This window comes from Musca domestica, unplaced genomic scaffold (genome assembly GCF_030504385.1).
Source record: "Musca domestica strain aabys unplaced genomic scaffold, Musca_domestica.polishedcontigs.V.1.1 10, whole genome shotgun sequence".
Taxonomy (NCBI): domain Eukaryota; kingdom Metazoa; phylum Arthropoda; class Insecta; order Diptera; family Muscidae; genus Musca; species Musca domestica.
This window is the reverse complement of record NW_026712115.1, coordinates 709,594-997,951: the sequence shown is the minus strand read 5'-3', so window position 1 is coordinate 997,951 and position 288,358 is coordinate 709,594. Positions and strand designations below refer to the sequence as shown.

The 288,358-nt window shown below is 34.9% G+C and overlaps 8 protein-coding genes and 1 non-coding gene across 14 annotated transcripts in view; 4 read left to right on the top strand and 5 right to left on the bottom strand.

Moving 5' to 3' along the window:
• Positions 1 to 67,148: 67,148 nt before the first annotated feature.
• LOC101897742 (protein Shroom) lies at positions 67,149 to 239,526 on the top strand. The gene is made up of 7 exons (XM_005181099.4): positions 67,149 to 68,395; positions 136,458 to 136,645; positions 144,237 to 144,529; positions 144,599 to 146,972; positions 234,709 to 236,515; positions 236,578 to 236,844; positions 237,854 to 239,526. The coding sequence occupies exons 1-7, from the start codon at positions 67,586 to 67,588 to the stop codon at positions 238,115 to 238,117; spliced, it is 6,003 nt and encodes a 2,000-aa protein (XP_005181156.2). The 5' UTR covers positions 67,149 to 67,585; the 3' UTR covers positions 238,118 to 239,526.
• On the top strand, positions 185,024 to 185,096 carry TRNAK-CUU (transfer RNA lysine (anticodon CUU)). The gene has a single exon. It is a non-coding gene; the product is annotated as a tRNA-Lys (tRNA).
• A 3,866-nt stretch (positions 239,527 to 243,392) lies between the features above and the next one.
• On the top strand, positions 243,393 to 248,791 carry LOC101897567 (uncharacterized protein B0495.5). Its single transcript, XM_005181098.4, has 5 exons — positions 243,393 to 244,295; positions 244,443 to 244,946; positions 245,613 to 246,770; positions 246,822 to 247,030; positions 247,816 to 248,791. The coding sequence occupies exons 1-5, from the start codon at positions 244,021 to 244,023 to the stop codon at positions 248,277 to 248,279; spliced, it is 2,610 nt and encodes an 869-aa protein (XP_005181155.1). The 5' UTR covers positions 243,393 to 244,020; the 3' UTR covers positions 248,280 to 248,791.
• Positions 248,792 to 252,045: 3,254 nt separating this feature from the next.
• LOC131800341 (uncharacterized) lies at positions 252,046 to 255,867 on the bottom strand. 3 transcript variants are annotated; one of them, XR_009342720.1, is made up of 3 exons: positions 255,244 to 255,867; positions 253,994 to 255,035; positions 252,046 to 252,473 (listed from the first exon to the last, which is right to left on the bottom strand). XR_009342720.1 is itself a non-coding variant. In XM_059125152.1 (2 exons), the coding sequence occupies exons 1-2, from the start codon at positions 255,298 to 255,300 to the stop codon at positions 254,211 to 254,213; spliced, it is 882 nt and encodes a 293-aa protein (XP_058981135.1). In that variant the 5' UTR covers positions 255,301 to 255,867; the 3' UTR covers positions 252,046 to 254,210. The 3 variants fall into 3 exon arrangements, 1 of the variants encoding a protein (XP_058981135.1); XR_009342721.1 differs by having other exon boundaries at positions 252,046 to 252,088; XM_059125152.1 differs by having other exon boundaries at positions 252,046 to 255,035.
• A 4,681-nt stretch (positions 255,868 to 260,548) lies between these two features.
• On the top strand, positions 260,549 to 264,208 carry LOC101897099 (T-complex protein 1 subunit epsilon). Its single transcript, XM_005181095.4, has 4 exons — positions 260,549 to 260,803; positions 262,215 to 263,196; positions 263,261 to 263,415; positions 263,485 to 264,208. The coding sequence occupies exons 1-4, from the start codon at positions 260,696 to 260,698 to the stop codon at positions 263,869 to 263,871; spliced, it is 1,632 nt and encodes a 543-aa protein (XP_005181152.1). The 5' UTR covers positions 260,549 to 260,695; the 3' UTR covers positions 263,872 to 264,208.
• Positions 264,209 to 264,373: 165 nt separating this feature from the next.
• On the bottom strand, positions 264,374 to 269,391 carry LOC131803671 (uncharacterized). Of its 2 annotated transcripts, XR_009342714.1 has the most exons (3): positions 268,051 to 269,391; positions 267,780 to 267,991; positions 264,374 to 264,524 (listed from the first exon to the last, which is right to left on the bottom strand). XR_009342714.1 is itself a non-coding variant. In XM_059125146.1 (2 exons), the coding sequence occupies exons 1-2, from the start codon at positions 268,285 to 268,287 to the stop codon at positions 264,520 to 264,522; spliced, it is 513 nt and encodes a 170-aa protein (XP_058981129.1). In that variant the 5' UTR covers positions 268,288 to 269,391; the 3' UTR covers positions 264,374 to 264,519. The 2 variants fall into 2 exon arrangements, 1 of the variants encoding a protein (XP_058981129.1); XM_059125146.1 differs by having other exon boundaries at positions 267,780 to 269,391.
• A 7,563-nt stretch (positions 269,392 to 276,954) lies between these two features.
• LOC101896925 (endonuclease G, mitochondrial) lies at positions 276,955 to 278,188 on the bottom strand. Its single transcript, XM_005181094.4, has 2 exons — positions 277,955 to 278,188; positions 276,955 to 277,895 (listed from the first exon to the last, which is right to left on the bottom strand). Exons 1-2 carry the CDS (start codon positions 278,087 to 278,089, stop codon positions 277,083 to 277,085), a joined length of 948 nt encoding a protein of 315 aa, XP_005181151.1. The 5' UTR covers positions 278,090 to 278,188; the 3' UTR covers positions 276,955 to 277,082.
• A 465-nt stretch (positions 278,189 to 278,653) lies between these two features.
• Positions 278,654 to 280,635, bottom strand: LOC101898075 (uncharacterized). The gene is made up of 3 exons (XM_011293220.3): positions 279,347 to 280,635; positions 279,116 to 279,275; positions 278,654 to 279,057 (listed from the first exon to the last, which is right to left on the bottom strand). The coding sequence occupies exons 1-3, from the start codon at positions 279,545 to 279,547 to the stop codon at positions 278,933 to 278,935; spliced, it is 486 nt and encodes a 161-aa protein (XP_011291522.1). The 5' UTR covers positions 279,548 to 280,635; the 3' UTR covers positions 278,654 to 278,932.
• A 3,594-nt stretch (positions 280,636 to 284,229) lies between these two features.
• The window catches only part of LOC101897907 (uncharacterized), a 13,015-nt gene continuing 8,886 nt past the window's right edge, over positions 284,230 to 288,358 (bottom strand). For all 3 annotated transcript variants that reach the window (XM_020035903.2, XM_059125112.1, XM_059125121.1), the window contains 4 exons: positions 288,285 to 288,358; positions 287,985 to 288,190; positions 287,719 to 287,902; positions 284,230 to 285,056 (listed from right to left, as the gene is read on the bottom strand). The exon at positions 288,285 to 288,358 is cut by the window's right edge and continues 77 nt beyond it. In XM_020035903.2, coding sequence (XP_019891462.1) covers positions 284,741 to 285,056; positions 287,719 to 287,902; positions 287,985 to 288,190; positions 288,285 to 288,358 — 780 coding nt within the window. In that variant the 3' untranslated portion in view covers positions 284,230 to 284,740. The remainder of the gene's footprint in view (positions 285,057 to 287,718; positions 287,903 to 287,984; positions 288,191 to 288,284) is intronic.

Sequence of the window (288,358 nt, the reverse complement as noted above, 5' to 3'; positions counted from 1 at the left end):
CGCAATTTTCAATACATTTATCTGTCATTCTTTACAACTTGTTATATCTATAAATTTCTCTCAACCAGAAACCTTAGATTAATGTGGAATTTATGATTTCGAATAAAATTAGATACAAATGTTCGATTTTCTTGTAATTTTGCCCATAGCAATATTTTTATCTGCATTAGACGAGGTATCCAAATGGAATACTTCGGTCGACTATATCTGGTATTATATAGCTACTAAAAATCAAAATTACGTATCACGACCCATTCTGAAATTTGTTTGGAAATTTGATATTTAAAATAGTCTTAATTGAATGAGTAAATAAAAACATCAGGAATGTGGGTTCCAGTGTTGACAGGTGTGAGTTCAACTGTTGATTCTGGAGTACGTACAACAAGTGTGCAAAAGGCCATAGTGGTAAGTGGTACACCACATAGTGGTAAGGGTATTATGTCTTTGTGCATTTGTTTGCAACATGGAGAAGGAAGCGAGATATGCCCATAGTTACTTTTGAGGATCTTCATAGAATCACTTTCTGAGTCGACTGTCAGTCTGTCTGTCCTCCCGTCCATGTATTCTTGTGAACAAAATGCAGGTCGCATTTATTAGCCGATTGAGATGAAATTTTCCTAACAATATTTGTTTGGACGACCCCTATTGGTGATAAGCGGATCACATTTAGATATAGCTCCCATATATCTTCAACCGATTTCGGGTTAATTATGCACCAAATAGCCAATATTTGTCCAAAAGTCCTGAATTTTGATACATACCACCGAATTCTGTCTAGAAGCAAGTAAGTCAAATTTGGTTCAGATATAGCTATAGCTCCCATATATATTTTTATCCGATTTGGGGTTTAAAGTCCCTCACAAGCGTAATATGCATTCCACAACAATGATTTTTGGTGCCAGATATCAGATACAGCTTTGAAATAAGTGTATCAAATTTTGTCAAGATCGGTTCAGATTTGGATACATGTCCCACATATATCCTCAACCGATTTCGGGTTAGTTCTGCACAAAATGGCCAATATCAGTGAATTTCGGGACGTACGTTTCCATTTTGTGCAACTCGGATCCGATATAACTTATAGCAAACTATGACTGCTCTAAAGCCAAATGTTGATAGATGGTATGATCTACAGGGTTGCCCATATTCGACGGACCCATCTGGCAACTCCATATCTTTTGACAGAGATGTCACCTTAATGACATACAGCGTTTGAAGCGTCAGTCCAAGCATATTTTTACCATGAACCAATACACGCCACACGAGCGCTCTGAAATAGTTGAAATTTACATTCAACAGAAGAAGTCAATTGTGAAAACTCAACGTGCTTTTAAAACATTAAAAAATGTGAGAAGTGCGCCTTCTAAGAACACCATTAAGCGTTTATACGAACAATTTTCGACTGGCAAGGCTCTTTCTAATCCGAAGAGGCCATATAAAAGTCGACCAAGGCGATCGGCCGAGAATATCGCTGCCGTACGAGCCAGTGTTGAGAGGTCCCCAAGAACATCCCAAAAACGCCGTTCTCAGCAGTTGGGCATGGCTCGGTCCACTTTACAACGGATTGTTCGCATTGATTTGCATTTGTTCCCTGCGGACAAGCCTCGTCGATTGGAATGGGCCCAAAGAGTCATCGAAATGGCCGAAAAAAACATGGGTCCGTCGAATATGGGCAACCCTGTACTTGAAATACATTCTTTTGTTACGGGAGCTCTACTAAACATATCTTAGAATATGTGAAAAAATAGTCACACAAAACTACGCCACTGTCCTTTTCTTCTTTCTCTCATGTGCCTTAAAACGAATTTCCTCCACCAATCGAGAATACATTTCTTGTCGGTGAGAACACGCGACCTGAATAAATTTCAATAATTTACCATCAGATCGAACCTTCACACACTTGCACACACATGCACATGCTGGAAATCTCAGTAAGACCAGAAGCCGTTTGTCAATCTTCCAAACAAAAAAGAAGACATTCATTATTTGATGGTACTTTTGACACCGGTAGTGGACCGCGACGCATTCAAATGTAAGGGAATTGTACGGACTACTTAGTGCATGTCATGGTGTATCAACAACAACAACAACTCGTTATGTCGTCTTTCTAGATATTCTTGAGTGCTGTGGTGGATTCTGATGAAAAATAATTATCAGAGAGGTGGTCACTTTTGGAAATGATAATTGTCATTGTTCTGTTCATTTTGAAAATGTTGGTGATTTGGACGACGGCGACGACGACGGCGATGATGGTCAAATGTAAATATCGTACGATAATGAGAGTGGGAAAGACAACACAAATTTCTTTGGGGCCATTGGATTGGACATTGTTTAAAGACAAGTTTTTTTTTTGTTTTAGATTTTCAATTTTTTGTTCTTTTTTCGTTCCTTGACTTGCATTTACTTTCTCTTTCTGTGACACCTCAATACAAGCACACACACACACACACGTACACACACCTTAAACTGGCCTCTCCTTACAAACGACCTTCATGCCGTGTTGAACATAAAACGTATTTAGATTTTTTTATTACCGCTTCTTGCAAATATTAAGCAATATTTTTATGATTGGCTATTTAAACAACCACACACACAAACATACATACATATTTATTTTAATGTTCCAAACATAAAAATAAACAATTCTCTAATTATGCCCACAAAACCATAATTTTTAATTGTATTCTAGGAAAAATCACAGCAAGCCAGTGCAGCATGTCCTCTCGAATGTCCAAACGTTTTGACAACGCCAAGTGAGGTAAACGATTGTGTGAGAGGCCAGCGCATAGACTTCTATGTTGTGTATACACTTCTATGTACCAAAAACAGGTATGGACCACAACTACTTGTTTTGGTGGACCAGGCAAAACATACACCACTAAAATACAGAGTGCCAATGGTGGGTGTGCAACACCTTTGAACCCGAAGAAAAAAAGTGAACAACGAATGAAAATCGTTCGTGCAACATTGTTTAGCTAGTTGGTGTTTTTGCACAGCGAGTAAACTGATTTTGGCAGTTTTATTATTTTTTTTTTTATAAAGTTTAAATTTGAAAGTCCTAAATCTGATATTAATATTACAAGTGCAGAATTTGAACTATATCCAATACTTCTTATCATTTTATGAGATATGTGATAATTTTTTTTTAATGTTGAAATATGCGTGTGGTATCATTCATATAGGCCCAATTCATCTAATACTGATAAATAAAATCGAACATTAATTTCCAATTTTATGCGATATAAATCTTGTGTTAATATAAATATTGGAAAGAAGGAAGAAGGAATCGGATGCTTATTTCGCATTTTATTTGCATTTTTATACCCTCCACAATTCTATGGAGGGTATATTAGCTATGTCGTTCCGTTTGTAACTCCTCGAAAGTATTTCTCTGGATATTCTGGATCAGCGTAAATTCTAAGACGATCTAGCAATGTCAATCTGTCTGTTGTAATTACGTTATCTTCCGAATTGAGATAGAAGACTAACATTTTGCATATATGCATAGTTTACCAGTAGGCAGGTTAAGTTCGTAAATGGACCATGTCTGTTCACGTTTTCATATAACCCATATAACATTACCTCCCGGTATTTTCATGATTTTAGCGACATTATTTAACAGAATTATTTCAAATTTCGTATTGGAAGGTCTTAATGGGTACTACAGCCTGTGACAAAAATGTATGTATTCAGGTCCACATCGTCATTTAGCCCTCGATATTCGTTATTTTGATGATTTCAGCAACATTATTCACTGGGATTATTTCAAATTTCGTATTGGAAGTTCTTAATGAGTACTACATCCTATAGCAAAAAATTTCGTATGCAGGTACAAGTCTTCGGATAGCCCCCATATGACGGTACCTACCGATATTCGGTATTTTAATACTTTTTGCGACATTTTTCACTTGAACAGTTTCAAATTTCTCATTTTAAGCTTGTAATGGGTACTACAGCCCTTGACAAAAAAAAAATCGTAAGCAGGTACACGTCTTCGTTGGTGGAGGTTATTAAAAGTTCAACCCAGCCGAACTTAGCTGATTTTTTACTTGTTGCTATTGAACATTTAAATCCATTTGTGGGGGAGATACCAGAAAGAATGGATCGATATATCCCATCTTCACACCAGATCTTCGATGAGTAAAAATATTGAAATGTGTAAAGTTCAAAAAGAATCGGATGCTTATTTCGATTTTATGAATATTTTATTTTTCAAAATTATGACAATTTTACCGGCACTCACAAAAGGAGTGGGCCGATATCTACCATCTTCACAATAGATGTTGTGTAAAAATATTGCGATGGGCTAAACTTGAAGACTTGAAAAATTGGACCTTTGCGGAGGAAGTACTATTGTCCACTATTGTTTTGAACGTGACCTAGCATTGGTACGACTATTGGGATTTGCAAAGTTTGAACAAAATTGGATTTGTTCAATTAGATGAATTATCTATATATATAAAAATCAATTGTTGTTTGTTGGTAACGGAATCAGTTGAAAACGGCTGGACCGATTTGCATAATTTTTTGTACAAACGTTCGACATACCCCGAGTTAGGTTTTAAAAGAAAAAAAATACTGACCACGCCTCCTTTAACGCCGACTATTACGATTTATCTAAAATCTTTATATTTGCCAAAATAGTGAAGATATCGGTTTGAGAATTATTACACGAGATGCTGTTGGCTTTCCATCCATAATATTACGTTGCACCAAATTTGGACCAAATCGGATACTACTTCGAGAGTTATCGTGGACACCAACCAGACAGACGTACGGAAGAACACCTAGATCGACTCCAAATGTCTTGAAATGAATTTGGTCCTTTAACGCCGACTATTACGATTTATCTAAAATCTTTATATTTGCCAAAATAGTGAAGATATCGGTTTGAGAATTATTACACGAGATGCTGTTGGCTTTCCATCCAACCCTAAGTACTTATTTAGGGGCTGAGGAATGCGCCTACTTTTAAATCTATATCTCTATATGTAAAAGAAAGTTGTGTTAGTTACTACTCTTATAACATAAAGACCGCCGGTCTGATTTTAACGATTTAGACAAATTCGGAATTGCCTCTTGGCAGAAAAGAATAAAATCCAAAAAAATCGTGTAAAAATGTGAAATTTGAACATTTTCATTTTGACTTTTAAAATGTACAATAGTAATGTTTTATATTGCATATTTTTTCCATTTTGACTTACTATTTTCGAATGTACATTTGTAGTGTTTTTTTTTTTTTTTTTTTTTTTGAATTCTAATATGATGTGTAGGTTTTTTGGGTAGTATAAAGCGACAACGGATAAAACTGTTATTTATAGGTTTTATGTATTCATTGGGTAATACGAATAATATTATTTCAGAAGAGAATAAAATATGAAAATTCTAAAATCTTTCTTTTTCTTTTTTCAATTCTTTCTTTTTTCTATATTGAAGTGTACATTTCTTATTGTTTTCAATTCTTAATGAATAATATTAAAAAATGAAATGAGTGCGCAATAAGATGTTAAATGACGATCTTTCATGTATAAAATTGACATCTAGCTTTCAACTCCAGGACCTTCAGCTGGTAGATGAAAATTACCGAAAAAGCGTTATGGGGTTCATTTCAAAAAGTGGACCTGCTTCTTTCATATGACAATAATTCGTCCAATAAGAACTCAAAATGCAAAATACATTGGGACTACAATCAGTGAAATACCGACTATAAAGGACGCAAAATTGTAGAGCGAATTCCTTCCAGAAATTCTTTCTAAACATTCAAGATACCTTTAATCGCTTTGGCAGGTCATGATATGTGTCATAACCCCCGATAACGGAACAACCCGATTTCAAGTATATTCTACATTTTAACCTTATGTTTATAATTTAAGAAAAAACCATCCTTGCAAAAAATGATCACGTTTTGGTATCACCATCAAATGATTTAAGGTATTTTCGGGGCCTTGGCCACTTCTTCCATTTTTTTGGCCCTTATTTGACATTTTTGTTTCTAGAGGGAAGAAAACCTCTTCTCATAAAATTTTTGTTTTTCGGAAAAGGGCCCATCTGAGTCTTGAGGCTACCTGGTGTAAAAAACCCAGGGGTAGAAAACCTTCTTACAGATAATTATCCACATAGGAATTTATTTAAGTATAGTCCCCACATTAGTATACCCCCAAGTCCACTTTCCCAATCAATGTGTGGTCAGAAAAGAAAATTTGGTATTCTATTGAATTTGTAACCCCCAAGAGAATATTGGTTGGGAACGTAGATTTGGGATGCACGTCTATATGAAATAAACTCCGAAATGTCAATCTGGGACTCATTCAGTCGGAAATTGTGGCAGAAACATAAAAAAATACGAAATTAGAAAGTAACGCGGGACCGAACATTTTTTTAATCGTCATTGAATTATACTATGATGAAAAATGCGGACTTTATTGGATCTCCACCGCACAATTTAAATGACAAAAAAAATAATGCCCATCTAACGGTAATCGGAGCAAAAAATTAATTTTTTTGGCTATTCTGACAACATTCTGCCTTCATGTGTGAGGTGGACAAAACTAAATACCACGTAGTACAGGATTTTAAATGTTGGAAATACAAATTCCAAATTATAGATCATTTGAATGGAAATGTTAAGCTTTTTACAATACAAAATTGAGCTGAATTTTCACATCGGACTATTATAGATGTTCTTTATCACATAGGTATTTAACACAAAAATTTATTTCTATTTAGTCATGGAGTCATTACTTAAAATCAAAATTGTGCCGCTGGCATAAGTGAGATCTGTGATTAATTAGGCTTTAAAAAATACACATTAAAGACTAAAATAACGGGCCGGCAACGCGGACCGGGCCAGCTAGTTTTCTATGAAAATGTTTACCATTTGTGAGGGATATTCCGTAAGGAGTGGACCAATATTGCCAATCTCCGAAATCGATCTAGGTTTGATAATAATATTACGTTGCACCAAATTTGGACCAAATCGGATACTACTTCGAGAGTTATCGTGGACACCAACCAGACAGACGTACGGAAGAACACCTAGATCGACTCCAAATGTCTTGAAATGAATTTGGTGCAAAGATACCTCCTTTATACTTTCGCCATATGGCTTTAAATGCCAAAATGTGCCTTATCGAAATAACGGTTCTAAGAAAATGCGTCTCAGGACATTTGGAGTCGATCTAGCGATGTCCATCCGTTCGTTCATTAATTTGAAGGTTGTGAAGAAGTTAGCAGGTGTATTCAATACTTTAAAACATAGCTTCTCGCTACTTACAACTAGTATTGCTTAAAATAACTGTGCACTCAATCCGTCCGGCTGTCAGCTGGTTGGAGCGTGAGTATTTGATTTTGAGTAAACTTGGTAAATCGTAACATTAATATTGGGCTAGATTGAGGTAGGAGATGGCAATATCGGTCCACTCATTCTTGTACCTCCCCCACACAAGGCGGTGACACAAGGTATCACATACAAAAAGATCACATCACGAGGTTACACCATAATAAAAGTATGAAATTTAGTTAACGGGTCTGTAGTTCTAAAGGAAAGCACCTATATAACGTTACTTCCCGATTTAGATTGTCATTCCGTGTGTAACTTCTTGAATTATACATTTTAGACCCTATCAAGTACATATATTTTTCATCAGCGTAAAGTTTTAAGTCGATTTAGCGATGCCCTGTGTGTCTGTCTTCTGTAATCACGATATCTTTGGAACGAATTGAGATCGAAGACTAAAATTTGCACGCATGTGTATTTTGTCAGTAGGTAGGTCTTGTTCGTAAATGAGACCGACATGGCTGTTTTCGTATAGCAGCCATATAACAGTACCTCCAGATATTCAATATTTCGACGAATTGATCACATTTTCAAACAGAATTGTTCAAAATTCGGTACTTAAGGTTCGTAATGGGTTCTATCTCTTGTTGTAGATCATTGCCTGTATTGGTTCACATTTTGCCATAGCTCCCATGTTTCAGTACTTTCCAATATTTGGTATTCTGATTTTAGTCACATTTTTGAGATGGATTCATTCAAAATTCGGAATCATTACATAATGGCTTCTGTCTTCTGTGGCAAAAGACTGCTGAAATAAGCTCATAAGCCGGTATCTCCGAATATTTGATATGTTGGTGAATTTATTTACATATTTAGCAGATCTTTTTATACCCTTAGCCATATGGCTAGAGTGGGTATATCAATTGATACTGCCAAAACGTGCCTTAAATCTGTTTCATGACATTTGGAGTCGATCTAGCGATGTCCGTTCCGTTTGGCTGGTGTGCACATTAACTCTCAAACGGAGTATTCGATTTTGTCCACACTAGGTACATCGTAATATTATTATCAAACTTGGATTGAGTTCTGATACGGGCAACATCGGCCCACTCATTCTGGTACCTCCCACACAAAAGGTCAAAATTTTCAAAAATATATTTTACTGCACAGAAATAGAAATTATGATCCGATTTTGCTCCAACTTTGCCAATCCTAATATTGATGGTAGAGATCGGACCATTACTTCTGGTGCCTCCCCCACATGGGATTCAAGAGTTTGAAAAAAATTTCAAAGGAAACAAAATAAACATTCAACTCTCTTCAAATTTCACACATACAGACGTTTTTTCTAACATAAGATATGTTGTGAAGATGGTATATATCTGCGAACCCATTCCGGTACCTCACCCACGAACGGCCACAATTTTCAATACTTTTATATTTCATATGTTGCGAAACAAGTCAGCTATCCTTACAACTTGCTATATCTATAGCATCTATGTATAAAAATGTTCCATTTTCTTGTAATTTTGTTTTGAATCCAAAATATATTTAAATAATCGAACATTGTCTGAGGGTATACATCCGACTGATACTTTTTATCTTTTTAATTTGGTATTTAACACTTTGTCAATGTCTTTGCAAGAAAACCGCTACCATTGACGTTATTGTTCCACCAATTTGTCTAAAAACTTGTATTTGTAGTTCGATATCGGTTCTAGTTCCAGTGGCGGAACATTGTTTTATCTAGGTCTATGTTTTCCTATAGCGCACATGTAACGGAACCTTCCGATCACGGTCTTTTGACAATTTAAGACACATTTTCTAATAGATTGGTGTGAATTTTGGTATTTGTACTTCATGATGGGTTCTACAATCGGTGTCAAGATATTGTTCATATTGGTCAACTGTTTTTCCTACAATGGTTCGGATACCGATATTCGGTATTTTGACAATCCTAGTCACATTTATCCACGAAATTATGTCAAATTTGGTATTTAAAACTCGAAATAGATCATAATCTTGGTATTAAAAAATTGTCTAATTAGGCTCCCGTTTTTGTATGGCCCCCATAAGACGGCTCCAGCCACTATATAGCTCTAACTACATTCTCCTAACGATCTGACTAAAGTTTCTAGTTTAAAGTGGATCACGTTTTAATCCAGATGCTTTTGTATAAGAATCTTTTCTTTATCTAATGGTGGAGGGTATTAAAAGTTCGGCCCGGCCGAACTTAATGTCTTGTTATTTACTGTTAATTTAACACATATCCAATCAGCGTCAAAATCTCTCTTTCTACTTCAATTTGTTGACCAAGTGTATAAGAAAGAATTATTTTTGAACAAACTTCATTGTGAGTCTCTGAAAAGGAATTTGAATACTCAATATGTACCATAAAAAATAGCATACATTTTCGTTAACAAAAAACCCGATTCTTTCGAATTTCGAATATGTGTATTAATCCTATTTCTGGTATGAAGATAGGTTAGAAAGGAGCACTCCTAATCAAACTATAGATTTTCTTGAAACTTCGTATCTGTCTTCGTATACCAGCCTTAGATACAATGTGAGCATGTTATATACCGATTCACTTCTTCTGCTACCTCTTCCACTCTGTGTAAATATCCTGAATGATTATATTCTCCTAAAATGCAAAATAATACACCGATAAGTTCCATGTAGTTTGAACAGATTGTCCCACTTCTTCTGGTACCTTCCCCCCCTTAGGTTTTCTACCCACCACTATAGTATGGAGGGTATATTAAGTTTGTCACTCCGTTTGTAACAACTCGAAATCACTCTAGCTTCCGAACGAAATGAAGTACGTTGATAAAATTTTACTCAAATATATATTATGTCTGCAGGACTTTTGGTATTAAATATTGGCCATGTAGGTCAAGGTATAACCCCCAAATAACGGTACCTCCCGATATTTGGTACATTGATGATTTTTGCGACATTAATCACCAGAATTGTTTCAAATTTGATATTGAAGTTCGTAATGCATACTACAGCCTAAGACAGAAATTTGTCTGTGAAGGTCCACGTCTTCGTATAGCCCCCATATAGCGGTACCTGCCGATATTCGGTATTTTGACCATTTTAGCGATAGTATTCACCGGAATTGTTTCAAATTTGTTATTTAATGTTTGTAATGGATACTACAGCCCATGACAGAAAATTGTACGTGCAGGTCCACGTTTTGGTATAGCCCCCATATAATAGTACCCCCCTATATTCGGTATTTTGATGATGCAGGTCATATAAACCCTAATATAAGGGCTACATTCGGTATTTTTAAGATTTTTGGACAATTGCCAATTTCGTTCCAAATGGTGAAGGGTACCCAAACTTCAGCCCGGCCCAAATTACAGCTTTTTTCTTGTTTGGGTTCAACAAGCTAACTGTGCCGTCGATTACTTAATTTTCCCTATCTCTTAATAGCGATGTCATACAATTTTGTAAATTTGAATTTATATAAGGTCCGCTGGAAGTCTGAAGGGAATTGACTATGCGGAACTTTTGAATGTTAAAGGAAAGAAGTGTCCTTTAAAATTCAAAAGTTCCGTCTAGTCAAACCCCTTCAGACTACCAGCGGACCTTATATAAATTCAAAGTTTCAAGTTCTCGTCGTATATTTATAAGCTAATTGAAACAATTTAATATTCGGAAGACAGACCACTGTGCTTATCTCGTTGCAAGCAATAAAAGGTGAAATAAAATCGACAGAAAAAGTAAACAAACCTAAATACGAAGCAATGAGAGAACATATTAAACTATCTATGAAGAGAACTATTGTTTTTAAATTATTTCCCAAATTGAATTCAAGAGGCGTAATGAAAGAGAATCTTTGAAGAGAATTGCAAAGAATTAAAGAGTATTTTTTAATGTATCCGTAAGATAATTGGAATACCTGTTTTCAATATTCTCAAAAAAGAAAAGAAAAAGAAACATCAACTGTTGAATCCAAAAAAGAGAAGACAGTGACAAACATAAACATCGCCAAACTATGCTGGAAAGGTGTTTTAGCGGTTCCCCTAGTGGGATATGATGCCATGAGATTTGATTTGATTTCTTGGTTTTTTCCTATATTCAATGTTTGGAAATGAAAACATTTGAAACAATTAATTTATGGCCGAGCAGAACATCCAGTCGGCCAGAGACCACGATGATTATTGAAACAAATAATTATAAAAGAAAAAAAGAACACAGGGTTGAGGAGAACCTTGTCTTTAAAAGAAGAAAGACAGAGACTCCCTGTCGATAAAATTAAATCAACCAAGGAAAGACACACAGAAACATTCTAAACCCCCTTGTCGGAGACCCGCAGATAAAAAACATAAACTGTTTCAATGACTGACTGAACAAGGCGACAGGCCAATCTGAATAGAGGTGCGACAAACAACAACTTTGTTTGTGTGTGTCTATGACCGTATGAGATAAAAATAAGCAAAACGATATCAAATGACAAAGCAATAATAGTAATAACAAAATAAAAAAAGAAAAAAAAAAATACATAACAAAATAACTATAAAAACCCTCTCCCTCCAGCCCCTCACACATTAACAGTTTGTTGGGAAAAAGCTAGACCAAACCTGGCTTTTGTTCTTAGGCAACTTCTAGTCAACGCAAACAAACATTCTAATCACCTCAAGCCCATAGACTGACAGACAACCAATTTAAATCGATTCTCTTCTCTCACTGTTGTGTTTTTTCAACTTTGAGTGTGTCTGTCCATTGGCCCGGCTCTTGATTATTTTGTATCTTGAAGAACTGTTAATGGTGAGTAAGTGAAACAAGGCACACTGGGAAGAACTATAGCTTGGTGAAATCTCTCATTTTTTAAAGTTTTTATCCAGAGGTGGTATTTGTACCCTGATTCCGGGAAAGTTTTCTTTCTTGTGGGGACGGACTTAGATACATCATTGATCACTTGTTGTATAGGTATTTTTTACCTTTCAGATTATATCAATATTGTCAATATCGGTTTTGTAGATACAGGTCAAATATCCAGTCCCGCCTCCCAAGAAAAAAATACTTTCCCGGAAACAGGGTAAAAGATCAAAAAAATAGAAAAAAGAAACTTACTAAACTAGTGTTAAGGCGAGAATTTCAAGCAAAATGTTCTGAAAAAATAACAAGTAAAAAAATATTAAGTTCGGCCGGGCCAAACTTTTAATACCCTCCACCTTAGGGTAAAGGAAACATTAGAAGAAATGTGGCAAAAATCATTAAAATGCCGAATATCGGGAGGTACCGTTATATGGGGCTATACCAAATCGTGGACCTACACATGCAAGGTTTCGCCAACGGAGCTAGAACCCATTATGACCCACAAATACCAATTTTCAGACAAATACGTGAAAAAAATGTGGCAAAAATCATCAAATTACCGAATATCGGGAGGTACCGTTATATGGGGGCTATACCAAAACGTTTACCTATACATGCAATGTTTTGCCACACGTACAGGGACCCGTTATGACCTACAAATACCAATTTTCAGACAAATCCATGATAAAAATTTGGCATACCACACGAACTGGAACCCATCTACAACTACCAAATTTTCAGAGAAATTCGTGAGAAAATGTGTCAAAAATCATCAAAATACCGAATATCGGGAGGTACCGTTATATGGGGACTATAGCAGAACGTGGACCGATATATCTCATTTTCGTGATTTCAACAGACAGACGGACAGACTGACGGACATCGTTAAATCGACTTAGAATTTTATGCTGATTATGAATATATATACTTTATGGGGTCTACGACGAATATTTAAGGATGTTACAAACGGAATGACAAACTTTCCAAGGTGGAGGGTATAAAAATTTTGCATTTCGGATTGGGTTTGTCCCCCTGCCGGTGATACAAGGTATCACATAAAAAAAGATCACATCACGAGGTTACACCATAAGCAAAGTTTCAAATTTAGTTGACGAATCTGTAGTTCCAAAAGAAAAAGGTCTACCTAGATCTAAGTTTTCCTACAGCCCCCATATAATGTTACTTTCCGATATTCGGTATTTTGATGATTTTATCCATAGTATGGAGGGTATATTAAGTTCCGTTTGTAACACATCGAAATAATAACTTAGACATAGCATAGCATATATATTCTTGATCAGCGTAAAATTCTAAGACGATTTAGACTTGTCCGACTGTCCGTCTTTCCATCTGTTGTAATCTCGCTAGAGTTAAATAGGAAATACAGATAGGAAGCTAAAATTTTGCACAGATCAGTCTTTTGTCTGCAGGCAGGTCAAGTTCGATGATGGGCTATATCCCCGGTCCACGATATCGTATATCCCAAATATAACGGTACCTCAATATATTCAGTAATTTGATGATTTTAGATACATTTTTCAATAGAATTGTCCACAAATCCATACTGGAAGTTCTTTCTAAGCGCTTTACCCCCAGAAGAGTACCCCCGATATTTTTTTTCGACGATTTTGGGGACATTATTCACCGGAGTTGATTTGTTTAAATTTGGTATTTAGAATTCGTAATTGGGTACTACAGCCCATAAGCTTTAGAAGGCCTATGTCTTCGTATAGGCTCCATATAACGGTACCTCCCAATATTCGGTATTTTGATGATTTTAGGGACATTATTCACCGGAGTTGTTTCAAATTTCGTATTTGGAATTCGTAATAGGAGCTACAGAGAACGACAGAGAATTGTCTATGCAGGTCCACGTCTTCGTATAGGCCTTATATATCAGTATCTCCTTATATTCGGTATTTTGACGATTTTAGGTACAATATTCACCGAAATTGTTTGAAATTTCGTACTTGAAGTTCCTAAAAGATGCTAGAGCCAGTGACAGAAAATTGTCTATAGAGGTCCAGGTCTTCGTATAGCCCCAATATAACGCTACCTCCCTATATTCGGTACTCTCATGATATTAGCTACATTATTCACCTGAATTTTTTTCAGTTTCGTATAGACCCCAATTTAACGGCTTTATTCCGTATTTTTAAGATATTAACATAATTCTTAACGGATTTTAATTTCCAATTTTTTTTTTCAAATGGAGGAGGGTATTCAACTGTGGCAACAAATTATTCTGGTAGGTATTAATATAGTCTACATGAAACGGTACCAGCCACTCTATGGTATTAGGAAGACTCGTTAGAATATCGAATACTGATAGTTTCATTTTTACTTGTTTTACCAGGCCGGGCCACACATGGTATATATTATTTCAAACGGCGAAAACCCTTTGTCCATTAAGCAGTACCTGTCCGTATGTCTGTCAGCCTGGTGCTCACGATTTCGTGCAAACTTGCTACATCGTAATATAATAAACAAACTTAGATGAAGTTCGGAGGTGAATATCGGTGCAGCTCTTCGAGTACAGGGTTGTTCATATTCGACGGACCCATGACTCTTTGGGCCCATTCCAATCGACGAGGCTTGTCCGCAGGCAACATTCTTTGCGTCAATTGAATTTTGTACGGGAACAAATGTAAATCAATGCGAATAATCCGTTGTAAAGTGGACCGAGCCATGCTGAGAACGGCGAACGGTACGGCAGCGATATTCTCGGCCGATCGCCTTGGTCGATTTTTATATGGCCTCTTCGGATTAGAAAGAGCCTTACCAGTCGAAAATTTTTCGTATAAACGCTTAATGGTGTTCTTAGAAGGCGCACTTCTCACATTTTTTAATGTTTTAAAAGCACGTTGAGTTTTCACAATTGACTTCTTCTGTTGAATGTAAATTTCAACTATTTCAGAGCGCTCGCGTGGCGTGTATTGGTTCATGGTAAAAATCTGATTGGTCTGACGCTTCAAACGCGGTATGTCATTAAGCGATATGACATCTCTGTCAAAAGTTATAGCGTTGCCAGATGGGTCCGTCGAATGGGTCCCTGTACCTCACTCACGAAAGGTCAAGATATGCAAAGAAAATAATTTACCATGTTGAGGGAGAAAGGCTCATTTGATTTGGCCCAATGTTTTAAAATCCTAATGTATGTGTCAGTGCTATGCCAGACGTGAAAATGGACAATATCGGTTAAACAATAAAGGTTAAAATTTTGATTAACAGTTGTTCGCAGAAAATTAGAATTTAATGTTCCATTTTCTTTAAATTTTCCACATCCCAATTGATTCAGTATAAGATTAAGTGGGACCACTTCAGTCCACTATATCCTATACGTCACGCACATTTCAAAAATTTTCAAAATTATCTCATATATCTGAATGAGTGAAGTAATCGATATAGTTCAAATTTGACACATTGTAATATAAGATTTTATCAGAATTTTTACCGGATTTTATTGTTTTTGAGAATTGCCAAATTTGTTCCAAATGGTGGAGGGTATTCAAAGTTCGGCCCGGCCGAACTTAAAGCATCTTAAAGACAAATTTCAACATCGGTAAGTATTTGGTTATAGACCCCGCACAACAGTATCCCCAAGTCAACGTTTCTGGGGATTGAGAAATTCTACGTGGAGGTAATCGTATTAGACAACAAATCGCTTAAGGGGTTTTGTGTCCTCGTGTTAATTATTCATTTTCTGGTAAAGTCCCACTTAGAACGTTCTTTGCGTTTTCAGAGAATAAAAGTAGGTCTATTGGCAATAAATTCAACGTGATTTGTAAAATATTGTCGAGATAGACATCCGTGTTATCATGGACTTTGTACTGCCACATTCGCCCAAATGTTAATGATTTTGGTGCATTTTTCTGATAAGTTAGGTTCTCTAAGATTTAATACATTTTCAAGTAAAAAACATTTTTGATGAGTTAAAAAAGTTTTTTTTTTCAGTGTACAATCATTTATATAAATACAGAAAAAAGGTCAACAAAAACAAACAACAACTAGTTACTCGCACGTAAGTGAGGAAGTTTTTAAAAATCGGGGATACGAATGTGTGATCTAAGTTCTCCAATTGTAATTTCTGAATAAACTATCTAACATAGAGTAGACATATGTTTGAGTTATGTATGTACAAAAGTATATCGGAGTATAAATAATTAAATAGCGAATAGTTATACGGACAGAGAGCTAAATAAAGAAGATTGCTTACGGTCCATACGAGGTGCAGGCCGGAAAGTTATTTTCCAACATAGAATGTTTGATATAAAATATATATAACAAGTAAAAAAGCCATAAGTTCGGCCGGGCCGATCTTTGAATACCCTCCACCATTTGGAACAATTTTGGCAATATAAAACCAGTAAAGAAAGTCTTAAAGTCGGGCAGGCCGACTTTATAATACCCTACAACACTTTGCTAATTTAGTAAAGCTCCGCATAACAATTAAAAGTTTTTATGGGAGAATTAAATCATACACGCTATGATTATAATTATAATTTAAAGTTCAAAGGACTAAATATGCTGAAGCATTTGTATCTTTTAAATTCGGACTTGTATTGCCCATTTGGTGCAAAATTAATTTGAAATCGGATAAGGATATATATGGGAGCTATATCCAAATCTGAACCGATCTCTATAAAATTTGGCAAAGATATTTCTGAGCTGTATTTGATATATTTCCCTGAATATTGTTGTTACCTAGTGCATATTACGGTTGTGAGTAACAAATGTAACAAATCGGATGAACAATATATATGGGAGCTATAACTATATCTGAACCGATCTTTACCAAATTTGGCATACTACCTTCTAGACTAAATTCGGTCGTATGTGCCAAATTCCATCCCATTTGGACAAATATTAGACGTTTGGTGCACAATAAATGGTAAATCGGACGAAGTTATATATGGGAGCTATATCCAAATCTGAACCGATCTCGATAAAATTTAGCAAAGGTATTTCTGAGCTGTATTTGATATATTTCCCCAAATATTGTTGTTACAGAGTGCATATTACGGCTGCGGAGGACAAAAATAACAAATCGGATGAACAATATATATGGGAGCTATAGCTTTATCTGAACCGATTTCGATAAAATTTGGCATACTTTTTTTCAGGCCTAATTTGGTTGTATGTGCAAAAAAATTCCATACTATTCGGGCTGATATTACACGTTTGGTGCACAATAAAAGGCAAATCGGACGAAGATATATATGGGAGCTATATCTAAATTTTTACCGATTATCTCCAATTTCAATAGGGTTCGTCCTTGGGCCAAACAAATGTTGTTTGTTCATTTCATCTCAATCGGATAATAAATGCGACCTGCATTTTTTTCACAAGAATACATGGACATACGGACGGACGGACGGATGGACGGACGGACGGACGGACGGACGTACTGACATGCATAAATCAACTCAGAAAGTGATTCTATGGAGATCCTCAAAAGTAAGTACGGGTCTATCTCGCTTCCTTCTCCATGTTATAAACAAATGCACAAAGACATAATACATAATAAACATAATAATGTGGTGTAGGGTATAAAAACGATAAAAAATTTTAAAATCTTAAAAATACCGAATGTAGCCGTTATATTAGGATGATGTGGACCTGCATAAGCAACTTTTGTCATAAACCATCGCAATATTCAAATGAGAAACTTGAATAAAAAAATTGGTGAATAATGTAGCTAAATTCATCTAAATTCCGACTTATAGGGTGGGGGGGTGTCTATACGAAGACGTGGACCTGCATGGACCATTATCTGTCACAGGCTGTAGTACCCATTAAGAAATTCAAATACAAAATTAAGTAAGAGTCCGATTGTCTTCAAGTTAGACACACATCACAATATTTTTATTACCCAAGGTCTGGTGTGAAGATGGAAAATATCGATCCACTCATTCTGATAGCTTTCCCACAACGGTCAAAACTTTGAATATCCATGAAGCTAAAAAAAAAACACGAAATTGACGATCGATTCCATTCAGGCTTGGTACATCTCAATATTTCCATCAACATACGATCTGTTATAAATATGGTAGTGATCGGACCATTCCTTCTGGTACCTCCCCCCACAAAGGGTCAAAGTTTTGAATAACAAAAACCATCGAAGAAAGCGAAATAAGCATCCAACTCTCTTTCAATTTCACACATACAAACATTTTTGCTAACATAAGAACTGTTGTGAAGATGATATATATCTGCAAACTCCTTCTGGTACCTCACCCACAAAGGGTCACCATTTTCAATACTATTATCTGTCATAACTTGCGAAAAAGGTCAGCGATTCTTTAAAAATTGCTTCAAACATTTATATCAACCAGAAAACTGAGCTGAATATGAAATATATGATTTCGCATAATATTGGATAAAATTTTTCGATTTTCGTGTAATTTTGCCCATATCAACATTTTTATCTGTATAAGCGAAGTAAGAAAATTTAATACTTCGGTCGGTTCGGACTATATCTGGTACCTCACGCACATTTTAACATTTTCTAAAAATTATCACATATCTCATATAATGTGAAGAAAGCGGGCGATATAGTCCAAACATGGAACGTCGTAACATTTATATCATATATATATATATATATATATTGGTCCGATACGAAGTGGACAATATTGACCCATTCCTTCGGAACCTACTCCATAGAGGATCAATAATTTGAAGAATCGCAACATAAGTCCGAATATATTTAAATAATCGAACATTGTCAAAGGGTATACATCTGTCGGCAAAACCGACTGATACTTTTTAACTTGTCTTAAGGTTCTTCCTTCCATAAAATACGGGTCTGCTAAAAATGGAAGATCTCTTAAATTTCCTATAGATAGAATGTTAATCAAGTGATCTTCTACACATATGAGCTTTAGTCATAAGACACCTGTATAGTCCTCTAAATAGACCTACCAAATATTCTTTTTACAATTCTTTTACAACTTTATTCTTTTTACAACTTTTAAATGATTTTCCACAGATAGAAAGCCTACAAAATTTCGTAAACTGCTGAAGCTACCTGCTTGCCAATCAACCGAGTTTCATGAGCATTTCATTCCTTAGAACGAACAAAAATTAAAATGGGCAAAGATAATAAAAACGAATGGCAAAAGGGAGAGAGAATCAATCCTAAGACAAATAAAAATGAAATGAAAATAAAAGCCAACAAAGTAAATAAACCATGGCGCGTTTACGTTCAACAATAACAAATCAACACCATTAAGTGTAGCACGAAAACAAAAACAACAACAGCGTGAATATTAATTAAAGAGCATTCGATGGATATGAGAATCTCAGAGATTCTTCTATGCACAAAAATATTAAATATCCATATCTTCCACAGCACTTAAATACATCGACGTCGGAGTTTGAGAGACTCTACAGTTTTGCTTGTGTCTCGTCCATGACAACTACAATCCTCCACATGTTGACCTGCAATGATCTCTTTGTGGTGCAGCTTAGCTTGGGGATTTAATTAAAAGTGTACCTATATTTGTTTGGATTTGGATTTGTTTTTGCAATAAGTCTGCAAACATTCGCACACAAAGATAGACATGAAAAAGGAACACAAAAAAGAAAACAGACAAAACGAAATGATTCAAAGATAAACAGTAATAATGCGATGATTGCTAAGCGACTCTGTTGACTTAGGGCTTTGGGTTTTTCGTCAAATGAGATTGCACAGTCAAGTCGGTAAGTAGTTCTTATCTCGTTTGTTCTCTTCCACGAGACAATCTCTTTGGGTATATTGTTTTTGAAAAAAAAAACAATATTCAGAGTTGCCAAGGTTAGTAAAAAGATAATAAAGACTGGATATTTGAAAGATTCAACAAGGTTTGATGGAAGTAAGAGAAGACGTATGTACATATAGCAGTGCTCGTCTACACTCCGCCCATGGGCAATTCACCACACCTCACACAGAATCATGGTTTTGTGTGCAAAACTCACCATCGATCAGTAAACTCACACCAGAATTGCTCGCTTGTTTATAAACAACAATTGTGTGGTGCAGTGGTAAGCATGCTCGCGTTGCAATCTGGACACCCGGTTAGACTCCCAACCGGGAGTGTGAGTTTTTCAGCTAATAAGTATTAGTACATTGGAAAAAGTACCAATAACAATAAAAAAAATAAAAAATATTAAACAAATTTTTTTGTTACTTAGAATAACTGTCGGGGAAAAGACTTCTGTAATTATTAGAAGTAACGCTATGGTTCATTTCCTCCCGAAGATTGAAACTTCCACGATGTGAAAGGAATATTAACCGCGATGATTTCTATTGCGTAGGTGTGAAATCTGCATGAGCTCCGGGATATGTTTTGCTTGTAGGGATATAGCCTATCCGGGAAGTAGAATCTGCTTGAAATACATTTTCAGATATTACCATACAATATCAGCAGATCCCCCCGAGGGCTAAGGAGTTGGGCGAGGATTACTATGTCGTACCAGGTCTCCTTTCGTCGATGAGATTTGGCAACACACAAGGCCATGAAATAGATTGCAAATATTATCCGAAGCGCTATATTAGCCTTAAATCCGGAATGTATATTAATATATTTTTTGTCGTCAGAGGTGAAGACTCTTGAAACATTGCCCCTCCACATCATTAGAGATATCCACCCTGTTGCCAAACACCAAAATGTGTCCCGTCCACGATACAGTGCATGGCACCTGTCGTACATAGAACTTCGGAATAAGAACTACAACCTCAGTAGAGCGAAACATAGAGTTCTCCAACATTCTAATATGCCACACTTAACAAAACAAGGTTCTTAAGATTCTAACTGGAAGACTGGCCTTCCTGACCTTTTATATAGCAATTGATCGGCCAATGATTAACTAGGCGTGGTTTACTTTGCCAACATTTTGACTATGTAATGTTCAATCTTATATGTCCTTGTTTACATAGCCTCGGAGAAAGAGTTTAGCTGGAACCAGATTTCCCAAACAACGACTCCATATAAACTGGTACAACAACATAAAGAGGAAAATATTTAAATTGTAATAAGGTTTAAATTTATTTAAAATTGTTGATGGTACAAATGGCGCCCAACGAGTAACTAATTTTTTTTTAATCACCAAGCATAACAATTTAAGTCGATTTGGTTATGTCAGTCTGTCTGCTGAATAGCCACATGATACATCAAATTCCAGTAAAGAGTGAAAATCACTCGAGCAGTATTACTCCTGCGAGTAAAGAAAATAAATCGAGTATACTACATGTTCATATGTCACTCCAATGAGAGCGAGTAGTTTTCCATATTTTCCAATGAGGGTAAAGTCCGCGCCAAATCGAGCAGAGTCTAATCTGGTAGAGTACTCTCTTAGATTTTACCATTCCGTTGTTTTATTCGTAAGTATGTGTATTTTCTCAACCCACAGCATGAAACGGAACCAAACGCGTTGAAGAGTATTGTCGCTAATCTGTAAAAACATAGCATATGAAAGTGCTGGTATTTATGTCCACAAAGTCCACTCGTCCCTTGCTTCAGCTATTTTTTTATCTTCCTGGCTTTTGAACACGAATCTCAAATACGGGGTACTGCATAGAGTAAATAATTTTCATATACCTGGTGAAGCTACTCACATATAGTATAGTAATTAGCTCGTTGTGCGTGCTACTGCTTAAATCATTTGCTTACTTTTAAATTAGTGGCTCTTATTTAGTTGAGAGGCCTTTAATTAATTTACACCGGGGATTCGGCTCGTTTTTCCACAGGAATCTTTGGCTCCTTGTTCCACGGGAGTCTTCGGTTCGATATTACACAGGAGCCTTAGGTTTGTTGATCCATATAAGTTTGGGCCCGTTGTTCTACGTCTCGCTGTTCCACAGGAGTTTCGACTAAATCATAGCCCAAACTTTGTTAGTGAATTAGAGGTAGTCGTAAACTGGGTCATTGGGGGATTAGAGAAATCTCTCACCAAAAAAGGCCGGGAATTGGCAACAATTACATGCATGGGCAAAAAAAAAAAAAACATATATCCTTATAGAACAATGAAGACGTAGGGAAAACAAAAAAATCTTAGGGTAGCCCCAATGACGTAAAAGCGATTAACCTTTTATTACTGCCTACCAGTTCATTTGTACCAGATGGGATGTTCAGATAAAAGCATATTTAGGGCATGCGGAGAAGATGACGAAACGTTGGAGCATTTTCTCTGTCAATACCCAGAGTTTGCAATTATCAGATTCCAATTCTTAGGAAACGACTTCATACCAGAATTTTAAGGAAATTTTGTTAAGACAGCTGAATTCCTAATATAATAAACGGTATACTGCCCGCCTTATTTCAATAACTTTAGTCTGGAGCAAACAACAGGCCTATAATGGCTTAAGTGTTTGTCCACCAGGACATGAGGAGATTTTTCGCTCCTTTTTTCAATTTAACCTCTCAAACTGTACAGTTCTCGCTTTTAGGCAAACAGCTGCACCCGAAAATCTCCCCGATGAACATAAACGGTTATACAAGTTCCCGAGTCATTTTATTCGACCTAGACTTATATACAGAACATCCACATATGCATACCATCCAAAACTGAACGGTGATCCAAAATATTCCTAATTCTTATTACAAGGCACTGGCATCTGCGTCCGAACATACCAACTGTGATTTGGCGTTCCAAACGTTTCATCATTTAATCATCAGAGATCACAATTACATTCAAATTTCGTCTAAATCCGTTAAAAATTCTGTTAAAATCTTAATAATACCGAATATAGCCGTTATATTGGGATCTGAGCGAAGACATGGACTTGCATTGGTCACTTTTACATAAGCCATTACAATATTTAAAAACGAAATTTCAAAAAAATCTGGTGAACAATGTAGCTAAAAACATCAAAATACCGAATATAGGGAGATACAGTTATATTGGGGCTATACGAAGACTTGGACCTGCAGAGACAATTTGCTCTACAGGCTACAGTACCTGTTAGGAACTTCGAATACGAAATTTCAACAATTTCGATGAATATTTTACCTAAAATCGTCAAAATATCGAATATAGGGAGGTACTGATTTATGGGGCCTATACGAAGACCTGGACCTGCATAAACAGTTTTCTGTAGTTTTTATTACGAACTCTAAATACGAAATTCGAAACAACTCCGGTGAATAATGTCGGTAAAATCATCGAAATATCATATATTACTGTTTAAGGGGGCTATACGAAGACGTGGGCCTGCATAGACAATTTTTTGTCATAGGCTGTAGTACCCATTACGAATTGTAAACTCGAAATTTGAAACAACTCCGGTGAATAAAAAATAAAGTCAAAATATCGAAAATGAGTGGGTTTTACGATGAACCTATATTGACATTTCTCTTCCAGGGGGTAAAGTGGCTAAAAAGAACCTCTAGTATGGATTTTTAGACAATACCTTTAAAATGTAGCTAAAATCTTCAAAATACCGAAAATAGGTAGGTTCCATTATATGGAATATCATTGTCCTTTATAGACAATACTATTCCAGGGGTTAAAGTACTCGGAAGGAACCCCTTTTGTGGATTTTCAGACAATATCATCAAAGTACCGAATATTGGAACCGATTTAGCCCATCTTCGAACTTGACCTATCTGCAGACTGATCTGTGCAAAATTTTAGCTTTCTATCTTTTTTCGTTTTGACTGTAGCGTGATTACAACAGACGGACGAACGGGCAGGGTTAAATCGTCTTGAATTTTGAGCTGATCAAGAATATATATACTTTGTTATGTCTTCAATTATTATTTCGGTGAGTTACAAACGAAATGTCGAACATAATATACCCTCCATACTATATATGGTGGAGGGTATAAGAACACCGTTATTACATACAACTTTCTAACTTCCGACTTCTATACATCAGAGTTCCCGATTACGTTCAAATATTCTGCAATTCAAATATAAATTCCGATTATTAACACGTGGTCCCAAAACCAAATATCAACAATGTGATATCCGATAACGGACAAGAAACCCAACATCTTTACATCATTTATATCAAGTACCTGCGAATCGGTGTAAAAATCGAACTTCCGGATCAATTTGCAAACGTATACATTGAAGTCTAAAGTATGATCTACCAATACCATTTCGGTGGAAATGCATACGTAAAGCATTTACTTCAATTTTTGCGCCCAACGTTGGTGGTTATTTAATTTATTTTACATTGAGTTTTTGCTTGATTATAACCCTGTTAACAACAATTTGCATTCATATTTCATTATTAAAATTTTTGTTAACAGGGTTATAATCAAGCAAAAAACTCAATGTAAAATAAACTTAATGACCACTAACGTTGGGCGCCAGTTGCTGAAGCTTAAATTTTGCAGGAGAAACTGACATTCAAAACTCCAATATGATTTAACTGCTGCTATGTGTTGATTAAAATGATCATGGGAGATATGAATGCAAATCTGATCTTTAGATCTGATCTTTTAAAAGTCTACTTCCAGTGTTAACTTCTTGACACATTGTACAATGCACTCAACAAACATTTCTTTTTGCCTCTAATCCAAAACTTCAACATTTTAAGTCTCACAACACAAAAGATTAACCAAACACTGACCATTCTTGGAATAAAAATTGAACACTGCTACATAAATCCACCCATATTGAGAATTACATAGCCATCTATAAATCCCTTCAATGATCTTTGAAAATTTCCAAAAATTGTGCCGCGGTAAGCCTGCCGCCGCCACATGTTACATGTGTGTTTCCAGCGAGCATGGTTGGCTGGTGCTTGTTTGCTGTTTGGCCGCTCAGATACAATTACCTGTTACCCGTCTTAAACGATTCGTGGACACAGCAAACACAAATACCAAAACATTAGCGGCTAAATCCCACACATAAGCGTGCCCACCGCATATATCAATTGACCAGCCGTAATGAGATAATGAAAAAAGAAACCCCGAGAGCGAGAGAACTGCAAAGGAAAAAGTATGCTTTTAAGAGCAATTCTAATTGAACAAAGAGATCACACACGTTCAAAATGCTTACACGTCAGCGGTGCTCAAAACCGTGTTCTAGAACATGAAGAGAAAAAAGAGATAATTTAAGAGAAAATTAAAATTATGTTTTTCTTTATATTTTACGATTCAATTTAATTATTTTTAACATGAATGTTTGCCTAAATAATGTATAAAGCAAATGGATAAAAAATATTTGTATAAATAATGACTTAACACTGTTTTGTTCTTGATTTAAATAAGCAAAGAGAAATTTGACTGAAAAGAGATATTTCTTTTTGAGCACCCCTGTTACACGTTGAGAAAAGAGCAAAGTAAAGCATGTGAGCCATAATGTGTAAACTAATTACAGGTAAGCAACTACTCAGATGGATACGGCGGCGTGTGTCATACGACGTACACATGAAAAATAAATGTGATTACATATATTCGAAGAGTATGTGCCTATAGTTGCACAGTGTTTTGACAGCAGGAATCTAATTCCTTTTCTCCTAAAATCTGCTGTTGTTATCCCTATTTGGGTAACGCATACGCATAAAATTGTGGTCTTCGAGCCGTTATAGTCTCCGAGAAGACCATTCCCATTTTTTGGTTTGAATTTTTGACCTCTAGACCCATTTATGTAAATCAATTCGACATCATAGCCCCTATTGCTGACGGCCATCGACTTGTTCTGAACTTGATTTTATCGACTTGGGGACATTGTTTATGTCCCTTGAGGTCTATTGGAAACGTGGATCCATATATATTACATTTTCTGTCACAGGAAATAAAATCTGTTATGAATTCCAAATACCGAATTTTATGGGGAGATACAATTATATGGGAGGATATACATGTTCGAACCTTATATTTCGAACTTTAGCGAGATTACAAAAGACGGACGGACATGGCTAAATCGAGTTATCAAGAATATATATACTTTGTTGGATCTTAAATGATGATTTCGTATGGGCTTATTGAGCTCTCGCAATCCAATCAGTATGCATGCTCCGTGAACGTGGCCGTTCATTTCAATTATCCCCACTGACATTTAAGTCGAAAACACAATTTGTTCAGTTTGACAAAAAATTTTAATCAAAACTTCATACATTGTGAGAGAATTTTCAGTCTTTCAACTCTTTATACTCTCAGCTATATGGCTAGAGAGGGTATATATCATTTCATACGGCCAAAATGTGCTTCATCGAAATAACGATTCAGACCCTAGATCTTTTGGACTAAATCTGTTTCAGGACATTTGGAATCGATCAAGTTTCCGTCCGTCTGTCTGGCTGGCTGGCTGGTGCACACAATAAGTTTCGGATTTGGCCCAAACCTGGTTCACCGTAATATTATTATCAAATTTAAATCGAGTTCGGAAATTGGCAATATCGGTTCACTCTTTCTGGTAGCTCCCGCACAAAAGGTCCACATTTAAAAAAAAAAAAATATTTTACTGCACAGATCGATATAAGATAATCCAATTTTGTTCCAACTTTGCAAATCCTAGTATTTGCATGAGTGCTGATCAGAAGCGAAAATGGACAATATCAGCCCATTCCATCAAGTACCTCCCCAACATGGATCAAAATTTTAAATAAATATAACTCTTGTAAAATGCGATTTAATAGTTTGTTTGTCTTCAAATTACACACATCACAATATTTTTATAACCCAAGGTTTGGTGTGAAAATGGAATATATCGGTCTACTCCTTCTAGTACCTCCACACAAAAGTTCAAAATTATTAATATCCATGAAGTTCATAAAACGCGAAATTTACATTCGATTCCATTTAGACTTGGTACATCTCAATATTTTATCAACACAAATTCTCTTAAAAAGATGGTAGAGATCGAACTATTACTACTCCCCACAAAGGGCCAAACTATAACTTTGAATGATATAACTTTGAGATGGATTATATTAAAAAGGTATGTATCAGAGCAGAGTTGCACAGAATGGAAACGTACGTCCCGAAATTCACTTTATTTGGGCTGGTAACACATATCATTGTTGTCGAATGCATATTACGAATTCCGAGCACTTAAAAACCAGATCGGATGAAACATATATGGGAGCTATATTTATATCAGAACCGATTTTCTCCGAATTCGATGTATTAATTTCTAGACTGAATTCGGTCCGATGTACCAAAATTCATGACTTTCGGGCTGATATTGGCCATTTTGTGCACAATTAAACCGAATTCGGTTGAAGATATATGTGGGAGCTACATTCAAATCTGAACCGATCTTGATAAAATTTGGCAGAGGTATTTTTGGGCTGTATCTGATAACTGGTATCAAAGAAGGGCTATAAAAACACCAAATCGGATAAAACATATATATGGATGTTATAGCTTTATCTGAATCGATTTACACCAAATTTGAAGTACTGGTTTATAAGATGAATTCAGTCGGAATTGTCGAAACTCAATCCATTTGAGCTGATATTAGCCATTTGGTGCCTATAAACCTGATATCGGATATAGATATATATGGGAGCTATATCCTAGTCTGGACCGATCTTGATAAATTTGACAGATTTATTTTCGAGCAGTGTCTGATGTCCGGTACCAAATATCATTCTACTGAAGTGCATATTACGCATGTGTTAAGGACTTAAAACCTCAAATCGGATGAAATATATATGGGAGCTATATCTATATCTGAAAAGATTTTCTCCAAATTTGATCTATTTGCTTCTACACTGAGTTCGGTGGGATGTACCATAACAGAGGTCATTTGGACTTATATTAGATATCGGGTGCACAATTAACCCGAAATCGGTTGATGATATATGGTAGCTATATCTAAATCACCACTTCCAATAGGGTTCGTCCTTGGACCAAATAAATATTGTTTGCAAAATTTCATCTCAATCGAATAATAAATGCGACCTGCATTTTGTTCACAGAAAATACATGGACGGACGGACGGATGGATTCACATGCATCAATCGACTCAGAAACACTTTCTGAGTCGAACCATGGGTCTATCTCTCTCCCTTCTCCATGTTATAAACAAATGCACAAAGACATAATACACTTACCACTATGTGGTGTAGGGTATGAAAATTTTTTCCGGAATTAGTGTACAAATGCCTACATCTGGTAATCAATTTCAAGAAACCGAAATTTTTACTTAACAAGAGTAGTTCCAATATTCTCGTATATCCTCATTTTTATACCGTTAACAAAACATATTTTAGGATTCGGAACACTGTGCAGCCGTGTAATAAATGTATGCCAAAGTATTTGTGGGTGCGTTGTTTTAGTGAGCAAACAGATACTTTGGCCGCTATATATAAAGAAAACAGGTAGTTAAATAAAATATTATTGTGAGCATAACAAATAATGAAGAGAGGGCGAGATAATAAACATTTGTGAAGAAGAGAAAAATGTTAATCAATTACCTAAGAGTACTAGAGAACAAGCGCAATATCGATTATTTTTAATTGGGAAAAGCAATGAAAAACACATGGTAATATTTTGCCTTGTGTTGAGAGCATCACAGAAAGAGAACACAAGAGAGAGTAATTAATCGATAAGTAACAAAGAGAAAAATATCTGTCTTTGAGATATCTAAAGAGCAATCGGTCAGAGAATATGTCCAATAGAACTATCTTCAAGATACCAAAAGAGCAATCTTTCAGATACTTTTGAAAATACTCTTTACCTGTTGCGGCCACAATACTGTGCTTGGTTGGACCAACATTATGACTGCTTGTTTTCGGTGGGGGAATAAACATAAACATGTTTGCAAATGTTTTTCTTCTCTCTTTCTGTTGTTGTTTTTGTTGTTGGTCGTGTCGGCCGTATCTCTGGCCATGGGTAGATAGGTAGGTAGTCAGTCGTCGCCGTCTCTTTTTCTTTGGCCATAGCTCACCAGCCAAGAAAAAGGTTGTTGCTTTGGCTGTAATTTCTTCGTGGTTTAGTCTTAACAATGATCTTATGCAGTTTGGTTAAACGAAACGCGTGATTAACTTTTCAAGAAAACAACAAGAAGAGGAGAAAAACAATAACAAAAACAACGTTACTTCTCAGTGGTCGTTGTTGTTGTATGACGGACAGCAACAACAACGGTTTGAAGCTGGAGTTTTTTTGAATTATTGCGGCCGTTTTTTTGTACGTATCATATATACGGGTTTCGGGGACCAATACCTGTTTAATTGTTTTGCATTTTTTCGGTAGCGCGGAAATTTGTGTAATTTTATTTTGGCCAAAAAAAAATCGAAGCCATTGGCCCCGGGTCTCATGCTCCTGTTGCCTTTGCATCAAATAAGAAAATACAATGAGACGCTTAAAAATTTTCGGCTGTTCCGCAAATCGCGTGTGTTATTTAATGTGAATTCGAGAAAAAATAAATATTTTTTTAAATAAAAATATGCAAGAATTGTGAAAGAGTTAAAAAACGCCAGCAACAGCCAAACAAATGCAAGTGGCTTTGCATTTTATTCCACATACAACAACAACACTAAAAAAATACAACTGCATTTTTATATCACACATTGTTTGAGAAATACAAAAACACCAACAACAACAAAAAATGAACCCCTTACCTGTGCTAGTGGTGGTGAGTGAATAATCATCAGTCCGGCTGACTGGGTTGGTTGTGGATAATTTTTTTGTTTCTTTTAACGTTGTCATCGTCGTCTTTGTCGTCATTGAGAAAAATCTAAAGTAAAAAATTAAAAAAAAAACAACAACAACAATTGTCTAATACAATTATGCATTGGACTTGCATGACAACGATGATGATTTTAACCAAGATACCAAGATGGTGCAGCTGATTGCACCAACAATAACAACAACAACATCAACTGATCATGATGATGCCATAGTTTCATTACAATATCGAGAAGTGAAAAACGACACGAAGAAGAATTTCTGAAAACCTCAAATTCGGATTAAAAGATAAAAAGAAGTGCTTAAAAGTGATATTTGTAGAAAACAAAAAAATAATTAAAAATGAATCTTATTGAAAATTGTGAAAATATTCATAAATTGTAAAAGAAAATGAAAATAGATTGTTTTGTGAAAGAATATATTGGATTAATAAATAAACTTACAAAAAACAAATGAAAGGAAACTGATTTGCTGCATACTTTTTGGATATTAAAAAAAATATATTGTAAGTAGTTTTTGTTCTTGAATCCTATGTGAATAAAATAAATTCTAAGATAATTTCAATGCAGATTTGTTAGAAAATTTGAATCGGATTTTACAAAGAAAAAATTTATAAACTAAAATATTTACTGAACAGTATTGACATTTTTTCGGGATTCCGTAGTTATTTTGTTGTTGTTATGTTTAATTCACTTCTTTGTTTTGCTTAAGATCTCATTTGGCTAAAAAAGTTTTCGTCACAGGAGTTATTTTAAAATATGATATTCCCTGCCTTTCGTCCTAATAAACTTTACCATTTTTCTACACGAATAAGAAACGTTGTTTTTAAAAAAAACAACAATTGTGTGATTAAAAATGATGGGACTTTGCAACAATAAAGTGTTTATTTTTCGAAATAAAAAATATTTCTAGTAAATTTTGATATAGATTTGTCAGGAAACAAGTAAAAAAGCTGTAAGTTCGGCCTGGTCGAACTTTGAATACCCTCCGCCATTTGGAACGAATCCGGCAATTCTCACAAACTATAAAATCCGTTAAAAATTCTGTTAAAATCCTAGAAATACCGAATGTAGCCGTTATATTAGGGTCAATACGGCGACATGGACCTGCGTAGGTAACTATTGTCATAAGCCATTACAATATTCACATGCAAAACTTAGAAAAAAAAAATATGTGAATAATGTTAATGTCATCAAAATACCGATTATCGGGAGGTACCGTTATATGGGGGCCATACAAAGGCGTGAACATGTACAAACAATTTTTTGTATTAGGATTTAGTATTCATTGCGAACTTCAAATACCAAATTTGAAACAATTCCGGTGAAAAATGTAGCTAAAATCATCAAAATACCGAATATCGGGAGTTACCGTTATATGGGGGCTATACGAAGACGTGAACCTGCATAGACAATTTTCTGCCTCAGGCTGTATTCATTACGAACTTCAAACACGAAATTTAAAACAATTCTGGTGAATAATGTTACTAAAATCGTCAAAATACCGAATATCGGGAGGTAAAATATACATGTGTGCAAAATTGTAGCCTTCTATCTCAATTCGTTCGAAAGATAGCGTAATTACAACAGACAGAGAGACGGATAGATAGATAGACGGACTTGGCTAAATCGTCTTAGAATTTTACGCTGATCAAGAATATATATACTTTGTTGGATCTGACATTATTTCGAGGGGTTACAAACGGAACGACAAAATTAATATACAAAAAAACATTAAAAATTAATGTATAAAAAACATTAAGTTCGGCCGGGCCGAACTTTAAATACACTCCACCATTGGGTAAAGAAAACATTTTTATATAAAAACACCTGAATTCAAAAGTGTTTCACTTTAAACTAATAATACCGTTTGGATAATGCTGTTAAACTTTTCAAAAAAAGAAAATATCAGTCGGTTTTGCCGACAGAGGTATACCCTCAGCCAATGCTCGTTTAAATAAATATATATGCACACTTCTGTTATAATTAATGAAATTGTTGACACTGTATGGAGTAGGTTCCGAAGGAATGGGCCAATATTGTACATTGCTTTTCGGACCTAAATAAATATGATATAAATATTGCGACGTGCCAGATTTTGACAATATTGATTACTTCCTTCACTTAAAATGAGGGATGTGCTAATGTTTAGAAAATCTTAAAAGTGCCACATATATAGTCGACCGAAGTATTCGATTTTCATACCTCATCCAATCCAGATAAAAATGTGGATATGAGCAAAATTACAGGGAAATCGAAAAATTTGTATCAAATTTTATGCGAAATCATAAATTCCATATTCATCTCAGGTTTCTGGTAGAGAGAAATATTTAGATATATCAAGTTGTAAAAAATCGCTGACTTGTTTCGCAATGATAGATAAAAGTATTGAAAATTGTAACCCTTGTTGTGGGTGAGGTATCAGAAGGGTTCTCAGATATGCAACAGAGCTTGTGTTAGCAAAAATTTTTGTATGTGTGAAATTTGAAGAGAGTTGGATGCTTATTACGCTTTCTGAACCCTATGTGGGGGAGGTACCAGCGGGAGTGAACTAATACACCTCATCTTTAGACCTTGGGTTAGTAAAAGTATTGTGATGTGTGTAATTTGAAGAGAACTGGAATGCTTATTTCGGATTTTATAATCGTTTTGGTTTTTCAAAATGTTAACCCTTTGTGGGGGAGATACCAGAAGAAATGGTCCGATCTCTACCATCTTTATAACACATCTTGTGTTGATGAAAATATTGAGATGCACCAAGTCTGAATGAAATCCGTTGTTAATTTCGCGCTTTATGAGCTTCATGGGTATTCAAATGTTGGCCCTTTGTGGAGGAGTTAGTAGAAGGAGTGTACTAATATATTCCATCTTCACACCAGAATTTGGATGAATAAAAATCTTGTAATGTGTGTAATTTGAAGAAAATCGGACTCTTACATCACATTTTTTAAGAGTTATAATTAATTCAAATGTTGGCCCTTTGTGGGGGAGGTACTTGATGGAGTGGACCGATATTGTTCATTTTTTGCAACTGACCTAGCATTGATGCAGATATTAGGATATGCAAAGTTGGAGCAAAATCGGATTATCCTTTCTCTTTCTGTGCAGTAATTTTTTTTTTTGAAAATATTGACTTTTTGTGAGAAAGGTACCAGAAGGAGTGGACTCTCTTTAAGAGTTATGGGGCGTCCCAGCCAGCAAACAGACGGACTGACATCGCTATATCGACTTCAAATGTCTTAAAACTCAAAATAAAACATTTAATTTATTTTCCGATTTCAGTGTTCCTCGGGCAAAACCAGAAAAAAATTGAAAATTTTATTCTAACCTGAAAATTGTATTCTTTCTGGGGATACAACATCGTAGTACCAGTAACTCAAAATTTGCCGATAGTCGACAAATATACTTTGCTGTTATTATGAGACCTCATTTGAGATACTCCATATAGAAACAAAGATATCGGGGAAAGGGTTAAAAAAAGCCCATCATACCCCTAACACTTTTTGTAGACTTCTAACCCTAGTTATAATCCGATCACAACCAAACTGAATATTCTTCTTTCTATATGAGACCTGGGTAAGGTGGATATACACATGACTGCAATATTTTTGTACAAAAATGCCGCATGATGACTAAGCAACGTAAAAATCTCTATATTTGTTCTAAATCAATATAAAACGAGCATAAATAAAATATGACAATGTTTTTTTTATACTATCGACTAAACGCAACAAGATCAACAAACTACAACTTGCATAATTGCACAAACCATCATCACTAAAAATATCAACAAATGAAATACCAAAAAATAAAACATTACAGAAAAATGCCATGGCCGAGACGAGGTATAATAAAAATTGCCACAATTTTTTGTTTGGCGAATTTCAGGCTATTTTTAGGACAGGCATTTGCAATCATAGACCCACATATGTGGCAGGCAGGTCCCCCCCTATTTTGGCAAAGGGAGCAACAAAGCAAATGCATTTAAAATAAAAACAGAAACAACATATGGTAGGACACAACATTTTAAAAGTAAACAAACGAATAAAAAACATGTGGATGTATTGGTAAATGCAATGCAGGGCATTGATTGCTCCGATCGATTGATCATTAAAGTTTGTATTTAATTATTTTGTTGCATTTTTGTTCAATACATTCAATTTCCACAATTTGGCGTTCCTCTGCAGGGAAATCGGAAAGTGAACAAGTAAAAAAGCAGTAAGTTCGGCCGGGCCGAACTGTAAATACCCTCTACCATTTGGAACGAATTAGAAAATTTTCAAAAAATAAAATCCATTTAATTTTTTTTAAATCTTTACAATATCTAATATAGGAAGGTGCCGATATATGGGGGTATATATGATATTGCGGACCTATTAAGACAAATCTATGTCTGGGTGTAAAGTACTCACAAGGAACTCCTTGTGTGGATTTTAAGATAATTCCATTGGAAAAAGAGGCTAAAATCATCAAACTACTGAATATCAGCGGGGTAACGTTATATGGGGGATATATGATATTGCGGACCTATATAGACAATTCCCTTTCAGGGGGTAAAGTGCTCAAAAAGAACTCCTTGTGTGGATTTTCAGGCAATACGATTTGAAAATGTGGCTAAAATCATCAAAATACCGAACATCGAGGGTACCGTTAAATGGGTCTATACGATATCGTGTACCTATATAGATAATTCTCTGCTGAGATATAAAATACCCACAAGGAACTCCTTGTGTTTCAGACAATTCCGTTGAAAAATGTGGGTAAAGTTATCAAAATACCGAATATCGGGGGTACCGTTATATGGGGGCTATACGATATTGTGGACCGATATAGCCCATCTTCGAACTTGACCTGCCTGCAGACAAAAGAGAGATCTGTGCAAAATTATAGCTTTCTATCTTAGTTCGTTTAGACTGTAGCGTGATTACGATCGTCTTAGAATTTTACGCTGATCAAGAATATATATACTTTGTTGGGTCTAAAATGATTATTTCGATGAGTTACAAACGGAATGACGAACTTAATATACCCTCCATACTATGTATGGTGGAGGGTATAAAAACAACCAATGTTTATGCTAATTTCTATTTTTATTTTTGGTTATTGTAGGACTTTGGAGAGGGAGGGGGGATTTTCTTTTGCTTTAAGTCAAATATAATAACAAACAATCATTTATGGCAAACAAATTGCAAATTGGAAGCTGGAAACTTGGCTGGTGATATCGATGATGTCTTTGGTAAGGTCTGGTTGGATCTTTGGGTCGCGTAATTATGGTGTTTGTTTTTTTCTGTCACGGCTCCTTTTTTTGTGGAGGTATAATTGAAAATCCCTTTTTCATTCATTTATGTATTTATGTGGGATTCTCCTCTCTCTCTCTCTGCGCTTTAGTCGAAATAACATAACTATGGCCTTCTTCATTCACTTAAGATAATTACTTATTTTTATTTGAGTTTTTTCTAAAGTTGAATACTGGAAGTTTGTTATTCAATTCATTTTACTTTTTTTTGAGGGACTTCTTCTGTTTTTTGATATCTTTATTTGTTGATCAAAGCTTCGATGCTGTACGAGTAGTATAAACACTGGCCAGATGACCCATTGTATCTGCTAACCATCAATTCATTCATCCATTCGAACTTGCCATGGTCTTCGAATTGCAAATTTTGAATTGTTTAAATAAATGTTTGTTTGCTAATGTTTTTTTTTCTGTAGTATATGTCTTTTTATTGGTAATTAAATTGTCTTTATCTCGGCAATTCGATTTGCCACCAAAATGGCTCTAAAAAAGAAACAGTAAAACTGAGGGCAAACAATTGTTTGGAGGTATTTTTTTGAAAAAAAAATCTTGAATTTTTGTAAAAAGAAATAAATCTACTTTTAACGATTCCTAATTGAGGTAATAGCTATTAAGAAGTTTATTTCATTAAACTTAAAAAAACAAATATATTAAGGAATTGAAATACTTCTCTTTTGCCGCTCAATGTTAATGTTGTGCTTTAAATCGAAATGGAGGTTAAATCCAAAAGTGCCAAAATATACCCTTCAAAGCATGGACTTTGAGAGATAAACAATTTTCTGCTACAGAGAACTTAAACAAATTCTTTGCAAAATAGGATATAACTATAAAAAAGGATCCTGTTGCACTCAATGTGTCTAATTTTTAAATTTAAGTAAAATCTGTTATCGATTCAATGGAAAACCTGTGTGGGGAAAGGAATGATTGAGTTTTTAATTTAACATAGACCATTGTGGGTGCAGCTTATAACATTATAGTACTATTATTTGGAATGTTCCATTCTTTTGCAATTCTTTGCCTAAATATTAAATATTTTTACTTATATCAAAAGACAGCAGACTTGGAACCCATCACGAACTACAAACGTCAAATTTTATGCAAAACCATTTAAAAATGAGCCTTTAATCGTCAAATTGACAGGACAGATATATCCCTCTTAAAATTTGAAATTCGTCCCAACATATTGTGCTAGGCCTATTTTATACACTCCACCTTGAAAAGGGGGCATGTTAACTTTGTCACTCCATCTGTAACATATTTAAATATTCGTCGTACACCCCATAAAGTATATATATTCATGATCAGGATTTGTCTAAAAATTGGTAATTGTAGGTCATAATGGGTCCTAGTTCGAGCGGCGAAACATTATATGTATAGGTCCACGCTTTGGTATAGCCCCCATATAACGGTACCTCCCGATATTCGGTATTTTGCCACATTTTTTCATGGAATAGTCTAAAAATTGGTAATTGTAGGTCATAATGGATTCAAGCTCCTGTGGCGAAACATTGTATGTATAGGTCCACGTTTTCCTATAGCGCACATATAACGATGTCCACCCACCATATTCGGTATTTTGATAATCCTACTCACATTTTTCTAAAAAATTATTTCGAATGCCTATATAGGTTCGCGTTTTGGTATGGCCTCACCCACTTTATGATTTTTTGAAAAGTTTGACAACATTATCCAAACTTTCAGTTCAGATACTTTAAAATTTTTTTTCTTTATCCAATGGTGGAGGGTATTAAAAGTTCGGCCCGGCCGATGTTATTTTACTTGTTAGTACTCACTTTTCAGACTTTCAAGGTATTGTGTATTTTATTTTCGGATAGAAAAAAAGGAAAATGTTTACCTTTCACACCAAAAAGTTCTTAAATTCTTTCGTTTTAAAGTTTACTGAGGAGGATATGAGTAAAATCATTGCACAATGGACCCACATCCAATTTTCTGCCCAAAACTATATCAACGTCTCCATATGTATACCCTAAAAATCAATAGTGATATCAGTATCAAGTACGCATATCCAAAACAATTTTCATCAATCCATACTCGACACAACAATGATCTAAAATTAGTACCATTTAGTAATTTTCATGCAACTATAATACACTTTTTGGAAATACCGAAATATGATACTGGATTCTCTGTTGGTATCTGGGATTGAGATATGGAGGAAATCTCAATTCCATACCAACAGAGAATCCAGTATTATATTTCCGTATTCCAGTCCTACCCCTTCACCCAATACCGAATTTAGTACCACTTAGTACTTTTCGCACAATTATAGTACGCCTAGCCAAAACCAGCTCCTTCTCTCAACCACAGAAACCAACAGTGAGATCTATATCAAATTTAAGAACTTTAGCTCTATTCCTTCATCCAATACCAAATGTAGTACTATTTAGTACTTTTCGTACAATTTAATACACATTTCGAAAACCTCCTCCATATCTCAATCCCAGATATCAAAAGTGAATCCAGTATTATATTCCGTATTTCAGTCCTACCCCTTCACCCAAAACCGAATTTAGTACCACTTAGTACTTTTCGCACACTTAAAGTACGCCTAGCCGAAACCAGCTCCTTCTCTCAACCACAGAAACTAACAGAGACATCTATATTAAATTTCATCTATAATAAATGTAGTACTATTAAGTACATTTCGTACAATTGTAATACGCATTTCGGAAACCACATCCATTTCTCAATTTCAGATAGCAACAGAGATCTCAGTTTCAAATTTGAGGATTCCAGTCCTATCCCTTCACCCAAAGCCAAACTTAGTGCCATTTAGTACTTTTCGTAAAAATCTAGGAAGTATTTCCGAACCCCTCTTAAATCTCAAACACAAATACCATCTGTAATCTAAATATCAAATCCGAAACCACTTCCATATGCCCAGGATACATGTGATCAGTGACCCTATTACCTTATTATAATTTCTGATTTAAAGCACTTTTTGTTCACCCAATACCAAATTGTACCAAATACAATACTATTTAGTACATTTCGTGCACTAGTAGTACACATGTCCAAAACCATCTCCTTATTACAAACCTACCACCAAACTGGACCCCAATACAAAATTTTAGCTTCACCCGTTCATCCTAAACCAAACTGTACAATTTCGTACAGCTCGCACATTTAATACACTTTGCCAAAACCACCTTTATATAGCAAACTTAATTTCCAACTTGATTCTCATACTAAATTTCAAGTTTTTAGCTCTTCCCATACCAAATGGTGCCATTTTAGAAGTTTAGTACCATTTTAGAACTTTTCGCAACCTCAAAGTTCGAATTTCCTAAAACTATTAGGTACATCAATCCTGCACTCCATCAGTGACTCTGATTCCAATTTTTTTATTTCTAGCTGATATTGTTTGTACAATCAAAAATATTTAATTTAATTTTTAATTTCTAGATATACCAACAGAGTTTACCCATTTTATCCAATGGAGTTTTTTCTTGATGATTCGGTAAAGAAATCCTCTAAGAATATTATCTTAGGAGCCTATAGGATTCCCATGTATGTCCTCCTCGTGGAGGAAATTTCTAATATTATTCACTTCAAATAAGGCAAGGGTCAAGATATAAAAAATAAGGTCTAGGCCTATACTTTACGTTCTCGCTTTGAAGAAGACCGCTTTAGAAACATGGAATTCAATAGCCATAGTTTTTGTTTGACCTACCACGAAGAGCAGGGGATTCTCCTCTCGTTTCATCCATATCCTCAGGAATTACGTTTTGTTTCGGAGACTGAAATCTTCAGATTTCCTATTTCTCACGTGCTTCAATTTGGTTTCATCTCGGGGATATGTTCTAATGTAAGATTTTTTCCGAAAGCTTCCACGTTTAGCTGTGAACCGAGTTTAACCAACAAAATATTGCATGATAATTATTGACATAAAATGTCTTCTCATCGAAATAAATATTGTAGACATAACAAAGTATATATATTCTTGATCGGCGTAAAATTCGTAATTTTCAAAAAAAAAATAAATAAATAAAATAAAATAAATACATAAATAAAATCCATTACAAATCCTGTTAAAATCTTTAAAATACCTAATATCGGAAGGTGCCGATAAATTGGGGGATATACGATATTGTGGACCTATATTGACAAATCTATGTCTGAGGGTAAAGTGCTCACAGAGAATCCCTTGTGAAAATGTGGCTAAAATCATCAAAACATTCGGTATATCGAGGGGTACCGTTATATGGGGGCTATACGATATCGTGGTCCTATGTAGACAATTCTCTTTCAGGGGGTAAAGTAAGTACAAAGAATTCCTTGTTTAGGATTCTGTTGCAAAATGTGGCTGAAATCATCATAATTTTGAATATCTGGGGGTACCGTTATTGGGGGATATACGATGTTGTGGACCTATATATACAATTCCCTTTCAGGGGGTAAAGTGTTCAAAAAGAAAACCTTGTGTAGAATCTCAGACAATTCCGTTGAAAAATGTGGCTAAAATCATCAAAATACCGAAAATCGGGGTATATCGTTATATGGGGGCTATACGATATCGTAGACATATAGAGATAATTCTCTTCCAAAGGATAAAGTACTCACAATGAACTCTTTATATGGAATTTCAGACCATTCCATGGAAAAATGTGGGTAAAATCACCAAAATACCGAATATCGGTGGTACCGTTATATGGGGGCTATACGATATCGTGGACCTATATAGATAATTATCTTCCCTCCATACTATGTATGGTGGAGGGTATAATAATTACAAATGCAGGAACACGTCTTCGTATAGCCTCCATATAACATTACCTACCAATATTCGGTATTTTGATGATTTTATCTACATTCTTCACCAGAGTTATTTCAAATTTCGTAATGGGAACTAAATCGATATAGTTGATAGCATACTCACAAAAATGTTTGAAATAGGTCGAATTTTTAAAATAACCGACATAAAAGTCTAGCGTCAAGTTATTTGTAATTTAAGAATCTCAGCAACGTTTCCATCAGAATGGACTGCAATTTAGATAAGTCGCAGACGACGGATCCGTATATTTAAAGGTTCTGGCACATCTATCATGCAAGAGTAACCCTAAATTTTAGGAATGTTGAAGTCATCTTATTTGGCCATAATTTAAGATACACCATGGTACAGATCCCTAAAAGGAGCTATCCTCTGCATAGCTAGATTTATGAAAACCAGCTCCTTCTCTCAACCACAGAAACCAACAGTGAGATCTATATCAAATTTAAGAACTTTAGCTCTATTCCTTCATCCAATACCAAATGTAGTACTATTTAGTACTTTTCGTACAATTTAATACACATTTCGAAAACCTCCTCCATATCTCAATCCCAGATATCAAAAGTGAATCCAGTATTATATTCCGTATTTCAGTCCTACCCCTTCACCCAAAACCGAATTTAGTACCACTTAGTACTTTTCGCACACTTAAAGTACGCCTAGCCGAAACCAGCTCCTTCTCTCAACCACAGAAACTAACAGAGACATCTATATTAAATTTCATCTATAATAAATGTAGTACTATTAAGTACATTTCGTACAATTGTAATACGCATTTCGGAAACCACATCCATTTCTCAATTTCAGATAGCAACAGAGATCTCAGTTTCAAATTTGAGGATTCCAGTCCTATCCCTTCACCCAAAGCCAAACTTAGTGCCATTTAGTACTTTTCGTAAAAATCTAGGAAGTATTTCCGAACCCCTCTTAAATCTCAAACACAAATACCATCTGTAATCTAAATATCAAATCCGAAACCACTTCCATATGCCCAGGATACATGTGATCAGTGACCCTATTACCTTATTATAATTTCTGATTTAAAGCACTTTTTGTTCACCCAATACCAAATTGTACCAAATACAATACTATTTAGTACATTTCGTGCACTAGTAGTACACATGTCCAAAACCATCTCCTTATTACAAACCTACCACCAAACTGGACCCCAATACAAAATTTTAGCTTCACCCGTTCATCCTAAACCAAACTGTACAATTTCGTACAGCTCGCACATTTAATACACTTTGCCAAAACCACCTTTATATAGCAAACTTAATTTCCAACTTGATTCTCATACTAAATTTCAAGTTTTTAGCTCTTCCCATACCAAATGGTGCCATTTTAGAAGTTTAGTACCATTTTAGAACTTTTCGCAACCTCAAAGTTCGAATTTCCTAAAACTATTAGGTACATCAATCCTGCACTCCATCAGTGACTCTGATTCCAATTTTTTTATTTCTAGCTGATATTGTTTGTACAATCAAAAATATTTAATTTAATTTTTAATTTCTAGATGTACCAACAGAGTTTACCCATTTTATCCAATGGAGTTTTTTCTTGATGATTCGGTAAAGAAATCCTCTAAGAATATTATCTTAGGAGCCTATAGGATTCCCATGTATGTCCTCCTCGTGGAGGAAATTTCTAATATTATTCACTTCAAATAAGGCAAGGGTCAAGATATAAAAAATAAGGTCTAGGCCTATACTTTACGTTCTCGCTTTGAAGAAGACCGCTTTAGAAACATGGAATTCAATAGCCATAGTTTTTGTTTGACCTACCACGAAGAGCAGGGGATTCTCCTCTCGTTTCATCCATATCCTCAGGAATTACGTTTTGTTTCGGAGACTGAAATCTTCAGATTTCCTATTTCTCACGTGCTTCAATTTGGTTTCATCTCGGGGATATGTTCTAATGTAAGATTTTTTCCGAAAGCTTCCACGTTTAGCTGTGAACCGAGTTTAACCAACAAAATATTGCATGATAATTATTGACATAAAATGTCTTCTCCTCACAGGTCATTATCTTCTGTACTCAAGGCCCACTTTTTCATGATTGAACTCAATATGTAGTCATCTGCTAAAAAAATCATAAGGTTGTCTCGTAGATTTTAACTTCTCAGTAATATTATCTTCTTTGCTGCTCCAAAAAATTTAGAAAATATGGGCTATGTTGATGTATAGTATCCATATGTAGCATCTTTGCCAAGTATTCTTGGGATGTCTTAGGAGATCTCATCTGCTTCCATGAGATCACATCTTCTCCCATTTTAGCTATATTGGTTTATATTTATGTGGAACAACGCTGCAACCTAAATTAATCAATTGAACATTTTCGGATGCATTTTAAAACAAATTGAATATAATTGGTCTACTCAGGTTCTAGGAGAATATAAACCCTTTCCGTGAAGCAATTTCCAACTTCATGGAATATAATTAAAATTTTGAGTTCCGGTTAAATGAAGATTCGACCTAAATCAGATTTTCAATATCGTTCCTTTCGCGAAGTAGCTGTAATTTTTATACCCTACACCAAACACAGTATGGAGAGTATATTAAGTTCGTCATTTCGTTTGAAACTCATCGAAATAAATATTGTAGACATAACAAAGTATATATATTCTTGATCGGCGTAAAATTCGTAATTTTCAAAAAAAAAAAAAAATAAATAAAATAAAATAAATACATAAATAAAATCCATTACAAATCCTGTTAAAATCTTTAAAATACCTAATATCGGAAGGTGCCGATAAATTGGGGGATATACGATATTGTGGACCTATATTGACAAATCTATGTCTGAGGGTAAAGTGCTCACAGAGAATCCCTTGTGAAAATGTGGCTAAAATCATCAAAACATTCGGTATATCGAGGGGTACCGTTATATGGGGGCTATACGATATCGTGGTCCTATGTAGACAATTCTCTTTCAGGGGGTAAAGTAAGTACAAAGAATTCCTTGTTTAGGATTCTGTTGCAAAATGTGGCTGAAATCATCATAATTTTGAATATCTGGGGGTACCGTTATTGGGGGATATACGATGTTGTGGACCTATATATACAATTCCCTTTCAGGGGGTAAAGTGTTCAAAAAGAAAACCTTGTGTAGAATCTCAGACAATTCCGTTGAAAAATGTGGCTAAAATCATCAAAATACCGAAAATCGGGGTATATCGTTATATGGGGGCTATACGATATCGTAGACATATAGAGATAATTCTCTTCCAAAGGATAAAGTACTCACAATGAACTCTTTATATGGAATTTCAGACCATTCCATGGAAAAATGTGGGTAAAATCACCAAAATACCGAATATCGGTGGTACCGTTATATGGGGGCTATACGATATCGTGGACCTATATAGATAATTATCTTCCCTCCATACTATGTATGGTGGAGGGTATAATAATTACAAATGCAGGAACACGTCTTCGTATAGCCTCCATATAACATTACCTACCAATATTCGGTATTTTGATGATTTTATCTACATTCTTCACCAGAGTTATTTCAAATTTCGTAATGGGAACTAAATCGATATAGTTGATAGCATACTCACAAAAATGTTTGAAATAGGTCGAATTTTTAAAATAACCGACATAAAAGTCTAGCGTCAAGTTATTTGTAATTTAAGAATCTCAGCAACGTTTCCATCAGAATGGACTGCAATTTAGATAAGTCGCAGACGACGGATCCGTATATTTAAAGGTTCTGGCACATCTATCATGCAAGAGTAACCCTAAATTTTAGGAATGTTGAAGTCATCTTATTTGGCCATAATTTAAGATACACCATGGTACAGATCCCTAAAAGGAGCTATCCTCTGCATAGCTAGATTTATGAACAAAAGGCTTTTTAGTTCTCTTTTGTCAAATCTCTGTTTATGAGAAATAATTATTACTTTTAAATATAAAAGAAATCCTAATACTCAAAATCCATTCTTCCTCATATCTTCAGAGTGCTAATCAAAGCCAAGAATGTATTTTTTTTTTCTCATAAGCCCAGCACAAAATTCTATCCCATGCTATTTTTGCAATTATCATCTCTTTGCCACCAGAAAAAATGAGAAAAAAAATAAAGTAAAAGAAAATTCCTTAGCCCATTAACATGTCATGTGACCCAAGTCGATAATGGCAATATTTTCTCGATGATACTTTGGCATTTATAAGCATTTGCATGTTTTCTGCCTCATTTCACCATCATTTTTTTTTACTCTCCACTTCTGTTTCTTCTGTCTATTTAGATTTCCACACTCCTTCAATTTCTCAGGCCATAAAATGTAAAACTTTGTTACAAAGAAAAAACAGCAACAACAAAGACAACTAACTCTTTCCTCCCACTACCCGCCAGCAAAAAAAAAAAAAAAAACAAAAAAAAGGATACAATGCCATAAAGAAGAAGAAAAGAAATACGGCACCATTAGTTTCTTCAACATTAGCACAAAAGTCATGCGAATCTATCGGAAAGTTGGCTGGTTTGCTGGCTGGCTCGAAAGAAAACTTAATAGATTCTTTGCTAGCTGGATTCTGTCTTGGCCCAGCTTGGCGAAAGAAACTTTACAATGAAAAAAAGGAAAACCGGAATTTCTTTCGAGATACCAAAAACAACTTCAACTTGACAATCCCTGGGTAAACAAGTTTGTCTCAACTACTGGCTTCCTTGCCAATGCAATCTGAAAACGACAAACGGATGATGGTGGTGGTGGGCATTTTTCTTGCTCCATGTAGCTGTTGCAGAGGGGCTAGAAGTCCCCAGCCGAGTTGTTGTGGGTTTTGTGCTAATGCAGCCGACAGTAGACCAGTCTGTCCGGCAAAGCAAACGATCGAAACGCTTGTTGTTCATTCCTTAAACTTCAAGTACAAGTATATTTCTTTATCTATGACGACCCCTCCTCACCTCACTTCGCTTCTCCTGATCTTCGGCTGCCCGAGGAAAGCTGCTGTAGAGGAAATTTTAGACACACACACACATTCATACTTTAAGATGTCTTCGAGTTTGAGCCAGCATTTGGAGAATTCTGTCTCTAAAAGACACCTAGACAAAGTTAGCGTTTTCCGTACCAATGTTGTCTTCTCGAGAGTTACTTTTCTTCTTTGGCACTTTGGAAAGTGTAGAGTCGACGATCATCATCATCATCACCATTCCCCTTTACATCTGGCATGGTGTCTTCCTCCTGGAAGACAGACAGAAATGTGATTGTGAGCCTGTGCAACTCCATGGCTCTGTTTGGTGGGTTTTAGGTTTGGTTCATTGCAGTTCAGTTCACTCGGTTCGGGTCTACAGAGTACAATGACATATTCTTGGCAATGGATCTATGAGAGCGAATGTGCAAGTCAGCAAAGATTCGCATGCATCAGGAATGTTTCGTGTAATACGAGTGGGGTGCTAGCTAGCTAGTTGGCTGGATGGAAGCCTTGCTGGCTGGTTGGATAGCTGGTTAGATTGGTTGGGTTGTTTTGGTTCTTTTCGTAGGAAAATAAAATTAAATTGTATTCCATGTTTGTTTTGCGCAGTCTGTTTTTTTTTTTGTTCTTTGGCTCTGCTGCTGCTGCTGCTTTTCCATCTTCTTACAAATTCATTTTATTCATTTAATTAGCATTCTTTAGACTTTAATAATGTATTTTAAATGCAAATTATTAGAAATAAATATTAGAGGTAAAGATAAGGTTTTAGAAGAAAGGCCAGAGATAAGTTATTTTATTATGTTATTTTAAATGCAAATTATTAGAAATAAATATTAGAGGTAAAGATAAGGTTTTAGAAGAAAGGCCAGAGATAAGTTTTGGGAAAATAGAATAGACTGTCTACCAAACTAGAAGCCACGTAGAGCTATAATTTTTTTTATAGAAAAACGTTCACAATTTTTTTTTACGAAAAAAATTCTTCCGGGTCACGAGCCAGGGGCTATAGGAAAAAAGTCCATAGCTCGGGGCTCTGTTACTTTCTTTCTAATACGGAAAAAAGTCCATATCCAGGGCTCTGATACTTTCCTCTATACGGAAAAAAGTCCATAGCCGGGGACTCGGATACTTTTTTCTATACGGAAAAAAGTCTAAAGCCCGGGGCTCTGATACGTTTTTCCATACGAGAAAAATCCATAGACCAGGGCTCGGATTCTTTTTTATACGGAAAAAGTCGATAGTCTGGGCTCTGATACTTTTTCCATACGGAAAAAGTACATAACCCGAAGCCCGCGTAATTCTTATTATACGGAAAAAATCCATAGGCCGGGCCGGATCCTTTTTTTCGATACGGAAAAAAGTCTATAGCCCGGGACTCTGACACGTTTTTCTATACCATTGACAGGGCTATGGAACTGTGTATTTATACGGAAAAAAGTCTATAGCTAGGGCTATGAAATTTGTTTCCGTACGAAAAAAAAATAATACGAAACTTTTTCTATACGGAACCAGTAAAGAAAGTCTTAAAGTCGGACTAAATATGCCGAAGCATTTGTATCTTTTAAATTCGGAATTGTATTGCCCATTTGGTGCACACTTAATTTGAAATCGGATAAAGATATATATATATGGGAGCTACATCCAAATCTGAACCGATCTCGATAAAAATTGGCAAAGATATTTCTGAGCTGTATTTGATATATTTCCCTGAATATCGTTGTTACGGAGTGCATATTACGGTTGTGAGTAACAAATATAACAAATCGGATGAATAATATATATGGGAGCTATATCCAAATCTGAACCGATCTCGATAAAATGAAGCAAATATATTTCTGAGCTGTATTTGATATAAATACAAAAATAACAAATCGGATGAGCAATATATATGGGAGCTATAGCTATATCTGAACCGATTTCGAACAAATTTGGCATACATATTTTCAGGTCTAATTTGGGTGTATATGCAAAATTCCATACAATTCGGGCTGATATTACACGTTTGGTGCACAATAAAATGCAAATCGGACGAAGATATATATGGGAGCTATATCTAAATTTTTACCGATTATTTCCAATTTCAATAGGATTCGTCCTTGGGCCAAACAAATGATCTGTGCTAAATTTCATTTGTATCGGACAATAAATGCGACCTGTACTTTGTTTACAAAAATACATGGACAGACGGACGGACGGACATGCATAAATCGACTCAGAATGTAATTCTATGCAGATCATCAAAAGGAATTATGGATCTATCTCGTTTCCTTCTGCCTGTTACAAACAAATGCACAAAGACATAATACCCTGACCACCTTGTGGTGTAGGGTATAAAAAGTCCATAGCCAGGGCTATGAAACTTTTTCTCTATACGAAAAAAGTCTATAGCCAGGACTATGAAACTTTTTTCTATGCAAAAAAAGTCCATAGCCAAGGCTTTATTTCTATACGAAAAAAAAAGTCCATAGCCAGGGCTATTAAACTTTATTTCTATACGAAAAAAAGTCAATAGCCAGTGCTATGCAACTTTTTTCTTTACAAAAAAGTCTGAAACTTGTTTTTTTGTACGAAAAAAAGCCCAGGGAAGTGCTTTAATTTTTTGTTCTACTCGAGGCTCCGATACTTTTTTCTGTACGAAAAAAAGTCCATAGTCCAGGTTATAAATTTTTTCCAATACAAAAAAGTACATTGCTAAGCTTATGATAATTTTTCCTATACGATAAAAGTCCATAGCCGTGGATATTTTGCTCTAGAATGTTCTCTTCCTACAGCCTCATCTAATTTATTTGTTGGTATCGAAAAATTTCGATGAAGGAATTTCGACTGCCTTGTCTGCATTTTTAGTTTTTTTCCATAAAAAGCATCGAACGTGTCTAAATCCAAAATGAGCCATATCGAAATGTTTATTGTTTGGCCAATCCAGTGCAAATCTTTGATGTGGAGAGCATGTCTCATATCCATATGGCAGTTTCATTTAAAAAACATATTTCGCCTGACATTGTTGCAGTTGTCATTATGACAACAACAACAGCATGAAATTGTAAACAAATCTGGATATTTGTAGCAGCAGGGGCAGCTGACAGCAGTCGCTGTAACAACGGACTTTGTTTCAATTTTTGTCATGTTTAAAAGCATTCAGTTTGGAATTTTGTTGTAATTTCAAATTGATGCTGATTTGTTTGTCTGGAGCTTGAAATGTGGCTATGGTGTCGGCGATCCATTATTTGCATTGTTACATGTTTGGGGGGTTGGGGTTTGAAGTCGTTTCGGAACATATTTTGTTGTTGTTCGCCTAATTTGTTAACAATCAATGAATTTGGTTACGCTCTGACACCACAACATGCTGACAAATTGACCGGTTTTGGCTTGGACGCGTCAAGTCCGCTATTGAACTAAATATTAATGTCCGAAAATTTTGTGTGTCCACCTCTATGGCTTCTCAGGGTTTATTTTTTTTTTCGCCGCGACCAATTAATTGATTTGAAATCGGCGCGAGCGCATTTTTTCTTTGAGTTACCAGGGAATTATGATGCCAAAGTCCAATGCTGAACAAAGCAGCAACAACACCAACAATTCATAAAGCTTATTGATTGAACGCCAGTCATGTAACTTTTGGCTGACTGACTTATGTCGTGGTTTTGCTGTTTCTGTTGTCGTCATTGGCTTGAATCATACCTGGGCCAAGTCGCGATGAAGTAACCACCAAAACCGATAACAACAACAAGCTCAACTTAAATCTATGTGAAAAATGATTTGGTTCGATGCCAATGTCTTAACCAAGTTATCTTGTTGTGGTTTTTGTTGTTGTTGCTGGCATAGCTAGCAATGGACGAGTGCAAACGCATGTGTTTACATTAAAGCCGCATAACAATGTGGGCTCATTGGGCGTGCTTTTTGATTATTTGCCAAGATGGTAAATACAAGGGAATGATTCAGAGACAGTGGGACCAACAACTTCCCATCACGTCCCCTTATTTTCAAAAAAAAAAAAAAAAGATTTCTAAAAAATCTTGGAGTCCCGTCTATAGACCATTTTCCTTTGGAAAACAATCCAGAGGCCCGGCTTTGTCCTGCTTTCGAATAGAAAAATTCCAGAGCCCAGGCTGTGGACTGTTTACGTCTCTGTCCTAATTTTCCTGGTTTCTCCACCGTTGATTTTCTGTTAGAAAAATTACCTTTTTTAAACACTGTTTGCTTATTACGTAGCATTAGCTATTGCAGCGTCTACTACTGCTGCAACCAAATCATGATGTTTTGTCTGTCCATGCGTTTGTCTTTCTGTCTACCTATCTCTCTCCCATATAGTTTTTTTTGCGTAAGTGTGAGTGTAGTGTACAACTTTGTTTTATTATCGCTTACTTTGAATCTATGGAATGCAGAAAGGTGGTAATTAATGCAGGCAAGCAAGCAAACAAGCAGGCAGGCTGCGTTAGCCGGTTGCTTGGAGCAAAAAATATTAGCCACAATGACAACAGCGAAAAAAGCAACAACAACAACATACAAAAGCATAATGTTGTGGTTAACGAATTGGCCGCTCTGCTGTCGTTTTTTGCTCTGATTACCTTCGAATTTGCTCCATAAGTCTGGTTTTATTTGCAGATTTTTTCCGTCTGTCACCAACTATTGACGCAACTGCTGCGCAGCGTTGGCCAGCATCACTCCTTAATTACTTCAAATCAATTTAGGAGACTTAGGTAATGTGAACACGACTGTCAACAGCAGCATTATTGGTTAAGCTTTCCTCCACCTTCGGTGTTCCCCTGTTGGCCGTTCAATGGAGGTAATTATTTTTTATCAGAAAGAAATTTCCATTTTTTCGACACCTTGATTTTGGTGCGACTTTTTGCACATGTGTATATGTATGCGTCATGCGTGGCGTACAAGGCTAGGAGTTTTATAGTTTTTTTTCCAAAGATTTGGAATTCCGGTTTCTGTATTTACATAACATTGACCCTTAGCAATGAAGTCAAATGAATAAAAAAAATCTTCCACATTTTTGTTTATATTTTTTTTTTTCATTTGGAGGAAGCCCATAAAACCATCCGAGTCTATATGTAACGTCGGAAAATTATTGTTTACAATATTTTATGAACAATTAAAATGTACAACAACCATTTGCCTCTTTTTTAAAGTCAATAATCAAGCGTAAATGAAATTCCAATAAAATTGCTCATAAATTAAGTATTGTTTTTCCTCACATGCTGTGAACTTTTGTTGAAAAACGTGTAACAAAATGCCCATAAAAAAAAACTTTTTTCACTACAGAAGCCCAGAGAGATAATAATAAAAATTAATTAAATAAATAAAAATTGAAGAAAGACAAAATTTTTACACTTGGAATGAACTGCCACATTGAAAACATAAATAATATATAATATAATAACATAATATAATAATAATAAAATATAATTATAAAAAAATAGTTCGGAAGCCACATGAACCATTTTTTCAGTCCGTTGTTAACCAAAAATTATGAGTTTATCCATACACTGTAAAAGACAATAACTTACATTGATCTTATCAAGTTATGATTTTGCAAAAATTCCAATTACCAAATAATGGGTCTCCGCCCAATCTGTGCGGATTTTACTTATTATTTGGTAAAATTAAAAGTTGAGAAAATCAAATCAAAAAACTTAAATCTAGTGTTCTAATTTGGTATTTGAAGTTCGTAATGGATACTACAGCCTATGACAGAATATTGTCTGTTCAGGTACACGTCTTCGCATAGTCTCCATATATCAGTACCTCCCGATATTCGGTATTTTGATGATTTTAGCGACGTTATTCATCGGAATTGTTTCAAATTTGGTATTTGAAGTTCGTAATGCCTACTACAGCCAAGGACAGAAAATGCTGTATAAAAGTAATATATATTAATATTATGATTATTATTAAATATATAGGTTATGTTGTAAAGCCTTTCTTTCCAGTTAAAAAAAAATGTTATGAACGCTTAAAATGTGCTATATATACGTTACATATAAGTGAAGAAAAAGTCACTTTATATTAATCCTACTCTAACAAGATATATGAAAAGGCTTTAAGTGTTTTTTGTATTTTAGATTTTAATTTTTTTTTTTTTACCGTAACCTTTTAGATTTTTCTGTAATCAAAATGCATAAGCTTGACAAAAATTTTAAATCAAAAAATTTATACATCACACTTTATTTTATTGTATTATGTACTACGCAAGTTTTTTGCTTTTTATACCCTGCAGCACAAGGTGGTCAGGGTATTATGTCTTTGTGCATTTGTTTGTAACAGGCAAAAGGAAACGAGATAGACCCATAGTTCTTTTGGATGATCTGCATAGAATCACATTCTGAGTCGATTTATGCATGTCCGTCCGTCCGTCCATCCGTCTGTCTGTCTGTCCGTCCGTCTGTCCATGTATTTTTGTAAACAAAGTACAGTTCGCATTTATTGCCCTATCCAGATGAAATTTTGCACATATCATTTGTTTGGCCCAAGGACGAACCCTATTGAAATTGGAGATATTTGGTCAAAATTTTGATATAGCTCCCATATATATCTTCGACCGATTTGCCTTTTATTGTGCACCAAACGTGTAATATCAGTCCGAATAGTATGGAATTTTGCACATACGATCAGATTGGACCTGAAAATAAGTATGCCAAATTTGATCGAAATCGGTTCAGATATAGCTATAGCTCCCATATATACGATTCATCCGATTTGTCATATTTGTTACCCACAGCCGTAATATGCACTCCGTAACAACGATATTCAGGGAAATATATCAAATACAGCTCAGAAATATCTTTGCTAAATTTTATCGAGATCGGGTTCAGATTTGGATATAGCTCCCATATATATCTTTTTCCGATTTCAAATTAACTGTGCATCAGTTACAATACAAGTCGGAATTTAAAAGATACAAATGCTTCGGCATATTTAGTCCTTTGAACTTTAAATTATAATTATAATCATAGCGTGTATGATGGAATTCTCCCATAAAAACTTTTAATTGTTATGCGCAGCTCTACTAAATTAGCAAAGTGGTGTGGGGTATCATAAAGTCGGCCCCACCCGACTTTAAAACTTTCTTTACTGGTTCATTTTGAAGTTTACAGTGGAGTATATTAAAGGAGGAATTGAACAATGACCCCACATTCAATTTTTCTGTCCAACTATTCATCTATTTCAACGTCTCCCTAGAAAGTAAGAGTGAACTCGATATCAAATTATAGAACTTCAGCTCTATCCCTTTACCCAACACCATAGTACACATATCCAAAACTACCTCTATATCTCAATTCCAGATACCAACAGAGACCTCAATATCAAATTTAAGGATTCCAAACCAATACCCAAATTAGTACCATTTAGTCCTTTTTGTACAAATTTCCAAACCATCACTAAATCTCAAACAAAGATACAGTCTGTAATCTAAATATCAAATTTGAGGATTCCAGAGCTATTCCTTTACCCAATACCAAATTTAGTACTGTTTAGTACTTTTCATACAATCCGAAGCCATCTGGCTAAACCTGAACATCGATCCTAAAACTAAATTTCAGATTTTAAGCATTATCTGTACACTCGGTTTTTCGTGCACTTGCACTAGACATTTCCAAAACGAGCCAGCACAAAAAATTAAAATTCCAGCTTCATCCGTTCACCCAAAACCAAACTGTTCCAAAACCAAACTGTTCCAAATTTAGTACCATTTAGTACAATTCGCACACACATAGTACATATGTCTAAACCACCAACTTCATATAACAAACTTTTCTTCCAACCTTGGATCTCATACCAAATGTCAAGTTTTTAGCTCTTTTTGTTCAAATAATACCAAATGGTACCATTTCTGAAGTTTAGTACCATTTTAGAGCTTTTCGGAGGTACCGTTATATGGAGGCTATACGAAGACGTGGGCCTGCATACGCAAATTTTTGTTATAGGCTGCAGTGCCCATTACGAATTCTAAATACGAAATTTGAAACAACTCCGGTGGATAAAGTTCCTAAAATCGTCGAAATGTCGAATAACGTATCGTATCGCTGTATGTGGGCTGTACAATATCATGAACCTATATAGAAATTTCTCTTCCAGGGGTAAAGTGCTTAGAAAGAACTTCTAGTAGGGGTTTAAGACAATTCCATTGAAAAATGTAGCTAAAATCATCAAAATACCGAATATAGGGAGGAACCTTTATATGGGAGATATACGATATCCTAGACATACATAATACTCTTCCAGGGGGTAAAGCCTTAGCGTTTTATGAGTTAGATGAGTTACAAACGGAATGATAAATTTAATATACCCCCTATACTGTGTATGGTGGAGGGTATAAAAACAGTTGAAAACCCGTCTTAGTCATTCCAAATTCTAAATTTGGTGAAGAGAAGAGATTTTTCTCTACCAGAACAAAATGGAAGTTTTCAAGATCGCTTTATAATATCGATATCTATACTTATGAATATATTTACCATAGATTGCTCCATAGTCCTGAGTTTGGTTGTATCGACTTCTGATGATAGCGACTACCGGGAATGCGAAATTAATGTTTTCAAATTTTAATCAAATTTTATTCCAATTTATTTTCTAAACACGTTGTTCCTACGCAAAAACTTTTTGATGAAATTATAGTATCTTGTTGGCATTGTGAAACGACCAATTTCACCATAGCTTCCTTAAAAGTTCTCGGTTCCCCCTAGTATTATCATAAAATGCGAAATCATATTTTTTGCCCCCATAGCGAGGGATAGGCATATGTTTCCCCTCCGCGTTTGTGATGTTCGCTATTGATTTGTGTTCAACTCGTTCAACATCGACCTTGTCTACTTCTGTTTCTAGTCTGTTTACACAGTTGTCCTAAACCAAGTGTTGCCACTACAGCTACGACAGGCCAAGTAAAATAGATAGGCATATTTTTTTCTAAAGCAAACACAGAGCACTACTCAACTACAAACAAAAGTATAGAGAGCAAAAAACAAAGTTTATGGCCCACACTACACGTCAAACAAATCTATTGTAAAATCTGAAAATTTTGATGATTTCTTACTATCTTATCAGTTATTTATTGGGCTATGTATATCTTAATTTCGAGGGGTAAATAACATTATCTAGGTGGGTATGTTTTGCATAGAAGATATTTCTTTTAAGTTGTATTTTTCCACATTTGTAAGGCTTGAAAATTCCAAGGTTTTTAGCCTTAAAATGTTTGTCCAACATTTTTTGGTGTAGAAAGAAAACTAGAGACTGGGTTCCGAGATGTTTCGTATAAAAAAAATCACTGTCATGCTAATAGGTTTTTTTTATCGCACAAAAAAATCTAGATTCTTAGCTCCATGATTCATAGGCTATAATAGAGATAAAAAACTGCAACAAAGTCAAGCGCCATAATTTTTACATTTTTTTTTTTAATTTTATTGAATGAAAGCAAAAATATCGGAAATAGCATCAATTTTTAGAATAAAATTAGATTTGTTCGAATTGGTCACCGTCGGCACGAATTATGGCCTTCTAACGGCCAATGAAACCGTCACACGCTGCCCGAATGTTGGTCTGCGTCATTTTGGCGCATTTCCGGCGCAGCGCTTGCTTCAGATGATCGAAACTTTGGTATTTTTTAGTGCCAACCTTGCTTTCCAAAATACTCCAGACACAAGAGTCCAACGGATTGGTATCCGGATATTTTGGTGACCATTGTGCGCTGGAAATGAAGCGAGGAACCTCATTTTGTAACCATTCTTGGATGGCGCGTGCTGAGTGTGATGGTGCTGAGTCCTGATGGAATGTCCAAGGTCTGCGGCCAAAATGTTTGCGGCCCAAGGCTTTAATAAAAATAAACCTAGTCTTGACTATAGCGATTTTTTTAATAGGAAAAATTCTAGGGTATGTTGTTATAAGTTTTTCATTTAAGAAAATAAATCCAGAGCATCCATTTTTCTAAAACACAATATACAAAACACAAAACACCTGCCCTATGCCCTTTAACTTGGTGTTCTATGAAACAAATAATATCTATTATTATTTATGGTTCTACAATAGTAACAACAACAAAATAAATATATTAGATACAAAATGTATTAAATCGCAACAGGTAATTCTAAATGGTCGTATCTAAGGTAACGACCATAACATAACCATATAAACCATGATGACACATTTATGATTAGAATGGGTCCCATACCTAAACCAAAGCGATAACGCTCACCAAACCTGTCCAGCTATTCCTTTGTCCCGTCTTCTTCCGTCCTTTTTCAATAACCATTTTATTGTTGAGTTTTTATTTGTTCGCTACTCACCGGTGTGGACAGACGAAAAGGCAGACCAAACGGAAATTGACTCAAGTTCAAGTACGTTCGTTTAGTTTGGCGGTACTTTACCTTTTCACATTGTTGTTCTTGTCGTTGTGTTTTTGTAACTTCCACAAAACGCTAACAAAAACCATTAACAAATATCTAAGAACTCGTAAGTTAAATGACGAATGAAAGAACTTTAAAGAATTTGTTTGGGGGAATAAAAGAAACAGCAAAACTAAAACTCACTTCCTTGGCACCGGTAATTGTTTTCTTTTTTTTGTCTTTTGAGTAATAGTTAGTCAGTAATGCAGAATACCTGAGGTATTCTGCGGCGTTTTGTCACGCAGACACACATGTTCGGAGGAAATGCTGATATTTTAATAATGGAAAAAACAAACAAGTGTTTGGCTTTTCTTGTACATTTTGTAATAAAGTTTTGTATGGCCTATTACACATAAATGACAAAGGGATATATTAGGGTGGAACTAAAACATATCTTTAATATGTTAAATCCCATAGCCAATGATATACAACTTTTAATACAATAGAAGTCTATACGAAAAATCGTGGAGCCAAGGCTCTTGATTTCATTTCTATACAAAAAAGTCCCAGACCCAAGGCTCTTAAATATTTTCTATACAAAAAAGTCCCAGAGCCAAGGCTCTCACATGTTTCCTATACGAAAAAAATGCCAGAGCGAAGGCTCTTAAATTTTTTCTATACGAAAAAATGACAGAGCTAAGGCTCTTAAATATTTTCTCTACAAATAAGTCCCAGAGCCAAGGCTCTCACATGTTTTCTATACGAAAAAATGCCAGAGCGAAGGCTCTTAAATTTTTTCTATACGAAAAAATGCCAGAGCGAAGGCTCTTAAATTTTTTCTATACGAAAAAATGCCAGAGCGAAGGCTCTTAAATTTTTTCTATACGAAAAAATGCCAGAGCGAAGGCTCTTAAATTTTTTCTATACGAAAAAATGACAGAGCTAAGGCTTTTAAATTTTGTCTATACGAAAAAATGCCAGAGCGAAGGCTCTAATTTTTTTCTATGCGAAACAGGTAAAAAAGCTGTAAGTTCGGCCGGGTTGAACTTTGAATACCCTCCACCATTTGGAACAAATTTGAAAAATTTCAAAAAAAAAAAAAAAAATAAATAAATAAATAAAATTAAATCCGTTAAAAATTCTGTTAAAATTTTAAGCATACGGAATGTAGCCGTTATATTAGGGTCTATACGACGTCGTGGACCTGCACAGGAAACTTTTGTCATAAGCCATTAGAGTATTTAAATACGAAACTTGAAAAAGTCGGTGAATAATGTAGCTAAAATCATCGAAATGCCGAATATCGGGGGTGCCGCTATATATGGGGGCTATACGAAGACGTGGACCTGCACAGACAATTGTCTGTCATAGGCTGTAGTATCTATTACGAACTCCAAATACCAAATTTGAAGCAATTCCGGTGAATAATGTCGCTAAAATCATCCAAATACCGAAAAATACCGGAGGTATCATTATATGCGGGCTATACGAAGGCGTCGACCTGCGCAGACAATTTTCTGTTATATGTTGTAGTATCCATTACGAACTTCAAACACCAAATTTTAAACATTTCCGGTGAATATTGTCGCTTAAATCACCAAAATACCGAAAATAGGGAGGTACCATTATATGGAGGCTATAACAAAACGTGGACTTGCATGCCCCATTTTCAGTACCAAAGTCTTGCAGATATAATATACATTTGAGTACAATCAGGGCTCTTGGTTTTTTTTATACGGAAAAATCGCAGAAAAAAGGCTCACACAGAGCCAAGGCTCAAGATTTTTTCTGTATGGAAAAATCCTATAGCTAGGAACATTAATTTTCTAGAGCCAGGACACTTGATTTTTTTATACCGAGAAAAGACTCTAGTTTTGGACAAAACCTCCTGCCGTCAAGACTTTAAAAAAGGTCTCTTTATCCTAGACCCACCCTAATGTCATGCATTACCATATGTAAATTGTCAATTTTTTGTTTTTAGTTTTCTGTTTTTTTCTTCTTTGTGCTCATTACAAAAAGACAATTTCGCATAAGTAATTCTCACGTGACAATACCAAAAGCTGGCTGTCTGTCGGTCTGCCGTTTGCGAGGGAGCGTTGTGAATTGTTATACAGGTAAGGTAGTGGCATTACCTCTGTGATACCTGTGTAAAATATTAACTAAACAGATAATATTTGAAGCATGTTTAGCCATATCAGAAAAGAAGAGAAATGAAGAGGTGTGGGAGGCAGAGTGGAAGACACAATTAAGATGTGTGTGTGTGATAACTACAGGTTGTTCATAACGAACATATGTGTAGGTATCATGCAAACTGAACGGAATATATTGGCGATTTTTATACCCTACACCACAAGGCGGTCAGGGTATTATGTCTTTGTGTATTTGTTTGTAACAGGCAAAAGGAAACGAGATAGTTCCTTTTGATGATCCGGATAGAATCACTTTCAGATTTGATTTAATCAGTCCGTCCGTCTGTCCATGTATTCTTGTGAACAAAATGCAGGTCGCATTTATTATCCGATTGAGATGAAATTTTCCAAACAACATTTGTTTGGCCCAAGGACGAATCCTATTAAAATTGGAGATAATCGGTAAAAATTTAGATATAGCTCCCATATATATCTTCGTCCGATTTGCTTTTTATTGTGCACCAAACGTGTAATATCAGCCCGAATAGTATGTAATTTTGCACATACAACCAAATTAGGCCTGAAAATAAGTATGCCGAATTTGATCGAAATCGGATCAGATAAAGCTATAGCTCCCATATATATTGTTCATCCGATTTGTTATTTTTGTCCTCCGCAGCCGTAATATGCACTCTGTAATAACAATATTTGGGGAAATATATCAAATGCAGCTCAGAAATACCTTTGCTAAATTTTATCGAGATCGGTTCAGATTTGGATATAGCTCCCATATATAACTTCTTCCGATTTACCTTTTATTGTACACCAAACGTCTAATATTCCAAATGGGATGGAATTTGGCACATACGACCGAATTGAGTCTAGAAGGTAGTATGCCAAATTTGGTGAAGATCGGTTCAGATATAGCTATAGCTCCCATATATATTTTTCATCCAATTTATTGTATTTGTTACCCACAGCCGTAATATGCACTCCGTAACAACAATATTCAGGGAAATATATCAAATACAGCTCAGAAATACCTTTGCTTTGGATATAGTTCACATATATATCTTTATCTGATTTCAAATTAATTTTTGGGCAATACAAGTCCGAATTTGAAAGATATTTAGTCCTTTGAATTTTAAATTATAATTATAATCATAGGGTGTATGATTGAATTCTCCCATAAAAAATTTTAATTGTTATGTGGAGCTGAACTAAATTAGCAAAGTCGTGTAGGGCTTGCTTTCTTTACTGGTTTTGATTTTTGAAATTGACACAAGAAGTTACCACCAAGAATTGGGAAACAGCGTTTGAACTTCCTTTTTTTGGAGGATTTTTGGATGAGATTTCCATAACAAAATAAAATTTTCTAAATTTCTGTTTTTTCTTAAGTATTTTCAAACCTCTCATAGCCTGTTTTGGCCAAACTGTTCGTAACTGTTTTATTTGCCACCTCATTTCAAATCATGTGGGTTGCGGAAATCATTACAACTCAAATTAAATATCTGGCAAACCAACCAAGTAAAGAAAAACACATCGTGCGACCTACCTCTTAGAAAACTGATTAACACGTATGTAAGTAAGTAAACACATCATTATGAACAAACATATGAAATCACATGTGGCTGTCGATGCAGACCCAAATCCATACCCAGTAAACTTTTCCATCCAACAAAATCTAATGACAGATATAAAATCTAGGCAAGATTGTGAAGAGAATATTAACAAAAAAAAAAAAAAAAAAAACCTTTGAATATCTCGGATCTTTTGTGAATTTTTCTGAAATTGTTTTCTGCTTATTTTCGTAAAAAGATTCGCAAAAGGAATGATAACCAAAACCCGACCGACAAAATCTAATGGGGAATATAAAATCTTGGCAAGATTTTGAAGAGAATATTTCAAAAAATGATAGTTTTGGAACCTTTGTAAATCTCTCTGAAATTGTTTGCTGGGTATTTTAATAAACAGATTCGCAAAGGGAATGATAACCAAAATCCAAACTTTAAAAAAATGTTAGCGGGCGTTTAAGTGAATGAATGACAATGGAATGAAGAACGAATGATGAATATACATATATATTCACAATCGAAGTTGCGTTTACATCATCGTCATCACCATCTTTTCGTTTTGACAATTTAGGAAACAAGACAACGAAACGACATGAATTGCATATGAAATATATGCAGTGTGAAGTTTTTGGCCATATACAGTGGGCTATTCATATATATTGCATTACATTTCCTCAACGTTCTAAATCTAAAGTTTTTGATTATCCCTATCCTGTGGATGAGGCCAAGAATTTTGCAGAAAGTTTCGATATTTTCTGTCAGACGATAAAAAAACACATTTTGACTGTTTTATTATTAGTTATTTCCTGCCCCTTTCGTACTATATTAACCTTTCCTCAAACTTCCTACAATAATGAATTAAAAAAGTAAAAAAGCAGTAAGTTCGGCCGGGCCGAGCTTTGAATACCCATTTATTATTTGGAACGAATTTGGAATTAAAAAAAAAACTAAAAATTCTGTTAAAATCTTAAAAATACCGAAAATGGCCGTTATATTGGGGTCTATAAGAAGACGTGGATTTGCATAGGCCATTATAGGTCATTATAATATTCAAATAAAAAGCTTTAACAAATCCGGTGAATAATGTTGCTAAAATCATCAAAATACCGAATATAGGGAGCTACCCATATATGGGAGGTATACGAAGACCTGGACTTGCACATACAATTTTTTGCCTTAGACTGAAACAATTCCGGTGAATAATGTTGCTAAAATTATCAAAAAAGCGAATATAAGGAGGTACCGTTTTATGAGGGCTATACGAAGATGTGGCGTGCATACGTAAAAGTCAAAGGCTGTAGTACCATTAGGAACTCCAAATATGAAGTTTAAAAAACAATTACGGTGAATAATGCTCCTAAAATCATGAAAATGCCGAATATCGTAGGGTACCGTTGTATGGGGGCTATATTCTCTTCCAGGGGTTTTCATACAATTCCATTAAAAAGGGGAGCTAATATCATAAAAATACTGAATTTGGGTATCGTTATATGGGGGCTATACCAAATCTTGTGCCTATATGGACAATTCTCATCCAGGTGGTAGAGTACTTAGAAAGAACTTCTTGCGTGGGTTTTCAGATAATTCCATTAAAAAGGGAGCCAAAATCATCAAACTACCGAATATCGGGGCAACCGTTATGGGGGCGCGGGGGTATGATATTGTGGACCATCTTCGAACTTGACCTGCCTGGAGACAAAATACTGATCTGTGCTAAATTTTAGCTTAATTCGTTTTGAACAGGGCTAGAATTTTTAGAATATCTACACTTTGTTAGGTCTAAAATTGTTATTTCGATGAGTTATGTTGGAGGGTATAAAAACTATCCGCTATTTCAAAACACTGTGCTGCACTACAATATGTACATATGCAGTGTATTGACTTTATGATTTACATACATTCTCAAAACCCGTTACAAGGTTCACATGTAATTTCAGATGTCTTCAGTGCAATTTAATAAATAAATTTATGAGATAGTTTTTGCTGCTGTTGTTGTTTTTCTGCTTCTTGCCAATATGAATAACGTGGCAGATTGTTTATTTTTCTCTTCGCTACTTACCACACATACAAAAAAAAAAAAAAACAAAAACTAAGGTGTGTTCTTCTCGCAGCTTTTGCCGAACTGTTATTGGCAAAAGTAACAAGAAGTTGGTAAACCGAACGAACATTCGGCACAAGCATTCAAGAGTGAAGGCAAATTTGAGTTCGACAAAGAAAAAATTAAGTTCTCATTTAATGCATTTAGGCGTATTCGAACTGAACAGGTACTTGATTCGGCAACTTATTTTGTAAAGCCATGCAGAAGTCAGTGTAAAACCTTCTGTCGGAGGAAAAATATTTTTTTCTCATTTTCTGTCTACCACAAATTTGGGCAGAGATCCGCTCATCAATGGCGTAAACAAATTTCGGTTCACACAAAATTATAAGGAACTTGTTGCAGGTATATGACATCGACGACGACGACACTTTTTCATGTTGTTGTAACATGAAATTATAGAAAGAAAAAAAAAAACACAACACGCCAACATAGTTTTTAAGTGTTTTCCTTTTTTTTGTTACTTGAAATCATCATTTTGGCTTCTTAACGTTGGCGAAACATTTGACAAGTTTATCTTTTGTAGCCTTTTTTTCGTCTGACTTATTGTTCGAGAGTATTTCCTGTCTTTAACTTGTCTTAGACTATTTGCTAATGATTTTTTCTTCGTGTTGCTATTAAATCGTTTTTTTTTTTTTTTGATAATTTTTATGCTGAAGTGTCATTTGAGACAAGCCGGAGGAAATGTTCAACATTGTTGTAGAACAATTTTTTTGAAACTTGTTTTATTTTGGGAGGAAGACGTGTTTTCTGTCTCAGTCTAAAAAGGATGAAGACTTGTTGGACATTTTTCGGAAGGGAAGAAACCTTTGAGCACTTTTTCTTTAACATATGAATACTTCAAAGGCTTCATAGTGAAATTTCAGGAAAGAAAGGCAATTATAAAAAGCCTGTTAAGTATAGTAGCTCTTAATATGATAAAAAGTAGAGGTTTCTTATCATATCATGCATAAGGCTCAAAAACGGACAAAGGTTTGCCCAAATGAGAATGAAAGAAGAAAATTGCCGAACTAAGGCTCCAGATTTTTTTCTATATGGAAAAACTCAACTCTTATCATATTCTTTTCTATACGGAATCCAAAATTTTTTCTATGCGGAAAAAAAATCCCAGAGCCACGGCTCCAGAATTTTTTCTATGTGGAAAAAATCCCAGAGCCAAGGCTCCAGAATTTTTTCTATGTGGAAAAAATCCCAGAGCCAAGGCTCCAGAATTTTTTCTATGCGGAAAAAATCCCAGAGCCAAGGCTCCAGAATTTTTTCTATGCGGAAAAAAATCGCAGGGCCAAGGCTCCAGAATTGTTTCTATGCGGAAGGCTCTAGATTTTTTTATGCGGAAAAAATTCCAGAGCCAAGGCTCCAAAATTTTTTCTATGCGGAAAAAATCTCAGATCCAAGGCTCCAGAATTTTTTCTATGCGGAAAAAAATCCCAGAGCCAAGGCTCCAGAATTTTTCCTATGCGGAAAAACCCCAGAGCCAAGGCTCCAGAATTCTTCCTATGCGGAAAAAATCCCAGAGCCAAGGGAAATTTGTATACCCTCCACCAATCTATGGAGGGTATATTAACTTTATTTAACATTCCTTTTGTAACTCCTCGAAAAATTTATAATAGACCATACAAAGTATATATATTCTGGATCAGCGTGAAATTCTAAGACGATGTCCGTCTGTATGTCTGTCTGTCTGTTGTAATCACGATATCTTTCGAACGAATTGCGATAGCAGGTCAAAATTATGCATACCAGCATAGTTTACCAGTAGGCAGGTTAAGTTCGTAAATGGACCAGTTCGTACTACAGCCTATGACAAACATTTTCGTTTGCAGGTCCAGGTCTTCGTATAGCCCCCAATACAACGGCACCTCCGGATATTCGGTTCGTTGTTGATTTTATCGACATTATTCACCGGAATTCTTTCAAATTTGGTGTTTGCAGTTTGAAATGAATACTACAGCCTATGACAGGAAATTGTCTGTGCAGGTCCACGTCTTCGTATAGCCCCATATAACAGTACCTCCCTATATTCGGTATTTTCATGATTTCAGCGGCATTATTTACCGGAATTGTTTCGAATTTGGTATTTGAAGTTCGTAATAGGTTCAACAGCTTATGACAAGAAAATTTTGTAAGCTGGTCCACGTCTTCGTATAGTCTCCATATAACAGTTTTCTTTTATTTTGTAGTTTCCGGAAATTTCTTTCAAATGGTGGAGGGTATTAAAAGTTCGGCCCGGCCGAACTAAGCTGTTTTTTACTTGTTTCTTCTACTTTGTATTTTTTGCTTTTGGTATCATAAAAGTACAACTTCGAAATCGTACAATATATAAAACATTTAAGTATATTTTAGTACGAGTTTCCCATAATTACAAACTTATCTTATGTCTTGCACAAAAAATAACGTACTTGAAGAAATTCTACCTCGAATCTTACAGAATTGAAGCTCTTATTATTTATATTATCTTTAAATCACATCAGATTTCGTTTTTGTTTAAAATAGAATGTAGACAGTAAAATGTAATGTTGCTTGGTAAAGTTCATAAAAACGAATAAAAGTGAAAGCTACTTCAAAAAAATCCAGGTCATTCAAAATGGAACAATACATTGTTTCGTTTTCCCCTGTAAAAGTGGCCATTAACCAATCTAGGCCTTTAACAATTTTACAAATGACCTTCTCAAGAATAAAACTAGAATACCAAAGCCCTCAACTCATAATACAAACATTAACCGAATGACCTTCCTCCCGTTGGCCAATACAAAATAAATAAAAGTAAAATAGACTGCGCTATTCTCAAGACGAAGAAGTCATGTTAATAAACCTAATAAAGCTAAATTTTGCTGTTCTCAGCTGAAAAAAAAAAACATAACACAAATGTTTAACATGAAGGTGATGATCATCGTTTCGCTGATGATGAGATCTGATAAACAGATCTTGTTTGTATTATTTAAGATTGTTGGTCTAATTAGATACAACAACAGCAGAAGCCACAATATCGCATACTACAATTCAAATTAAATGTCTTAATTATGAGAGTGGAATTTTAAGTACCCAAATACATTCACACAAAATGATAATAATAATAATAATAACAACAGCAACAACATTAAGCAAAAAAAAAAAAAAAACAGAATGCGACGAAATGCGAACGCGAAAAAATGTAGGAAGATACCATCGTTCAGATAACATTTGATCTTAACTGTATTTGTCAGATAAGATAGTTTCTAATACTTCTCGTTGGCTGACAAATAGTTAATTGTCCTACGACAAACTGTTATACAAATAGAGGTGATGGAAATCAAGATCACAGTAATTGGGAATTTTGGGGTTTAGAAACCATTTCAAGAAGGAAGTGTTTTTACGTTTCTCCACAGAATTTCTACAATGAGGAAGAACAATGTAGCTTATTTATTTTTAATTCCATTTTCTTCAGCTTTCAATTATTCAAATCATCAAAAAATCAAATAAGATTTTTTTTTTGGAAAATATCCGAATATAGTTGCGAGGTGTATTTCATTTAGTTAATTTGAAATAAACATTATAAGTACCAAAGATTATCACAGACTTAGATAAAGCTTCAAGGTTTCCTTGATACCTTATGTGCATAACAGTTATTCAGGGTCAAAGGTCAACATAGTGTCTGAGATTCTTGAAACCTTTTCCAACCCTTTTCTGCGATGCCCAGGCTAGGATTGTATATTATAATATCTACATATAGTATAAGTGTCCAAAAAATTGAGAGAGAGTTTATGGGAGAGCAATCTTCTTTTGTTAAATAACGGCTGACATAGCAAAGAAAGAAAAAGAAACACAGATGACATATGGTGTCATATACATATAGTGATTCGGCAGTCATTTGGATACCAAAAATCTCTCGGTAAAATAGGGTAAGTGTACCAGTAGTTGGCACTTTTAGGATTTTCGCGTTTTTAATCGCTCACCATTCTGAATGGAACTTTTCAATTATTACAAAGTTAATTTATTCAGATTCGAAATTTTGTATAGTTTTTGCAATAATAAATAAAGTTTTAATAATTTTTTTATTAAATTTCATAAATTTGTAGATTTATTAAAACAATGCTTTTTTGCCAGTAGTCGGCACCATTTACTAATTGTCGGTATGGCATGTTCCAACAGTCGGCATACCAATTTTATTGTAAAAATAATTAATAATAATAACAAATTAATTCATTAAAATATACTATTTTTGTTTAGTTAAACTGATTCGACGTCTTTATGGTACTTTTCTTAAGAATATGGATTGTTGAGGACCTTCACAGACAAAAATTTAATTTTTATTAGAATAAATCATCTTTTCATAGCGAAATTGTACACAAAGATAGCGGACAATATATCTGAAGTAAAAAAAATATATTTAGTTATAATAGTTTCATTTATTTGGGCTTAAAAATAAAAAGTGCTGACTACTGGGACATGCCGAACTTAGGCAAACTTACCCTATATGTGTTTAATATGAAGGGATACTACGAAGTGATAGAATGAGAATCATGCAACTGTCTACCAATGCCAACTATTAGTAACATTTGGAAGCCAAAAACAAAAGAACTACCTCTTTCCATCCTAGACACCAACAGTGATCCAAAATTAGTACCAGTGATCTAAATTAGTACTTTTCGAACAATAATAGTTCGCATTTTCAAAACCACCTTCTTATCTTAATTCCAGATATCAATAACAAATTTAGTACTATTTAGTACTGCTAAAATACACATTTATAAAACCAACAGTGACATTAATATCAAATTTCAGGATTTCAGCCATATTTCTTAACCCAATACTAAATTAGATACTATTTAGTACTTTTCGTATATTTATAGTGCACAATTTCCAAAATCACTTTCATATCTCAATCCCAGATACCAACAAAGACCTGAATATAAAATTTGAGGATTCCAGGCCACATTTTCGAAAACACCAATACATGAATAGCGGCCTTAATACCAAATTTTAGATTTGAAGTACTATTTGTTCACCCAATAACAAATTGTACCAAATACAGTACTACTTTTCGTACTTTTCGTGCACTTGTAGTACACATTTCCAAACCCACCTCTTTATCACAAACCTACAACCAACAGGGATCTCAATACGAATACTTGGAAATTTCGTCTTCATCAGTTCACTCTAAACCAAACTGTTCCAAATCTAGTACACATTTCCAAAGCTATCTTCATATATCAAACTAACCTTCCATCCTTAATTGTCATATCAAATTTTTAGCTCTATCCGTTTATATAATATCAAATGGTACCATTTTTGAACTTTTCGTTAACTTAAAGTTCGAATTTCCAAGAATTTCCTTTGGTATCTTTATCCTACGCTCCATCGGTTACCCTCATTCCCAATTTTAGAATTCTAGCTCATTCCGTTTGTCCAATACAAAGTATTAGATTTTTAGTACATTTTAGTACTTTTCTTACCCTTTTGGTACGAATTTCCAAAAACCCTTACCTTCCAGCCTTATATCTCATACCAAATTTTTAGCTCTATCAGTTCCAAATGATACCATTTTGGAAATTTTGTAACATCTTAGAACTTTTCGTAACCTTAGTGTCCGAATCTCCAAGAATTTCCTTTGGTATATCTTTCTTGCACTCCATCGGTGACTTTCATTCCTAATTTTAGAATTCTACCTCATTCCGTTTGTCCAATACGAAGCATTAGATTTTTAGTACTTTTTAGTACCCTTTTGATACGTCTGGTCGTTGATTCTCGGTCAGTCAGTTTTTTTATTTATACATAGATGACATGTCATACCGTATATTCTATTATTCCATTGTTCTTTAGACACCATTTCTTCTGAAAATGCATACTCGCAATTCTTTTTTTTTTCATTTATTTATTTTGGTTAAGCTTTGTTGGTTTTTTTTTTTTTGCCCAAACATGACTCATAACAAAAATACTTAAAAACTAAAAATCTCCCAAAGACACGATTATGACAAAATTCTGCTTCTTCTCAAATTACAAGCCAAACAAGATAAGTTTTATTTTTTTCTGCAAAGTTTCTTGGCAAAATCTAAGTATTTTAATACAAAAAGCCACTGTAATTTAAAACTTCATTCATTTATTTAAATCTGCATTTTTATCTAGAAACAACAACAAGATGTTAACTAAAGATTTTTTCTTTGCTTCTCTCTTTGCAGATTTCGAAAAAAAACCAAATGGTGGAGGCCATACCCGAAACGGGGGCAAAGTGAACGAAAACAAAAAAATATATTTTAAAAATTTCAATCACGTACTAAATTGTAAATTTTAAAGCGTGAACATTCTCATATTATTTATTACCTTTTGGGTTTTTGAGTTTTTGTTTGGTTTTGAGTTTTGCTTTTACCATTTCCAAAACAGAAGAGGTGGAAAAAAAGTCTAAACTGTGCAATAAAACCCAATTAAAATTAATTAAAATTTAATTCACAGAAATTTAAAAAGGCAAGCATATATAAATTCAAATACATATAACAAAACCGTAACAACAATAATAATAAACATAAAACCTTTAAAATGTCATTACATTTAAATAAATTAAGGCAGCAGCAGAGGCAACAACAAATCCAAGGAAATTGTTGTTTTACAACATTACCACATCAAAATAACAACAACAAAAATAGCTACTCTAAAGAAGTGTGAAAAATTAATAATAAAAAAATATCATATTAACAACAACAACAAAAGCACAAAGTATAACAAAGCAGAAGTGAAGAAGAAGAAGCAATAGCAATAAAACGTGAAAAATATATTTAAGAAAGCAAAAACACAATAACAACAAAAACAACAACCACAAAGCGGCAAAAAATGCGAAATCATTATCATCATCATCACCACCACAAACATCATCACCAGCAACCGCATTATCAAGAGAACAGCAGCAATCGCACAATTGCAAATACAATTAACAACAACAATCACAATCACAACAACAGCACTAGTAGTGGTAGCAATCATCAAAATACTAGCAGCCACAATTCCACTAATCGTTATCAATTTGGTTTACATCCGGTCATGGCGGCCGCCACCACAGCTACCACAAATCTGGCCGGCACCAATTCAACGCCCTCTCTTAACAACACTAACAACATGAACAACAACAATAGCAACATCAGCAACAATACTAGTGCTGGTGTTGTTGGTGGTGTCTCCACAGAGTGTCCTTCACTTGCCAATAAAACATCATCACAACAAAGTAACTCTCCAACTACCACAACAACAACCTCCGCTTCATCAGCTGCGGTAACAGGCTCAACAACAATGGCCAACAACACCAGTAATAATAATAATAATAACAATAACAACAATGTAAATTTAGTTAATCCCGCGGATAATGAAAATATCGATATAATTAATAATAACAATAAAAACAACAATGTCACAAATACCAACATAAATTTAAATACAAATAATAATAATAACAGCAATAACAACAACAACAACGGAAACGGCAATAATGAATGTCGAAAATTATTGAATAAATCCTTTAAGGATAGTCTGAATTTTAATGAATTAACCCAACATCGGAGTAGCAGTAGCAGCAGTAAGCGATTATCCCCCAGCACCGAATCGAGTAATATGAGTTTTTCTTCAGCCTCGGTGGCCGGTTCAATACAGGTGAGTGAGAGCAAGTTTTCCTTATAAATAAGTTTTTCCTTATAAATTGCTCTATGATAAAGTTCTCTATGCGAAAACATCCCATGGGTCACAGAATATTTTGTTACGAAGTTTTCTATGAGAAAACTTCCTTTATGAGGTGTTCTATGAGAAAACTTCCCTTACAAAGTGTTCTCTAAGAAAACTTCCCTTAAGAAGTTTGCTATGAGGCTACTTTCAAAGTTCTCTAGAGGAACCCCTTACTTTAAAAACACTTCTTGAATGAAAAATATATTTAAAAAAGCTTCCCCCCAGATTTTCCGCAGAAATATTCCACATAAATTCTTCTATAAGAAAGCCTTATACATTTTTTTCTCTGAATTGCTTCAAATTTCGCATTTGAAGCTCGTACTACAACCCGTGACGGAAAATTGTCCATGCGGGTCTGCGTCTTCGTATAAATTCCCTACAATGGTACCTCCCTCTATTCGGTATTTTGATGATATTAGCGACATTATTCACCAGAATTGCTTCAAATTTCGTATTTAAAGTTCGTAATGGGTACAACAGCCGATGACAAAAAAATAACTTATGCAGAACCACATCTTTGTATAGTCCCATATTACGGATTTTCTTTGAGTGGTATTTGTTGCGAATTTCTTCTTTGGAAATTTTTCAAGTTCCTTCAAAATGGTGGAGGGTAATAAAAGTTCGGTTCGGCGGAACTTATCAGCTTTTTTATTTGTATTTTATAACGTTACTTCCCCACTAAGGTTTCTAATTGAAACCATCTCATAAAGTTTACTTTAAGAAAACTTCTCTATCCTCGTCTTCACTAGGAAAACGTTCGATGGTTTCTGTAGCAAAACTTCTCAGGGTGCTTCCTATAAGAAATCTCGGCAATAAAGTGTTCATATGAAAGCTTGTTCGTTTGATTTGAAGTTAGGCCTCCTCGTGAAATTCTCTAAAGTTAAGCTTCCTCATGGATTTTTTAAAACGAAAACTTCCTATGGAGCTTTCTAAGAGATATGCAAATCACCGAGTCTTCTAAATGAAAATATTCCCAGCTCTACATTGGTAGAAAGCTACCTAATCGGCCTTTTTAAAGGAAAACATTCTCATCCTAACGTTATTAGACTCAGGAATCCATACAGGTCATCGGGGTTATCTTCCTCTTCTAAAAAGTACAGACTTCCCTTACAGAATCCCCAGGCTTGCGAAATATCCTGCGACCACGCTCATCCTGTTATTCGAGCTCCCCTTGTCGACTTCTCACCAGAGATTTTTCGGACAGCCACAACATTTCAACTTTGTTCTTCTGTTGAACATTTGAACCTTTGAAACTTTGTGCTGCTAAAAGGAACGTTTGCGGTGCGCTTTAATATTATATTTTGCAATTCAGTCGATTTTAGAAAAGTGCAAACAAATATCTACATTCGATCATAGTATTCTTTCTCGGGTCGGTTTGTTTCTTAGGAAACAAAAATTGTTGTATATATATATATATATATATATATATATATATATATATATATATATATATATATTTTTTTTTTAAATCAAAGAAAAAAAAAATAAAAATTTGGCGGTTGGCAATGTTAATAATTTAATTTGTTCCAAGTTACATCAATTTTTGAATATGATATCTCTCAAATGGCCACCTCTGGCGTTGATGACGTATTGTGCCCTTTTTGCTGCATTTTCCATGGTTTTTGCCAACATTTCGGCCGGAATAGCGGCTATTTCTTCAAGAATGTTGTCCTTGAGCTCTTCTACGGTCCTTGGCTTGTTAACGTAAACCCTTGACTTCAAATATCCCCACAAGAAGAAGTCAGGCGGCATCAAATCGGGCGAACGCGGTGGCCAGTCCAAATCACCACTTTTCGACATCAAACGGCCCGGAAACAAATTCTTCAGAAAATCGATTGTTATGCGACTTGTGTGCGATGGAGCGCCGTCTTGTTGAAACCAGAACTGCCTCATACGCTTTCGACGAATAATTGGCATCACAAAATTGGTCATCATGTCGCGATAACGCTCCTGATTGATGGTAACAGCCATTTTCATTTTGGAAGAAAAACGGCCCAAAGACCGTTTTCGCACTAACGCCGCACCAAACTGTGACTTTTTCGTCATGAAGAGGCACTTCTTGAATCTCTTGAGGATTTTCAGTGGCGTAAAAACGGCTATTTTGCTTATTTACGGTCCCATTCAATGTGAAATGGGCTTCATCGGACATGATAATTTTGTTCCAAAATTGCTCGTCATCTTCGGCCATTTCGATGACTCTTTGGGCCCATTCCAATCGACGAGGCTTGTCCACAGGCAACATTCTTTGCGTTAATTGAATTTTGTACGGGAACAAATGCAAATCAATGCGAATAATCCGTTGTAAAGTGGACCGAGCCATGCCCGACTGCTGAGAACTGCGTTTTTGGGATGTTCTTAGGGACCTGGCTCGTACGGCAGCGATATTCTCGGCCGATCGCCTTGGTCGACTTTTATATGGCCTCTTCGGATTAGAAAGAGCCTTACCAGTCGAAAATTTTTCATATAAACGCTTAATGGTGTTCTTAGAAGGCGCACTTCTCACATTTTTTTATTTTTTTAAAAGCATGTTGAGTTTTCACAATTGACTTCTTCTGTTGAATGTAAATTTCAAGTATTTCAGAGCTCTCGCGTGGCGTGTTTTGGTTCATGGTAAAAATCTGCTTGGACTGACGCTTCAAACGCGGTTTGTCATTAAGCGATGTGACATCTCTGTCAAAAGTTATGGCGTTGCCAGATGGGTCCGTCGAATATGGGCAACCCTGTACTTTATAATCTGCCTTATTGGCAAGTTAGCTATTTGCATAGATTTTCTATGTCCAGAGTCCCAATCCTTCGATGATTGAAGAGAAGTTTGTTATACAGGTGTTAACGAAGTTTGTCATATCTCTAGAATCGAACGTTTTTTTTTTCTAGGAAACTAAGAGAGCTAGCCACAAGATAGTTATCTATCCGTCTGAAGTCGTTGAATTTATAATCTGTTTTATCGGCATCATCTGAATGAAGTGACCTTAGGCATACACTGAAGATTAGAATTGTCCTTCCTCACACCAAACAGGAAAAACATATGCGATTAGTGGTCTAACAATCCCTTTGTAGATAAGTAATCTGATCTTAAAAATTAACGCTAATGGCACTCTGGAAGGTCCAACATGTGCCCATGTTTTTCTTTAATATTCAAAACTGGTTTGCAAAGCCTAGATATTTACTCTTGTCTGAATTTTGTTTTTAACCTTGTGCGGGTCGTACCGTGAAAAGTTTAATATACGTCCCAATTTTTATAGTTTGAATATGCCTTTCAAAAAATGGCAATACAATATTATCGATATTGATCGTGTCTCAAATTCGTTGGACTTTAAGAAGTGCTACGGAGAAACTATTCCTTTTTGTCTTTGAAGAGAATCTTCAATTTTCTTATAAAAAAAAAAAACTTTTTTGGAAATATGTGTTGAAGAAATAGTCTTTCTGCAGTCCTTTTCATTATATATTTCGAAGTACCAAACTTCGATTGCCATAATTTCCCACTGTTTACAAATTCCAAAGACATTACGCTATTGCATTGGAATTTTCCATTTAATTATTGTATTTAAACTCAGATATTTGTTAATATCGTTATTATACATTTTATGGGGTGTTTCGAAATGAAATAATAATGATAAAAAACAGAGAGGGAAAAAGAAAAATGCAAAAGAATGTGAATGTTTTGCAAAACAACTGTTTTTTTTCTTCTTTTGTTTCTAAAAATATTTCACCGTTGCTGGAGTCAAATAAAAGAAAGGCAAATAAAATGTACCACAAAAATGATGAGTTAAGGTGTGAGTATTTTTATACCCTCCACCATACTATGGAGGGTATATTAATTTTGTCATTCCGTTTGTAACTCCTCGAAATACTCACGTCAGACCCAACAAAGTATATATATTCTTGATCAGCGTAAAATTCTAAGACGATTTAGCCATGTCCGTCTGTCTGTCTGTGTGTCTGTCTGTCCGTCTGTCTGTCTGTCTGTTGTAATCACGCTATCTTTCGAACGAATTGAGATAGAAGGCTAAAATTTTGCACACATGTATATTTTTCCAGTAGGCAGGTTAAGTTCGTAAATGGGTCATGTAGGTCCAAGTTTTCATATAGCCCCCATATAACGGTACCTCTCGATATTCGGTATTTTGATGATTTTAGCGACATTATTCACCGGAATTGTTTCAAATTTGGCATTTGAAGTTCGTAAAAGATACTGCAGCAGAAAACAGAAAATGGACCATGTAGGTCCACGTCTTCGTATAGCCCCCATATAACGGTACCCCCCAATATTCGGTATTTTGATGATTTTAGCGACATTATTTAACGGAACCGTTCCAAATTTGGTATTTGAAGTTCGTAAAAGATACTGCAGCAGAAAACAGAAAATGGACCATGTAGGTCCACGTCTTCGTATAGCCCCCATATACCGTACCCCCCGATATTCGGTATTTTGATGATTTTAGCGACATTATTTAACGGAACCGTTCCAAATTTGGTATTTGAAGTTCGTAATAGATACTGCAGCAGAAAACAGAAAATGGACCATGTAGGTCCACGTCTTCGTATAGGCCCCATATACCGTACCCCCCGATATTCGGTATTTTGATGATTTTAGCGACATTATTTACCGGGATTGTTTTAAATTTCGCATTTGAAGTTCGTAATGGATACTTCAGCCCATGCCAGAAAATTGTCTGTGCAGGTCCACGTCTTGGTATAGCCCCCATATAACGGAACCCCCTATATTCGGTATTTTGATGATTTTAGCTACATTATAAACAAATTTTTCTTCATGTTTCGCATTTAAATGTTGTAATAACTTATGACAAAAGTTGCCTATGCATGTATACGTCGTCGTATAGACATTCGGTATTTTTAAGATTTTAACAGAATTTTTAAAGGATTTTTTTTATTTTATTTTTTTATTTATTTATTTATTTTATTTTTTTTTTTTGGAAATTGCCAAATTTGTACCAAATGGTGGAGGGTATTAAAAGTTCGGCCCGGCCGAACTTACAGCTTTTTTACTTGTTTGCAATAAAAAAATCTAAATTTATACCCCAAGGGGAATATTCAATAGATAAGACCCGAGACAATGATAGACAAGTTAAGCTTAGCAATCAAATCCAATTGATTCTATTATTCCACCATTCATCCATACATGCGTCTAACCGTCTCAAAGCTTCACAAATCTATAAATATTCATGCGAATTTACACACACTCTCACGCAGTCTGAAAGATCCAAAGACAGCTGCTGGTGCAAAGACACAGCTGTTAAAAACCTAATCTTCTTTTTTTTAATTTGAGTAGAAGTGTTCAGTCCATTCGACCGGCATATAACAGTTCAGTTCATTAACCCACAAAACCTTCTTGAAGACGTTGCTCATGTGGAATGAGGAGAGGCAAGCAAAAATAACAAAAACCCTAACTAATGAAAAAAAATCTATAAATTTTGCCAAACCAATGGAGAAGAGCTTAGAATTTTAAAATTGTTATACGAATATCCAAATCATAGCGATATGTTCTAGCTTCGAGCCATTTTATATGAAGACCAACAAATAACACCAAAAATAAAAAAAACGGCACAAACTCAAGCACCCAGTACGTTTTTTAAGCTGAACGTCAAAGACAAATAGTTCTTAAGATCTCTGTAACCAACGGCCAGTTCAGTTCAGTTCGATCAGTTATGCGCTGAATGGATATCATCTTAACTCGTTAATGTGATCCATCTTTTCTTTTGTCTTTCAACATATTTCTTCTTCTTCGTTTCACAACGGCCTTAGACATGAGGCGGGAGGGGGTTTCTTTAGGGCCAAAATGTTACGATTAATGTTGAACAAATATTAAATATCACTTAGAAACCAACCAATGTGATTCTTCTTTGTTCGAAATGAAGAAAAGCCAAAAACAAAGACGTGAAAAGTAGAAAAATACATTCTAATCTTTTATTGTTTAGTTGAATTTATTTTTTGTTTGATAAATTACAGCGTAAATCAGACACCATCAACAGCGAGCGAGCGAATGGCCTAAAGACAAAGAATGGATTAATTTTTAAAATATGACGCAATTTATTTATTTTTGTTTTATTTTATTTTTCGGCTGGCAAAATTTGAGACTTTTGTTAGATATTTGATAGCTCGTGGTTTGAGGGTCTCCAGAAAAGATAAAAATTTATAAATTAGTGGGAGAAATTAAAAAGCAATTCAGGGCAATAAATTATTACCTCTTTTGAGTGGGTCACATAACAGAACTTTTTCGACAGTTGATGGAATATTGAATGGAGAACTAATAATATAATGTCAAGAAATACATTATATGGAAAGCTTGGTTATGGATGAAAAACTAAATCAATTTTATTGTTGATGAAATTGCTACTGAATGTATTCTACAAAGTTTTCCGAAATAGATAAGATTTTAAAATTAAAGTTTAAAAGTTAACTCTAAACTTAGAATAGTTCACAATGTTTCTCTTAAATATGTACTTATTAATTCTAATTTAATTCAACTTCTAAACTCCTACTTCTATTTGGTACAACTTCTATTAAGTGAATGTGTCTGTATGTCCCATTTTCGGCGTTAAGTGTCAGTTTGTCAAATCGCACTCATCTATGATCTATAAGTCGCCGTGTAATCATGTTCATGTTCCTTCAACATTTTAGCGAAATGCTTAGGATCGTTGCCTTTCTGAAAAAAATCCCATCTCTGCGATAGACCCAACTTCTCCATCCTAGACGCAACATTTTCTTGCAAGGTAATCTCCTTTTTTTATCGTTCAATCAATAAACACTAGATTAGCGACTCCAGCTGTCGACATACAACCCCAGACCATAACAGAACTTCGTCCATGTTTTATAGCATTTCGCTAAGATTTCGAAGGAATGACACAATTTGTGCGAAATGTTTAGCATCGTTATCCTGCTGGAATATCTCACCAACAGCTCCACACTAGACGCAACATTTTCCTTTAATTTTCTTAAAATGGACCTCTTTTTTAATTGTACGATCATAAACAGACTGCCGATATACATCCCCAAAAATACATAGCAGATCCTCCTTCAAGATTTATAATTTTGACAACATTTTTATCAGTGAAGGCTTCATCGTTGTGCTTTTTTGGGGTCTATGTGTTTCTGTATATTCTCAAATATATTATAATCAAGTTTAATTGTTTGCTTTATATACTCCACCATAGTTTGTAATACCACGAAATATACATTTTAGACCCCACAAAGTATATATATTTTCTTGATCAGCATAAAAGTCTATGTCGATTTAGCAATGTCCGTCCGTCTGTGGAAATCACTCCAGCTTCCGAATGAATTGGAGTAGATTGATAAAATTTTACTCAGATGTATGTTATGTCTGGAGGACTTTTGGTAAATGGGCCTCCCGATATTCGGTATTTTGATGATTTTAGCGACAATATTCATCAGAATTCCTCCACATTTGGTATTTGCTGTTCGTAATGGGTGCTACAGCCTATGACAGGAGATTGTCTGTGCAGGTCCACGTCTTCGTATAGACCCCATATAAGGGTACCACCCGATATTCGGTATTTTGATGATTTTAGCGACATTATTCACCGGAATTGCTTCGAATTTGGTATTTGAATGGACGCCACAGGAGATTGAAAGGACATTGTCTGTGCAGGTCCACGTCTTCGTATAGCCCCCATATAAAGGTACCTCCCGATATTCGGTATTTTGATGATTTTAGCGACATTATTCATCAGAATTCTTCCAAATTTGATATTTTATGTTCGTAATGAATACTACAGCCTATGACAGAAAATTGTCTGTGCCAATGACTTCGTATAGCACCCATATAAGGTTACGTCCCGATATTCGGTATTTTAATGATTTTAGCGACATTATTCACCGGAATTGTTTCAAATTTGGTATTTGAAGTTCGCAATGAATACTACAGCCTATGACAGAAATTTGGCTCTGCAGGTCCACGTCTTCGTATAGCCCCCATATAAGGGTACCTCCCGATATTCGGTATTTTTGATAATTTTTGCTACATTATTCACCAGTTTTTTTGCATTTGAATATTGTAATGGCTTATGACAAAAGTTACATATGTAGATCCATGTCGTAGTATAAACCCTAGTATAACAGCTATATTCGGTATTTTTAAGTTTTAAACAGAATTTTTAACGGATTTTCTTGATTCTGAGAATTGTAAAATGGTGGAGGGTATTCAAAGTTCGGCCCGGCCGAACTTACAGCTTTTTTACTTGTAATGAATTAATAAGATACGAAGGAATTAAGTAATATTGGTTTTTGTTTATAATTTTTATATTTTAGGTGTTTACTGTTAATTGACGGTCAGAATAAATTACATCTTCAGAATTTTTCCCCATAAAAAGGACATTGTAATCTATTAACTTGTCTAATTTTTTATAGAATCAAACACTTATTCAGATTAGTATACTGGAGTATTAACTCAGGATGAGAACTGTAGGACACTGATAAATCTATTATATATCACGCCTGAATACCAGTATTCTACAACGGGGCGTTGATCTTTATTCTCTGAATCGGAAAAAACAAGAATACTTTTTTCGGAAAATGACCAGTTGGAGTGTGAGATTTTTATAAATGGTGTTTTGGAGAGGGATTCAAGGGATTCGGGTCAATGTGTTGAAATCCATAACCGCACCACAATAGATTTATAGGTTAATATAGAATTGTATGTTTAAAAAACCACTAAATACTCTTCTGTCATCTCTCTGTTCTCGTAAGAACTTTTCCCATGGAAAATAAAAAAAAAAAAACAATAATTTGCAAACATCGCTTTTACCACGTCTCTTGTCTTCGTCAAATCAATAGAATTATCTGTCTTTTGTTTCGATCTTTTTTTAGCTTTTAGTTTTTCTTTTCCATCTGAGCAATATACTTCATTGATCTCCTGCTGAGTTTGTTTGCGTTTAAATCAATTCTTTTTTCGTGTTCAGCTAGAATGTTTTCACATATTTTTGTTTTGCATATCGTATTTTTAAAATTTGTATGTCAATTAACGGGATATTTGCTTCGAGACAGATTTTGCATTTATTCCTATTTCGATTATTGTTTCTCTGTGTTTTTTCTGTGTCAGCAGATAAAATGTTGAAAAAAAAATACAAAAACATTGTACGATTGTCTCAATATAGAATGAACCGAAAGACAAGTCCTGGGGCTAAAGTTTTTGATTGATGACTAATATGAGAAAATATTTTTAATATTTGGCAGAATTAAATTACTTCGTACTATATTTTACAATAGAAGAAAATGAATTGATGTAATTTGCTTTGTTGACAACTTGGAAATCGATAACATCTTAGTGTATGGTCTCTCTTTTTTTGATAAAGACTTAATACATCGACGGAATAGAGAAGATGGAATGACATGCTAAATGAAAAATGCTCTGGATATAATAAGCGAATGTGGGCGAATAAGATATTTAAAAGTAATCCAAAATGGTCATTGTAATGAATATTCTATATGGAAAAACTAAACACAATCACATTATGAAGAGTAAATTATGTCTATATGAGTTTTAGTATAGTTGAATACACTCGTTCACTGAAGGAATCGATTTTTTCGCGCACCTATCCCGGAGAGTAACTAGTTCCTTCGTTCCTAACATAACAAGAGAACAAATATATAATCTTTATATAATACTGTGAAGTGAATTCGAGATAGCAAAATACTTCGCCGTAATGAGCGTATTTCAAATTAATTGTTGTGTTGTTTTTAGTGTTAGCCTAAGGCGTTGTGTGTCAATGGTTCTTATTAAAATCATATCCCAATCTGATCCGATTTAAACATAAATTCCGCCACACGTTTCATACTTCATTGAAATTGGTGCGTCAAATATGTGAAATCGGCCGAGAATATATGTATGGGAGCTATATCCAAATCTTAACTAATTTCCAATTAATTTGTCACATTTATTATTGTAACCAAATTCCGCCACACATTCTGAATTTCATTGGTATCGGTCATATATATCATGTTTGGTACATAACATGTATGAAATCGGCCGAAATATATATGTTAGCTATACCCAAACCTCAACTGATTTTAATATAATTTGGCAATTTTTTCTGGTGCAAGATTTTGTCTCTCTCGCTTTGGGTGCATCAAATATGTGAAATAGGCTGAATATATATTTGAGAGCTATAATCAAATCTGAGCGTATTTAAATATAATTTGTCAAATTTATTTTTGTACCAAATTTAGCCACTCATGCCGAATTTCATTGGAATCGGAAATACGTATTGTGTTTTGTGCATCAAATATGTGAAATCGGCGGAAAATATATATGGGAGCTATATCCAAATCTGAACCGATTTTAATATAATTTGACTAATTTATTTTCTAATCAAAATCCCGTTACATATTCCAAATTTATTTGGAATCGAACATAAATATCGTTTATGGTGCATAAAATACATGAAATCGGTCGAAAATGTATATGAGAGCTATATCCAAATCTGAACCGATTTTAATATATTTTGACAAATGTATATTTGTCTTAATTTCCGTTACACATTCCAAATTTCATTGAAATTAGAGATACATAGCGTGTTTAGTGCATCAAATACATGAAATCGGTCGAAAATATATATGGGAGCTATATCCAAATCTGAACCGATTTCAATTTAATTTGACAAATTAATTTTGGCTCCCAATTCCCTTACTTATTTTAAATTTCATTCATCAACTGCATCAACTGCTTGAAATCGGCCGAAAATATATATGGGAGCTATATCCAAATCTGAACCGATTTCAATATAATTTGACAAATTTATTTTCAGATCAAATCCCGCCACACATTCCAAATTTCATTGGAATCGGACATTCATATTGTGTTTGAGGCATCAAATGAACTAAATCGGTCGAAAATATATATGGGAGCTATATCCAAATCTGAACCGATTAGAATATAATTTGGCAAACTTATTTTTGTTCCAAATTCCGTTACGCATTCCAAATTTGGAGACTGTAGCTTTAACCGATCAATAGATATGTGCATATAAAATCTTAATTTTTGGGAGGTACCTCCGATTCTGATGCTATATCTCCAGTTCCAAGTGGAAATTCAAAAATGTATATAGCCTATGTTACTTTCAGGCGATGTTGCAGTATATATGGAAATTTTCAGGAAAATCTATTCAGCGGTTTTCGAGTCCATAAATTACAAACATAGAAACATTTTCCTCTTTTATAGATATAGAGAAGATACGACCCACATATTCGCCAATTCAGTATCATTTGTTAAGTTGCCCATTCGATAAATAAAATTTCTTTTTCTATACAAAATTATAAAGAAATTTACAAAAAAACTAAAAAAAAAAAAACAAATAAAAAAGCTGTAAGTTCGGCCGGACCGAACTTTGAATACCCTCCACCATTTGGAACGATTTTGGCAATTCTCAAAAACAATAAAATCCGTTAAAAATTCTATTACAATCTTAAAAATACCGAAAGTACCTGGCATCGGACGATATTTTGAATTTTGGTAACCAACGGTAACCTGCGCACCAATACTTATAGATTATACCGCCATTTTTTGCAGTGACCAAGAAAATCTATTTTTTTATGAGACAACAAATACAGAGTTGCCCATATTCGACGGACCTTTGGGCCCATTCCAATCGACGAGGCTTGTCCGCAGGCAACATTCTTTGCGTCAATTGAATTTTGTACGGGCACAAATGCAAATGCATGCAATGCGAATAATCCGTTGTAAAGTGGACCGAGCCATGCCCAACTGCTGAGAACGGCGTTTTTGGGATGTTCTTAGGGACCTCTCAACACTGCCTCGTACGGCAGCGATATTCTCGCCCGATCGCTTTGGTCGACTTTTATTTGGCCTCTTCGGATTAGAAAGAGCCTTACCAGTCGAAAATTTTTCGTATAAACGCTTAATGGTGTTCTTAGAAGGCGCACTTCTCACATTTTTTTAATGTTTTAAAAGCACGTTGAGTTTTCACAATTGACTTCTTTTAAATTTCAACTATTTCAGAGCGCTCGCGTGGCGTGTATTGGTTCATGGTAAAAATCTGCTTGGACTGACGCTTCAAACGCGGTATGTCATTAAGCGATGTGACATCTCTGTCAAAAGTTATGGCGTTGCCAGATGGGTCCGTCGAATATGGGCAACCCTGTACTGTGTGTTACCGCTCTGCAGAAATGGGCTTCTAAATTTTAACGATGAGGATGAAATGAACACGAAATATTTCAGGTTTAAGGTGCAGTATTTGTTTTTTTTTTTTTTTTTGATATTTGTTTTGTCATTGCTGGATTCTGACTTTAGCTTTTGACCCTTCAACAAGAAAAAAAAAACAACAACAAGCCAAGAAGATAAAATGTAACTGAAAATGAAAACAACAAAAATATAAAATCCACAAGCCTCGTGTTTTTTTCTCTGAGTGCTCATGTCGACTTCCATCTGAAGGGCAGACAACAGTATACTTTTACTTTTTCTGTGTGTAGTTTTCGGTTTTATTTTTCGTGGGTTCATTTCAAAATGCCTCATCATAACAAGTTTTCATTTTTCGGTATTCCCTTACATATTCGTTGGTTTTGTTTAATGGCAATATTTTCTTTTCAAAAAAAAAAATATTTTTCACTACCTTTATGTCTATTCTTTCGTTACCACAATTTTGTGGTTTATTGAAGAATTTTCTTTCGTTTTTGTATTCACTTTCTGCCCGCTCCATAACCAAAGTAGAACCTAAAACAAGCCATACAAAGTAGCTTCTCATCTATCATTGTAACGAGTGGAAATTTTCCATTTCTAAATGCTTGTACCTTTCTTCATTTTCTTTTCTTCCGCATTTTCCATTTCTATATTTGGATTACTCATCAGTTTATTGTTGTTATTATTATTTCCTCCATTTAACTTCACGTAATGGTGGCTTAGTTTAGAAATATTAAATTTTGTAAAATGTCTTTTGTTTATTGAAATAGGACTTTTTTTTGAGATCAATGACTTTTGTCCGGTTGTTATATATATATGAAACCCAAATAACATGCAGCAAACAACGTGGACAGCAATGGATAGAAAATGCAATATAAGAACTTTGCGGACCAAGTCCAATGAATATGTCGCCTAAGCATCTGCGGGGTAACAAGAACTATTTCTACGAGGGCTACATAAACATTTCTTTATACCCAACACATAGATTCCAGATTCCAACATACAGGGTGAGATAAAACAAGTAAAAAAAAAAACAAATGGAGTTTGACATAACTTTTACATTTTTTTAAATTTTATTGAATAAAAGCAAAAAATATCGGAAATAGCATCAACGTTTAGAATAAGTTTAGATTTGTTCGAATTGGTCACCGTCGGCACGAATTATGGCCTTCAAACAGCCAATGAAACCGTCACACGCTGCCCGAATGTTGCTCTGTGGTATTTTGACCCATTCCTGGCGAAGCGCTTACCTGAAGTTATCAACACTTTGTTATTTTTAGTGCCAAACTTGCTTTCCAAAATACTCCAGACACAATAATCCAACGGATTGGTATCCGCAGATTTTGGTGGCCATTGTGAGCTGGAAATGAAGCGAGGAACGTTATTTTGTAACCATTCTTGGATGGCGCGTGCTGAGTCCTGTTGGAATGTCCAAGGTCTGCGGCCAAAATGATTCGTGCCCAGGGCTTTAAGACACCCTCCAGAATATTTTCGCAATAACATTCGGCATTTATTCTGATGTCACGGTCGATTAATCCAAGCGGAGAGCGACTGTCGGCTGTTATGGCTGCCCACACCATTACCATGGCCGGCGCTTCAGTTCTGGTGGCCAACCGAAGGTGCACATTTTCAGTTGACCTCTTTGGCAAGTAAACAGGATCATTTTGTTTGTTTACAAACTGCTGGACAACGAATGTTTTCTCATCGGAGAAAACCAAATTCGGCAGTTCACACTTTCGGCTAAGCGAAGCAACTCTTTAGTTCTTTTGAGTCTATTTTCTTTCTGTTGCGGTGTAAGTTCTTGTACTTTTTGGGATTTCAATGGCTTTACCCCGAGCTCATTTTTCAATGTTGCGATATGTTCAGCTCACGAGCCATTTTTCGGTCACTGCGAGGCGGGTATGACGAAGTCGCTTCTTTACTTTTCGAACCATTTCTACTGATGTTGCTGTTTTCTTCCGTCCTTTTCCTTGATGTCGGGCTACGTTACCAGTATCACGGTAACCAGCTTTGGTACGAGACACAAATGATTTATTCACATTTAAATGCTGGAGTGCTCTAACGATAGCCACTTGGGGTTTTCCGGCCAAATATAAAGAAATCACACTATCACGCTTGAATTCCATCAGGAATATTTATTTTTTTTTGTTCGGAAAATTCTCACCAAAAAGCTTGTATACGCTTGTAAACAATATAATGAGCTGTCACTGGAATAATTTTAACAGTTGTCGGACGAGTGGCTTAGAAATGGCAGCAGTCTGAAGTTGGTTGCAGTTTTGTCATGTCACCTTGTATATTGGTCCACAAAATGATTTTGAGAAGTCCTCATTAGTTTCAAATAAAAGGAGAGAACTCTTGTTGCCATAGAAAATCCAAAATTATTGCCCCTGACATTAGTTGCATTATATTCCATAAATTATTCTCTCCACGTGAAATTGATACAAATTGACCTTTTAGACGATAGCCGTGTCTCTCACATAATTCAAATTGGCAAAACTGGTTTACAAATATAAATCAAATAAGTTTATTTAAATCCCAGACATTAATGTAAATATTTAATTGATTTTTTTTTTGTTTCGCCATAGAACGACTTCTAAGCAGAAACGCTCAATAAAAATCACTTTTTATAAAATGGCAATTTGTGTTTAATGAGCTGCAGAGACGAAGAGCATTCAAAAGTACTGGGTGTTTAAGCTGCAGCTTCATCAACAACATTTGAAAGCATTTTTAATTGACACCAACCATGTGGTGTTGGCTGGCTGGTTGGTTGGTTTGAACTGCATGCAATCAGAGCTTAGCTGGTTGGATGGCTGGCTTGCATCCAGAGACCAACCCAAGCATAGAATGGTCTATATAGCCGTATACGCTGTTGTTCGTTTTTCATTTTTGTTTGTATTTTTTTTTTCGCTTTCCAAAGAGACAACAAACATTCCTTCTATCTGGTCATGTTTTATGCATATGGTTAGCTGGCATGCTGGCTGGCTGGCTGGCCAAGAAATATGCAACACGCCACAATAACTTGAACTATTTTTAGAACACGCCACTCATACCCCGACAACTACTACTTAATCTGCATATTTTCCTATAAGAGAGGCAAGCCAAGAAGGCCAGCACAAAAATTATATTAAAAGAAAAACGCTTTTTATGAGACCCAAAAGCACGAAATGTGCAGAACGGAAAAAATGCGAACGAACAACATAAATGGCATGTTTAGCAGCAGAATGCAAGAAAACTTGACTTAATATGCTAAATTTATGTAATACTATTCAAATTGTAATTATGGGTTTCAGCATGGCCCATGATGGCTGGCTGGCTGGCCACAACATAATACACACTCACCAGCAGCAACCAATACCACCACAGGCCTGACATAGACCACCACATTCTGCCTGTGGCTTCCATGCATCACAACTAACCGCTTGTAGATCTACGGAAGTAACATTTCTTTTTCTTCGACATTGACTTCTGTAAAACGCTTTGCTGCTGCTCAACGCAATGCAAAAACAAAAAACATAGGAAAAATTACGCCTTGATAATATTTTACCTAGAAAAAAATTATGCGGTAGACGCAAAAAAAATCGAAAAAGAAAAACATCTGTATTTGCAACAGCCGGCTAGATGATGAAGAGGATTCATAGCTCTGAAGACAATAATAAGGGTTAATTATGGTGCTGCAGCGCATACCTTTCTGCCATTGAGTTAACAATTAACACATTGCTATATAATTGTTGTTTCTGTTGTTGGCATTTTATTATTTTATTTTTGCTATTGGAGATGTTGCGTAGCCATTTCTAAACTCTGGGCATTTAGGGGATTTTGGGAGGTCAACTAATGGCGAAATAAATTCAGTAGCCAAATGACTATTCTTTGAAAAATACTTTTTCGTGATACAAAAGACTCCTATTGAGGACCTCTGAAAGACATTCTACATAGTAACGACCTTTATAACATGACTCGTAGAGGGTTATCCATGTATAGCCTTTCAGTCATAAAAGACCTCCAAACCAGCGACTTACCAGAAATTCATTTTAGTAGCATTTCGGTTGTGGGGAGGACCTAAATAACAAAAAATAAACATTTCCCCGTATAACGTTCAAAAATGTTAGAAAAGTAACCATGTCGGGGGATACCCGGCCTCAAAGACCCCTTGCGCACCAGCCTGCTATCTTTGAAAGATCTGCAGAATCCCATAGGGACACCTTCGTACCGAAATTCCAAAGAAAGTTTTCCTTCTACAGGAGACTCCTCTCCTTGTCACACCAAAGGTATAAAAGGTAAGAACGTCCTTCTCTTGTAGAACTCAAAAAGGTTGTTCATATATAGTAGATCTCTAAATGGTCTATGTCTTTTCTAAGTCTGCGATATTCCAAAAAACCTCTTCTCATATAAAGAGTAGGTAAAAAAGATAGATTTTTAAACTTTCACAGGGTGAGATAAAAAACTGCAACAAAGTCAAACGCCATTATTTAACTTTTTTAATTTTATTGAATGAAAGCAAAAAATGTCGAAAATAGCATCAAATTTGAGAATAAGTTTAGATTTGTTCGAATTGGTTACCTTTGGCAAGAATTAACGGATTGGTATCCGGAGATTTTGGTGGTAATTTTGTAACCATCCTTGGATGGCGCGTGCTGAGTCTTGTTGGAATGTCCAAGGTCAACGGCCAAAATCACGGTCGATTAATAAGAGCGGAGAGCTATCATCGGCTGTTATGGCGACCCACACCATCACCATGGCCGGCGCTTGAGTTCTGGTGGCCAACCGAAGGTGCACATTTTCAGCTGACCTGTTTGGCAAGTAAACACGATCATTTTGTTTGTTTACAAACTGCTGAACAACGAATGTTTTCTCATCGGAGAAAACGAAATTCGGCAGTTCATCACTTTCGGCCAAGCGAAGCAACTCTTTAGCTCTTTTGAGTCTATTTTTTTCTGTTGCGGTGTAAGTTCTTGCACTTTTTGGAATTTCAATGGCTTTACCCCGAGCTCATTTTTCAATATTTGCCGAATGGAATTGTGCGAATTGTTCAGCTCAAGAGCCGTTTTTCGGCCACTGCGACGCGGGGTTCGATCAATTGCTCCTATTTCAGAAATCCGTAATATCGGTCCAATCCTTCTGGTACTTGCACCACAAAGTTCATATTTATGAAAAAAGAAACTTCAAAGACATCATATTAGGTGATGGGTCAATCCGATATTGTTGAAACTTGGCAACTCGTAATATTTGGATAACTTGTAGGTGCGAAAATGGACACGGCCCACTCATTTCTGTACCTCCCAACTAATGGGCGAAATTTAAAATAATAACTAGGACAATGTGGGAGAGCAATATCAGATTTTCTTCCAATTTTTCACGTCCCTACAGGCCAAAAGTTTTGTCGGTATTGGATCTAGTGCGAAAATGAAATACATCCTTTCACTTTTTACCTCTCCCAGAAAAGTTCAAAATTGTGCAAAACAACGGAGCAAGTTGAATTTAGGAGCTTTGATCGGATCATTTTAAACTTTTTGTAATAGGTAGCTATTTTTAAACTTATTACGGCATTTCGTGGGGGGGAAATACTCAGCTATTCGACCCGAAAGTTCAGATAAAAAATCCGGTTATACAAAACAAATGGATATCATTTGAAAGTTTACCCAATACGCGGGTATATTATGGGCTTATTTGAAGCGATTCCGAAGAATTACAAGAAAATTTGTATTTTTGAAAGCCCCCTAAAACGTCAAAAATAAACTCATTATGGGGTATTAAAATCGCATAGCCGGTGATAACCAGATTTTACACATCGATTTTGTAGAGTCGGATAAAAAACGAATTTTGTACACGAATTTTCGGGTCGAATAACCGAGTATTTCCCCCACGAAAAAATTACTTTAAAATTTCACGTCAACCTGAGCATAGCCCCGAAATTTCCAATCTCTCGTTGAGCGATGAGACTTCCCATTGTAATCAAATTTGCCACATCGTAATTTAAGTTAAGACATAGGTCAGGCTAGAAAATTATCAACATTGATCCACTCATTTCAGTACGTCCTCCACAAAAGTTATCTTTAAGTAATAATACAGTGGGAAAATTATTGACCCATTTTCCATAAAAAGTAATTATATGGAATATACAGATCCACTCTTCATGGTACCTCCCCAACAAATGTAAGAAAAATTTAAAAAAACCATAGAATCGAGTACCCGAAAGGTCTTTAACAAATGTGGGACTAGAAATATTCCATGAATGTAAGACATCTAAGACATATATGATCAATAGCCCTTAAATACAATCTTTTAATGCAGAACCGTCAAGCACCAGAAGGGACAACTTATTGGCCCCTATGCCTTCTTTGTTAAATATAAGCAAACATTTTCGTTAAAAACAAAATATGTATATAAAAATAACATTCCTTGGGAAAACTAATTTTTCCAACAAAGTCTTTCTTTCCCCCCAATTGCTATTCAGATTCCTTGCCCGCAAAATGCGTATCAAAGTATTTAAGAAAATATTTGTTGAAACATCTGCAACATGACATCAAAATTCCAAACTGCATTCACGTGCTCGCTCTCTTTGTTCTTTTTCTTCTTCTTCTTGTTCTACGAAAGCTATAAAATGAAACAAGAACATAGAACTCGCTTTGATAACGAAAAATTCTGCCGCCGCTCTAGACGAGGCATTCCAGTGATGGGAAACTTGAACTGGCAAGGCGTACTCATTCTTTTGTAATTAATTAAAAACTGTTAACTTTACGCTTGGCTTACATGAAAGCGTGAAAAAATAGATGGAGGAACACATTCGACAGAGTGGTTGGTTGGTGGCGATGAGTGGGAAATAAGAAGCATTGCACAGCACAAAAAGAAGAACAACTCGTCCAGTGTAACCTAAGACAAGCTATCAGCACCTCTGCATGATACCACCATCACCAACATCGCCATCGCATAATGCTCTCAACGTTTTACTTCTATTGGGAAATTCTTTGGCTTTGTAAAGCGTTTTTTTTTTTCTTTTTTGGTTTCCTCGCCTTTATATGCAGCCAAAAACAAAATTGTATATGAACACCGTGGGGCCATCATTTAGAGCGACGGGAATGTTCACATGCCAACCATCTAAAGTTTCCTTTGAACTTTTTTCTCCACATCTGTTCTCAAATCATCTATCTAAATCATTTAGCAAATAATCTAGTTTGTTTTTACATGGCTCTGCATTCAAGCTTTCTCATCATCCACAAGCGTTTTTTCCTCTTTTTCTTCTGAGGAATCTAAGTAACTTTTTCACTCCATATCCGTTTCTTGTTGGCCACGAGAAAAAGCCGGGCGACCGCACCGACCAAACAACAGCAACAAGGGAAAGAAATACCAGCTTCAAATATTTCAAATTCATGCTTTTGTGCAAATATTTCATTGTAAATGTGAATTCTTGAAACAACGTTTTAAGAAGTTCCAGCAAAAATTCTCAAGTTGTTGCTTCTCCAGCATTTGCCGCCGAGATCAAAGCCTTAATAGCCGCCTTTAAATGGTTGCCGAGAATCATTAGGCCTGTCTGCCTGATTGCTTGCTGCTCTTATCTAAGACTCATCATCGCCATCAAAGATTATTGACATTGTTGGCGGCATCCCTTTGCACCATCTCAAATCGATATTTTTGTTGTTGTGTATTTTTTCTACACTTTGTTTATTGTTACTGTCATTGTTGGTGTTGTTGTTTGTCAGAATCTTTTGGATGGGAGATGAAGAAGAAATCATTAACCGTTATTGATAGCAAAATGATGATTAATGTTTTCAATCACATTTTTGAAACAAACAAGGAATTGAAAACCGACAACAGCTTCAAAATAATCGGTGTAGAAGAGTTCTACTTCGACCAAAGCTACACATACCCAAAAAAAACTTGGTAGCTGTATGAGCCGAATCAGCCAGTAATAATAGTAGATAATGCATTACCAGTGGGATGAAAATAATGAATTATTATAACAGCTCCGAGTTTCAGTCTTTAAACGAATTCGAGCAAAAGTAAAACAGCGAGCGGGTAAAAAAGAAATACTAGTATACTCCATCCCACTCGAACAGGAACAAGTAGGCTTATCTCATTATCTCAAACAAAACGGATTCCTTCAAAAATTACAAGGCCAAAAATTAGAAAATCTCAATTTATTCTTGAGATTTCTATAAAATTAGGCTTTCCGGAGGTGTTTAAAACAAACGAAGATACTCTAAAGACTATGTTATCCGAATATCTTCTTACGGTCTCCTATCTTTTTTGGCCATTTATTTAGGGATCTTTTATAGGGAGAATATCTCCTAAAAATTTAAAAATAAAACGGTAAGGAAAGATCAAAAGTCAGTCGGGGCCGACTATATGATGCCCTACGCCACCTTGCGTATTTAGTAGAGCTCCTTTAGTAGATATATATATATATATATATATATATATATATATATATATATATATATATATATATATATATATATATATATATATATATATATATGGAATGGAAAAATTCGCTTTAATATGAAAAAATCGATGCAGTTTGGGCTAATGTTACACACCACCGTAAAATCGAATAATGATGTATATAGAAGGTATATACAAATATGCACCTATTTTAAGTCAATTTGGGCTGATATTAGCTACTTGGTGCAAAATAAATCTGAAAACGTACAGGGTGAGATAAAAAACTGTAACAAAGTCTACGCCATAAGTTTTCAATTTTTATACTCTCCGCCTTGGAAGGGAGGGTATATTAACATTGTCATTCCGTTTGTAACATCCCTAAATATTCGTCGTAGACCCCATAAAGTATATATATTCATAATCAGCATAAAATTCTAAGTCGATTTAACGATGTCCGTCTGTCTGTCTGTCCGTCTGTCTTTTGAAATCACGATACAGCCCACATCAATTTGTATTGTGTCTAGGATGGTTGGTATTGAAAATGAGATTTGATTTGTCTGAAAATTGGTTTTTGTAGGTCATAATTGGTTCTAGCTCTGGTGGTAAAACATTGTATGTATACGGCAACGTTTTTGTATAGCCCCAATATAACGGTACCTCCCGATATTCGGTAATTTGATAATTTTTGCCACATTTGTCCACGGATTTGTTCAAAAATTGGTATTTGTAATTCGTAATGCCTTCTAGCTTCTGTAGCGAAACATAGTATGTATAGGTCTACGTTTTGGTATAGCCCCCATATAACGATACCTCCCGATATTCGATATTTTGATGTTTTTTTGCCACATTTTCCAACGGATTTGTCTAAAAAGTGGTATTTGTAGTTCGTAATGAGTTCTAGCTTCTGTGGCGAAACATTGAACATTTAGATCCACGTTTTCCTATAGTGCACATATTAAGATACCCACCGAAATTTGGTATTTTGATAATGCTAGTCACATTTACCCACGAAATTCTTTCAAATTTGGTATTCAAGAAGATCCTTAAAGTATAAAATTGTCTATAGATATTCCCGTTTTAGTATGGCCTCCACATAACGGCCTAACCCACTTTATGGTTTTTTGAAAGTTTAACAGCATTATCCAAACGGTTTTACTGGTATTTGTAGTTTAAAGTGGAACAAGTTTGTATTCAGATAAAAATGTTTTCTTTAACCAATGGTGGAGGGTACTAAAAGTTCGGGCCGGCCGAACCTAATGTTTTTTAATTAATTTATTTTTGAACGGAAATTCTCGATTTTTCCTCCTCCATAAACGGAAGTATTGATAATTAGTTACTAAGCCATTACCTTTTAAACATTTTTTAGAATTATTCTAAATTAACCTTCCATACCCAAAAAACACGTAGAAAACAATGAAGAAATTTAATGAAAAAAGCGAACATAAAATTGGGTCAAGTTATTGCCGACGGTGCCGGGTAACATGAATACATTCATTCACTCAATTATGTGTATAAGTATGTATTTATATCGTTGTTGTTGTTGTTGTCAAAAATGCATAATGCATTTAAATGATTTGTTTTGTGGCATAAAATTTCATCGTTTGATGAATGTGTGAATGGCTGGGAATTTTCTTTGACCACATCGTAAATGGGTAAACTGCTTAATGGGCCAAAATACTTCACTCACACACACACACCATGTGTCCGCCCAACTCTCATGTCACACTGCCCTGCCTGCATGTGCCGGCATTTCAGTTACATTCTCAACGTGTCTAGAATGAGAACCTGAAGTTGGAAACAATTTCGAAAATTTGTTGGTGTTATTAACAAATGACAGATATCATCAAAATGATAACGGTAACATGACAGCTCCTAAAGACACAACAAAATGGTGGCAGAAAGCCATCAAACAGACAATCAGAACCAAATGAGAATTAAGAAACTTGATTTTGTTTCAATTAAAAAAAGAACAACCACAACCATAAATAACAACGAGGGGGAGTTTAAAATTAAGAAAACACGCACACACACACGCTCTTATCTTTAAATCGAATTAAAATTATTTTTTGAAAAACGAAAAGCCAAACATTCATTTCCAACAGATTTATCGTTTAGCCATATTTCATATCAACATTTTACATTTCATTGTTTTCTTTTAACACTTTCATTGTTGAAGAAGATTTTGATTTTTTTTTTAATATGTTGGGTTTGAAGGTTGTTGCATCACGAAACAGCCATACAACCAATTTAAACCCAAAACAAACCCGGTAACAAACAACGGTATTTTTTTAAGTTGAAGTGGGGGATTTTAAAATACCATCAATTCTCCCTTAGACCTTGATTGCAATTTAAAAATTGACCCCTTTTTGATTTCCATGGACGGATGGATGGACGGAGGTATTATGAATAAAATATGACTTTTTGTTGGATGGCAATTCATTTCGAATGAAAGTGAAAATATGGGTAAAAGGTTATTAAGGTCCCATAACTGTCTTCATTAGTCATACTTTTATTTTCAGATTAATATTTATGGTGTTCATATATGTATTTTTTTAGTTTTATGTTTGGAATGCCAAGCGATTGATGGGAGGGGTAGGATGGTGGATAGACAAATCAGATTTATGTCGAAATTTATAGAGTGTTAATTAAAGTTGGGCTAAGCAATAAATTCTTTAAAATAACGACCGTATGGAAAATATAATATTTTTGAAAAAAAGACATGTGTCTAAAAACTTACAAAGTAAATTAATTTACTTTCAAGATTATGGAGTAATAAGGAACATAGGGATAGAGAGCGCGCGACCGACTACCTGTGAGATCGTGATTTGGGGTCGGCAAAAAATAAAATACAACAAGTAAAAAAGCTGTAAGTTCGGCCGGGCCGAACTTTTAATACCCTCCACCATTTGGTACAAATTTGGCAATTTCCAAAAAATAAAACCCGTTAAAAATTCTGTTAAAATCTTAAAAATACCGAATGCCTATACGACGACGTGGGCCTGCATAGGCAACATTTGTCATAAATTATTACAATATTTAAATGCGAAACTTGAAGAAAAATCTGTTTATAATGCAGCTAAAATCGCCAAAATACCGAATATGGGGGGTACCGTTATATGGGGGCTATAGGAAGACGTGGACTTGCACAGACAATTTACTGGCATGGGCTGAAGTATCCCTGTAAATAACATCGCTAAAATCATTAAAATACCGAATATCGGGAGGTACCGTTATATGGGGGCTATATGAAGACGGGGACCTACACGGCTCATTCTTTGACTTTGGATGAAGTATCCATTACGAACTTCAAATACCAAATTTGAAACGATTCCGGTAAACAATGTCGCTAAAATCATCAAAGAACCGAATATCGGGGGGTACCGTTATATGGGGCCTACAGGAAGACGTGGACCTGCACAGATAATTTTCTGTCTTAGGCTGTAGCATCCATTACAAACTTCAAATGCCAAATTTGAAATAATTCGGGTGAATAATGTCGCTAAAATCATCAAAATACCGAATATCGGGAGGTACCGTTATATGGGGGCTATATGATAACTTGGACCTACATGGCCCATTTACAAACTTAACCTGCCTACTGGGAAAAAATACATGTGTGCAAAATTTTAGCCTTCTATCTCAATTTGTTCGAAAGATAGCGTGATTACAACAGACAGACGGACAGACAGACAGACAGACGGACATGACTAAATCGTCTTAGAATTTTACGCTGATCAAGAATATATATACTTTGTTGGGTCTGAAATGAATATTTCGAGGAGTTACAAACGGAATGACAAAATTAATATACCCTCCATAGTATGGTGGAGGGTATAATAAAACCAGTAAGGAAAAGTCAGAAGTCGGCCGTGGCCGACTATATGATACCCTACACCCCTATGCATATTTAGTAGAGCTCCCGTAAAAAAAGAATTTATTTCAAGTAGATTTATCAACATTTGGCTTTAGAGCAGTTATAGTGTGCATGACATAACTTGGAGGAGGATTATATTAAAAAATATATATCGGAGCCGAGTCACGAAATTCACTCTATTTGGGCTGATATTAGCCATTATTTGCACAATAAACCTGAAATCGGATTAAGGATATATATGAGAGATCCATCCAAAACCTTTCCCGTTCTCGATAAAAGTTGCCAAAGGAATTTCCGAGCTTTATAAGTTATTTGGTACCAAATATCATTGTTGTCGCATGTATATTACGGATGCACAGTTCAGTTTTTTGTCTGCAGTCAGGTCAAGTTCAAAGAAGGGCTATATCGGGCCACGATATCGTACCATATAACGGTACCCACCGATATTCGGTATTTTGATGATTGTAGCCAAAATTTTCAATAAAATTGTCTGAAAATCCACAAAATGAATTCCTTCTGAGTACTTTACCCTATGGAAGAGTGTTGTCTATATAGATCCACGATATCATATATCCCCCATATGACGGTACCTCCCCATATTCGTTATTTTCATAATTTTAGCTACATTTTTTAATGGTATTGTCTAAAAATCCATACTAGAAGTTCTTTCTAAGCACTTTATCCTCTGGAAGAGAAATGTCTATATAGGTCCATGGTAACGTATAGCCCCCATATATAGGTACCTCCCTATAGTCGGTATTTTGACGATTTTAAGTACAATATTCACTGGATTTTTTTCGTATCTCGTATTTGAAATTCCTAATGGGTACTACAGCCTATGACAAAAAATTGCGTATGACGGCACACGTCTTCGTATAGCCTACATACAACGGTACCTCCCATTATTCGGTCTTTTTATGATTTTAGCGACATTATTTACCGAATTTATTTCAAATTTCGTTTTTATAGTTCGTAATGGGAACTACAGTTTATGTAGGTCCAAGTCTTCGTATAGGTTCCATATATCAGCACCTCCCTATATTCGGATTTAGGTACAATATTCACCGAAATTGTTTAAAATCTCGTATTTGAAATTCTCACTCCAGCCTGTGACAGAATATTGACTATGCAGGTCCAGGACTTCGTATAGCCCCGCTATAATGGTACCTCCCTATATTTGGTATTTTGATGATTTCAGCTATATTATTCACCGGATTTGTTTCAATTTTCGTATTTGACTATTGCAGTAGCCTATGACAAGATTTACCTATGGAGATCCACGTCTTCGTATAGATTCGGTATTTTTAAGATTTTAACAGAATTTTTAACGGATTTTATTTTTTTGAAAATTGTGCGGCTTTTTTACTTGTTGTTTTATTAGAATGTTTTGAAAATTTCGCGATTATAGCATCCTTGAATAATATTTTTGAAAAAATCGTCAAATATAGATCTGAGTTTCATTGTAAAACATCCTTTAAAATTGGATTCTGACTATCCTTGAAAAACACTCTTTAAAAGTGCCCCATAGCACGGGAATCCTTGATTTTTTTTTTTGAAAATCCACATTTCAGATCATGAGAGTAATTGAATAAATCTTAAAAGTTCGCAAATGTAGCCAAGGAAGTTATTAAAATATTTTTTAAAATTTTAATTTAAAAAATTGGCGATTAAATACTGGAAGTCCTTTTCAGGGCCGCAACCGAGTATATGCCTGAGACCCTTTAAAATATTCTAAAAAAATCCACAATTGTAAACTAAATATATTTATTATTTTAAATATTATATCATAAATGTTTTTTTTTTTTTTTGAATTTTTTTAAGTTTTAAAACTACGAATCCCGAAGAGATAATTTTTAATGGCAAAAAGGATATCATATTTAATTTTATAAGAATATTTCTGCAATGATTCTCAGGCTATGCCTCTCTTCGAAAGATATTCCTTCAAGTGTCCACGGTTGTAGGCTTGAGAGTCCTTGAAAAATAATTTTTAAATATTCTCTTAAAAGTACATAATTTTCTTAGAAATACCACGATTATAGCCTTAAAAGTCCTCATTTACCGATCTTAGGTCCAGAGTCCTTAAGTCTCGATTATGACCTGAGTCCTTGAATATCTTAAAAAGAATTGAAAAGCATAGAAGAAATATTCCAAAATTTTCGCAGTCATATATTGTTTTAACTTTTTCAATTACCTTCTATTCTTTATTAATGAAACGTTTGACTGGTACGATATTTTCTTTTTTTTCCACTGACCTAATTTTCTATTTGGGTTACACGTGACACTCCTACCCATTAGCATTTCCCAAAGTACTTTATCGCAGTACAAAGTGAAAATTCTCATCTTTGATCTAACATTTGTCCATGACAAATTAATAATCATATTTTTGACTTCCTTTCGGTTTTCTTTTCGCTACCGCCCTTGTACAAAGACATTTTTGTGATTATTATTATAGTTGTTGGTGCTTTTGTTGTTATTTTTTTTTTTATTAGAATGGTTTCTTAATTACCACCTACATGTCTGGCAAAAATATTTTCAAGTTTTTTTGTCTCTTTGGAACATATCCCCTTGCCTCTTGTCCATTTCTTTGCAAAAAAAAACAGCAAAGACCAGAGCGACAGAACCCAGACATGAAAATAGAAAACATTTTTGCGAATTTTTATTAACAACAGCTTACACCAAGAAAACAACAACAACAAAACGTAGAAAACATTATTTGTATTACATACCGCGCAGCTACTCATTTGTTTTTAGTTGCCCGGTCGGTCGGTCGGCTTTCGGTCGGTTTATGTTTTGCAAATGACATGACATGTTTATTTTATTTGTTGCCGCTGTTTCATTTTCCTCCATACGAGAATAGGCGGTATTTGTTAATTGGATTTGAAACAAAAAAATATATATCAGCGAAAAAGAAATATTTATGTACCGTGAAATGGTTGTGGTATTTAATTGCCGCAAGTCATACAATAATTTATAATTAATAGAAATGACAATGCAAACGAAATGTCGTTGCGGTTTTTTAATGGTAAAGTATTAATATTAAAACTAATAAAAATGCTTGAGATTTATTTGGAATTTAAGTGGTCATATAATGTGTTCTTATCATTTGAATTTGACCCATCAATCAACGATGTGGTAGATGTGGGTTTTTTACTGGAAGTGGACCACGAGATGATTTCTCTCAAATATTCTTGAAAGAAAAATCTGAAAAAAAATCCTCATTTCAATCACATTGAAATTAAAAGCATATATTCTTAAAAAAAAATAAAAAATCAACCACTAAATCTGGTTTTGAATTTATAATTATATTATTTAAATTAAGTAAGTAAAGGCTATAGTCCCGTGGGGGTGGGGCCGTCCACGTGACTACACTACACTACACTACAATATATTGGTGGAAAACCTCCTTAGATCCAGACTCTTCTGAGTAATTTTTTGTTGAGATAATGCTACAAATGTTACATCTGGCTTTTGATCGTGGCACTTGGCCACAATGTCCAACGCCATAATTTTAACATTTTTTTAAATTTTATAGAACAAAAGCAAAAAAATGTCGGAAATAGCATCAAATTTTATAATACATTTAGATTTGTTCGAATTTGTCACCTTTGGCACCAATTATGGCCTTCATGCGGCCAATGAAAGCGTCACACGCTGCCCGAATGTTGCTCTACGGTATTTTGGCCCATTTCCGGCGAAGCGTTTGCTTAAGATTAACACTTTAGTATTTTTTGGTAGCCATGGTGCGCTGGAAATGAAGCGACGAAACTCATTTTGTAACCATTCTTGGGTGGCGCGTGCTGAGTCCTGTGGGAATGTCCAAGGTCTGCGGCCAAATTGTTTGCGTGCCCAAGGCTTTAATACAACCTCCAGAATATTTTCGCGATAATATTCGGCATTTATTTTGATGACACGGTCAATTAATACGAGCGGAGAGCGACCATCGGCTGTTATGGCGCCCCACACCATCACCATGGCCGGCGCCTGAGTTCTGGTGGCCAACTGAAGGTGCTCATTTTCAGCTTACCTCTTTGGCAAGTAAACATACGAATGGTCAATGGACTACGAATGTTTTCTCATCGGAGAAAACCAAATTCAGCAGTTCGCCACTTTCGGCCAAGCGAAGCAACTCTTTAGCTCTTTTGAGTCTATTTTCTTTCAGTTGCGGTGTAAGTTCTTGCACTTTTTGAAATTTCAATGGCTTTACCCCGAGCTCATTTTTTTATATCTGCCGAATGGGTATGTTTCGGCCACTGCGGCACTGAAGCTGCTGTTTTCCTCCGTCCACTTCCTCGAAGTCCGGCTACGCTACCAGTAACCAGCGATGGCACGGTAACCAACGATGGCACGAGACACAAAAGATTTATCCACATTTAAATGCTGGAGTGCTCAAACGGTAGCCACTTGTGGTTCTCCAGCCAAATATAAAGAAATAAAACTATCACGCTTGAATTCCATCACGAATAACTTTTTTTCTGGAAAATTCTCACCAAAATGCTTTTGTACGCTTGTAAGCAATATAATGAGCTGTCACTGAAATAATTTTAACAGCTGTCCGACGAGTGGCTTAGAAATGACAGCAGTCTGAAGTTGGTTGCAGTTTTTTCATCTCATCCTGTATATGTCTCATCCGATTTGTGTGAAAGTCCCTCACATGCGCAATATGCTCTCTACAACACTCCGACGGGATTCAGCCTAGAAGCAAGTGCTTCAAATTTGGGGAAAATTGGTTCAGATATAGCTATAGCTCTCATATATATGTTTCATCCGGTTTGTGTTAAAGTCCCTCACATGCGTAATATGCACTCCACAACAATGATATTTAATACTCGGGAATATCTCTGCCTAATTTTTTCGAGATCGGCTAAGATTTTTATATACATTCGATATATGTCTTCATACAAATTTACGGTTATTTTCCACCATATATGTAATATCAGCCCAAATTGAATAGATGTTTTCATCATCATCAACCGAAATTTTCCATTTGGTGCAACTCGGTCCGGTATATCAATTGCTACAATAGATATTATTTTAAATAATTCTTATCAAAGTCATATCATGCACTATGCATAAATGTTATTTGGTACTAGAGGCAGACAAAAGCCTCCGTCAAATTTGTTGGGGTATAATCGTAATTTAAACCTGATCTAAGGAACATTCATATATTTTATTTTCATTAATTAAATGTTGTTAAAAACTCAATTAGTTCTGATTAAGCAGGAAATTTAAAAAAATACACTTTTATGACATTTATGGGTTTAAAAAATCTTTATTATTTAAAATTCTATATTTTGAATAACTCGAATAATCTTAGAAAAAAACATTCGAGTTATATTTCTAGAAAAATATTATTTAAAATAAGCTTAACACTTTCGTGACTACAGTTTCGTCGGCTTTTAAATATTTTCTTGTAAAATCCACGTTCATGGTTCCTAAAAAAATATTCCTAAGAAAAATCCACTCCAAATCCAACTCTGATAGTCCTGGAAATATATATTTTTAAAAAAAAATCCGCTAACGCTATTAAATATTAGACTCCAAGAATATGGTGCAAATTTGCATTGAAAACACGTATTTACCAAATCTGCAATTCACTAGTTATGTTTTCCACTGCTTCATTTGTTTACACACCAGCTTACGTCCCTTATGCTACATATCCACAAATAGTTGATATCACTTTAAATGGTCGGTCATGCTGGATTTGACAGTGAGAAACAGAAGTACGAACAACAAGCGCAAAAAAGGTGTCCACTTCTAAAACAGTGCTACAACGATCCACAAAAAAAAAATTGGCAAAACTTCAAAACAACGTCAAGGAGATATAGCAGGAGGAGAGGAGAAATGAGAAATATATGTTAAAAATATCCTGGAGGGCCATTCATTGCAAACTGCTCGTATTTCATTTTGCAGTTGTTACCTTCAGATTTTTTCTCTGGTTGGGGGCCATATTGCACTAAATAGCCAAGAAAACCAGGTGAATTATGATTAAGTTGAATTGCAGCCGAGTTGAAGCGGAGGGGCGGTTGGTCGGGTATTGCCAAAGTGAGGGTGTTAAAGCAATTTTTATTGCAAATAAACCAAATATAAAGACCTTTCACTTGATTATGGTTATTTTCGGTTTTAGCTTGGATTTTGTTTGTGTTATTCTTGTTGTTGTCGTTTGCTTTAAGGCGACAACCACAATAACATATTATTCGCAACAGAGATTTTCCAGTCGGATTTCTGTTATTATTAATGATGACAATTTTATCGTGTACGAAAAAGCCAGAATCCAAGCCAAAAAAAACCATCATTACAAATTAAGATATATGTCCTATCGCTGCTAGGACATGCAATTTGTTATTGTTGTATGTCATGTAAACCACGATATTAACCTGAACTAAATCAAAAATAAAAAAAAATGAAAAATCAATGGGGAGTTTCATATATGGGTCATGATAAAATATTGGGTGTCAAGGAGATGAATTGTGAAGGGAAAATTGCTGTTCTCGATTGTGAAACGGATAGAATCGTGGTCAATTGGTTCAAGTGAAGGTAAAACAAATTAATAGCACCAGGAAGTAACATTTAACCTAAAATCTGTATACATGACTTCAGTACTAACAAAAAAGAAATTTGAGAGTGAGTTTAGAAGAGATTGTTGATTCTATGAAAGTGGACGTTCTTTAATAGCATAATTTATTTCAAGACTAGTTTTAAACCCACAATTAATGGTAGACCTTGAATACAAAAAATAAATATTTTTTTCAAGAACCTGCTTTTATCTCGGATTAAAAAACGATTTGCAGGACAAGCTTTATTTATGTGTTTTGAAACATATATTTTTCAAGGAATACAGCCGCTCAAATCGTGGATTTAAAAATAAGACTATCACATCTGTAAATATGGATTAAATTGTTTTCAAGGACTTTTACGAATATTTTTCAAAGGCTACTACAGCTTAATGTCTGGATTTTAAAAAACATGTTTTTTTTTTCAAGAAATGCAGGGGAGATAACAAACTGCAACAAAGTTAAACGCCATAATTTTTACATTTTCACAAAAAATGTTGGAAATAGCATCAACTTTTAGAATAAGTTTAGATTTGTTCGAATTGGTCACCTTTGGCCCATTCCAGGTGAAGCTGGACAACGAATGTTTTCTCATTAGCTCTTTTGAGTCTACTTTCTTTCTGTTGCGGGGTTTTTTACGACATCCAGACATTTCTAGTCTACATTTATGCTAATCCAATAACAACAATTTTCCGAAACCACCTCCATATTTCAATTCCACATACCAACAGAGACTTTCATATCAAATTTAGTGACTTCAGATTTAGTGTGTGAAGGGATACCCTATACCAAATTTAGTACCATTTAGTGCTTTTCGTACAATTATTGTACACAATTTCCCAAAACTAATTCCAAAACTTACTTCCTGATACCAACAGAGGCCTCAATATCAAAATTGAGGATTCCAGCCCTATCCCTTCCACCAGCACCAAAATTAGTACTATTTAGTACTTTTCGTACAAACATGGGACGCATTTCCGAAACCACCTCCCTATCTCACTTCCTGATACCAACGGAGGCCTCAATATCAAATTTGAGGATTCCAGCGATCATGCCCTTCATCTAGTACCACTTAGTACTTTTAGTAAAATTATGGCACACAATTCCCAAATCCACCTCCATATCTCAATTCCTGCTACCAACAGAGTCCTCAATAAAAAAAATTGAGGATTCCAGCCCCAACCCTTCAGCACATATTTCCGAAACCACCTCCACATGAACAGAGACCTTAATACCAAATTACAGATTTCGAGCACTATCTGTTCGTCCAATACCAAATTGTACCAAATATAGTAATTGTAAAAATTGTACCATATTTAGTACTCTTCGTGCATTTGTAGTATGCATTTCTAAAGCCATCAGCAGGGACCCGAATACAAAATTTCAAAATTCCAGCTTCATTCATTTACCCTAAACCAAACTGTTTCAAACTAAGTACCATTTAGTACAGTTCGCACAATTATCTACTTTCTCATACCAAATTTGGTACATCTATCATATCCACCTGTGATCTCATTCCAAATTTCAGAATTAGTAACAAAACCTGTATTAAATTTGTTACAACAAACTATTCAATACAATACGAACCCAGGAGGATTGGTCCCGACCCCACCAAGTATATATATTCTTAATCGGAATGTCGATTTTGCGATGTCCTTTTGTCTGTCTGTCCATCGGACCATCTGTGGAAATCACTCGAGCTTCCGAACGAAATGAAGTAGGCTGATAACATTTTACTCAGATGGTTTTTTGGTATTGAAAATGTGCTATATAGTTCCACGTTTTGATATAGCCCCCATATAACAGTACCGCAAGATTAAAGGGTGTTTTTGTCACAATTTTAACCCGAAATTACTGTAAATTGCCAGCAAGTGTTCCCCTTATGTAAGAAAAATTCTTACATAGATCTGTTAATATAAACTTTAGTGTAGTCCCCATATAAGTATACGTCCAGATATTCGGTATTTTGATGATTTGTGTCACCGGGAACGTTTCAAAATTGGAGTTTGAATTATAAACTATTACACAAGTTGTATTTTATGCCCAATATATAAATCAATATGGACTTTATAGCGATTTCCACAGATATATCTACCTTTCTTGGGGTGGGCTTTTAAAAAATCCACTTTGATAGCTCTTATATTTCTCCAAAAAAAGATTTATCTCAAATATTCACTCCCACTTGAGTTGAAAGTAACACCTATAAAAACAATCGTCATTTTTTTTTTTTTTGGTTAACAACGATTTCATGTGGAAATGTCGTTGGTGTCGTTAATATTCCGCCGGTTAGTTGTTTTATTCGCCGTTCAGCGATCATGCCCAGCGTTCAATGTGATTCAAAAGATGCTTCCCTTAGGCCATGATAAATAATGATAATTTTGCACGATCAGAAGAATATTTGAGAATGCTGCTGAGGTTGAGGTTGTTAAAGCTGCCACTGTTGTTTTTTTTCTGGCTTTAACGTTGCCATATAGCTTGGTTGGCTGTAAGCTATTTCTAATGTTTTTATTTTAATGTTTGGGGTTTTTTTTGAATCTCATTTGGTTGGTTTTGTTTTTTTTTTTTTTTTTTTTTTTGGGTGATGACCGAATTACGTTTAGACAGCTAGATTGCTGGTTGGCTGGCAAACAAAACCTCATCGAACGAACCCATGAACCTAACGTTACTCTCATCATTGTATTTCCCCCCAAAAAAACGTACAAAAAACGAACGAATACAACGATTATCCAGCAATTGACCCACTCTTGATTCTTGTGAAAAAGAGTAACAACAACCACAAGGGGCAGCATCAATAACAAGAGGCTGTTATTGAGAAGCGATGTGAATTGAGAGACTTTGGCGAAAGCCATGTTGAACCTTCAAATAAATTTATGCTGAGCTTTCAAATTGTTGTTTTCGTTTTTGTTTTTCTTACTCTTGTTCTAACTCTGGCACTGACAGATTTGACCAGACCACGTGCAGTAAATCTCAAGTAAATTGCTTGCCAAGAATGAAGTGTGGTCCATAAATAAGTACTTCAAGGTGGACGGATGGATGAATTGCGATCATGTGAAAGGGAAATAGGGTCGTTCCCCCATCTGTGTGTATAATTATCATGATTAGTTTCTATTTTTCTGACAATTGACACAATCCATGGCAAAACCTTTATCCATTACCACTTATGTGGAGTATTTGACATGAATCTATAAAAACCTGGTCATGGCCTGGAAATGCGGGAGAAACCAAGCAGCCATACAGCCAGCCAGCCAACCAAATAGATAGCCAGCCAAAGAAACGGCCATCAAGCAATTGTTGAAAAATTTATGTTTGCCAATTATCGCTGCGGGTCGGCATGTAAATTGTTTTATTTTTTTTTCTTTTTTTTTTTTCTTCAATCCATTCCTCACATTTTCTCAATACATTTCGATATTTTGCATTTTTTTTAAGATTTTTTGTTCTGGGTCTTGGCAAGTCATTTACGCCAATCCGGCCACCATTCACTTCTCTTTTTTTTGTCCTCCGTGGATTTAGAATATTTTCAATGTTTGGTTTTTTTTACTTCTTGTTACGTTTGTTAACTATTTTCTTCATTGATTTGCGATCGTTTGAGTTAAAAAAAGAAATAGTAAATCATTGATTTTTGATTTATTTTTTTTAACTGGCCTTTGCTTTGACCCAGGGCCATTTTGAAGTCGGTAGGCAGTCCAAGGCAATGGACACACATTTTTGAGTTATGATATCACAATTAAATCCTTATAAAATGACAATTTACTTCGGTAATTTTGTACAATCTGCTCAAGGTAATTTTCGTACAAAATATCCTGGGGAAATCATATAGAACAAATATGTACCGAAAAGTGTTTATTGTCAAAACATAATTGAAATATTGTCTGGAAGGTAAATAAAGGTATTTAATATTCATTTTTGTATTCCTTTCTGTAATGAAAACTTATTGTATAACACTTTTGACTGGAACATCCAAATTTCTGTTGAAATGCCATGTTTCATAACGAGTTGTATAAGAATTTGCTGTAAATAAAACTTATTTCTGTTGTATAACAGTTTTATAAATATAATATGGATTATATAACAGTTTTTTTTTTTAAGAAATGCGTGTTTCTTATCATGTTTCTGTGTATAAAAGAAATTTTATGGCTTTACTTTGCAAAAACAAAGTGTTTAATTACAATTTTTGTACTCTTTTGTGTTCGGACACCACATTTCCGTAGAAATTACCTGTTTCATTACTTGGAGTATAATAGTTTTCTGTAATTCAAACTGTTCGTAAAACGTTTCTGTGCAGAGAATATTACTTGTATAACACATATAAAGAAAGCGAGTTGTATAACCTTTTTTGAATAGAAAACATGACTGTTGAATATCATTTTTCTCTATAAAATTCACTGTATGCACAGAAAAATTTTGTATAATATTTTGCAGAAAAAATAAGCCACTCTTTTCGTACATAAAACTTACAATACTTTTTCCCATATAAAACGTGTTATACTTTTCGTATAAAATATGGCTTGTATGACCCTTTTCTACATTAAAATCAGGTTGTATAACACTTTTTTATCGCAAATCTGTTTTATTACACTTTTGTGTATGGATGACGCTTTATATAAAATTTATCTATACGGTATAACACTTTCCCATAGGGAAAATAACCTGTATAACACTTTTCTGCATAGAAAATATGGATTTGTTTAGAAAATGAGTTGTATAAGACTTCTCTGCATAGAAAGAGTGTTTTATAACAATAAAAGAATGTATTGTATACCATATTTCCGATCAGAAATTAAGCTGTATTAAACTTTTTTGTACAGAAAAAGTGTTATACAACACTTTTCTATATTAAATGCGTGCTATGTAACATTTTTGTGTATGAAAAATACCCTGTATAACACTTTTGGGGTTACAACATTTATTTCCTATCAAAGTTTTTCATAGAAAATATGTTGTATAACACTTTTCTGTTCAGAAAATGTGTTGTATTACACTTCTCCGTTTAGAAAATATGATGTTTTTTCTGTCTGGAAAATGTGTAGGTGTAAAACTTTTCTGCATATTCTGTTGTACAACATATTTTTGTGCAAAATTTGTCCGGTATAACACTTATTTGTATAAAAAATGTGTTGGCAAACCCCGTTTTTGATTAAGATTTTGTATGTTTACAAAATGTAATGCATAACAAATTTCTGTATAGAACCTCTTACATATGGGCAACAATGTGCTCTTTTTCTGCAAAGAAAATTTCTTGTATAACACTTTTTGTATACAAACCACGTTGTATAACACTTTTCTGTATTAAACAATTCTTGTGTGACTCTTTTCGGTATAGAAAAATCTTGTCTAATACTTTTCGACGTTGAAAATGTGTTATATAACACACTTTGATTTGAAAGCTATGCTTTTATAACACATTTCTATATTTAAAATCTGTTGTATAACACATTCTGCACAGAGTACGAGCTGTATGAAACTTTTCTTTACACAAAGTAAGTTGTATAACATTTGCTTTTTATAACACACATCCCTCAGAAACATTGCCTGTAGAACTCCCTTCTCTAGAACATATATTTCGTATAACACTTTTTATAAATGAAAAATATTTGATTGAACTCATTCCCAACTTGAAATTTTGTAATATAACAATTTACTTTTTCTCTCGAATGTACGAATTGCTGAAGCTCTACTTATATGTATCCATCCAAATCGAAGACTACATCTCTCCATCATTCAACGTTTGTTTTTTCCGCAGAAACCTATGAGACAACATAAAACCACTTAAATTCTAGCCCTTTCAATTGAAATTCTACATCAAATTTCATGCTTATTTTAAGCGAAAAAAAAAACCAAGTTTAAAAATAATCTGCCAGCTATTCTTTGTCTATGCTGTCCAGCATGCATTTAAAAATCCTACAATAACACAACGAAAAAACAAGACAAGTGAAAAAATGACACCAGCATCTTTTTTTCTGTCACAGTTGACATTCACACCGAACATGCCAAAGATGAGAGGCAAACAAAACAAAAAAAAAAACGACGCAACTGAAAGACAATAAAAAACTTCACTTAAATCTAGACAAAGTCACCACAAAAATACTAAACAAAGAAGAGAGCCGACCAAGTAAAGCCAACATCGTGATAGGCTCAAATAATGACTGAAGCTGAGCAAACGCACCGAATTGTCGTCTTTCGGCCAGCAAAACAACCAACGAGTGTATAATTCTTTGAAATACTATCATGTAATCTGTCACTTGTATTTCACGAATACGAAAATGAATTCAATGCAATCACACACACACACACACAAACCAACAACGTGCAACACGATGACTATGATTCTGACTCCTCTGATGATGATGATGCGCAAGAATGCATAAAAAATCGCATCAGAATTTCAAAATCCGCCAAAACAAAAAGATAAAAACGCAACCAACAAACAAAATAAACTTAAGATTCTAGCCATTAAATCACTTTGACTATCAACCAACCAGCATAGAACCAGCCATGTAACAGCCACCACCGGGCAAATAAATGACAACAGTCAAGCTATATAAAAATATCTTAAGTTTGAAACACATTCACCGTAACAACAACAGACAATCGTTTTTTTTTTTCGGAACGTGCAAATGGAACTTAACATCCATTGAAAATGGATGCACATTCTTATTATTTGAGCTGGACTTAACAATGAGTGGTGGTGGTGGGGATGATGATGATGATGTTGAGTAGTGCGACACATACCTAAGGCTAGGGGTAACTATCGGAATACAGTGATTAACATGTTGCTGAATTTTCCGATTCTGTAGAATTCGAAAAAAGCGAAATTGTATAACACTTTCACAATCCTTAATTAGGAAAACACACAAAAGCTTAAATATTTTACAGAAATACAATTTTGTTTTCTACAAGATATAACACATATGATTTCTCTCTTCTTGGGGAATATGCACTTTCTAACACTTTTCTAAATCGAAACAATTCATAAATAGCCCACCACAATAGAGAACAACTTTTTCAAGAAAGCTATTTAATAAGTTCTATGCTGTTATGTATAACTGTTATGTTTATATGTGATTGTATAACACTTTTGATATTTTAATTATACTAACTACACAATTTTCCGAATAATTAATGGTCGTAGAAAATGGGAAACAATTACAGCAGTATAACAATTTATTTCATGTAAAAAATTAAACTTTACCATAAATAAAATCAGTTGTAAATGAGTATAGGATTACACCTAAGTCTGTTTTTACACGGTAGATTGGTTCCAAAAGAAGCCGTGTAAAAAAAAAACCGTGTAAAAAAAGACATTGATCTTATACAAAAATGGGTGATTTGTTCCTAATCTCTAAAACCTATTAAAATCAATGAAAAACAAGAATTTTTAAGAACAAGAATTCATGTTTATTTTTTTAAATCAAATATATAATGCTTATTTTCATAGTAATTAATGATAAAAAGATATGCACTCTAATCTAAAAAGTAAATGTATGGCAAGTTCAGGAACTAAAAAACTATGTTGTGTACGAAAAGAATAGGTTATTCAATTTTTAAGGTAAAAAATAAAATAAAATAGAATAACTATCGATACTATCGATGGTTTTAGACTTTTTTTCTTTTATAAATATTTTTTGTAATATGAATATACTTCGCAAAAATTAAATTTGACAAAAAAAATTTAAGTACATAAAATTAATTGAAAATTAATGCTAAATTGAATAAAATCGTGTAAAAAATTAAAAATATTCAATTTTCAAACCGTGTTATATTAAAACCGTGTACAAAAAGACCGTGTAAAAACAGACTTAGGTGTATTTATTTTTGTACCAGAAGAAACCACTTGCTAGTAGTTTACAGAAATTGTACTGTATAACACTTATCTTTGTAAAAATTAAATATAAAATAGTGAGATTGCATTACACTTTTCCATCCAACCTTCATTTAAAAGCAAAGTCTTGTAAAATATTTTATTAGAATCTATATATACAAGTCCCTGTAGCGCCGTTCCACATAAAATTCTACTCTGAAACTTTCTTTCTCTTTTATATCCTTCACCTTGAACATGAGGGTATATTAACTTTGTCATTCCGTTTGTAACATCCCTAAATATTCATCGTAGACCCCATCAAGTATATACAGGGTGAGATGAAAAAACTGCAACCAATTTCAGACTACTGACATTTCTAAGCCACTCGTCCGACAGCTGTTAAAATTATTCTAGTGACAGCTTATTATACAGTTTACAATCGTACAAAAGCATTTTGGTGAGAATTTTCCAGAAAAAAAGTTATTCGTGATGGATTTCAAGCGGGATAGTGTGATTTCTTTATATTTGGCTGGAAAACCACAAGTGGTTATCGCTAGAGCACTCCAGCATTTAAATTTGTATAATTTTTTTGCGTCTCGTACCATTGCTCGTTACCGTGATACTGGTAGCGTAGCCCGACGTCAAGGAAGTGGACGGAAGAAAACAGCAACATCAGCAGAAATGGTTCGAAAAGTAAAGAAGCGATCGAAACCCGCGTCGCAGTGGCTGAAAACTAGCTCTTGAGCTGAACATATCGCAATATTCGATGCGGCAAATATTGAAAAATGACCTCGGAGTAAAGCCATTGAAATTCCAAAAAGTACAAGAACTTACACCGCAACAGAAAGAAAATAGACTCAAAAGAGCTAAAGAGTTGCTTGGCTTGGCAGAAAGTGGTGAAGTGCCGAATTTGATTTTCTCCGATGAGAAAACAAATGAGGTTCCTCGCTTCATATCCAGCGCACAATGGTCAGCAAAATCTCCGGATACCAATCCGTTGGAGTATAGTGTCTGGAGTATTTTGGAAATCAAGGTTGGCACTAAAAAATACCAAAGTGTCGATCACCTCAAGCAAGCGCTTGGCCGAGAATCGGCCAAAATACCGCAGAACAATATTCGGGCAGCGTGTGACGGTTTCATTGGCCGTTTGAAGGCCATAATTCGTGCCGACCGTGACCAATTCGAACAAATCTAAACTTATTCTAAAATTTGATGCTATTTCCGACATTTTTTGCTTTCATTCGATAAAATTTAAAAAAAAAACAAATGTAAAAACTTAGACAGTTTTTTTTTAATCTCACCCTGTATATATTCAAACGTGTGTAAAATGTCGCCCAGGCTCGGTATAACACTTATATATCCAATATTTATAACAGTTTAATTTGGGATAACACTTCTGTAGCTATTTGTGAAAAAGTCCCTGTTCAAATTCTGACTTACCTAACCGAGTATAACTCTATTATACCCAAATGCCACGTTGTACAACATTTACCCATATAGTTATTACTTAATTATACCTTGTACAACACTTTCCATTGATGTTAATATATTTTATATATAACACTGTTGTATTTTTTGCATTTGTAATAGATTGTAGATTTGTAATAGTAGAGAATTGTCGTCTTCTTAAGCCAGTATAACACTTTTATTTACAGAAGTCACTTTATATTTTTAAAAGTTATTGTTTTTATAAAGAAGCTTTTTTCTTCGTATAAACCTATGTATCTTTAGGATTAATGCCCCGTGGTAGAAATGTATTACATTTATAACAAAGTTTTTATTTCTTTGTATAACACTTATGCATCCTCCCGTGTGATAGTAACCCCTGTGCAAATTGTCGCCTACTTACTTTTGTTTGCCATTATCCTTGACCTCGAATTGAACAATGCAAACAAACGATAAAACGATTTTTCTTAATTCTTTTTGTATTGACTTTTTTGTACTTGTTCTTGTTCTCGAGCTTTTTCGTTTTCGTTTTTTTATTATTTTGTGCGGCTGTTGTAGTTTTTAAAGTAATTTGCGTAAACAAAATCATTTGTTTCCCTTTTAACCACATCCACAGCATGCCAGTCAAAGATTACATGTCAGGTTACATGACCGGCTCAATAAGAATGAGGTATGTGAGGATAGTTAAGGGCCTGCTGCTTGGCTAGCTGGCGAACAGGCCCTGCTCGGCTATTCAATGCAATGCGAGACACGCTTATTTACAACGCCACAAAAACAAGGCACTTAAAAAGTTATATGGACACAATTGTTGTTGCTGCTTTGGCTTGGAAGTTTATGCCCACTCAGGGGGCTTAAACACCAAATACCGAGCACTCAGTGTTCACGTGGTTCTTAAGTAAGACGCAATGAAGGTACTTGGTTTGGAATCTAGTAAAATGAATGTCTGTCATGAGCAAGAAAAAAGTAGCAGCAACAACAACAAGGAATGACCGATCGACCAACCGAACGCAACTCTTAAGATTCCCTGGCTGTGATAGTAAAAATGCCAAACAGCTTAACAAGAAGTGGGGAGAACATGGCCAACGTGGCAATAATGGGGCAATAGGTGTATATGTGGGATTTAGTTATGCTCTGGTTCTTAGGTCAACAGCCAAGGAATTATTGTAAAGTTATTTGCAGGGTTGGGAATTTGTAATTAGTTGAAAAAATCTTCCCTTCTTTTCCGTCGATTATATGACCTTATTTTTTAACTGAAAGAGACTCTTCCAAAAATCCAAAAAATGGCGAATTCCTTTTTTTTTGCCGGAAACATTAACAGAAACATGCAGGCCATTACTACTTTAATCCCTATCCCTATCGTGATCAGCAAACTTTAAAGAAATTTTTGTGTGCGTCATCATTTGATGACTTAGCCCAAAAAAACATACACTAAAACGATCGTCATCTTCATCGCCAACATCATCTGCCAGAACTTGTGAAGTTCGAATGAAATAAAAAAATATGTAGAAAACAAAACAAACAACAGAAACCCGAACAAAATGCAAAAGCTGCAAAACTTTGTTGCAAAGTGGTCATAATTGCGGTTGATTTTTATGGCGTTTTTTGCAATGACCTTCACATGAAGGCAACTTGATTATGTCTAATCTTAAAAAGAAAAACAACAGAAACACCAACATCAACGAAGGAGAAGAAAAAAAGATATTCTTCAGAGTCTGGTGCCCCTTCTTCGGATATTGTTGGCTGGTCGGTCAAGTCATACAATGCGTGCCAACTCCCTGTTGCCTGTCATGCCATAGTCTTTGGTTGGTTGGCTGACTGCCTGTTTGGTATATTCCTCATGTGCTGTTATCGTTCTACGAATGTGAGTCTATCTATCTGACTGACTGCCTGCCTGAATGTCCGTCTGTCCGACTTTCTGGTTTCTCTTGGTATCTCATGAATTCTTTTTTTTGCCTTTGTGTATGTTTTTCTTCGTTTGTCGTTTTTTCTTCTCGCAAAAATACCATCCTATCGGGGTAGTAAGGAATGTCATGGTATGGCATAGCATGGTATGGGCAACCATCATCAGTCTTCTTCTTCGTTTTTGTTGCACAGACCAATGATAATATTGGATGCTGGTCCGTTGGTCATCTCTAAGAATATAAACCAGTTGTGGTTTTGGACTTGGAGTCTCGCAATACAGAGAGTCACATCCATTGGGGATGGTTATGCGTAGAAATTCGTTGGACTCTTGTGGTTGTTATAACAAAAGCGAGAACAACAACAGCAACAAGATATTTTTTTACGGTCTGCGAAGAAACCACAATTCTTTACTGAAGGGGGGGGGGACTGGACACCATTTGGCAGTAATTATCATCACGCATGTGTCTTTTGGTAAGATTTATTAAATTAAAAATAATGATTTTGAAACATCAAAATCGCTTTTTACGATATTGAAAACAACGTATAGCAAGAACCGTAATATTTGTCCGGCTTAATATATAGAAGTGGAATTTAACTTACGATCGAAATTTTGTTCCATTAAATTTAAAATTTTCGACTTCTAAATAAAGTAGGTCTGATATCTATGATGTTTGGAAAACTTTAAAAAACCTGATCTACGAAATTCGGATACGTTATCGATGTTTCGATAACATTCATAGATCATTTGAGAATTACATTAATTAAATAACCTGCATAAATTGGTTATTAGCGAATTATCGTTAAAAAAATCAATCCAGATAACGTTGATTGATTATTCGATAACATGTTAAATTATTTACCATATATCGAAGACGTGGATAAACTATTTAACTATTTTTACGATATTTCAATAGCGTAGATTAATTATTTTCGCAGTTTCGATAACATGTATTAATGTTTACTATATTTCGATAATATATATAAGTTATTTACAATATTTCGATAACGTAGATTAATTAGTTACGATATTTCGTTAAGGTGCAGAGTATTTTTTTTTTTCAATATTACCATAACGTGGATATTTCGATAAGGTTCACAATATTTTTTCGATATTACGATAACGTGGATTGATTATTTACGATATTAAGATAACGTGGATTAATTGTTTTCGATATAACGATAATGTGAATTGGTTATTTTTTATATTTAATTACGATATTTCTATTAATTAATTGTATTAATTGATTACAATATTTCAACAACATGTATTTATTATTTAATAATATCGCATTATTTGAAGAACATGAATTTTAAATTTACGATATTGCGGATTTAAAACGTACTATATTTCGATATCGTGGACTTCAAATCTACGAAATTTGAAGGGCAAAGATTTCGAATCCACAATATTTGGATAAAGTAGATTCATTATTAAAATCGATGGTATTTGGACAATATAGATTTTAAATCTACGATATTTTAATAATGTGAATTTAAAACCTGCGATTCCGATTTGGACACATACACTTTTTAGAAACTTAGATATAATACATACAACATTTGGGCAAAACAAATTTAAATTTTACGATTTTTTAATATCGTAAATTTCACATCTTTTATGCCGACGATTTTAAATCTTGGGTATATTAAAAACATGGATATCAAATCTACAATATGCTACCAACGAGAATATTAAATGTCGATACTTGGAAAACGCGGATTTCAAATTTACGATACTTGAATTTTTTACTCTTTGATAATGTGGTTATTAATTCTACGATATTTTGATAACACAGACTTAAAATTTTCAATATTTTATAACGTGGATACAAATATGCCATTTTTGAATTGTGAGAATGAAGTATTTTTTATACCATGATTGAAATCTATGAAATTTCGATAACAGGGATTTTAAATATACAATATTTAGATAATTTCCATTTGAAATCTATAATATCTCGATAACGAGGATTTCCGATCTATTAAATTTTTATAATGTCTAAATATTTAGATAATGTGGATTTCAAATCTAAGATATTTCGATAACAAGGTTTTTAAATCTACGATAAATATTTTGAATAATGTTGACTTTTGAAACATTTAATATTGTACAACGTAGATTTCAAATCTATTGTATTCCAATAAAATGTATTTAAAATTAACGATATTTAAGTAATGTAAATTTAAAATTTACGATGTATGGATAAAGTGGTTTCGTAGCAGGTATTATTATTATTATAATGTCAATATGACTTAATTTTTCCCGATATTTAATTTTTATTATATAAGATATTTTGATAAATTATATTATGTATTACGATATTTCGTTAACATGGAAACATTTTACAATATTACTAAATTTTAATGAAAGAAGTGTAAATTTTGTTTAATATTCCTATTTATTCTTAAAAGAAAAATGGAATGAAATATTTACGATATTTGCAAAATGCGGATAATTTTTGCGGTACTTGGGCAACATTTTCTTTCCAATGTATGCACTTACGATATAAATTTCCCATTTTGTCAGCACATTCTTTGGATTTTAGTTTGTATGTGTGTGTGTGTGTGTTTGTGCAAAATTATCCAATTTTTACATCTCAACATTTTTGCCATTGCAGACCAACCAATATTATTGACAAACATGATTCAACCGAAAAATGCTCGTGTTCTCGTTTATTTTAGCTCACTGTTGCATGTTATTGTAATATTATGATCGTGACATTCATTTGGCCAAATGATTTTTTCAACTCTTGAGTTTTCGTTTTTGTCATAATAACGGTCCGAACAATAACAACAAAAACAAGGCTATGCAAATGGAGCCAAGTTTTTCGGAATATGTTTCATGACAAAGCTGTATAACAGTTTTTCCACTTTCTTTGCTAATTTAACAAAACGTTGCCAATGAATAAAGAAAAATTCATTGGAAACATTTTTGCATTTTACATTGTCTCGGAACACACAAGACAAAAAGAGGAACGAAATGCGAGCAAATCATGTCTGTCCATGATGCGGACAGACAGTCGGACATTGTTTGGCCATCGTTAGAAAATTTTGCAGACAAACGGAAAGACTGTTATATTTTTGTTTCTGTTTTTTTTTTTTTTTTTTTTTTTTTTTTTTTTTGTTTTTTGATTGAAAACAAAATCAATGAAAAAATCCCGCTAAGCCTTAAATGCTCTTTGCTTAGACATCAAATGCGAACACTGGGTAAGCTCTGGTCATGACAATGACGGTGATCGGTGATGATGATCCTATGATCTGCATTAGCCACCACATTGGAAATGCATGAATCACGCCATTCGCCTTGGCCAATGTTGATTCGTTTGACGACCAGAAATCTGCAAATGCAACTCTGCTGTCAATGAATGTGTCAACATTTTCCGCTCGACTCGAATGGCTGAGCGACCGTCAGAGAGAAAGAGACATGAAGCGTTTTAGTGTAAATTTTAGTTATGCCGTTTGCTAAACGATCTTCTTATGTTTAGTAGCTATGCCGTTTTGCATTTGCGTGCAACATCGTATATTTTATTGTCAAATTAAGTCGTGTTAATGGAAATTTAAATTGACTTAAGTCACACTCTTTACTCCGCATCGGAAAAATGGTAGTCCGCCTCTGCGTCGGGCAGTCAATAAACTTGTTTGAAATGTTAGTGACAGGATATACAGTGGTGCGAACGACGTGCAATGGAATAATGTTTTACAGCAATAATACACATTTGAGTCTAATACTTACAAAACTAGCATGAAATGAGAGATATATTTTAGTGATGATAAAAAAAATTACGATATTTGGTTAATGTGAATACAGTACTTACGATATTTCTATAAAATCAACAAATTGTTGGAATGAGGCGGATACATTTATTTCGATCCTTAGATAGAGTTATGTTCACATATATACGATGACATGGATAAAACAATTGCTATATTGGGATAAAGTGGATACGACCTTCTAACAACATAATTACGATATTTGGATCACCTAAACAAATTTACGATTTTGGATAATGCTATAATATTTGAATAATGTGAATAAAGTAATCGATATATTTGGATAAAGTATTTATGATATTTTGGTATTGGGTTATACCCAATCACGATGTTTGGATAACATACATAAATTGACTACGATATTGAATTTATTAAATTATAAGATTACGATATGTGAATGAGACGATTACGATCTTTTGATAAAAGTCGAAAAAATAACTGCGATATTTGAATTACTTAAACAACAAATTTACGATATTTGGATAACGCGTATGAAATAATTCCAATATCTGGATATCGTGTGCAATAATATGCGATATTTGGATAACATACAAAAAAATAACTCTGATATTAGTATAAAGTAGTTACAATATTTCGATATCGTATATTACCCAATCCTGATATTTAGATAACGTGCATAAATGGATTATGATATTTAGTTTATAAAACTACACAATTACGATATTTGGATTACATGAATAAGATAAGAAAGCTAATGTGGCTAACATATGCAAAATATTTGCATATAGTGAACAAATAATTTACGATATTTGTTTAATGCGGATAACAATTTTTTATATTTGAATTGCGTAATTAAAGTAACTGTAATATTCGGATAAGGTTTTTAAAATAATTACGACATTTCGACAACGTGAATACAGTATTTACGATATTTGGATGATAATAACGACATTTAGTTACCGAGCATAAATTGATTCTGATATTTAGTAAATGAGAAGTATAAAATTACGCTATTTGAATGATGTAGAAATAATTACGATAATTTAATAAAAGTTCAAAATATATGGCTACGATATTTAAATAATGTGGTTTTAATATTGGATATATTTGTTTAACTTGAACAACAAATGTACGATATTTTGATAATACGGAAAAGTAATTTCAATATTTAGATAGCCTAGTAAACAATTTATTTTAATCAACTTGAGTTAATTGGATAAATAATAACAATGTCCGAATAATGTGAATAAATTTACTACGATATTTGGATAATACAACTAGAAAATAATTTTATTTGGATACAGTAATAACGATATTTGGATGAGGTGCATAACCTATTTACATGCATCAATTGATTAATATATCCAGTTAAGGCGAACTAAAAAATTACGGTATTTGGAGATCACTACGTTAAATACTACATTTGCATAACGTACGTTACAAAATTACGATGATGGAATAAATTAGACCAATATGACATTAAGTAACGCATATGACATATTTACTATAATTGAAATATCGTATTTTAATATTTAGATAAAATGCATAATACAACAATGATATTTTGAACTATCACAAAAATTACGATATTGGATATTACAGAAAATAGAAAAAATACTTACGATGTTTAGATAATGAGAAGAATGATATTTGCATTACGTGTGTTAATTGTGTGGTAATTACAATGTTTGGCTAAATGAGACAAATAAGATATTAGGAAACGCATATGCCATATTTACCATATTTGAAATATCGTATTACAATATTTAGATAAATGGATAAAATAACTTATTTTTAAATCTTGCAAACAATTACAATATTTGGACATCGTAGAAAAAAATACTTACGATATTTAGATAACGTGAAATGCGATCATTTTCTAAGGTACGTTAAAAAATTACGATGTTTGGCTAAAATGGACAAATACGATATGAGGAAAAGCGGATGACATATTCACTATATTTGAAATATCTTATTACAATATTAAGCTACAAGAATGATCATTTTTTACGTATCGCAAAACTTTATTAAAAGGACATAATTTGGGCAAAGTCTTTAGGTTGTTTAAAAAAACATGGATGATGTTTTTATAAATATTATTTCGAGAGTGTCGATAAAATATTTAGATAACGTGGATAACATATTTACGGTAGAATAGTAAAAGTAAGAGACACAATTACAATAATTGAATTAATTCTACTGTCGATATTTAAAAATCGCACATAAAATGTTTACAATTTTTGGGAATCACGAAAGATCCAATAAAAAATTTCGAAAAATCTGGCTTAAATAATTACAATATTTAGATATTATTTGTTATGTTATCTACTTTCTGAGATCATATGGATTAAAGCGTGAACGTTAATTAAATAACGACAACGAAATATTCATGTTATTTGGATATCCAATGTTCACGATATGTAAAAAACGCATAAAAATTGTTTTTGTTATATGGATAAAATTTTTACGATATCAAGATAATTTAGAGAAAATACTTATATTATTGAAAATAACGTGGTAAAAGAATTTATGTTATACGGATAAAAGATTTACGATATGTGAACAACATGTTAAATCTGTATATAGATATTGCTAATTTTATATTTGTATTACTTGAAGAACGTAGGAAAAATATTAACGAAAAATAAACCACATAAATATGTGGTTTATATTATTTCAATAACTTGAAAAAAATATAACAAAACAGGTAAGAAATGCATCAAATTACGATATTTCTATATCGTTATAAAATCAGAAGAACATAAAATATTAATGATATTAAAAGAGCACACCCAAAAAATTACGATATTCATATAATTTGCATCTAACATTAAAATGGAATGGATTAAAATTTTACGAGTTAATTAAATTACTTACGACATTAAAATAAATAGTTTTGATATTTATATGGTCTGTATAAAATTATGAGTTTTATGGGCATAGTGTTTAAAAAGTCGCCATGTAATTTGCTTTCCTTGTATTACGAATTTACGATATAAATAAAATGTGTAATATTAATATTTACGATAATTAAAAAATTTGGATAACCCATTTTGTGTTCACGTACTATTTTCGATAAATTTCCCTTTGTCCTTTCTTCCATAGTTCATTTCATCAAAGCATAGATTTTTTTAATGGAGACTCCTACCTCTTTAGTGAAACTTGGCTTTGATGTTGCTCTTGTTGTTGTTGTCGTCGTCGATTTTTTCCTGGTTTGGTCAAAACCTTGTTTTTTCTGCTATTGCGGCTTAGTGGCGACAATGTGGGGGAATAAGTTAACAAAAAAGATCATGTCGTGTCTTAAATGGGAATACCAGGCAGAAAAAGCAAACATTTTGACTTCTGGCACTGGATGATAGGCCAAAAAATATATATTTGGCAATGAAGTAAAAAAACAGCAACTTGGAGGAAGGTATAAAAACCATTCGTTTCAATTTTTTTTTTTTTTTTTTTTTTTCATTTTCAGGGAATATTTCGTCCGACATGGGCAATAGTTTGGCTTCCCGCTTTGTGTTTTGTGTGTGTTAGTTTTTGGAGTATGACCAAACATCGAAGAAAAAGACATTTTGTAGGCTACGTTTTTTTGGGTACCATGGAATAACTAAAAACTACATTAACAACCATCAGCACCACAGCCACCACCAGCAGCATCAATACTTCAAACCATATTTAAATAGCCCCGAAAAAAAAAATAAAACTAAAAACGCCAACAACTAACAATATTGTTGGCCAACAACATTTCTGTACAACAAAAACAAAGAAGAAAAAAAAAACAGCAACGACAGCTGCTGTATCTGTTCATTTTTATTGGTAAAACATCATCATCACCGTCATCCTTGTCTCCTTCTGGATATCATTTTTTTTTTGCATTGCTTTTGGCCCGTCCGTCAAAAGCTTAGTTAGTGTGGCCTTTTGATGATTTCCATTGGCATTTTTTTGTTTTTGCACAACATTGCATCTTTCACCAGTGGCATGGCCTGTTAAATTTAGAACAAAAAGAAAATCACTAAACTTTCTCCACTCTCATTGAACTGTTGTTGAACTGTGCGATGGATGACGATGATGATGCCTCCAGAAGTCAATGAAGAAGATCGACATCACTTCTGGAGAGACAGACATGCCAGTCATCAGTCGAAAGAGGATAACAATAGCAATAAAACAATCGAATCAAAGAGTGATTGCTCGGCCAGCCTCGTCATCTTCGTTCGTTCTTCAGCTTCTGCAGCAAAGCCAAGATGTGAGGAGTATTGATTATTCTGGTCATGCCTTGAGCCGTGCTGTTTGTTTTCTTTCTTTTTTGTGTGTGTTTCATATGCTATCGATTTTTTTCTACGTTCTACGTTTTGAAGAAATTTCTCATTTTGGCTAAATTAAAATTGTTTTCGTTAATAAGTTCAGTTTTGAGAAATTGTTAATGATGAAAGTCCAGAAAGATCATGTCAATATGTTTTTTTTTATATTCTCTTTGGATTCCTCCATGGGTGAAAACAATATTGGCCCAAAAACATAATTTAATGAATTTAATGGACAGGTGGTGTTTGTGTGAAGCCAAACATTTTTTATTGAAACACGTATGAAAAGGACAATTTTAGTGATGTACAACAAGGTTAGTGTGCTGGGGCCAAATGAGCCAAGGGCCTTGTTTTTTTTTGGTGTTACAATGTCTTAAATCAATGATAACGATTCACAAATTGAGACTAGTAATTCAAAATTGTCGTCAACGACTAAATATTTATCCCAGTTATTCAAAATTTGTCATCCAATTCATTAAAATATAATTAATTTCATTTCAGTTTTCAAAACTGTTATACTGTCCAAAAAAGTCTTGAATTGTTAAAAATTTCAATTTACAATTATTTAAAATTGTATATAGTGTGTACACAAACATATAACAACTGTGCAATTACATTAAAAACTTTTATAAAATTGAAAAAAATTGTAGAATTTGGAATATATAGCGGAATTTGAAAAATAATACGCTATTTCGATATTTTATATCTTGTTAATGGTGGGTCAGGAAATCAGGAAAATTTTGGAATTTAGAAGAAATTGGCTTTTCCCCATGTAATTTGTGGAATTTGCATGTCTCTTTATAAAGATATTCGGGATAATCACCAATAAATATTTCGCGCAGATTTTTTCGCAAACCAAATTTTGAACATTATTATTTCCGAAACTGCACTTAAACGTGCCGATAAACATTTATATCATGTTTATAGTTTAATATAAAATTATGTTTCCCATCTCGAAGGTGAAACCTTAGAAAAGTTTCTGCTCTTTAAAAAAACTTCCGCACGAAAAAACTTTGCGAGAATATTCGTGAGTCGAGCATTTTCACGAAATTGTATAAAACAAGTAATGAAAGGTCAAAAGTAGGTCTGGACCGACTACAGGCTGAGATGACAAAAATTGCAACCAACTTCAGACTGCTGTCATTTCTAAGCCACTAGTCCGACAGCTGTTAAAATTATTCCAGTGACAGCTCATTATATTGTTTACAAGCGTACACAAGCATTTTGGTGAGAATTTTTCAGAAAAAAGTTATCGTTGAAGCGTGATAGTGTGACTTCTTTATATTTAGCTGAAAAACCACAAGTGGCTATCGTTAGAGCACCCCAGCATTTAAATGTGAATAAATCTTTTGTGTCTCATACCATCGCTCGTTTCCGTTATACTGGTAACGAAGCCCGACGTCAAGGAAGTGGATGGAAGGAAACAGCAACATCAGCAGAATGGTTCGAAAAGTAAAGAAGCGACTTGATCGAAACCCGCGTGGCAGTGGTCGAAAAATAGCTCCTGAGCTGAACATATCGCCATATTCCATTCGGAATTCCATTCCAAAAATAAGCTCGGGTTAAAGCCATTAAAATTTCAAAAAGTGCAAGAACTGCGGTGTAAGTTCTCAGAAAGAAAATAGACTCAAAAGAGCTAAAGAGTTGCTTTGCTTGGCCGAAAGTGGTGAACTGCCGAATTTGGTTTTCTCCGATGATTAAACATTCGTTGTCCAGCAGTTTGTTAACAACCAAAATTATTGTATTTATTTGCCAAAGAAGTCAGCTGAAAATTTGCACCTTCGGTTGACCACCAGAACTCAAGCACCGGCCATGATGATGGTGTGGGCCGCCATAACAGCCGATGGTCGCTCTCCGCTCGTATTAATCGACCGTGACATCAGAATAAATGCCGAATATTATCGCGAAAATATTCTGGAGGGTGTATTAAAGCCTTGGGCAAGCATTTTGGTCACAGACCTTGAACATTCCAACAGGACTCAGCACCATCGCACTCAGCAAGCGCCACCCAAGAATGGTTACAAAATGAGGTTATCGCTTCATTTCCAGCTCACAATGGCTACCAACATCTCCGAATACCAATCCGTTGGACTATTGTGTCTGGAGTATTTTGGAATGCAAGGTTGGCACTAAAAAATACCAAAGTGTCGATTACCTCAAGCAAGCGCTGTGCCGAGAATGGGCCAAAATACCGCAGAGCAACATTCGGACAGCGTGTGACGGTTTCATTGGCCGTTTGAAGGCCATAATTCGTGCCGACGGTGACAAATTCGAACAAATCTAAACTTATTCTAAAATTTGATGCTATTTCCGATATTTTTTGCTTTCATTCAATAAAATTTATGAGAAAAATATAAAAATTATGGCGTTGGACATTGTTGCAGTTTTTTTCTTATCTCACCCTGTATATGATACCAAACACCACTATGCGTATTTAATAGAGCTCCCGTAACAAAGAAACGTTTATATTGGGAATTTAGGTGAAGTAGATCATAAAAAATGTGAACCAAATTACATTGCATGATATGACTTCGATAACCGATGTCGATAAAATTTTGCAGAGGTATTTTCGGGGTTCTACCCCGCTTCCTTGTCCAAGTTACAAACAAATGTACAAAGATATAATACCCTTACCACTATGTGGTGTAAAGTGTAAAAGTACATCATGGTTTATGCCTCGCTTCTTGTTATTTCAATGTCTATCTAAAATTGCTAATTTCTGGACGTATAACAGTTTTATAAAACTAATATACTATTTTAAAAATCCATAAATGTATGTTGTAATATACCTTTGAAGTCACAATATCTTTTCTGCTACTATAACAGACAAAAACACGATCAATTAAATAATTTGTATTTTGATTTTTCAAAAGTGTTAAAATTTATACTTAACATTTGTATTATTACTCTGTCTTCCTAAATTTCTGACTTTATAAAGAAATATACTTTTTTATATAACAAATAAATCTATTCATGTTTCGCCAGACTGATATATTTCAGAATTCTGTTCTGCATATTTTTTAAAGGCCTCGGTAAAAAAGAAATGGTTAAAGAAATTAATGCGATTATTCATGTCTTGGAAAGCTTAAAGTATGTTAAATTTGACTGATTTTGATATTTTTGAAAAGATTTAGAATTTAAAAAATTTCAAATCACATACACTGGTGGCCAAAACTAAAGCAACTGAAATTACAAGGAGAATGAATGCCCTGTAACTTTTTCAAAAATTAAGAAAATGGAAAGTTTTTCTTGTTTTAAATTGGGTATTTTATTCACTTTTTAAAACCCTAAAACATAAAACCAAAATTCATTTTTATATAAAAAATAATGTTTGGTAAAGTCAATTAACCCGATTTTGGCGTGGACAAAACAAAAGCAACTCTGTTATACATTCATGTAATCGCTGCAATTTCTGTTGTTTTTACTGTGATATTTATCGCTTTTTGCTTCCTTCGACAATTTCGCTTGTCATAAATCCTTTTTGAGAAGTTTTTTACAACAGTATGTGTTTTTCTTTTCGTTTTTTAAGTACTGCCCAAAAAAATTTTAAAAATGGCTAGAAGCAAATACAGTACCTGAATAAAACAGCAAATTATCAGTGACTATCAAAACAATATATCACAGAAAATGATTTCCGAGAAATATTTCATAAATATTTATGTGATTTCATAATTATTTCTGTATACTAAGTCGGTTTTTTGAAACTGGATCAATAGTAACAGTCTATAACGGATGAAGGCCCTGAAAAACTTCAGCCCGTACTGACCCACAAATTGTGAGAGAAATAAAAAACAACTATTTAAGAGTTCAACTGGATTGGTGAGAGAGCAATCATTGGATATAAGCTCGAGATCAGTGCGTAGACGAGTAGTGGCAGCTGGTCTGTATGTCCGTAAGACATCAAAAAACCATTTTTATCTGAAAAAATCAAAAAGGCTTTCGGAAACGATAATATTAAGTGGAATCAAGCTCAATGGAAAAAACATTATTTCTGGGATGAGTCTACGTTTAATATTAAAGGCTCAGACGTGAAAAATTTTACGGTGAGAAGACCAAAAAATGAAGGACTCAAGCCGCAGTGTTGCAAAGGTACAGTGAAGCATGAGGGAGGGTCAAAAATGGCGTGGCGCTATTTTTCTTTCTATGGACTTGGGCCTATCCATAAAATAAAGAACGTTGTGGATCGGTTTGTTTACAAAGATGTGTTGGACATCACGTCGTTCCCTTACGCTGAGTAAAATATTCGGCTGATTTGGGTGTTTCAGCATGACAATGATCCCAAACTTGTATCAAAACTTGTCAAATATTGGTTGCGGGAGTCAAAAATTCATGTTTTTTTATGGCCGGCACAATCACCTGACCTAAACTCCATAGAAAACCTTTGGAGTATCGTAGATAGGAAGATCAACAGAGATTCGGAAATAAATAAGCACAACATTTTCTAAAGAATTCGGGGTGCCTGGGAAAGCACACCCAAGGATCAAATTGAGCGTGTTATAGATTCAATGCCTCGTAGGTGTGCGGCTGATATCAAAAATAATGGTTATGCTATCGACTACTAGCCAAAATTTAATTATTTTAAAATAAAAAATCAAAAGTTGCTTTAGTTTTGACCAAGCAAAAATTGGGTCATTTTAGTTTTCCACATATTATTTTTCGTTCAAAATTATTTTTGTATTTTTATTTTTAGTTTCTTAAAAGTGAATTATACCCCTCATAAAAAACTGGAAAAATAATTACGATTTGTTTATTTTTGTAAAAGTTATAGGACATTTATTGTCTTTGCGATTTAAGTTGCTTTAGTTTTGGCCACCAGTGTACATACATGATACATATACAAAGTAAAATAGTTGTGAACATGGAAACAATACAATAATGGTAATTTTCAGTACTAAGGCTTACAATAGTGAAATGTTAATACATTTCGGCCGGTATACCAGTTGTATAACAATTTTCTAAAACTGTCATACGAATAGATAAACGAAACAATTAATGAAATAACAAAGATAATAATATCTTCTGTGCATTGGAAAATGTATAACACTTTTTTGGAACATTATTTCGGCCAGTATAACAGTTGTATAACAGTTTTTTCAAAACTGTTATACGGACAGATAAACGAAACTTTTAATGAAACAGTAAAGCAAATAACATTCTCTGCTCGTAAGAAAATGTATAACACTTGTATAAGTGATCATTATATGAATTAGTTATTCATTTTATTTATTCTTGTTTCCTAAAAATTTTTGAGCAACATTAAATTTAACATAACTTTGAGAATTGAATCTTTAAAATTGGTATACAATTGAAAAATCGTAATTAATTTCGGTCTGTTTTCTAAAAATTTTAATAGCGCTGGACAAGCTGAAAACTTAATTAAATAGCATAATTAAAAAAGTATAATTTTCTGTGTTAGGTATACAATTTCTACACTTACATAACTGAATAGAACATTAGTTTTTTCACAACTTTTTGTGGAATATTACAGTATTTGACCTGACGTTGAGGTTATGTCTTATTTAAATTTATTAGTTTTTTAAAATTCCGTTTTTTCCTATTATAAAATCCCATTAAAAAAATAATATTTGGGACCCAATCTGTGCCCAATGACAACACAAAGGTGTCAATAATTTTTTTTTTAATTTTTTTGGGTCAGTTTAACAGTTGTATAACACTTTTCGAAACTGTTAACTGTTAAACTGCTCGAAGAGAGACAAATTTATTATTGTAGCATACATAAGTACAAGTTCCATGTTTTAGAAAATGTATAACACTTATATGAGTGATCATTATTAAATAAATCATTGATTCTTATTATTTTCGTAATTTTTTGTGGAATATCATGACTAGTTAAAATTCGTCCAGTATAATTAATAGTAGTATTAGTATAACAGTTTTCAAAATTGTTACTGTCACGGAAACTTGAAAAAAAATTATAAATTAATGAAAAAATTGCAATTTTCATATGTTAGAAAATATATAACACTTGCAAAACCTTATCGTTATTTGTTAAAATAAATCATTTTTATTTATTCTCTCTAAAAAGTCTCAAACTATTCATACATTTACGTCACTTTGTTCTTTTCAAGGCCATAACTATTTCAGATTCATAATTTTATTACAATCCCAATTCTTTTGGCAATAAATTATTAATGCCACTTATGATTTTGAATTATTATTATTTTTCTTGTTTATAACAAATGTTCTACAACAAAATTTATTACTCATTTATTCTGCGCAAACGTCCATACTGCCATTTGCTTTTATGTGAGTGTTACCAATTAGAAGAACAATACAATTTTATGATATGCAACAAACAAAAAAAAAAAAAATAAAAACACGGCAAATTATGGTCAAACATTCCGACTCCATGGTAATGGCATTCCCTCGATCTACATATATAGCTGTGTATGCAGATGATGGCTAATGGTGTTCCGTGGATTGTCATTTTTAAATCTCTTTTTTTGTTGGTTTGTTTGTTTGTCTGTCTGTGGCTTTAATCTGATTAATAATTACTTCTTAAGAATGGCATATACAAATCGCAAGTCTGCATATGACCACAGCTGAGTAATAGTACATGATGGCTAAGTACTCGAAGCGCAAAAACATGACATCAGTCAAATCAAAATCTTGGTATGTCAGTCTGTTCATTTGTTGTCAGCCAGTCAAGCTTACTTCCCGCTTAAAGTGTTTTGTGGCGCCAGCTTAAGACTAAAGCAAAACGAAAACAACAACCACATCAGCAGCGACAGAAACAACAAAGTCAGCTGTTGCAAACCGCCACAATATTCCTAAGGCAGCCAGCCAGCCAGCCAGCCAGCAACGACAGACAGACAGCTAGCTAGCAATAACAACAATATTAAAATCCATGCAAAAAAAACTAAAACTTGAGCAAAGCTTAATATAAGCAAAACAGCCAACACAAACTCAACAAGCATCCTAATAGATATGAATAAATTCCAAAACCACTCAACAAGACCGGCAGCTAACCATCCATTCAGCCAGCCAACGCACCTAAGTTCCTCCGTGTAACTCTCCTTGCTTGGCCTCACAGCTCCCAGCCGATTGTTTGGAACCTCGGCTTCTTTATTTAAATCAAAAAAAGCTTACCACAACTGCTGCTTTAAGCTACAAAATGCCAACCAACTTTTCGATATTTAGATAACTGCTGTTCAGGCCGCCAACAGCAATGATGCCAAAGGAGGCAAAGTTGTTGTGGTGGACATTGCACGGAAAACTGCCTCCGAAAAACAACAAAGATCTATTAAAACGCTCAGGCGATTTTGGTAGCTACTAATTTTAGCTTGATGCGTTTTTGGGCTTTAACAAATTCACAGTCATTGACTTTATCTTGAGAAACGTCAGTAGGGATTTTGCCGGTTGAGATACCGTGAAGGCAGAAGGTTGGAGCGATAAGAAAGCGAAGAAAATTAAAACCAAAAGGTGGACATTAAGGAAGGCAGCACATTGGGTTAGGAATACCAACAAAAAATTGAAGAAAGTCTTAAAATTTGGGTTTTATCCGCACTTCTCGTTAGTAGAGTAATAATTTGCCGCGTTATCCAAATGCTTAAAAATTGCTTTTTATATTTTTTGAGGCAAATTTATTTATCCAGGTTAACTAAATATTGTCGAATTATTATCCCTGTTTTCCAGATGATGTAAAATTATTATCCAAGTGTTTTAAAATGATTATCCACTCTATCCAAATGATGTAAAAATTGTATTCATGATTTTTTTTTAATTGTTATCCATGCTATAGAATGAAGGCTCAATTTGTATTCACGTGATCCGAATCATGACAACTTATTATCTATGTTATCCAATTGTTGTAAAATGTTTATCCACGTTATCCGAATAATGTAAAATTATTAGCTACGTTGTCCAATCGCGGTAAAGTTTATATCCACTTTATTCGAATGGTGTAAAATTATTGTCCGTGTTATCCAATTGTGGTACAGTTTTTATCCACGTTATCCAAATGATGAAATATAATTATCCTCGTTATGCAAATGATCTTTATTTTTTCCCCAAGTTATCCAGATGATGTAAAATTTTTATCCACGTTATCCAAATTAGGCTTTACTATTATCTATGGTGTCCAAATGATGTAAAATTCTTATTCACGTTACCCCCTTCACAGAAAAATGTTATCCGAAGAATGTAAAATTATTATGCATGTTATTCGATTTTTATTTTATTTTTTACCCACGTTATCCAAATTATGTCAAATTATTATCCACGTTATCCGAATGATGTAAAATGTTGCATCCTCGTTATCCGAATGCTATACATTTATTGCCCACGATATGCAGGGTAAAACTTTTATCCACTTTATCCGAATTATGTAAAATGTTTTCCTAGTTATCGAAATAATGTAAATTTGTAGTCCACGTTATCAAATCGAGGTAAATTTGTTACCCACGTTATTCCTATGATGTTAAATAAGTATCCACCTTATCCAATCGAGTTAAAATTTTTATTCCTGTCCGAATGAAGTAAAATGTTTCCGTGGATAATAATTTAAAATTATTATACGAATGATTAAAAATGTGTATCCTCGTTATCCAACATTTTTATACCCTATACCACAAGGTGGTCAGGGTATTATGTCTTTCTGTTTTCATACCCTACACCACAAGGTGGTCAGGGTATTATGTCTGTGCATTTGTTTGTAACAGGCAATAGGAAACGAGATAGACCCATAGTTCCTTTTGATGATCTGCATAGAATCACATTCTGAGTCGATTTATGCATGTCCGTCCGTCCGTCTGTCCATGTATTTTTGTAAACAAAATGCAGGTCGCATTTATTGCCCTATCCAGATGAAATTTTGCACAAATCATTTGTTTGGCCCAAGAACGAACCCTATTGAAATTGGAGATAAGAAAATTTAGATATAGCTCCCATATATATCTTCGTTTATTGTGCACCAAACGTGTAATATCAGCCCGAATTGTATGGAATTTTGCATGTACACCCAAATTAGGCCTAAAATATGTATGCCAAATTTGATCGAAATCGGTTCAGATATAGCTATAGCTCCCATATATATTGTTCATCCGATTTGTTATTTTTGTCCACCGCCGGCGTAATAAGCACTATGCAACAACAATATTTGGGGAAATATACCAACTACAGCTCAAAAATACCTTTGCTAAATTTTATCGAGATCGGGTCAGATTTGGATATAGCTCCCATATATAACTTCGCCCGATTTACATTTTATTGTGCACCAAACGTCTAATATTTGTCCAAATGGGATGGAATTTCGCTTTTACGACCGAATTGAGTCTAGAAGCTAGTATGTCAAATTTGGTGAAGATCGGTTCAGATATAGCTATAGGTTCCATACATATTATTCATCCGATTTGTTATATTTGTTACCCACAACCGTAATATGCACTCCGTAACAACGATATTCAGGGAAATATATCAAATACAGCTCAGAAATATCTTTGACAAATTTTATCGAGATCGGTTCAGATTTGGATATAGTTCCCATATATATCTTTATCCGATTTCAAATTAATTGTGCACCAAATGGGCAATACAATTCCGAATTTAAAATATACAAATGCTTCGGCATATTTAGTCCTTTGAACATTAAATTATAATTATAATCATAGCGTGTATGATTGAATTCTCCCATAAAAACTTTTAATTGTTATGTGGAGCTCTACTTAATTAGCAAAGTGGTGTAGGGTATCATAAAGTCGGTCCCGCCCGACTTTAAGACTTTCTTTACTGGTTTTTCCATTGTATAAACACTTTACTGTCCGAATAACCCATCACCAAACTAAAACTTTATCCATCTTTTCCAAATAACCTCAGAACGTTATCCGTACTATCCAAATGATTTAAAACCTCATGCACGTTATCCATATAAACAAAATTCATTATCCATGTTATCCAACTTTATCCAAATGATCTGTAAATGCGAAGTATCCGCGCATTACTCTTTATAAAATATTTTATCCAAACTATCCAAATCACGTAAAGAGTTATCCCAAAAACCTAAACCAATTGTCCATGTCTAATTTGGAATCTACTAATTTTATCCAAACGAATTAAATTTTTACAATAAAATTGTATTTTCCAACAATACAATGATCAAACGGCACCTACCGATATTCGGTATTTTGATGATGTTAGCGACATTATTCACCGGAATTGTTTTAAATTTGGTATTTGAAGTTCGTAATGGATACTACAATCTACGACAAAAAATTGTCTGTGCAGGTCCACGTCTTCGTATAGCCTCAATTATACGGTACCTACAGATATTCGGTATTTTGATGATTTTATCTTCCTTATTCACCGATTTTTTAAGTTTCGCATTTTAATATTGTAATGGCTTGTGACAAAAGTTGCCTATACAAGGCCACGTTGTCATATAGACGGCTGTCATATAACGGCTACATTCGGTATTTTTAAAATTTTAACAGAATTTTTGGCGGATTTGTTTTTTTTTTTTTTTTTTTTTTGAAAATTGCCAAATTCGTTCCAAATGGTGGGGGGTATTTAAAATTCGTCACGGCCGAACTTACTGCTTTTTTACTTGTTTTCGTTTTTTAACTAATCTTTTTGTTAAATATTTTAAAACTGTTTACATTTTCTATATAAAAGAAATACATTTGGGGGGAAAATCTCAAAATTATCCGAAACGGAACAATGGCAGATGACGTCTCCACTTGAGTTTAAGTACTTCAGGCTTGTCTTCTCGCTCAGTACTCTCAATGTTTCCGCCTTGTTAAAATACGAGTAATGCGCTTTGTGTATTGTTTGGCCGCTTTTGCTTCTACAATGGTCATTAAGTGAAAATTAGCGAAGAAAGCCCTAGCGAAGATGATGAAGAAGAAAAAAACAACACAAGACACACAACAATAGAGCCATAACATCAGCTTAAAATGTGAAAGAAAAAAAATCAGCAACAAAATTGTAAAATTGTCGATTGAATGAAATAAGCTCTTGAAAAATTGGTAAAAAAAAACCCCGACTTTTTGGCGGGTTTTTGTCAGCGAAAGTCATTGGAATTGTTCAATAGTTGGATGGATGGATGGTACCAAGAAAACAAGACAGAAACAAAACAAACGATGGCTCATACTTTCTTACATTACATTGAGAAGTGGCTGTTGTCAGCTTTGCCCAAAAGTTCAAAGGCATTTTCAATGATGTGGGGTGGTCTAATGAATAGTTTCGAGATCAATGAGCTGCTTGAATGGCTGCCTCCCTGTCTGACTGACAGATCGCAATCGAACGTTAGAGTTGAGAAAAACGTCATTGTCTACGGCTTTTGTTTTGGAAGATACTACGCCTCCATCACATGGATTTCTTAATTTTGATTTTATTTCCTTCTTTCCGTTTCCGAAGCCTAACGGATTTTGCGTAATAACATGTATTGTTTTTTTTTATTCATTTCGATTTCATTGCTCCAATAATGTTGAAATTGTTATGGAAAATTTTTCAATTGAATTGATTTTTTTTGTTTCTGTTTTTTTTTTATAACAACCAACCACTTAATTGGTTTTGGATTTGCTGTTTTGCTTTGAATCAAATATAAAATAGTTAACAAATCTATAAAATGAAACATTTAAAAATGATTATTGTATATTTTAAATGAGACCATTTATTGAGCTGAATTTTGGCGGGCAAATGTCTGCATCGATAGTCTAGCTGTCGTCCGAGCCATCTGCCCAAGTAGCATTTGGATTTTTTTTTTTACTTTTGGATGAATTTTTATCAAAACAGAGATCTGCTAACAAGAGAAGTTAGAAAACAAATGTTATATGAACAGTGGGAAAAAATACGAAATTTTTATAATCTAATAATAACGAATTGCAACTGCTTTATATGGATAAAAAAAGCTCTTGTAAGACATTCTAATGTTCTTCCACGATCTTCTGTTAAAGTACCGTAATGAACATTTTTTGTCCTTTTTAAAGCTTTTGAAAAGAAGACGTTCTTAAGAAATGAAATGGCGTGAAAACCTTCAATAGATCTTCCCCTGCTTCATAATATCTAAAGAAAGAAGACTTTTGAAAGCTCCTTTATGGATGTGGCAACTGTCAAAGCACTTCTATGCAAATAAGGGCTTTTAAAGCTACTTTGTGGAATTAAGAACTTCTTTTTTGGGTTAAATAAATTCCAAAACTCTCACAAGGCGAGAAGACTTTCTAGTGATTTCTACGTATATAACTCGTTCTACAGGTAGAAAACGTTGATTCTTTGGAGCTATGAATACAAAACCTTTAACAGGTTTTACATAGATAAAATAAACATCTTCCTTCCAAAAACGAGCTTAAGAAGTTCTTATTGAATTAGAAGAGCTTTCTAGGGTTACCTTCCAGCAAAAGAGCTTTCGATGGTGATATTTCCTACGAGATGGCCTTTCAGAGGTATTCCATAAAGAGGAACCCTCTAAAGGGTTAAAAAAAACATCATCCTATGAAAAAATCAAACGGTTTTCTGTGAGAAGAGGCTCTAGATAACATTCAAAAACGACCTTCTAAAGCTCTTCTGTGGAAGGGACCCCTCTATAAATCTTTTAAAATGAAAGCTCAGCTAATGTTTCTCCAAACCTGTAAAATCTTTTCTATAGAAAACCTTTTATAGTTCTACCAAATATTCTTGTATTAAGAGAAAATGCCTTTTCCATCCTAAAAATGCTTTTGAAAATATTTTTATATAGGACAGCTTTTGAGGGTTTTTTTATAGAAATTAGACCTCTAAAGGATCTTGTATGGATATTCGCAAGAAGTTCTATAAAAGAAAGAACTCGAACAAAAATTCTTTAAAATAAAGACCTTCTAAAGGTCTCCTAAGTTATGCTTCCAAAGGGTTTTCTAGGATTTGAGACTCTCTCTCCAAACCTGTAAAAGCTTTTCTATAGAAAACCTTTTATAGTACTACCAAATATTCTTGTATTAAGAGAAGAAGCCTTTTCCATCCTAAAAAGCTTTTGAAATATTTTTATATAGGACAGCTTTCGAGCGTTTTTTTTTATAGAAATTAGACCTTTAAAGGATCTTGTATGGATATTCGAAAGGAGTTCTATAAAAGAAAGAACTCGAACACAAATTCTTTAAAATGAAGACCTCCTAAAGGTCTCCTAAGTAATGCTTCCAAAGGGGTTTCTAGGATATGAGGCTCTAGAAAATATTCTTAACGTTTTATATGAAATATATAAGATTTGTAGAAAGTGTTCTTTTCGCAAAAGAGCTTTCGAAGAGTATATTTGAGGGGCTCTTGAAAGTAAATTTTCGTTTAAAACCTGTATCAGTAAACAACCTTCAAAGGAACTTCTATAGGAAGACCTTTAATACGTCTTTAAAGTTCTTTTATAAAAAGAAAATGTAGGAAAAGTTGAAAAAAAAATATATCCTCCAAAGGTCTTTTATAAAATTACCCCTCTCGGGTCGACCACTATGTGAAGAAATGTTAAGACCTACTAAGTATCTACTAGCTAGCAGCACCTTTTCAATGTGATTTAGTAGGTATTTATAAGACATTGTTCATTTGTCCTCGCAATTTAAACCCACTTCCCTCGGAAACCTGAAATAAATTCCAGTAGTCCATGTTATTTAGCACATTTTCCCTTTGGCATTGTGGCGTCCTCGTCTTCTCCTTGCTGGAAGCTTTAGTGGAGTTGACAATGTACGAAATCTTGTGACACAATCGAAATAATATTTCATGGAATATCTTTGTCGCTTCATCTTAGAAGAAGACGAAGAAGACCCAGAAGACGAACACACAAAAATTTCTCCGCAAACAAAAAGCAAGACAGCAACAACACCATGTGCCGCCACCAAACAAACTTTCCACAATAATTTCTGCTGAATATTTTGCTGAACTTGCAGCTTGCTGGCAACAAGCCACCGCCACATGTGGACCAATTGTGATTCTCACACATGTGTACAAAGCTCTCGCTATGAACTTTTTTTACAGTCGCAGCGTTTATTTGTTATCAATTTTATCTTTACAATGGGATCGTTAAAAAAAATTTACGCATATCTCAGTACAAAGAATCTGCAATAATTTATTTCTAACGGCGCTCTTAAACCAGCGACAGACAGCCGCAGCAGCCGAACAGCTAGGCATCCAACCGACCGACCGACCTGTATCAACGCATTGTTGTTGATGTTGTGCGAATCATCAACACTGTGAGGCATGTGTAACACAGGTTGTTTGTTGCAAGTCGCACGTTGGTGCTGCCGCTTGCCGTGTTGTACAAAAAGATGCATTAAAATAACAAAATGCATAACAGTAAATTGTGTTGCTGTATCAGTGGCACACAACAACAACAACAACTATTACGCAGAAAAAACGAAACAAAATTGAAGAAAAATAAAAAATATGAACAAAATTAGAACACGCAGTTTTACTGTTCGATTTAGTTCGCAATGATGCCGAGACCAACAGCAATTGGTTGCATCCATTACAAATCTCTGTGTGAGATTCAATATTTTAATGTTTGTGTTCTAGATTCGAGACCTTGATCTCTAGGAGTTTATTTTTATGTTCAATGGCAACATTTGCAAATAAGGGTCAATAATAAAAAAAAATATTCTAAAATTTTAAAGACACAAAGAATAAATACAATCCGAGCAAAATTTATATAAAAATTTATATTGGAAATTTATGTGAAGTAGATCATACCAAGTATGAACCCTATTTAGAGTAGTCACAATTTGGGAACTATATTCAACTCTGCATCGATTTTCAACAAATTTGACGGAGGCTTCTGAAACTCTAAAATGACTTCGATAACAAATATTTCTTGGAGCAATAGATATACCAAATATCATTCCAATATCTAATTAAGCTCCATAATCATTGTAGTGGAGTGCATATTACGCATGTGATATATATATGAGATCTATAGCTATATCTGAACCGACTTGCACCAAATTATATGTACTTCTAGACTGAATTCATTCGAATGCGCCAAAATTTAGGTAATTTTTACTGATATTGACCATTTGGTGCACAATTAATCCGAAATCGGTTGAAGATATACAGGGTGAGATAAAAAAAAACTGCAAAAAAGTCAAACGCCATTATTTACAGGGTAGATTGACAGAGATTTCACATCGCTTAATGACATACCGCGTTTGAAGCGTCAGTCCAAGCAGATTTTTACCATGAACCAATAAACGCCACGCGAGCGCTCTGAAATAGTTGAAATTTACATTCAACAGAAGAAGTCAATTGTGAAAACTCAACGTGCTTTTAAAAAATTAAAAAATGTGAGAAGTGCGCCTTCTAAGAACACCATTAAGCGTTTATACGAAAAATTTTCGACTGGCAAGGCTCTTTCTAATCCGAAAAGGTCATATAAAAGTCGACCAAGGCGATCTGCCGAGAATATCGCTGCCGTACGAGCCAGTGTTGAGAGGTCCCCAAGAACATCCCAAAAACGCCGTTCTCAGCAGTTGGGCATGGCTCGGTCCACTTTACAACGGATTATTCTCATTGATTTGCATTTGTTCCCGTACAAAATTCAATTGACGCAAAGAATGTTGCCTGCGAACAAGCCTCGTCGATTGGAATGGGCCCAAAGAGTCATCGAAATGGCCGAAGATGACGAGCAATTTTGGAACAAAATTATCATGTCCGATGAAGCCCATTTCACATTGAATGGGACCGTAAATAAGCAAAATTGCCGTTTTTACGCCACTGAAAAACCTCAGGAGATTCAAGAAGTGCCTCTTCATGACGAAAAAGTCACAGTTTGGTGCGGCGTTAATGCGAAAACGGTCATTGGGCCGTTTTTCTTCTAAAATGAAAATAGCCATGCTGTTACCATCAATCAGGAGCGTTATCGCGACATGATGACCAATTGTGTAACGCCAATTATTCGTCGAAAGCGTATGAGGCAGTTCTGGTTTCAACAAGACGGCGCTCCACCGCACACAAGTCGCATAACAATCGATTTTCTGAAGAATTTGTTTCCGGGCCGTTTGATGTCGAAAAGTGGTGATTTGGACTGGCCACCGCGTTCGCCCGATTTGACGCCGCCTGACTTCTTCTTGTGGGGATATTTGAAGTCAAAGGTTTACGTTAACAAGCCAAGGACCGTAGAAGAATTTAAGGACAACATTCGTGAAGAAATATCCGCTATTCCGGCCGAAATGTTGTCAAAAACGATGGGAAATGCAGCAAATAAGTTTAGATTCATTCGAATTGGTCACCTTTGGCACGAATTATGGCCTTCAAACGGTCAATGAAACCGTCACACGCTGCCCGAATGTTGCTCTGTGGTATTTTAGCCCATTCCCGATGAAGCGCTTGATTGAGGAAATCCACACTTTGGTATTTTTTAGTACCAATATTGCTTTCCAAAATACTCCAGACACAATAGCCAAACGGATTGGTATTCGGAGATTTTGGTGGCCATTGTGCGCTGGAAATGAAGCGAGGAACCTCATTTTACAAACATTTTAGGGTGGCGCGTGCGGCGGCTAAAACGTTTGTGTGCCCAAGGCTTTAATACAGAATATTTTCGCGATAATATTCGGCATTTATTCTGATGCACGGTCGATTAACACGAGGGGAGAGCGACCATCGGCTGTTATGGTGGCACACACCATCACCATGGCCGGCAATTGAGTTCTGGTGCCCAACCGAAGGTGCACATTTTCAGCTGATCTCTTTGGCAAGTAAAAACGATCATTTTGTTTGTTTACAAACTGCTGGACAACGAATGTTTTCTCATCGGAGAAAACCAAATTCGGCAATTCACCACTTTCGGCCAAGCGAAGCAACTATTTAGCTCTTTTGAGTCTATTTTATTTCTGTTGCGGTGTAAGTTTTTGCACTTTTTGGAATTTCAATGACTTTACCCCGAGCTCATTTTTTAATATTTGCCGAATGGAATATTGCAATAAGTTCAGCTCACGAGCCATTTTTCCGCCACTGCGACGCGGGTTTCGATCAAGTCGCTTCTTTTTTTTTCGAACCATTTCTACGCTATCAGAATCACAGTAACGAGCGATGGTACGAGACACAAAAGAGTTATTCACATTTAAATGCTGAAGTTCTCTAACTATAGCCACTTGTGGTTTTCCAGCCAAATATAAAGAAATCACACTATCACGCTTGAATTCCATCACGAATAACTTTTTTTTCTGGAAAATTCTCACCAAGATGCTTTTGTACAATTCTAAACTATATAATGAGCTTTCACTGGAATAATTTTAACAGCTGTCGGACGAGTGGCTTAGAAATGACAGCAGTCTGAAGTTCGTTGCAGTTTTTTTCATCTCACTCTGTACCTGGAAGGTATATCTATATCTGAACCGATTCCCACCAATTTTAATAGGGTTCGTCCTTGGGCCAAACAAATATTGTTTGGAAAATTTCATCTCCATCGGACAATAAATGTTTCTTTGCAAAAATACGTGGACGGACAGACGGACGGACACGCATAAATCGACTCAGAATGTGATTCTATGCAAATCATCAAAATGAACTATGGATCTATTTCGTTCCTATTGGCCTGTTGCAAACAAATGTATAAAGACATAATATCCTGACCACCTCGTGGTGTAGGGTATAAAAATGATTACCATTCCCGATCTGGCAAATGAGTCTTTCTCTTCTATTTTGATATGGGGGAGCAAGGAACGAGCTCTCTTTAGGAAAGGAACGAAAAAGATTGATGCGTGCAGAGAAGTAGAATATATTCAAACGGCATAGTTTCATTTATTCACTTGAGGGATCGATGTAAAATGAACTTTTCATAGCGATAGTTCCTACTTTACCTTTTAATATTTAACAATTTCTTTTGAAAAGTATTGAGAGTCATTATATAATACTTCTTTTTTTCTCTTATCTTATTTACAGGATGACATTGGCGATCCATGCGGCTTGACCAAGGCCGGCCTAGAAGAATACACCATGCGTTCAAATTCGTTCTATGACAATCCCGTTTTGTATCATCATCAAAAACAATCATCCTACGCCCAGTCGGAAGGTTATCACAGTTATGTGTCCAGTTCCGATTCAACATCGGCCACACCAATGTTGGATAGGTGAGTACTAATAAGTAATAACAATTTTAAAAAATATTGGAACTAGTTCCATTAAGCAATTGAGTTGTTGTTTCTTCGTTTAGTTGGAATTCGAACGTTTGACAATCGAGCACATGAGCTGTACTGTGTCATGTTAAACAATTTTGCACTTTGCCTAAAAAAGTGTTTCATTAGACCATTCACTACAATGAACATTATGATAAATTAGACTACAGGGTGAGATGAAAAACTGCAGCCAACTTCAGACTGCTGTCTTTTCTAAGTCACTCGTCCGACAGCTGTTAATATTATTCTAGTGAGAATTTTCCAGAAAAAAAGTTATTCCTGATGGAATTCAAGCGTGATAATGTAACTTCTTTATATTTGGCTGGAAAACCACAAGAAACTATCGTTAGAGCACTCCAGCATTTAAATTTGAATACATCTTTTGTGTCTCGTACCATCGCTCGTTACCGTGATACTGGTAGCGTAGCTCGACGTCAAGAAAGTGGACGGAAGAAAACAGCAACATCAGCAGAAATGGTTCGAAAAGCAAAGAAGCGACTTGATCGAAACCCGCGTTGCAGTGGCCGAAAAAATGGATCGTGAGTAGAACATATCACAATATTCCATTCGGCAAATATTGAAAAATGGGCTCGGGGTAAAGCCATTGAAATTCCAAAAAGTAGACTCAAAACAGCTAAATAGTTGCTTCGCTTGGCCGAAAGTGGTGAACTGCCAAATTTGGTTTTCTCCGATGAGAAAACATTCGTTGTCCAGCAGTATATAAACGAACAAAATGATCGTTTTTAATTGCCAAAGAGGTCAGCTGAGAATGTGCTCCTTCGGATGGCCACCAGAGCTCAAGCGCCGGCCACGGTGATGGTGTGGGCCACCATAACAGCCGATGGACGCTCTCCGCTCGTGTTTATCGACAGTGGCTTCAGAATGAGTGCCGAATATTATCGCGAAAATATTCTAGAGGCGTGCCCAGGGCTCGCAAACATTTTGGCCGCAGCACGCGCCACCCGAGGTTGGTTACAAAATTAGGTTCCTCGCTTCATTTCCCGAGCACAATGGCTACCAAAATCTCCGAATACCAATCCGTTGAACTATTGTGTCTGGAGTATTTTGGAAAGCAATGTTGGCACTAAAAAATACCAAAGTGTCGATTACCTCAAGCAAGCGCTTCGCCGGGAATGGGCCAAAATACCGCAGTGCAACATTCGGGCTGCGTGTAGCGGTTTCATTGGCCGTTTGAAGGCCATAATTCGTGCCAAAGGTGACCAATTCGAATAAATCTAAACTTATTCTAAAATTTGATGCTATTTCCGACATTGTTTGCCTTCATTCAATAAAATTAAAAAAAAATGTAAAATTTATGGCGTTTGACTTTGTTGCAGTTTTTTTTTATCTCACCCTGTATATTTAAATAATCGAACATTGGCTGAAGGTATAGATCTGTCGGCAAACCCGACTGATACTGTTTTTTCCAACTTTAACTAACTCTGGTACAATATCTGTACTTTTTTATAAAGAACAATTTTCCATATCCCCACTAGCCTTAAAAACATTCCTAAAATCTTTCATTTTAAGAGCCAATGAACAAAATTGCCCACGTTTTTTCTATTTTTTATACTATACTTCATACTTTCTAAATAAATACATCCTATTGCCATTGTTGATCTTCTCTAAGTTACAGCACCCACAAATCATCTTCGTAAATGGTGGTAGGAGAATCAACATTCCAGAGATGTCATTATTGAATTGATTTGCTCGTCTGTCTGTCTATCTATCTTTTTGTGTTGGTATGCAAGTTTATTTGAAGTTGTCACATTTATCGTTTTACTTTATAGGGTTAGATGATGTTCCAATCTATTCTTCGGCGTCTTCCTTAAGAATTCTCTACTTCATTGTTGCTGGGTTTTTTTTTTTTTTCACTTCACATGTAATCAATGTTATCAAATACCATCATTTTACCAAACGACATCTTCGATGATGATGACGTTCGTGTTGTTGTTGTTGTTGTTTTTGTCTTTTACTTAAATCAAAATAATACAAAAAATCTATTACAAGCTGCTAAACGAGTTGTTGCTATTGCATTCTATTTTTTCTTCTTCTTCTTCTTCTTTCATTTGCTTGAAGTTGGCTCAAGAGGATCAATTCGGTTCGCTTGGTTTTTGCTAGGAAACAAGTTTGAGTTGATCATTCGCACAAAACACATTCCTTGGAAGTAGCATCAACAAAATGTGGCAATGTCGGTGACATTCATAACTGATTTCATGTTTTGCCATATACGCTGTGGCATGCCACCAACAACACGGCACAGCACAGAACAGCACAAACCAGGCAACCAACCAAGCTGCAATGATCATACCAAACTAAATTCCGTCCATCTAAACAATCTATCGATGGATCGTTCCATCGTAATGATGTTGATGGTGGTTCGTCGATCTCTAACGACAACAACTCTTTACAGAAAATGTGCCATTAAATTATTTCTCCCTCTCTCATTTATTTATCAATAGTTGGTTGGGAGCTTAGTGTTGTCGTTAGAGCTTAATTTTCAGATCAAATTTAGCATATTCTAAAACCGACCAAAATCCTAAAAAGCGGCTTAATTACACTGTGCGGCACAATTAATTTTTTCAATAATTACGGAGAAAATCCAACATATTATGAAAGTAGAGCTAAAAAAGAAGACATGGGTATCGACTTTTTTAAATTTTACATGGCAAAGCTACCTAAATAAAGGGGGCAAATAGGGGGGAAATTGCACTTTTCCACACTTTTGGAAATTTCAAGATTAAGATTCCTCGGAATCTGTGCATTTTAGGCATATAGTGTCTTCGGCAATATGCCAGATAAAACCAGTAAGAACAAGTAAAAAACATTAAGTTCGACCGAGCCGATCTATTAATGCCCTCCACCATTGGGTAAGGAAAACTTTTTTATAAAAAAATATCTGAATTCAAAAAATCCACTATATACTACAAATACAAGACAGTTTTGAAAAAAAAAACATAAAGTGCATGCGCCTGTTATATGGAGGCCATAGCAAAACGGGAATCTCCATAGACAATTTTATATATAAAATTGTATTGAAGTATACTTCAAGGATTGTCATCTACTAAATCTTTTTAAATACCAAATTTGAAACAGCTTAAATGAACTAGGTTAAAAAATACAGAATATCGGTGGATATCGTTATATCTGCGCTATAGGAAAACGTGGACCTTAATATTCAATGTTCTGCCACCAGAGCTAGAAGCAATTATGAACTACAAATACCAATTTTTGGACAAATCCGTTGAAAAATGTGGCAAAAATAATCAAAATACGGAATATCGGGAGGTGCAGTTATATGGGGCGATACCAAAACTTGAACCCATATATACCATGTTCCGCCACCGGAGCTAGAACCCTATACGAACTACAAATACCAATTTTTAGACAAATCCGTGGGAAATGTGGCAAAAATCATCAAAATACCAAATATCGAGAGGTACAGTTTGTTTCACCACTAGAGAAGGAACCCATTATAACCTACAAATACCGATTTGTAAACAAAATCCGTAGAAAAATGTAGCGAAAATCATTAAAATACCAAATATCGGGATATGGCGGCTATACCAAAACGGACCGATATATTTATTATGCAGATCATGAACATATGTACTATATGGGGTCTACGGCGAATACTTAGGGATGTTATAAACGGAATGCCAAAGTTAATATACCTTCCTTTTCAAGGTGGGCCGACTATATGATACCCTACACTTAAGTAGAGCTCCCGTAACACAAGAATTTTTATTGGGAATTTATTTGAAGTAGGTCATACCACCGATCAACCTTTGGCTTTAGAGCAGTTATAATTTGGCTTCAGAGGGAGGCATATCCATTTCTGAATCAATTTTCACCAAATTTGACGGAAACATTTTTATCTCTAATACCAAATAACATTGCTATAGAGTGCATGATCACTCACTTTGAGAAGGATTATATAAACAGAAGTATGCATCGGAGGCGAGTTTCGCCGAAATTCACTCAATTTGGACTGATATTGGCTATTTGTTGCACAATTAATCGGACATCGGTTGAAGAAATATATGGGAGGTATATCCAAATCTAAACCGATCTTCATAAAATTTGGTAGAGGTATTTCTGGACTGTATCTGATATCGCTTGAGGGTTAAAATTTCCTACCAAAATATTCCTCATATTTTTACACTATATACCTAAAAGCATAATCCGAAGAATCTTAATCTAAACAATTTTAAAAAGTTGAAAGAGGGGGTAACTTGACAAAACCCCCCCCCCCTCTACTAACATTGACGTCAGGTTTAAAATTTATTTGTTTCTTAATTTGTAAAAATTACAAAAACATTCCGGTCAATTTACAAAACTCCGACCAAATTTTCAAAACGGCAACACCCAACAAAATGTTTTCTCTGCGAAGAAAGAGAAAAATCAACATTATAATGATCCAGACAATTATCATCATGGCTATTATTTAGTTTAAAATTTTTTTTCTTTTCACAGCCCCCCACTGCCAACCATCTGCCAAGATGAAGTGACAGTGGCGATCATAAATAGCACATGTTTTACATTTTAATTTATACCATTTATAGACAAATACTACAAGTACAAGTGTGACAATGCTATTCATGCTGGTGCTGCTGCTACTTTGGCATCGGCTACTGCTGAGGCTGCTCTTGATCTAATCACAGCTACATGGCAGCCCAACCCATTTGAGACTCATTCCAGCTACATTGTCGGCCATTTCTTCATTTTATCAATGCATTGAACAAATATTGGGCCTGCTACTGTAAAAAGTGTGGCGAGGCGCGTTTTGCAACTCCAAGAAAAACAAACAACAGTGGATGTGTCATAATTTTTTTGTAAAAATATCTTTACCGGACTTCTATTTTGGGACCGAGCATCTTTTGTGGCTTGAAACTGTTTTACAAAAATAGATCAGGAAAAATAAAAGACGTGTTGAGAAACAGGTTGGAATGTGGTTTTTGGTCGTTACTTGAAGGAAATGACAGCTCGAAAAAGGGAGCGGTGAGAGGATAAGAAATGACCAAAGAATTAAGTAATTATAGAAGCGGAAATTCAATTAAAACATTTTAAGAGGAAGCTTTAAATATCTAGAACTGAAAGCATAAGACTAGTTTACACATAATATTTGAGTCACACAAAAAGTGATTTTTACATTCAAATTAGAAGAAAGTACAGCATACTTTTAAGCACCTCCAAAATGTTTGAAACCCTGCTATGCTAAAAATAAATATGAAATATTTATTTTATTTACGACTCTAATATGACGTGTAAACCCGTCTTTAATATGAAGCAGGTATTCTGTACATAGTTCATTCGTACTAAGGGTTCTCCCAATCATAGAAAATATTCCAGAGGACATTTATACACAAAGTCCTCTTGGAGCTATTACGCAACATTTTGGAGACCTTCAATACCTACATTATCCTCGAGGAATTTTCAGTACATCCAAGACCTTTCTAAGGTTTTTAAATATAACTGACAGTCTGTAGGTCCTCTCTTTTACATGGACGAGGTGGGAAGGTCTTCTGTACACAGAAGTGTCGGGATGTCTTTAATGCATGAAATTTCCTAGAGGCCTTTTTGTGAACAGGATCTTCCTCCTATGGTCCTCTATACACATAAGGCTTCGTATATGCATAGAAAACTTAAAAGACGAGTCTCTCTTAGACTCGTCTAAAAACCTCATCTAAAAAGACTCCCCTCAGGCTCGTCTAAAAATAATCCCTCAGGCTCGACTAAAAAGTCTCCCCTCAGACTCTTTTAAGAAGAATCCCCTCAGAAAGGTCTAAAAAGACTACCCTGAGGCTCGTCTAAAAATACTCCCCTCAGGCTCATCTAAAAAGACTCCCTCAGGCTCGTCTAAAAAGACACCCCTCAGACTCGTCTAAAAAGACTCCCCTCAAGCTCGTCCAAAAAGACTCCCCTCAGGCTCGTCTAAAAAGACTCCCCTCAGGCTCGTCTAAAAAGACTCCCCTCAGGCTCGTCTAAAAAGACTCCCCTCAGGCTCGTCTAAAAAGACTCCCCTCAGGCTCGTCTAAAAAGACTCCCCTCAGGCTCGTCTAAAAAGACTCCCCTCAGGCTCGTCTAAAAAGACTCCCCTAAGGCTCGTCTAAAAAGACTCCCCTAAGGCTCGTCTAAAAAGACTCCCCTCAGGTTCGTCTAAAAAGGCTCCCCTCAGACTAGTCCAAAAGTATTCCCCTTGGGGTCGTTGGCTTCAGCTCGTCTATGTAAAGAGATTCCCTGAACTCAGCTCTTCAGCTCCCTGCCTTTACCTGCTCTAAGCTTTTCTCTTGTTGAAGACTCGCTGCTCTCAATTCTATAAATACTCTTTGCCTTCAAATCGCCCGTATAAATACTCTTGCCCTCATCTTGTCTATATAAGGTCTTCCTTCTCTCCCCCTCTTCAACTCGATTTAAAAATATTCTCTTAAGTTCGTCTAAAAAATACCTACTTTAATCTCGTCTATTAAAAATGATTACACAACCCCTAGATATAACCCTTCCCTTTAAACCACATTGACATCTCGACTATTTTTTTTTTGTCTTCAAACGTTGAACAAATTGAAAATTGAGTCTTGATTTGAATTGGTTTTGGTCAATCGTTATAATTAACAATAATGAAGTTAGAAATAGTTTTAAGATTTCAAGAATGGCATGAATTTTCAAGTTTGTTTACGTTCTTTTGTTATTGGGGCTAAGTGCCCAATTTTATATGCTCACATTTTAATTTATGGTTAAAAGCGAACAGCAACAATAAGAATAGCAAATCACAAAATCTAATGAAAATGAAATCTAAATCCAAATCGCAATTTGGTAGCATAGACACAATACAATCTAGTGTTTGTTGTTTCAAATGCTCCAGAAGAGCGGGAGAAACGATCAACTTTCAACAGCACTTGAATGTGAATAACAGCGAGTCATGGAGTTGACCTTCAACCATATAGTCAGGCAGTTTATGCCTTCAGAATGGTTGGCTGGCTGGCTGGCTGGCTGACTGACTAACATTTGATTTAGTTTTAAATTGTTTGATGGCAAAGATTTTGAAGTGGAGGAAGAGAATAAGAAGGAGAAGTTGGAATTCATGATAGGATGATCTAGGGGGTGTTTACTAACTTTTAAATGAATGTGTGTTTGTTGTGTTTACTTGGAGTACTACCCATGACTTGTTTCGCTCGAGTAGCCGTTGGCCATAAAACAATCAAAAAAATAATTCAATTTATAGACTTCACTCCACCACCTTATGTTGGTAGGTAAGATGGCTGGCTGGCTGGCTGTCTATCTAGCGAAGCCAAGCCATGCCACTCAAACTCTTCTCTTTGCCGTTTTTGCTTTTCAAGGGGTTGGAGTCCGAATGCAGTCAACAAACACTTTTGATTTGAAGACTCCAAACTCATAATTACGCTTAGAAAATCAAACAACAAGAGTTCCGCTTTCATTATTTTTTTTTCGTTTTTGTTTTTATTTTTGTTGTGAAAATAATATCGTATTTTTGTTGTTGCTGCTTTAAACTAATCTGCTGTTTCTCTTTTTACACTTTATTTCGCAGATTACGTCAGGAAAGCGATTTACTATCACGTCAAGCATCACATAATTGGTCACAAAACGATCTGTCATCTTTGGCGTCCACTTCGGTGGCAGCATCTCCCACCTCACTTATGTCTCGTGATCGTGATTTAAGTGAGTTGAGTGTGTCCAGCATTACACAACAACAACAACAACTACAGCATAACAATAGTTCCGAAAGTACTTCCTCTACAGAGACCTTGAAATGGCTGGGTTCGATGAGTGATGTCTCCGAAGTAAGCCATGCCACAGGATTTTCGGCAATATCGGAATCTGGTGAGTTGTAGGAAATCTCCAACCTGAAAAACATACTAAAATTGTATCTCTTTCTCTCATTTCTTTTAGTTTCCACTTCCCAATTGATTGTCCATAGTTCCAGGGTCTTGACACCCAAACGCCATCAAAGTGAAAGTGTGTTGCTGGGCAACGAGGATCAACCTGGACGATCGCCCACCTCATCAGCCCAACAAAACACTTCCCAACTTATGACACATGCTCAAAATTCTTCTGCTTCACAGTTGGTGCCGAATCATCGTCACAGTCCCAGCTATCCGCCAGTTCATCAGACATCACACACCATGTATCGCCATCACAATCACAGCAGCCATTTGGCCACCACTAATGAACTGAGCAGTAAATCCCAGCTAAATGAGAAAACCTCATCACAAACAAATATTTCCGTTAGTATAACAAACAGTGAGGCTGTGGTCACTATATCACCTCATCCACCGCCGGTTCCAGCACCTAAACCATCTGCATCACAGACTAGTGAGCCGCCTTCCCAGGCCAATTCTCCCGGACGATTGGCCAATTCGACAAGTTCCTTAAACATGGCTGGGGTACAACACAAATCTCCTGTATCAGCTTCAATGGATTCGTTGGCGGACATTAAATCCCAGCCATATCGCAACAATCATCGTCTCTTCCCCGTTAGCACCTATACCGAACCGGTCCATAGTAATACCTCGCATTTTGTACATCATCCTAAGCCTCAGTATAGCACAGGGTTACAGAAACCACAAAAATCTTTGGCCCAGCAGCAGCAACAACATTCACCCTCAGGAAATGGTAGTCTTAGCAATCTTAGCCAAACATCAAAACTGGGTTCTCCGGCCACAACTTATCCACAGCCGAGTTGGCAGTCGGTGGCCACCTTAATCAATGACTTTGAAAGATCAGCCGATCCCCAGCAACAACAGCATCAGCAGCCACAAAAATACACCTATTTAGATCCCAACAAGACCCATCGGGTTCCCAATCCTGCTCTCAAGGCTTTTCAGAAAAATGCCGTGCAGTCCTATTTCGAAAGACAGCAGCAACAACAACAACAGCAAAATCAACTTCAACAACATCAATCCATGGAAAGTCTACAACACTCACCCAAATCTTTTTCATCAAGACCTGGAGGATCACCGCAGCACCTCAGCCACACCGACAGTAATGGTCAAGTGGCCACTGTATTGCTGAGAAACTCCTTGCCCAGCAATTATAACTCCCCTCCCCTGCAAAGACCTTTGTCCGAGGATAAAAATGCCTTTAGTTCCCGGAATCTAACGAATTTATCACCATCAAACAAACCACCTTCGCCAGCTCCTCCACCACCACCGCCCAGATCGCGGTCTATGATGCCCACACTGCTTAGGCGTTCATCTTCAGCCTCCGACTACTCCGAGTTAAGAGATCAATTTATATCTGCTTCCCAGGACAAATTACAATCGCAATCTATTAAAAACATATCCAGTTCGGAAAAGTTCTCTTTCAATGACTGTGGCATGCCACCACCTCCTCCACCGCCCAGGGGTCGTGCCTCTATGTCAGGCCGTAGGACATCCTCGGCCTCCGATTATGCTGGCATACGCGATAAGGTATTGCTGCAACAAGCTGCTGCCCTTACCCATCAACAGCTACATCCTCATCAGCATCAGAATGTCAACTATCATCCCCTTCCACATGGCCATCATCATCCTGCTCCTCCACCGCCTCAAATGGCTTATTTGCCGGGTGGTAATGTACCACCTCCAGTACCACCGCCTGTGCAAGATGGCTGGGTACCAGAGAGGCCACCCAAAAATCCCAATTTACGAGTTCCTTCCCCTGACTTGCCACCACCACCGCCAGGTTTGGATAGTGAAACCAGTCTCTCCGATGAACCCTTGCCTCCACCACCACCAGAAATTCTGCAACGCCAACCCCTGAACGAACTGAATCAAGAGTTAATGACCAAACCTCCCTCGCCGAATCGTCGCAACAGTTTTGCCGGTGGTTCGACCAGAAAATCTGGAAATTTCTTTCAACGTACCGCATCAAATGAATCGGTTATCACAAAAGGACCACCACCATTGGTTCCCAGGAAGCCAGCCAGTATTGAATTGGTCCAGGTATCCAGACCCTCGCCAGCAACACTCAACAAGTTACAACCTGAATTATTGCGGGCCACAACCATTTCATCTTCGACCCGTAAAAGACCACATAATTTAGCCTCCAGTTCCTCCTCGTCTTCGTCCTCGTCCATAACAGCCATACAAGAGAATGTTGCCATAACCCAAACGCGGCATTCGCCCATTGGTGCTACAATGAAATCCTCACCGCCACCACCGCCTCTAATGCCACGAATGTCAACAACAACGACGACAAACGATAGCCATCAACAACAACAGCAGCCGCTGCCTCAGCCACAGCCTCAAATGGTGGCAACAAATGTCGCTAATTCGAAATCAAGGTAAGTGCAAAATAAAATGTTATGTTTAATTAATTGCGAGTAATTTGAGTTATAATATTTTTTCCGAACCTCCATCCACATCCATGGACCAGCTCGGTAATGGAGTTATTAACCAACATTACAAGTTTTTTCCTTTTTCAAAATTTTTTCCTCCTCTCTGTGAAATATAATATGGCGAGTGATATTTCATCATTCCAAACAAAACAAAAAACAGAGAGACAAAGGTTTTGCAAAGTTTATACATCATTTTCCATAGAGGTGGATGGTGGGTAGAAAAGGGGGGTACCGGGTGGGAGGTACATGGCATGTATTTCCCAACCCCTTAGCTAACAAAAAAAAAAACTCAGATGAAATTGTTAGTCTTTTTTTCCGTTGAACTGGGACTGTCGCTTTGGCAAGTTGTCAATTGTTGTCAATGTTGATGTCTAGTGACTGGTCGACTGGTCCACTCCCACTTAATTGATCTTTTGTCGTAGCTGATTTCAGTTTTCTTTTTTTTTTGCTCTTCTGAAATATTGCTGAACGTCACAGTGTGTGAGTGTGTCTGATTGTAGAGTACAGTCGATACTAAATGCTAATTTGTATGAAATCTCTAACAAATGGAAAGGGAAAACCCCAGAGCAACATATGGGTTGAAAGACGGATATTGGGTGGCAAGATATGAAAATCCAGGGAGTGGAATTTAGGTTAGCTTAGAGTAGAAAAAATCGACAAAGTTCTAGAGTAAACACCCATTTGATTAATACATTTACTTTCACCTGGAAATTACATCTCAACTTCATGGGTGATGGTTGGAATCTTTGCTGTACGTTACTTACATTAAGATGGCGATTTTTACCGACCCTCTCACAAAGCTCTAATTTCAGAATTTCAGCCCTATCCACCTGCACCCAATACAAAATTTAGTAACATTTAGTACGCATATTCAAAACAATCTACATCTCATCACCCTAGAGGCCAACAGTGTTGTAGAAATAGTACTACTTAGTACTATTCGAACGGTTATAGTACGCATTTGCAAAACCACAACCAGATCTCAACACCATTACCCAATCATTTTTGTACTCATTTGTAAAAACGTTCCATATCTCAATTCCAGCTACCATAATAAATTTAAGGATTCCACTCGTATCCCATTATTTAATACCAATTTTAGTAACATTTAGTACGCATTGTACGCAAATTTAGTACTATTTAGTACTTTTCGAACAATTATTGTACACATTCCCAAAACCACCTTCATATCTCAATTCCAGATGCCAAAGAGACCTCAATATAAAATTTGAGCAACCCAGTTCTATCCCTTCACTCAATATTAAATTTCCAAACCACCGCCAAACCTCAAACACAGATCCCATTAGTTATCTTAATTTCAAATTTCAGAATTGTTTCTCTATCCCTTTACCCAATGCCAAATATGGTACTATCCAGTGCATTTATAGTACACATTTACAAAAGCCACCTCTATGTGTCCAGGTTACATATGAACAGGGGTCCTAATACCAAATTTAAGATACCATCTTTTCACCCAAAACCAAATTGTACCAAATATTGTACTATTTAGTACTTTTCGTTCACTTGTATTACACATTTCTAAAATCGACTCGCAAACCTACCACCAAATACAAAATTTCGAAATTCAAGATTCATCCTTTCCCCCTAAACCTTTCTTTTCACACGCCATTGCATCATGACTGCCTGTCCCAGATGTTTGTACCCATAAGGAACTTCAAATACGAAATTTGAAACAATAATATAGCTAAAATCATCAAAATACCGAATAGACCGTAATATGGGGCCCATACAAAGACATGGACCTCCAAGAGCAATTTTCTGTCACAGGCTGTAGTACCCATTAGGAACTTAAAATTCCAAATTTGAAACATTTCCGGTGAAAAGTGTGACACAAATCATCAATATCAATATCTGGAGGTACAGTTATATGGAGACTATACTAAAACTCAGACCAATATTGACAGTTTGGGGCTGCGAGGCTGCTTTTTACATAATGGAAATGAATAATGCCAATTTACATAAAATTCGGATCAAATTTGCGACTGAAACACCAACAAAACTTAAATCTGTCGATACAGTTTGGGGGCTATACCAAAAGTGGACCCATATAGCCCATTTTCAATACCAAAAATTGCTGCAGACCTAAAACACGTCTAAGTAAAATTTTATCAAACTACTTCATTTCGTTCGGAAGCTAGAGTGTTTTCCACAGACGGACGGACATCGTGAAATTGACACAGAATTTTTTGCTGATCAAGAATATATGGACAAACGAAATGACGAACGTCATATAACCTCCATACTATGGTAGAGGATATAAAAGCATAGCATATATTTACTGTAATATATTTTAGTCTGTAAGGTTCATATAAATCTATTGATTTAAGAACAAGTAAAAAAGCAGCTAAGTATAGCCGGGCCTCCACCCTCCACCATTTGGATGGGACTTGAAATTTTCATAAAAAGTCCGAAAAATACCGGTTAAATGAAACCCGTTATACGAGAGCTATACGAACACGTGGACCTGCATACGAATTTTTGCCATAAGCTGTAGTATCCATTATTATAGAAAAATTGAAACAATTCCTTTGAATAATGTCGCTAAAATTATCAAAATACCGAATATCGGGAGGCACCGGTATATGGGGGCTTAACCAGCTTTCTTGCAAAAAACAGTTCGTTCGACATATAGCGTGATTACAACAGAAACACGGACAGTCAGACGGATATCGCTAAATCGACTTAGAATTTTACTCTGATACAGAATATATATAATATGCAGGGTCTGTCATGAATATTTCGAAGAGTTACAAATGGAATGACACAACCAATATATCCTCCATAGAATGGCGAAGGGTATAAAAATAAAGAAATTCCTGATGATTTCGCTCTTAGTATAGATCTTGAGATATAATGACCCAAAATTTAAATTATTTGCTAAAAAACATTTAAAACTTCGTTAATTTAACTGGGGTCACAGATTTTGGAAAAAATATGAGATCCGTGTTTTTTTTTTCAAATTTCATAAATATTTGTCTGGAAAAAATTAACCAAACATATTTCCCATATCGTCTCTTGAAGTAAATCATAGAAAATATTAACGCAATGTATCTACTATCCCCCTTCCAAACATCTTGGAGATACCTCAAAATTGAACGGTTACTATTTCCATTTTCATATGACAACTTTGTTGTTGACTTGTACTATTTCCACCACAACGAAAAAAAAAGAGAACATTCATAGGCATTTTCCGGGTCAAAGGGTTACCTTAGGCTTAACAATTTTTTAACGGACATTGTCAGTTCGTTGCTGTGATAGTACACATTTTATGCTCTAAACAAAGTGACGGCAAAGCTTTTTCCTAGGCTACTGATATCGACAGCACTGCAGTTGGTATTGTTGTTGTCGTCTACGTCGTCGTACCTTCTTATTAACAAACATGATTTTCTGCATGTAATATAAGAAAATTGCCAAAGTGACACCCGCAAACGACCTTTATGGCACGATTTATGATGCAACTTCGAAATCCACTCTAAACATAGCCGGGCAACCTCAAAACGAACAATCTCCTGGATAAAAAAAAACTCCTTTTATATTCCAAGCGCTGTATTCAGGCAACCCAGTACACCACAACAGTCAACCATCCAGCTTTTCCAGCTTATCTACAATGCAAAGAAACAAATTTCCAAAAAAAACCAACAACAGTCTTCAGAAGAGGTGGTGGTGGTAGTTCCAAGGAGCGTAGCTGGGTTAAGGAGACAAACCAAATGAAAAAAAAAAATTGTGACAAAATTAAATTAAAGCCAACACACACACTCCACTCACCATCACCATCCAGTCAGCCAGCACTCAACAAGGCAAACCAAACTTGTCACATTTTTGGAAAACTCCAAAGCATTGGCAGCAGAAATAAATCTCTAATGCGCACACGAACGTCAATATCTGAACTTTTTTTTGCTTTGCTTTGCTTATTTTTTCATCTCCAAAGGCTGTCTGTTGCCAATTGAATTTTTTTGGTGAAATATTTGGAACTATATTCCACGTAGCGGGAACTGTAAAAGGGATAGGAGGGAAGGTCCATGGCGTGTCTAACCAGGCCACAATAGGCCAAACTAAGCCATTACGCGGCACACCGAAATGTTGCACATCAGGCGTGTGCTGCTGAGTATAGCACCACTGATTTTGTTCGACTGCCAACCGACGAAGCAGAAAAATGCTGATACTCTCGTGGCGGGCGGTGGTGCTCATGTCTACGTGCACGTGGGTCAAAGTGTTGCCACTTCTAATTGTTAACACTCGAATGCACTTTTTATTAGCCACACTTGGTCACATCTATGCTCGACGAGACATTTTTTTTTTTTTTAATAAAAAAAAAAAAAACAAAAACTGAACAACATCCACGGATGATTATTGGGCAATCAAAGCTTTGGATATGTGAGCAGTAGATGGGAAGGGCATGAGGCTGTACATAAGACTGAATTTAAGTTTTCCATGAAGTTTTCCATAGGAAACCTTCAATTCAGCCGGGCTGAATAGGATTTTCCACAGGAAACCTTCAATTCAGCCGGGCTGAATAGGATTTTCCATAGGAAAACTTCAATTCAGCCGGGCTGAATAGGATTTTCCATAGGAAAACTTCAATTCAGCCGGGCTGAATAGGATTTTCCATAGGAAAACTTCAATTCAGCCGGGCTGAATAGGATTTTCCATAGGAAAACTTCAATTCAGCCGGGCTGAATAGGATTTTCCATAGGAAAACTTCAATTCAGCCGGGCTGAATAGGATTTTCCATAGGAAAACTTCAATTCAGCCGGGCTGAATAGGATTTTCCATAGGAAAACTTCAATTCAGCCGGGCTGAATAGGATTTTCCATAGGAAAACTTCAATTCAGCCGGGCTGAATAGGATTTTCCATAGGAAAACTTCAATTCAGCCGGGCTGATAGGATTTTCCATAGGAAAACTTCAATTCAGCCGGGCTGAATAGGATTTTCCATAGGAAAACTTCAATTCAGCCGGGCTGAATAGGATTTTCCATAGGAAAACTTCAATTCAGCCGGGCTGAATAGGATTTTCCATAGGAAAACTTCAATTCAGCCGGGCTGAATAGGATTTTCCATAGGAAAACTTCAATTCAGCCGGGCTGAATAGGATTTTCCATAGGAAAACTTCAATTCAGCCGGGCTGAATAGGATTTTCCATAGGAAAACTTCAATTCAGCCGGGCTGAATAGGATTTTCCATAGGAAAACTTCAATTCAGCCGGGCTGAATAGGATTTTCCATAGGAAAACTTCAATTCAGCCGGGCTGAATAGGATTTTCCATAGGAAAACTTCAATTCAGCCGGGCTGAATAGGATTTTCCATAGGAAAACTTCAATTCAGCCGGGCTGAATAGGATTTTCCATAGGAAAACTTCAATTCAGCCGGGCTGAATAGGATTTTCCATAGGAAAACTTCAATTCAGCCGGGCTGAATAGGATTTTCCATAGGAAAACTTCAATTCAGCCGGGCTGAATAGGATTTTCCATAGGAAAACTTCAATTCAGCCGGGCTGAATAGGATTTTCCATAGGAAAACTTCAATTCAGCCGGGCTGAATAGGATTTTCCATAGGAAAACTTCAATTCAGCCGGGCTGAATAGGATTTTCCATAGGAAAACTTCAATTCAGCCGGGCTGAATAGGATTTTCCATAGGAAAACTTCAATTCAGCCGGGCTGAATAGGATTTTCCATAGGAAAACTTCAATTCAGCCGGGCTGAATAGGATTTTCCATAGGAAAACTTCAATTCAGCCGGGCTGAATAGGATTTTCCATAGGAAAACTTCAATTCAGCCGGGCTGAATAGGATTTTCCATAGGAAAACTTCAATTCAGCCGGGCTGAATAGGATTTTCCATAGGAAAACTTCAATTCAGCCGGGCTGAATAGGATTTTCCATAGGAAAACTTCAATTCAGCCGGGCTGAATAGGATTTTCCATAGGAAAACTTCAATTCAGCCGGGCTGAATAGGATTTTCCGTAGGAAAACTTCAATTCAGCCGGGCTGAATAGGATTTTCCATAGGAAAACTTCAATTCAGCCGGGCTGAATAGGATTTTCCATAGGAAAACTTCAATTCATCCGGGCTGAATAGGATTTTCCATAGGAAAACTTCAATTCAGCCGGGCTGAATAGGATTTTCCATAGGAAAACTTCAATTCAGCCGGGCTGAATAGGATTTTCCATAGGAAACCATTAATTCAGCCGGGCTGAATAGGATTTTCCATAGGAAACCATTAATTCAGCCGGGCTGAATAGGATTTTCCATAGGAAACCATTAATTCAGCCGGGCTGAATAGGATTTTCCATAGGAAACCATTAATTCAGCCGGGCTGAATAGGATTTTCCATAGGAAAACTTCAATTCAGCCGGGCTGAATAGGATTTTCCATAGGAAACCATTAATTCAGCCGGGCTGAATAGGATTTTCCATAGGAAACCATTAATTCAGCCGGGCTGTATAGGATTTTCCATAGGAAAACTTCAATTCAGCCGGGCTGAATAGGATTTTCCATTGGAAAACTTCAATTCAGCCGGGCTGAATAGGATTTTCCATAGGAAAACTGTCTGCTCTGAAATATATTTAATTTAAATTAAATTTTCTATATAAGAAATTTAATTAAAAATATTTGTTTTTTTTTTAATTTTTTCCATTTCACCGTATTCTTTGTATGCTGGCATAGTTTTACCATATTGTCAAGGTGTCATAGGCCATTATCGACATTCTCAATGTTTTTTTCTTTGTTGTTGTCTCCGCTTTACTATTTTCCCCCTAATTAGGTTAAGCGGTGATTTGGCTTGCCTTTTGGCGTTTGTCATGCCAAGCCTATGGACCAAAATTGTCCTTTATCATAAAAATAAAAAGAAACGACTCATGGAGCTAAACAAAAATCAAGACAGCAACATCAAAGCCGCCACAGCCACAGCCTCACACTTACACACCCACTAACATTTAACCTCTTTTTTGGGGTTTTTGGTGCGCTGCTTGATTGGCTGCCTGCCCGTTTGACTTGACTATTTTGCTGTCGTCTTAGCCATGGTTAGTGAATTTAAAAAATAAATCATTTTACAAAGAATATATAGAGTGTGGAAATGAGAGGCACTGAGTGGAGGGGTGTGGGTGGAGAAGTTAACTTTAATTTCAATTGACCATTGTTTCGAATATTGAAACACCATTGTTTCAATTTGCGTTATCGTTTTCTCGCTCCGAATTCTATGGGCCATATATCGCCAGATTGCTGATCGGTATTTTTTCGCAACTGAATGCGGTGGCTTGTGATGGAGCTGTTCTGATACAATGCCTTCCCCATTACAGTTATTCTGCTGGGTTCTGCAGCAAGAACTACAAATTGGCATGTCTCGTAAATTACTTTGAAACAAAAAGATCACCAAAACTGGAGAATTTGATATTTTAAACCTGGACGAAATACAAACGTCAACATAATGTTTAAAACTGTCAGTTAAATAAAATTATACAAATTATCTGAGGTAATGCAATATTATTGGAGGTCTTTATGTAGACGAGAAACTATAAGCCAAATCAGCAACAACAAAGTTACAATCGTTGGCTGTCGAGATAAGTTAACAGAGTCGTAACAACAAGAAAAGAGCAACGGCAAAATTAGACAAAAACTTCACTGTCACAGCACCCCCAACCAACCGCCAACCAACCAAGCTAGCTAGCTTTGCCAGAGTCTGTAATATTAGACCCATGGAACATTTAACAAATTTGCTCAACATAAATGCTGCCATTTGTTTCCTTCCTTCCTTCCTTCCTTGTGCCTGTTGAGGTTGTTGTTGGTGCCGATGTAATAATCCACTCGTTCACCCAACTACCTTGGTGGCAATTTGCCACTTTTAGAGCCAGTCATCCAAGTAATCGTTTAGCAAAATAACCAATCGACACAAAAACCTTTAACAAATTTAGATAGTTAACTCAGTTCAACACTGGCTGGCTGGCTGACTGTCTGCTTGGTCAGGTCATTTGGGGTCAAACAGCCATTCATTTGATATCTGCTGTTAATCAGTATTAGTTCAGTCAATTGGATATTTTTAAAGTATTTTTTTTTTATTTTTGAAACATTTTTTTTTTTTCGAAACAACAAGAAAACCTTGTAACCGCCTGTCTGCCGTATCGTCAAAGGTGTGAAATTGATATTTATGGCTTTAATGTCTTTATACAAATTTATTAACTGGCCAACAGAACAGGGTAAGAATTATTTGAAAAGACAACAAAGGAGTTCTATTTTAAATGGGAAATTTGTTTGCAAATAAATGAAGCTACTCCTCTGTGGACAACTAGAAATTCTTAGAGGCTTCGCAATTTTTAGTAAGATTCTACAGGGTGAGATAAAAAACTGCAACGAACGCCATAATTTTTACATTTTTTTTAAATTTTATTGAATGAAAGCAAAAAATGTCGGAAATAGCATCAAATTATAAAATAAGTTTAGATTTGTTCGAATTGGTCATCTTTGGCACGAATTATGGCCTTCAAATTTCCAATGAAACCGTCACACGCTGCCCGAATGTTGCTCTGTGGTATTTTGGCCCATTCCCGACGAAGCACTTGCTTGAGGTGATCTTTGATACTTTGGTAATTTTTAGTGTCAACCTAGCTTTCCAAAATACTTCAGACACAAAAGTTCAACGGATTGGTATCCGGAAATTAAGCGAGGGATCTCATTTTTAACCATTATTGGGTGTCGGGTGTTGAGTGCGTTGGTGCTAAGTCCGGCGCTGGAGTTCTGACCTCTTTGGCAAGTAAACACGATCATTTTGTTTGTTTACAAACTGCTGGACAACGAATGTTTTCCTTTCGCCACTTTCGGCCAAGCGAAGCATCTATTTCGCTCCTTTGAGTCTATTTTTGTTTCTGTTGCGGTGGAATTTCAATGGCTTTACCCGAACTCATTTTTCAATATTTTCCGAATGGAATAATATCGCAATATCAGCTCACAAGCCATTTTTCGGTCACTGCAACGCGGAATTCGATCAAGACGTTTTCAAAAGATTTATTCACATTTAAATGCTGGAGTGCTCTAACGATAGCCACTTCAGGTTTTCCAGCGAAATATAAAGAAATCACACTATCACGCTAGAATTCCATCACGAATAACTTTTTTTCTGGAAAATTCTCACCAAAATGCTTTTGTACGCTTGTAAGTAATATAATGAGCTGTCACTGGAATCATTTTACCAGCTGTCGGACGAGTGGCTTAGAAATGACAGCAGACTGAAGTTGGATTGCACATATAAAGACTTCTTTTTTATTTTTAAGCCTTTTGTGGCTACTTCTTGCCTCGGAAAGATGAAGGATGTGTTATTGATTTTTAGCTCTGTCTGTGCAAACTCCTTCCTGATTGCTTTCAAGACTTTCTCACAAGTCTGACATATATTTGTCGGAATTCTGGTCATTAAAAAAAAATTTCTGGATATTTATACAAACCAGAAAGAAAAACTCTCTTCTGTTAGTCTTTAAAGACCTAATTTCGTTTTCTACAAAAGTGCACTTCACATCGTCTCCATATTGGTTGTATATAGGGAATGCCTACTGTGAACTGAACATTCGTAATCTGTGAACCCCATATGATCGTTCTATTTCTCTTGCAAAGGAAGTGCGAAAGGGAGATAGAAATTAGCATTTAAAATGTTTAAAAGCGAAGAATTTTTAAGATCGCTTTCAAGAACCTCAAGAGATGTTTAACAAAATTCCATTCCGATACAACGCAGGTCACCTACATAGAAAATGAGATGATGACCACAATTTTATAGAAAATGACTTGTTTTAAAGAAAAGTAGGATTCTTTACGATATTTTAGCTTTTTTTCTACAAGTGTACTCTTATTAATTGCCCCGAACCCCTTTTTTTACATGAATTAATAAGGCTACCTTTTATTGTTATTATTAGTACTTTGAAAGCACTAAAATCTTATTTCGATCCAATTAAAATTAGATTTCCACCCATGGCAGAAAATGCGGGTAGATGCATCAACTCTAGCAAACATTGATATGTCAGAAATATTTAAAATATATTTCTAAAAAATTATGGATTTAAAAATATTTTCTTATACGATGCCGTTTGGAGGTTGGAATGATACGTCATTTTCAACAAATGTTACTAATTTGAACAATTTTTCATTCAAAATTTTGAATTTCAAAAATTTTTCGACAGCTCAGTGTACCAGCAGCTGAATTGTACCACCTTTGATATATACATATATTCAATCCCCTAAAATATGCCACAGTTATTTGATGTGTAAAGCAGTTACCTTCTGTGGCATGTTTAGTTGAGACACATTTTGCCTTTTATCTGAGCCTGCAAAACAACACGAGTTTATCTAATTTCGTTATCTCAAATGCTGATGCTGGTATTATATATAAAATTGCGGTATAACGTTATAAAACTCCACTAAATGTAAACGGTGCGATTACATGACTGTGGAAGATATGGTCCTACTTGATTGATAAATGTGTTCGGTATTCTGAGGCATTAAACGCCAACTAGTTAAATATCAAGTAAACTCTCATTTACTGATTTTAGTGTTACTCCCCAAATTATGCTTCACAAGAGGAAGATTTATTTTTCTCTCTATCTTCATGTTTTTGCACATCTCAGGCAACGGCCAATCAACGTTTTTAAGCACAGACCACAACCTTTGCCATGCATGTACTGGTGCTATCATTTCGAAGTACACGGCAATCAGTCCTTCCTCATCCACAAAACATCGATTTATCGATAGCTTAAATATCGACTTACATATCCCTAATGTGTTTGGGTATCAACTGGTTTTTAGATGTATTCCAGCTAACAGACGGTTAAGACGCTCGAGTTAATAAAGCGGCGTTTTATACAAGTCGTACGTAAATAAACAACAACAACAAGCTCAAACCAACGAATTGGTCTAACGTACTTTGGTTTTGTAAAGCAAACAACAACAATAAAATCATAATAATAACAGATGAAAAATCGAAATTTTAAATGAAAACAAAACAGAAAGTAAATAAAGAAAATAAATCAATACCCATTTAAAGTTAAATGATTTCATAGTTGTGCAGTGTAAATAAACACCAAAAAATTGAAATAATAACAACAATTCTTTCTGGTCATTCGGTAGTGTTAAAAAGTGCTGAGTTGAATTTCAAGAAATTATGAAAATCCAAATTTGAAGAAGAATATTTTTTGGGAAATCTGGAAATAAAATATTTTCGAATACCTATTTCTCCATTCATTTTCAAAGAAAATTTGTTAAAAATCAAATTGTGAAAATTTTTCATATTGCAAAAACGTTGCCATAACAATAAGCCGAGTGTTTGAAATCCCCCTTTTGATTTGAGGGTTTTTTTTGGCAGTGACTGCGTGTTTAAAACCCATTTAAAATAAACGTAAATTCCGTCGACTTAATTTGTTTGTATAAGGCCAGTAATTAAGCAGAGCAACAACAAACCATCCAACGATAACTGGCAATGATTGGCCAAATATCCGTGCTCCTCGAATAATAACAATGTAAGCCAACCAGCCCCAACCAATACCATAAACATATGACCAACATTTAGGTCATTCAGTCCCCTCCGACTTAGGAAAAAATCGAACAAAAGCCAACCTAAAACATAAACATCGATCGCCTTGGCTGGCAAGTAATTGTTTTCAAAGTGTGTGAGAAAAGAAAATAAATTTCAACAAAAACAAAACAAAAAAAAAAACACGAAGAAAAAATATTTAAACCCGGCTAAAGACGCGGAAAAGAAAAGCTTGTTCATCTTCTTTAACAAGCAGCAACAACAACAACCACAAAGCAACAGCATCATCTTAAATCTCAAGTTGACATCTCGCGTGTGTGTGCAGAGTATTATGCTCAGCTCTCTAAACCGAGCCCCCCCTCTTACAAGCCGCAAGCCATAAAAAGTGCAATGCGCTAAGCCGAAGCATTCGTTGTGTTTGTGTGCGTGCATCTTAAATTCGCATGTGTTTCTTTAAAGTGAAATTGTTTGTTGTTGGTAATTTTGTGTGAAAGAAACGACAACAACATCAAAGAAGAAAACCAATCTGCTGCACCTCCTTAAGTCCCCACCAAACATTGTTGTTTTTGCAAACTGAAACAATAAACTTGATTTGTTTTTGTCATTTGATTTTTTGTTGTTTTGTGGCTTGCTTGTGGGCATCCGCGTGTGTCTGTGTTTTATTTACGAAATAATACAAGGGTCGCCAGCCATCGTTGCGCTTTTCTAACAAAAGCCCTCCCCAACTACCCTCCTCTCCGCAAAAAAAAAAAAAAAACACTTTATCAAGTTGGATTATTCGATAGTGGATACCGTACATCAATTAAAAATGGTGTTCGGTGGGAAATTTCGTATCAGAAGGTAAATACAATAACACACCGCTATACTAAAACTAATATCCCAACAACATACCCCTGCTTGACTGTGTTTTCCATTCCCAGCTCTGGATACTAACAAAAACAATCAATGTATAGCAACAATAATCATAAAAACTGCAGCAACAAAACAAACAATAAATGCAATGCAATCAAACAGAAACATCTGTCGTTCGATAATTACTTCGTTTACAAGGCGAATTATCACAGTTATTGGATAGTGTTGCCATGTCTTGATTGGATATTAACAAAAAGGACTCTATTTAAAAAAAGAGGCAATGGGTAAAAATTGTTAGCTGCAGGTCTGACATTTGCAATATATGATTTTCGTTTGGTCGGGTTTACCAAAGGAAATTATAAAGGGCAAGTGCTTCCAAGCATATAAGTATAAAAATGTTTGGTACTTCATTTTAGGCATTAATAGGCTTTGCAGCTTATTTCAAATTGCTGTCATAAAACCCCTGTAGGAAATATACACAGTCAATTATTGACTTTGCACCAGTACTACTTAGCAAGCGTGGACATGCAATGCTTTTTTTTTGTTTTCCTACAGACATTTTGTATGAGCTTGTCATTCAGAAATCTCTAGTGATATTGTCAGTGCTTACGGGGCATATTACGAGGGACATTGGGACGAGAGAGTCAGTAATTAATGAGCATTAGTACCATATTCTTCCACATTTCATCCATATTTCATGATATTTTTATACCCTCCACCATACTATGGAGGGTATATTAATTTTGTCATTCCGTTTGTAACTCCTCGAAATACTCATGTCAGACCCAACAAAGTATATATATTCTTGATCAGCGTAAAATTCTAAGACGATTTAGCCATGTCCGTCTGTCTGTCTGTGTGTCTGTCTGTCCGTCTGTCTGTCTGTCTGTCTGTCTGTTGTAATCACGCTATCTTTCGAACAAATTGAGTTAGAAGGCTAAAATTTTGCACACATGTATATTTTGCCAGTAGGCAGGTTAAGTTCGTAAATGGGCCATGTAGGTCCAAGTTATCATATAGCCCCCATATAACTGTACCTCCCGATATTCAGTATTTTTATGATTTTAGCGACATTATTCGCCGGAATTGTTTCAAATTTGGCATTTGAAGTTCGTATTGAATACTACAGCCTAAAACAGAAAATTATCTGTGCAGGTCCATGTCTTCGTGTAGCCCCCATATAACGGTACCCCCCGATATTCGGTATTTTTATGATTTTTGCGACATTGTTTACCGGAATCGTTTCAAATTTGGTATTTGAACTTCGTAATGGATACTACATCCTAAGTCAAAAAATGAGCCATGTAGGTCCACTTCTTCATATAGCCCCCATATAACGGTACCCCCCGATATTCGGTATTTTGATGATTTTAGCGAAATTATTCAGGGAAATCGTTCCAAATTTGGTGTTTGAAGTTCGTAATAGATACTACAGCATAAAACAGAAAATGGGCCATATAGGTCCACGTCTTCATATAGCCCCCATATACCGTACCCCCCGATATTCGGTATTTTGATGATTTTAGCGACATTATTTACCGGGATTGTTTCAAATTTCGCATGTGAATTTCGGAATGGATACTTCAGCCCATGCCAGAAAATTGTCTGTGCAGGTCCATGTCTTCGTATAGCCCCCATATAACGGTACCCCCCATATTCGGTATTTTAATGATATTAGCTAGATTATAAACAGATTTTTCTTCAAGTTTCGCATTTAAATAGTGTAATAACTTATGACAAAAGTTGCCTATGCTGGCCCACGTCGTCGTATAAGCATTCGGTATTCTTAAGATTTTAACAGAATTTTTAACGGATTTTATTTATTAGAAAATGCCAAATTTGTACCAAATGGTGGAGGGTATTAAAAGTTCGGCCCGGCCGAACTTACAGCTTTTTTACTTGTTAAGTAGATTTCATATTTCAAGAGGTCTTAGTCAACTATATTATCTAAATGTCAATTTAAATAAAAAAAATATTGTTTCATTATTTTTATACCCTCCACCATAGTAAAGAGGGTATATTAAGTTTGTCATTCCGATTGTAACACCTCGAAATATAAATATTAGGCCCTACAAATTCTAGATTTAGAGATACCCGTCCGATCGTCTGTCTGTGTAAATTACTGTAGCTTCAGAGCGAAATGAAGTAAGTTAATAACATTTTACTCAGATGTGTTTCAGATCTGCTGGGCTTTACGTAGCGAAAATGGTATAGCCCCCAGATAACTGTACTAACTGATTTAATTTTTTTTTGGCAGCATGTGTTTCCTTTATGTGAGAAACATCCTTGCGTAGCACTATCAATGTAGGACTGAGTTTTGGTATAGGCCCCATATAACTATATCTCCTGATATTCGCTATACTGACGATTTTAGCGATGCTATTCACCGGAAATGTTTAAAATTTGGAATTTGAAGATCCTATTCCGAAAATTGCTCACACGGGTTCACGTCTTCGTATTGCCCCATATAACGGTACCTCCATTAATTCGGTATTTTACTGATTATAGCGACATTATTTCAAATTTTCGTATTTGAAGTATGGCAGAAAATTTCATATGCAGGTCCACGTCTTCGTATAGCCCCCATATAACGGTACTTCCCTATATTCGGTACTTTTATGATTTTAATGTCCTTATTCACCAGAATAGTTTCTCATGAAGTATTGTAATTTCCTATTGTGTAATACCGTCGGTGACAGAAAATTGCTTATGCAGGTCCGGGTCTTCGTATATCACCATATATTCCCATATGACATCCATATAAATATTTTGAAGATTTTTCATAAATAAATATTTTGAACGTTAATGGCATTCAAAGTGTGGCCAGGTCGAACTTATTGCTTTTTCACTAGCTTACTCATTAAAAGTATTTTGTGTCCTAGAAGGCTAGGTCCACCATATTATATAAAAGCTCATTTCTTCAGTTTAAGTAAAAAAAATATAAAAAGTAGAAATATTATAAATAAATAAATATTATAAATAAATAAATAAATATTTTAAAATTAATAAAAAATCTTTATAACCTGTCTACACTTTGCACTCCTCCTGAAACAGCTTTTCCAAACATTCTCATAAGTCGTACATTCTTTAAAAGACTGCCTAAAATCATGTACATGCATCAGGACTTGTGAACACGGATATGACAAATTTTTTGCAATGTTTGTGCAAAAATTATTTATTTTTGTATATATTTTCTTGTTTCTTATACGATGTCATTTAGAGGTTGTTATAATATGTGTTTTTTCTCCAAATTTTAAAAATTTGAATAGTTTTTATTCAACATTTTAGGTTCCAAAAATGGTTTGACAATTCATTGAACCAGCAGCTATGTTGATGATCCTACCTGTGTTATTTTATCATGGCTTGTAGGCAAAGTGTTGACAATGTCTCATAAAGAGTAGATCAACGTGGTGACACATAACCCCATCTTTCCTACAAGGATATTATTGACATGTGACAAAATAAATTTAAAAAATGTTTACAATTTTTTTTTAAAATATATATGAAGGTTATACTGAAAAGTGCACCTACTCTTTTAGCTATTAAAATAATAAATGCGATATTATATGTATTTTCGTTGTACAATTAGCTCAAACGAGTTAAAAAGTTTATCGAAAGTTATGGTTATATTGCGGCTGCACCAAGCCATGTTCCCATATTCACATTTTACTTTAAGGTGTTTAACTGTTTACCTAATTGCAATCGATTCCATAGAATTTTGTCCATATTTATCAGTTAAAATTGTATGGTAATATCTACCATTCTAATTATATAAAAATAAAAATAAGTTCTTCTCTTATATTCTGATGAAAATAAATAAAAAATAGTGGCAACACTGTTTAATCAATCCTTTGTTTCCTTAAGTCTTATGATTATCTTTTATTCTCAAAATAAAACAAATAAACATCAATCATTTGTAGCATTGACAAATATTTACAGTCTATACAAGATAGGTAGCTCTCTCGTATCCTACTCTCTGCTTATTTACACATTTTTGAGTATATCTCTCAAATAAAACAGATATTAATAATTTGTCCAATATTTACATTCTGCTCTCATATCTCTCCTAGAAAACACATACAGTTGTTTCTCTCTCTATCTCTCCAAAAAAAAAAAAAAAACATCGATCAATTATCGAATGGTGGGGTTTATCAATTGAAACAAGGCAAACTACAGTCTCTGTAAAATAGAGACACAGGCACAAACTCTAGTATTTTTATGACAGTAATAAAAACAGAGCCAAAGAAAACAGCAGATGGCAAGAATTGTAATTTAACTTGTCATTTCTTCACAACATCAATGCACAACAAAACAAAAGGCCTCTACGCACGCGTTTTCTGCTGTAATTTTTAACAAATGGGGCGGTTTGCCAACCAAAACAGCCTTCGATCGCCTCAGCCGAACTCTGCTAATCTCTTTGATGTTTAGCCAAGAGATTTAGCGGCGGTATAGGTATTCCAGTTGGGGGTTGTTTTATTGTTTTGTTTATCAAAGGACTTAAGAATGGTGGTTGACTAGCGTCATGGGAAGCCATAAAACCATAGCTAACTACCTGTCTGCCTGCCTGAGGAAAGAACTAGAAATTTCACACAAAGGATATGCGGGTTTTTCATTGGCCCGTGGTTGCTTTGTTTATTTTCTTTCCTTGTAAGAAAGTTGTGAAAAGTGTTTCCTGGTGTTGTTGGAAACAATCTCAAGGAAAACAATCTTGCGTTCTAAAGAGGTGTAAATGTTATTTCGCTGGGTATGTGAAAGGAAACGCAAAACATTCGGAGTTTCTTTGGAAATGAGTTAGGCAAGACGGAACTTGCTTCCTGATATTTCCAACAAATAAAGGCGGTGAAAACGTGACGTTTGGGTTATTTTATATATCAGAAATCTGTATTAAAATAAAGCCGTATAATTATTTAAAAGCGTATAAAATAATCATAATATCTTTCAGTATTTGCCAAAAAAAACTTGTAAAATGTTTAGGATTTTCTCCGTTCGCCGAATCTAATCACAGAAAAATGTCATGAAGGTTTATCGAATTTATGAGAGAGCAGAAATAGGCAAACCAGCTGATTAGTTAGCAATTTAGATTCATATTACGACCCATTATTTGGTAATGATTTTTTCTTCCAAATTCCAAGTTTTTCTGTACAAATTATACGAATTTATTACGAAGATTTGACGGAACTCCCATATTATTTGCCCCACTTTTCTATTTATCCATCTCTCAGCATTTTCAAACAGAATTCTTTGTGATGTCACTACGACTAACTGACATTTATGGTGATTTCCCATTAAGAGCTGCCGACAAAAACCACAAAAGAAATAATAATAAAATAATTTGCATAGAATTCATTTGGTTTCCATGATTAAAGCAAACTTAGAGTTCTTACAAGAACGACACACACACATTTGTTTTTAATTTATTAGCAAAGATTTTAATTTAATTACCCACACACGATGATGACAAATATTTTCCAAGTAATTGCAAAACAGAGGAAATGTTAGATTGATTTATGTGCGTACAAACTTTTTAACGGAATCGCATAAAAAGCCGAAAGCGAGACAGCTAGAATTTTTGTTGAACAAAAAACTCTTTGTTTTAATGATGTTATGATTCAAAAGTTTTAACTTTAGAAGTATTTTTAATAAGCCAAAAATCTGAACAGTCACTGAACACTTTTTACACACCACAAGGTGGTCAGGGCATAATGTCTTTGTTCATTTGTTTGTAACAGGCAAAAGGAAACGAGATAGACCAACAGTTCCTTTTGATGGTCTGCATAGATTCACATTCTGAGTCGATTATGCATGTCCGTCCGTCCGCCTTTCCACATTCTTGTAAACAAAGTACAGGTCATATTTATTATCCGAACCAGATAAAAGGACGATCGCCCTATTTCCCGTTTATTGTGCACTAAACGTGTAAGCCTGGAAATAAGTATGCCAATTTTGATAGAAATCGGTTCAGATATAGCTATAGCTCCCATATATATTGTTCTTTCGATTTGTTAATATTGTCCTCCGGAGCCGTAATATGCACTCTGTAACAACGATATTTAGGGAAATGTATCAAATACAGCTTAGAAACACCTTTGACAGATTTTGAGCCTTTCGGTTTAGATTTGGATATAGTTCCCATATATATCTTCTTCCGATTTGCTTTTATTGTGCACCAAAAGTCTTATCCTAGAAACAAGTATGTCAAATTTGGTGAAAATCGGTTCAGATATAGCTATAGATCCCATAAATATTGTTCATCAGATTTGTTATATTTGTTCTGCACAGCCGTAATAAACCCTTCGTAACGACGATATTCGGGGAAATACATCAAATACGGCTCAGAAAATCTTTCGAACAATTTAGAATTCTAGACACAAATACATCACAAATATTCCCATTAACATAATGTTGCCAAGACATTCCAGTGGGAATGCATAGAATTGGTCTCATATGGATACTAATATCAGCCCAATTTAATGGCATATTAAAAACATATCAGAATATGACAATAAGTGTTGTCAAACTATCAAGAATCCGAAATGTAGCCATTATTCCCTGTTTAATGTTTGATCCAGCCAACACTACAAGTCAGACTAAAGGCAGTCAGTTGGGACAAAATGCCAAAGGCGACATCTTACTTTAAATAGATAACACAAATAATTTGTCTAAAAAAAATCGCATTTCTCTCCATAACCAATCAGCCATATGGCTAAAGATACGGTCAAACGTGCCTCATCGAAATAACAATTTTAGACCCTAGGTCTCTTAGGACTAAATCCGTTTCAGGACATTTGGAGTTGATTTAGAAATATCCGTCCGACCGTCCGTCTGTCTGGCTGGTGCACACGATAACTTTCGAAGGGAGTATCCGATTTGGTCCAAACTTGGTACATCGTAATATTACTATCAAACTTAGATCGAGTTCGAAGATGGGCAATATCGGCCCTCTCCTTCTGCTACCTTCCCGACAAAAGGTCCATATTAAAAAAAATACTGCCCAGAAAGATAAGGGATAATCCTAATATTTGAGTCAGTGCTAGACCAGGAGCGAAAATGGACAATATCGTACGACTCCATCAAGTACCTGTTAGAATCCGATTGTCTTCAAATTACACATATCACAATATTTTTATTAACCCAAGGTCTGGTGTGAAAATGGAATATATCGGTTTACTCCTTCTGGTACCTCCCCCATAAAGGGTCCTAAATGACAACCAAAACGGGCAATTCACAGCCAATTCCATTCAGACTTGATACATCTCAATTTTTAGTTATAAAAATGGTAGAGATTGGGCCATGGTTTTTAAAAACAAAACGCTCAAAGAAAGCGAAATAAGCATCCAACTCTCTTCAAATTTCACACATCCAAACATTTTAGCTAACGAAAGATCTGTTGTGAAGACGATATATAACTGCGAACTTCTTCTGGTACCTCACCCACAAAAGGTCACAATTTTCAATATTTTTATATGCCATGACTTGCGAAAGAAGTCAGCCAATTTATGATTTCGCATAAAATAGGATATAAATGTTTGATTTTCTTGTCATTTTTATACCAATATTTTAATCTATATTAGATGAAGTATGAAAATGGAATACTTCGATCGACTATGTCTGCTAACTCACGCACATTTTAACATTTTCTAAAAATGATCATATATTTCACATCACGATATGGTCAAAACCTGGAACATCGCAATATTTATATCATATTTATTTAGGTCCGCTACGAAATGGACGATATTGGTTCATTTCTTCGGAACCTCCATACCATACTCCATAGAGGGTTAACAGTTTGAACAGAACAGAAAAAAGTCCAAAAATATTTAAAAAATCGAATATTGGCTAAAAGTATACATCAGTCGACTGATACTTTTTAACTTGTTTATTGTTGTCTTCAATTAGTTAAATCTCATTGTTCGATTTTGACTTTTTAAACCAATGTCTATTTAAGATTTTTTGATGTATAGATTGGTAAAAGTTATTGAGAAAAAAAATTATAACACGTTAATTTTTGCATATTATTTGGTCGACAAGAAAACCTATAAACTCAACAAGAAAATAAATTCTGAAAAGATGGCTTTGCCATTTTTACTTGCAAAAGACGGCTTTGACTTTTCAAAAATACACCCATGACAATTTCAACACCTTTTTATCTGTTACTACTTTTTTTATTAAATATATTGTAATGCAAAAAATTTTGCCACAAAAAATAAGATAATTGCAGTTATTACTCAGGAATGTGGAAAATTTGTAAAATTATTGTTGAAATTCCCCACTAGAGTTGCAGTTTTCAATTTTTTCCAAGTGATAAGAAACACGACAAACTTTATGTTTTGCTACCTCTCCTCTCTCTCTCTGTCACTACTAACGTAAAGCCAATATTTAATTGCCAATCATTTGTTCAGTTAGGAGGAGAGGAAAGAGATTACAATTTCCACATTCCATTGGCATGTAATAGAGAAAATATTTTGTTTCGTTTTTTTTTTCGTGGAGGCCATTGTTCGCGTAATTAAATTTCAATAACATCTTCATTTAGAAATCTCAATATCTACGTAAGGGACCTCTGAAGCATTCAATTAGCATAACTTTGATGTGTACATAGAACCTTTGGTAGTTTGAGATAGAGAGCGACCGGCAGACAATGGGTGTGAAACAGTGAACAACTTTTTTTCTGACAGTCAACCAGTCGTGGTGGCTGGTGGTGGTCGGTCGCCCTCATTCATTGTTGATGCTATAAATATTTATTGAAAATCACGATCAATATTATTGTTGCTGCTGTTGTTATTGTTAAGGTAACAATTAACACTTTACGCAAAGTGTTCCATTTCCCAAGAGCCGGTTTTTTATTATCATTAGCACTGCCGCCAAATAATTTTGGTGCCTAATATTTTGACGCGTGCTACGTAAGAGTTTATTTACATTTATCGTCAAGTGACCCTCAATAGTGACCCTACACCATTTTTCTTCCATGGTTTGTCGTTGATAGGGATTTATTGTTTTCTATTTAAAATTGAGTAAATATTTAGATTTTGGGATAATTTTTAACAATTTATTGGAAAATGTGGCGCTGCTGTGACGTAGGTACATTACAACACATTAGTTGGAGGTCATTGAGGAGTTACACTTCTGCCAGAGATCGTTGCAATAATCAGATATAGGCATTACTGACTGATCTCTCTCTCGCTCTTTAGAGTAAATTAATTTCTCTTCATTCAAGATATTGACCTCTTTTGAAACTGAATTCAAGATTCCCCGATCGAAGCCTGTCATACCCCCAAAACGTCAACGGTAACGTAATTCAATTTATCAATACAAAATAAATGCTTATCGGCAACATTTGGAAAAGATATCTTCAGTGGTGTTTTCAGCTCTTGGTAATCTTATCGCCATAAATTAATTAATATTGCCACTTGTTAGAAAATTATTTTTAGGATTTGTTGATAAAGTTTTGTTATTTTTATTTTTCACTTAGAAAAATTTTTATGTTTAATAAAAATAATGTATAATAATAATATATAATTCATCGACAAGACAAATAATGAATATCAAATAAAATTTTCTGTACGAAAAATATCACTAGTGATAATTTTCCAAAAGAAAAATATCACTGGTGTTAATGTTCTATATACTGCTAATCCGTTCAATTCATCGACGAGACAAATAATGAATATCGAAAAATATTTTCTATACGAAAAATATCACTGGTGACATTTTTCCATACGAGATATTACTGGTGATAATGTTATATACACTACTAATCCATTCAATTCATTGACGAGACAAATAATGAATTTCGAAAAATATCACTAATCATAATTTCCAATAAGAAAACAATCACTAGTGATCCTTTACTATACAAAAAGTATTCCTGGCGATAATTTTCTGTACGAAAAATGATCTTTTTCCACTCGATAACAAGCATTTTTTTTGTCTTTTTGTATACGAAAATTATCACTGGTGATAATTTTCTATACGAATAGTGTCACTGGTGATAATTTTCTATACGAAAAGTATCACTGGTGATGATTTTCTATACGAAAAGTATCACTGGTGATAATTTTCTATACGAAAAGTATCACTGGTGATAATTTTCTATATGAAAAGTATCATTGGTGAAAATTTTCTATACAAAAGCAATCACTGGTGATAATTTTCTATACGAAAGCATTCACTGGTGATAATTTTCTATACGAAAGCAATCACTGGTGATAATTTTCTATACGAAAACAATCACTTATGATAATTTTCTATACGAAAACAATCACTGATTATAATTATCTACATGGAAAATATCAATAGTGATAATTTTCTATACGAAAACTATCACTGTGATATTTTTTAATATCGAAAAACGTCACAAGTGAAATGTGGTAGATTATGATTTTCCACTGAAATTTGTCTCCTGTTCTCTTTTGATATTTTCTTATCAAAAAATGATAAAATTTGTTCCTATTTAAATTTTATTTATCTATTTATTTATTCATTTTTTTCGAAATACCTCATAACTTTCCCAATTAATCGAGTACATCTTGATTACAATTTAACTTGGAAGTTTCCCGCTATTAAAATGCTTAACCTCCAAACATTTGACGCATCTAGATAAACCGTTTCAAGATATTTCGAAATTACAAAGATATGTGCGTGTGTTAACAAACATACAAGATACATTTTAACCTTGATTTAATTTGTTTAAACAAATTTGAGTAAAGGGAAATTTATGACGATAAAAGCATGAAAAAATGCATCGTTTGTGTGTATAAGTGTGTGTGTGGGGGGGGGGGGAGGGGGAGAGGGGTGTTCACATCAACTCAAAATATTTTCTTTACATAGAAGACCATTTCCCCAACATGTTCTAATCTAAAATAAATTTTGTTTTTCGAAATTACCCCAGTGTGTGTTTGGAATAATTAATTAGCCAAGGTGGAATGTAAAAGAATTCAATTTCACTTAAATTAATTTATTTGTTAAATTGTTGTGGAGCGGAGGAAAACATGAAGTAGTACCACAAAGTATATAAGATATTACGTTTTGTACAAAGCCATGCCATTGTCAGTATTTGGGGCAAAGGTATGCGGCATGAATGTCTGCCCGCTTGGTTATCAGCCATGTTTACCAGCCCACATTCTGGAACACAAACCCACAGAGAATTTCAAAGTACATGATATCTCTCATTTGGATATGTAAACAATGTTTGTGGCAGAACCCAACTTATCGGCACCACCAACACCACCATGTTACCATTTTCTTTATTTTATCGATGTTCTACTCCTACTAGCTATGAAGTTTTTTTCATTTCGGCTTAAATTTTTATTTATTCAAAAAAAAAAAACTGGAAAAGAAAAGACAAAACGCAAATACTGCTCCGAGAAACTACAGCTACAACTGTTGTTCTGCAATTTGTTTAAAAGCCTAATCTTGTGTTTGCCGTTTCAAAACAAAAGCGGGTTATTAAACTTTTTTCCGGAGCCCCTCAGAGCCTAGCACTGAGGCTGGCTGGCTGGCTGGCTGGCTCATCTCCAGTAAGCTGCAGCAACTATTTGAGGGGCGGTCTGGCCTAAAGTTGGCAAAGTTCAAAATGAAAATTACTGTAACGAGCTCTTAATGTGACTTCGTTACATTAACTATGTACTTGTTGCGTTTGACAACGAGAACAACAAGAAGACCAGAGAACAGCAGAATTGTGTTTTACTTTAAAACGCAGATAAAGATAGCAAAACAACAATTACCCCCATCAGCTAAGAGTAAAAAATCAAGAAGAAGACGACGAAACAGCAACAAAGTCAAATAAAAAGAAAAAGTTATTTTCCTTTGTTTTCATTTATCACAAAATAACGAGCAACAAAAACAACGACAACAAGAAAATACTTATGATGATTATGTTTCGTAGCTTGAGGAGAAGTCAAAGAAGCGTTCAAGTCGAGGTGTTTATGTGGGTCATTTAAATTAAGTCGTTGTCGTGCTTGTTGTAACGTCGCTGTTCTCGAACCTAGAAAGCCATGAAGCCAAAATAATCAGCTCGATCTTTTTTGAAAGCTGCAGCTCATGGCTTAAACTAAAACATCATTAGTTTTAACACGCTTAAAGCCAAGAAACATTTGGAAGAAAATTTTGGCGTTTATGTATTTATGTGGAAGCAGTAAACTTTAGTCGCAAAAGAAATTCGTGGTGTCATAAAAATTATCAATTATTTTATTAATATTTTTTTTTGAATCGGATTCAAAGGAAATATTTCGCAAAAATTTGAAGACTATTTTATGAATAAAAAATTACTCAAGGGGCAGAATTTTTTATAAGAAAAATAAATCAATTTTTATATATTTTAAGAAATTTCCTAGTTTTTACTCATGACTGAAATGTACAAGTATTACACGAAGTATACTCTCCACAATACTCTTCAAAATACCCCTGAGACAATAGTGCAACGCACTGGTATCCGGAGATTTTGGTGGCCATTGTGCGCTGGAAATGAAGCGAGGAACCTCATTTTGCAACCATTCTTGGGTGGCGCGTGCTGAGTCCTGTTGGAATGTCCAAGGTCTGCGGCCAAAATGTTTGCGTGCCCAAGGCTTTAATATACCCTCCAGAATATTTTCGCGATAATATTCGGAATTTATTCTGATGCCACGGTCGATTAATACGAGCGGGAAGCAACCATCGGCTGTTGTGGCGGCCCACATCACCACCATGGTGTGCTCTTGAGTTCTGGTGGCCAACCGAAGGTGCACACAATTCTGCTGACCTCTTTGACAAGTAAACACGATAAGTTTGCTTGCTGAACAAGGAATGTTTTCTCATCGGAGAAAACCAAATTTGGCAGTTCACCACTTTCGGCCAAGCGAAGCACCACTTTTTATCTCTTTTGAGTCTTGGAATTTCAACGGTGGAATTTCAACGGCTTTACTCTGAGCTCATTTTTCAATATTTGCCTAATGGAATATTGCGATATGTTCAGCTCACGAGTCATTTTCGGCCACTGCGACGCGGGTTAAGATGAAGTCGCTTCTTTATTTCTGCTGTTGCTGTTACCTTCCGTCCACTTCCTTGACGTCGGGCTACGCTACCAGTTTCACGGCAAAGAGCGATGGTACGAGACACAAAAGATTTATTCACATTTAAATGCTGGATAGCCACTTGTGGTTTTCCAGTCAAATATAAAGAAATCACACTATCACGCATAAATTCCATCACGAATAACTTTTTTTTCTGCAAAATTCTCACGAAGATGCTTTTGTACGCTTGTAAACAATATAATGAGCAGTCACTGGAATAATTTTAGCAGCTGTCGAACGAGTGGCTTAGAAATGATGGCAGTCTTAAGTTGGTTGCAGTTTTTTCATCTCACCCTGTATATTTCTCGATATCAGGGCTTTAAAATCTCTCGATAAGAGCATCTTACAGGCTCAAGCCTGAAACAATTGTATCGTCCAGATAATCGTTGGCTAGAATAAAATCGTTCATAAGCTCCTTTAGCAAAAGGCGTAGAATCCCGCCAAAATAAATTGCATATGTTCTTTGAACTAAGTGGCCAGACATATCGATTTATTATACTGTTTCCTAGGAATTTCATTATCGGCAGAATGATAAGAAACTAATAAAAATCCCCTGATTTTTTGCTTTGCTTTTTCATTACGCGTTTACATTAAGGAAGTTCATAAGCCGAAATAAACTCCTCATTTGCAACAATAGATTACAGCTGTACTCGACAACAGGGAAAGGCACTTCCCCTAACCCCCCTCTCCTATACTCCATTGTCAGATTTATTGCGTTTTATTAATTATGACCTGTTGCTGTTGTTTTTCGCACATTTCAGTGAAAATCAAAAAGGAAAACAACAATCGACCAGTACAGTACATAAAGACTGACGGGCGAAACAAATGAAAAAAACAGCAAAAAATTGCCAACTTTTTCATCAAAGGAAATCGACAGACTTTGTCTCTTTAGACTAGGCAGAGTGAGCTAACGACCGAGCAAGTTTGCGTATGTGTGTTTTTGCAAGGCTTTAATCTTTATATGGTTATAAAATAATTTACAATCGATTTAAATAATATTATGGTTACAAGCAGCAAAAAAATGGCACTATACAAATTCTATTGAATTCGCACCGTATGGACTTAGTGTGTGACTGACAGTCCGACCTGTGCGATCGCTTTGTAATGAAAATCTAAGGCTTTAATTCACACAGCTGGGCAGGTGACGACAGCTTTAGATGAGGGTTTTTTTCGCGGCATTCACACTGGAAGACCTTTTTCGGACATTATTATTTTGTTGTAGTTAGTGTCTGTTTGCCACATAATTAATATGTGTGTATGTGTTTATTAGTTAATAAATCTAAAAAGCCATGCAAATTTTCTTGGCGTATTTTTTCAGCCTTCATTTATTGGGATTTGTTATGATTGATTTAATTAAGGAAGTTAATAAATTATTAACTCTGTCATTTCGCACAAGTAATTGCTGGTGCAGCAAAAAAATGATTTTAAAATATGCTATAAATGATCAAATCCTAAAGGCGTTTAAAATATTATAGCAAATCAAAAATGAAGCAATTTGCAATCTTCTACGAAAAAACTCTAATTCCAGTTTGCCACAAGAGGAAAAAAATTCCGGTTTTCCCAATGGAACAATTAAGTAAGCGAAAAATATAATAATAATATATATAAAAATATTCTATGCGAAAACTATCACTCATGATAATTTTCTATACGAAAACTATTAGTGGTGATAATTTAATTTTCTATACGAAAAATATCGGACTCTCTTATTTCTTCTTTCAGAATGAATATCCCACTTAGATTAAGCAGGTTTAATCAGTTTTTAAATATTGATTTCTACCGAATGTGTAGAATGTGTTTAGACTTCAATTCTGTGTGCGATATCATAGATATTGGTACTAGTATTGACATAATAAAGTCTAGAATAATTATGTATTTATAATGAAATATTTTCTGTAGCTGGTATTTCAATGCCTATTAATCATGGCGAGTATGCGATCCCTACGTAATGGGGAGGTCGCCTTCATGGACGATTGGGGTGGGAAAGAGAGGCACTGGGAACGTTCGTTAAAATATAATAATAACAATGGTGGCGCCCAACGGTTTTAAGAAGAAGACGATTGTTACAAAATCAAAACTTGCTACCCATAACAAGTTTTTTTTGGAATTGTTCCGAGACATCACTCTTCGAACTGAGAATAGCCAGAAAAAGGTTGGCATTTGATCGTTTTCGAAATCATATCTTTTGTATTTGATTAAAGAAAACATCATTGGCAAATAGCAATCACTTGTGATAATTTCCTATACGAAAACAATCACTGGCGATAATTTTCTATACGATCACTGGTGATAATTTTCTATACGATCACTGGAGATAATTTTCTATACGAAAACAATCACTGGTGATAAGTTTCTATACGAAAACTATCACGGGTGATAATTTTCTATACGAAAACTATCACGGGTGTTAATTTTCTATACGAAAACTATCACGGGTGTTAATTTTCTATACGAAAACTATCACGGGTGATAATTTTCTATACGAAAACTATCACGGGTGATAATTTTCTATACGAAAACTATCACGGGTGATAATTTTCTATACGAAAACTATCACGGGTGATAATTTTCTATACGAAAACTATCACAGGTCATAATTTTTTATACGAAAACTATCACTGGTGACAATTTTCTATACGAAAAATATCACTGGTTATAATTTTCTATACGAAAAATATCACTGGTTATAATTTTCTATACGAAAAATATCACTGGTTATAATTTTCTATACGAAAAATATCACTGGTTATAATTTTCTATACGAAAAATATCACTGGTGATAATTTTCTATACGAAAAATATCACTGGTGATAATTTTCTATAAGAATAATATCACTGGTGATAATTTTCTATAAGAATAATATCACTGGTGATAATTTTCTATACAAAATATATCACTCTTGACAATTTTCTATACGAAAAGTAACATAGATGATTTCAAAAAAAAATATCGCTTGTAACAATTTTCTATGCGAATTGGGTTTTTTCTAGGCCTAGTGATAATTTTCAATACGAAAAATATCACTGGTAATAGTTATCTATACGAAAAATATCACTGGTGATAATTTTCTGTACGAAAAATATCACTGGTGATAATTTTCTATACGAAAAATATCTCTGGTGATAATTTTTATACGAAATATGTCACTGGTGATAGTTTTCTATAAAATGTCGCTTGTAACAATTTTCTGTGCGATTTTTTTTTCTTAGGTCGAAGTGATACCATTGCAGTAGGAAATTATTTTTCTAGTATTTTAATGTATTACAAATTTTAAAATACTGCCTAATTTTAATTTCACACATATGTTTTGCTAAACCTTTCCCATACCTCTGTACAAAAAACGTGAACACAGATCATGTTTGTTTAGCTAATTAGCCATTAAACGAAAAAAACTTTTTTATATTAATAAAAATAATCAATAATAGACACCAAATTAACTGGTCAACCACATCGTAATTATGACTAACATCCAGTCAACGGTTAGCCAATACTGGAGAATAAACGAAAAACGAAAAGAAAACGGAAGGAAAAATGTAAATAAATATTAAAACAAATTTATTGGCTACTTGGAGACCATGATGAATAGAGAAGAGACACAGGGGCTGCAGTGCATTATGCATAAATTAAAAATTATTTATGGGCTGGTTATAAACAAATTTGCCAAACAGGAGGCTTTTTTCTACATTTCTATCACTTCAATCATAAATAAATTAAAGAAAGACAAATAAAAATCTTCAATTAACTTGGGATGACTTTGAAATTAATATTTTTTTGTGAAGGAAAATATAAACAGGAAATATTTCAAAACCACAGATATTAAATGCTGAAGATGTTGTGTGATTTATTTGAAAATGGGAAAATTGTAAATAAAAATCATAATTTAACGGATGTTGTTTTATAACAGTCATAAAACCGGATTTTTTCTTCAGTTTTCTTAAATTTGAGTTTAGATGCTGTTTTGAAAGGTAACAAAAAATTATACATCTAGTTTTTGAAAATCTAAGTTAATCTATTAATAATCACTGCGGAAGTTCCAAGATACCTGCTGTGTGTTGCCTTTTCTTTTCTATTTGGCTTTGCCTTACTTTGCTTTGGAAAAGTCAAAACAAATATTTGATTTTAACACCTAATGATGGTTTGTGTTTTTGTGAAATTTGGAAACTAACACCATCTAATGGTCTACAAAACTGTTGCTGGATCTTTTCAAGAAGTGTTATTAATTTCCGACACGAAACTAAAATTGGTGTGACGTATGCTCGTCACTGACATTCGGTTTCTGGAGCGGGTTAGCAGGTTTGGTTATCTTGACGTTTATAATGTGGGTGGGAAAATTTAGCATATTGTCTTATTTTTTACTATTATTATTTTGTGATGATATTAAGTGAAGTGAACTTCTAACAAAATGGTTGTTTGGGCTCACGCGATCATTATCATAGAACTGAGATTGCCGTGGTGCGAAAAATGGAAGTTAGAAGCAACAAATAAGCACCTCTTTTTCTCTTAGCAGCAGCCCACAGTCAAACTCTCAAAGAGCTCGGTGTCTAAACTAAACTACCTGCTTTGGGTGACTGACTGACAAACTAAGTTTGCATGTCGCTTGACCCAGAAATTTAGATGATTATCCTACACATAAAAACAAGAAATGTTTTTTTTTTCTTGGCTGCATTTTTACAACTTGTTTTTTGTTTTAGGGAAAATGTATAAATAATAACGAAATTATATTTCCAACTTAACTGGTTTTTAATTGAATGACAAAAAAGACTAATGTGTATCGCTCTTAGATGCGGTAGAAGTAGTTTTGCACAATCATGTAAATACATTTTGAGAGAGTGAAATCAAATCAAAGCAATATAGGGTTATTCATTACACGGATATAGTTATATTTTATAGGAGATTATAAGTATATTTAAATTGTATAAATAGCTGATAATTTTCATAGACAAATTATAAACTTAAAGCATTCAATCAACCAATGATAATTTTTGTATAGAAATTATCACCAGAGATAATTTTCTGAAGAAATTTCGGTCTGTAATATTTTACGTAAAAAAAATTATCATCAGTTATTTCTTTCGTAAAGAAAATTATCAAAAGATATATTTTTCTTTTAGGAAATTATTACAGTGATATTTTTCCTTTAGAAAACTATCACTAGTGATATTTTGCCTTTAGAAAATAATCACCAGTGTATAGTTTTGGCATTGACAATTTTCGTATTCCTTTAAAAAATTATCACTAGTGATATATTTCCTTTAGAAAATTATCACCAGTGACAGTTCTCGTTTAGAAAATTATCACCTGTGATATTTTTCCTATAGAAAATTATCACCAGTGATATTTTTCCTGTAGAAAAATATCACTAATGATATTTTTCCTGTAGAAAATTACCACCAGTGATATTTTTCCTGTAGAAAATTATCACCAGTGATATTTTTCCTATAGAAAATTATCACCAGTGATATTTTTCGTATTGAAAATTATCACCAGTGATAGTTTTTGTATAAAAAATTATCGCCAGTGATATTTTTCCTATAGAAAATTATCACAATGTATATTTTTCACTTAGAAAAAAGTAAAGTATTCCTTCCCTTAGAAACTTATCACCATTAATAGTTTTCATACAGAAAATTATCACCAGGAAAGTTATCACCAGTGATAGTTTTCATATAGAAAATTATCACCAATGATAGTTTTCGTATAGAAAATTGTCACCAGTGATGTTTTTTTATAAAAAATTATGGCCAGTGATAATCTCCATGATATTTTAGAATATTATCCCCGGTAATAGTTTTCGTATAGGCAATTATTACCGCAAAAATGCTTCCACAATAAGTTATTAATATTTTTATCAAAACTGGTGATCATAAGTTCTTTAAAAAGTCTTCGTGAGACAGTTTTTTACTCAGAAATTATAATCGAGTACGATATGCTAAATATATATTCTTCGAGATATTTTTGGCTAACTTGAAATTTGATTGCTGCCAGCAGCTGGAGGTTATACAAAGGCGTTAACACTTTTTGTGTTTGCTAAAAATTATTATAATCAAGTGTATGTATATTTACCTGAGTTTATGTATAGGTTGATAAAAGGTTTTAGTTTACCACAATAAAAAACGACTTTTGTTAATTAAGATTCTTAAATTAGACTACAATAAGAACCTTTCCTCAATCCAAAGGTCTACAGTATTCGATATGCATATACACATAAATATATACATATGTGTCTTAACATAAATTAAATACAGTTTTAATTGATAATTTGCATTTTGTATTATGTTTTCCCACGCTTCGATATCGTTTCATTTGTTATAACGTTTAGAGACACAGTACGACGTGTGTGAGTCGAAGTTAAAGGTGGGGGTGGGGTGGAGGTGTTGTTAGCTTCTAAATGACGGTATTGACGATATTGTCGCCTATCGTCGTAAATCGTTTCATATGCTGCTGATGCTATTTATTTGTGAAGCAATTAACAATCGGCTTATTTAATATGCAGTAATGTTAAAAATTTCGAAACTAAAGCTTTTCACACAACTCACACACGAACTGAATGAAGACAACAAACAAAAGACAAATTATTTTGTTGGAAAAAAATTCATTTTAAATGGATGGTGGGGGTAACAGAGATATGAAATTAAACTAGAATTCCCTTTGAGCTAAAGAAATTGAACAACGCCCCATATAAAGCCAAAATCCGAACTGAACATGGATGGCTTCACAAAAAAGAAAACAACAACAAATTATAATAATTGTAATTTGTTGTTGTTCGAAATCATGTCGTAATTATATTGTCGAAAAAAGTAGAATCCAAAAAACGTGCTTCACGTTACGAATGAACGTTGGGAACTAACGGTAGACAACTTCTTTCGGGGTTTATGTAATCTTTGTAGAAATATCTTAACATACATGCTACACATATGTGCCCAAATGGGTTTGGCAAAAAACACACACATACGCAAGAAAATTTCGTTGGCCTCAATAAAAATAATAATTATACAAAATTATAAAATATCCCTCCCTGACTGGCTGACCATTCAAACTTGGCCGGCCAGCCATCTTCTTTTCAATCGTCGTTTTTTCTCTTGGGAGCTGAATGCCAAAACGAAATAATTGCAAAAAATTACGCATTTCTCTAAAGGTAACCAGGGGAACGAACCATATGTTATCGAAAAATTGTGATCTGCATTTAAAATTAGTTTTGGACAGTTTTGTAGGGTGTTCTTGAATACTGTTTTTTTTGGGCAGGAAAACAAGGTGGCTGGCTCTCAGCGATACGTTCTCGATTTTATTTTATTTAGACAATGACCAGTTTACCACCAAGTCGAGACCAAAAACGAAAGAAGCTCATAAATTTCTTCTTTCTTTAAAAGCTGATATTGAAATGGAAAATTGTTATTCTTGAAACGATGAAATGCCAGGCATGATCGGTATGTAAGCAAGAGTTTCATGGGGGACAAGTCAAACTAATTGGGTTTTTTTCCTCCAATATAACGGTAAACGATGATAAAAGTTGTGACACACTTTGTCCCGAGTCTTGGAAATCGCATGGAATGGAGTGAAGTTGTGTTATGTTACAGATTAGGTTGTCAAAGAACCAAAAAAAAGAGGACGCCAGTCATCAAAAAAGGGATACATTTTGTTTTCGTTTATTCGGACGTAAATTTTTCTGTTTATTACACATCATATTGTAATGATTTAATATCGTAATTAAGAAAGCAAGTAATGGAAAAAAAGTTGTGATGTCAAAAATGTTAAGAGCGGCCATTCAGTTGATGATTGATGGAATTCAGGGGAAGTGGAAAATTTATATGAATTCTCTTTGAGACATTAAATAAAGAATGAAATATGCTATCTAGAATTACGAGTATGTGTGGAAGTAAGTAATCTCTTGGAAATTATGGATTATTATGAAGTTTTGAGACATTATTTGTATCAATGGAAATCTTAAAATTTCATTGAGGAAATAACCAATTTGAAGCGCAAAAAAAAAAATTTTACCATCAGCCAATATTCGATTTTTAAAGAAATGGTCTGAGTTCTACCACCTTTATAACAGAACTTTTGTTGTTGATAGAAATATGAGGTGTACCAATACTGAATGGAATCGGATGTTTATTTCGCATTTTCATGGGTATTCAAAATTATGACCCTTTGTGGGGGAGGTAACAGAAGTAGTGAACCGGTATATTTAATCTTTACACCAGACCTTGGGCTAATAAAAGTCTTTGTAATTTAAAGACAATCGGACTCTAACATCACATTTTATAAGAGTTATATTCAACATTTTGACCATGTGTGGAGGAGGTATCAGAAGGAGTGAACCGATATATCTCATCTTCACAGCAGATCTTGTGTTAGTAGAAATAATGGGATGCGCGAAATATGAAGAGAACCGGATGTTTATTTCGAATTTTATGATCGTTTTGGTTATTCAAAACTTTGAACATTTGAGGGGGGGAGGTACAAGAAGAAATGGTCTGAGTTCTACCACCTTTATAACAGAACTTTTGTTGTTGATAGAAATATAAGGTTTACCAATACTGAATGGAATCGGATGTTAATTTCGCATTTTATGAGTTTCATGGGTATTCAAAATGTTGACCATTTGTGGGGGAGGTAACAGAAGGAGTGAACCGGTATATTTAATCTTCACACCAGACCTTGGGCTAATAAAAGTCTTTGTAATTTAAAGACAATCGGACTCTAACATCACATTTTATAAGAGTTATACTTATTCAAAATATGGACACTTTGTGGGGAGGTACTTGATGGAGTTAATCGATATTACATTTTCGCACCTGATCTTGCGCTGACACAAATATTAGGACTTACAAAATTGGAGCAATATATATATATATATATATATTAGTGAGGAGATATAAGAAGGAGTCGACCGATATTGACCATCTCCGAACTCGATATAGGTTGGATAATTATACATCGCTAAATCGACTCTAAATGTTCCGAAACGGATTTGATCCAAAGAGACCTTGGGTCTAAAACCGTTATTTCTATCAGTCATATGGCTGAGGGTATAAAAAGAGTCAATTGCTGAGCTCTTGTAAGTGTAATTCAGATTGAGTGGGAGAGTCGGGCTTTAATATTCAAGAATAGAAAAGTAAACTTCGCTGTGAGTAGTAAAGAGAAGAGCTCGAAATTGCTTGCTCTTGAAAGCAATAAATTTCGGTGTACATCAGAGAAAGAAAGTGCCTCGCTCTTTGAACCCGTAAACTGCGTTGTGAGTATGAGGGAGGAGGGATTACGGTTCAGGACATGCAGCATTACATGTATTTGTTTGACCATCAACGGTTCGTAACCAAAAATAGTAACCCTTGAAAATTTTATTTTAATTTTAACAGATAATGATTGCAAATAATACGATATTCTTCATATCGCCTTAATAATAATTCAAACTGGCCTATGAATCTAATTAAAACATGTTTATTTTGCGGCTAAAAAGATTAAATGATGAGATAAATAGATGTATCACTGCAGCGTATGATGCAGAGCAATGTTCTCGTGTGGTTTAGATGTTTATTAATTTTTTTATTATCGGTTTGGTTTGGCCTAAAAGTGTAGAAGGCATCCATATGTGGATCTTATCTAAGCTGATCTAACCTTGGCCTTACAAATTTAAACGTAGTCACTAAAAAATAAATTGCTTTCATGTAGTCACTTTTTTATCTATACAAAAATGTTTAGAACTCCCTTCCGACTGACATCACTTGTAAGGTATTTGGAGAAAACAAATTTTGTGATTTTAATTACTATTCATAATGTCTAAGTTGGGCTTATGTAAAATAATATTTTTTTTTTGTCGACTGTCTAATGTAATTAACAAATGCCATTGTAATTACAAAGAATTTTACAAAAGCACACCATATGGAGTTTTTTTTTTTTTTTTTTGCACAACTCTGTGGTTATTCGTCATCATTATGTCAGACATTTCAGGTTTCTATTCACTTCGATTAGTTTGAAATGTAAATAGTTAAATTTAAACTTTACTGTCTAGAGAAGTTAGTTTTTTTATTTCATTTATTGCAATTTTTCTACATTCACTTTTAACACTTATTAACATCAATCTTTATTTTATTTCAAGGTTTTTTTTGACATTGTGAGCTTTTTTATTTATTTTAATTAAGGTTGCTGTTTTGTTTATTTCTAATTTTTATTGAGAACAAAAAGTGATTACGATTTTTTATGATCACCATCTACACAGCTCCACTACTTTCTTTGCTTGGCGAGGGTTTCAAATTAAAATCTAACAAAAGGTGCTAATACTGGAAGTTTGGTATTGAATTTCGCCTTTTATCGGAGGATGGAATAGAAAAAAAGTGTGAAACAGATTTTAACATTAGATTACTAATTATATTGAAAGGTATTCTAAAACTCTGTTATAAATTAATTAAAATTTATTACACTTGATCTGCAGATATGAAGTATGTGTGTGTTGATAAAATTAAAATGGGATTTAAGGTAAATTGTGTTAGAAACGAATAGGGGTTCTGTTATACGTTTTGTCCCTACTAAAACGGAATACGAATGGAAATACTTTTATTTCAGACTAGCAAGTGCCCGCAACTTCATCTGCGGAAAGTCCACTTCAATATTTCAGATTCGTTTCAATATAGTACTAAAAGTTCACAATTTGCTCAGTTTGACAATACTTTTTAATCAAAACTTCCTACATCGCACTAAATTTTTAAACCTCCAAGGTTTTACATATTATTCAAGTTTTTCATTTTCGCAAAGAATGAAATTGTCCGAAGATGATATTGTTAAAGCCTTTACACAATGGACCCATATACATGTTTTCTGTTCAAAAATATTTCAACGGCTCCATATATAAACCCGAGAAGCCAACAGAGACCTCAATATCGATTTTTAAAACTTTAGATCTATCTCCTCAACCAATACAAAATTTAGTAACATTTAGTACGCATATCCAAAGCATGCATAAACAAAGCAAAAATTAGTATCATTTAGTACTTTTCGAACAATTCTAGTATACATTTACAACCCCACCTCCATATCTCATCCCATATACCAAAACAGATACTTCAATATCAAATTTCGGGATTTCAGCTCTATCCCTTGCCCAATCCCAATGCCCAATTTTGTACCACTTAGTACTTTTCGTATGATTTTAGTAGTCATTTGCAAAATAGTTCCATATCTCAATCCTAAACACCAACAGTTATGGCAATATAATATGTCAGGGTTCATCTTTATCTCTCAACCACAGAAACCAACAGTGACATTTATATTACATTCAAGGATTTCAGATCTATTCCTTCACCCAATACCACTATTTGGTACTTTTCGTGCAATTATAGTACATATTTCCAAAAACCACCTTCATATATAAATTCCAGATGACAACAGAAACCTCAATATCAAATTTCGGGATTCCAGCTCCATCTCTTCGCCCAATATCAAATTTAGTACCCTTTAGTACTTTTCGTACAAATATAGGACGAATTTTCAAACCAAAGCCAAATCTCAAACAATTTCAAAATTTTATCTTTATTCCTTCATCCAATACTAAATATAGTATCATTCAGTTCTTTTTTCCAAATTGTACTAAATATAGTACACAATACCAAGTTGTACTAAATGTAGTACACATTTTCAAAACCACGTCTTTATTACAAATTTACATCCAAAAGGAACCCCAATACACGATTGAAATGTTTTCACACTTCCAAACACACATTTCCAAAACCACCTTCATATATCATACATATTTTCTAACCATGATTTTCATACCATAATTTTCAGTTTTTAGTCATATAATACCAAATGGTACCATTGTAGATTTGTACAGTTTTAGAACTTTTCGGAACTCTAAAGTTCGAGTTGCCAAAACCCCTTTGGTACATCTTTCCTGCACTCCTTCAGAGTGACTATCATTCCAAATTTCAGAATTGTAGCTCATTATTTTCTCCAATACAAAGTATTTAATTTATAGTACATTTCGTACCCTTTTAGTACGAATTTCCAAAAACGTAGACTTATCGAGTACTGATTCTCAGTCAATCAGTTATATCAGTCTGCAACGTCTTCCACAAAAATGCCATTCAATTTCTCCCACTAAATTTTCTCGTTCATTAACATTTATTAACCAAATATTTGCATTAATTATTTCTTTTATTTCCAATCTTTACAAATGTGACCACTTAAAAATTAGATCCAATTAATTTCAAACACACAGAAAAATACAACATTCCATAACAATTTATACTCATCTCAAACACATTGTTGACAATCTGTGATCCATCATCAATGGCTGATGACTAAAATGGGCAATGGATGGACGACCTCATACCGCAATTCAAGACAGACAACAACAAAATCTATAACAATTTATTGTTAGATGGCTATCTAAGTAAAACTATTTGAAATAAAAAAAATCCCATTCCAAGCACTTATTCTCACGCACAAAGACATACATACACCTACAAAGAAACCCAAGCAATGGTGGGGCCTGTGAATCTTTATCAATGCGAAGTAAATGCCTACCAACATACATACATACGTATGTGTATACATATATTCTCTGAGTTGTGAGTTCAACAAGTGCCCGGCTAGCTCAGTCGGTAGAGCATGAGACTCTTAATCTCAGGGTCGTGGGTTCGAGCCCCACGTTGGGCGAATGTTCTTTTTCGATTTTTTGTTTAATTAATTATTATTTCTTAATGATCTCCAAAATTCTGTGTTTAATAATATTTTCCCTTTATAATCCAGCTAATTAGAACATTAGCAGCAATAGTTATATGTCTTCATGTCAATATAATGGCTTAAATCAAAAAAATATATTACAAAGGCCATCTTACCAGCTGGCCATCCATACATCATGAGAAACGCCAAGTTGTTGACATTTTAGATCCATCATCAAGATCATCACTGTCCATCGTTGTTGTCACCATCATCATCATCGTCATGAGTTATGCTCTACTTGATTTAGAAAATCTTAAATATCTTGGCCAAAAGCAGCAGCAGTAGCCACAACAACAAACATCTGCTTCAAAAAAAAAAAAGGAAAAACAACAAAGTTTTTCAAATAAAGCATTTTCTTTTCTGAGGGGAAATTATTTTCTTTAACAAGAAGAGAAAAAATGAAAAACTAAAACAATTCTTCACCTTGACTTTAATTTCACCTTTTTCGAGTCAATGACTGCCAGCTGGGGCTACCCAAGCTAAGACCGCTGACTGGCTGACTGCCTTACTGATGATTACTAGTGGAATCTATGGCGTCTATTGTCTGACTGCCTCCGAGATTGTCTTCTTACCAAACTAGGTGGAGTTTCCTTGAGAAAATTGAATGCTATTCTAAAATAGATTTTTTGTCCATTTGTTGTTGTTGATTGCTAGTGGTGGTTATAGGTTCAAAGTCTAGAGTCTAGACCAAAAAACAAGGTTAAGACAAATTGCTAAATATCAAAGATTAAGACAGGCACCATAGGGGGTTTAAGCTATGTTCTGCAAATCATTCTTAGTTATTTTTGTTTTAAGTTATGTAAAAGAAAATTGAAAAAAAAAGCGAAATATGCAATTTATCAAAGTGCAGTGGTTGAAATGAAGGAGGAAGGTATACAAATTAAAGTACATTTCGAAAAAAGATTCTGAAAGTTTTTTTAAATATTTTTTTTTAAAATCTAAGAATACAGCTCGAAAAGTATTACAGTGTGCAACACAAAAAATAATTACGGGAAAATCTAGTAGGTTATAAAAGTAGACCTAAAAAAGAAGACACGTGTATCGGGTTGAAAGTTTTCATCAAAAAGTAACCAAGATGAAGGGGACATATTCTCCCCTTTTCACACTTTTGGTAATTTTCGAATAAATATTCCTTGGAATCCGTGCATTTTATGTATATTGTGTCTTCGGCAATATTACAGACAATACCACGACGATTATTTTGGTCGAAAAGTGTAACCCTCCAACGAGTCAACAAAGGGGTCTTTTGGATCCCTTTTTAAATATATGGTTCAAAACTCCCACAAAACGGGACCGTAGCGGGTCAAAATGTTCTAGAAATTATTTGTCATAAAAATTCTACTAAAGGACCTAGAAGATTCACGAAGATTCAGATTCACGTATACAGGGTTGCCCATATTCGACGGACCCATCTGGCAACGACATAACTTTTGACAGAGATGTCACATCGCTTAATGACATACCGCGTTTGAAGCGTCAGTCCAAGCAGATTTTTACCATGAACCAATACACGCCACGCGAGCGATCTGAAATAGTTGAAATTTACAAGAAGTCAATTGTGAAAACTCAACGTGCTTTTAAAACATTAAAAAATGTGAGAAGTGCGCCTTCTAAGAACACCATTAAGCGTTTAGACGAAAAATTTTCGACTGGTAAGGTTCTTTCTAATCCGAAGAGGCCATATAAAAGTCGACCAAGGCGATCGGCCGAGAATATCGCTGCCGTACGAGCCAGTGTTGAGAGGTCCCCAAGAACATCCCAAAAACCCCGTTCTCAGCAATTGGGCATGGCTCGGTCCACTTTACAACGGATTATTCGCATTGATTTGCATTTGTTCCCGTACAAAATTCAATTGACGCAAAGAATGTTGCCTGCGGACAAGCCTCGTCGATTGGAATGGGCCCAAAGGTCCGTCGAATATGGGCAACCCTGTATTAAAAAATACATTTTAGGGCTAAAACCGTACTTTATGTGAGTTTGTGTATAAAACTCCAACAAAGCATCATTTTGGATGAGTGACGTCAAAGGCCAAAATATACCTCATCAAATTTCACTATAAGTCGCCAAACAATAGAAATTTCTATTTTGAATGCGTATCAAAAAATATTTACATCAATGTTCCAAAAACATATTTCGCAATTTTTGATAAATTTTTCCTCGGCCTTTTTTGAGTTGACGCTTGAAAGTAACATTAACATTTTATTATTTTATTATTAGACATTAACATTTTTATTAGACAAGTCAACTATGAAGCGAGGAATCCCATTTTGTACCCATTCTTGGGTGGATCGTGCTGAGGCGATGGTGCTGCGAACTGTTGGAATGTCCAAAATGTTTGAGTGCCCAAGGCTTTAATACACCCTCCAGAATATTTTCGCGATAATATTTAGCATTTATTCAGATCCCACGGTCGATTAATACGAGCGGCGAGGAATCCCATTTTGTACCCATTCTTGGGTGGATCGTGCTGAGGCGATGGTGCTGCGAACTGTTGGAATGTCCAAAATGTTTGAGTGCCCAAGGCTTTAATACACCCTCCACAATATTTTCGCGATAATATTTAGCATTTATTCAGATCCCACGGTCGATTAATACGAGCGGAGAGCGACCATCGACTTTCGGCCATGCGAAACAACTCACTAGCTCTTTTGAGTCTATTTTCTTTCTGTTGCGGTGTAAGTTCCTGCACTTTTTTGGAATTTCAATGGCTTTACCCGAGCTCATTTTTCAATATTTGCCGAATGAAATATTGCGATATGTTCAGCTCACGAGCCATTTTTCGGTCACTGCGACGCGGGTTTCGATCAAGTCGCTTCTTTACTTTTCGAACCATTTATTCACATTTAAATGTTGGAGTACTCTCACGATAGCCACTTGTGGGTTTCCAGCCAAATATAAAGAAATTACACTATCACGCTTGAATTCCATCACAAATATTTTTTTTTTTTTCTGAAAAATTCTCACCAAAATTCATTTGAACACTTGTAAACAATATAATGACCTGTCACTGGAATAATTTTAACAGCTGTCGGATGAGTGGCTTATAAAAGACAGCAGTCTGAAGTTTGTTACAGTTTTTTCATCTAACCTTGTAGGTGTCAAAAGAAGAAATATTCTGCACAAAATTTTTCTATTAATTTCCGAACAATTCATATATCTGGGTACAATAGTTTTTAAGAAAATTATATATCCTTATATGTTAAGGATAGCTCCGATTTCAAGTATTTTTTAGATTTTGGATTTGTTCTTATTATGTAGAAAAACTATTTACCAAAAATAATCAATATAGGTTTACGTTTTGGTACAGTCCTTTTATAATACCGAAAGTCTGTATTTTGTTTTCTTTGGGAATAGAAAACCTTACGACATCATTCTCAGCAATATCTGAGGTAAATGTTCAGAACATCCAGAATAATGGATTTCTCCTTAAATATGTGTTGATATTTCATATTATTATTATATTATAGATTTTTGACCAAGAAATATTCAATAATAATCGAATAGAATTTCCAAGACATATTTTAAAAAATTAAATTTATAAAATTAAATTTATAAATATTTTGAAATGTGTATTCAAATATGATTCTAATCTTTTTTCATCCTTTTTTTCGTTTCAGGTGAGTTTCATATATTATCACTTTTGTTCAATTTGGTAAGTCAATTAGTCAATTCTTTGTCGTGAAATTTCATAACATTGATAACACTTATGTTCGAATCAATTATTACCCCAAAAGCTTGGGGACGCCCAACATTAGCCAAACCCTGAGATTATCATACATACCTTCGTCTACTTCTTCTTCTCCTCCGCCTCCATTTTCGTAGGTCAAAACTACCACAGTATTGATCATCAATCAATCAATTGTTCATTTTGCCACTACTACTCTTTGGCAAGGCAAATTTAATGGGAATTCATTCCAAAGCCACAAAAACTTTACCAAGACCAAATGAAGCACAAAAAATGCAAATATTTAAAGCAGGCAACCAGTCCGACCAACAAAGAAGAAAGCTGGCAAACAAAAGAAGGCAATAATGAAAATCACAACAGAAAACTTTAAGATAATAAATTTTTCAATATGAACGCAATTGACGAAGAAGGCAATATTTAGTATACAGAGCTTGTTGGGAGAGGGGCAGCCGCAAAAAAAAGGGGGGGGAGGGAGTGGAAAATAAGAGATCGTGATTCTATTGTCAGTATGACGGCAATGATTATTGTAACGAATGCGCAATTTTTCATTTTTTTTGTTTTATGCGTTACGGCGGACTGGCATGGCATGGCATTGTATTGATTAGTAGAGTGCCAACCGCCTAGAATCGAAAACCAAGAAACCGTGCAGTGCACTTCTTTTCAGATCGTAGCTTTCAATCATTCTTCAATACTCATTCAAGGTCATTTTAATATTCCAATTGGGAATGTAAATGTGTTGCGCATAATGATCAACATGTAATACAGGCGGGACATCAGTTGGTTGCTTTGCTCGCTTGCAAATGCTGATGAGAAACAACAAAAGGTACCCGATTGCCACTGCAAGTAACAATGCAAGCTTTAGGCCTGAATTGTTGCAGCAAAATGGAAAAAGAATGCGGTATCTTTTTCTACTTGACTTTGTTATGCCTTCCACAAGAGGCTCAAAAATAATACCCATCACTAACTTCTTCAAAGGCATGACGAGTAGGATGACGCTTTGCGCTCGGCGCCCTTGTCATTGTGTGAAAACATGACACAGTGGGGGATTTTTAAAGTGTATTTTAGTTAGTTTCAAAAAATGCCTAAGTGAACTAAGGCGTCCGATTTTTTTATAGAAAAATAGGGTTTTTTATAAAAAAAGGTTTTTTTTGGTGTTTTAGTCAGAATTTTAACCCAAATTTACTGTGAATTGGCAATATATGTGTTGGCAGTATATATAAGAAACGCCCTTGCATAGAAATGTCAATAAAGGTCTAAGTTTTGGTATAGTTCCCGTATAACAGTACCTCCAGATATTAAAATTTGAAGTTTCTAATGGGTACTACATCCTTTGACAGAAAATTGTTCAAACAGATCCACATCTTCGTATAGCCCCCATATAGCGGTACCTCCCTATATTCCGTATTTTGATTATTTTAAGCGCATTATTCACCGGAATTGTTTCAAATTTTATATTGTAAGTTCGTAATGGAAGCCACCGTCTGTGGCCGAAAATTGTCTATGTCTTCGTACATCCCCCTTATAACGGTACCTCCCTATATTCGGTATTTGGATGATTTTAGAGGCATTTTTCATAAGAATCGTTTCATACTTTTGTATTTGAAGTTCCTAATGGGTACTACATCCTATGACGGAAAATTGCATATGTAGATCTAGGACTTTGTATGGCCCTCATATAACTGAGTCTTTCTATAATCGGTATTTTGATGATTTTAGCACCGAAAGTGTTTCAAGATTCGTATTTAAATATCGTAATGACCTATTGCATATACAGATCCACGTCTTCACCTAGGCTTTAGTAATTTATTTTCTGTAGGAAAAAGGCCAGATTTTTTTTTCTATAGAAAAATTGTTTTTGGTTTCCCATTTCACATTATTTATTCAAGTATTATTTTTCTTGACTGAGCAGAATTAAAGATTTCTTAAGAAATATCAAATTCTTAGTTGTCATTTTCTTTGCTAATTTTAAGCTCTTGCCTATGCATTGCAAAGGGAATTTCCCTAAATTTCTCTCTTAAATATTTTCTCGGTTTCATGTTCTTTTCTTGATATCTGTGGTTTAAACCACAGCCCAACCCCATTGTGCAAACTTTAAACATAGCAATGGCTTCTCCTTTGAGGTTTTGTGGTGGATATACATTTTTATCAATTTCTATCAGCTGAGTTTCTTTCTTTCTTCTTCACCTCATTCCTCTTCTTTGTTGAGCCTTACTACTTTTCTGCATGCATGCATTTATTGGGTGTACTGGTGTCATTACCATCTTTGGCGGTGATGGGGTTTCTTCCAAGGGACAAAAACTCAAAGAAATAGTAGGTATTGAAACATCTATCTTTATATGCATTTTTGTTTAACGCTACAAATTGCAATTCCCTGCAACAGTAACAACAACAACAACATTGTATGCATTTTATTATGGCATGACAGTCATGGAGTCATCATTAGTGCTGCGGTTTTGCAAAAGAAAGAAAGAAAGACGGGCAGACAGACGGACAAACGATGAAAAGTCTGACAAAGCCCAGGAAGGCCAAGCCACCAACCAAGTCATTGAGGCACATTTTATGCATTCATGACTGGAAAAAATGTCTTTAGCATGGCTTGCAAGACGACGGCGAAGAAGAGGCAACATTTGCCAATCCCCTTAGAAAAAGTCAAAGACTTATGCGTCATTTTCTACGGGAATGGCGGGAATCATGAACGATTCGTTGTGACCAGCAAGTGAGTGAGTTTCTTTTGTTTTCAAAAGGCCTTCCTGCCAAGTCCGCCAGCCATCCACACAATTGTCATGCCATAAATGCTGAATTTTTACACCCCAGGCCTTAATAATAACAATAATCATTTGTTGCACCTTTATTTGGCTGGCTATGAGGCGGCGGCGGGCGGCGTTCGTTTATTCAACTAAAACTTGATTGTTTATTGAAATTCTAATCCTTGGGTTTTATGATCTTCAATGGGTTTTATTTTTTTTTCTTACTTTTTCTCCTCTTCTTTCTATTATTTTTATGGTCCAATGGGTTCTTTGCCCTCTTTTCATAGCACATAGATTTTCCTTCACATTTAATTTTTGTGAAATTCCAAATAAATTTGTTATTCAAAAAAACAAAAAAAAAGAAATTCACAAATTAATTTCAATTAGTCTGTGGCGCCATCTATGTGTGATAATTTATTTTTGTTGTTAAGCAAATGCTTTGGAATTCCTTTTTTATGGTAATAATTGAAATGTGTTTTTTTAACGGCCGGCTTACCAGCGTTATAAATTCTAATTGTTTTGTTTTGTTGTTCTTAGAAATATTTGCAAAAACATAACATAAATATTTTTATTATTATTATTTCAAAATAATAAAAAATCAATTAACAATAATATTCATTAAACGAATTGACTGAATGTTTGCCATACAAGTTTGTTTGGTTTGGGGAAGATATATTTTTATTCAATTAAGAAAGACTAAATTAAAATACTCTCGCAATTTATTTATTTATTTTTTTTTTTTTTTGCTTAGTTGAATTAAGGCTTTTTTATGCATTTTGTAGCTTAAGCTGATGTCTCTTGAGGCATCCATAAGAACTTGAGGTCTTTCAGAATACCTAAATAACATTTAGTCAGCCAATGAGAACTTCCAGTGGCTTAAAAAACTTCCGCAATGATACCGCCATGTTATCTGCAAAAAAAAACATTAAAGGCCTCTTGACACTGTAACTTATAAACCTTCAATGAACCCTAATGTGACTCTCTGTTAAAACTCTTGACATAATATAAAAACTTCACATAAAACATATATCCCTCATCTGGGTTTATAGCTACTTTGGGTTTTTTTAGCCCAGTAGTAAGGGCTTCCGATGTATTATCCCATGTAAAATGTGCTGCTTTCAATATTGCCAGTCAGCAAAAAATCTCAGTACAAATAATATGTTTGTTAACTACATTTTTGACGCTAGTAAAAGATAACACCGAGGGTATTCGGTAGTCATTTCTAGTAATGACTACTACATACCAAATTTTTGCTGGGCAGTAATGGCCACCACTTACAAAATTCCTTACCAGCATTCCAAAAATAATTAACTACTTATTCTCTACATTACCAATAATTTTAATAAAAAAAAAATAAGCTAAACATATTTAAATGCTTACTTAAAAATCCCCATTATTTGATAGGGAGATTTTTTTGCTGGGATAAAGCCCTCACATTTCACACGAAACTTCAAAAACTTAAACGATATTTTAGACCTTGAATTTCTCTTGAGCTAATAAAAGACTGTCTGACCTGGCCTCGCTCAGCAGCAGTCAATGGACTTCACTTAAGGGAGATAAAGAGAAAGGGAATATTTATTGGAGAGTAATGTGCCCTTGTTAAATAACGGTTGAGATGAGCAAGTAGAGAAAAAGTGTTGTTTCTTACTTCGCATTCCAACATGAATGTCCGTCTCTTCTATAGGGAAGACTGTCTCGTCAGATTTTTAAGGGGGAGACCCTGACTTATTAGTTATTTCTTAAGTTCGTCTATATAGAATCCCTGGCATACCAGCTCCTCTACAAAGAGTCCATGGCATGCCATCTCTTCTACAAAAAGAACGAGTAATGTGCCAACGACTGATGTGAGCAAAGAGAGAAAAAGTTAATGCATATGCTGGCACACCAGCTCTTCTATGGCCAACAAGCTCATCTATAAAGCTTGCATTTCCCTCCAGTATTTCTATACGGAGTCCCTTGGCCGCTACCTCTTCCATGAAGAATCCCTGGCCTGCCAGCTATTCTATAGAACGTACATTGGCCACTAGCTTTTCTAAACGGAGTCCCTGACCAAATCTTCTCTTAAAAAAATGCTGGCTGCCAGGTCTACTGTAAACTCTTCTAAGAAGACGATTCGGTCCACCAATTTGTGTTAAAAGAGACCCGGCCGCCTATACTCCCAATGCTGCAGTTCAACTATAGACACTCTCTGGCCTTCAGCTAGTCTATATAGACTTCAAGACCTTTCATTCCCTTATAGAGTCTCTGGAGACCTTCAACTTCCCTCTGGGGACTTTTTTTTTTGAAAAAAAAAACAAAATTTTTGGAATGTCTATGAAGAACGCAAAACATTTTTCTTTAATTTATTAAATTCACTTTAAAATCACTCAAGCATTTAAATTACTCACAACATATCGGTCGTTTTGTTCGAATTTTTTCAACACATTTTAAAAATTCATGGCAATTCGTCATCGCGCTTAATTCGTTTAATGGGCTGATTTTGTTTTTGTTGAGGCCTAATAAATTCGCATGTTAATTACACTCACTTCCATGGTTGCCATAATAAGAGTTATGGCTTCCTAAGCTTGTTTGGTTCATTTACGAGGAGATTCCCCAACCCCAATTTGAAAGAAATGAAAATTTTGAAGGCATGGCATTAACCTATGAAATGAGTGTTTTCATGTTTTGTTTAACGATATTAAAAGTCTATGGCGTCATTTTTGCCAAAAAAAAATTGCAAGAATACAAGAGAAATATTGACAAAAATAAATACGGATGGGGACTAATAATAGAATTCTATGTCAAATTGAAATGAAAATCACTGTCTCTTGCTCTCGCAAAAAAGCAAAGACATTTCTTTGCCAATGTCTTAGAAATTCGTATTTTAAAAATGAAAATAATTTGTTGTCTGGGGATGTTCACATTTTGGGAATGGGAATTAATTTCAAAAAAAAAATTCAATTCAGTTAAGCTGAATTCGAGCTGAATTGCTTAATTCTCGTTTTGACTTTTTAACTCGGTATGAGAAATTAAAGTTGTCATATAGAGCTTTATGAAACTGTCCTATTCTCCTTCAGCGAGATAAAGCCCATTTGCATGTCTCATATCTACGAAATATCTCACCATGTGATCCCTGCTAGTGAAACCATAAGTCTTATTTGAAAAACAGCCATATCTCAATTTTCACGCATTTTTGTTATTTTATTTTTCAAAATTGTTTTTCTTTGGGATTTCTGTTTGGTTCTCATCTCGTAGAGCAGCGGCATTTATCACTTGTGGCTGGCCCACAAAAATTTCAACAGTTGTTTTCAATTTCGTGTTTTAGGTGGCACGACGGTGATCGCGTGCATACTATCACAATCGATGATCAAATATTGTGCGAGCGGTATTTTCATTTGATTGCTATTGTGGTTGTTGTACAACTATTAATTTAAACATTTTTTCCAAAAAGGCGCAAAATTAAACCGTTTATGAGCAGCAACTGTTAAAACAAAGAGCTCCGAAAAAAATATTAAATAGCAATAAAAATAATTAGAAAAAAAATTCAAAGTGGCATAGAAAAAAACCAAAACAACGCAAAAAATAAATTCTCATTCGAAGTGAAACCAAAAAAAAAAAAAAAAAAAAAACAGCAAAACACAATGTCTGATGCCGCTGATCTATAAAAATAATTTATTATAAATAAACGTCGAAAAAAAAAAACATAACAAAAACACGCAATAAACAATAAACAAGGGCAACATCTTGAAAAGTGTTTTCAATTATTATTTCTTTTTATTTTATTCTCAAGTGAAATTTTGAAGCATTCATTAGTTATTTGCCTCAAATTGTACGGAACATAATGCCAAAACTTTTGGAGTGCCTTACATCAATAAGGTAATCTTCATTGTCGTTAATAAGAAGCATGCTAATTTTTTGGTTGTTGTCATTGTTGTTTCATTTGCTTTTTTACTTATTGACCGGAAGACATGTTCTTCAGCCATTGAGAATGTCAAATATTTTAATGGTTCTACTAATTAGCTTTTTCACTTTTGTTTTTTTTTTTTTTTTTTTGGCCCGCAACAAGAAAAATAACATTGAAAAACTACTAGCCGATAACAATCAAGAAAATATGAAGTATATGATTAATGACTTCGCGTTGACAACCAAGTAAATTTGGAAAAATCCAAGATTAGACATTGAAATCTATTCATAACAAATTTACTAAAATTTAATTACTATATATCTAAAGATATTCCCCTGAAAATTAGAAAAAAACATTTCTGAAATGAAAATGGCGCCCAATATACAGCCAAACTTTTTATCAAACATTTTAGTCGCTACAAACGAATTTGCATTGATTTGAGAAACAAAATTCATTTTTTTGTCAATCCCACTTATTGGCGCCCAATGGATCTCACAAATTTTCAAACCAAAATATTGGCGCCCAATATGAAGCAGAAATTTCTAGCAAACACGGATATTAAAAAATCGTCCAACCAAAATATTGCCACCCAACGGTTTTCACAAATTTTCAAGCCAAAATATTGGCGCCCGAAGTGTTTTTCACTAATGTGTGCTGGCATTCTTTGTAAGTCATTTCGAAATTATATCCTTCATCTCCCTTCGTCTACGAAATACTATTCATATAATGCATTTTTTCAATTAAGACTTTCGAAATTTCACACAAATGTTAAAATTTTGTCTAGTATGTTTTGTATTGACGTCTTACGGGTATCACAAATTTATATTATGGCGCCCAACATGAAGCTGAAATGCTTAGCCAGGGTACAAGTCCCTATGAACAAATTCATATTTCCGATAAGGGTTTTAAACACAAAATTTATTTATTTTTTTTGTCCAAAAACACAATTCATGTTTTTTTTTGTCCAAAAACACAATCCTTTTTTTTTTTTGTCCAAAAAAATGTTGGTGTCCAAGCGTTTTCACAATTTTTCAAACGAAAGTATTGGCGCCCGACATGGAGCAAAAATGTCAATCAAGCATAGAAGACACTACAAACAAAGTCGCCTTCCTTTTAACAACTCAATTTATTTTTTCGCCCAAGGGTTTTGGTATTTTATGCAAGGGTTGTCAAGGGAGAATAACAAGCTAGCGGAGTCCATGTCTGGAGGAGATTTCCAGTCTATTGGTGCCGCAGATTTGCAAAATCGGTGAATCTCAACGTAACACACTATCACTGATCTGGACAATATTTTTTATTGAAAATTTCACATGTATGTAGACTGCCCACAGCTAATCTCAGAGCGGAAAAGAATTTGACTATTACGAGCTTTTTATAAATTTTAAAACCATCATTGGTGCCCAACGCTTTCGATAAAAAGAGTTCATGAATCCAGAAATATGAACACAGGCAACGCTTATTTTATGCAAGCGTATTCTCAAGAATGAATAACAAGCTTAAAAAGCTAACAAAACTGGGAGGGAATTCCAGTCCATTGTATACTGAAACTGTAAGCAAATCTGTTATGAAATTCGACTAGATGTTCTTTTTCTGGTACAGCAAAAGGTATGGAGAATTAACAATATTTATCAGTGGAAATTTACACATATGTAGACTGTCTTCAGCGAATATCAGAGCGGAAAAGAATTTGGCGATTCAACTGTTCTGTCAGTAATTCAAGATAAAGCATTAATTGTTCTTTACTATGAACACTGATATCGGGACTGGAACATTATGAGCCATTGGATGTTAGTATAAAATGTGTTCCACACTGTGTTCCGACTAAATCTGGGAGGTCTTGAAATTATTAGAAATTCGGCATTTCAAGGATCTAACTCTGAGTGCAGTTTCTCAGAAGTGTTCTCGCATAACCACTCTGCCTGCCTAGTTAAGGAAGAGACAACCTACCTACAAAGTAGGTCAACGAAATTAAAATTTTAGGAACTATATTTAGACTCCAAAAGCCGGTATTGATAGGGGAAAGTAATTGTAATTGTAGTTATTGTAAGTTGTTCACAAGAATTTGATTTTTACAAAAAATAGTTTGTATGGACTAAAATTTTTGTTAAAATAAATACGTTGGGCGCCATGATTTGGGCTTGGTACTAGATTCTCTCTTGTATGACGATGCCGCTCACTTATGAATATTTTGAAAGTCCTAAAATTTAAATTTATTTTGTGAAGGTGTCTAATTGCATGTATAAAGAGTTTAATTTTTGAAAACAGGAAACAGTACATCAACCTTCAGCAGATTTCCTCTATAAAAATTAATTCCTAAAAATAAGAAAATATTAAGAAACATTCAGCCAATTTTTCTGGGACATTACAAACTTCATATCCTTTTTAGCCGTTTTGTCTTCCCCATCCTATTGGTAATTTGATACAGAACAAATTGACAATGTATCACACCTTAAATATGACAAATAAAATTATGCCGCATAACAGGTCGTGCTTGGTAAAAATGTAAAAACCTGGTCAATTCGTAAGGAGAGGTAAAGGAGAGAAAGAGAGAAAAAAACGCCATGGTCCATGCATAATGCACTGAAGCATTAAACGTTTTTGGAATTTTTACGTAAACTTGAACTTCGTGGCTTGAGGTTTTAATAATATTGTTTTGTGTTTTCTTTCTCTCCTGTTTGCTTACATGTCAAACAATCAAATGCCAAAACAAAACACTTTGGAATGCAAAAAAAAACAACAACTGAAACGTTGTTGTAATATGCAAACAATGAACAGCAAACAAAAAAGAAAAGAAAAATAAAACGAATTGAAACAACAAAAATATATATATCGACTCGACTATATCTTCTCTCCCCTGACTACTTCTTGCTAAACTTCAGATGCATGCTATAAAAATTCGAAAGGGAAACAAAAGGAAATTACAACATACCAACAAGTACATATAACAATGAAAAAGAAATTTAAAACGGACAATGATGATGATGATGATGTCCAGCGTCAAGAAATACAAGGGTTAACACAACACCTGTCAAGTGAAAAACAAAAAACAAATGGAAGCTAGGGCTTGCAAAAATGAACTATGTAACGCTTTGGAATGTGTAATTCCAGCTGGTAAGCATTTTTTTAAAGGTGGGGATTCTTGTAGTAACAAAATTAATTTGTTCTATTTCAATTTAACTTTCGCATATATCTTTCGTCAATGGTATGACGTTTGCAAAGTCTATGGACTGCCATTGAAACACACGGATATTTTGTGGCATGTCATGAATTAGATAGTTGTTTGATCTGTTACACATACAGAATGCACACATATACATTTAACATATCCGTTAACGGATATCAGGTAAATACTTGTAATAAAAAAAAAATGAAATTTACCCCAATATTTTACATTCCTTGTAAAGGAATGACTTCTATAGAATCAGGTCACCTTCTTCGTGTTTTTAGTTCATACAACACCAAAACATTTATCCATATGTCATGTTTTAACAACATTATCAATGGTGGCAGCCAGTCTTAGTGGTGGCTTCCATATATTTGTCCTAAATTTCCTAAATACATGACATCATCTCACACTTGTTCTCGTTTATTTTGGCACTGGACGAGACAATGTCATACAAACAAACAACACAACACAACCCCTGGAGTTTCCGTCTGACATACACATCCACCATTCGATAAACATTCTGTTTTTTTCTTTTTCAGCCTTTCCATTCCTCACTGACGCATTTTCGTTGATATGGTCAGGAACTGCACAAAATAAACAGCAATAAATTTCCCAAAACTTAAATGGGGTTTATTATGTCGGCCACCGCCATCACCATATGTCACGTTTTGTTTGGTTAAGATATTTTTATGTGGGCTTTTATTCAAAAATTAAACTAAACTTTTGTTTGTGTAAGGTCCATTAGTTTTGTTTGCCTTACTACATTTGGGGCATATCAACTCTCACATAATGAAGGGCTAAAGAAAAAGGCTAGTCCTTGGTTTGTAAGCTACACACCAAGGACCAGCCCTTGAAAAATATTTTTAGGTCATTACTTGAGCTGAAAAAAAAATTAAAAAGGAATGGAATTACTTCATTTAAGCTTCAGGTTCTTGCAAAAGGTACGAACCTACATAAGGTTTTCTATGTTTTTTATAAATAAAATATCTGGTTTTAATGATTTTCTCCTTTCTAAGCTTTATTTTTTATAAAAGAAATCTAAAATGACACGTTACTCCCGTTCCCTCTCTCTTGTTACTCCTCGTTTCACAAAAGAATGTTATGGCTCGCTCAGACCTGCAATGTCTAGGATCATAAAATAACATATACTGTGCAAATCGTTGGGCGCCACTTTTTTTTAGTAAAAAAAAAAGTGATAATAAAGTGATAATTTGAGATTTATGCTAGCTCCCAACGTATCGGGAATATATACGTTTTATAAAACGTTGGTCGCCAATTATTTTTTACGCTTATAAGTTGGTATAATATATGGTTTAAAACAACGATTCATTTTGAGAATCACGTTGGGCGCCATTTTTCATTAAGACAACAGGGAGCCACAATTATCAATGCCTCTTGTTTGTTCTCTTTTTATAGCAATCAAAAAACAGTTACAACGTTAAACAGCATATGTATTGCATTTATATGGTTATTTGGAAATTGTATATGTGAATTATAAAGGAAGTCCCAACTAGAACCCAATTTTTAAATTAAAAAAAATAATAAAAATATTTAAAAATGGCTATCTTTAAATGAAATTTTCAAAGACTGATTTGTATAAATGCTGCAGTATTGCAATTATACAGAGTCCAATGACTTAAGGCATCGTGGGCTCATTCACGTAAACCAACGACTACAGAAAACCCCAAAGAAAAAAATGTAAAGGTGTTAAGTCGCACGATCTAGGCGGCTAATTCTGGTCTCCAAAACGAAAAATAGCACAACCGAGAAATTACTGATGCAGCAATTGAATTGTTTCTCGGGCTGTATGACATGTGGCGCTGCCTTGATGAAACCACATACCCTCCACATTCATTTCCTAAATTCTAGGCAAGGAAAACTGTTTATCGTTTCACGATACCAAACACCATTGACTGTTTGCGCTTGGCCTGCCTAATTTTTTATAAAAAAAGGCCATTGATTTCTCCAGCCCAAAAAACACACCAGACAGTAACACGTTGATGATGCATTTGCCAAATACCCAATTAACGAAATCCCTTGGCCATCCATGGCCAGCAGGCTTCTCTTCCTGAGTCAATTAAACTTTGTATGCATGTCCTTCGTCAAAATTCTCTGCATGGTGGATTTGGAGACAACAATTTGCTGAGCTTGGTTTGAATTAAGAAAGATGGAGTATGATATTTTCGGTCGGTCGAACTGGTCGAAGACATATTGTTGTCTTTACATCACTAACAGACCTCTTTTGGAACAAGTATTGCTAATTAATTTTGGCAAATCCATTTTAGGACCCTAATAAGGTGATAAAAGGGGGATTTTTTGAAAACAATTGATTTGAGAATCACGTTGGGCGCCATTTTAAATAATTGAGTTATTGTTGCAATGTTTTCAAATTTTTCGTTAGCACAACAGTGAGGCACAATTACCAATGTCTCCTCTTACAATCTTTTTCCTTCCTTCCTTTCATGGTAGAATTAAGAAGGTAAAGTCATGAAATCATATGTTTAATTTTTTTTCAAAATAACTCATTTGACAATATCTCATTGTAGCTCCAAATTTAAAAATTATTTTCTAGTTGGGACAATCTTAATATATTTCGTAAAGCATTGTCAATTAATCTTAGGACGCTAATAAGGTGATATAAAAGGGGGGCTATACCAAAACGTGGACGTGCACAGTCAATTTTCTGTTTTAGGCTGTAGTATTCATTACGAACTTCAAATAACAAATTTGAAACAATTCCGATCATCCAAATGCCGAATATCGGGAGGTACTGTTATATGGGTGCCATACGAAGACGTGGACCTGCACAGTCACTTTTCTGTCATAGGCTGTAGTATCCATTACGAACTTCAAATACTAAATTTTAAACAATTCCGATGGATAATGTCGCTAAAATCATCGTCATAGAATTTTATGCTGATCAAGAATATATAAACTTTGTGGATCTAAAATGTATATTTCGAGGTGTTACAAATGGAATGACAAACTGAATATACCCTCCATACTATGGTGGAGAGTATAAAAAAAGGAAATTGAAAGTTTACAGATATTCTAAACGTGGGGCATGGCCCATTTAGAAAAAAAATCGCTCTTAATAAAATTATTGAAAATTTTACTAAAAATTCGATGAATATAATTTTCCGCAAACTGATTCATAGATCCTCTAAATATATACAACTTTTGCAACTTCCTTGCATGTTTTTGACTAGTTATAAAATGAGATAACCACCCCCTTACAACTAAGTACGTATACAGTAAAAGCCCTTCAATGTAACAAATTTTTCTCTGTTAAAACTGCCCGCCACAAAATCTTTCCACTTAATTAACCCCCATTTATATGGCATGCCTTGTCATTTTCTATTTCCTTAGAACGCTCGCTAAGCACTCCATTCTGGGAAGTGAGGGCCACATGTTTCAATTTTGTTTGCATTAGTCAAATACACTTTAAGTTAAATGATCTAATAAGGGTGCTGGCGGTGCTGGCTGGCGTTAACAAGTTTCAACTTCCTCATATTGGTCACTTTTGTCACTCTAAACAATGGTCATTTGCGTTTTTCCATTTATCTCCATGTATGTGTGTATTCACTTGCAATTTATCTCCCCCCATTGCAATGGATTGATTATTTATTTTACTTGAACCAATAACAACGGCAAAAGCAAACACATTGACTGAATGGCTGACTGACTCACAATCGTTATAAGGCCGGTATTTTCTTTGTACTCATTCCTTCGGCGACTTCTTCTCTCCTCTCCACTTTCAATGTTTTGCAAATAGTCTCTAATTTGATAAGAAACGCGACACAAAGTCTAATTATTGGTTTGTGATAAGGCGAATCTATATTGGGGTGTAACGACAACAGTTTGCATTCCGTGATTGATTTGATGGGAATAATAATAAATATCAATATGTCAGTACTTTTTTTGAAGAGATTTAATCTGAGCTAAGATTTACTCGTTGTTACTTCCGGGCAAAACATTATCGTGAGCGGAAGTGATCGAAGAGAAGGTTTTTACAAGAACTTTACTCTCGATTCTTTTGTTTTATTTGGAATTGCTTGCGAGTTACTCCTGTTGGAAAAATAAGAGTAGGAGTCAATATTCTCGAAATAGAGTAAAAGTTTACTCCCAGTGTAAAAGCGAGTGAAAAAATGAGTTTGTTTGTTAATTTGTGTGCTCGTGTGTTTTGTGGAAAACAGGTTTTGGTGTTGGTGTTGGCTGGGGGTTGAGGACTGAGGGGAACGTCTTGTACATAAAACGAGGGTATGACAAAAACTAAAAGCTCGATTTCGTTTACTCCCACTCAAACACGAGCGAATCCTACTCGCTCTTATTTCAGTAGACTCATTTTAATTTTTTACCAGCAAAAGTATTTCCTCGCCATTCCGTTTGTAACTTTTTGAAATATGATTGTAGCCACATTTTCAATGAAATTGACTGAAAATCCACAAAAGGAGTTCCTTCCGAGCACTTTACTCCCTGGAAGAGAAATGTCTATACCGGTACACGTTGTCGTATAGCCCACATACAACGGCACCACCAATATTCGCGATTTTAACGACTTTAGGGACGTTATTGACTGGAGTTGTTTCAAATTTAGAATTCGTGATGGTTACTACAGCCTATACCAAATCATTGCGTTGCAGGTCCACGTCTTCGTATAACCTCCATATAACACTTCATCCCAATATTCGGTATTTTCATGATTTTAGCGACATTATTCACCGGAGTTGTTTCAAATTTTGTATTTAGAAATCGTAATAGGTACTACAGCCTATGACATCAAATTGTGTATGCAGGTCCAGGTCTTCGTATAGACCCCATATATCAGTACCTCCCTATATTCGGATTTTGACGATCCACCGAAATTGTTTGAAATTTCGTATTTTAAGTTCTTAATAGATAGTACAGCCTTAGACAGAAAATTGTCTATGCAGGTCCAGGTCTTCGTATAGCCCCGATATAACGGTATTCGGTATTTTGATGACTTTAGCTACACTATTCAACGGATTTTTTTTCAAGTTTCTTATTTGAATATTATAATGGCTTATGACAAAAGTTGCCTATTCCGGTCCATGTCTTCGTATATTTTAAGATTTTAACAGAATTTATAACGGATTTTATTTTTTTGAATATTTCCAAATTTGTTGCACATGGTGGGGGGGTACTCAAAGTTCGACCCGGCCAAACTTACTGATTTTTTACTTGTTTATTGACAACAAAATCGAAGCACAGGCTTTAATGCGAGAGAGAGATTTTATTTCCAAATCTACTCTAATAAAATGGGCAGACTATAGCAAATTAAGCCCAACGTAGAAGATTGGAGTAATGGAATTCATACCACACAATGCGTTATGATCCATAAAAGATTACAGAAGGGTGTGTACTAAACTATATTATGATGGCCCGTGCAAAAATTTGTTTATGTTAGGCACGAGACTGGTGTAAAAAGAAAGTAAACTAAATTTGTTTATTTCGAAAGTGCAGCCCAGCTACCTACGATTTGTTAACACAACAGCAGGCAGTCAACCTACGAGATATTGTTTTTTTATGGATGGCAGTGATGTGCATGGGTTTGGTTTGGTTTGGGGGGCAATATCTCAATGAAAATATCAACCCAAGCGGTTTTAGTGATTTTATGTTTTAATCGTAATTTGTTGGCATTGTGGTTGTTGTTGTTAGCCACACTTCTTGCATATTTTGTTTTGATTCAAAATGATTTGATTTTAAAATGAAAGTCATCTACTTTTGCTGTAGCAGCAACACCGACAACAACAACAACAATGGAAGAGAGTACACCACTTTTAATGTTATCGTAATGAAATTAAAGCAACTGAAATTGAAACTGAAACTAAGTGAAATTTTGTCTGTTTCTTGTTGCCAATCTATCAAACGGGATGGTTAATATTCTCTATGGCTGTTGTTAATCGGCTAAACTGTTTGGGGCTTCTCCTCAGTCTAATAGCTGATGTTTTTTTTTTCGTTTTTTGGATTATAAAACATAATGTTGTTGTTTTCTTTTTTGTTTTGTGTACAACAAATGCCTTAAAGCAAAATTGTTTATAATTTGCATTTAATAGCTGGTCAGGTTGTTACAATTTTTTCGTTACTAGTTTTTTTGTATTTTTTGGTTTTTATTGTTATTATTTTGGTGTATGGTCTGCTTTATGCCTTTTGGCTGGCATGACGGCATGTGACTTGCTTATTTTTTATGATGGGCATTTACTTTGCTTTGGAGGCTACCGGTGGCAATCATTATCGTCGTCATCATCTTTAACAACATTTGGGGTAATTTTTAATTAGCCCCTCTTCCAACTCCTCCATCACTCTTGACAATGCATTGAATTATAATTCAGTAGCCAAATGTGTTCATACCAGAACCTAGCAAACATATACTTTTACACAGATGCTGTTGCTGTTGTTATTTCTTATGAAATTTCAGCCCCATAATTATGCTGCCACTTTTTTACAATATAGTGTTAAGTTGTAAAAATTTATTTGGGCCATAAAACGTTCAAACTCATCTCCCAAAGTTTAGTTTGTTAACGGAACCATTTCGAGTATTTTTTTGCTTTGTTCTTGTTTTTTTTATATCTATTTTAAATCCTTTTAATTCCGATTAATTGCAACTTTTGATTTCATTGTTTAGATACAAGAAGGACCATACGGTGTCTTCCAAGAAACATAAAACTTAAAGAAAATCATTTTTTTATTTTTTCAGATACATGGAAGAGGGGGAAAGTTGTTTTTTTTATTTTTTTTTTTTTTTTGACAGATTTAAAATGCTTTATATATTATGTTTGGGAATAAGGTAAAGAACATTGGAAAATTAAATATACTTTTAAAAATAGTTTTATGATGAAATAAATTCTCAGTCCTTATGTTATCAACATCTAGAAATATTCGCCAAAGATTGCATAAAGAACATGCATACAGATCATTCCACATTTTTTCCGGTAATGTCAGAATCATATGTAGTGATTTTTTTACTATTTTAATAGCATACTTTTAAGCGCATACATTTGCGATTTTTGACTTTAACAAAAAATTTCGCTTTACGATTTAGACTAATCACCTAAAAATCGATTTTGAATATTTTCTTTTCAATCCAAAGTCGACATAGGCTAAAATACCCGACAAAAAATAAATTTGTCGGTACAGTTATATCGAGGTTATACCAAAACGTGGACATATATTGCCCATTCTCAATGCCAAAAGGCCGTATGAAATATATCAAAAAAATGTTAATCTTTTTCAAATGGTATTAAATCTTTACTAATGACATAAGTCGACTTTGAAAAGTGTTGACCATACCAAAAGTCGATTACTCGATCAAGTTTTTACTACGATAACCGATTTTTATACCCTCCACCATACATAGTAAGTTCGTCATTTCGTTAGTAACTCATCGAAATAAAAATTTTAGACATAACAAAGTACATATATTCTTGATCAGCGTAAAATTCCCTGTCCCTGTCCGTCCGTCCGTCTGTTATAAAAACGCTAGAATCAAAACGAATAAGGATAGGAAGCTAACATTTTGCACAGATCAGTCTTTGTCTGCAGACAGGTCAAGTTCGATGATGATCCATATGTGTCCACGATATCGTATATCCATAAAATGGCACGCCCGACATTCGGTATTTTGATGATTGTAGCTAAATTTTCAAAGAAATTGTCTGAAAATCCACAAAAGGAGTTCCTTCTGCGTACTTTATCCCCCCGGAAGAGAAGTCCACAATATCGTATAGCCCACATAAAACGGTACTCCCCATATTCGATTTTAGGGACATTATTCACGATTTTAAGAACATTATTCACTGGAGTTGTTTTAAATTCCGTATTTACAATTCGTAATGGGTACTACAGCCTATGACATAAAATTGCATCTGCAGGTCTACGTCTTCGTATATCCTCCATATAACGGTACCTCCCAATATTCGGCATTTTCACTATTTTCATATATACCGGAGTTGTTCAAATCTCGTATTTAGAGTTCGTAATGGGAACTAAAATCTATGACAGAAAAGTATCTATGTATGTACAGTTCTTCGTATAGGCCCCATATATCAGTAACTCCCTATATTCGGTATTTTGGCGATTTTAGGTACAGTATTAACCACAATTGTTTGAAATTTCGTATTTGAAGTTCCTAATAGGTACTACAGCATGTGACAAAAAATTGTCCATAGGTCCAGGTCTTCGTATATCCCCGATATAACGGCTATATACGGAATTTTAAGATTTTATCAGAATTTTTAACGGATTTTATTTTTCTGAAAATTCTCAAAATCTTTGGTGGAGGGTATTCAGAGTTTGGGCCGGCCGAATTTACTGCTTTTTTTTACATGTTTCTTTATGATATCGAAAAACATTTGCAAAGCTGATAGATTCTTACAGGTTCTGCAAAAGAGCGCCTGTTGCTTCTGAAATAATCTATGCAGTCGGTTCGTTTATTTTCTCAGATGAAGTAAACAAATTAATTAAGGAAAAACATACCTAAAATACAGATAAATATATTCAGGGAAAAGTTAGTGTTAATTAATGCGCTGTTCCACAACCTATAGGAAGCTCCTGGATTGCTGGAAAATTGAGGCTATGAATTGCATTATAGTGAACGTTTTGATTGTTGCCGACAGTGCTGTTAGACGAGCAACCGATCTATAGAGAATTTGTCTTACATTGTGCCATTTTTTGCCATCTGTGATATTCTTTCATGGCATGTTAAGTTTATTATAAATAGACGAATAACTCATTATTCAGAAGATGTGTTCTTATCGTTATCTTCTAATGGGGAAAGTAACGCGAGTATCTTCGAAATTGTTGCTGGATAATTGAAGTTAAGAGGGAATTAAAACCACCACAAACATTCTACTACAAAAAAAAAGAAACAAGCGTCTGTTACCGGAAATTTTGAAAAAAGTTATTGGGTTTTGGCAGTTTCTTCAACAGTAAAAACTCATCCAATTAAAAAATTACTTATTATTTTGTTCCCGTTTCATAGGTCTGCTATCTTACAGCTCTTCACTGTCCCAAACGGTACCTTTCCCCGCGCTAATGGACACATTGTCCATTTATTGACTTTGAAAACTGTACGACATCGACAATGATGTCGACGCATTTATGCATGAATGCATAACTGATATGACACAAAATTACAGTAACAACAGCAACAGCAATAACCCAAAAAACCAACAACAAGAAAAAAAGTAAACATTGTCAAAAAGAAAGACACAATCTAAACGATAGTAAAAGTATTTAAATCAAGCCGGTGTCGAAATAACAAAAATTGACCGTAGACCGAATGGACAAACATTCAGCTGATGCTGAAATAGCTCTTGAAAAACGACGACAGCAACAACAAACGGTAATAATAATAAATAAAAACAGCAACAACATATTAAACAAAAAAACTTGTAATACCAAGCTGACAAACGGCTACTGTCCATTTGAAACCAAGAAAAAAAACAAAACGAAAAGAAGAGAAATAAACCTGTCCCGCAAGTCTTTCAGTGGTGATATCATGCGAGCTATGCACAGTTAACAGTGAACCCAAACAGCTGTTCTGTTAAGTTCAACAGAGATCAATTACATGAACCATTTACTGGCAAGCATAACAGCAGGGGTCCGTTTACATTTGGAGTTTTGTGAGGCACATGTTGTTCAAAGTTTTATGGATTATTTTGAGTTTTTAATTTTTTTTCTGTCAAGAGCAATCTTGATTTATCTCCAGAAAAAATGTCAATAAAATCTGTATCGTTCTCTCTTCTTTTTCATCCACATTGCCCAGCAAGACACATTTTAATCTCCTTTTGTTTTATTGCATTCATTCAAGTATCTTCTGGGGGGTTGCAGTGCCAAGACGTGGTGGTGCATCAACCCATCTTTGTGGCATGTGTTTTGAAATTTGTTTCTGATTCGTGAACTCGAATAACATCTGGTGTTTAAGAAGAACCAAAGCAGACAGACAGACAGACAGACAAACAGACATAATGAGAATTACAATATAATCTTAAAAGTATTTTTGTTTTGTTGTTTTTGCTGTTTTTTGTCTATCACAGATGTTTGTTGGACTTGCATTACAAAACGTGCCAGAATGCCGAAATATTTACTATTCTATCTCTTTTTTGAGATTTGAAATGTTTCTTTTTCTTTCAAAAGAAGAACAAAACAAAAAACCGATCATCATCATCGTGCTCCTCCGTGGCCTGAAATGCAGCCAAGTCATTACGGATAAAATAGTTTGAGGCTAGAAATGTATAGGTCACTTCATTCGTTTGAAAATTTTGAAATTTGGGTCACAATAAACAAAAATACAACACAAAATAGCCAACAAAAATCGATCTATTATTAATGCACTTTCTATAGGGGATACTGAAGATACTTCGTCCAATGTAGATTGAAGATAATGAGTTTTTGTTTTTCTTTCGATCTTGAAATAATAAGAACATTTAAAGATGTGAAAGTTAAAAGCTAATCTCAATTGTAATTGAAAAGTTTCGAAAAAACTTGTGGGGGGAGGACTTGGTAGTGTAATTGAATTTTAAATGGAAATACAATAAAAATCAATTAAATACAACGAAAAATATTATTTTTAATGTGTCGGCGAGAAAACAGATATATCAAACATATCTTATTTAAAAAAAAATCCACATTAATAAATTACACCAAAAAAATATTTTTTAAATAAATGCCAATTTAATTATTTCTCAAATAATGTAATTTAAGTATTTCATGATTATTGATTTCATAAATAAATAATCCGTTAAAATAGATACAGGAAATATTTTTTTATATATCGTTATTCAATTTTCACAAATATAGTTATTAAATTTTGGTTACAAATTTCTAAAATTTTACAAAAATAAGTTTTTTAAATGAATAAATTATATTTAAAAGCAAGTGAAACAAGTAAGAAAGCATTAGGTTCGGTCGGGACGAACTTTTAATACCCTCCACCTTAGGGTAAAGGAAACATTAGAACCCATTATGACCCACAAATACCAATTTTTGGACATATTCGTGGGAAAATGTGGCAAAAATCATCAAAATATCTAAAATCGGGAGGTAACGCTATAATGTGGCAAAAATCATCAAAATATCGAATATCAGGGGTATCCTTATATGGGGACTATACCAAAACCGACCGATATTTCTCATTTTCAATACCAACCAGCCTAGGCACAATACAAATTTTGACGATCTACGTTAAATAATGTGGGCTTGATCGTCATTTCAACAGACAGACAGACCGACATCGTTAAATTTACTTAGAATTTTTTGCTGATTATGAATATATACATTTTATGGGGTATTCGCCGAATATTTAAGGTTGTTACAAACGGAATGACAAAATTAATATACCCTCCTTTCTAGGGTAGAGGGTATAAAAAGGCAGCTAAGTTCGGCCTGTCCGAACTTTTAATATCCTCCGTGAAGATGTGAACCTGTAATGTAAGATAATGTACGATCTGCAAATACGAAATTTGAAACAATTCCTGCAAATAATGCCGCTAAAATCATTAAAATACCGAATAAAGGGAGGTCCCGTTATGTGTGGGCTATACGAAGACATTTTCCTGCATACAAAAGTTTTTTGCATAGGCTGTAGTACCCATTACAAATTTCAATACAAAATTTGAAACAATTCCGGTGAATAATGTCGCTAAAATCATCAAAATACCAACTATTGGGAGGTACCGTTATAGGTAGCTATACGAAGACCTGGGCTTGCATAATTAATTTTCGGTCACAGACGGTATTATCTTCAAATTTCAAATTTGAAACATTTCCAGTGAAAAGTGTTATTCAAATATCTGGAGGTACAGTTATATGGGGACCATACCAAAACTTAGATCTATTTGGACAATTATATGCATGGACGATTCATACATAATAAATAAAATAACCAAAAAACCTTAAATCTGTCGGTACAGTTATATGGGGCCTATACTAAAACGTGGACCTATGTAGACCATTTCCAATGCCAAAAGTCCTACAGACCAAAGAAATATTTGAGTAAAATTTTATCAACCTACTTCATTTCTTTCGGAAGCTAGACTGATTTCCACAGACGGACGGACATCGCTAAATCGACATAAACTCTTATGCTCATCAAGAATATTTACACTTTGTGGAGGTGTTGCAAACGGAATGACCTACTATGGTAAGGGGTATACAATTTCAATTAATTTAAAAAAATCAAAAAATCTTTAATTTTTTAATTAATTCTTTTATAATAAAAAATATATTAATAAAAATAAATTAAATTTTTGAAATATTACACTTTAAATTAAATACCCGGTCATTTTCCAAATATACACATAAAAATTCCCTTTCGAACATTATCTTCTTTCGAACTCGCGACTTTGACACAATTCAGTTTGTTATGTATCGGTAAAAAAAACTCAAATCAGAAAAAGAAGGGGGCGTATACCATTAACCCATATGCAATAAAAAAAACTGAATCACTCGCCGCTACTCGCTTTATCAACAAACAAAGAAGAATAAAGAGAAAAATCAATATTGCCATAAAAAAATATCTCCAACTTTTTGAATGAACTTTTAATGACATATAAAGTGTCAAAATGTAGACAAATGGCCACCTAATAATAAATACATACATACATAAAAAATACTTTATAACGGTTTATATACTACCACGATTTCAACAACGTCATTATATACACAAAACGTATTGGGTATAGAAACAAAAACTATATCATAATGCTGATGATGATGACAAATAATTTGCATAAAATTCAATTTTAGTCGCTTTTATTTGGGTTTTTTGTTTTTGATTTTTTTTTTTGGTACGCTAAAGCCTTTTTTGTTTTGTTGGTTTCATTTCATTACCGTCGTCTGTTTGCCGCGTTGTTTTATGTATCTTTATGCTCTGTATAACACTACATATGGTGATTATGTTACATCATATTGGCATGAATAGAGCGAGCGACCAGACAGACCACGGACCACGGAGGCAGAAAAAAACAGACACAACAGCATTTTGAATTGTTTGCATTATGTTGAATTTTTTCCTTCCCCTCTCTCCATCGCATTGTTCCCTCTGTTACCTAGCTAAATAAAAGATATTAAAACAAACAAAACAATATTATGTTAATTATTACAATGATCTGCAACATAATTATCATGTTAATGATGATGATGATGATATTGACAGTAGCTATCGAATCTGCTAGTAGTGTAGCTAAGGGAACCATTTTATTAACAAAGTGGGGGCGACCTCTGCCGATTTCTGTGATTGTGAGAGTGTCGGACGTATCGAAATAGCAAAGGTATAAAAAAAACTATTTGTTACAACGAAATTTTTTTGCCATAGGTTGTAGTACCCATTAGCATCTTCCAGTATGAAATTTGAAACAATTCCGGTGAATAAAGTTGCTGAAATTGTCAAAATACGGAATATCAGGAGGTACCGTTATATGGGGGCTATACGAAGACTTGGACCTGCATACAAACATTTTTGTCATAGGCTGTAGTACCCATTACGAATCTCAAATACGAAATTTGAAACAGTTCCGCTGAATAATGTTACTTAAATCAACAACGAATACCGGGAGGTACCGTTATATTGGGGCTATGCCGTCTTAGAATTTTACGCTGATCCAGAATATATATACTTTGTGGGGTCTATTATGAATATTTCGAGAAGTTACAAACGGAATGACAAAATTAATGTACCCTCCAAAGAATGGTGGATGTTATCACAAGCAAAAAAAATTAAGTTCGGCCGGACCGAACACTCCTCTACTTTTGAATAAAGGAAAAAATTGTATATAAAAGTATCTGAATTCAAACGTGTTCGACTTTAAACCACAAATACCAGTAAGACCGTTTGGATAATGCTGTTAAGCTTCTCAAAAAACCAAAAAGTGGGTGAGGTCGTTGTATGGGGGCCATACCAAAACACGAACCTACATAGACAATTTTATACTTCAAGGATTGTCATCTACCAAATATTCTTAAATACCAATTTTGGAAACAATTTCGTGGGTAAATGGGACAAGGATTATCAAAATACCGAGTATCTGTGGGTTTCGTTTGCGCTATAGAAAAACGTGGACCCATTATGAACTACAAATACCAAATTTTTAGACAAATCCGTGGAAAAATGTGGCAAAAATCATCAAACCACCGAATATCGGGAGGTACCGTTATATGGGGTACTTTTGTATACAATGTTCCGCTACCCGTTCTAGAACCCATTATGACGTACAAATACCAATATACCCTCCTTTTCAAGGGTCGAGTTCGCTGGAAAACGTTGCCATATTCGATTTAGCTAAGGGTCGACTTCTATTGCAAAGACCTAAATGGTAGTGGTTGTTTGGCATGTATCCAAAAGGTACTATGTGGAATACTCATTATTTAAAAAAAATAGAATATTTGAAATTTTAAAATATTTCCTTATTAGTCACAAAACATTTGATTTTAAATTAGCCGATGTTACTGAATGAAAATTTTTACTGGGAAGCATGGTAGAAGAATACAATGAACTGTCAATTCAATTTTGGAATGGACATTTTTGAATGAAAAATTATTAAAGTTTATAAAAATTGTTCAAAAAAAGCATATCATATTAACCTAAAATTGACGTCGTATAAGAAAACATATAAAAATCTACTTATATTTGATAAAAACATTTTAAAATTGTTGACATAACAATGTTCTCAAGTATTGATGCATCTACCTGTATTCTGCTGCTATGCTGGGAAGTAAACACTCACGAACCCTTCTGTCAAAATTGCTCTTTTCACTCGTTTGAACTTACTGGATTTTGGGTTATTATGTAATAATTTGTACAAATTATTGAAAACTAATGGGTTACACACCTAATATGTCACATAAGTGGACAACTTTGGAGTATCAGAAATAGTTTGAAACAAATTCTTGTTTTTACCATGGTACAATAAGGAGGTAGAACAGCTTCGTAAAACTACAGGAATACAGCCCTGAGGCTATGCCCGCTTCCTGTCAGACTCATTCAAAATTATATACAACAAGTTGTTTAATTTTTTTTCATATTTTCATTTCATTTTTAAAATGAGTTAAACAACGCAAAAGATGAATGAAATGCCTGGATTTCGCTCAAAAATATGATGCAAACTGTTCAATCTTTCAATTACATTGTCAAAATGGTTAATAGCTTTAATGCGCGAGCCGCAATCTACGCGTCTTCCAATCATCGTTTTGAAAATATTTTGATTTCATTTTTCAATACAATAAATACATACACAAAGTCGGGTACACTTAGAAAAAAATTGTAATCAGCTGATAGCTCTACCTTACCTTTTTATTGTAGCATGGTTTTTGCTATCATTTATTTATTTATTATATATTTTTTTTTTTTTTTTGAATCCTTTGATTTTAAGTTATTTTCCTTCCAAAAAAAAAAAAAAAAACAACAGCACAACGTATGCAGACAAACCGTTAAATTTGCATATGGACCAAAAATTGCATATGGAACAAAACAAATTTATAAAATAAAACTCTTTAGTAAAATAATACTTCCCATCGCATCCCGACCGCCTTTATTACAGTTATAGGCCCATTTAAAAATTACAATAACCAAAAGAAAAAGAAATATGGAAATATTTAGCGGTGATGCGTTTATGCCGGTGGAAGTCAGCCCCCATACCATGCAGTCAGTCAGCCATCCCGTTGAACGACATGCCATGCCATGAACAGCATCAAAGGCAGGCAACCCCATACCACAGGCCCCCATCGAAATGCTGCTACTGTTTGCCAATTTATAAATTTTATGTGATTTCTGTTTATTTACATTTGGATGAGTGGCGTTTCAACTTTTTTTTTTTTTTTGTATTTCATTTAATTTCATTTCCCACTGGTTAGCCGCCTGATGATCGTCGGATTCGTCGCCACATTTTTGCTGTACATTTTTCACGAATTTGAGTGGCGGTGGCGACGGCGGCGTCTTAATGGCGTTAGCGATTTATTTCCAAATGGACAGACCGTTCGATCGACAGACTGACTAGCGCGACAAGTCAAGAGACATCGCTGGCAATAATCATGCCAATGGCAAATGATTATGACAATTTTGCTGAAATATGGATAGATGGATGACTTTATGGCTGGGAGGGATGTTCAAACCTTGTTTCAATTCCAAGCCACCGGTCAGCCGATCATTCGCAGATTTCAGCATTGAGAGCTGCTGTTATTTCAATCAAAGCAAAAAAACTTCAAAATAGACGGCGAAAACTAAGGTAAAATGAAATATGTTGCAATAAACATTAAGTGGCATAAAGCGATTAGTAAAGCATGTTGGTGTGAGTGTGTGTGCTCGCCTGATGGAATGTCTTAATAGGTTTAATCATTCATAACATTCATTTGTTTGTCTGGCGCTGCAAAAATATGTGTAACATGCAATTTACATTGTTGTGGATAAATACAGCAACAACAAGAAACCGAGAAAAAACGCTTGCGGATACCCGGATTATGCCGCAGAGACAACAATGGCAGCATAACACCATGCATGCATTCATTCATTCACTCAAGCAAACATCCATCAGTCATCTGGCAGATATTACATCCTCCTCCAGTGTCCCCCAGTTTTTGTTGTTGTTATTTTTTTTTTCATCAACGCCTATTACGCATTCTTTCACCTTTTGTTTTTATTCGAATCGGAGGGGGCTCATATTAAATCATAAAGAAATTAACATTGTTATTGTTTTTTCGTTCATATCTCAGTTCCATTTCGAGTTCTGCTAATAGTGGAGTTTCCTTTTGTGGAGTAACACACAAAATTCACAAAACAAAAATTGTCTACATTTCCATATGAAAACGTTGTTGCAAAGCCCCCTCATTTGATTTAAAAAAAAAAAAAACGCACATACAGCGGAAGTTCAACTCAACAGTTTTTATGCGACGAACAGTAGTGCGCAGACAGAAAAATCGACCGGCCAGACACGCCAACCAAAATAGTAAGAGCGTTTTGATCGTTACATGAGTGCGTAGACGGTTTCAATGTTAAGTTTTTTTTCGGATTTTTGTAATACGAAAGGAGGTTGAAACGAGGGGAAGTTGAGACACCCTATAGTACAATGACGTAGCCAGGAGGATCCGGGTCCTCCGAAAAGATTAATGTTTAGATATTTTCAGTGAATTTTGGTTGTAGTTTCAATTTGCGACCATTGTAACAAATATTTGGGAAACCAGACAGAACTAAAATCTTAAACAAAGTGACAAAGTGACGATTTTCTACAGCATTGCCATATTGAAATTTTTAAATGCAGTTTGATTTACATTAGAACCATGGAAGCAATTTACCTTGTCAATTTTAACTGCATAAAAACAGGTTCCCATTACTGATTTGTGTGTATACAATGGATTAATGAATATGCATTTTGATAATGGGAGGTAATATCATTGCACGAGGCTAGAAGTTTATTCCTACCAATTTTGCCATTTTTTATGAAATCATGTTTTCTTTTATATTATAATTTATAAAACAAACTTTAAATATTTTATAGATTAATTTTATATATTTCCACACAACAAACAAACTAGACTTCGGATTATATTTGTTATGTTCCAGGACTTTGGTCTGTTCCCTCTATGAAAGAAAAAATTGCAAAACAACCCAAAAATCCCCACAAAATCGTCAAAATACCGAATATCGGGAGGTACCGTTGTATGGGGTCTATACGAAGACGTGGACCTGCATAGGCAACTTTTGTCATAAGCCATTATTCAAATACGAACCTCGAAAAAAAACCGGTAAAAACCGCTAAAATCATCTAAATATCGAATATAGGGAGGTGCCGGTCTATCGAGCCATCATCAAAATACCGAATATTGGGAGGTACCAGGGGGTAAAGTACTCAGAATGAACTCCTTTCATTGAAAAATTTAACTACAATCATCAAAATACCGAATATAGGTAGGCACCGTTATATGGGGGCTATACGATATCATGAATCGATATAGCCCATCTTCGAACGTGACCTGCCTGCAGACAAAAGACTGATTTGTGCAAAATTTTAGCTTTCTATCTTAATTATGATTACAGTAGACGGACGGACAGGGCTAAATCTTCTTAGAATTTTTGGCTGATCATTACTTAGTTATGTCTAACTTTATTATTTCTATGAGTTATGCCCTCCATACTATGTATGGTGGAGGGTATAAAAACGTTCCGCCTTATAGAGCCTTAACTTTGTTTTAACATTCATATTTGGCTGAGTAAACTAGTGGTACGATGCACGGTAGAAGAATACAGGTAGATGCTTCAACGCTTGGGAACATTGATATGTCAAAATTTTTTAAATGTTTTGTCAAAAATAAGTAGATTTTTTGATGTTATCTTATACGACACAAATAAGAGGATTGTCTGATATATATTTTCAATAATTTTTACAAAATTTCCATAATTTTTCATTCAAAATTTTCAATTTCAAAACTAATTTGATAGTTCATTGTCCCAGCAACTGCGACTACCCGTATTCTTCTACCATGGTAGGGTGACTGTCAGCTCATACATATGTCAATTTTGAAGGGTTGCCACCAGGTTTTTACTTTTTTTCGTACATTTTGCGTAAAAAAGTTCTTCATACTTTTAACATTAAAAAAAGATGTGAGCCTTTAAAAGGCCGAAAAGTCAATAAAGGAAATACTTAGGTGAAATACAATTCCTTCTATAGGATTCCACTTAAATATCTCGATTTAATTCCCATATTTTTGCAAATATTTTATCATACAATTGCTGTTTTTAACCGTTTGGTATTTGTTTATCATACTTTTCGTTAAACAACAATAGCGACAAAAAACGTTACACAGTTTTATTTCACTTCATTATAAAAGTATTTTGTTTAACATTTCTGTCCAAACTGACACACCCTGGACACGTTCGACAAACCATCCAGCCAGCCATCTATTTATCCAAACAACCAACAATTCATCCATCCATCCCTCGTCACTTTCATGATTAAGTGCTTGCAAAGTAGTAAAAAGTTTTTTTTTTGCAGAATTTTTTTTTTGCCTTTTGTTTTTCCTTCTCTTTCGTTTGCAAGTCTTTGTTCATTATGGTTTCTGTTCGGCGGCGTGTTTTACATACAGATATTTTATGCCTTAGTTTTGTTTTTCTTAATATTTTGTTTACTCTTGTTTTTGTTTTTTGAGTAAAAGTTAATATCTTTTTTCACGTACAAGTATATTTTTTTTTAGTTTGGCATTTTGATATTTTTCTTGCTGTTATTATTTAATGGCATATTACGTTAAATATTTAACATTACAGGCCAGTCAGTTGTTAATAAACAAATAGCGAATCATGAAATAATTATGTTAAATAATTCGGTTATTATGTTATAACAAAAAGATTTTTTGTTTTTTAATAAAAATAAAAAAACAAAATAATTGATTGTAGTCGTTATTGAAGTGATTTTTTTAAATTCAAGTGATGCATGGAAGGGTTATTATATCCGGGGAAAACATATTAGTTTATATATATTGTCTCAATTTCTCCTATATTTCAAATGCATTGCTTTTTCACTATTTATACCCTTCACCTTGTATCACCTCTAAATAATAGTCATAGCATACTTATTCACGATCAGCATAAAATTCTAAGTCGATTTAACGATGTCCGTCTGTCACAATACAGCTCACATTATTTGACGTAGATCTTTAAAATTTGGCACCGTTGTTTGCTTTGTGTCTAGGATGGTTGGTATTGAAAATGATTGATATATCGGAAAGCCCCTATATAATGGTTCCTCCCGATATTCGGTATTTTGATAGTTTCAGCCACATATTTCCATCGATTTGTCTAAAAATTGCTATTTGTAGTTCGTTATTGGTTCTAGCTCTAGTGGCAGAGCATTGTACATATAGGTCCACGTTCTCGTAAAGCCCCCTTATATGGGGGGTACCCTTCATTTCACGATTTATTGTTACAATAATAGTGATATTTACCGCAAAATATCAACGGGGGAAGGCAGGCCTAAATTAAGAGGAATAACTCATATTTATGTAAATAAATTAAAACAAATCAACATATCCTACTTTCACTTTTTCCTATGCCAATTCAAAAAAAAACACACATTCCATTTGTGCTCTTAATATGTCACATTCACACACGAAATATGTTACAACATGAGTGGGACATCACTAGGAAAATGCCATACGCCAGTCCAAATAGTTGAAGAAAATACCTTTTCCCATGAACATATTTTGTGACAACCAGGCCAAATTGCAAAAACCAAAAACAAATATTTGCGAAACCAAAATAAATATTCCCCACGATGCCATGCAATACACTCAAGGGATAGATGCGATGTAGATGCAACTGCAACGGTGACATGGTTTTATAATCCGGCACAAATTGAAAGTATGCAGTGTTGGGTCTATGTGAAATACTTTTCCCATAACAAAAAAAAGTAATCTTATTTTTGAATTGATCCCATTTCTTGTGTAAAAAGTCTTTGACGCACAAGCATTGCGTTTAGTTTGAAACATAAATTCAAACATTTCACTTTCGTTTTCATTGACTACAATTGAATATTTCATTTCTACGAATTTCGCTTCGAATATTTCTTTCTTTCATAGGCATTTTAATATTGCCAAGCTGCGTTTTATGGTGACAATTTAAAAATTTTAAATTCGCATATGTTTTACGAGAGTGCGAGCGCGTGTGTGTGCCTTGACTTATTGCCAGTGCCAGCAGTAGCCAGTGTTGGTTTGTTTTATGTGACGTGGTTGCGTGCGCGGACAATGCGTAGAATATAAACAATGTTTAGTTGGTTTTTTTAAGTCTCTGTGTTAGTGGGGTGAACATTCCCAGCAATGAATTCAAATTCAAAATGTGTGGAATATCGGATGCTAGTGTTGTGAGTATGAGCCGGGGTTACTGAGATTGAATACACAATTGTTTTTTCTTCTCCTTTTGTTTATGTGACATTTCGTGGGCCTTTGAGAAGAAATTTCCAAAATAAAATATAATATCAAAATAACAAAAACAAAGAAAAATTGGTATTCGATAATAACGCCGTTCATATTACAAAACCAGAGAAACCTCTTTTGCCATGGATAACAGCAGATATTTCATATTTCAAGCTAGGCGACTTTGCTAATACATCATCTTCTTGAATGGCCATTATGATGTTCATTATCATTCTCAGCCATGGGGCTTCAAAACCAAAAATATATTATCATCTTCATGGAGACAGAGAGAGAGAGCAGAAGAAGCGTCTGATATGTGACGATATTCATGTGAATTGGTGAAGTGATGTGCATTTTGATCACCATTTGCTCATTCAGGCGTCAGTCACATAAAAAAACAACAGCCGACCAACCGACCGACCGAGTGAGGGAATCCAGCCAGTCATTCAGTCAACCATCTAACCAGATAGACCGATCGACCGAAAGACGGGCAGATATTAGCCTTTTGCTGCACACAATATTTTGCACGTCAATTGAACTTTCGTTTTCTATGGAGTTAAAACGCCGCGCTACTAGCAATTTTTTTTTTGCTTCTTCGTTATTCAGTTTCTGGCTAAACACGTAGTTTGCAAAAAAAAACGTAGATTTTTTCTTCGCAAAAAATTTGTCGATTTTGTTGCCACACGCCGCGACAGGTGCAGGCACTCACTCCGTTGCTGTCGGTGGTGGTACTCTGGTGCGTGATTGAGTGTTGATGGTAATGATGGCAGAAATGATCATCACATGATCATCAAATTGCTGCTGGCAATTGCAGGAAAGTTCAAACACCGGTCGAAGTTTTCATCGTCATTAATATCGACAGATATAACGCTATTGCCCAAAACGTAACACCGCCACATAACAAAACATGCATTCGCCGTCATCAAGGCGTTACTTACAAACTTTTCAAAGTCAATGTTTTTGCTGTTGGAGATTTGAATGTAGAATTCTGAACCCCTGAACCCCAGTTTGCTTTGTGACCCCAGAATTTTAAAAGTATAACATCATGGCCAAATATTAACCTTTATTTTGGAAGGTGTCGTTACCGATTGTTAACGTTAAAATGCCCAATTCTATGCAAGATAGTAAACAACATTATTTCTATTAGTAGCTTTTAGAGACTACTTTGTTTCGTCCGTGGTAGAAGAATACAGGTACTCGCATTAACATAGCTGCTGGGACAATGAAATTCTATGGTCGGTTCATGGTAGAAGAACGCTTGGGAACATTGATATGTCAAAATTGTTAAAATGTTTTGTCGACGCAAATTGGAGATTGTTGAGATATGAATTTTTCAACAATTTTTACTAATATCAACAATTTTTCATTCAACATTTTTAACTTCAAAGTCTGTTTGACAGTTCATTGTCCCAGCAGCTGCGTCGATGCGTATACCTGTATTTTTCTACCATGGGTCGGTTATTTTCTTTCTTTCCGATAGATAAAAGAAGTGATGTTACCGGACACATAGATCGTTTTTCGTTACTACAAGTTTCATTTAAGTATGAACTGTCCGATAAGCCAAAGGTCAGACCTTCTTCCCTTTACTTTTTAACGTAAAGTTTACATAATTCATATTGCCATATTTCATATTAATAATATGACAATAACAGGAAAATTTATTTAAATAAACAAATGGATAACGCAAATCGTTTATTTTATATTGAAGAACTGAATTATAAATGTATTTCAGGAAATTAATTACAAATTTGTTTTTATTATTTTTAAAGTAAAATAAAGATGCCATTGTGAAAAAAATGCAGTGACTGCCTGTTACTTTTACAAAAAGCTTGTCATATCTCTGCAAAAAAATGCATCTATTTTAATGGAAAGATGTAATAATGAGAACCCGATAACGTGAATTATATCCTTCACTTTTTCTAAAGTAAGGGATAACAAAAATGGACTTTAAAGGAAGGATATAAGAACGGGCCTATTTATCTGTCATTTTACAGCGTGAGATAAAAAAACTGCAACAAAGTCAAACGCCATAATTTTTATACCATCCGCCATACGATGGATGGTATATTAACTTTGTCATTTCGTTTGTAACTCCCCGAAATACTCATGTCAGACCCAACAAAGTAAAAGTAAAATTCTAAGTCGATTTAGCCATGTTCGTCTGTCTACCTGTTGTAATCACGCTATCTTTCGAACGAATTGAGATATAAGGCTAAAATTTTGCATTTCGTAAATGGGCCATGTAGGTCCACGTTTTCATATAACCCCCATATATAAGTACCTCCGGATATTCGGTATTTTGATGATTTTAGCGACATTATTCACCGGAATTGTTTCAAATTTGGTATTTGAAGTTCGAAATGGATACTACAGCCTAAGACAGAAAATTGTCTGTGCAGGTCCACATCTTCGTATAGCCCCCATATAATGGTACTTCCCAAAATTCGGTATTTTGATGATTTTAGCGTCATTATTTACCGAAATTGTTCCAAATCACATAGTACAGACTACAGTCTGTAATCACCGTTTATTTCAAGTTTCGAATTTGAATATTGTAATGGCTTATGACAAACAAGGCCTATGTAGGTCCACGTCGTATAGACCCCAATATAACGGCTATATTCGGTATTTTTAAAATTTTGACAGAATTTTTTAAGGATTTTATTTTTTGAAAATTTCCAAATTCGTTCCAAATGGTGGAGGGTATTCAAAGTTCGGCCCGGCCGAACTTACTGCTTTTTAACTTGTTACATTTTTATTTTATTAAATGAAACAAAAAAATATCGGAAATAGCATCAAATATTAGAATAAGTTTAGATTTGTTCGAATTCGTCACCTTGGGCACGAATTATGACCTTCAAACGCCTAATGAAACCGTCACACGCTGCCCGAATGTTGCTCTGCGGTATTTTGCCCATTCCCGGCGAAGCGCTTGCTTGAGGTGATCGACACTTTGATATTTTTTAGTGCCAACCTTGCTTTCCAAAATACTCCAGACACAATAGTCCAAAGGATTGGTATTCTGAGATTTTGGTGGCCATTGTGCGTTGGAAATGAAGCGATGAACCTCATTTTGTAACCATTCTTGGGTGGCGCGTGCTGAGTGCGATGGTGCTGAGTCCTGTTGGAATGTCCAAGGTCTGCGGCCATAATATTTGTGTGGCCAAGTATTTAATACATCCTCCAGAATATTTTCGCGATAATATTCGGCATTTATTCTGATGCCACGGTCGATTAATATGAGCGGAGAGCGACCATCTGCTGTTATGGCGGCCCACAACATCACCATTTCCAGAGCTTGAGTTCTGGTGGATAACCGAAGGTGCACATTTTCAGCGGACCTCTTTGGCAAGTAAACACAATCATTTTGTTTGTATACAATCTGCTGCACAACGAATGCTTTCTCATCGGAGAAAACCAAATTCGGCAGTTCACCACTTTCGGCCAAGCGAAGCAACTCTTTAGCTATTTTGAGTCTTTTTTCTTTCTCTTGCGGTGTAAGAACACTTTTTAATGGCTTTACCCCGAGCTCAATTTCAATATTTGCCGAATGGAATATTGCGATATGTTCAGCTCACCAGCCATTTTTCGGCCACTGCGATGCGGCTTTCGATCAAGTCGCTTCTTTACTTTTCGAACCATTTCTGCTGATGTTGCTGTTCTCTTCCGTCCACTTCCTTGACGTCGGGCTACCAGTAGCACGCTAACGAGCGATGGTACGAGACACAGAAGATTTATTCACATTTAAAAGCTAGAGTGCTCTAACGATAGCCACTTGTGGTTTTCCAGCCAAATATAAATAAATCACACATCACGGATAACTTTTTTCTGGAAAATTCTCACCAAAATGCTTTTGTACGCTTGTAAACAATATAATGAGGTCTCATTGGAATAATTTTAACAGCTGTTCGGCGAGTGGCTTAGAAATGACAGGAGTATGAAGTTGGCTGCAGTTTTTTCATCTCACCCTGTACTTGCAAATGGTAGATAAATAAGCTTGCTTAACCGGCTATTAACACAAATGTGAAAAAAAATCACATTACATAGGATTTTTCATGATGTGTAAAATAGCCTCAAAGATTGAATACCACATTTCCCATGCTAATTCAATTTCTTCCTAATTCTATTAACATTTTTTCTATAAAACTAAAATGTTCAAAACCGAACTCAAAACTGTTGTATTACATATCTACTTATTTTAATACACGAAAACATTAATTCAAACTACTTTGACTTATAAAACAAAATATTTGCTGCAAAGTAAACAAAAAAAAAACAAATCAGAAACATTACAAAGGAGTGCCTTTTCAAAAAACAGAAAATCCAAAAAAACGCCTTACTAACCTAACACATTGCGGCGTTTAACAATCGACAGCGATTTTTGTCGGGTTTATTTTCGATCTCTAAAGCATTTTAAATAAAATGTGTAATAATGTTACTAAGGTTGTTGTTGCAGGTTTTTTGCTAGTGGGATTTTGCGACGACCTCCTAATGTTGTTGCAAAAAAAAAAAAAAAAAACATCCGAAACGCAGACAAAACGCCATAAAACTGTAACACAATGCCGCAGAGCAAATAAAAAACGTAACAAAAAACATCATTTTTGAATATCATTGCATTCAGCCACCACCGTTATTTGTTTGACTGCTGATCGTTTTACTCGGTAAAAATGTAGGTTTATTGTCAGTTTTTGCCGGTGATAAGACAACAAACGACATGCCTTCAACTGGCGAGAGATTTGGTTTTGATTTTTGCAAAAAAAGTAAGGCAGTCGAAATACAAAACAACTCATGTTCACGTATTTAGCCTGAGCTAATGAACCTTAACCTCAGAGGCGACATTTTATTTGGCGGATTTAACTTCGACTCTTTTTCGTTTAACTATTGGACTTTGTGTAATGTTGTTTCAAACATAACTACATACCCATGTCATAAATAAATCCATCACAAGGTTGGTTTGTTATTTGATATGCTTTTGGATGACTACCCCCCGCGTTCGTCACTTCTACCTTAACCTGAGGGTTTTCTGTTTTTTTTTGAGATTTGTTTTGCGAAATGGTTTATAATTTTGTGTTGTTTATTTTTTTATAATAAACACACACATTTAAATTTGACTTTGTGCAGCGCCACACACATTTATACATTTTTGTCGTTATAATGCCAATTGTTGACAATAATCGGCCATTATGTTATTAAACTAAATCGTCTTAAGGTTATTTATTTTATTTCTTAACTTTGAAACTAATGTCAGCTTTTCACATTAATCATGTTTTAAGTGAGTGTGTTTTTGTTTTGGAGGATAGCCGGTCTTTGAAATAAAAGCAATTGCATTCGAAATCTTATTATTTTATTCAAATTTTTTAAACAAAATAAAATTTTTAGAGTTTCCGTTCTCCAAACAAGAGAGCAAATATGTTTACGAATTTCTAAATAAAAATATTCAATTTGCTTGCACAAATATCAGGGCGCACTTACAAAAGTAATCTCAAATTTTTGTTATTTGATCTACACAAATTGTCAAATTTAACGTTTGTAGTTCTTCCTTAAATATGAGCGTACAGCTGGAAAGAAATGTAGACTTTTTCCGACCAAATATTTTATTCTATTCGAATCCATGTAGCAGGAATTGTGAAGATTTTCCACACTTATTAGTCGATTATTTTAGGTTTTGCTCCTCAAAGACTGGCTTAAAGTAAAACGTTATTCGACAAGTACATAAGAACTAAAAGCGCCGAGAATGATTCTTTAAGATAAAATGTTTCAATTATGTAATTTATAAGTTCAAGGTTAAGACAAGATTAATAAAATTGATCTTCCTAAGGAACGCCGAAAATAATCTATTAATTAAAATTTTTAAAATATGCCACTCGTCATACGTAAATATTTCAGATATGAAAATAAATTTATTTGAAAAAAAAAAACATGGTCGAGCCATAGTAGAAGAATACAGGTAGCCGCATCGACTGATAAAAAAATGAACTGTCAAAAAAATTTAGAATTGAAATTTTTGAATGAAAAACTATTCAAATTTTTAAAAATTGTTTAAAAAAATGCATTTCATAACAACATCCGATTGGCGTCATGTAGGAAAAATATACAAATCTACTTATTTTTGAAGCAACATTTAAAAATTGTTACATATTTATGTTGCTAAGCGTTGATGCAGCTACCTGTGGCTGGATTCTTGTACTATGAAAATATAATATTAAAAATATTTCCTTTATAATATTTTTCATTTGACTATTCTTTCCTCTATAAAAATTTTCATTTCGCATTTTCATAGAATAAGAATTGAGGCCCTGTATTCTTCTACCATGGGTCGAGTACTTCGGAAAGAGTTGCCATATTCGATTTTGCAAAAGAGTCTACCTCTATTGTTTTGCCATGCACAAAAACAAATCACCGGTTATTCAAAAATAATAAGAATTGCAAGAAGAAATTTGTCCCGCAAGAAATTGCAAACTCTCAGAATAAGTGCTGACAAATACTTTTACTAATTCAAAGAAACTCTATACAAACGTATATAATATTCTAATATTCTAATTTCCATCACTGCTTTTACTGTCATTGTTATTTATTTATTTTCCCAAAAAAATTCAAATGAAAACTGTTATATGGGGTCCATACGAAGACGTGGTATACATATATATATATATATATATATATATATATATATATATATATATGTATATATATATATATATATATATATATATATATATATATATATATATATATATATATATATATATATATATATATATATATATATATATATATATATATATATATATATATATATATATATATATATATATATATATATATATATAAGTTAACACCAGACATATTCAAATTCAACATTAGCAACCCAAAGAATTCATCAACCAAAGTATAAGCGTGTCATTTTGCTGACACTGCAGTTCCCACCGAAACACTGACAACAACATCCAACAGGCAGACAGCAACATTCCATCGCCAACACGAGCAGGTGTCCAGTATCATCTGGGTGCATGAATCCAAAGTATAAGTTAGGGTAGTTTTATTTCATTATTCACTTTGTAGTCCGGAACCTTAACCAATAAAGACGTGATTGCTTGCAGTAAGCAGCAATCACAAATTTTTAAAAAAATAAATAAATTAACATTGAATTAATTGGCGCCCGAGAGCAGGGACCTGTTTTTAAACAGGTACTCGAAACCCGAAGAAAGGATTTCCGACAAAAGTCAAGCCTTCAGGTGGCGCCCCAGTAACTTAATTGTGAAAAGGACGTAACGTTATGTTACAGCCCCTAAAGCCCGCGACGCGGATCACTAGATTACGGTAGTTTACAAATAAGAATTTTAAAAAAAAGTGAAAGTAAAATAAAAACATTGATACAAGAATTGTGAAAAATGAAAAACTATTAAAGAAAATAAAAAAACTCCTGAAAAATTAAAAAACAAAGTAAATTAAATTAAATAAAAAGTGAGAATTTAAAAAAAAAAAATAATAAAAAAAAGTATCAAAATAAAGGAAATTAAAATGATAATTACAAAATGAAAACTTAAAAAAAAACTTGTGAAAACTTAAATGCAAAGTAAATTAAATGAAGTGAGAAATAAAAGAGAAACAATTGTGAGAAATTATATAAAAAAAAAAAGAGATAAAAAATAAAGCAATTTAAATAAGTTTGAATGAATATAAATAAAAATAAAGTTAAGACAGAAATAAAAATTTTAAAAAAAGTGAAAGTAAAATAAAAACATTGATACAAGAATTGTGAAAAATGAAAAACTATTAAAGAAAATAAAAAAAAAACTCCTGAAAAATTAAAAAACAGAGTAAATTAAATTAAATAAAAAGTGAGAATTTAAAAAAAAAAATAAAAAAAAAAGTATCAAAATAAAGGAAATTAAAATGATGCAAAGTAAATTAAATGAAGTGAGAAATAAAAGAGAAACAATTGTGAGAAATTAAAAAAAAAAAAAAAGAGATAAAAAATAAAGCAATTTAAATAAGTTTGAATGAATATAAATAAAAATAAAGTTAAGACAGAAATAAAAATTAAAATAAAAAAATTGTTTGAACAATATTAAATATTTTAACAATTTATAAATAAAAGTGAAAAAAATCGGACACAACAAAACTTTGAAAACTTTGAAAGGACTAAGAAAAACGATCATCTCATCTCATCTGTACTAGAAGGATGCTACTCCAGACTCTAATGATGCTGCTATTGTAAGAATAACTTTAAGAATTCAAATTAAGAACAAATTTAGTTCCTAACATTTTATAGTTATAGTTATTTGTTACCTATGAAATATTTTTTTTGTTCCCAATAATGATAAATAACGTAACTTTGATAGCTCCACCTTTCCTTTTGATAAAGAGAAAAAATGTTAGAATCAGTGGATGATATTGCCGCAAAATTAAATAGAATTACGATAAATCCATCTTCAAATAACATGGAGACTCAAACAAGGGCAAACACCCTTACATCAGGTAGTTCAGCACTCACGGACAGACAAAGAAATGAAATCACACGAATGATTACAAACCTTTTGGCCGGACGAGACGAAACGTTTGACGATGGTAGTGACATACCGGTAGGAACAGTCTCCTCGAGACTGGAGGAACTGGACAAAGTTCCAGATATAGTGAAATCCTTGAGGGAATTTTCGGGAAAACCCGGAGAATTCAGCTCTTGGAGGAAATCAGTCGAAAGGGTGATTGATTTATACTCATCACTTCGTGGTACCGGGAAATACTACGCAATTTTGCATACAATTCGTACGAAAATTATAGGTGAGGCCGATACAGCTTTAGAATCCTATAGGACTCCATTGGATTGGGCCAAAATACGCAAATGTCTGATGGTGCACTACGCGGATAAACGAGATATAGGTACACTAGAGTACCAAATGAATGTTTTGTGTCAGGGGCACAGAGGTGTCACAGAGTTCTATCAGGACGTCTATCAAACACTATCTCTAATTTTGGATAAGGTTTCCTGCCTGGAATTGGACGACGGTAGTCTCAGAGCCATGACGAATACATATCGAGAGAAGGCACTTGATACCTTCATAAGAGGCCTGAACGGCGACCTTCCTAGGCTGCTCAGTGTCAAGGGTCCTACATCTCTACCAGAGGCTCTACATCTTTGTTTGAAGCTAGACAATATGGCATTTCGGAGAGATTATGCCCAGAAGGGAGACCATAGACAGGAACCATTGAGGATGTCAACTGGTTCGAAATTTTACCCAGAATTGGCAAATATTCCGACTCATAGGCCTAGAGTATCCCCAGCTTTTCCATTTCCGAACAATTTGAATATGCAGAATCAGCGTCCTCAGTTTGGGGGACAACCATTTGCTCATCGTCCTCAGCAATTCTTGCAACGAAATCAGATGGGAGGACACCAAATCACTCGTCCTTATACGGGAACCCAGAATTTTCCTCAGAACCAATTTAGGCAATTTCCCTCACAATTTTACAATAACCAGAGTAAGCCAGAACCCATGGATATTGACAGGTCAATACAAGTAAGACCCCAACAGAACCAGAATTTTAAAAGACCTGCCCAGTTTTCGGTACAGACTCCTATGAATAAGATTCAGCGTAATTTTCATGTAAACGTGGATAATCAATACCCAGATATTGAGAACCAATCCCCAAATATCGACGATTACCGAGACAACAGTGACTATCAGCCAGTAGACGAAAATGACACAGGGAATTACGGACAACAGGATATAATACCGGACGATTACCAGGAACGTAACCCCGATGACATTCCAGCCAACTTCATAGATATGAATTTTTTAGATTAAACTGTTCCTCGTTGCCATACTTTCAAGTCAAAACGAGGGACGGGAAGACATTAGACTTTTTATTGGATACAGGAAGCAGTAAAAATTATATAAGACCAACTTTGGTCCTGAGACCCAAGTTGAATGACAATAGGTTTAGCGTAAAATCTGTAGGCGGCGATGTGGAAGTTTCACACCACACTCTTCTTAACATGTTCGGCGTCAATGACGTCCCACTAAAATTCTTCCTTCTACCTGGTTTGGTATCTTTCGACGGGATTTTGGGGAATGACAGCTTGAAGGAATTATCGGCAGTAATTCATACTTCCGAAGATTATTTCCAAGTAAGAGGTGGCAAGAAAATTGCCATTAGACAGAGAATATCCCAGAATGTTAATAGTCTGGAGCTGGAGGCTGATCATCTATCATTAAGTCAGAGGAGTTCTCTCAATAATATTGCAAGGCAGCACCGGAACCTGTTCTCAGATCCGGATGAGAGATTAACATACACCTCTGTTGTGGTTGGAGAAATCCGAACTGAAAACGAATCTCCAATCTATACGCGAAGTTATCCTTACCCAATGGCATTAAAAGATGTCGTGGAGGAAGAGATTCGTCGTCTCCTTCGGGATGGCATCATAAGACCATCCAGATCCCCGTACAACTCCCCTATTTGGGTAGTGCCCAAAAAGGAGGACAGTTCTGGTCGAAAAAAATATCGTTTGGTCGTTGACTTTAGAAAGCTCAACGCCGTCACCATACCGGATAAATATCCGATTCCCGAGGTGACGGAAGTCCTATCTAACCTAGGGGGGAATCAATATTTTACGGTCATTGATCTTAAAAGCGGTTTCCATCAAATACCCCTACGGGAGGAGGATAGACAGAAAACCGCATTCTCAATCAACAATGGCAAGTACGAGTTCACGAGACTGCCATTTGGCCTGAGGAACGCGCCAGCAATATTTCAGCGAACGCTGGACGATATACTCAGAGAATTGATTGGAAAAATCTGTTTTGTTTACATCGATGATATTATCATCTTTGGCAAGGACGAGAAGTCACACGCCGAGAACATAAAGAAAGTTTTCCAAACACTAGAGTCCGCTAATATGAAGATCCAGTTGGACAAGTGTTCATTCTTTAAACAAGAAGTGGAATTTTTGGGATTTATTGTGTCGAGGGATGGTATAAAAACCAACCCAAAGAAAGTGGAAGCCATTCTTAATTTCCCGATTCCTAAGACACTTAAGGAACTTCGTTCTTTCCTTGGCCTCTCGGGCTACTATCGAAGGTTCGTAAGGGGATATGCCGATGTAGCAAAGCCGCTGACATCGCTCCTCAGAGGGGAGGAAGGCAGAATTCCAAAGACAGCTTCCAGTCAAATTCCGGTGACATTAGATGTTTCCGCCGTAGAAGCTTTCAACGAGCTAAGAAATGCATTGGTTTCAAACGATGTGATACTTGCGTATCCAGATTTCAGAGAAGATTTTGACCTAACGACGGATGCCTCCAGTGTCGCTCTTGGAGCAGTGTTGAGTCAAAAGGGAAGACCAATTGCATTCATTTCAAGAACTCTGGATGAAACAGAGGAGCATTACGCCACAAATGAGAGGGAAATGTTGGCCATCATATGGGCCCTCACTACCTTGAGGAATTATCTATACGGATCGAAGAAAGTTATAATTTATACCGACCACCAACCCCTCACTTACGCCATTAGTAACAAAAATAGCAATGCGAAGATGAAACGCTGGAAATGTACTCTGGAGGAATATAATTACGAATTGCGGTACAAACCCGGAAGACAGAATGTCGTAGCAGATGCTCTGTCTAGAACGGTACAGAAGGACAATAATGCTATTACTCCGATTAATTCACTGACTCCCACACAGCATAGTGCGGAGAGCTCACCAGAGACCCTTATACCCAGTGTTGAGTCACCCATTAATGTTTTCAAGAACCAGCTTCTCATAAGTGTGGATGACACATCAACGTACCAGTTCAATGTTGTTTTCCCAAGCATCCACCGACACACAATTACTGAACCACATTATGACGAACGAAAACTTCAAACAATCTTGAAGAGGTATTTGAACCCGTCTGTAATTAACGGAATCAAGGCACCAGAACAAATAATGGGAAAAATTCAGAACATTTATCCACTCCATTTTAGCCAGTACAAATGCAGGTTTACTCAGAAGGTAGTAGAAGATATATTATCAGAAAATGACCAGGAAAGAATAATTATTGATACCCACAATAGAGCCCATAGGAACGACAGAGAGAACAAAACACAGATTTTGGAAAATTATTATTTTCCGGGGATTCGGGAAAAATAAAGCGAATTATAAAACTGTGCACGACGTGTAAGAAAAACAAATACGAGAGACATCCCAATGAACCTTACCTTTGTGAGACGCCTATTCCAAATTACCCAGGTCATACTATTCATATTGATATATTCTCTACAGATAGGAAATTAGTTCTGACCTCCATTGACAAATTCTCAAAGTACGTTAAAGAGAAAATACTAGACGGAAGATCTACTGAGGCTATTAGAAGACCACTGAGGGAATTATTATTCTCTTACGGAGTTCCGAAGAATGTGGTAATGGACAACGAACCGTCTTTAAATTCCAGTTCGATATTATTCATGATGAAGGACGAATTAGGAATAAATATTTTTACGACCCCATCCTACAGGAGCGAGGCTAACGGACAGATAGAACGCTTTCATTCTACCCTCGCTGAGATAATGAGATGTTTGAAAGGTGATGGAACATCCAGGAATTTTGAGGAATTACTGGAGAGGGCTGTTAATGAATACAATCACTCGATTCACTCCACGGTGAATAGAAGACCTGTTGATTTGTATTTTGGACGCACAATTGACTTTTCTCCACAAGACATAGAGACTACCAGACGGAATATTGTTGACAAACTCAGACAGAAACAGGCCAACGACTTGACGTATCATAACAAAAAGAAACGACCAGTTAAGGATTATATTCCCGGACAATTAATTTATGTAAGCAACAACAAAAGGTTAGGAACGAAACTAAGCGACCGTTACAAAGAGGAAATAGTTAAGGAAAACCGGAATACCACCGTTTTGACCGAAAGCGGAAGGGTTATTCACAAAAGCCATATTAGAAAGTAATAAAATCCAAAATTTTACAGATTGTTTCCTGGAAACGCCCTGGCTGACTTCAGCATCCTCGACTACTCGAACGCAAGACTCATTTCAATTCATAATGGAATAGCAAGGAAACAGAACGGGACATTTAAAGTAATTCATTCAATAGATCTTGAACAGTATGAAAACCTCACTCGTGAAACCGAACACATTCTAGACAAATTCGTGAACCTAGACCATCCTCTCCGTCCATTTATGAAGCAACAATTAATTGACATCAATGGACTATTAGACCGTCTGATGCCGCACAGAGAGAAAAGATCGATAGACTTCATAGGAAGTGCTTGGAAGTGGATTGCAGGCAGTCCAGATAGTCATGATTTTCAGATCCTAGAACAGAAAATTGGCAATATTTTGGAAAATAACAATAGACAGCTGATAATAAACCAATTAATTTCGGAAAGAATAACTGAAATAACTAATAAGACGAATGAAATAATAAAAAGGGAAGGGTGGAACGATGAAGTAGTATTCAAAATCGAAAGAAAACTTAATTTTATTGAAAAAGAGTTACAGAACGTAGAGTTTGCAATACAGTGGGCTAAAGCTAATATCGTCAATTCATTTCTGCTTTCTAAAATCGAAATCGATCAAATAAACACTGTTTTTGAAAAATATAATATTCCTACTTATTCGATAGATGAACTATTAACTTTTGGATCCGTAAAAATTGTTACAAATAAACGAGAAATTTTGTACATCCTTAGTATCCCTGTAACTCAAGAAGAAGTTTGTAAAGTATATTTCATAAAACCTATAAAAACTGGAGATGTAATTGATAAAATTGAATACGAAAAAATTTTGGAATGTAATAAAGAATTATTTGGAATAAAAACAGAATGTAAAAGTAATTACGACATAACAATTTGTAATAGAGATAAGCTTATTTCATTAAGAAATGATAATTGTATAACTAATTTGTTCAAAAGTAGAGTAGGGAAATGCACCCAAATAAACAACGAACACATACCAACAATTGAAGAGATCGGATCGGACTTGCTCTTGCTGAACCAATATCAAGGCGCTATCAGTGTAGACAACGAGCAGATTTTTTTAAACGGGACTTATCTCATCAAACATTTCAACGTCACTATAAGAATCGATGGCCACAGTTACAGTTCAAGAGGAATAAGTGCCAATAAACCTCTTCCCGCCTTTTTGCAACCAAAAGGTCCAAAAGACAAATTAGAAGAAGTAATATCATTGGAGCTGCTTAAACAGTTGAACGTAAAGAACATCGAACGAATACGATCTATGGAAACCAAAGGTACCTTAGCAGTCGGCATCGGTTGTATTTCTGCAATAATCCTTACAACTATAACAATAATATCACTGAGAAGAAAATATGCAAAAAACTCCGAAAATAATAATCTGAAAATCGAAGATGCCCCAGGAGATGAAATAGAGATTGCGGAAGTAAATTTACCTACAACTTCGAAAGAAACTAAAACATCCAGCATTTACAATATTCATTCATTTTGAACAATCGGGACGATTGTATTTAAGAGGGGAGGAGTTAACACCAGACATATTCAAATTCAACATTAGCAACCCAAAGAATTCATCAACCAAAGTATAAGCGTGTCATTTTGCTGACACTGCAGTTCCCACCGAAACACTGACAACAACATCCAACAGGCAGACAGCAACATTCCATCGCCAACACGAGCAGGTGTCCAGTATCATCTGGGTGCATGAATCCAAAGTATAAGTTAGGGTAGTTTTATTTCATTATTCACTTTGTAGTCCGGAACCTTAACCAATAAAGACGTGATTGCTTGCAGTAAGCAGCAATCACAAATTTTTAAAAAAATAAATAAATTAACATTGAATTAATTTATATATATATATATATATATATATATATATATATATATTCAGATGTCCGTCTGTCTGTTTTAAACACGATATCTTTGGAACGAATTGGGTCTATCAAAGTATACGAATACTTTGTTGGGTCTATCATAAGTATTTCGAGGAGTTACAAACGGAATGACAAAGTTAATATACCCCTCATAGTATGATGGAGGGTATAAAAATTGTATCTTTCCGATACTCAAAGCAAATCGAGTTATTCTCAAAACATTTGTTTCAAAAATTCCTCTCATAAATATTTTTAATATAATTAACTAATTTCTGTGTTCTCTTCTTTCCTCTCTTTTCAGATGTAATTCCAAAGCATCATATTTACCACGACAAAGCTTGGAAAAACAAGCCAGTTCGGATCCAGATCATGGCAGCTATAAGCTTACACTTCATTCAAATGAAGATTTGGTGGGTGGTAACACCACCACCGCAACCCCTAACACAAAATCCACATACGATATTATGGCACAAACACAGACACAAACAACAAAACTGCCTAGCAATTTGCCCGACGTATTGCCACTGAATGCCAAATTGCAGCCATCCGCAGCCGATTCCTCAATATTGAGATCACAAACCTCACTACGTTACGGATCAAATAATAACATAGCTTCAACGCAACAGCAATTATCACCTACCACACAAAATCATGGGCCACAATCAATGAACAGCAACAACAATAGCTGTTATCCGGCATATCCGCCATCACAACAACGTTATTCTACTCCCGTATTGAGTTCATTCAATTTGAACAACAATTTTAATCGATCTCAATCATATGATACCAACCAGACATCAGCGGTACAGAGTCCCACCAAATATATGACCCAGTCTTCGTTGGACCTGAAGAAGTCTACACTTATGGCCACAACCATTGAGGAACATCCCAATGTCAATGCCAGCAGTATGTTGGAAAGCACAAGTCTCAAGGATAATCAAAATTCATCACTCTCATCGTTGAGCTCTCTGTCGGAGAGTTGTGCCAGTCATGAAGAGAGATTGAATAGCAGCACTAGCGGCATAAGTAACACCAGCTTGAATAACAGTAATCATCTTCAACATCATCATCACCATGAATCATCGGCATCATCATCCTGCTCTTCGTCGGCCTCTTTGTTCAGAGCGGAATTGGTCAATACCACGTTAAATGGCAATGCCACACAGAACAACAACAATAACAAAAAGGCGGTGATACGCCAAGAATCTTTGAGGGAAAACATTGAAAAGATTAGTCAATTGCAATCACAGCTGATGTCAGCTCATAATACCGATAATAATAACAGCCTTCTGGGTCATGGCTATACATCCTCGCTGTCGCCTCACATTAACTCCAATCGAAGTGCTCAGGCCAATGTGATTGATATACCAAAAACTTTGGAACTAAATGCCTCGCAAATAATGGAGGATAAAACTCGCATAGCTACAACAACAACACCCTCAGGTTCACCTCCACCACCACCAGCACCATTGCCAGAAGAGGAATCGGAGAGTAAATCGAATGAAACCTGCAAAGAAGAACAAGAAAATGAAATTGAACAAGAAAAGGCCATGAAGGAAAGTAAAAATAAATCGGAAGCCACCGCCGAACACATACTCTCCCAGTTGGATTCCAGCACAGATAGCCTAAAGCTGGTGCAACGTAGCGAAATCATTCTGAGAGTTAATCCTAATACTGTTGAAACTGCCTCACAAACCGATGATATTACCGACAGTGAATTGAAATCCCTCACCGACATGAACAACAGCAGGGAGAGTAGTGAAACTGGAAATCGCACAACAACTCTGCAACCTCGCCAACGCCTGCCCATTGAAGATGAATGTGAAAAGTTATCCAAAGAATTGGCCACATTGTTGCCCACAAATGATGCGCTCATACAACTGTTATGTCCACCCGGCACCAAGACTTGTCAGGACTATGTCAGCAATCTGTATAATCCCAATGTACGCCAAAGACCCAGTAAACGTGATGTGGGTACCTCGACCTTAACGCGTCAACAACATCATCATGCCAAGAAGGATAAAGATGAGGACAAGTTGACTGTGGAATTAAAATTGACAGAAATTGAAATAGCTCCCGATAGCTGTGATATCCTTAAGAATAAAGTGGTATGTATGATAAATAATTGATGTCTACATCGAAGTTAAATTTATTTTACGTTTACTTGCAGGATGAATTAATTAAATACCTAGGCAATAAAGTGAGAATCTTAAGTAAAGAACAAGCTGCCATCGACGAAGAATCCGCCGCCAATGATGATCTGGGCAATAGTTTGCTCAATCAATTGGGTGATAAAGTACGACCCATTGAAGAATCGAAATGTCGTACATACATATCGGATATTGGCCATATTACCGGTCTGTTGTTATCTCTGTCGGAACGTTTGGCCCGTGCCGAAAATCAACTAACAGCTGTGGGTGATAATACTACGGAAAGGGTAAGGGTCGTTATTTTTTAATTTAAAAAAATCTTCGAGAAAGTTTTTTCGATCTCGATTTAAGAGTCGAATTGAGAAAGAAATATAAAATATATATCTTGAAGAAATTCATTTTCATGATATAAATACTATTCCCTCAAAGGCAGTTGAATAGAATCATAGTGTATTCTGCCAAGGCGCTTGTATAAATGTATTCTGTCATGTGCACATTTCCAGTTGATGTGTTGGTTATAGAAAATAGTCTGAAAGATCTGAGATACAACTAAGATAAACTTTTATTTCGTTCATAATCGATCTAACTTAAGAAAACGATCACTTTGACAAAAATTTCAATGATTCCCACTTCTTTGAATTGTTTTAATCATGCTTGCCCTTTTTGAAATCTATCCCTCAAACAATTGTTTTCTTTAAAAGAATTAAGCCTTTCATGTCCATGTTTTGTTATAGACATATCAAGGTAATGGATATGTCTATGTCTATATATATATATGTCTATGCCAGCCAGCCAGCCGATGATATACATTTATCTTTCGATGGATAAAATTCAAAAATCACAGGACATTTTTTTTCTTCCCAAGGTCATATCAAATTCGCCATGAAGTCCTCAATATTTTTATTCAGAATGTGCGTTTTTAATTTGTATTCGAAAATTTACACCGATATTTTCTTAGTCCATAATCCTTTTAATATAATTTATTAACTGCTGTTTATTTCTACAAAAAAAATTGTATATATTTTTTTTAAATTAGTTTGATGGACCCGTAGTTTTTCTGAATGGCAACTACTTAAAAAGGATGTTTGATGGTCCACAGAGTTGATTCTGAAAGAGACTTGTTTAAAGGGAAAGAGAAAGCAGAATGTTTCTGATAAAAGATAGAATAAAAATTACTTTTGGGCTTTACTTTTATGTATATTCTTAAATTTGATTCGAATTCTAAATACATAAATTACTTTTCTATCAATTTTGATATGAATTTTATCTAATTTCTTTTCTATCATTTGTTTACAGAAATCTTTGGAAAACAAACGTGATCGCCTTTTGGAACAACTAACCGAAGCCAAGCGCCTTAAGGCCGACATTGATCGCCGTGGGGTTAGTGTCAAAACTTTACTGGAAAAGAATTTAACTACAGATGAATATGCCGATTTTGATTATTTTATTAATATGAAAGCCAAACTTATTACCGATTCAAGAGATATTGCCGATAAAATTAAAATGGGAGAGGAAATCATTGCTGCTCTCAGTGATACTTTAATACAAAGTGATTGTTAAAACAAAAGCACACCAAGAGAGGGAGAGAAACAAAAAAAAATTATGTTAAGAACGAAAAAATAAAACAGAATTAAGTACATAGAGTGGAATACATTTTAATAAAAAAAAACAGCGAATTCTATGAAAACAGAAGGGACAGCAAAGGAAGCATCCAGCTGTTTAAGTGACAAATCCTTTTGCATTGAATTTGTTATAATAAAAAAGATTTCCGTACTTTCATTTTCATGTATTGAGAGTATAAAGAGAGATTTTTCAATTAAGGAGAAATAACTGAGATGAGAAACAACGCACAGTTTATGTACTTATTTCTTAAACACTAAGGTGCTTTTTTCCTAAATAAAACTAAAATTATGAACATTTTTTATGGAATATATTTTCATAAATTATTCATAGTCTGGAAATTATCAAGAAAATTCGATTTTCTTTTAAATTACAATTATTTTTTGAAGGATTTTTCCAATGCCTTCCAATGTTAGACCCTCTACAGATTTCTACAGAAACATCCGCAAACTTTAATTGTGTTTATGTTTATATAATATGAAGTGGAATAGTTTTTTCTTCATAGAAATAAAAGTTTAAAATTTATTTGTAATTCTATAAAAATGAAATCTCTTTTACTTTGGAACTCAATGCTAAAAAAAAAAATATTATCTCCTACAAGAAACTACATTTTTGTATAAACTCTTTATCTGTAAAATTATGATTTAACTGTAATTTTGTTAATTCCTTTCTTTGTTTCGGCAATGCTTTTGTAATTTAAAATATGATTTTATATATGTAAAAGCATTGCATCTTGCATTTTTCTTTTACAAAACGACAAGAACAAAACACAAAACTAAAACAATTCCTTAAACCAATGATAAACTCTAAATACTATACAAAAATAAATCTTTTTAGTTCCCTTGGCAAACAACAAAAATGAATCTTTTCGTTATGTCAAAGAAAAGTGAATCTATTAAAATGAAAATATAATTTTTGAACTTCGTTGTGTTATATATCGTATATTTTTCATTTTTTATATATGCTTTCTTTAATTTATATTAAGTTACTTATCTCCCACTTATTATTATTTTATGTATAATTTCTTTAGGTTATTATTCACAGTATACACATTTCTTTGTTTTTTGCATTAACTATATGTTTATTATTTCTTATTTTATAAATACAAAATTTATCTATGTATATGCAATTAATACAATATATCTAATACATAAATGTTTTTTAGCAAACAAACACCTATAGTTTGTTATACGGCATTGTAATTATAAAACCAATTTAAAATAATATTATTATAATTTCATATTAAATTAAAAAGTATATTAATAATAATAATAATAAATATTTTTCTTTACGTATGAATGTAGTTACATTATATAAAACACAAAACAAATAAATAAAAATCAATTGAATTATTTAAAATAATAAAATAAATGATTTTTATTCCATTAAAGGAAACATTAGAAACCGTAACAGGTCAAATATATCATAGTGGGCAGACAATGAATTTGAAGTTTTTTTTTATCTGAAATATTTCACAAACACGTAATCGTGCAGCGGGGGGAAATAATATTGGGGTTTAAGGAGACTTCAATTTTTTTTGTCGCGTCCATTCTTTGGAGTTATACAGATCTGACGAATGACTGGAGCTTTTCAGAACCACGACATGTTTAGTTTATTTTTAGATGTAAAAACCCGGCTTACCTACAGTTTGATCAATTATGATATGCTGGAGTTACTTATCAGTAATTTAGAAAAGCTATTCTTTTTGTCATTTGCTCACAGACAATCAATGTATTACAACGGAATCCTCTCCACGCTAATCATCAAAAATAATTTGATTTAGCAGATGTCGTCTATATCGTTACAGGGATATGAGTGAAAATGCTGAAATCACTCGAATCTAAAATATTAAAAATATCAGCAACTGTAAAATATTTGTCAATTGAAAAATATTCTATAATAAAATATAGGTATACATTACATAAGTTATAAAGAAATAATAAGCCTATTCCAATAGTCTTCCGCTGCAGAAGATAGAACTCATAACAAAATCTGCAAACCGAATTTCTAACGATTCCGCCGAAGAATGTGATTAAAATCATCAGAACACCGAACATCAGGGAACATGTCACTGAAAGTGGAACAAATTTCAAACTATAAATTCTGTTAGAAAATATGATCTAAATCGTCTAAACACCTATTTTCGGGAGGTACACTTATGTAAGAAAACGTGGATCTTTATAGACACTGTTCTGCCCCAGGAAGTAGAACCCGTTACAAACTCGTAAGTACCGAATATTAAAAAATGTGATCTAAATCGTTAAAATGCGGAATATCCAAACAGAAAATTGTTTTCCACAAGAAGTAGAACCCATTAAAAATCTGTGAAAAATTCTAAATTGCTAGAAAAAGTTCCGAACCCGTTGCAAACTCTAAATACCGAATTCAAAATGATTCCTTTACAAAATGTGATCCTAATCGTCAAGAATATATAGGGTATATATACTTCTGGAATTCGTAACTGAATTGGAAAAAAAATAAATTGCCTACATTATATTGAAATCGGTTCAGGTTTGGTTATAGCTGCCATATATATTTTCGGCCGATTTCATGTATTTGATGCATTAAACACGCTGTGTACGCCACATTTCAATGAATTTTGGGACGTGTGATAGAATTGTTCTAAAAAATTGTTTGCCAAACTATATTGATATCGGTTCAGATTTGTATATAGCTCCCATATACATTTTCGGCCGATTTCATGTATTTGATGCGCCAAACATGCTATATATATCTAATATCAAAGAAATTTAGAATGTGTAACGGAATTTAAAATGAGCATACATTTGCTAAATTATAGTGAAATCGGTACAGATTTGGATATAGCTCCCATATATATTTTCGACCGATTTCACTTGTTTGATGCACCAAACACAATCGTGTATGTTCGATTCCAATGAAACTCCCATATATATTTTCAGCTGATTTTACATATTTGATGCACCCAACGCGAAATGTATCTCCGAATCCAATGAAATTCGGACAGAGAGATGAAATTTGGTATCAAAAATAAGAAAAAAATCACAAATTATATTAAAATCGGTTGAGGTCTGGGTATAGCTCCCATACATGTATTTTGGCCGATTACTTGTATGTTATGCACCAAACACGATATATATGTCCGATTCCAATGAAATTCAGAATGTGTGACGGAATTTGGTTGCAATAACAAATTTGACATATTAATTAGAAATCGGTTAAGTTTTGGATATAGCTCCCATATATATTCTCAGCCGATTTCACATATTTGATGCCCAAATACGGTATGTACCTCCAATTTCAATGATATACGGAAGGTGTGACGGAATTTTGTGTAAAAGTAAATTTTGTCAAATTATTTTATTAAGAAGCATTAACCCACAACGCCTTTGCAATGTTATTAGGCTAACCGCAATTTTATTGAGGATACGATTATTATGGGGAAGTTACCTCGAATTCTCTAATTGCAACAGAAAAGCCACTCAACTTCAAAATATTGCATATGCTATACAATTAATAAATCCGAAGGAAAACCCCTTCGTGTATGCGGACTAAATTTGGCATGTTCCTGCTTTTCTCATGGTCAGCTGTTCCTGGCATGGTCACGCGTTGGTAGATCAAGCTATTTGTGTGTTTACGCATTAGTTAATTACGTTTTTGTTTCTTAACCAACAAATATTCGTATATAAAATGTTAAATGCGAAGCACACGATGTTCAACTATTAACATATAAAATAAAGAGTCTGAATGTCTTCAAGTTTTGAACTTCCCAATATTTCTACCAACGGTAAAAAGAATCTACCCGGGCCAGTTCTCGTAAAATGGGAAATAAGTGTCCGATGTGGACTACTTAGTAAATCGCGATATTCTTGCCCTTATAAAAACACTTCTGAACATGAAATACATTATTCAATTATTCCTACATTTTTTCCAAAATGTATAATTTCCAATATGGATATGGAATGGGGGCATTATTCTGAATTAAAATTAGTCTGTTTTAAATGTCAGTATTCATTATGAGTTTTAGACAGAGTGATAGATACCTCAAGCACATTTCAACATTTTCCAAAAAATATCACATACATCCATGGTACAATGATATCAAGGTAGGGCTATGATACCATATGATTTTAATTTTTTATTTTCTTGGCTTAATATGTCATCTTTATTTGATTATGTACGTGATTTCTTTTCAATAACAAAAAAATTGTTCAGAAAATATTCAAATTCGGGTGTTTTCAAAATGTTTATTTCAACGTATGCATCGACAAAATCTAGAGTTCTGGTAGCGAAAACCGTGAAAACTGAATGAAAGGTCAACACTTCTTTTCAAAACCAGGTTCTATATATCTCTAGATTTTGTCGATGCATACGATGATGCATAAACATTTTGAAAACATCCGAATTTGAATGTTTTCTGAACAATTTTTTTGTTATTCAAAATAAATGCAACAAGTTGTATTGTTTTGATACTAATTCTGACATTACAAGCCAAACAGGTAGACCTCTATACTTGCAATTTTTTCAAAGTTGGCCTACCTTCTCTTCATTGTACCATGATTGTACCATGATACAATGTGAAGGAAGAAGTCAATATAATCCAATTCTGACACGTTGTATTATTTACATTACAAAGAGGTCAGATCAGTATCTTGGACCGATGTATCCCATCTTCGAACTTATCCTGCCTGCAGACAAAAGAGTGATCTGTTCAAAAATGTAGCATCCTTTTTATTCGTTTGGACCTTAGCGTGATTACAATCACCGGACAGACGGACGTTTGGACAGGGCCAAATCGTCTTAGAATTTTACGCTGATCAAAATCTAGATCTAAAATTGTTATTACTATGAAAAAAATATGAACTTGAAAATAAGGTTAAAACTCTTGCCATTAACTACTATGCATAATTTAATTTATTACACCACACTTGTTTTGCTAGCTTCTACGAGACTTTTGAGTAAACAGACAACATCAAGCATAATTTTGTAGCAATTCTTACCAGGAATTTAATATATTAGGGTTCTGTTTCTACACGAATCTGTACAATTCTAAGGAGAGACAGCTCTTCTTTTCCGTAAAAACCGTTACAAACACCAAAAGGCAGCATTTTCTTTCCATGGGTTTCATTTTTTTTTTTTTTTTGATTTGGCAGCACTTATTGTGAAACAAAAGAAGAACAACAAAAACACATGACGAATGACGAATGAAAACAGAAAAAAATTATGAATTCAATTTCGTTTCTCTCGTCCCGTGTCTAGTCGTTTCTCAAATTTAATTTTCGGTCGTGTTCATCGTCGGATGTGTTTTTTGGTCTTATCGTGAAATCAACAAAAATATCTTCTTAAATACAAAACGAGGAGAAACAATAATTAATTGTCTGCTTTTGCTGAAATGTGATGAACCAGTTTTTTAATTTCTGCAAATGATTACACAAACCCACTAATAAACAGTAAATAAGAGCAGCAGCAACAAAACACAGTAATTGGCTGACCTGTTACCTCACACACAAATCCCAACTCATTTGTCGCAGTAGTCGTCATATTTTGTTTATCGCGTTGTTATCGCCGACTAGACCTAGAAAATCAGGCCCTTAGACAACATTCTTGCGATTGGAGAAGGAAGGGGTCTTGGGCGCACTCACTCAGGCACGCACACACAACATAAGCATAAGCACAGGTGGTAGTGATCATCGTCATCGTGCAAATAGTGGTGTTTACGTTCTGTGTTTGTTCTTTGCCCTATCAAATATCGATGGATAAGAAGCATTGACGTGACCGATTGGATTAATTGATCTAATTTCCAATTCACTGGCAGCGGCGGATACTTCCGTTTGCGGGAAGGAGAATAATCAATAAGCTTTGCTATGTTGAAAACTATATATCGATCAACGACACTCGTACGACAAACAAAAACGAAAAGCTTAACGCCTCCTCTGGTATTCAATCAAAATCCTAAGAACAGTGGCAGTGGTTGTTGTGTCTTTGCGGAGGGAACAACAGCAGCAGGTAGAACGAGCTCAACGTCACGTCGCAGTCTTACGACATTTCCAGCAGCATCAGCGGTCACAGCATCTCAGACTAATACAACAAATACAAGGGCTGCGACGTTAAAACGCAGCAAGTCACAGACACAGTTTACGTAAGTTCATATTACAAAAACACGAGACACCAACAATAAAGCAGACCGCAGGCAAGCAACACACAATATAGCCAGCCACCTGCATTTAAAAAACACCGCGAACACTCTCTTAATGAATCTTCTAAAACGTTTTTAATTTCGTTTTAGGCTACTAACACGTTTAACACCCCGTCACCGTACAATGTCGACGGGATCCACACCCAATACCAGCACACCAGTATCTACCAGAAATCTGTGTACAGCGGCGGGAAGTGGTGGTAGTCACAAATTTACTAATCGGTTGGCCCAAGAAAAGTCCCCATATCTTTTACAACATGCCCACAATCCCGTCGATTGGTATCCCTGGGGCGATGAAGCAATTGAAAAGGCAAAAGCTGAAAATAAAATGATTTTCTTGTCGGTGGGCTATTCGACATGTCACTGGTGTCATGTCATGGAACATGAATCGTTTGAAAACGAAGAAGTAGCAGCTATAATGAATGAAAATTTCATCAATATCAAAGTGGATCGTGAAGAGAGACCGGATATTGATCGAATCTATATGCAGTTTGTGTTAATGATGAACGGCAGCGGTGGCTGGCCAATGAGTGTTTGGTTGACACCAGATTTGGCACCCATAACAGCGGGTACATATTTTCCACCAAATGATCGGTGAGTGAAAGATAAAAGCTAGTAAAAATTGGAGATTGGAATGAATTTATTGGAAAGAGATTGTCATATGAGGAAGTTACAATGCAGGATGTTGATATTGGGCAGTGATTCCCACAGCAACCCCTATTACAACTTTTTTAGCTTTTTTCCATGTCCGCCGTCAAACCAGTTTGGTTACTGGCATGTTTTAATATAATTCCATTGCCATGCTAGGGCCCTATCTGAGGCCCCTTCTCTGAGACAGAAGAAATTCTTTCGAGATTTGCTCCAGGGCCAAAGTTCCGAATAACTCAATACTTTTAAGGCTCTTGATAAAAAGCTTTTATGGTAATGATCCAATTCTGCAGTGAATGATACCAACAAATAGCCTTATATCAGATATTTCTGAAATGACTTGAAGGTCATGGTAAAATGATTATCTGTGTTGTTTCTGTAAACTGCCACATATCGTGTGAGTCAGACCCAAAACCTATTAGTTTACACTCTCTTTTATGCAATATTACAGTCCAAAACAAAATAAATTTTAATTATTTTGTCCAACTCGACTATAGATCGACATATATAGTAATTCGTCCACGATTAGGACTTTCATTGCACTTATAAATCCGGAGCTGAAGATTCCTTTTTTATTTATAATTGACCTATGGAGTTATTCCTTTTTTTCAGTTGGGGTATGCCATCATTCAAAACGGTGCTGAAAGCCATCGCTTCCAAATGGGCTGACAATGAAGAACAGTTGAAGGCGGCAGGAAATGAAATAATTGCTGCCATACAGAAATCGTTGTGTGAAAAAACTACAGAAATTGTTTTTGAACCAGGCAGTGCAGATGCCAAGTTGCAGGAAGCCATGCGCATTTTTAAGCAGCGTCATGATACAGAATTCGGTGGTTTTGGTTCTCATCCCAAGTTTCCAGAAGTATCTCGATTGAATTTCCTCTTTCATGCCTATATTGTAACCAAAGATATTGACACTCTGGATATGGCCATAAAAACTCTGCACAACATTGGCCGTGGCGGTATACATGATCATGTTTTTGGTGGGTTTGCACGCTATTCGGTGGATCGCAAATGGCATGTACCCCATTTTGAAAAAATGCTCTACGATCAGGGTCAATTAATGTCCGCCTATGGAAATGCGTATAAATTAACGCGCGAAGAGCCCCTTTTAGAGTATGCTGATGGTATTTACCGTTACTTGACAACAGATTTACAACATCCTGGCGGTGGTTTTTATGCTGGGGAAGATGCTGATTCTTTGCCCAAGGCAGAGGATAGCAAAAAAATTGAAGGCGCTTTTTATGCTTGGACCTATGATGAAGTTAAGAGAGCCATAAATGATAATAAAGATAAATATGAAGATTTACCAATGGATGCAGAGAAAATATTTGATATATATTCGAAGTATTATGATCTAAAACCCACAGGCAACGTGGAGCCGGCAAGTGATCCCCATGGCCATTTAAATGGTAAAAATATTTTAATAATACGCCAAACAGATGAAGAAATATGTCAGAAATTTTCAATTGAACGGCCACAATTGAAGCAAATAACACGCATTACTAATGAAGTTCTCAATGAAATACGTAAGTTGAGACCACGTCCTCATTTAGATACGAAAATTATTTGTTCATGGAATGGTTTGGTGCTAAGCGGTCTTTCAAAGCTGGGCAATTGTGGCGGTGACAAGCGACCAATGTATATTGCAACAGCAAAGAAATTGGTCAAATTTATGTATGAACATCTGTGGGATAAAGAAAAGAAATTGCTGCGACGTTCCTGTTATGGAGTGGCCACTAATGACGCTACTTTACAAGAAAATTTAGAGTGAGTATTAAAGAGAAAACTTGATGAGATATTTAATTATGATTTTTTAAGGGGTGAACGCATTGATGGCTTCTTAGATGATTATGCTTTCCTTATAAGAGGCCTTTTGGATTATTATAAGGCTACATTAGATGGCTTCGCCTTGGATTGGGCCAGAGAATTGCAAGAAGTTCAAGACACTCTATTTTGGGATGCTGATAACGGTGCTTACTTCTATTCCAAAGCCAATTCACCAAATGTTGTGATTCGCCTAAAGGATGGTAAGTTGGTTAAAATTGAAGTCTTTTTTTTTTGCCCCTTCCATGAATAAATTATTCCAACTCATTTCATTCTTATAAAAGTTGCATTCGTTTCTAAATACATTACCATACCAAAAAGTTTGTTAATAAATTATTCACGTTTGAGAATATATGAACTGTTTTCAGGTTGCAGAATCAACTAGATTTTAATAAAGTTCATCATTAAAAGGAGGCTATATTAATTTTTTTTAATTTTATTCCGTTCGTAACACCTCCAAATGCTCGTTGGAGATCCTATACGATCAGCGTACAATTCTAAATCGGTTTAACGATAACTGTCTGTATGGCCTATCTATTGAATTCAAGATACCAGAAATTTGTCATAATAGTTTTCTGATTGGTATTGCAAATGAAATATAACAGTCCAAGTTTTCTTATAGCTCCCATTTAACGGAACCTCCAGATATTCGGCATTTTGATGATTCATATTTTCTACGGAATTGTTACAAATTCGCTTTTTGTTCTTCGTAATGGATTCAGAACATTATCCATATTGGTTCACGGTCTCCCTACCAATATTTGGTATTTTGACGATTTTAGCAACATTTTTTAAATTTGATATTAAAGACTCGCAATTGATAACAGATTAAAATATAACAAATCTCAAAGGAAGCTAAGAATTTTCCTATATCGGTGCAGTCCTTGTTACACCCACAAAAAATGTCTCATACCTATCATAGTTTGAGTGTGTGTGCAGACATAACTAATAGAACTTGAAAATTTACCGTTACCACTTTTATTTCCAGATCATGATGGTGCCGAACCCTGTGGCAATAGTGTATCAGCCCGTAATCTTATATTGCTCTCCCACTATATGGATGACGAAAGTTACAGTAAACGTGCTGCAAGTCTCTTTGAATTCTTTGCGGATCAACAACCCTTTGGTTATGCCTTACCCGAAATGTTGTCGGGGCTTTTGCTGTATGAAAATGGACTCGATTTGGTAGCCGTCGTTGGCCCAGATTCTGAGACAACAAAACGTTTTGTGGAAATTTGTCGTAAATACTATATACCTGGCATGATTATCGTACATGTTGATCCTCAAAACTCGCGACATGAATACAATCAACGGGTACAAGAAAAATTCAAAATGATCAATGGCAAGCCCACGGTGTACATATGTCATGACAAGGTGTGTCGTATGCCTGTCACAGATCCAGAAAAATTAGAACAAAATTTAAATGAAAATTTTTTGAGACGTATTATCTAAGTTCGCTCTCTCTATCAATATGTTTTTGACTTAAATATTAACAGTTCAGAGGGTTAACTTTTCATTTCTCTTTCTATATAAATGTATAATTAGAGTAGGGTCATAGTGCTAAGGCTTCTAGTATTTCTTTTGGTTATTTTGTAACAATTTTCCTTTAGCTCTTAGGTCTAGTCTCGAAATATATTCTGTTCGCATGTGTTTACATTACATACACTTTGTATGTATTTCACTCATGGTATTTACGAATATTGAATTTTTTTATTGAAAGTTTTAATGGATTTTAAGGTGTTATTTTCCCACACCTTAATTTGATATTATTCAAAATATGTGCTTTAAAAATTAGAATATTTGACAATTTATACAGCTTGATTATTTTACCCGAGTTATTGTTATATAATAATAATGTTTTTTATTGTAAATAAATACATATAATATAATTTTTACGGTACTTTAAGTACAAAGCTTGTGAAGAATACAATAAATGTCAGAGTGCTGTATTTCAAAGAATAAAATTCGTTGTTTTTGTGCTTATTAAAGGGTGTGGAATACATCCAAGCTGCATCGTATCTATGAAATTCGATGGCATATTCTTCGTATTTAATATTGTATCATTTTATTACGATGAAAATGAAAAATTCGATTAAAAGAAACGTGAAAATCAACGCCCAAAACGTTTTGTAAGAATTTGTTGGCCTATTCGGGTGATTGAATGGTATGGCAAGACAGATAAACGTTGTAACCCCATTGGGTTTCGCTGAGTTCGTAAATCCAGACCAAAGCAGAATGGTAAAGGATTAAAACGAACCATGGACGTGTAAGTTAATGTTTACTTAGTTTAGCTTTTTAGTGTGCACATGTGTTGTTTAAGGTAAAGATTATTCGAGCCTCTGGGCGTAGTCTATTTATTATGTGAAGCGACTATCTTTAGTTGCTCGAGTTATGCGTCAAGTTGCAATTAAACAAAAAATGCTGCGAAAAAGATTTTCTAATATAACTTGAGTCGAATTGCAATAAGTTCGAAATAAATACAACTTTCCAAAGAACGTCACTTGCAAGCCATCATCCACACCAAATATGCCAGATGGGCCGCTTAATTAACGGCGAAACGCGTCACTTAGTGGTCTGGGTGTGATATTGCATATCTAGCTTTCCTTTTCACTGCCAATTTTAGATCATTAAGCTCGTCTCGAAAGAGAAATAAACACATAAATCATAAACATAAGTGATTCACCTTAACAAGGCAAAACTTAAAAAACATAAGTTATATTTTTATATCAGGGCTTCTAAAAGATTTGCTATGAGTGAAAGATCACAATTCGATGGTAGAATTCTCTGTTTAGATATCTGGACTCATGAAATGATGCATTCACCATTGAAGCACCAATCTTCTTTTACATGACCTTGAAGCTTGAAATTTGAAAATAACTATCTCATTCCCACTGATCGTAAGGAAGATGGAGGGTGGCGGATTTCGTTTAATTCTCGCCATAGCCGAATGGCTACAGAGGGTATATATTAATTGATACGGCCAAAATGTGCCTCTTCGAATTAACGGGTTTAAACTAATCATAGTTTCGTACATTTGGAGTCCCACTAGATAGTGGTGACCGTCCGTACGTTGGTTTGTCTGGCTGGCTGGTGCGCACCATAACTCCCGAAGATAGTATCTGATTTGGTTCGAACTTGCTACATCGTAATATTATCAAACTTAGATCGAGTACAGAGATGGTCAATATCAGTCCACTCCTTCTGGTACCTCCCCAACATTTTTACAGTAAATATTTTATCTCATAGAACAAGAAAGAATCATCATTGTGCAAACTTTGAAAATCCTAATATTTTTCTCAGTGCTATGTCAGGTACGAAAATGTACAAATTGACAAACTCCTTCAATTACCACCCCCACGAAAGATCAAATTTTAGAAAAATTATAACTGTTATAAAATGTGAAATATGAGTCCGATTGTCTTCAAATTTCGTACATCTCAATATTTTCACCAACACAAATTTAAAGTATAAAGAACCGACAGAACATACCACACCTTCTACATCCTCCACGAAATATCGAAATATTTCTCTCAAGAGAGAGAAATGAATAAGAAATTTATCGGCTCATTCCTGATTAAAAATCATTTTCTTTTTAACCGAGGGCAAATTGAAAATAAAAGTTTGACTTTCTTCAAAGATGTAGGATAATACAGGATACAAGCTCATCGATAACTGTAATGTACTCCCAGCCGAAATATGTGCTACACTAAATGTTTTGAAACGTTGTCCGGCTCACTCAACTCAAGTCATTACCAATAAAATCCATGATGGTTAAGACTACAAATCTCTCTTGAAAAACACTGGCTACTGCCGCATTGGAGGCATAGACAGCTGCGTTCATTTGAATCACAATCTCTTTTATGCATAGATACTACGGCCCTGGGGCTGGATTCTTGTACTATGAAAATATGAAAAATATTTCCTTTATAAAATTGTTCATTTGACATTTCATTTCACATTTTCGTGGAACAAGAATTAAGGCCCTGCTCAAATTTTCTAAATGGCTAAGTAATTATGGAATAACTTTGGGCTATTGGGAGTTTAAACTTCAACATTTTCTGCATATTACTGCACCATCTCTATGCCATTCCCTTCTACTATCATTCTGAAAAACGTGAACTACAGCAGCTGCGTATCAAAAACCTAACATACAGACATGTCAAAAATTCCGAATACAATGTATTCAATTACGTAATTTAAAATCGATCGTTTTTGTTTTAGTTTTTTCAGATTTCAATCGAGTTGGTAAATTACGAAAATCACATTATGTAAATATGAAAATGAAAGAAATAAAACAATTAAAAACATTATGTTTAAAGAACTTTTTTTGTGTGGAAGAAAGTTAATTTTTATGTCGGGTGTATCATTGCTTCTATAATTGAGAATACTGAGAAAATACATCGGAGGAATTTATGAGATGCTTCGGACCACAAATAAACGTTGTTGCATTCCGAAAATAATTAATTCCACTTTCGACCGGAATTCGTTTCTGTGACATGTCTGAATAACATGTCTGATATCCTATTAATTTATTTATTCTATTTAATTTTAAAATTGAGGCTAATTTATGTAAACGATTTTCAGTCCAGACCACGACAGCTTAGCTTAAATTATAAATAATACCAAATTGTATTTTAATTATTTAGAGATAATTTTTATTTTCTTTTTGTCGTTTTTTCTTTCATTTTTTTGTTTTTATTTTTTTATTTAGTTATTACATGATACAATACATTCAAAATTTATTTGGAACTTTTTAAAAAAAGAACTAAAATATAAAATATGCATACATGTATGTATATAGAAAATTCTTTTTAAGGAACGTCCGTCCATACGTCCAAAAAAGAAAAAAAAGTTTTATAAACTAAGAGAAGGAGAAAGTCCATGATATCGCACAATAAAATGGAATACTATATATTATATCTTTCTTTCGATTATGTATGTAGGTTGGTATGTTTTTTTTTCGTATATATAAAGAGAACAGAATTTCGTTTGATTTCGTTTTAAACTAAAACCAGAAAGTAATAATAATAATTTAATATACAGATATAACACTAAAGAAGGACAACATTGTTGTTTTGTTTGTTAATAACGTATAAATTCATCTGTTTAGTGAGTTGGAGTTGTAGGTTTTGAATTGATTTTGGTTTCCATTGTATTTGGGTTGCATCTGTACTTAAAAATTAATATCAAATGGGGAAAAATGTACACTCTCACAAAATTTAAAGTTTAAATTATTTTAATGGAACATAAAAATCATCTATCTGGAATACATACAGAAAAAATCAGGAGTTAAATCAATTTTAAAAATATACAATTAATCATAATCACAATATAGAATTTGCCACCCTAAATACCCCTGGGGATTTTTGTATTTTTCTTTCATAGGGTGTCAAAATTAGAGATTAATAGTAATTTGTGTTATCTTATAGAATGAAGAAGAATTGTCAAAGGAAGCATTAGTTTTTTTGTTGTTTGGTTTGTTTTGTAATGAGGAAAAGGTACTAACAATTCGATTTCAGTTTTGTTTTTAAATTATTTGTTTATGTTTGTTTGTAGTCTGAGGTTTTGTTTGTGTTTATTGTTTTCTGTTTTGTGATTTTTGTGGTAATTTCTATCGCTTTATATTTTTGATTTCTTATCAACAAACTAAAAGAAAAAACACAAAATCTTAATTCATTATTCAAGAAATTGTTATATTAATTAAAAAAAAAAACTATTATAGTATTTGAAATTAAAAAAAAAAACACAAAACTAAAAATAATAATTAATTTTAAATTATACAGAAATTCATTCTTCATCACATTGAGACCCTTTTTCATTTTTGTTTTTCTTTTTTTTAAGTTACATTTACTTATTTTTTTTTTTAATTTTTATTGTTTTGTTTACGTTTTTTATTTTATTGTTTAGGGCTGGTATTGCATTTTTATACATTATTTTGTCTATAACTAATTTTATAACTGTTGGGATCAGTCACATTATTCGAACTTTATAAAATGTGTAAAAAATGTAAATACACATAAAGAGCAAAAAATTTATACTTCAATGAAGTAATACAATTGATCAAATTTTTAGTATTTATTTATGGTGAGAATTAATATAAAACAATTCTACAGAAATATTTTGAAAGACTTGTTGTAAAGTTCCAAAATGTATTACATAGAAATATTTTTAGCTTTACAGAAAACTTCAAATATATCCAAGTGGATTCGTAACAGATGTAAACAAATATGAGGAAAAGCTATTACTATTAATTCGCTACAAAATCTATCAAAGTTTATTTTTGTCAATTTAAGCAATTTATAATTTCTTATCTAGAAAATAATTAACTTGATAATTTCTTATCAGTTTGTGATTGACAAGGTTACGCTGAAATAAGGGTTTGACAAAAAGTTATCGCAGAAGTATCACAAGCCTTAGCTGTGGTCTTGAATGGATAGTTTCGTTTGTAGCCGATTTAAATTTACCGGGGAGATAACTTTAATTTCTTGTTACCTATGAAAAGAACGGGAGCGAACTATTAATGGCACTCCTACAGACTTTAAAAAGTATTTTATAAAGACCTCTATAAAAAAATGTGCACGGGTACTAGACTTCATAAATATATTGAGTACCCACAACTATATAGACTATATGAAATCTAAAGAAGCTCTTAAAGAGATTTTCTTAATACAGAAAACAATCAAGATTAATTGGAAACCTTCTATATTTCACAAAATGAAAGATCTTCTATCCATAAGAAACCCAATAAGGTTTTCTATTTAAATAAGACTCATATCATCTCATATCTTCTTTCTACTTGTTACAGATCTTACAGTTGCACCTGCCAGAAGTTCGGATCGGGCCTAAAGAAAGTCATTAAATTAGCTTTCAGCCATAGAAGACCCAAAGAGGTATTCTATTTAAAAAACATCACAATGATGATTTTATATATTCATAAACCATCTGCAAAAACATGCATATCATTGTTCGAAAAACTTCCATAGATCTCTTATTTAGCATTATTCACATTGTAGAACACTGCTTCACTAAAAATATTTTAGATCAAAAAAAAATATATATCACTACTTCCCCAACAGTTATACACTCTTCAAAAATTTTAATCCCTGTGGTGATTACAATATCATTATTACACGTTCGGACATTATCAAATTATTTTAAGTACTAACCTTAACAGAAAGACAAAAACAGTTCCAACTCAGTCGTACTACAGGATTGCATATCACCAGCCCTTAAACATAAATACCACACATTCAGACATTCATTCGCTCTCCACATTTACAGAGCAGAGAATTGCAAACAATTCTCCCTCCCTTTAGATTACCCCCGGTTTAATTGCTGTTTGGTGGGCAATAACTGTAGGCAGCTCTAAATTTGTTTTGAAATTTAAGTTTCATTGAATGTCATTGCCTCATCGAATATATCCACCATGGCTTCCATACGTTCCTGATGTTCGAAGCGGGCAAAGCGCCGTTGCCGCTTTCGTTGCAACAGCTTTCCTGATGGTTTGATGCGCCCCAGTCTATGAAAACGTGTATCCTCTTCTTCGGTATCGTATTCGGGCGCCGATACCGAATCTTCTTCATCGGTCTCCCAAAACTCCTTTAGGTTACGGTGTATTTTGAATATCTTTGTTGTACCCAAAGGTTTGCGTATGGTCCGTGACATGGACGCCACACCACGTTCCGGTTGCAATTTCATTTTGGACGATGCAGAGGCCGACGAACTACCATTGGAGGCTGTTATTGAGACAACATTAAATAGTTCTGCTAATTCAGCATCAGTACGTTGCTGCTCTTTTAGTTTCTTTTTGTACTTGGGTGCATAGTCGAGAATGTATAGAAGACTGTCGATGCGTTGATCTGGTTCATCAACCGGACCATTAACAATCGACGATGACGATAGCAGGCTAGTGTTGGTGGGTGTTGAAGAAGTTGGTGTAGAGGGCGGGGCAGGTGGTAGATTTCCAGCTGAGCCATTGCAGTACACAGAACCTCCAACACCGTTTTGGCAACCATTAGCGGCAGAACCACCTCCCCCACCGCCGTGCGACACTGTGTAACGTCGACGAGGTCGCCGCCGCTTCACCAGCGTCCATGAGTATCTTGAATGCGGATCATTGCTTAGCTCCAATTCCAGTTCTGTGTGGGAGGGTGGCGTTGAACACAATTCCACATCGAATTCTTCATCCGATTTGGCCATTTCGATTGTCTGTTTTTGTTTTTTAATTCCATTTCGGTTCCCATTTGAAGTGTAGCAAAATGATGACCCGGCCAAAGCACAAACAAAAATACACAAAAGAGAATTACAAAAAAGAATTATACACACATCTCTTCCACACACAGTTCCAAGTCTACTACTATAATAAATATAACGGTCTCCCAGCACAACAATGTCACATTAATGAGGAAAAAATTACCTGAAAAAGGTACTCAGCCTCGGAATATTTCTGATCCGTCAATCTGTATTCCGACATCCTTAGAACATTCAAGTGATTACGACGTTCCAGCAAGTGAAAAACCCGACTAGACGTTGATGATGATGAGAATGTTGTGATGTTCAAATCCAAAGAAGAAGGCAAAAATATTCTGTGTCTGTTTTTACCGACCGTCAGTCCCGAGAAAAATAAACAAACTCACTCCTCTCTATTTTTTGTGTATTTTCTTTTGCTCCACGTTCGTCGGCTGGCTCTGTTATTGTATTATTATACTCTTCTTCTTTTCGGTTATTGTTGCTGCTTTTGTGTTTTGTTGTTGTTATTGCTTTATGGTGTGTTGATTCAACTTGCCGTCGTAAATGAATGTTCCTAAATGTTCGTAGAAAGAAACACCACGCGATACGAAGACAAATGCCCGTGAATTGATATGAAAGTATATTTCTTGAGTTTCTTCTGATGTTGTAGCTATTACTGCCCAATAATAACTTTGGAACGTTAATTATTTTTGGCAAAAATTTATTTATTTCCCCTTATTTTTTCCTGATTTTGCGAATAAAATAAATACAAATAGGGAAACGTAAGTCGACTATCGGTTAAATGACTACTTTCATCTAGAAAGAAAAACAATGAGCATCGATTGCTGCGATCGATCAACTGAAGGATTGATTGTATGAAAGATAGATATACATCTGGTAACTCTTTGTCCAGCAACTTCTTTCTCTGAGTGTAATAGCATGTTTCCATTGGAAACCGAACAACGTTGTTCGCTCTCAGAATAAGGTACACGAATTAACCCGTTCATACGGCACGATTCGTAATTCATAGTAAAATAATTCCTTTTTTTCAAAATTTTGTTTGTTGATATTAATGGGAATTTATACTAAAATACATTAAATTCTCACTAATATGGATAGAAAAAATGATTATTTTTCTCCCAAAGATTTATTAAAACATTAATTTTATTATTTTCATTCACGTTTCCAAGTTTTTTTGTGATGTTGACATTTTGAACATATTTTTGTATTTTTCTATTTTTAAATTCTGCTGGAGAGACACTTGTCAAACATTTTTTCTGCCGATACAAACATTTTGAAAATATTGCCTCTTTTGTTTCCTGTTTTCTGTGGCAATTTCAACTCGTGGACAAAATGCGTACCTCGGATGAGAGAGAAAACACAATTTACTTTCGTTTGAATGTACATACGCTATTCTACATTGTAGTTTTCATTCATAAATTTCAGTCTTCCCAAAATTTTTCAACATTTCATTAAATTTTTCTATTTTCAATTTTTAAATGTCATAATTAATTTTTTCGATAAATGCTCTCATTTGTTAGGGATGGGACATATTTTTTCGTTGTTCTGAGAGTGATTTGATTTGAACAATGTACAAATATGAGTGTTCGCTCAGAAAATTTTGTGTGAAGAATTAAGTAGTTTTTTCATAGTTAAGGGTCAAACAACGAATAGAGAGCGAATCACGTGCAGTGGAAACGCCACATAATGCTAGGAACACAATTGGAGCGAACGACGAATTTTTTCGCGGCGTATGTTCGTCGTCAAAAATAAAACACATATGTGTATATGGAAGTGCACACAATCACGGCACCGGCGAAAATTTCGTCGGTCGCCGCGAACTCAATTAGCTTTATTTCTATTTCATACGCCGGCGACCGGCGAACAAAACAGTACAAGGTGGCCATACTTGTACGAATTTTATGTGTTTTAGTAAATAAAGTTACTTTTTACTTTAAAATTTGTTATGGTCACTCTACTATCTGTTACTCGTATAAAAAAAACATAATTAATTTGTTTATTTATTTGTGTACTTGCGCCTGAGTGAAGATGGATATCAGTGAATTTATAATAGAGAAGATGGACATAAGTGAAATTATAATAGAGAACGTAAAGAATTATGTGTTCTTGTATAATTCATTGTAGTCAACAAATGAGCAAAAAGTAAACAACTTCATCAGCTGTTTTATAATTTCGTCGGTATTGTGTTCCATACGACGAATTTTCGCGGCTCATTTTGTCGCCGCGTAGGGCGAAATTCGTCGTTCGCTCCAATTGTGTTCCTAGCATAAGGTTGTGCAAATTTATATAAGGCGAGTTTACTTGGGGCAAGTGTCTGTTTGTAAAGCAAATAAAAATGGAAGAATTTTTAGTACCGGAGTCTTATAGTGACAAACATATTTCTAAACATGCAATAATTGCTTTTGTTTATTAAATTATATTTCACAAAATTACTATATTGGGGAAAAGCCACAAAATATGAATGAAATTTTGGGTTTTCTCAACAAAATTGAAACCAAGATAGAGGGACAATGTTGTTTCATCCCAAAATAACATATTTTGTAGTCCGTTAACGTGGAAATTGTGCATTGAATATGAATATTCTGGAACAGACTACTTGTAAGCAAACTCTAAAATTTCATTTTTGTTTCGCGGGTTTTCCCCAATATAAGAATTTTGTTAAAAAAAAATTAAAAATTAACAAAACAAAACTGTTGCATATTTAAAAGTCTATTTGTCACTACAAGACTCCAGCACAGAGTTGCATTCTTCGAATTTATTGCAAGTTGATCAACCTTTCTTATTGAGCCATGCATGGTAACTTCTGCCAATTTTGAATATGTATTTATTGTTTTGAAATATGAAAACACATGATAAAATTAATAAGGTAAAGTCATTTCAAATAAGCATTCCCATCTTTGTATTTTCTGCAATTTACCTTGTCAAATTTCACTTCAGGTTTCCATATGACATTACCTTCTTGAATCTACCATGTGAAAACAAAATATTTTCAAAACCAATGATTGGAAGACACGTACATTGCGGCTGATGCATTAAAGCTATTAACCAGTTTAGCCATGAAATTGAAAATTGAACAGTTTGGATAATATTTTTGATAGAAAATCCAGGCATTTCATTCATTTTTCGCGCTATTTAACTCATGTTGAAAATGAGGAAAATTTGAAAATAATGAACACAACTTGTTGTATATTATCTTGAATGAGTCTGACAGGAAGCGAGCACAACCACACAACATGGTACAATGAAGGGAAGGTAGGTCAACTTTGAAAAAATTGCAAGTATAGAGTGACTTTTGGCTTGTAATGTCAGAAATAGTATCAAAACAATAACAAAATCAAACAACTTGTTGCATTTATTTTGAATAAATAATTGAAAACCGCGAAAATTGAATGAAAGGTCAACACTTCTTTTCAAAACGATGTTCTATATATCTCTAAAGGATTATTTCGCTTCCAATAATCTAGATTTTGTCGATGCATACGATGAAATAAACATTTTGAAAACATTCGAATTTGAATGTTTTCTGAACAATTTTTTTGTTATTGAAAAGAAAACACATACATAAACAAATAAAGATAACATATTAAGCCAAGAAAATGAAAAAAATTCAAATCATATGGTATCATAGCCCTACCTTGATATCATTGTACCATGGTTCTACCCTACTTTGAATTCATTGTACCATGAGTCGTATTCACTGCTGGAATCATCCAAAATTGAATACATTAGTTGCTCCATATTTTCTCTTTCTGTTTTTTGCATGAGAAATATTAGATTTTCCTTTAGTTTTTAAGTTGATCATTTTCATTATTTTTGTTGTGACGCGCGAACTTTGAAATGTGTCAATACTTTTTTCAACCTTGTTAGCCCTGCCAATTAAATATTAAATTTACAATAAGCACATTTCTGTTGGGCCAAATTCATGTAGCTAAAACAGGCAGAAATGTGCACCACTCAGGCCCTTTTTAAGCTATCGTCTTCAATACTAAATTTTTTAAATTTTGGCGTCCTTTTCAGTAAGTTTTCACCAGTCAGATTTTGACTGTTTACTTTTGGAATTTTGACATATTATCGCATTTCTGATAATTTTCCGTTCCCTTATTTTTTTAGCACACCTAAATGAGAATGAAATTTCGAACTGTTCCCTCTTCTGCTAGTTTTACTACTAAAAAAGTACTGGAACACAACTATTGTTTTGAAAATGAAAAAAAAAAATATTTTCGAAACCAATGATTGATAGACACGTACATTGCGGCTTGCACATTAAAGCTATTAACCAGTTTAGAAATTAAATTCAAATATTGAACAGTTTGGATCATTTCTTTGAGATAAAATCCGGGCGTTTCATTCATTTTTCGCACTATTTGACTCATTTAAAAATGAGGGAAAGTATGAAAAAAATGAAAACAACTTATTTCATAAAATTTTGAATAAGTTTGACAGAAAGCGGGCATAGCCTCAGGGCTGTATTTCTGTAGTTTTACAAAGCTGTTCTACCTCCATATTGTACCATGGTACCATGAAGAAAACAATTTTAAATTATTTCAAGTTCAATTGTAAAAAAAACTCGTATTAAGGTACATAAAAGGCTTTTCTGACTCGCTTAAATCATCGACTGGCTCCATTGTAAAAAAAACAAAGGAGTTGTAGATTGGCTTTGTTCGATTTTGGCCCTCGCTCCTTTTTTCTTATCCGAAGAAGCCATGTTATGATTTAAGTCATTCAAAAAAGCGTTTTATGTATTCTCACATTTACCATGGTAGAATGAAATTAGCTTTCCCAGCTATGCATTTTCTGTAATTTACCTTACCTTATTCTGTCAAAACATATACACATTTTTGTTTTGAATAAAAAATACAAAAATTTGAAATTATTTCAAATTCAGTTGCAAAATAAATGCATATTTTCGACATTAATGTGTTGCCCATTGCAAATTTTTGGGATAAAACAGTATTTTCCTATTATTTTAGATTCAAACAAGAATGGAATTTTGGGTCGCTCAAAATTCCATTCTTGTTTCACGGGTTTTCGCAATATAAGAATTTTGTTAAAAATGAAAAATAAACAAAACCAATTGTTGGATATTAAAGAGTCTGTTCCCAGCACAGAGTTGATTTTTTTAATTTCTTTAAAGATAAGCAACCTTTCTTATTGAGCCATGAACAAGCATTATGGTCCGAAATTGAATTAAGTCTACCTTTAAGGAAGAAGCCAGACGATGAATTAAGCCAGTCAAAAAAGCGTTTTATGTACACTTAACTTAATACTCTTGAACATATAGTCAATGACGTTAGCATCTCAAAACAAGGAGAGATAAAATGCTACACATTTTAATGTATGACGAGCTTCAATAACCTTTCGAGTACTTATATACAGTACCATTCTTTGCCGCACTTCCATGTTAATGGGGCAACTAAATATTAATTTTGATCTGGCAACATTGTAATGTCACGAGAATATTTTGACAATTCATCGCCGGGCTGGGTTTTTGTGTCTCGTACGGTCGTCGGTCGGTATCGAAAGGAATTTTTTGCAAAATACCTGAAGCCCAAGAAAAAAGTAGTGAAATAAATCCAGTGGAATCGGTATTTAATTAAGCAAAAAATCCTCTATTAACTATGAGTGCATTTCCGGGCACCGTTGCCTTTGATGAATATGGCAGACCTTTCATCATTTTAAGAGAACAAGATAAACAAAAGCGTATCACTGGAACAGATGCCATCAAAGTAAGATTTTTATTAGAACTTTGGAATTTTTCCTAAAAACTGTGTCGAAAGAATGGACTTGAAAGTGGAAAAGTGTATATTTCTAGTGTTGGAGATGATTTTAATAAACAGTTGTGCGTATTATTAAAAATTTGCCGGCTTTTTGGCTACCGGAATATTCCAGATGGTCCAAAAAGAAGTTAATTGGGATATGATTCATTATTGGAAATTGAAGAATGAAATCTTATTGAAACAAAATTATGAAAAATATGTGATCAAAGAAAAAATATTTTTGAATATTATCTGTATTTTGTGAAAAATTAAACATTTGTGTTTGGAATTTCATTTATGTTTTCCATGACTGAGTAATTGTTACCCCCACTCAACATTTGTGCATTTATTAAAAATGTTTGAGGTTAAAGACGCCAAGCGGCAATGACTCAGACACAGTGAGCCACCATCTGATTCTGATGTCAGCCTTGCAGCGTTCAAAACTAAATCATACAAAACATATGGTGTTGAAAACATGAAAATTCTTATTAAAATGTAGTTCAATATGCCTTTACGTAGGTGTCTGTGCAATGGTACATATAAAATGTTAATACGAATTTATCCGAAACGTTAAGCAGTCAATGTGATGCAGTTAGTTACAAAAAGTATTCAAACCCCCAACTTCAAGAAAAAGGAATTTTCAAAAGAACAAAGGAGCACTCCATAGAATTCGATTAACTAGTTTTAAATACAGTAATCCATTCATAGAAGGCCTGTAAAAACCTAAAAATTGCATTTTAAAGTAATAGTTTTTATTCAAAATGAAATATTTTTAATTGAGAGTAGTGTACTTTAAGTTTGTGTAAAGGCGGTGACCTATATTAGGCTTTGTTATAAAAATTAAATTGAATAATTTATAAGTCCTATCTAGAAGTTTCTATCCATTGAGGTCTTGTTGAGTCTTGTGAACGAAAAAATAAAAAAAGTCGATTCATCTAACTCCATTTTAGTGTCCTTTATGTTCCTTCTGTCCCCGGGAGACATATGTCGTCTTTCTATATCTAAATTTTTTTCTCTAACAGACATGTAGAATGCCTTGCATCCTTGAAACGCATGTAAAAGGTTTCATTTTCAAAAATATCTCCGAAAGGTCTATTGCTTATAGATGATACTTGCATACCTAAAAACATGTAAAAGGTTTCCTATCCAAAAATTAAAACCGAAAGGTCTATAATTTATAAATGGAACTTGCATCTTCAAAATATGTTTTATCTATTCTTTTTCAGCATAAAGCATTCTAGTGTCAAAGTCAAATTCTAACATCAACATAGATTCAAATACAAACTTCGCTTAAATGTAATTAATTTCTCAAGTTTATGACATCGCGCCATTTAGTCGAGCTGACACTCTCAATTTAATATTTATTTTTCTTCTTTTAAAGAGTCACATTTTGGCCGCCCGCCAAATTGCCTCCACCCTCAAGACTTCTTTGGGTCCCAAGGGCTTGGACAAGATTATGGTGAGTCCCGATGGTGATGTTACTGTTACCAATGATGGTGCCACCATTATGAAATTGATGGATGTCGACCATGAAATTGGTAAATTAATGGTACAATTGTCACAATCCCAAGATGATGAAATTGGTGATGGCACCACTGGTGTTGTTGTTTTGGCTGGTGCTCTTTTGGAGCAAGCTGAGGGCCTAATTGATCGTGGCATCCACCCCATACGTATTGCTGACGGTTTTGAATTGGCTGCCCAGTGTGCTGTCAAACAATTGGAATCCATTGCCGAACCATTCCCCATTGATCCCAATAACAAGGAACCCCTTATTCAAATCGCCATGACCACTTTAGGCTCAAAGATTGTCAACAAATGTCATCGTCAAATGGCTGAAATGGCTGTTGACGCTGTTTTGAATGTGGCCGATATTGAAAAGAAAGATGTCAACTTTGAATTGATTAAGATTGAGACAAAAGTTGGTGGCCGCATGGAAGATTCTATGTTAGTTAAGGGTGTCGTTGTCGACAAGACCATGAGTCATGCACAAATGCCCAAGACATTGAGAGATGTAAAATTGGCCATTTTGACCTGCCCATTTGAACCCCCAAAGCCCAAGACAAAGCATAAGTTGGATGTTACCTCCGCCGAAGATTATCGTGCCTTGCGTGAATACGAACAAGAGAAATTCATTGATATGGTGAAGAAAGTCAAGGAAGCTGGTGCCACCTTGGCCATTTGCCAATGGGGCTTTGATGATGAGGCAAATCACTTGCTGTTGCAACATGAACTGCCAGCAGTACGTTGGGTTGGTGGTCCTGAAATTGAATTGATCGCCATTGCCACTGGTGGCCGTATTGTGCCACGTTTTGAAGAATTGACACCCGAGAAATTGGGCACAGCTGGTCTCGTCAGAGAAGTTTGTAAGTACATTTTAAAATGATGCACAAAAATACGTTACTATTAATGAAATTGAATTTACTTTAGCCTTTGGTACTTCCAAGGACAAGATGCTGGTCATCGAAGAATGCAAGAACTCAAAGGCTGTTACCATTTTCTTGCGTGGTGGTAACCAAATGATTACGGCCGAGGCTAAGCGTTCCATTCACGATGCTTTGTGCATTGTGCGTTCTTTAGTAAAGGTAAGTGGAAATTTGAATTGCTCTTCGAATCCGGAAAATAAAACAATAATAATTATATTTTCTTTAAAGGACTCCCGCATTGTTTATGGTGGTGGTGCCGCTGAAATTAGCTGTTCATTGGCTGTTGCCAAGGAGGCCGATCAATTATCCACCTTGGAACAGTATGCCTTCCGTTCATTTGCTGTTGCCTTGGAAAGTATTCCCTTGGCTTTGGCTGAAAACAGTGGTCTTCATCCCATCGAAACCCTTTCAGAATTGAAAGCCCGCCAGGTTGGTGAAAAATGTCCAAGTCTGGGCGTTGACTGCATGTTGAGCGGTGATTCCAACATGAAAAATCACAATGTTGTTGAATCTTTGAATTCCAAGAAACAGCAAATCCTTCTGGCCACACAATTGGTTAAGATGATTTTGAAGATTGATGATGTACGCTCAAAGAATCAGGGTGAAATGTATTAAATGTTTCATGAACCAAATCATCAAAAGCCTGAGAAATACATCATTTCAACAACAAAATTCATGTCGTCGTTACTTTTATATATATTAACCCAATTAATATCGGTTATGTTTCTCGCCACCACACTACCTTCTCTTCTTTATGCATTTTCACACAACCCAAACCATCTCGTATTCTCATTAAGTTCTGCGTATTAATTTGTTTGTTTTTCCTTTTACTGTTGGAAAGGCGGATCAATGGAATGTTTGAAAAAACAAAAAACCAAGATCAAATAAAAACTGCTTACAAAAATATAATTTTTCGTATATTTATATATTACAAAAAAAAGAAAAACAACAGCGCCTAATTTTAACTACATAATAAAAAATAAAAAAAACACAATTATAATTTTTGGCGTGTTTTCTATCAGATATTGACGGAAGGAGCTAACTGTGCTTGTTTAAACAGGGAATAAATATGTGGGACTCAAGAAAGACTAGAAATTCTACTTAAGCATCCTGAGTGAGACGGATAAGATTGACAGGCTTTGTCATCTACAGATCCATTCTTATACCGCGCCTGAGCTTAGGTTAGGTTAGGTTAAAGGATGTGTGGTTGCGTAAAAACAACAACCACTCCACTCGGAGACCTATTGGCCCATTGTGATCATCCTAGTCTAGAAAGAAGTGGAAGTGAGATAAGAAAGATAGTTAGTGTAGAATATAGGATTTAGAAGAATTAGAGAAGCTAGTGGGTTTGCGTCCACGGTGTAATCAACGTGTCGTCCTTAGCCATTTTAGTCTTCTGGCTAATTGAAGAATGACTGCTGGTTCTGTTTCGGAGAGGTATGACAGGTCAGGCAGTAAGTGCTTACCCAGAAGCCTATGTCTTACTCCGATGAGGGTAGGACAATGACAGAGTAAGTGTTCCACCGTTTCTGTTTCTTCCTCGTCCTGACATAGCCTGCAGTATTCAGTGTCGTCACCCCCCCATTTTGAAGTCATGGCCTTTATGTTGCAATGACCTGTAATTAGGCCCACCACAAGCTTCAAGTCCAACTTCGTCATGGACAAGAGTGACCGTGATCTCCGTTCGGAGTTCACCGGCCAAATCTTTTTGGAGATGTTGCATCCCCTTCCAGATAGCCAGTTCTGTTGAAATCTTCCAAGATAGTGTTTATGCAAAACTTGAAAGAAGTGGCATAAAGGTGGCTTCACTGAGCTCTCGATCTCTAGATCTACTGACTCAGATCCGCGTCTGGCCAATTCATCAGCAGATTCATTGCCAGATATGTTGCAGTGCCCAGGGACCCAACAGAGCTTGACAGCTGACTTAAACTTTTCCAGGGCATTCTTGCACTCCAGAACAGTCATAGACTTGATTGTGAAAGAATTTAGAGCTTTTAGGGCCGCTTGACTATCGACATATATAGTCACCGGTCCATCCCGTTCGTTAATTCTATTATTCAACAGTTCTATGGCCATTCTGACAGCAAAAATTTCTGCCTGAAAAACGCTGCAATCGCTGTTTAGCCTGAAGGATCTTCGGATACTTAGGCTTTCACAGTAGACTCCAGCACCCGTTCCACTTTCCATCTTTGAACCATCAGTATAGACCGCTATACCGTCGAAAGGTGGAGTGCCACGGGACCAGATATCCCTGTTTGGTATACGGATGTCAAGTAGATCAAAGCTGAGCCTAGGGAGTATATAGTCACTAGCTATAGCCTGATTACTTACGTTTTCCACATACTTAAGAATGACAGAGTGCCCGAAGGGTTGACTCCGCCATTGTCCCAATTCGTTGAGTCGCAGGGCACACCTAGCAGCTAGTTCCTCTACAAATAAGCCTAAAGGCTTTAAGTTGAGTAGGGTGTCTAGAGCGGATTGTGGCGTGCTCCTGACCGCTCCTGTAATTAGTAGCGATGCGACTCTTTGTACTTTGTCAATATTCTTGCTGAAGGTGGTTTTCCGTAGGGAATGCCACCACACAAGTCCGCCATAGGTTAGGATTGGTCGGACGACTGACTCATATATCCATCGGATAATATGGGGTTTAAGCCCCCAACTCTTTCCTATGGAGTTCTTGCAGGAATAAAGTGCAATTAAGCCCTTTTTCGCTCGCTCCTCGATATTCCTTTTCCAGCTTAACTTCTGGTCTAGAATGGTACCGAGATATTTTGCTTCCGAAGAAAGGCTTAAAGTTACACCATCCAGCATTGGGAGAGAGAGGACGGGTATTTTCCGCCTCCTTGTAAAAAGTACGAGCTCAGTTTTAGATGGGTTCACGCCTAAACCATTGCAGCGCGCCCATCTGGAGAGTTTAACCAGAGCTCCCTGCATAAGATCTGTAATAGTTTGCGGAAATCTCCCAGCAATCAGCAGGACCACATCGTCGGCGTAAGCCACGACCTTTGTTCCGCTGTGTTCCAGATCAAGTAGAATGTTATTTATCACCAGAAGCCAAAGCAGTGGTGACAAAACGCCTCCTTGTGGAGTACCCCTAGTGACCGTTTTCCTAACAGAACACTCCCCGATGCTAGAGTTGATGATTCTGCTGCTGAGCATAACATCAATCCAGTCGACGAGAAGTGGTGGCACACTAAGTCTTTCGAGAGAACTGTGAATTGCCTCTAATGTAACATTATTGAAGGCCCCCTCGATATCGAGGAAGGCCGCCAACGTGAAACATGAGCTGTTCAGGTTCTTCTCTATATAACCCACGACGTCGTGCTGCGCTGACTCAACAGATTTGCCTTTCATATAGGCGTGCTGAGCAGTGCTTAAAGAGGTCAGGGGTATTAGAGATCTGATCTCTATGTCTATTAATCTCTCTAGCGTTTTCAATAGAAACGACGAGAGACTAATAGGCCTGTAGTCTTTTGGAAGAACATGACTTGGCTTCCCAGCTTTGGGAATGTAAGTGACTGTAACTTCCCTCCACAGTAGTGGGATGTGAGAAAGACGCAAACAAGCCTTAAATATCACCTCCAGGACTTGTATTATCTCCGCCGACGCATGCTGTAGCATGGCGGGGATAATGCCATCTGGACCCGGTGACTTAAAAGGTTTGAATGAGTTAATGGCCCACAAAATCTTGGGGGTGTTAACAATACTATTAGTCAGATTCACATCTTCCGTCCCACTATGCTGACTAGACCGTGTTGCCAATCGGTCAAATACCGCATCAGAGCAGTTCGGAAAGTGAGTACTGGCTAATAGATTGAGAGTCTCTAAACCTGAGTCAGTCCAGCTACCATCAGCCCGCTTTATACTTCCAATGGATTTTGGGTCCTTTGAAAGTACTCTACGGAATCTGGAGGCTGCGTTGACATCATCTATGGACTCGGTGAAACACACCCAAGACCGTCTCTTGGCCTTCTTGATCTCACTGTTGTACTTATTGAAGGCTAGTTTATAAGCTTCCCAGTCCGTACCCAGTTTTGTCTTGTTGGCCTTATTGTATAATCGTCTGCTAGTCTTCCTGAGTTGAGCTAGGTCTTTCGACCACCAGACAGGCTGGTGCCTTTTACCCGGGAAGGTTAGCGGACAGGCTCTTTCATAGCTGCCGATCAGGATCTTTGTTAACAACTTGACGGAGTCGTCCACATCCGATGCCGAGGCCACTGGAAAATCACCAGTGGACTTAAGCATCCGTGCGGTATGCTCCGCAAATTGATTCCATCGAGCCCTTCTCGGGTTCCTATGCGGTTTTTGATTCAATCCCTCTACCGAAATTTGGAATGTTATTTTCCGGTGATCCGAGAAGGAACACTCAGTCGAAACTTTCCAGTTCAGTATAAGTGATTCATCCATGTTAGTGAGAGTGAGATCTATGACCTCCTCTCTATTCTTAATACAAAAAGTCGCCTCCTTTCCCCGGTTACAGATTTTGAGATTATGAGATAAGATAAAATCAAAAATGTACTCACCTCTGGCATTGGTGTTACTACTGCCCCATTGAGAGTGGTGAGCGTTTGCATCACATCCAATGATGAGTCCGCCTTTTCCACCCAGTACTGAGACCAGCTCCTCTACCACTTGGCCTGGTGGTTCGGGGTGCTCGAAGGGAAGGTACAGGGAGACGAGGAATAGTGTTTTGCCCGTCCTAGTCTCCAGTCTGACCGCCGTGGCGTCTCCTCCGCTGAAATTGTTAAGGAAGATTAAGTTTAAGTTTTTCTTTGCGACGATACACGTTCTAACCTTTTCCCCATTGGAGGTGGCATAGGTGATGTACCGCTCACTCCCTAGCCCAGTTACCTTATTCTTAAAAATATAAGGTTCCTGGACCAGGGCTATGTCAACTTCAAGCTTGGAGAGGGATAGGAGAAGCTCAGCCCCAGCTGCCTTGCAGTGATGCAGGTTAATCTGCACAATGCTAAGCAGCTGTGGCTTCGTTTCTCCTACTGCGACGACGGCGTTAGACGGAACCGAATCCATCCTGTGCCGAAGTGCAACTTCCCTCCCCGAGCCTGAAGGTATTCCTGGCCAACAGTATCAACAGAGACCTTTATGACCAGGCCCCCTCCCTCCGTACTTGAGCCAACTAAGCGCCAGCCGTCCGTGCAGAGATTGGGATTCTGCTTCCCCAATATTATCAGCACGCGTGCCGGGTCCACAGAGGGCGGCGGCACCCATGCTGTTAAAATCCTCCTGCAGGGGATATCCTTCAGGGATACAGCAGCAAGTGCACTTCCATCCCAAAGTTCCTGAAGGCCTGCTACTGCGGTCACGAGGAAGTTCTTTGACTCCTCATTTTCGCAGCAGATGACCTTCACTCCCTTGTAGACGGTTGCACTGCCAAACTGTAACTTGGAAGGATCCTCCCCCAGGAAAACCTGTTCCCTCAGACGGTCCTCAATGAGAAGCCACCGACTTTCACTGATTTTGCCTTCCGGCTCAGCTCGGTCGATGACCGCTACACGGAGATTGTCCGGGTACAGGGTTTGGGAGTGTTTTCTCTTTCTTGATGGCTGGCTTGAAGGTTGTGGGTTGGTGGTAGCAGGCTTCGCATTAGCAGACCTAGGGTCCACTAAGGCTGCTTGCACCGGCCTTGCCACTACCTCCCTACCAGCTACAGTTGCTGGCGTAGAAGCCGCAGTTGGCGGAGGAGGAGGTTTGCCCGTTAACGGTTTCTTTGCCTCGGGATGTGGTTCCTCCGTTGACCGTCCTCTCTTCATCGTTACCCGAGAAGAGGATTTGGCCTCCTTTGGTTCCACTGGGGCAGAATTTCCGTTAGGGGCGTCCTTCCTTTTGTTCCTCCGTTTTCCTGAGTTAGAAGTGGTGGGGGCTACACTTGATTCCGTTGGTGGTGCAACAGCCGAAGCTGTCTTTCCACCGCCGGGAGAGATGTTGCCCTTCACCCCAGCCCCACTAGTTGGCTTATCCTCAGACGGATTTACCTTGTTAGTGGGGGCTGTAAAGAGAGAGGCAAGGTCCTTTTCGAGTGTACATTTAGGCACTTCCGGATGGTTCTTCTCGAACTTCCTTATTGCCTTCATGTTCACCCTAATCAGGGCTTTTTCCCTCTCTGTAATTTGTAAGGGTTCGCGACCGATGAAGCTCTTACAGTACCTCACCGACCTTTTGTAACCCTTCCTTATTTTTACCTCCTTCGATCCGGAGGCATCGCGGTTGGTTGGAACTTCAGTGTCCCTTTCCACGACGCCATCCTCGATCCGGAGGTTGGTCGCATCGGTAGATACCGATGTAACCCCTTCCACAGGAGTTGACCCCCCCATGGCAGCAGATTGAGTGCTCTCTATAGTTTTTGTAGCTGTCTCACCCCTCAAAGATGAGGGTATGACGGTGACGTCAAGTTCCTCATCGGAGAGGGGTGAGTCATTCCCAAAACCGGAGGGCACACTCTCTTGGCTGAGTCTTAGAGTGGTCTTCTCTAGAAGGGCGGACAGCTGTTCACTCTGTCGCTGTATGCTTTCACATACTACGTCTCTGTACGTTTCCAGAGTCACGTCCCCGCCCGAAGTTAAAATCTTGTCCATGGCCATGTCCTGGGTCGACACCTCCGAAGAGGTGGTTGATTGGTTGTCGGTTAGTGTTTGTGTTTTTGTTGTTGCTTTTTGTTTAATTATTTTCTCCATAGGTTATCGGGACATTGGAGGTGACGAGGTCCGCCATGACATAGCCTCCATATCATGGTAAGGACTTGGCAACTAAGCCTGTTACTCGTCGAGGCGCCCAGGTATCGACGAGGCAACCGTTCTAATACAGTCGGTACCCTGACTGCAAACCTTGGAATACTGATGGGCACGGTTTACGTAACACCCCAGCATTAGGGGGTCCGTTACGGTGGACCAGGCCGTTGACTGGATAGTTTAGGGGCGCCAGTGCCGCCTCGTCGAGACCAGGGATCACGGGCACTCGGGTATTTAGTCCGAGACTCTCCCCCTAGAAACCGCTGAGCTGTCCGCGACTGCTTATTTGATTCGCAGCTGCCCGATATATCTACCGGGCGTCCCACTATCCGCAACCCGTGGACGCGTCCGGTAGCACTCAGCTATGCTTCCGCGAACGGCGGATCATGTTTCTCGCCACCACACTACCTTCTCTTCTTTATGCATTTTCACACAACCCAAACCATCTCGTATTCTCATTAAGTTCTGCGTATTAATTTGTTTGTTTTTCCTTTTACTGTTGGAAAGGCGGATCAATGGAATGTTTGAAAAAACAAAAAACCAAGATCAAATAAAAACTGCTTACAAAAATATAATTTTTCGTATATTTATATATTACAAAAAAAAGAAAAACAACAGCGCCTAATTTTAACTACATAATAAAAAATAAAAAAAACACAATTATAATTTTTGGCGTGTTTTCTATCAGATATTGACGGAAGGAGCTAACTGTGCTTGTTTAAACAGGGAATAAATATGTGGGACTCAAGAAAGACTAGAAATTCTACTTAAGCATCCTGAGTGAGACGGATAAGATTGACAGGCTTTGTCATCTACAGATCCATTCTTATACCGCGCCTGAGCTTAGATTTGAAACTTAAATGACTACCGTTGCTGCTACTTAATGGAAGGAAAATTTGTCTAATAAAGTAAACAGTTTTGAAGTCAAATGTCGAAATGATTTTCCCGCTTCTAATAACAGACCATAGTAGAACAAACAAGTAAAAAAGCAGTAAGTTCGGCCGGGCCGAACTTTGAATGCCCTCCACCATTTGAAACTAATTAGAAATTTTTCAAAAAAATAAATTCCATTAAAAATTAAGTTAAAATCTTTAAAATACCTAATATCGGAAGGTGCCGATATATGGGGGATATACGATATTGTGGATCTATATAGACAAATCTATAACTGGAGGTAAGGTACTCATAAAAAACTCCTTGTGCAGAATTTCAGATAAAAAAAAAAATTCCGTTGAAAAATGTGGCTAAAATCATCAAAATACTGAATATCGGGGGGTGCATTATATGGGGGCTATACGATATCGTGGACCAATATAGATAATTCTCTTTCAGGGGGTAAAGTACTCATAAGGAATTCCTTGTGTGGAATTTCAGACAATTCCCTTAAAAATGTGGCTAAAATCATCAAAATACCGAATATCGGGGGGTACCGTTATATGAGGGCTATACGATATCGTGGACCGATATAACCCATCTTCGAACTTTACCTGCCTGCAGACAAAAAAATTTTAGCTTCCTATCTTTATTCGTTTTGACTAGCGTGATTACAACAGACATGACATGGACATGGCTAAATCGTCTAAGAATTTTACGCTGATCAAGAATATATATACTTTGTTGGGTATAAAATGATTATTTCTATGAGTTACAAACGGAATAACGAACTTAATATACCCTCCATACTATGTATGGTGGAGGGTATAAAAAGGTAGACGCACCAACGCTTGCGAGCATTGATATGTAAAAAAAATAAATGCTTTTCAAAGATAAGTAGATTTTTATATTTTTTCTTATGCGACGTCATTCGTAGGTTATTATAATTCACGTTTCTCAAATTTTTTTACAAATTTAAATAATTTCTCAGACAACATTTTCAATTCCAAAATTGGTTTGACAGACCATTGTCCCAGCAGCTGTGTCGAAGCGTCTACCTATATTCTTCTACTATGTCACAGACCAATAAGATATAGGCTGCAAAGCAAGTCTTGAGAGCGACGAACTTGAAAATCTTGCACCAGCTTTTAAATTTAGCGGGGGCATGGTACAATAAGGATGTAGGACAGATTCGTAAAACTACACAAATGCAGCCCTGTGCAGTTTTATATATTACTAGCTGAAACCGGTGCGTTTCGCTACCCCTTTTGATTTTATATGCATTTAAAATTTTATTTACGAATATATGTTGGATAAAAAAAAAACAAATTTCAAAATTAAAGAAAAAAAAAATATTGCACTACTTTAATGCGTTAATAAACAAAACCATTAGAAAAGCAGTAACATGACATGCATACACGAAGGGTTTGTCCTTCATAGGAAATATCAAGCGTGCAGAAAACTGTAATTTTTTGAAGTTGAGTGGCATTTCTATTGCAATTTGTGAATTTGAGGTAGCAACATACTTCCCCGTAATAAGCGTATTTCAAATTAATTGTTGTGTTGTTTTTTAGTGTTAGCCTAAGGCGTTGTGGGTCAATGATTCTTATTAAAACTTATCCCAATCTGATCCGATTTAATTATAATATTAAAAAATTTACTTTTACACCAAATTCCGTCACAACTTTCATATTTCATTGAAATTGGTGCGCCAAATATGTGAAATCGGCCGATAATATATATATGACTAATTTCCAATTAATTTATCACATGTATTATTATAACCAAATTCCGCCACACATTCTGAATTTAATTGGAATAGATCATATGTATCGTGTTTGGTGCATAACATGTATGAAGTCGGTCGAAATATATATGTTAGCTATACCCAAACCTCAATCGTTTTCAATATAATTTGGCAATTTTTTTCTGGTGCCAGATATATATGGGAGCGCGTATGGCATACAGCTCTGGGGCACAGCTAGTGCCTCTAACGTAAGTAAACTACAAAGAAGACAGTCGAATATTCTTCGATCTATTACAGGTGCACCATGGTACATAAGGAACGCAAACATCCACAAGGACCTAAATATACTTACTGTTGAAGAAGAAATAAAGAAGCTTTGCCGCAAGTACTTAAACAAACTATCCGAGCACCCAAATAACTTGGCCCGCCAACTCCTACTATTCGGAGGACACGATAGACTGCGCAGACGTGACACTCTTTCTATCATATAGTTTATTTTTTTTGTCTTACGCTCTCATTATTTTCAGCTCTTGTCTGGCCAATTGAACGTCGCCCACTTTTATACTTCTACAGGTAGTAGTATGCTAAATTGGAAGCTGCTTCTGTGAAGTAATCGAAAAGACTATTACTGTAGTCCGCGGGAAGATTAGTGAAGAAATCGATAAGACTATTACTGTAGTCCGCGGGATGATTAGATATAACTGTATCTAAACAAAGCAACATTATATCTAAACAAAGCAACATTATATCCGTAAGACTATTTCTGTAGTCCGCGATTCACTTAGATATATCTGTATCTAAACTAATCTTAACTAACTATTCAATCAATTCACGGATATAACTGTATCCACAAGCCCACAAAATAACACACATCTATATTATAAAAAAAAAACAATAATAATTAAAGCATGAAAAAATATGGGGTGATTGTATTGACAATCTCCCTATAAAAATATTAGTATATAAGATATGAAACCTTATTGTTATTTTCATTAAATATATGAAAGATTCAATAAATTAAACAATTAAAAAAAAAAAATATATATATATATATATATATATATATATATATATATATATATATATATGGGAGCTATATCCAAATCTAAACCGATTTTAATATAATTTGATTAATTTAAAATTCAAAATCCCGTCACATATTCCAATTTTTTTTGGAATCGAACATACATATCGTGTATGGTGCATAAAATACATGAAATCGGTCGAAAATATATATGAGAGCTACATCCAAATCTTAATTGATTTTAATATAATTTGACTAATTTATTTTCTAATCAAAATCCCGACACACATTCCCAATTTCATTGGAATCGAACATACATATCGTGTTTGATGCATCAAATAAACGAAATCGGTTGAAAATATATATGGGAGCTATATCCAAATCTGAACCGATTTCAATATAATTTTACAAATGTATATTTGTTTTAATTTCCGCTACACATTCCAAATTTCATTGAAATTAGAGATACATATCGTGTTAGTGCATCAAATAAACGAAATCGGTTGAAGATATATATGGGAGCTATATACAAATCTGAACCGATTTCAATATAATTTGACAATTTAATTTTTGTTCCCAATTTCGTTACTTATTTTAAATTTCATTAAAATTGGTCATACATATCGTGTTTGGTGCACCAAATACATGAAATCGGCCGAAAATGTATATGGGAGCTATATCCAAATCTGAACCGATTTTAATATAATTTGATAAATTTATTTTCGGATCAAATCCCGTTAAACATTCATATCGTGTTTGAGGCATCAAATGAACGAAATCGGTCGAAAATATATATAGAAGCTATATCCAAATCTGAACCGATTTCAATATAATTTGGAAAATCAATTTTTTAGGTAAAATCCATCACACATTTCATTGAAATTTGGGAGACATAGCGTGTTTGGTGCATTTCATTGAAATTTGGGAGACATAGCATGTTTGGTGCATCAAATGCTTAAAATCAGCCGAAAATATATATAGGAGCTATATCCAAATCTGAACCGATTTCAATATAATTTGGCAAATTTATTTTTGTTCCAAATTCCGTTACGCATTCCAAATTTGGATGTGGATACAAAATCTAAATTTTTGGAAGGTACTTTCGATTCTGATGCTATATCTCCACTTCCAAGTGGAATTTCAAAAATGAATATGGCCTATGTTACTTTCAGGCGATGTTGCAGTATACATGCAAATTTTCAGGAAAATCTGTTCAGCGGTTTTCGAGTCCATAAATTACAAACAAACATACAAACATTTTCCTCTTTTATAGATATAGAAGAACTAGCTGAACCCGGTGCGCTTCGCTACCCCTTTTGATTTTATATGCATGCAAAATTTTATTTACGAATATAAGTTGGTTAAAAAAAAAAAAATTTAAAAATTAAAAAAAAAAAATTATTGCACTACTTTAATGCATAAATAACCAAAACCATTAGAAAAACAGTAACATGACATGCATACACGAAGGGTTTGTCCTTTGGATTTATTTATTTCATAGCAAATACCAAGCGTGCAAAAAACTGTAATTTTTTGAAGTTGAGTGGCATTTCTATTGCAATTTGTGAGTTCGAGGTAGCAACATACTTCCCCGTAATAAGCGTATTTCAAATTAATTGTTGTGTTGTTTTTTAGTGTTAGCCTAGGGCGTTGTGGGTCAATGATTCTTATTAAAATCGTATCCCAATCTGATCCGATTTAATTATAATTTTAAAAAATTTACTTTTACACCAAATTCCGCCACAACTTTCATATTTCATTGAAATTGGTGCGTCAAATATGTGAAATCGGCCGAGAATATATATATGGGAGCTATATCCAAATCTTAACTAATTTCCAATTAATTTATCACATTTATTATTATAACCAAATTCCGCATTCTGAATTTCATATGAAGTCGGTGGAAATATATATGGGAGCTATACCCAAACCTCAACCGATTTCAATATAATTTGGCAATTTTTTTCTGGTGCCAGATTTCGTCTCTCTCGCTTTGGGTGCATCAAATATGTGAAATCGGCCGAGAATATATATGGGAGCTATATCCAAATCTGAACCGATTTTAATATAATTTGATTAATTTAAAATTCAAAATCCCGTCACATATTCCAATTTTTTTTTTTGGAATCGAACATACATATCGTGTATGGTGCATAAAATACATGAAATCGGTCGAAAATATATATGAGAGCTACATTCAAATCTTAACCGATTTTAATATAATTTGACTAATTTATTTTCTAATCAAAATCCCGTCACACATTCCCAATTTCATTGGAATCGAACATACATATCGTGTTTGGTGCATCAAATAAACGAAGTCGGTTGAAGATATATATGGGAGCTATATCCATATCTGGACCGATTTCAATATAATTTTACAAATGTATATTCGTTTTCATTTCCGCTACACATTCCAAATTTCATTGAAATTAGAGATACATATCGTGTTTGGTGCATTAAATAAACGAAATCGGTTGAAGATATATATAGGAGCAAATCTGAACCGACTTCAATATAATTTGACAAATTAATTTTTTAGGTGAAATCCATCACACGTTTCAAATTTCATTGAAATTTGGGATACATAGCGTGTTTGGTGCATCAAATGCTTAAAATCAGCCGAAAATGAATATAGGAGCTATATCCAAATCTGAACCGATTTCAATATAATTTGGCAAATTTATTTTTGTTCCAAATTCCGTTACGCATTCCAAATTTGGAGACTGTATCTGTAATCGATCAATAGATATGTGCATACAAAATCTAAATTTTTGGAAGGTACCTCCGATTCTGATGCTATATCTCCACTTCCAAGTGGAATTTCAAAAATGTATATAGCCTATGTTACTTTCAGGCGATGTTGCAGAATACATGCAAATTTTCCGGTAAATCTGTTCAGCGGTTTTCGAGTCCATAAATTACAAACAAACATACAAACATTTTCCTCTTTTATAGATATAGAAGAATAAATACTATTTTTATTTATTTGTTGTTTTTCCCATTTTTAAAATGAGTAAAAGAGCGACAGATGAATGAAATGCATGGATTTTCTTTCGAAAATATAATGTAATGCAACTTACCTTTTTATTGTAACATGGAGGGGGGTATTTTTTCGATGTCCCCAGAAAAGGTGACGTTTTTGGCTATGAAGGGAAATTACATTGCATTACAAATACTCAACAACCTATGGCTTGGACTGATATAGTAATTTTCGAATTGGTAACGAACATCAATTTAGTGACAGGATATAAAAATTACAAAAGGTAGACGTTACGTTAAAGAGAGACTTAAAACCAAGATTCGTGTGGGGTTTAAAATCATTTGTATTTATTCTTAATAGTCTAATTTGCACTGGAGTTGAAAAAAAATGAAAAATTTACACAATCATATACAATAATAAATAACAAAACAAGAAAAAAATATCTTCTGCGTTTTAAACTTTTTTGCCATTGATTTTGCGCAGTTGTTTCTTATTGATTTTGTCGAAGAATAATAGACCGGCCGCCCGTTCAACTGACTCAGGTGGCACCTGGAACACTGATAATGGCGTATCATCGCTTATCACTTGATTTGGCATTACATAGGATTCCATTTCCAAATGATTATCGGATGTTTCACCAACAATAACTTTATAGAAGTGTGTGGGAACAGCAACATTATTATTCCCAATTACTTGGTATTTTACATATTTTTTGCCATCGTCTTCCTGTTTGGGTAAATACAATGGACCCGTGCAAACATAAACGTTGGTATAGACTTTCGTTAATGCACGTGTATGGGACTCCAAACGTTCCCATGAATCACGATTAAACCCCTGACCAACTTGTGGTGCCATATTCGTCAGATAGAAGGTATCCTCACAATGCTTTTGATGGCGTTTGTGATTACCGGCTGCTGCCATATGTCCACGATCGAAACCCGAACGCCGGTAATCAGAATTTTGTGACTGAAAATAGGGATGAATGCTCTCGTCGACTTTAAAGTCACATTTCGAGCGATCAACATTCTCATTTTTAGCTATCGATTCTGCTGTTATGTGTTCAAATACCCAGTTCGGAACACGGTTTCTGCGGTCATAGCTAAGAACAAAATCGGAATAGGAACGTACTGAATCCAAACTGGGGAAACCATATTTCATTATTTCTCCCACTCTTTGTGGTGTGGCAGTTAGATTAACATCTGTAGTGGTGGCAGGTACGGCAGCTGAGACGCTGGCAAATAATGGAAATGCTGGCTTTTGAGAATGCTGCAAAGTTTAATTTCTTTGTAATCGTGTAGGTATTTGCAAAAATAGTGCTTTCTCACCTTATGCAAGAGTTCGGCTTGTTGTAAAGGCAACAGTTGACTTATTTTCTTTCTTTCCTGATAACCTCCATAATAATAGGAACCTAAGGCGGCAGAGGTGACGGCAAATAGTGTTCCAGCAACACGTTTATTCATTATATTCTAGAATTTTTCTAAACAATCTCGAGCAATAAATGACTCTTCGGCAGTGCACGTGAAGTAATAACCGCCTTCCTTCAGCAAGTGATTTTAGAAACATTCACTGCAAAATGGTAGCATTAGCCTTAAGTGAAACAGCTGCTTTAAATTAGTTCCCGGGACTGAAAATCAATTTTTAAATTTTAAATAAAACACAGATATTTAAAAAATTGTGAAACTTTTAAATATCGTAAAGTATACAGAATGAGGTTATGTATGGATTTGCAGGCACACCCGCTTTTTCGTTAATGCATAAACTTCAGAAAACAAAAAATAAAGAATGAAAAGAATGGTCTCCAAAACGCGAATTTACACAACCGGGAAATGATTGATGCAGCAATTGAATTGATTCTTTGGCTGTATGACATGTGGCGCGTCACTAGCTGGCCTGATATGCCGAATGATAGCCGTTATATTGCAAAACATTGATTTTAAATTGGGGGTTCTGGAGAGAAGTGAAACATGAACCTCTTAATTGGATAAGTGCTAAAACCCCCAGAACCAATAAAAAAACAATAGAAATAAGATTAAATTTGTATTTAATTGCTTATTGGAACCAAATGTGAAATATTTAAACATAATTTTTGCGTTCATCATTCTATTCTGCGTTCAATTTTCTATAAAGATTGCATTGTTTTAAAAATGAAAAATAAAATCTACCTGTTTATGAACGTGTTTTGCACATCAACAAACAGTAGATAAACGGAATTGTTGTGATTCGCCTAAATATATTTAACTTAAGACAGTTCTTTCAGACAATCTTATCTAAAAAATTCAACTGTCGCGTGTCAAATTAATTTATTAATCAGGGAGTATTGCTTTTGAGTTTCTCTTTGCTACTCTATCACGAGCATGCAATATATGTTGCTGGCAAATCTTGTTGATGACATAGTCCGATGATGTAGGATCTTGCGCATGGCAGGCCTCTGTAAAAAATATATTTTAATCTTCCAAGTTTACTTGATGATAAAATTTCCAACTAACCTTTTATAATATTGTATAAATAGAATTTTTGGAAACTGGGTTTGTTAGGAGTACCTCTCCAAGTAATATCAATGGCAACTTCATCGGTAATGATTGATTTAATTGACATTTTTATGAAGGAGGCCATATTTTTGCCGCCGACACGTCCTATTAATGATTCCTGTAAGAAATATAAATTAAACGATTATGAGTTAAAAGCTAAAACATCGTCTTTTAAATATTAATGGCTACCAATTGCTTTCGCATGTCTTCATTTTCCGCGATATTTTTCTCGAACTGCATGTAATCCTCTAACGTAGTAAGCGGCAAAGTCGGTAATAAATCCTGTTCGGGTTTAATACATGTGTTTTGTCGTAACTCATTTTTGAGATGGATGAGTTCCTCCGTTAATGTCTTAATAAGTTGTTGCGTCGAATCCAGCCGTTGATTCATATCATCGTCCCGTTTTCTAAGCTCATTTCTAAGAACGCTCAAGTCCACATGTTCTTGGTATGGAGCATATGTATCATCTTTAAAATAGTTAAAAATAATATTACATTAAAACAAATATATACATTTGTTAGTTTATATATTAATTTATATAAAGGTTTTCAAATGACGATATGGCAAAGTAGCCAACTTTCCGCAGACAATATATTTCAAGATTAATGTTTACAATTTTTCACATTACAAATATAAGGTTAATCTATGTAAATAATGTTTGGGTACAAATCCATCACTGGGATGCTTTATTGTGCAGGATATGATTCTGCAGGTCTCGAATCACACAATCCGATGCCCCTTCAAGAAGAGTTTGAGGAAGTAAGCTGGAAGAGCATATCCAGTTGTATATTTTTCGCTGGATGTAGGCAATCTGTAAAAACGAAGAAAAGTACATACAGTAATAAGGTCTGAATAATAAAAAAAAAAAAAAAACAAAAAATATATAGCCGGCTGCATTATAAGGAATTAGAAGTGTTTCTTTCCATCGAAGTGCAGTAGTCACAAACAAATCCTTAGAATGCTTCACTCGGCTGAAACTTTAGGTCTCAAATCACACTATGCGTCAGCAGTGAAGAGTTTCATATTCTAAGCTGGGAAAGCATAGGTAGTTACATCTTTTTTGCTGAGAGTAGAAAATCTGCAAAAATAAGAAGAAAAATACAATAACGTCTGATTAATAAAAAAAAATCAAAACAGTCAAATAAATTGCAGACGGATGTGCCGGCATGCATGTTGAAGAATTTGGAATTGAGCTTCTTAAACCCGAGGTATCTGCAGTCTACAGTGTTAGACAGTAAGCTGAAAGAACATAAACAGTAGTGGAATTAGACAATCTGCAAAAACAAGAAAAAAGGTCTTAATAAAAAATAATAAAAATACAGCTTTTGCGGGTCCAATCAAAAGAGACGTCCCCAACAAAATAGATAAAAAGTCAAAACAAAATGCCCCGATAAAAAATAAACAGAAAGCAAAATCGAAGAGAACCAACGAATGAGGCAACGCAATCAGCTGGAACATTCAATAAATGAGCCGCGGAACTAGTACAAGGTGTTTCAGCGCCGGATTGCCATTTGAAAACTAATCGGCTGTGGCATGGTAGAAGAATATAGGTAGACGCATCGACACAGCTGCTGGGTCAATGAACTGTTAAACTAATTTTTGCAATTGAAAATATTGAATGAAAAATTATTTAAATTTGTAAGAAGTGTTGAAAAATGCGTATTATAATAACCTCCAAATGACGTCGTATAAGGAAACATATAAAATCTGCTTATATTTGAAAAGGCATTTAAAAATTGTTGATATATCATTGTTCGCAAGCGTTGATGCATCTACCCGTATTCTTCTACCATGGTGCTGTGGTTTACGCACACGGCAACTTTGGTAACCAGCATGTTACAATAAAAAGGTAAGATAGAGTTACAAGCTGATTACAATTTTTTTCAAAGCGTGCCCGACTTCTGCCAATTTTGTGTAAGTATTTATTGTTTTGAAAAACGAAAACAAAATATTTTCAAAATCAATGATTAAAAGAACCGTATATTGCAGGGTGCACATTAAAGGTAATAACTATTTTTGCCATGGAATTGGAGGATTGATCAATTGAGATCACATTTTTGGAAGAAAATCCAGGCATTTCATTCTACTTTTTCGGTTTTTAATCAATATTTAAAATAAGCGGGCATAGCCTCGACAGTAAGCGGGCTGAAGTATGAAGCTGTTCTACCTCCTTATTGTACCAAGGCAAAGCATACTTTAAAAGTTTTGTTCCAGTACTTGTTTAGTAATGTCATTCTCATTTAGGTGTGCTTAAAAAATAAGGGAACGGAAAATTAGCAGAAATGCGATAAAATGTCAAAATTAAAAAAAGTAAACAGTCTAAATCGGACTGGTGAAACCTTACTGAAAAGGACAGAAAAATTTAAAAAATGAATTAATAATCTATAATAATAATTAATAATCTGATTTCTCATTCAGCCAGTCCTCTTCACTGCTAGAATCATCCAACAGTGAATACAACAGTTGCTCCATATTTTCTCTTTTTGTTTTTTGCACGACAAATATTAGTTTTTCCTTTAGTTTTTAAGTTGATCATTTTCCTTATTTTTGTTGTGACGCGCGAACTTTGAAATGGGTATATATATTTGATAGCCTGCCAATTAAATGTCAAATTTAAAATATGCACATTTCTGCACCACTCAGCGCCTTTTTTTCGAGAGAGCTGCAAGTTTTGCTAGTTTTTGGAGTACGGTTGTAGCAGAATTAGTACTAATTTGTAGTTTCTGGAACACGTTACGTTTTCATTCGTTTTATTCGCAATGGCATGTATTTCGACAATACGGGTGAATTCGTGAGTACATAAGTAGCTTGGCATCATGGCTAGGCATAGTTATGACAAATTATAAGGAAAAACGATGGCAGGATTAGAGTGCGGCTCTGGCATTCCTTTACGATGTCACAAAATATGTCATGCGAAGACTTCAGCTGTTTATATACCCATGTTTTAGGTCGTTCAATAAGACCTGCTGATTTCAGCCGTACTGTCAAAATGTCGGCAATTGGGATTTAAAAGTATGACAACGCAAAAAATATATTTTCAGTACAAGGGTGTTTCAATCTTTACAGTAGTTTTTCGTTGTGCTTACAAAACAAGTCTGATTTCTGATCAGCGTTCGAAAATAAACAGTACACAAACATAGTGTACTGTACCGGGACAGTATCACTAAAATAAATTTTAGCTACCACTAAATATATTTTAGTGATACTGTACCGGAACACAACGATGATCGTAGTGTACCGCAGTCGGAACAATAAAAAAATCGTAGTGTACCGGAGTCGGAGCATTAAAAAATCGTAGTCGGATAAACATTTGTATGTAAACTTTTTTAAGGACCTCTAAAGAATATTCCTGATCAGCGTAACATTGTAAGACGTTTTATGTCACCTGTTCGTCCGCCTGTGTTAATACAACATTTGATTGAATCGACCATGGTAGAATCAAGAAGGTTAAGTCATATGCATACAATTTTCTTTAAATATTTCTTTTGACAATATCTCATTGTCAAAATATATATTTATAAGTCCATTGTAAATACACAAATCAGAGATGGGAACCTATTTTTATGCAGTAAGATTTGATAAGGTAAATTAAAGAAAATGCAGAGGTGGGTATGCTTATTTGAAATGAGACTACATTGGAATAATTTTATCAAGGCCTATAGAAGATCGGCCAAGAAGACTGCTCTTGACAACAATTTGACAATAAACAGTTTTTGCACAATTGTGATTTTACTTCCTTTGAATTTCAATGAATTTTAAATCACAATATGTTTTTTGGCAGCAAACTTAGTTGTGAGATGGGCTTACATACCGACCTTATTGAAAACACTGCTCATAACATGTCGATTGTCACATGCTTTGCTCCAGAACTGCAAGAATGTAAAAGTTTTTACTACGATAACCGAGTTTTCCTTTACGATATCGAAAAAAATACGAAACTAGTATATCATTGTAGATTCTGGAACAGAGCAATAGTCTTCCAATATATCAATCTGGATACATAGATATTTACCATTTTTGATATAAAGGGAATATAGGTTATCGTAGTAAAAAAGTTTACATTCTTGCAGTTCTGGAACAGATCAATTATTAATTGAAACGAGGTTGACTTAGATGACAAAAAATTATTATAAATGTGTTGCGTAATAGTCAGATGATGACTAATCACAATAAACATAAAATATGTTTTTCTTGGACCAAATTAATATGATTGGTCGATTATCACAATGCATCAACGCTTGGAAACATTGATATGTCAAAATTGTTAAAATGTTTTGTCAAAAATAAGTAGATTTTTACACGTTTTCTTATGCGATGCAAATTGGAGGTTGTTATGATATGCATTTTTCAACAATTTTTACAAATATCAAAAATTTTTCATTCAACATTTTTAATTTCAAACTCGGTTTGACAGTTCATTGTCCCAGCAGCTGCGTCGATGCGTCTACCTGTATTTTTCTACCATGCATGTTACAATGAAATGGTAAAGTAGAGCTACCAGCTGATTAAATTTTTTAAGTGTGCCCGACTTCTGCCAATTTTGTGTATGTATTTGTTGTTTTGAAAAATAAAAAACAAAATATTTTCGAAATTAATCATTGGAAGAAACATACATAGTGGAAACGGCGTCAAAGCTATTCGCCAGTTTTGCCATGGAATTGACAGATCGAACTGTTTGGATTATATTTATGAAAGAAAACCCTGTCAATTTATTACTTTTTCGCGATATTTAACTCATTTATGAGGGAAAATATTGCATAAATAAAAACAACTTGTTGCATGTGAATTTGACAAGAAGCGGGCATAACCTCATGGCTGCATTTCTGTGGTTTTACGAAGTTGTTCTACTTCCTTATTGTATCATGCCGGCAAGTATTTACTAGTTTTGAAATTTATATGCAAAAATACGTTTTCAGATGGATCTGGCTATAGTTTGAGGCTTTTCCCGTATAGACAATTTTCGGTCATAGGAGGTTGTACTCAAAAAAAAAAAAAAAAAAAAAAAAAAAAACTTGAAATATCGAAATTTCACACTGTAGTTCTTGTTATCATTGAAGTAAATCTTACATATCTACTTTTTATTAAAACTTTAATTTGCTTTATTATCATTATCATCATCAGTGTCCATTTTAAGCAATATCTAACCTAAAAGTTACAAAAATCAATATTATTCTGTTACTTAGCTGCAAAATAAAAATACCATTTTAATTATAAAATAAAATACTTGCTAGAACCCAAAAAAAATTGTTTGTATGTACTAAAATCGCACTTATTCTATTTGCATTAGGGAGCTATGGAAACCAAACCAATTTTAAATCTCATTTTTGTTATTAAATTTTTAGAAATTTCACAAAGGAAATGGATAAGGATAGCGGTAGAGGATCACATTTCGGTTAGACAATCTACAATAATTAAAGAAAAATTACAAAAAAAGGGGAGACATATTACAAATAAAAACTAAAAGTACATGTATATAAATGCTTAAACACAAAACTAAATACTTGTAGGTTAGATTAAGATTAGGTTACATTGCATAGATATTTCTTTTGTTTTTGCGTTTGTTTTTTGTTTCTTGCTTGGAAATTAGCACGATTCCTTGTTGCAATCGACAAAATTACTAAACTCGGTGGAATTCGGTGGACCTTCACTGTAGAGATATGTAACAGGCCAAAGACGGGCAGCTGTGAAATCGCTTAAATTCTGCAAGCCGCCAGGTCTGGGTGGTTTTTGATATTCTTCAGATGTTGAGGCAGCCGATGAATATCTGTCGGAGGGTTTGCGTTTCTCGCTGGGTTTTAGAGGTTTAACACTGAGACCGGAATGTGTGAGGGTATGATTGCCAGGATAGTAACGATCGCTACATTTACGCCATTGATCTGGTTCGTCACCAACAAAGCACCTGTTTGGGGAAAAAATATTGTCATTTGGTAAGAGATTTTTATATGTGTTGTTGTTAAACAAATTTTGCAAATCTAAATTCTGTAAACTTTTTGTTGTGTGTTTCCTCCCTTCCATTGATTCTTGGCGAAATAGCTCTTGACAACGAGTTATTTCGCCATGAGGTATAAATTCGCCTAATGGACGATTTTATAAAGATACATTGATCTAATGTAAGTTTTCTATAGTCAAGTATGAATATCAGCCGAATTCAGTTTCTAAACAGAAACAATACAGATTGTTCCTTTACTGTTGTACCCGTTAACCAAAGAGAAGATTATTAATTCAATCCCCGATTTCATTGTTTTAAAAAATCATATTGAGGCCAAATTCAATTTCGGAATGATGCGTAGAGTATGAATTTTGTTACTGCATCGATACGCTTCAGATAATCAAAAATCGAATATGTACCACGCATTCTACGTCGCAAAGGCGTAATTTTGGCACCCTCTTTAGTTCATGTATGAAACAGTTCTGAGGCATATATTTCGGCTCGAGCTTTTTTAGATTCCTGTTCTCAAGCTAATTTGATAACGGATGACCGAGTACAGAGGCTTAAAATAAAACGAGAAGCTTGCAGACGAAATGTAACTAGTATTTCAGAGTTAGAATAATTTTCAAAGAATAGAGTGCAAGTGTTTTTAATGTTGAGGCTCAATTCAAGACAATTCTCACCCAAGTTTTGGGTATTACATTCTATATAGAATATTCAACCATATAACAGATTGGATTGATTTGACCCTAATTTAAATGAATATCGGAGTGAAGAGTAGAGTAGATTTTCTTCGAACTTCTTTGTGCAGGCCAAATCATACCCATCCCAATTCTGCAAAAAAATTCGCTTTTGATGCATTTCTTATGTATGCCACGTAGCAAAACAATTGTGGTAGACTTATTTGCTACAACAATCCTTTTCTGATGTACTCGACCTTGTGATTTTTCAAAGAAACATTTAATTTCGTATCTAAAATATATACGTATGACGAGTGGCATATTTTATGAATAAATAAATAATCAATTATATTCGGCGTTCTTTGGAACGTCAAAACAATTATATGTTCCATATCTTACGAAGACGAATTTTATGTGTCATCTTGAGGAAGCTTTATCCGTGTTGTTAGGGGTGAAACAGATCAAAGCTTAATTCCTGACTTCGGCGTGAAAATACAACACAGTTTTAATTTAGCTGACAAGTGTTGCATTTTCTGGTTTCGTGCAACGAAAAATATGTCGTATTTTCCCGCCGAAGTCACGATTTAAGCTTTGTTCTTTGATCGAAATTTTACTCTGAAAATCTCGTGCACTGAACTTAAGGCCAATTCGACTGAAATTTCGGGATGACAATTCTCTAACAGCATTAAGGTTTTAAGTACGAAAAAAGCTTGAAGTCATGGCTAGGCATATTAATGTCAAATTATAATGGAAAAGGACGCAGGATTTTAGTGCGGCTCTGTAATCCCTTGAGGAAATGTCACAAAATATGTCTAGCTATGACTTCAAGCTTCTTATGTACTTACGCCTTTATAGAAAAACAAGCAGCGATATTGTTGATCTTCATACTTGTTCTAGCTGAGGCAAAATTATTTTTGAAGCTAAATTCAAACATTTCAAAATCAAGTCTTAGGCTGGAAATACATAAAGCGCATATTTGGCTGGCTTAAGTCATCGGCTGGCTCCTTCGTAGATGAACAAAGGAGTTTTAGGTTGACTTAGTTCGATTTTGGCCCTAGGCTCCTTTGTTCATTTCCGAAGAAGCCAGCCGATGACTTAAGCCAGCCAAATATGCGCTTTATGTATTTCCAGCTTTATATTTCATAATAGAATGAGATTTCGTTGGAAATTGTACCGTGGTATGCCATTTAAGTAGTTCAATGGACAATAGTAATGCCATGTTTACGTTAGAACTTTTTGTAGGGTTAACCTACTTTGAGAGGATTTATTTGAAGTAATGGAAATGACAATTTAAATCCAAATCCAGTGTGTTAACCCTCATATATATAAACGTACTGTAAAACTTTTAATAAAATTGTTAAACAAATTTTGGAGTTGGAAGAAATTCTAAATAATTCTTTGAAAACTTGATCCTATGAGCTTGACGTTTACCGCCAGGGTGCTCTCAAGTGTCGTAGCCGTTCAAAGAAGTGAAACGCTTGGTTTCGTCATAGGAAACTTTTAGCATAGGAAACTTTTAGCCGTCAAGTTTTAATTGATGAAAAATAAAGAGATTTTTACTAAATCCTTTGAAGTAAAAATGCTAGTAATCCATTACAACTTTTCAGATTGAACACGGACATTCGTTATCTAAACCATTTAAACAATTTTTTTATGTGGATGATCTATTGACTGTTGCTGTGACATGAGTAGTCTGACATATTCAAATCACAGTTATATATTTTGACAGCAAACTTGCTGCGCTTACTGGTCGACCTTAAGTTGATGTTACATACATGTCCTATTTGGCGACGAATCATGCCGTCGTTTTCCCTAATAATTTGACATTAATATGCTATGCTATGATGCCAAGTTGCTTATGTATCACCACCTTTACATAGGCCAGTCCGACATTATATAGGCCTTGATAAAGTAGCGTTGTAAATTAATTACTCAGTGATTACATAACTTACCATGGATAGTCGAATCCTTTCGAATAGCCACAAGGATGATCCATCTTACAGCAATAATCCCACGAGCCAATTTCACCACCCTCAATTTCACATGAATAGAAACCGGTTATGAGATTTTTCTCACAAGGACTATTGCGGCGGCAAGGTTTGCCCGATACCGAATAGTGATGCCAAGCCAAATCACCTGAAAAAGATACAAAAGACAACAAAAATTGTTAGAAAACGTAAATTCATTGGAATCGTGCCACTGCTCCCAAAAATATTACCTGGTTCCCTAAAGATGTCCATGCGACGATTATTATTAACCCTTGAACCACCAATGGTGTTAACCTTATCCCGACATGTATAATCGAATGGATTCCAAGCAAATAACCAAAAATCTCTATCATCGGTGTGAGTGTAATGAACATTCAATTTCAATTCGGTTTGATCCAAATCGGACATTTCACAATTGAAGGTGGCTTTGCGTGAGCTGTGACAGATGATTGGAAAGACACAGAGAGAGAGAGAGAGAGCGAGATAAAATGACAGTTATGGTCAATGAAATGATAAAGCAGTACACTTACCCATAACTAAAGGAGTAGCACTTAAAGGACGTGGTATCCCGGAAGCGCATACATTCCTTTTTACACTCCATTTC

Bases quoted from the DNA above. Each gene is read 5' to 3' on its own strand.
- LOC101897742 (XM_005181099.4), top strand. From the start codon at position 67,586: ATGCGAAATCATTATCATCATCATCACCACCACAAACATCATCACCAG. The intron at 136,646-144,236 runs GTGAGTACTAAT...TTTATTTCGCAG, and splicing joins GCCACACCAATGTTGGATAG to ATTACGTCAGGAAAGCGATT. The intron at 144,530-144,598 runs GTGAGTTGTAGG...CATTTCTTTTAG, and splicing joins TTCGGCAATATCGGAATCTG to TTTCCACTTCCCAATTGATT.
- LOC101897567 (XM_005181098.4), top strand. From the start codon at position 244,021: ATGTTGAAAACTATATATCGATCAACGACACTCGTACGACAAACAAAA. The intron at 244,947-245,612 runs GTGAGTGAAAGA...CCTTTTTTTCAG, and splicing joins TATTTTCCACCAAATGATCG to TTGGGGTATGCCATCATTCA. The intron at 247,031-247,815 runs GTAAGTTGGTTA...TTTTATTTCCAG, and splicing joins TGTGATTCGCCTAAAGGATG to ATCATGATGGTGCCGAACCC.
- LOC131800341 (XM_059125152.1), bottom strand. From the start codon at position 255,300: ATGTCGGAATACAGATTGACGGATCAGAAATATTCCGAGGCTGAGTAC. The intron at 255,036-255,243 runs GTAATTTTTTCC...AAACAAAAACAG, and splicing joins AGGCTGAGTACCTTTTTCAG to ACAATCGAAATGGCCAAATC.
- LOC101897099 (XM_005181095.4), top strand. From the start codon at position 260,696: ATGAGTGCATTTCCGGGCACCGTTGCCTTTGATGAATATGGCAGACCT. The intron at 260,804-262,214 runs GTAAGATTTTTA...CTTCTTTTAAAG, and splicing joins CTGGAACAGATGCCATCAAA to AGTCACATTTTGGCCGCCCG. The intron at 263,416-263,484 runs GTAAGTGGAAAT...TTTTCTTTAAAG, and splicing joins TTGTGCGTTCTTTAGTAAAG to GACTCCCGCATTGTTTATGG.
- LOC131803671 (XM_059125146.1), bottom strand. From the start codon at position 268,287: ATGGATTCGGTTCCGTCTAACGCCGTCGTCGCAGTAGGAGAAACGAAG.
- LOC101896925 (XM_005181094.4), bottom strand. From the start codon at position 278,089: ATGAATAAACGTGTTGCTGGAACACTATTTGCCGTCACCTCTGCCGCC. The intron at 277,896-277,954 runs GTGAGAAAGCAC...TAAACTTTGCAG, and splicing joins AAGCCGAACTCTTGCATAAG to CATTCTCAAAAGCCAGCATT.
- LOC101898075 (XM_011293220.3), bottom strand. From the start codon at position 279,547: ATGAATCAACGGCTGGATTCGACGCAACAACTTATTAAGACATTAACG. The intron at 279,276-279,346 runs GTAGCCATTAAT...TATTTCTTACAG, and splicing joins AAGACATGCGAAAGCAATTG to GAATCATTAATAGGACGTGT. The intron at 279,058-279,115 runs GTTAGTTGGAAA...TATTTTTTACAG, and splicing joins TTTATACAATATTATAAAAG to AGGCCTGCCATGCGCAAGAT.